At 40.7% G+C, this 226,336-nt stretch overlaps 3 protein-coding genes across 10 annotated transcripts; all 3 read left to right on the top strand.

Moving 5' to 3' along the window:
- The first annotated feature begins 2,215 nt into the window (after positions 1–2,215).
- LOC105931056 (glycerol-3-phosphate dehydrogenase 1-like protein) lies at positions 2,216–9,189 on the top strand. 2 transcript variants are annotated; one of them, XM_021320031.2, is made up of 9 exons: positions 2,237–2,312; positions 2,508–2,687; positions 3,012–3,189; positions 5,005–5,145; positions 5,256–5,394; positions 5,535–5,647; positions 5,731–5,964; positions 6,208–6,314; positions 8,721–9,189. In XM_021320031.2, the coding sequence occupies exons 1-9, from the start codon at positions 2,281–2,283 to the stop codon at positions 8,815–8,817; spliced, it is 1,221 nt and encodes a 406-aa protein (XP_021175706.2). In that variant the 5' UTR covers positions 2,237–2,280; the 3' UTR covers positions 8,818–9,189. The 2 variants fall into 2 exon arrangements, with proteins under 2 accessions (XP_012725001.2, XP_021175706.2); XM_012869547.3 differs by having other exon boundaries at positions 2,216–2,687.
- Positions 9,190–29,224: 20,035 nt separating this feature from the next.
- LOC105931048 (nck-associated protein 5) lies at positions 29,225–208,032 on the top strand. Of its 6 annotated transcripts, XM_036128107.1 has the most exons (20): positions 29,235–29,396; positions 44,185–44,287; positions 89,465–89,538; positions 127,283–127,346; positions 140,677–140,810; positions 160,244–160,337; positions 166,030–166,191; positions 168,740–168,808; positions 171,847–171,885; positions 172,443–172,562; positions 181,833–181,937; positions 183,682–183,870; positions 184,212–187,738; positions 188,062–188,167; positions 189,668–189,755; positions 193,314–193,610; positions 194,348–194,454; positions 195,290–195,404; positions 195,485–195,660; positions 205,575–208,032. In XM_036128107.1, exons 1-20 carry the CDS (start codon positions 29,278–29,280, stop codon positions 205,875–205,877), a joined length of 5,991 nt encoding a protein of 1,996 aa, XP_035984000.1. In that variant the 5' UTR covers positions 29,235–29,277; the 3' UTR covers positions 205,878–208,032. The 6 variants fall into 6 exon arrangements, with proteins under 6 accessions (XP_035984005.1, XP_035984000.1, XP_035984004.1 ...); XM_036128111.1 differs by lacking the exons at positions 29,235–29,396; positions 44,185–44,287 and adding an exon at positions 60,934–61,130; XM_036128108.1 differs by lacking the exons at positions 29,235–29,396; positions 44,185–44,287; positions 89,465–89,538 and adding an exon at positions 111,869–112,249.
- A 6,564-nt stretch (positions 208,033–214,596) lies between these two features.
- Positions 214,597–225,514, top strand: LOC118556092 (ly6/PLAUR domain-containing protein 1-like). Of its 2 annotated transcripts, XM_036128114.1 has the most exons (4): positions 214,597–214,832; positions 219,817–219,951; positions 222,280–222,524; positions 225,410–225,514. In XM_036128114.1, the coding sequence occupies exons 1-3, from the start codon at positions 214,784–214,786 to the stop codon at positions 222,501–222,503; spliced, it is 408 nt and encodes a 135-aa protein (XP_035984007.1). In that variant the 5' UTR covers positions 214,597–214,783; the 3' UTR covers positions 222,504–222,524; positions 225,410–225,514. The 2 variants fall into 2 exon arrangements, with proteins under 2 accessions (XP_035984007.1, XP_035984006.1); XM_036128113.1 differs by lacking the exon at positions 225,410–225,514 and having other exon boundaries at positions 222,280–223,930.
- Positions 225,515–226,336: the final 822 nt, after the last annotated feature.

The raw sequence follows: 226,336 nt of genomic DNA, 5'->3' as shown, positions 1-226,336 counted from the left end.
AATTCTTATCTTTGTTTTTAAATCTTTGCATAATCTTGCCCCAGCTTACCTCACTGAGCTTCTTCATCTCCACATACCCCATCAGTCTCTCAGGTCAGCAAATCAGCTGCTCTTGGAGGTACCGAGAACAAAAAGGAAGCTCAGAGGGGACAGGGCTTTCTCTGTTATGGGCCCCAAATTATGGAATGACTTACCTTTGCAGGTCAGAGAGGCCTCTTCTATGTCCACTTTTAAAGCTCGTCTTAAAACCCATCTATTTAACTTGGCTTTCAACACCAGTGAGATCTAGTTTAAAGTGTATGTCTTTGTTTTTAAACTACTTTTAATTATAATTATTTTTATTTTGTTGTGTTTTTGGATTGTACAGCACTTTGTATCAACTGTGGTTGTTTTAAAGTGCTTTATAAATAAAGCTGGTATGGTATGGTATGGTATGGTATGGCATGGTATGGTATGGTATAAAGAAATTGACTAACACATTATCAGTCTGGAAATGTTTATAAAGTAACGTTTAAAGCTTTTGGATCCCAGTGAATGTCCGCGAGAGCCATTAGTCAAGAAGAAGAAGTCAAGAGTCTTTTATTGTCAGCACATGTGACCACTGCGAAATTTCTGGTTACATTACATATAATGAATGTGACCAGACAAACAATGAACAAGGGTTACAGTGATCATTGTCTGTTTGCCTTCATTATGTATAAAAAACAAACAAAAAAAATAACACTGTAACCCTTGTTACAAAGGGACAAAACACGGAACAGCAGGGGACCTTCCCAAGAGGCAAGACTACAAAAATTAGTCCAGCAGTTCATCAGCAACTCGTCCAGAAGGTCAAACTTGAACTCAGAACGACATCTAAAGCACTCCAGACCTCATTTGCTTCAGTTAAGGTCGCTGTCTGCGGTGGGAAAAGTGGCATTTGTGTGAGAGTTTTAAGGTAAAAATGAAGGCCGGTTGTTTATAAAGAATCTTGGTTGCTTGGCGTGTTCATGATCTGGACAACTTACGCAACAGCAAGTCCACCTCTGGCTGGCTCAATAAACAAAAGGTTTTGAAGTGACTTAGTCAAAGTGTAATTTCAAACCTGATTAAGATTCTATGGCATTATATTCCTAAACAGGTAGTTTGCCTTTGAAAACACTTAAATGTGGCTGAATTAAAACAACTCTGCAAGAAAAAGTCGGGTAAAATATCCTGAACAAAGATTTAGAAGACCTACTTTTAGTTCTCATAGGTTAGCTTGGATAGCTTCTCCCCCTTTTAGTTCTGTGAAGGATAACCAACATTACTTCTAGAGAGAGAGAGAGAGAGAGAGATATTTTAATAATTTTATATATATTTTTTAAGGTTAAAAACCTTGTGATACTATACTCTGCTGGAGTTTTTGGCCCATTCATCCTGGCTAGACCAATTTGTTTGCCTTAAATCTCTTCTGAAGGTGTCTCACTATTTGAACCAATTATTTGTAAGTTTGTTCTGTAACTGGTGGGTTGTCGGTTCGATCCCCCACTCCGACCGTCTACATTGTGTCCCTGGGCAAGACACATCTTCCGCATTGCCTGCTGGCGGTGGTCAGAGGGCCCGATGGCGCTGATGTATGACAGCCTCTCTTCTGTCAGTCTGCTGTGGCTACTAACCTAGCTCACCACCGTCAGGGTGTGAATGACTGATTGTAGTGTAAAGCGATTTGGGGTTGGTGGACTTGATAAAGCGCTATACAATTACAAGCATTATAACATATTGCACAGTTTTTTTTTTAAATTGTTCTGTAAAGCAGCTGTTGTTTTTTTATCTGTTATAACTTGAACATTGCATTTTTACCTGAACATGCCTTATCATCTTTTAATATTGATTGTGCTGTGTTTGATCCCTTTCTCCTCTGCTTTACAACTTAGCTTTAAATTCAGCATACTATTTATATTACTTAATCTATTGTGTAAATCTGGTGTCTTTTGTCTTCTCGTTTTTGCCACTGTCACACCGAAATAAGTCGGATGTGAAATCTTCTCCAACAATAATGTTTTTTCTATTCTATTTTATCATAACTTAAATAATAATATTTAATATATATATATATATATATATATATATATATATATATATATATATATATATATATATATATATATATATATAGTTAGGATTTCTACGTTTAGCATTTCGGATTCTTTTTTTATTATTACACAATTATTTTGAAACTCACTCCAACCGGAAGTTTCCTAACCAGTCTGACCGCTGCTCGGTATCGGACGTTCTGATCAGCGGGAGCCCATTTATTTAATGCTTATTTATCAATCGGCCACCTCTAACACGTCAGTGGGCGTCACACGTTGGTGTATTTTGTTTTTAGACACGCACAGCATCTATTCGGCTTTATTAGCATCGCTCTTCGGTGCCGTTTAAGCATTATATGTGGGGCTGTAATGAGGAAGTGTGTGGAAATGCGTTGAGATTATCCGGTTTCTGCTCCACACACTATTACATTACAGGTCCGTTCATGTTCCCAGGGAGAAAACGGGAGGCGTAACCGTGGCGTGGATAGGGCGGAGTGGGTCTCTAGCAGTAACCGGGCGAATAAGGAAGTTGTACAGACGGGTGGAGAACAACAGACACTCCTGTTTAACAAAGCATTTGTGCAGTTATAACATGCCTGCTCAGAAAGTCTGCATCGTTGGATCTGGAAACTGGTAACTTTACTTTGTTGTGTCTTCATACACATTTTAGTGGTTTAATTAGTTGCATTATGTTGTGATCGGTGGTTAACTATGATTGGATTAGGAAAACTCAAACCTGCTGGGTTAATATAATCTCATTATCTCTACACTTAGTCCCTCCAGGGATTTAAATGTGCAGTTTTCCTCTTTCAAATGTGTAAATCAGCCTTTAATATCAAAGCTTTGACAAAAGTGCAATTCAATGTCCTGCCTGATTCATGGTCCTATCTGCGTAATGTTCTGTGATTGGGTGAAATCCTCCATCCAGCACCGTTTCACCTCTGATTATACCTCCAGGGGATCCTCCATTGCCAAAATCATCGGCCACAATGTGAAAGCGTCCAACCGCTTCAACCCCATGGTTAACATGTGGGTTTACGAGGAGCTCATCGACGGGAGAAAGCTCACGGAGATCATCAACACCGAGCATGAAAATGTTAAATATCTGCCGGGTCACACGCTGCCCAAGAATGTGGTAGGGTGTTGTTTCTGCTTTTCTGTCCTTTGAATACACTCCCGACTTGCTGCCACAGGTTATGTATTGTGCCATGGAAGTCTTGAAACCTGGAAAGAGTTTAGGTGCCGTAATATGCTGTGGGATTGCTTCACTGTCCATAGATGGAATAATTAGAAACGATTAATTTATCCAAATTACTCAACTTCCAAAAGGACAGTGATCCCAAGACAAAAATGTTGTTAGTGTGGATAAACCAGCGGAACATTAAACCTGTGGGATGGACTGAAACCTATTGACAATATATAAACTAGGCTTAGCCAGAAAACCACCTCATTGAAACACTCTTTACCAATTCCGCTTGGGAGAGGTGTCAACATTCCCCTCAGAAATATGTTGGAAGGTTGTTCTTGGCGATGACTTGGTGAAAGAACTGAAAGAAGTTGTTAAGGCACATTTAACCAAACGTTAGTGGGAGTCTATTTAGTGTGGCCCGGCTTGCTCGTATGCATGCTTGACCACGAGAGACGAGGGAGGTCAGATCCTGACCAGGGCATCACTGAGCTCCTGGACAGTCTGAGGTGCAGCCTGGTGGACCTGAACACGATGTCCCAGAGGTGTTCTGTTGGATTTAGGTCAGGGGAGCATGGAGGCCAGTCAATGGGATCCGTTCCTTCATCCTTCGGGAACTGACTGCATACTCTTGCCACAAAAGGTTCCGGATAAAAGACAGGACCCATTGCACCCGCGAAGGGTCTAACAGTGGGTCTAAGGGTTTCATCCTGATACATAATGGCAGTCAGGGCGCGGTTGTTTATTCTGTACAGATCTCTGGCTCTATCTGAAAAACCTTAATATTAGCTCCTGTTCATTCTCCTTCCATGGGGTCAACAGTAACAACTCTATCGTGGGGTGGAAAGGAGCTTCGGCCTGCTGTGCCGATTTCGGACAGTTTTTTACTGCGACGTCATTACGTGACGGAAACGTACATGGACGATGCGAGTCGTATCCAGGCTTACAGCCTTCCGAAATTGAACTACAAAGTGCGCGCTCCCTTCTCTTCATATGTTTATGTTCATTTCTGTGAGGCTGGCTGTGCTTGTCCGTCATATCATGCAAAGGATTGTAGGATTTCTTCTAGACTTCCTAGCACTGGTAAGGGACGTTGTGAGGTTCCTAAGCACGAGAGGAAGCATAGAGGATCCTTTTCCTACCTCCTTCGGTACTGACTGCATTATTCAGACAGCACTTATGATGGTGACCGCTGATACCCTTCTGCTTTGGCTTAAGAGTCCTTACCCAATAAGGGTATTCTGATGGACCCTCTAAGTCCCTCCAAGGATCTGCCTCCCCAGACCAACACTGATTCTCCACCAAACCAATCATTCTGAACAGTGTTGCTGCAGCATAGCGTTCACCTCAGCTTCTCCAGACCTTTACGTGTCTGTCTCATGAGCTCAGGGTGAACCTGCCATTCCTGTGTTCTGGCAAATGCCAGAGAAGCTCTAATGGTTTGTTCAGAGACATTCACATCAGGGCCCCACTAGAGGGCCCTTTGTAGGGCACTGTTAGTACTCATCCCGTTCCTCCTTGCACAAAGGAGCAAATACCGGTCCTGCTGATAGGTTCCCCGGCCTCAGATGGCCCTATCCAGGTCTTCTGGGGTAGCTACCTGTCTCCTGGACTCTCCTCCAAGCTATTGAGACCGTGTTGGGAGACACAGCAAACCTTCTGGCAATGCTTAACTCTATTTTAAGTCTATTTTACACTAACTATTCACAACAAACTGTTAAATGAAGCCTTTTATTAGTGAGCTAATCTGGGCCTTATCACCAGGTGGCTGTTCCCGACATCACCGAAGCCGTGAAGGGAGCCAAGATTCTCATCTTTGTGATCCCTCACCAGTTCATCAGCAAGCTTTGCGATGAGATTAAGCCTCACATGACGGAGGGAGCCATCGGAATATCCCTCATCAAAGTAAGATCTCGTGAAAAAAGGGAAGCTGGACGCACAGCGTGATGTGGTTGGGCAATGTGGAGGGAATCCGGGCGGGAGGTGCTGCTGTTGAATGGTTTACTGCTGTCCAGGGCATCGACGAGGGTCCGGACGGACTGAAGCTCATCTCGGACATCATCCGCGAGAAGCTAGAGATTGAGGTCAGCGTCCTGATGGGGGCTAACATCGCCAACGAGGTGGCCGATGAGAAATTCTGTGAAACCACCATCGGTTTGTTGCTCCTCTTGTTTGTCTTTTCTTAAAGCGACCCAATGCAACTGTGCTGATGTGTTGGTGTGGTTGGCTCAGCATAACTTCCCCAGTTTCAGAAGTCTGAGTCATGTTTCCGATTCCTCTTGAATTCAATAAAGGGGCAAAAAATGAGACACATGGACAAATATTCAAGGAGCTGCTGCAGACGCCCAACTTCCGCATCACGGTTGTGCCTGAGAGTGACACTGTGGAGCTGTGTGGAGCCTTAAAGGTACACCTACATCCACGTTTACCCAATTACCGGCATCAGTTTCTGCCTGAATTGACCGGTTTCTGTTTGTGTTTGTCACCCAGAACATCGTGGCAGTCGGCGCCGGCTTCTGCGACGGCCTCGGCTTCGGCGACAACACCAAGGCGGCGGTGATCAGGCTGGGGCTGATGGAGATGGTCGCGTTCGCCAAGCTGTTCTGCAAAGGCGAGGTGAGCTCCGGAACCTTTCTGGAGAGCTGCGGCGTGGCGGACCTGATCACAACCTGCTACGGAGGGCGGAACCGCCGGGTTGCAGAAGCCTTCGTCAAAACATCGAAAGTGAGTCGACAAAAGACAGCAAAGTCAGCGAGGAGTGTTTTTTACAACGTGTCATAGCTTGAAAGATAAAAGTGCCGTTTTTTCAACCAAATCCACACTTTCAAAGAAACTGAAGCTGTTCCACACAACAAGCTGCTGGACATGTCTTCTTCTGCACCAACTTTAATTGCAACGAGTTAGCTGTCAGTCAACTACGTCAGTAAAAAAATGGCACCCTCCAGATCTTTTTGTTCACTTCCACAGTCTATTGCTGAGCTGGAGGCAGAAATGCTCAACGGCCAGAAGCTCCAGGGCCCACAGACCTCGGCTGAGGTCTACAAGATTCTGCAAAAGCGAGACATGGTCAAGAAGTAAGTTGACTACAACAAATAGCATCTTTAGAGTTTCAACGTGTATGAATTTTATTTGAACAGCTTAAACATCTTTTAAAAATGCATAGCAACAGTTTTGTTGGTAGTCGATTGCTCAATGGTCATTCAAAATGGCACTTATGGCAAGTGGTTTGTGTATTTAATCTGCAATCAGTGCTCTCAGATATACAAATCTGAAATGATTTGTTTTTCCTTTTAATCCTAACGAGGGTTTCCTCTAGAGTTTGAACCGTTCAGTTGGTTTGAAAAATCCTGTAATCTGGGATCCTTCAGCAGGTCCTCTAGTTAAGGGTGTGTTTCCCAGTCTTAATGTTGTGAAACAACAATCTGGTGAGGCCGCTAGACGTGACGGCAGGCCTAAGATTGCTCCATCTCACGCGGAAGTGTAAACCCAGGCTGCTCTAACCCCCGACAAACAAAGACGTTGCGATGGTGGTGATATTGAAGCTCACAGCATTAAAAGAGCCATTTTGCCTTATCTACCAACATTAAGGCAAAAAGACGGGTAAAAATTCCAAACAAATGGTGAATAATGTCAGTGAAGGTATTTTGAGGTAATCACGGACAAATCACTGTTAAAGCCCAAGTTAAAATAGCAAAGTTATACCCAACCTAAAATATATACTATAACTTAAAATGCTGCCATCAAGCTGTCCATGGCAGGAATTGAAATTCTGGATTAGGAGTGCATATTTTACTTTACAAAATAAACACTTTGTACAAAACTGGAGTCCTTGTAACTGATCATAGCTGACAACCAAAAGCTCAGGTTAAAACACATAAAACTCTACAGAAATAGAGTGAAGCATTACCCCTTACTTTAACCATTAACCCTACAATGCTGATGAACAAACACTGAGTTACCTTCATACCGACCAACATGCGGTAGTTCCCTTTTGATCACTGTTGTGTTCAGCAGTCCGTGAGGTCGGCCGGCCGCACAGCCATCTTTGACATTTTATTAGACTCCCTTTAGGTTTAGGAAAAGGAATAAACACCCTATAAACGTTCGGGATCACAAGTGTCCGAATCGTACTTTCCCTACTAACAAATAGTAATCAGTTTTTAACTGTTTTTTTTTTTTTTTTTTTACGATATCACTCTGACCACAATGCGTTCATAATGTAACATCTTAGGATCTTGTTGGAGGGAAAGAGAGCACAGCTTCTGCAGCTAAGGGCTGTTTCACTTTGGGACAAATTGTGATTGCTGATTGGTCAACTACTGACGAGCCTCCAAGACTGCTTGACAGGCGGTGTCACCGCAATTTGTCGGTGACCTACAAGTCTTCTTTAAATCTGTTAAAGCGCTGTGGTGTGTCCCTCTAAATATGCTCCCAGACATGTAATAAATGCTGCTCGGTTCTTAGCAACCACCACCTGGTGGTCAAACAGTGCCTTTTTAGGTGATCGATTGTTTATTATGTTTTAGCTTTTTTTTCTTTTTCCTTTTTCTTCTGCTTGTGGAAAAGTTAAGGCCAAACAATCAAATTGTTTTCTTAATTTTCATAAGAAGAAACCGGTCCATTTTGGACTTAAAACTTCCTCATGGACGTATGGTCTCTGGAATGGAAAATAAGTTGAACGAAACATAATCTTTCTGTTTTTTTTTTTTTCTTGTTTCTCCTTGCTGTTGCACGGCATCCTGTGTCAAAACACAATTTAGGCTTACGCCAACAGCCCTAAAGTTAGCAATTGCTGTATAACCCCAGTCAACTATATTCCTTTAAATCTGTAGTAGAGTATTTTGAATTACTGGCTCCCAAAAAAAATATTTTTCTCTTTTGATCATGAACATAATTTGTTGCCAAAAGGAACGGTTCACCAATCCAAATAATTGCACGTTTTGTTGTGAAAGAACTTTACTGGCCAGCACAGAATCCTGAGCTCAACCCCATTGAACGCCTTTGGGCTTCTCATCCCGCATTAGCGTCTGACCTCACAAATGGACTTCTGGAAAAATGGTCAAAAGTTGGCATGAGCATGCTTTTAAACCTTGAAGGAAATCACACACCAATTAAAGTTGCTGTTGCTGTCAACATCCCATTAAACCCTATGGAACCCTGGGATATCACTCACACAAAAATGTTTGACTATATTGCGTATGTGTTGAATTTAGCAGAAGAAACGGCACTATTGATTTAGATGAGAAGTTCTGTTTTTCTAGTTTTCACAGCATTTCATATCCAGACATCTGACCCCACTGATTCCGCCCAAGCAGGTGGCAGTGTTCTCTTTAGGGTTGCGGTGTCTGTGGTAACGAAATATGCATTTTATATTGAATATTCCCAAGAATTGTTTTTCTACTGTGTGTTAGTGCAGCAAGTTCTCGGGTTTTCTTTCACCATTTTCTAATGAATACTGTAAAACCATTTCTGTTCTGTAGGTTTCCTTTGTTTGCTGCCGTCTACCAGATTTGCTATGAAGGGAAGGAGGTGAAAGAGTTCATCACCTGTCTGCAGAACCACCCTGAGCACATGTAGTGGGACACCAGTCCGCCTGTAACCTCCTCTTTCAACCACTAGAGGGTGACACTGATTCACAAGACAGAAACGCACAACATGGATGCCTGAAGAATATTTAAGGTTCATGATATCTTGGTGTGTCCCCCCCACCCCCCTTTATACTTTTAAAGGACAAATATTAAAATCTGTTTTCCTTCATCATGTTTTACTGGCTTCAAATTCACATTTTAAAAGCAAACGGCCTAATTTCAGTAACTGCTTAAGTTGTTTTCACTTTTATACTTTTATATCACTACATGATGTATATCCCTGATCCCAGAAAACCAACAATGGATATTATTTTTTACTTTCATGTGGAGTTGTTTTCTTATTAAAATCAATTCCTGAGAAGTTGCTGTCTTCCTTTTTTCTTTGCAGAGGAAAATACATCAGTCACCCATTACAACTTTGAAGCACCCCCGCAGCAATATCACACTTTTTAAATCTATGTCTGTATCTGTAATTAACATGTAAGAAATCTGTGTTATCACGTAACACTGACAAATCCAGTATAGTCCAATCACTTGCTTCTTGATGTGGATATTCAGTTTCGTGTGAGTTGTATTAGATCCCAAAGACAGTGTGTGACTGGCAGAAAGTGATTCCCACAAAAATGTTTGTTTTAAAAGTTTGTTAAAGAAATGCACACCAGCATTTTGACATTTGAACAAGTTCTGAATGACTTACAGCTATTATAAAGTCCTTATCAGATCAAAAGAAAAGCTAGGTGTTTAAAGATTGTGTCCTTTTTAATGCCAGTACTTAGGGAAAAGTATGGTAGGACACCCCTGTTGTAGCATTGGTGAGATTTTTGCAAATAACAAAATATTTTAATCTTATTTTATCATAATTTGAGCTTCTCACAAACATGAGATGTCCAAAGGGTTGGTCACTGCAAAAGAAAAAGGAAATCAAAGCAACATTTTAAGATTTAACTAGTTTTGACTGATGTATAGCCCTCATAAAGGCCTTTTCAGAGCTACACAATATACTTGGAAAAGAAAACAATATGACCATGAAAGGAAGCCTAACTTGTCTTTGTTATCATCCCAGCATGGGTAGCTTAATAACGCGGGCACCAGGACGCCGCCCCATCAAGATTCCAGGTAAAAGCAGACGCTGTATAAATTATTATAAAATAAAACATAATTATCCTAGCTTTTCAGTCATAAAATGGCTCTGATTAGATTTTTCAGCCTAGCCTTTCCATTTGAGGCTAGGCTACATTTGTTTAACAGCAAGGGATGCAGGACGAATGAGTGAGTATATGTTTTTAGATTTTTGTCTTCCATGTGACCATGATAGTCCCTAATTGGTTGCTTACTTAAAGGAGCAATAAGTAAGATATTTATTGTGAAGTCAACATAAATCATTCTCATTTGTCACCTGGGACGAAAGTAACATTCCCTATAAACAATCGGTCCTCTCCATCAATAATGTCTTAGTCAAGTTTTTCTCCGTTCAAACCTAAGAGGTACGATCCGGAACGACTTCGGTTCAGAGTGTAGCCCGTGTTTACTTCCTGGTTTTTGAGCCAATCATATGAAAGTTCCCCGGGTTAGTAAAACAGAGCGCAGCATTTGGTATTTTATATCTGCAAAAGAGCAGCAGCCTTCAAACATGGAAGCCAGTAATAGAACAGAATACAACAGCATGTACCTATCCTGTGTAGGTGAAACATTCAGTGGGGTTTCCCACCAGCGATGTACCGTTTTGAAACTGCATGTTGTGATGTTCCGATTTTAACCAGTATGTGTCATTATTACTTCTTGTTCTTTTAAAGATTCTCCTCAGAGAGTAGCTTTCTGCGCCCATTGGCCGTTAAGCATTTTTTTAAAATGTCATTCTTCATCCAGTCTGATTAATTCAAGATACCTGTCAATCGGAGTCATGTCCCCTGTGGCTTAGAAGCACCCCTGTCACTCATGCACGATGCAAATGGAAGAGCCAGCCTACAACAGCGAAAAGACAGGAAGCAATGGCAGAAGATAAAGAAGATGTGGCCGGTTATTTACAAAATAAATGAATGAAGCTTTTGCTGGAGGATAAAAGCAGATGAAGGAATTCGGACCAAACCATCCAGACTTAAAAATACAGGAGGCAAGTGAGATTGGAGGGAGCACTTCTCCTTCACGGATCCATCTTGTCTGTGTGACCTGGTCACAAGTGGACAGGTTTGAGGAATATCACAGGTCATTTCCGGAAGAAGCACTGCACAGCACCTTGAAGGCCTACACGATGCAGAATGGAAGCAAGACGAAGACAGAACCTGATCTCATCTACAGCAAAGAAGAGTTCAGAAAATTGAAAATTTGCTAACCTGATGGAGAGGAGAAATTTATGTAAGAAGAGTTTAGTTTTGTGTTGTAATCCCTGACCTTAAGAGTGCCCCCCCGCCCCAAAATTTTGTTTTATCCCCAGCTGTCACTGCATTCCAGTATTCAGACAAAAGTATTTAAGCTACATTGAGCATCTGGCTTCATCCTTCTTAGCGATCCAACCTAATGCTCAAACAATTGCATCGTCAGTTAAGGCTTTCCCGAATGTGAGAGTTGCAAGGGATTGGTCATACACATAAGAAATGCCTCTGACGTGATCCTACTAAGTGAATCCTACCATTTTAGATAATTAGGGCAGAATAGTTTGTACCGCATGGTTTTGTGGGTAAGATTCATTGTCCAAGAATACACCAACCTGCAATCAAGCAACACTGTATTGGCTTACATTGAACATTTCTATCAGGCAGATCCCTCTATCTCCTTCTCCATCCCTCAGTACTGGCTAACTTTCTACACTATCTCTGCCTGCAGCCTGACAGGCCTTCATGACATGCCCAGAACATCCGAGGACATCAAAGGCTTTGTTGGAAAGCTCAGGCAGGGTGATGTGGATGGCCTTACAATCGGCAGGAGGGGCTCGCACAGGTTCCCATGGGAGAGCCGGGTTCCCGTAGGTCCTGATGCCCTCTGCAACGCCACGGCGCCTCTCATCTCCGAACAGCAACTGTCATCAGGCGGTTTTTGAGGCGGCCCTGAGAGCCTTTCGGTGGTTTGACACGAGCCCAGATCTTCTGTTTCAAAGCCAGCGTCCACCTTCAGATGAGACCCAAGCTTGAAAGAGGAGCTTAATCACCAAGGTAACTTGTCTGCTGAACACACACATGCTGTCCTGAACCAGGATTCCTTTGGGAAAGGGTAGCAGTATAACGGTGTGGCTTGAGCTGTGTGTTGTTCAAGATTTAGACGTGCTTCCCTCCCTTGTTACCCCTTCACAGCAAAACGTGAGGTTTCTTCCAACTAGAGGAAAGTCATGGGCTAAACCACGGCACAAAAGAGTTTTTTTCAGCTTCTGTTGGTGTGCAGTGATACAACAAAGACCCATCCATCAAGAAATAGTGTAACATTCGGGGAAGTTTCCATATTTACTTTGAGTTAGTTGATCTCCATCTTCACCCAACATGTTGATGTACATCTCTCAACATGGCTAAATCTGGCTGATGAACCCACTGTATATCTTTTGTGTGGTGTTGTGAAATGCGAAAAACAGTAATTTGCGGTTTTGGTGCGACTTAAATTACAACGGGACCTACTTTCTGCAGAAGAAAGTGTCCACATAAAAGTTGATGGACTGGATTGGCAGCAGATTGCCAAGGTTGAAAGAAACTTTAAATCATTTCAAGGTCTTGATTGGTGTAGAAAAAGAAAACGGCATGAAAAAATATTTCCAATTCTAGCCTTTATTTTCTCATCCATCCATCCCTAACCTTTACCCTCATTCCATCCATCCCTAAGCCTCATGACATTTGTATTTTTGTCTATAAACCCTGTCCTCTACAAAACTGTTTGCCATAAATTTATGGGGAAGGGATTTTTTTTCGGTGCTTTTGTACAATAAAATGACCAAAGAATTGACAACTCTGGAAATTTCATCCTGGAAAACTTTGGAAAGTTCTTACACAAAACTGACAATTATCTCAGATACCATCCTTCACACATTTTCTCTTGCTTGCAGATGATTTGTAATGGAAAGATAAAAAAGAAGAAAATGAAGACAGTATTTAGGACACTCCACATTTAGTCCAGATGTGATTTACGTGCCAGGCTTTTACTCACAGTTGGCTTCTCACACCTGTGTCTCCACGGATAAACGTCTCGTTTGTGAATCCCCGGAGAAACGAAGCGCCTTGATAATTATTTAAAGATCTGGGTCATCACAGGTCAGAAAGGCACGGTTCGCACCTTCCGATTCATAGCGCCATGAGATGCTCGGAATCGGTGTGAATACTGACACGTGGGGTGGGGGATAAGTCAGAATTTTACCCAGAGGCAAACAATGCTTCACATGTTAATGCGGGGTGTCTCTATATGAGGTTCTATCCTACATCTTCACCTAATTACGGAGCTCTGATCTTGTCAGCTGTCTGACTCTATCAAAATGTTGGGTGACAGTCAGTTCTTTCACTTGAAATAAAGTAGAAACAGGACGCCTCTCCTTATCCCATCTGGCTTTACCCCCTCATCCTTCCCTTCTGGCCGGTCGTCTTCATCGTCGCCTCCTCGGCTCAGTCTCTGCCTCCTTTTGTGTTTGCCTTGGGATGCGAGGAAAGAGGAGAAATGGGAGGAGTGGGTGAAACAGACAGCCAGATTTTGCAGTCAGAGCGGGGCAAAGAAAAGGGGGGTTGGGGGGAACTTGGCAGAGAGCCCGGCTGTGGCACTGCATACAAACACGGGGTGAAACACAAGGCCTGTTTGTGTATGTTTGTTTGACTCTCCCATGCATTTACCTCAGAGAGAAGGGGGAAATCTGTAGGAGAAAGCCACAAGTATTGATTCCCTGGAACAGCTCAGAAACTGTGGAGCATTGGCTCTTTTGCTGATGTCAGAATTCCTGCAAGGTCTTTAAACCATTTCCCAGGCTTTTGATATTTATGGGAAGAAAACAAGATACTGTTCTATTGTGCACAGCTCTCTAATCAACAGTTGACTCTGACAAAAAAAAAAAACCCTCCTGTTCGATAACCCAGTGACTGCCTCATTTCCCATTTAGCTATTTCAGTGCTGTTCATTTTTACAGTTCATATTGTCCTATTGTATACTGCATACCAAAATCCACCTACCTCATGTACATTATGCCATATTTAATAATAATTTATTGCAGCTTTCCCATTCTCTGCACTCTCTCTCTGCATGCTGTGGACATGTATCTTTGTATGTGTACCTGTTCATCCCTCTCACCTCCGACATGTACATAATAATAACAATAGAGGTAAAATTTACTCAATTCAAGTTATATCTTGTTTATACATTGTTTTTTATTACTGCATTTCTGTGTTTTTATATAAGTAAACTCATCATGAGCACTGTTCAATCCAGAGTCAAATTCCACATATGTGTACACATACCTGGCAAATAAAGCTGATTATGATTCTCAAAAATACCTAAAATAGCAACAACAAAAAACAAAAACGGTTTCTTTAACCAGTAAGTTCATGATAGCTGCACATTCAAATGTCTTCCTTCCTTCTTTCCATCCATCCATTGCCTGGTTTCCTTGGAAATGTCTGCAGATTGTTTTCCATCCCTCAGTCCCTCCATCCATCCTTAAAGAGGACATATGCAAAACCCACTATTTTGGCCCTTAAATACATTTTGTATTTGTATTTTATTGTATTTTTAAAGTACATCGTTTTCTACTTGGGGTCTCGGAGCGCAGAGAAATTGAATGCACTCTCTTCAGGAGTGTGGGTCATGTTTTTCAAGCCTCTTGGTTTTCTCTGCTCTTTATTATGTTTTTTTTAACTATTACATCCCAGTATTTGCTGCAGAGCTTCGGAACAAAGTCATGGACATTCGGCAAATGCGCCACTTTTTATTTTGTGCAGCAATTTTGAAGACCAAACTTATGGAATTAACTAAATTATTCCGTTTTGGGGTGTTTTAACAACACAATTCATTACACTGTGCTCCAGCATGCTACAAAATTGGTTGAACGGGCTGCAGTGGAACACTCTGTGTGATCTGAAGTGCCAAAACGAGTTGCTCTCAGACGCACCTCCGTACAGGGGTAATAGAGGGGCAGCAATAACAAGAAATTCAGACCAAAGCATTGCAGTTCCACTTTATATAAACCTCAACTGAACGAATTAAATGTGAAAAGGACGAGCTGAAAACGATATGTTCCCTTTAATTTAATAATACAGTATATCCAACTATCTATGCAAGCATCCATGAATGACAAAGTTCATCCTGGATGGACAGTTGGATGAACTTAGAGTAGACCAAGATCTCTGGATGTTTGAGTTTAGAAAAGAATAAACTGGTGGCATTTTGACCAGGAAAATATGTAAAATTTTCAAATGAGAACCCTAAAAGCGAACAAAAAAGGAACATGGAGATGATTTATCACCTCAGTGTAAATTATTCTTGACAAGACAAAGAGCTGACTGAGTCCAAGCTGGATAATGTCTCTTCCGTTTTTTTTTTTTCTTTTTGTTTTTTTCTGTCTCCCATCTAAATCTGCTTAGCTCCGTCTCCTGTGGACTCAGAGTAGCTGACATCAGCGCAGATGTCGCAATTCACTCTGATTTGTGAAAGCTAAAAATCTTTACCTTATGGTACCGTACTACCTCTCTTGGGTCTCCGCTCCTATAAAGCTGCTTCTTTGGTCCATTGAGGCAAAAAAACAGTACATTACTTGGTTCCCAGAGCAGCTGCAAATAACATTGAAGCTTTATTCCTACATGATGGAGTAACGTGGGTTATGAACAAAGCCACTTCCTACAGCTCAGTGCAAATATTCACAAGGGAAATCTGAAGCAAACGCCTCTGCCTGCGTTTCTGTCTTGCGGTTAAAGAATTCAAAATGTTTATGTAAATTAGCATTGGGGTCTGTTTGATCGGGGTTGAGTTTACATCTGAAGATCATACTTGTTTTCTCCATAAATATCAATTCGTGTTCTGTCCTGGCAGAGCTGAGGCAGCTCTGGACCTCTGGGACTGTCTGGTGCTTCCATTATAAAGTTTCTAGTAGTTCCATTTTTGAACATTCCTGCTGATGAAGAAAAATCAAGAGGAGCTGTAAATAGTGTAGCAACTCTGGAGTTGACTGCTTTATGGTCATTCTGGTCTTAGGTGCAGCTGTAGCTGACTGGGGAAAAATATATGGTTTAATGGAAATGCAGTCCAATGTGCTGGTAACAATTGGATTATGTTTAGTTTGATTCAATTTGTTTATGTTTGGTTATTTAATATAAAGGTTTCAGTTAGTGGAAACAATTGTCACCAGTTGATATCTAGGTATATCAAATTCATGTAGGATGAGCCGATTCGATGCGATTCTCAATACATAGCTCACAATACAATACGATTCTCGTTATAGCTTGATTTGATTTGACTCCAATCTCAATGTTTATTATTTTCAAATTAATGCTCAAAGTCATTCAATCAACAAAACCAGCCAAATATTAAATTTATGTTTGATTTGTTGAACACTGATATATTAACAGGAAAATAAACTGCATTTGGTTCAATGCATTTAACGTATCACAAAAACCAAAAATGTGCCCAAACGTCTGATTTTAGGGACGTTTCTAAAATCCTGTCGGCCATTCCGGAAATTCGTCTCACTTGCACTTCCTCTCTGTGAACAGTAATGGCGAGCTGTAATAACGCCCACTAGGGGTTGGGAGGTATATCGATTTTGAAAGCCAGAATATGGATATTAAATCATTTTCAAAAACCGTCCGTCCGTCCGTCCGTCCGTTGTCTTCCGCTTATCCGGGGTCGGGTCGCGGGGGTAGCAGCTTCAGTAGGGAGGCCCAGACGTCCCTCTCCCCAGCCACTTGGGCCAGCTCCTCAGGAGGAATCCCAAGGCGTTCCCAGGCCAGCCGGGAGACATAGTCCCTCCAGCGTGTCCTGGGTCTTCCCCTGGGTCTCCTCCCGGTGGGACGTGCCCGGAACACCTCTCCAGGGAGGCGTCCAGGAGGCATCCTGACCAGATGCCCGAGCCACCTCAACTGGCTCCTCTCGACGTGGAGGAGCAGCGGCTCTACTCTGAGTCCTCCCCGGATGACTGAGCTCCTCACCCTATCTCTAAGGGAGTGCCCAGACACACTACGGAGAAAACTCATTTCAGCCGCTTGTATCCGGGATCTCGTTCTTTCGGTCACGACCCAAAGCTCGTGACCATAGATGAGGGTAGGAACGTAGATCGACCGGTAAATCGAGAGCTTCGCCTTTTGGCTCAGCTCTCTCTTCACCACAACGGATCGGTACAGCGCCCGCTTCACAGCAGACGCTGCACCAATCCGCCTGTCGATCTCCCGCTCCATCTTCCCCTCATTCGTGAACAAGACCCCAAGATACTTGAACTCCTCCACTAGGGGCAGGACATCCTCCCCAACCCGGAGAAGGCACTCTACCCTTTTCCGGTTCAAGACCATGGTCTCGGATTTGGAGGCACTGATCCTCATCCCGGCCGCTTCGCACTCGGCTGCGAACCGCTCCAGTGAGAGCTGTAGATCACGCCCTGATGAAGCCAATAGGACCACGTCATCCGCGAATAGCAGAGACGCAATCCTAAGGCCACCAAAGCGGATCCCCTCAACACCTTGGCTGCGCCTAGAAATTCTGTCCATAAAAGTTATGAACAGAATCGGTGACAAAGGGCAGCCTTGGCGGAGTCCAACTCTCACCGGAAACGAGTCCGACTTACTGCCGGCAATGCGGACCAGACTCTGACACCGGTCGTACAGAGACCTGACAGCCCTTATTAAAGGGTCCGGTACTCCATACTCCCGGAGTACCCCCCACAGGATCCCCCGGGGGACACGGTCGAATGCCTTCTCCAGATCCACAAAGCACATGTAGACTGGTTGGGCAAACTCCCATGCCCCCTCAAGAATCCTGCTGAGGGTGTAGAGCTGGTCCAGTGTTCCACGGCCAGGACGAAAACCACACTGCTCTTCCTGAATCCGAGATTCGACTATCCGACGGACCCTCCTTTCCAGAACCCCTGAATAGACCTTACCAGGGAGGCTTAAGAGTGTGATTCCTCTGTAGTTGGAACACACCCTCCGGTCCCCCTTTTTAAATAGGGGGACCACCACCCCAGTCTGCCAATCCAGGGGAACTGCCCCCGATGTCCACGCAATGTTGCAGAGCCGCGTTAACCAACACAGCCCCACAACATCCAGAGCCTTAAGGTACTCAGGGCGAATCTCATCCACCCCCGGAGCCTTGCCACCGAGGAGCTTTTTAACAACCTCGGCAACCTCAGCACCAGAGATGGGAGAACCCGACCCAGAGTCCTCAGGCTCTGCTTCCTCAATGGAAGACGTGTTGGTGGGATTAAGGAGGTCTTCGAAGTATTCCGCCCACCGACGCACGACGTCCCGAGTCGAGGTCAGCAGCACACCACCCCCACTGTAAACAGTGTTGGTACTGCACTGCTTCCCCCTCCTGAGACGCCGGATGGTGGACCAGAATCGCTTCGAAGCCGTACGGAAGTCTTTCTCCATGGCCTCTCCGAACTCTTCCCACGCCCGAGTTTTTGCCTCGGCGACCAGCCGAGCCGCCTGCCGCTTCGACTGCCGGTACACATCAGCTGCTTCCGGAGTCCCACAGGCCAAAAAAGCCCGGTAGGACTCCTTCTTCAGCTTGACGGCTTCCCTCACCGCTGGTGTCCACCAGCGGGTTCGAGGGTTGCCGCCACGACATGCACCGACAACCTTGCGGCCACAGCTCCGACTAGCCGCCTCAGCAATAGAGGCGTGGAACATGGTCCATTCAGACTCAATGTCCCCCGCCTCCCTCGGGACGTGTTTAAAGTTCTCCCGGAGGTGGGAGTTAAAGCTCCGCCTCACAGGGGACTCCGCCAGACGTTCCCAGCAAACCCTCACAGTACGTTTGGGCCTGCCCGGTCGGACCGGCTTCCTCCCCCGCCATCGGAGCCAACTCACCACCAGGTAGTGGTCGGTGGAGAGCTCCGCCCCTCTCTTCACCCGAGTGTCCAAGACATGCGGCCGCAGGTCAGATGAAACGACAACAAAGTCGATCATTGAACTGCGACCTAGGGTGTCCTGGTGCCAAGAGCACATATGGACACCCTTATGCTTGAACATGGTGTTTGTGATGGACAATCCATGACGAGCACAGAAGTCCAACAACAAAACACCACTCGGGTTCAGATCAGGTGGGCCATTCCTCCCAACCACGCCCCTCCAGGTCCCACTGTCATTGCCCACGTGAGCGTTGAAGTCCCCCAGCAAAACGAGGGAGTCCCCAGGAGGGGCACTCTCCAGTACCCCTTCCAAGGACTCCAAAAAGGGTGGGTAATCTGAACTGCTGTTTGGCGCATAAGCGCAAACAACAGTCAGAACCCGTCCCCCCACACGGATGCGGAGGGAGGCCACCCTCTCGTTCACCGGGGAAAACCCCAACGTGCAGGCACCGAGATGGGGGGCAACAAGTATGCCAACCCCAGCTCGGCGCCTCTCACCATGGGCAACTCCAGAGTGGAAGAATGTCCAGCCCCTCTCAAGGAGACTGGTTCCGGAGCCAGAGCGGTGCGTCGAGGTGAGTCCGACTATCTCTAGTCGGAACCTCTCAACCTCGCGCACAAGCTCAGGCTCCTTCCCCACCAGAGAGGTGACATTCCACGTCCCAAGAGCCAGCTTCTGCAGCCGAGGATCAGAACGCCAAGGTCCCCGCCCTCCACTGCTACCCGTTACACATTGCACCCGACCCCTTTGGCCCCTCCGACAGGTGGTGAGCCCATCGGAAGGGGGACCCATGTCGCCTCTTCGGGCTGAGCCCGGCCGGGCTCCATGGGCAAAAGCCCGGCCACCAGACGCTCGCCAACGTGCCCCACCTCCAGGCCTGGCTCCAGAGTGGGGCCCCGGTGACCCGCGTCCGGGCGAGGGAACACGAGGTCCAACAATTGTACTCATCATAAGGGGAGTTTTGGGCTGCGCTTTGTCTGGTCCCTCACCTAGGACCTGTCTGCCTTGGGTGACCCTGCTAGGGGCTTAAAGCCCCTGACAGCATAGCTCCTAGGATCACTGGGACACTCAAACCCCTCCACCACGGTAAGGTGGCAGCCCAGGGAGGGGATTTTCAAAAACATCAATAATAATCTTTGTATCGATTTTTATGCACAGCCCTACAAATTATGTGCAGTTCAATCCAAATTATAATAGGAAACATCAAAATTATTTTGCCAGCTAAATTAAAAATTGTAAAAAAACAAAAAAACAGAAGCTAAATAAAGATACACTTTAGAAAATAAAACCAAAGACCCAACACAAATTTAATGACCGGAACAGCTCCAGAATTACTATGTCCAGAAAAGAAACATGGCTAAACATAAAAGCACTGGGAAAGGACTATTTTCTATGGGAGAGAAAAACATTAAAAAGTACACAGCGTCTACGGCACCCTTAACTTTGTTGGCTGGCCCCTCTGGACAGGAAACAAAGCTAAACATGAAAGGACTGGGATCAGGGGATACTTTCTACACAAAAGAGAATCAGAGGAAATACAACAAAAGTTATTGGCAATAATGACTCCATCTTTGACTCTTTCCAGGATAGAGATTCACCTAACAACACAAGCACTAGGCTGGTGTTGCTTTCAAAGGAAAAGAAGAGAAACTACAATACCCAAAGCTGGCAGCAGCAGTAATACTGCCAGTGTGCCATCCGGGAAATAAACCTAGCTAAATACAGAAGCACTGAACCAGCAGTACTTTTTATGGGAAATCGAGCAGTGCAACTTAATAGTAAGACCAACAAACACTGTGTGTAAAGTTAATGGAAGCCATAGCTTCTGCAGTTACTATGTCCTGGAAAGAGAAACAGCTAAGCTCCAAAGTACTGGGCCAGGAGTACTTTCTGTGGGAAAGAAAAGTCCCCTGCAGCCTAAAGATCTGTTTGTTTCACTTTTTTGGGTATTTGGGCATCAGTAGATGCCCAAATACTAGGTGTGCCCATTGCTAGGTGTGATGCTGTCTTCTGAGAGCTGTGATTGGTTGATGGTACAAGGAAAAAAAGAGAAAAATTAACTGATTAGACCGGATTAAAACATGTGTGACTTGATGACGAAACTTATTAATTAAATGCATTGATTCTCACACAGCATCAAAATGTTTGAATGCACCTTATTTACATCCTCATCATTATTTTGATTTGCTTATTGTTATGTTTACTCACTAGTCATTTTACTGCTTTATTTATTTGATATTAATGTGCACTCACATGTCCAAGCGTTTTGCTGGGATTGCCTGCTTGTATCAAGTGACAGAATTTGGCTGAATGACCGACATAAAACGGAGAAAAAAGGTGGGAAAAAAAACTGAATAGCAGCACATCTGTCCGGTCATCTCATGGAGGAGAATAGAGGTGTGTGTTGAAAGGTAAATCGGTCCCTGGATCACGGCGCAAATACACTTACTTTGAAGCATATTGCTGAAGATCAAAGCGCCTTTTTCTCTTGGTGCTTTTACGCACAAGCCTGGAAAGTGAGAAGTGATCCGTGCAGCAATCTAATTGAGGAGATGACAAACTTAGATGACAAAAAAGAAAAAAAAAAGAAATAAAGATGACCATTTAGGCTACTGACATTATCTTGCAATACAGAAAATACTTTCTCACATCTTTTATATATATTATTTCTAAATTTATCCACATTTAACTCATAATTATTCAACATTTTAACTATTATTTATTCATCCTCAATAAAATTACGTTCCTAGAGTCGCGCCTTTAACCCGGTGGGCCGCTGAAGCCGATTAATTTCCCCCTTTGGGGATGGTAAAGTTCATATCATCCAGATATTAATAATTGTATGATTGTTAAATAAGTTTCTGTGCTCATTTGCGCCACTGTTTAGTTGATGGATCAGGCAATCAGCTCTCTCTGTTTCCACCATCTTCCTGCTTCAGACATTGTTAGGGTCGCTAACAGTCCTCCTCACTGTTCCTAACATTTTTGTTTCACTTTAGGAGCTCTCTGAAGGCTTAAGATGCTTATTCAATAACTTTGATCTTACAGAGGAAATATTCTAAGACAAACCTTAGAATTCAGGAAATTCTAAGATTTTTCTTTGTGAATAATCTTCTGTTTTCTGAACAACTTAAATCAGTGTTTTAAGTGGCTTTAATAACTTTCGACTTGTAAGGACATAGATGGCGCCGTTACACAAGAGAAGGGGTCTAGAATTGCGTATTACTGTAGGATTGGGTGCATCATATGACAAGGCGACAAAACTTTTGTCTTGCCAAAATCAGACTTTCTGTGTTTATTAAATGATCAATCTTCCTTCAGTGAAGCAAACTTATTTTAGGATATTGAACACAATTCGGGAGTGTTTAGCTTTCATATGAGCCATTTCTAAAACCAATGGATTAATTAAAAGTCAGGTTATAAATCGTTGTTTCTACAAAAAGGATAGGTGACAAGACTTTTGTCAGGGACTGTACTATTGCGACTTTTAGCTCTCCGCTCTCCCCTAAACACCAACCCTAACACCCCCCACCCCCCACCCCGCCATGTCAAGGACTCGCGCTTTACTCTGAAACATCAGTGTGTCATTTATTACCTGTGGCTCCAGCACCAAGCCACCAGAGGATGTCACTTTATACTTGACTCTATTGATGACGATTTTAAATTTTATTTAAAGCCTCCAAGTACACTACTATCGCCTCTTCATTTTCCCACAATATATCTTAAATTTTTGATTTTAAGACCATATACTGACCTGGTTATGATAACATTTCTATTACATCCCCCTTATTTGTTAACCCGCGACTGTAACCGCCTTTCTGCTTCTCTGTCCTGATCGTTTCCCCAGCACCCCAGCAGGGTTCTGACCTGTAACATGAAAGAGAGGGCACCTCTTTCATGGGATGGATCCGGATGTGCCCCGGGTCAAGACGCATGTTCTAGGATCATTAGCCATTACTTCTCTGCTGGACTGTTAAGGCCACAAACAGATGCAAACCGAAGAAATTCCATCCCAAAATGAGAAACTTGAGGCTACTTTTAGATTCTGACCTAAGGAGCATAAAAAATTATTTCCTTAGTGGAAGATAAGAGCAGATGAGAGTAAATGCTGGGGGAGATAATTGAAGACAGAATGTAATTTAGGTTGGAGATCTAAGTAATGTTTCTGATAAGGGGAGCGTATGCTCACAACATGTCCATGTGCAGATTATTGTCCTGGTGTTCAAAGGTAGCAAACTATGCCAAGACATTCAAAGTATCATCAAGGGAAATCTGAGAGAAAAGACTATCCCTGTGCTTAACATATGTAAGGTATCTACATCATTTATGGTGTAAAGTAAAGGTTATGTGTGCTTTGATTATATTCATGTCTTCTGTTGGATTAAATGAATAAATCACAAGTCTCCAGCCTCACAATCAAAGAACCACAGAGAGAAATTAGAGCCAGTGTAATTATACATTACCCCTCTCCTTCACAATGTTTGATCTCATTCGGCCTGATTAATTGCTATTTTTTATCCAATTAGCTGTTGACATTCATGTTGAATTGAACCGTTGTGATGTAAAGATGACCTGTGGCTTTTATCCTTTGGGCGTTCTCCTTTTTTTCAAAATCCAGCGGCATCACCCGCCTTGTCAGGTTCAGTTCAACAATCATCCAGGTGTGGATTTATTCAGTCAAAAAACTGAGTGAAAATATGTATAAGAAAATAATGTGCAAACATCAGGAATGCAGCAGAGTCTAATTAAAATGTATTCACCCCTTACAGTTTTTCTTCCCATTTGTTTTCTTTTTTTATCTTATGTGTTTTGGAATGAAATAATAATTTTTATAATAAAGGAAAGGAGCTATCCAAACCAACCTGGCCCAATGGGAAGAAGTGCTGTTACCCTTAGCAGCAAAAACTGCACGTCTTGCACTCTTCTTTACAGAATTGCTTTATTTCAGCCAGGACCGATGAGTTTTTGAGCACAAAGAGCCTGTTTAGGTTCATGCAACAACATCACAAGGGGATTTCTGTCCACATTTTGACTAGACCAATCCAAAACATCTTGGTTTTTTTTCAGACATTTGGGTGGTATTGTTGGTGTGCTTTAAATCATTGCCCTGTTACGTAACCCAGTGTGTTTAACCTGAAGATCTCAAGCTATTGGCCAGCTGATTCTTCAGCATTTACTGCTTCAAGAGCAAAGTCCATAATTCCCTCTGTTACGGTAAGTTGTCCAGGTCCAGAAGCAGCAAAGTATTCCAGACCAGCAGCATATTTTACTGCTAGTTTTACGGGAGGCACGCCTTCCAAACAGTTCCACTTTTATCTTGAAAGCCCTCTGAATAGTTTCCCAAAGTGTTGGGCTGTCCCAACCTTTTTTCCCAATTCGATTTAATTCACAACACGTGTCATCTCAAGGCAATTTACAAAGTCAGTTCAATCAAATCATACAAAGAGATTGGTTAAAAAGATTTCTAAGGAAACCTAACATTGCATGGACTCATTGACTTGCAGCATTTCCTCCTAGATGAGCATAAAGCCACAGAAGACAGTCGCTTGTGTTGTTAACTTTACAGCAATCCCTCATAACCAGAATACATGCAGTTTTAGTGGAAAAAAAACTTTCCTTTAACAGAATGAAACCTCCAGCAGAACAGATTCAGTGTTCTGCCATGAGCAACAGGGGGTTTGATGAGTCAGAGCATGCACACAAAAACAACACAGAAGCAGTGATCCAGGAGTACTTTCTAAAACTTGCTACATACTCCAGGGGTCCGTTCTTCGTACGTTGCTTAAAACATCCAAGATCAAATGAGACATCCAAGATGATTTCATCCGGCTAATCATGATCCGGCTAATTGGGTTCTTCGAACACACCTGTTGTTTACGATTAGTATCACTGGATTGAGTTATCTGAGACAACTGCGCGTTCATGCGTTTGTTTAAAAGGGGAAATGTATCGATAGTAGAAACATTGATCAGCAACGCTCCTATTGGCTGTTCAGCATGGCCAAAGAACGCCCACAGTTTTTTTCCCAGCAGAACAAAAGCTTTTAATGGAAGGTTATCCCGAATTTGAGTCATTAATTAAAACACCTAAAAATCTGTTAAAGCCAGGAGAGAGGGCTGGCAAAAAGCAGCAGACAAATTAATGTGTAAATACTGTCCATGGTAGATGTTTCTATCACTTTCTACAGTATTAATTTTTGCATTTTAATAATCTCATATTTACTTTGTTCTTTTATGTCAGAGCCTCCACGGGACCCACTAGAACATGGGGACAAGTAAAAGGGAAATACAAGAATATTCTACAAAATGGTAGCCTTTAATTATTATACTGTATTTTAAAAAGGCACTTGTTATGTCAAGAGATCCAAATTTCAGTGTCATTCCTTAGATACGGGAAGTAAAGGACACGTGCAAACTGGGAATTTTAACAAAAAAAACAAAAAAAAACCAATCTTTATCCATAAAAAATGAAAATCTTCCTTTTCCAAGTCATCCACAGTTTACACGGTAAAACTGTATTGCTCCGTGTCTAGATAATCCAACCATAGTTTTTTCTAATACAATATACGGCTCGACAGGAAGCAAGCCTTTCAAAGTAAAACTAAACTTCACAATAAAATGGCCTGAACAAATATTCTTACTGAATAGGATAAAAATAAAAAGCAAACCACCATACAAATAACTTAAAATTTTAGATTTATGGCTCCAACACCACTTTTTCCTCTTTAAAAGCCACTGTTAAATGATGTGTTTGTCTGTTTATAACAGCCACCAAGAAAAATCTCTACACTGTCGCGCTGCTCTAAAGGATCCTGTCTATTGCGCAATACGCGATTAATTCGAAAAAAAATGCAAATTATTCTTGCACCTTCCGCAACAGGTTGCAGTCGTAAAAATGGACATGGCTACGGCAGACTTCCCATCTCCTCCGCTTATACAGCCGTGATCTAATCTTGTTTACATGAAATAAGCCTGCTCTGGAGCAGGCTCAAGCTGGCGCACTTGTTGCTATGACAACAAGTGCAGGAAGTCTTTCGAAGAACCAAACGATCCAAGATCATGCCAAATCGTCAACAATGAAATCCTGCTAACTGAGTTAGCGACGTACGAAGAACGGACCCCAGGATCACTGAGATGTTCTTCTTGTTGGGGGGGCAAGAATACAAAAGAAGTTTGTTTTGGCTCTGCCTATTCATACTTCACTAAAAGCTCAGCTGCTGAAGTCTGCACCACTATAGCACACGTCACTCCCGCTTTAAGATAGTGGGAATTTAACAGACAACCCCAGAATGGCAGATGTGACAGAAAGAGAGGAGTTTTTTTTAAAAAAATCTTGTTATTTGCAGTTGCTGAAAATTTAGTGAGGGCACCCAGGGGGAGGGGGGGGACAGAGATGGAGATGAGCAGAGAGCAAGCAGAGAAGTGAAAGAGGAACAGACAGAAATAATAGCACACAGTTTGCTCTGGTGCTATCTGGAAAGACTGCGAACACCGGGGACATACGCTGGTATGGGAGTGGGACTGCCTCGCTTGAGTAATTTACTGGAGAAGCATTGTGAGTGGATTGTTCGACTGCTTAAACCCCCAGTGCCACTACAGATACGTTTGACAGATGCCCGAGGCATTCCCAACTTAAACACGGCCATTCAAATCCTGTCCAATCACCCTACAGTAGTCGGACACCCCACTACACCCGAAAAACTGCTTGGTCGGAGAGTGGTACCCTGGGAGGAAAACGCTCTGCCCAGACACATTGAGAACAACCAGTGAGACCCTCCAGAGCAGGGTTAGGAGAATAAAATGACGTCAGTCGCTGCTGGAGTGAGAACAAATGTCTTGGTTCTTGCAGAGAATGTAGCAGAGAAATGTAGTAGAGAGAGAAAAGGAAAAGGCACAGAACTTGTTCCATTTATTGGCTTGATCTTGGAAAGAAACACAGTAAAGCAGATAAGCTTTGAGCCAGTTTTTAAGTGAAGAGGATTTTTAATTTGAGGGTTTTTAAATCAGCAATAGTTAATAGGACTTGGAGCTTGCTCATCGCTGCCATTTCTGCCCAAACTCTTTCTTGTTGGATGATGAACGATGGCCTTACTGGGGCGAGTGTGGCCTGCAGTGCATTAGATCTTTGTTAAACTTTTGACCTATTTACGGTCCCCCCGGGTTCTTTTATCTGGTAATGTGGTGTTTCTATTGTAGTAATAAAAAATACTCCTCAAACGTAACTATATTTTACCATATTTAATCTAAAGGACAGAGGAATGCTCACAGATTCAGTCCTGGGTTCTCACAACAACACAACACAACCTGAGAACCCCGTTTTTCCTTTCAGACAGATATTTTATGGGAAGCATGTGTCCACCCATTCAGCGGCGTGCACAGTATGATATCAGCGTTCCGTTCATCACATTGGTGGAGAAGATCATGCAGTAATGCAGACGTCCTTGCTGACACATATCACCCATAACAGTCATTCTGTGCAGTCTGAGTATGTCAGACACTTTGCCTTCAGAGTCCATCTATCTGTAATTTCCATGGCAACCAACTTTGCAGTCCAGTCTCTGTAATCTCATAATCTCCAACATCTTGATGTTGGGTTTCTTGAAACTCCATACAAAGCTGGGTCTGGCTATATCCAACAAACTGCTTGGTTGGATAGCGGTTCCTTTCCAGACAGAGCAGCCATGAAACTAACATGTTTGAAATCTGTTTCCAGAGTGGCAACGTTTGAAGCCGCCCCCTGTGGCAGTTCCCCCAGGATATTTCTATCCTCATAACTGGCTTCAAACTGCCGTGTTTGTGTATGCGAGCCAACATAGACCTTGTCTCTCCCTTAACATGCATGCACTCCCTCACCATCACCAACAACAACAATGCGATCTCCAACACTTTCATGCCCATGCACAATGTGACATTTCCTACTTCTGTTGCAGTATTACTGCACCACCCGCAGGCATGCCATACATATTATAATTCCTATTATAATATGTATATGATGGTTTCTCTGGCTTTGTATGGTTTCATATTTACGGCCAAAGTTTTCTTTACAATTATACAGGTCATCAATGCCCTTTTGAAAACAAAATCTTCATGGCAGCCACTTCTGGAAAGGTTCCCCATTATCCCATGGTTTCTCTATTTGGGGATAATGGCTTCTACTGCGGTTCCCTGGAGTCCCAAAGGCCTAATATTAGTTTTAAAACCCTTTATTCTTTTTAGATTTGGGCATAATCTGTTACTTTTATAGATTTTTAGCCTTCTTCATGTTGTCAGACAGGTTCTAGCGAGATGGTTTCCAGATTCTGTGGGTCAGATAGTCATCAGGATTGGCGTGGGTACTTACATTTAACCAAAATAAATGTTTTTTTTCACATAACAACAGGTTGGTTTGAATAGTTATTTTAATACTTTATCATTTAAAATCGCTTTTTGTATTCCCCCAAGTTATCTTTGTCCTATATTACAATTTGTTTCATGACAAGAGTTCAAATACTCTCTTTTTCACTTTAAGGCTCTGCTAAATCTGAAAGCAAATGCAATAATCTATAAAGAATAAGGCTAATTTGACTGATTGGGTTTGTTCCCTTTTAGTCTTGGATGGATGGCAACATGGAATGCAGTTAAGGAGGTCCCTGCAGAGAGGCCAATGAAAAGCAGAGGTGTTGGTGGCTCCCAGCCGGCGTAGAGAAATCTACTTGGCAGTAAAGTTGCGAGTCATGTGCCTCCGTTTAAATGGAAAGGCAAGAAAGGAAACAGGGACAGAGCAGTGAGAGTAATGCAGGCTGAGCTAAGAGGCCTAAGGCTCTGCCAAGACCAAGACGCTTGAGGAATGTAAGCAGCAGGAGCAGCAGCTCTCTCTTTACAGTCACTGCTGTCTGAGTCAGGAAAGCAGCTCTTTAAGTCCAGTCAGCAGCTCTCACAGCCAGCGGACACAGATGACAGGTAGCTCTAAGCTAAACAGGGAGACTCTTTTGGCTGGAAGGTTCCAAACAGATCAGAACATTGCTTTTAAAATGAGCCTTAAATGTTTGAATATTTTGGAACTAACAGCATACCTGACAGCTGAATGTTGTTGTTGTTTTTTTTTAAATCTAAGTGAATATTGTCTTGGTTTTAGGGCTGTAAGAGCATTTGGCATGTGGAGCGCTCTCCTCAGGCCCTGGCAGTTAGTTCATAAACACAGGCCTGTCAACAGCTGCTGGTGATGTAATGTGGAACTTCTCCTCACTCTCCTTCTCCTCCCGCCCCACCACGCCTCCCTCCCTCCCGCACCACCTCCCTCTCTTTCTATTTACAAGTTTTACAGGGTGTTGCTGCAGACTTCCAGCTTTGGCAGCGCAGATAGTGGGTTAAAGTGTGTGTGTGTGTGTGTGTGTGTGTGTGTGTTTGTGTGTGGCTTCACCACCCCGCCACTGCAACACTTTCAGGGGAATTTACAACAGCATGTTTTCAGCTGCCATGAAAGAAGAGGCCACATCATCATGTTGCCTTTCCAACCAAAACACTTCAGATTGTCTGGGAACTCCAGACCTGTTGAGTGGAGAGGAACCGGCCGGTGCTGAGTAAGTTTAAATTCCTGCTTCTTTGTGTATTGGTATCATAGGAAGTGGGTCACTTACTGCTTCACATGGTAAGTGGCAATTGATCCAGGGGTGGGGAGAGGGTGCAGAGTATGATTGGATGTCTGAACCGTCAAGCAACAAGATCATTGCAGTTTTAAAAGATCCAAAAACGTTTTTTTAAGTCTAAAATGTTTCTCTTTGCCATGAGTTTATTTTTTTAGGAGCAACAAAAATTCCCTTCCCTGAGATGAATTTTTATACTAAAAGACATTAAGAAATAAAAAAATAAAAAAAGTTGTTTATAGGAAATATGATTCATATCACACATTTCATAAAAAAACTATCACAAACACAGGTTTTCAAATATGCACAATTTAAAAGAAATGTTATCATTTAATATGGTGCCCATACTGTCTCTAGAAAAGTACAATTCATATAAAGGGAACTCAAATTAGTTCAGTAACCAAATAATAAATAATTTGCTAATTTAGCAAGACTGGGCTGGACAGCATGTTGTAAATTGATGTAAATTGATGCTATATAAATGTGAACAGATAAATGGCATCTGTTCACATTGGACGTATATGCATGCGTTGCCGGGCCGGCTATATAAACAAGAGACTGGAGAACAACACAGAGAGATGGTGTGTGACGTCATACCATATTCCATCTAAAAATTTACTATTAGTTTTTACTAGTTCTTTGTGTCTAAAATAATGATTTTCGCATATCACTGAGCAATATGCTCAGTGATAAGAAGTAAAGATATCTTTTCCTGTCCGAAAATCTGCCATTACGTCACAACATGTATTCTCTCTGATTGTAATGTAACCCCAGACCCGGGATGCTCAAAAGGCATTTGGTCTGAATGCAGAATTACTTATATTCTGGGACACTGTTTGTTTGTTTTAAATAATAAAAAAAAAGCCCCAACAAAGAGTAATAATTTAGAACACAAAATGAGGAATTAAAAAAGATCCTTCAACTAAAACTACTTCTGGTATTAAACTGGTGCAAATATTTATAATGAGGGTCAGGAAGGGTCATTTATTGTTTTAATGCCTGGTGCATAAACTTCTGAGTAAATTGTGTATCTACTGTCTCTAGGTTACAGTAGAAATCTTCTCTGTAAAATCCCATAGCTGATTCAGATGTAAACTTTGTAGCTTCAATCCTTTTGTAGTCGCTGGTTTTTAATGCAGCACTTACTGTGTATTAAGTTTTGAAAAAAATATCCATCCGGCTGTTATTTAGTCTTGTAATGTTTTTATTTTTTTTTATGTTTTTAGCTTTGAATTATTGTTGTAATGTGTTGTTTTTGTCTGTCGCACTTTAACCAACAGCAGTTGTTTTTAAAAGTGCTGTGAATCAATTCAATTTGATTACAAAACGATTACATTTTACATCTGGGAAAGGCAACTGGCAAAAGGCACAGGATAGCCTACTTCTGGGTCGTTCACAATTTTCAGTAATGTAATTTACAAACCCTGTCTACTATGTAGAAAACACACCTAAAGAAAGAATACATGAAAAACCTATATCACTCACAATCCCATGTGGGGTTTTTTGACATCTGTGGATTAGTTGTATAACGTCCCATTGCATTAAACGCACCACTCATATAGCAACCGCTTTTTCGGAAGATGAAGCGCATGCACACTTGTTTTCTAAGGGAGCTTCAGCTGGTAGATAAGCAGTTTTTCAGAGCGGTTAGGTTATTAAAACTGATCAAAATAGCATGACACAGCTACTGTCCTATTGATTTTAACATGCAGGAAGCGCTGGAGGGCGGGGGTCCTGGCTCGCGCTGTGTCCAGAACCACAGCTGTAAAATAAGACCAAAGCAGATCCACAGAACTTGGGAATTAGGCTGCTCTCTGAAACGGGCTGAAAAGGCCATGTCATTTGCAAAAGAAAGAGGCACAGGTTAAAACTGTCTAAAAGCTGCAGAGCAAGAGGCTGAGCCAGAAGGGTCAGAGTCAGGGGGGATAATCAGAGCCCTTGTGGCAACAACCTTTTCAATAAAGAACTTTAAGAAAGTATTACACAAATCAAACGATGCTTCTAAGCAAGGGTTCTGAGGAGGGTTAAGAACAGAGTCAATGGTGTTCAACACGTGGGTTATGTCTGTTCAGTAACACAACATTTTCCAAATAAGTTATTTTCGCCTTGTTAACGCTGTTCTGATACTGACGCCAACAGTCCTTCATGATGTGATGCGAAACCTGAAGTTTGTCTTTTTGCCAAGTCTGCTCCACTCTGCAACTTTCTCTCCTGACAGCACGAGTCCTCTCATTCAACCACGGCTCAGGTCTAGACCTTAGCTGCCTGGTTTTTAGCGGAGCCACAGAGTCCAAGATTGTTTGGCAAGAAGAATCAAACCAGGAGATAAACTTCTCATCTACAGAGGAGGAAACATCAGGAGGGACAGAGAGCTGCTTAAAGGCCACGGAGAATTGAGCGGCAGATAATGGGTTAAAAGTCCGACAACGTTGAGCAGGGGCACAAGGTTTAAATAAAAGTTGTTGAAAAGCTACGTCAAATAAAACAAACATATGGTCCGAAACGCCAGAATCACAGATTTCCACATTAGACACAGGTTTGGAGAGTCAAAACTGTTTAAGGTGTCAGGGAGAGCTGGGTCATTGCAGAGCTGCTGGCCTGTTGTTCATGATGGTCCTGATGCCTCTCCGCATGTTGCGTGGGTTGTTGCTGCTGAAGTGGTCCTCAATGCACTGTTTAAACCTGTGCTTTGCCTTCTGGATTCCTTTTTTGAGTTCACTTCTAGCTCCGCTGTGTGCCAGTTTGCCTCTTGATCTGAATGATGCTGTCCACCCATGGTTTCTGGTTAGAAAACACTCTTTGTGGTAAGGACCGCATCAGTGCAGAAGTGAATATAAGACAGCACAGACGGTGTGTAACTTCGTAAGTCAGCGTCCTCTTTAAACACTTCCCAGTTTGTGTTTTCAGAGCAGTCCTGTAAAGCTGAGCAGGCCTCCTCAGTCCAAACCTGAATGGATTTGGTCACAGGTTTGGTTCTGCAGATCAGTGGTCTCTAGGCAGGGATCAGGTCCACAGAGATGTGATCTGATGATCCAGAATACGGAGCTGCAGATGTTTTATATACTAATGGGATATTGCAGTAAACTTGATCTAATACAGTGGTTCCTAAGGTGGTTAGTGTAATAGCGGGAGGGGGGGGGGCATGGTAGACATGGACTGGAGAAATAACTAATTTGGAGAGATTATTTAAAATATATATATTGATGGAAATGCTGAAATTATACAATAAATTAGACAGTTAAAGTTACAATAATTACACTTTAAAAGTGATTTATAGCAAACTTACAGACTAGATGACCATACTGAGCCCGGTTCTGCTGGAGGCTTTTCCTTCCTGTTTTAGGGGAGTTTTTCTTCCACTGTCGCTTCATGCTTGCTCAGTATGAGGGATTGCTGCAAAGCCATGGACAATGCAGACGACTGTCACTGTGGCTATACGCTTCTCCAGGAGGAGTGAATGCTGCTTGTCGAGACTTCCATTGGTTCCCTTAGACAGGCATTTTTTTTTTTACCAATCTGTATAATCTAATTGAATTTGACTTTGGAAAGTGCCTTGAGATGACATGTTTCTTGAATTGGCGCTATATAAATAAAATTGAATTGAACTGAATTGAATAGTTTTGTGATTTAAAGAAGATTGCAGTTTATTTTATTGTTATATGTTTTAATGCAGTTGGCTTTTCTTTGTTCAGAACAAGGAAAAAAGGGGAGTTTGCTTATGGGTAAAAGAAACGAGGGTCCACCAGGCTGTTTAACCGCCAGCAGAGTGCGCTGATTTATAACAACTGTCAAAAAGATTGGTTGGAGCGGATGCCAAAACTTTCTTTGAAATAATGGGGGGGCACCAAGAGAAGTTTGGGAACCACTGATCTAATATTTTATTGTCTCTGGTCAGAAATTTAATGGATTTATGGGGGAGGACAGCTTGTAGTTCAACATGACTAAAGTCTCCAGCAACGATCACAGCTGCTTCTGGATTACTGTTCATTTGACTGGTGATAAAGGGGGTGGGGGGTAAGTGTAGTTTTGGTGTAGATGAGGTGGTATAATGTTCGGTTTCAGTGGCCGGTGCGATCTGTAGACTCCAGGGTTGAATCTCTGTCTATCAAGCACTAACACCATCAGAAATTTATGCTAACTTCTGTACAAGTAGTTTGCAAACTAGCTTTGTTTTTGATTAATAATGCTAGCTGGTTAGCTGATGGTTATTGGCTGTCTAGCAAGATCTAGATAAGTTTAAACCTGTAAAATTATTGTTCACAAGGGTTCACACTGCATGCATTTACTTACTAAGACACAGTTTCACATTGCTAAGTAACATATTAATTAATAAAAACTTCGTAAATTAGTAAAAAAATAACTGAATAAAGGAAACAAAATGTTGCTAGGTAGCATACTAGCTAGATATATACAAAGTACTATAAAAGCACTAGAAAAAGTTAACACAATTCAATTTATTCACAAACATTGCTAGTTTGCTAGCTGATGTTCGGTGTTTGCTTCATGAAGCAAAAAACAAAATAAAGCAAAATTATTGCAGGTATCTTCAAAAGTAACCCCTTTTATAGTGTGAAAATTAATTTACATTACAAAAAAGTTACACTACCAAAAAGTTCTAATGGAGCTCATTAGTTAGAGTTTAAAATAAATGCTATAAAAATTAAACACAGTCTGGGTTATAGGTTAAGGCATAATGATTTAAATTGACAATTAGACACCGGTACATTAATATTAGCAGAAAATACAAAAATATTTCATAATTTTAATGCTGCATTTTGTCTTATCTTTTGTGTACATTTTAGTCTAAAATGCCAGATGGTCTAAAGAAATATTTATAATATTTTAGCCATGGTAAAGCTAGTGTAGTTGTATTTATGTGGCACATATTTATTTTATTTTGGGGCAAAAACAATTGTTAAGAATGGAAAATTAGAATTCAGACAAACTGTAATCTTTATTTATTCCTCTGTTCCCAAAAGATAAATTATTGCCTGCTAATGACATTATATTTTTTCAAAAGAAGACTTGCTTTGTGTACATTTCTTAATCAAACAAGAACTTCAGTGTTTCCCCATTAAACTGTCCCTTATTTGGCACTTACAATAAGTTGTTGTGAGTAAAAATTATGTGTTTGTGCTTGGTTTCACATCAAACCAATGTGTACAATAGTTCTCTTTGAGAGAAAAAGCTCAAGTGGAAAACATTCACAAGCATAAACACTCTGTTGTTTCTCAAGCTGTCAGCAGTCTGCTGATGAAATGCACGTGTTCAGTTTACTGATGAGCTGCCATCGCATGATGCTCACATACCTAGCTAAGGGGGGTGAGGGGGCACAGTTGTATATTTTGACAATGGCTGGAAAAATTCCTCTGCCCTCTCTTGGCTTTCTGCATCACCCTTGGGAGTCCTGCATGTTGTTCTTGAATTTCTTTCTAAATGCAATACTATCATGAGAGAGTTCAGCAGAGAGTCATGCTGCCAGCTGAAATACACCAGGTTGCAGTTGCAGGTCCCACAACAGGAAGTTCATTTTATCTTTTTTTCCCAGGATGTGTATTAAAGCATCCTAAGCATGTGATGAGATACGCATAGGGAGCTGCAGGGACTCCCCTTATGAGTGGGATGACAACATTGTAGTCATTGTTTTCCTTTATTTTCCACTGGACCTTCAACCCCTCCCTTCTGCTCAACCCCACATCAAAATTCCCTGCTAAGCACTGCTGACTAAACAAGATTTAAAGCTGCTCGGACAAGCTCAGACAGAATCTCTATCACTAAATGTGTCAAAGAAAGGCCTTTTCTTGTTAGCAGTTTGTTTCCCTTTGTCTTGTTTGACACAGTTTTAGGTCAAGAGGTAATTTAGGTGTTTGCTTAGTGTAACATAAGAGAACCGGTCTTTTCAGTCTTTTAAGCTTTGTCTTCAAGGGCTGAAACATCGGCGCCTTACTTGTGTTGGACCAGCTTTTCTGAACAGGTTAGCCTAGTCAAATGTAGGTTAGACACTCTTGGAAATGGGAGCGAAGGGTATGCAACCTTAATTTGAATTTGGTAAAGGAATATGCTCACTCTCTTGGAATTAAATTAAATGAAATAGCTGATTTGATTTTGTTTAATTTCTCTCAATACTTTAGTAAATTTCACCTAATATTCTAAAGGTGTTTAATAATTTATCATAATTTATCATAAGTTCTAATTATTTTCTTTTTTCAATAAAACCTGTATGTATTTATTGAGTTAGCACCTAGGGAGGGGGAGGGGGGGATTTTGGGATAAACATGTACTTAATACATATGTGTGATAATTTGTGATAAACTCTATTTCCTATCACATGACATGACACATTGAACCTTGAAGAAGATGGCCTACAGTAGCAGGAGACTGCACCAGGTGCCTCTTATGTAAGCTAAGAGCAGGAAACAAGTATACAATTCCCACAAGCTCAACAAAGTGGAGCTATAATGGTTTGGGGAAATGTTTCCTAGTCTGGTCAGTCCTGATTTGAGCTGCAACATTTATAACTTGACACAAACAACATAAACAAATATGGATCCATATCATCTTGTATCAATGGTTAACAATGTGATGGCTGGTGGTGGTTTAAGGGTGTGGGGAATATTTTCTTGGGAGACTTTGAGCCTCTTAGTAACACTTACCATTGATTGTACAGCACAGCCTAACTGAGCTGTTTTTTTTTTTTTTTTTTTTTTTGCTGATCATGTTTATCCTTTAATGAACATAATTTGTCCACCTTCTGGTAGCTACATCTAACAAAATGAAGGAACCGTGTCACATAGCCCAAGTAATCTCAAAACTGGTTTCTTGAACACAACAATGAGTTGACCGTACTTCAAAGGCCTACGCAGTAACAAAATCTCAGTCAAGCAGTTCTCCTTTGAGGTGTGGTGGAACAGGAGATTCATGTTATGGATGCTCAGCAGACAAATCTTCAGCAACTGAGTGATGCCTACATGTATTCATTATTCAGAATAACCCAGATCACTTTTAGAGGGTGACAGCACCAATGAGGACAGTCTTTGACATCTAGACATAATATTCTACATAATAAGTAATTTACCCGCAGTAAGAGAAAGCAATGCTGGGGACCAACTGGGGTTGTCAGCTGTATTGTTCCACATGTGAAAACAGTATCAGACAAGCCAGCCAGCAGAGGGACTCCAAACACCCAACCAGTGTAGTCCATCCGTCCTGCTAGAACACAAATGGACTACTCTGCTCTGTCCACACCGTAAACCTCACATCAGACACTTCATGCTTCAATTTTCTGCTCAATGAATGGAAAGTAATAGTGGCTACCTCCAACCTCCCCCTCCATCCTCCTTCCAAGTAAGCAGGCAAATTAAATGATCGAGTCAAATGTATCATTTTCCAAGTCAGTCATTCTCTTCTCAAGACATGACAATCTGGATAAATCATTTGGAAAATCAAATGAAGAGAGAGCCAGGTCCTGCACCCAGAGGGAGGGGGGCTGCCTCTTTGCTGACCTCTTTTCAGCTACCCTCTCATTCAAACCAGGCACGGGGCATGGAGACAAAATGAATTGGTTCCTGGGGCAATTGGGGGTGCACCAATCAATGTCCAATCTCCCCTTCCATCCATTTTCTGGTCCTGGCATATCCTGGCATGTGCTCTTTTTAGGGGGTATTGATTACAGAAACACTATTTAGCCATCAGGCTTTTGATTCACAGCTCTACATTTTCTGAAGGCTCATAAAAGACAATGGCGATAATTGAAAACTCATGCAGACTACAAGTTCCTATTAAGTCTTTGGCTCTGCCTTCTGTGTTCTTTTCTTCCAGATGGCCATTTAAATATTTGCTTAAATGTATTTGTTCCATTATTTCACACATAGCTTAATGTATAACCCATGGCCACATCGATTCACAATGAAGGCTATTCAAGACTGCAGATCAAAGGAGATTCTTTCATTGGTGTTTACACTATAGCTATTGCTCAATTAAATATTTTTTTTTTCAAATAGGAAAAGGAGATAAGCACTGTGGGCCTTCAGTGATAAGAATTTCTTATTTGTGCAGACTGTAACAGATGTGAGAATGAATGACTGCTTTAGGTACAAAGGACAGTATTACTGCTCATTTTGGTAGTCTGATCACTCTTAACATGTTTTTTTGACTACCAGATGTTTCAAGAAATTGTAAGGTTTCATTCATCTATTGCCTATTGCTGTTTATCCTTGACAGTCCCTGAGTGAGAGGGGACCCTAGACAGGCATCACAGGTTTTTACAAATTTCTTGATCAGATTAAAATGTATTCTGATTAAATAATCGGATTGCAGCATTTATATGGGCACACAATCAATTAATCCAACCATAATGTGCGTGTATATGAACCTGGCTTTATTCAGAATAGAACCACTTTGACATGCGCAGTAAAATTGCCCACAGATGTTTTGTCTTTGCTAAACTACAAAAATAGCAAACAAAGCAGTATTGTACTAGTTCATTTGTCTTCTGAGCATCCAGGCTGGACTTGCACAATGTGCTAATTATGGTTGTAATGTTATTGAGTAAGCAACAGTTTTGAGCCCTTTAATTTTTTTGAACAGAAAGGTTTTATCGGGAGCTCCGATAGTTTTGCTTCCCGATGTATTTCCTCCACTCACCAAGGTGGATATACATCACGTTTACGACGGGCGCACATGCACACTCGGGTCAGTTTTCTACATTCGCAATACATTGAGCCTGATAAGCATATATGCACTTTGATTGGATTATCAGTCGGCATAAACCACCCCTCTCATTCGGATTACAATTTCATTCACATTGAGCTTTATCTGATCATCATATTCTGATTGGCTTGTTTACATAATGGATGTTTATTTGGATCGGCCCTTTATTCCGATTACTTTTGTCCATGTAAACATAGCTACTGACTGTTATGTGCTATTAGGAGAGACCAATAAACCTAACATTCATATTTTTGAACTGTGGGAAGAAGCTAAAATACCTGTAGAAAGCGCCACAATGTCTGGCCACAACTTTTTTCTCAAGGGGTGTCCGACTACTGTACTGTGATTGGACAGCATTTAGATAGGCGTGTATAAGTTGGAAAAGCTGAAATGCCTCACATGTCTGTCGAACTGCAGTTGTGCTGTCCCACCAGTTTGACTCTGGTGGTTTAAGCAGTCAAACATGCTAATTCTGCTCACTTGCAGCTTTTACTCTGTACATTAACCTCGCGTGGCAGTCCCGCCCGCGTAGCATCGCACGTCCCCGGTGTTCGCAGTCTTTACAAATAGCACCAGAGCACACCGTGGGCATTTATGTGTCTGCCAGCTCTCCACGTGCCCCCCCCCCCCCGCCCTGATCTTCATTGACGTGAGCTGACTTCTGCAGCTGAGTGTCTCGTGCAGTATGAAAAGACAGAGCCAAAACAAACATTTTTGTGTGTTCTTCCCACCTCGCCTATGGTAAAATAAATACATATTTGTTCTCATGGAGTATATAGCAAGCTTAACAGCTGTGCGTTTGTCCTACCAAAATTCAAAAGTTTATAGCATTATAATGAAACCAGGGACTAAACTTGGATCTAAATTGCCCCGATAGGGAGTCAACCACTTTGAGAATAACTTAACATCTTAGGATAGGTCACAATGATCAACATGTTTATATGGTTGGGTATTCCATCCGTCCTATTGGTTTAATTCTTCCTCTGCAAGATTGTGAGTAATCTCCGCCATAATATTTTACTTTTTTTAATCAAAAACTTTGATGAATTTGGATAGAATCCGTTGATATAAAAACCAATTTGCAGAATGCTTCACTAGAAGGGTAATTGGAGGGAATATAAGATGTCTGTAGATTTTCACCAAGAGAACACTGGAAGTGTTAATATCTAGTTCACTGGGACAACACAGGTCGATGGAAATTAGCCATTGTTCCAAAGCTTTACAATGGAATGGCGCAAAGTTGGAATGCTTTCCACCAAGTTGTAGAGACTCATGATGGTCTGAAGCCACCACTGTAAGTTATTATCTCTAAAATTAACTGAGGAATATTTTTTCAGTGCATTATATGTACATAAAACCATTACAAAACCTTGATATCTACCATTGGTGGCTAAGCACATCAGCGCAAGAATGAGAAACAGAGTAACAGTGCTACCAGACAGTTGCAGAAGCATCCAACAGTCAGAGCAAAGGTGTCTCATGGATGTTACCTACACTTCATGGAGATATACGAGAGTTGAATTTTGGGTTTTTCATGTGCCCCGATAGTTGTTGGCTCGGTTGGGTGTTCCAGATTCTGAATGTAAGACAGTTGCATGCACTTATACCTCTGTTCTAGACATGCCAACTACTTACAAAGCAAATCATTTATGTACCCATAGTTGGTCTGCATGCATACCGAATTAGGTCCAAATCTCCCTCTGGGTGGTTCATTGTTTTTGCCAGTGAGTCTAATTATTTCAGTTCTACAGAGCCATTCAGGCAGTTTCAATCAACACAAATTGCTAAACAGTTGAGCAACATTTTCATTGTTTAACCAAATAATAAGGTGGAAATAAACCTCCAACGTCGTGCAGAGATGGATCAAAACTATTTATCCAAATTTGGGAAACCTACCCAGATTTTTAACCCAATCTGGTAGAGTTAAATCTGAAATTGAGCCACCAGAATAAATTCAAAACATTACAAATTAAGAACAACTATGATTGTTCTGCAGTCGGGTCTTTCTATTTGGAGCTTCAGAAACAGGGGAAAGCCAATCCCTTTTCATTCCCAGCTGCTTAAGTCATCCCATCTGACAAAGGAACAGTATCAAATCTAAACCACGAGGATCCATATTCATTGACAATCTGTGCTTATTATCACCATTTATTTGCAAGGCACACAGTCTGCTTTCAGAACCGTGATCTCTCAATAGCTTTAAGTGTTATCATTAAGCTGTTATCCCCCTCACATTATCCCTGGTATAGTTTGAAGCTGTCTGGGGCTTTGTGACCTCAGCTGGGTCCTCCCTTGTTCCTGGAGCAGATGTTAAAAAAAAAGTACCCCCCCCCCCCACACCCTCAGCCTTCCCACCTCAAACAACCACCCCGCTGCACACAGACACACCATCCTGCCTCGTCTCCTCCCTACACCCTGGCATCTAATTAGGCCGGCAACACAAAGACTCCCAGATGTCAGCGTCCTCCTGGCCTCCTTTGATTATATCCTTTCCACCCCACTGGCATGCTCAGTCATTGGCTGGGGGTCCGGATGGGAGGTGTGTGGGCCTATAGGGGTTGACGCGTGTCACTTTGGTCAACACCACACTGCTTGAACATATCTGTAATTGCTTTTGGTGTAAATCACTGGAATTTGTGGTGGAAGGAGGGCAATCATGAGTCAGTCTAGTAAGAGGACCACCACTGGGCTGTAATGAAAACTGCATCTCAAGCTGAATTTAGCAAAATGGCAAGACTTTTAATGGCTTAACTTTGCTCTTTGGATCAACTTCAGTTGGATACTGAATCAGGTTTTGTCAATGGATCCTGTCGTTATATGTTTAAAACACCATTTGTCCAGGCCAGGACTCTAAGTGTTTCATTTCCCCTTTAATACATCTGTGGACAGTCAACAAGTTGGTAGTCTGCGGAAAATTGGCCTTGGGGCTGTTTTTTACACCATGGGACCACAGCCATTACCATGACTTTCAGTCAGTCAGATTTCTGCCCAGGGAATAGTTCAAGGATGAGGTCCAGATTACCACTTTTGTAAAACTGTGCCCAGTCTAAAAATTTGATATGTGTATCAAAGAGAAATGCAGTTTCTTATAGACATCTAAAATCAAAAAGCTAACTTAAAACAAATCATAACTAAGTTGTATGTAATTCAATCATAACTGTGGAACATTCAGAATATCTCACCTGATGAATTTTCTGTGCATTAGATTCAGTACAAGTCATTATGTATTTTTAGTAATGGTACTTGCAGCATAGTTTAATTAAGAAACAAAATCATTATTTTCTCTGCACAAACATAACCTCCTCATTTATGTAATGGTCTGAAATGCTGCTGGCAACAGAAAGACACATGCTGACTCAGTTTGTTTAAATGTCAGCTGTAGGAGTGTTCTTGCACTTTATGACCTGCCTTTATCTGAATGTCCCTGACATCTGGCTTTTAAGGTGTTTGGTTTATTCTTTATTGCTTCTGATTTGTCTACGGTCACTATACGTTAAGGAAAAGCATCATGCTTTCTCTTAGCCGGGTTTGTGCAATTCTATAATCCATTTTAATCATTGACTTTCAATCTCACTGAACTCTCCTCACCTAATCTTTGAATCCAAGAGTGTCTGTTGGGTCTGTTTCCTCTCCTAATCTCAGTGGAAACTGAATTCACATCCAAATATAAACCAACATTTCGCCAGTCGTATACACTCACTCAATTTGTTGTCCCGGAGCCAGAGCAAACGAGACAGGCATGAATCTAATGTTTCTGCATCATTAAAGACACCACTGTGTCCCACATCCTGTTCACTGATTAGGCAACTTCCTCCTGTATGGGATTGTCCCCTGAGCGATTCAAAAATGGGGGAGTGCTCATTTAGAAGTACAAACATCAGCAGCGAGCCTCAGCAGCTTGATGTTTTGCCGCATCGTGTGTCGATAAGCTCGGACCTAGCAGATAGGCGGTGGATGGAACATGTCGTGTTGATGTGTGCTGATGTTTGACAAGTGCAGTCATGCCGATGAAGCCTCAGACGGGGTGTAACGGATCCAGCCTACAGCAGAGGTGCAGGGCACTGTTTGGGATGTGTGATTGGAGAAGGGAGTTGGAGGGGAAATGGCCCACTTGAACAATATGGTACAATTTTGGACAAATTTGGACAAAGCAAATACAGTTGATCTAAAAAGTGTACAGACCTCTGTTTAAAAAGGCATTTTCTATGACTTTTACATTTCTTTTCCACCTTTATTGTAGCATTTAACCTGTAGAAATCAACTAAAGGAAGAAAATTGTTCTGGGGAAAAAATAAACATGGTTTAATAATAATCAGGTGAACCTACAGATTATCTGCCTGATTTAGTTCCAGACTTTGACTAGACCATTCAAAAAAGTAAAAAATAAATAAATAAAAATTTGTTAATGCAGGACTGTGTAAGTTTTGATCCAAGTATTAGCTTAATATGAGGTTTATTAAGTAATTTTTCAGGTCAATATACAGCACTCAATGCATATTTATGGTCTGTGTGGGCAGCTCAAAAACTCGCCTATGTAACTTGAGAGGGTCGGATCTGTTGCTGAATGGGTCATGTGACATAAAGCGGGTCTCTGGGTCACATGACCCATTCAAACAACAACAACAACAAACCAAACAAAATAAACTAAATATGACACTTACCTGATCAGACCTATTTTTGGTTGTCTGGTGTAGGATTTGATCTAAAGGGGTGAATGTGGCTTTGTCTTTACAAGTAATTCAATGACTTCTCAATATGCTGGTCCAAAGTGGTCGGCCATCAGATTCCTAAACACTGAGGGAGAATGTTTAACTTTGTGTACGTGTAGTGTTGTCAGTGACCTTCAGGGGCACTAAACCTGGAAATGATAGGTCTAGTGCCCCTGGTGGCTAAACGTTAAATGGTGCCACTTTATTTTAGATTCATGCTTGGACCATCTGGAACTTTCTGGCAGACAACTGAACGTTTTGGGTCAAACCTGACTTTTGTTTGGAACAGTTAAGAATGTTGTTCAACTAGACAAAAACAAAACACACAACAACATCAAACTCTTCCATGTGAAGAAAAGTAACCCCACAGCATCATGCAACCACCACCGTGTTTCATTGTGGGTTTTGGGTTCTTCTGGAGATGTGGAGTGTTTTTGTTTTGGAGCCAAATAATGTATGAAATTCCTATCCAAAAGTTTAACCTTGATTTTATTGGATCACACAATATACTCCTACTATGTTTTGGGAGATTTTTAGTGAGGCCTGGGTTTTCGCTTCAGAGGAAATGGTCTTGCAGCCCTGCTCCTAATTGCAGACGTAATGTTGTCACATTTAGAAAACAACCAGTACATGCCAGACATGCATGCACCTCCCTCACTTTTGCTGTCATCTTCTTTTGAGCTTTCTGTCCACTTTTGTCTTATGATATCTACAAGTAATGATATGATGAGGTGGTATTATGGTGGCTCAACATTAGCCGTTGTGTTGAAATAAGGCTAAACATGTCCAAATTGTGTGCTCTTTAATGCAGTTGGAAATGTATGTTTCCAACCCCGAGGTGTACAACGGCTAACTGCTGGCCCCATCCTCACCAGTGAGGAAGTGTTGAGCTTACTCTGTCCCCAGTGAGTCTAGAACCCCATTTTCTTTGTAAAAGAGTAGTATGCATGAAGTGAAGTGTTTGTGTTTTGCTGTAGGCTCATTCAGGCCAGGTCCGACTGGTTCCCAGCTCTGTTTGGAAAGGGTTAGAAAAACAAAGGGGTGAAGCACGGGGGTTTGGGGTTGGGTGGAAGGGCGGGAAGCCTGGGAGAGAGTGAGCAGCACACGTCCTGTCAAAATTAAGAAGAGATCCACTTTTCCTTTTAGCTAATGAGCATTTCTGAAGAGGAGGTAGCAACTGAAAGGAGCCACAGGTAACACCTCTTCAGCTGGACTCTGATCTCGTGCAAAGGCGGAAATGTGACCTGCCGGACGTGAGGCGTTCTTTGTTGACTTTCAGCACACCTCCCCTTTTATCCTTCCTCCAGGGCTTCCCAGGTGTGCAGATCACTGCCGGGCATAGGAGCTATGAACAGACACCTGGAGAGGAGAGAGCAGTTAAAGAGATTGTCTCTAGAAAGTGGCTTACCGGTGAGTCAATCCCATATTCTATAACTGTCCTTGATTAAACAGCTTAATGTCTAAAATGAATGTTGGGATCTGCTGCTTTCTTCTACGCTCTTTGGCTTGTTTGGAATGCGCTTCTCACCAAGCAACAGATTAGGAAGTTCTCATAGTGTCATGTTTCATTTCCTGCATTCAAGCAACTCTTTCTTTGGAAGGATCCACTTCTGTTGCGTGTTATTCAAAAAGATGTTAACCTCCTAGCGCAAGCAGAAATTTCCCAGATAGCTTGAATTTCAAACATTACGGCTCTTAAATTAAAGGCCCGGCAATGTTAAGCACGGGGCAGAATGGGCAGCCTTCTAGGAGCTGTTCTGGTTAAATAAACCAGTGACTGACAAGCTTATCTTAATGCCGGGTCACTCCTGTGAATAACAGAGGTGAAACCTTGTTTTGGCTCATAGCTGGAATGTCAAGTGCAGCCGTTCACTGTCTCCTGTGTTGTGTCTGTAGGAGCTTAACCCCTTCCTGTTTAGAGCAAATATCCAGATACTGCTCAGGAAATCATAAATCAAAGGGCTGGAAATAGTTTGATTTCAAAATATAAATACAACATTTAAAACCTTAGACATTTGTTAAAATGCTCGACATCTGGGGGTTTATGATGTAGTTTTTTTGTTACTCTCGTCAGTCTTTAATGAAGCCATCATAGTTCAGCTTTCTTTCTTGACTTGACATAATATAATGGCTTTTGGCCTAACCCAGATTAATCTAACACTGACAAGCAGCAGTGCCTAGAAGTTAAACTGTGTGCTAAACCGGTGAACATAGACTTGATAAATTGATTAAACCTAATTAAACGTTGCTGTTCTTAGAAAGCTGTTGTATCTCTGCATCTTCTTTAAAGGTCAAACTTATTTTCTTCCATTGGCTCTTTTCCATTATCATTCAATTATATATATACTCATATACTTATGATACTTTGCTCAAGATTTTTACTGGGAGGATAATGAGATGTCTGGCACAGGTTTTCTGGTTCAGTAGGTTGAGAAGAAATCGTAACATCTTGGTAAATTATAGAAACCATGTAAATAAGCAAGCATACAAATATCAGAGAGAAGTGAAATATTTTCGGTTTTCAAAAACACTGCACTCCTGCTTGTTTATATCCTAGTTCCTGTCCTTAAACTATTCAACTCACCTACTCTAGGTGATGTACATAACCCTTGAGTAGGTTTTCCCAGGGAGGTTGAGAAGTGGAACTGAAACACACTTTCTGGTCCGATTTCTTAAAAATTGAGACCACCACCTCAGTCTACCAAGCAGTGTTGTCCTGGTCCTCTATGTGACATTGCATGTCAGCCTTGACACTCCTACCATCTGAACCAAATAAGTTGAAATCTTGATCCCATCAGACCACAGGATATGGTTCCAATAATCCATGTTCTTTGTCTGCTTGTCTTCAGCAAAGTGTGTGCGAGCTTTCTTGTGCATTGTCTTTAGAGAAGGGTTCCTTCTGGTACGACAGCCATGCAGACCTACTTTATACAGTTTGCAAAGCAGTGATGGCAGCACTCACACCTCTACTTTCAAAAGACAACCTTTGGATTTGACACTGAGCACACACACTCAACTTCACCACAGTGAGGCCTGTTCTGAGTGCAACCTGTCTTCACATCACACCAGGGAATATGGCCAGTTGAGCAGAATTTGGACATTTTCACTTCGGGGTGTACTCACTTTGTTGCCAGCGGTTTAGACGTTAATGATGGTGTGTTTGGTTATTTTGAGGGAACAGTATATATACATGGTTATCCAAGCTGTACCCTGACTACCTTACATTACTTCAAAGTGTCAAATCGTCAGTGTTGACCCATGGAAATATCCAATAAAATGTTTACAAAAATGTGAGTGGTAAACGTACTTTTCTGAGTTAGTAGTTACGTTGGACAAAAGTAATCGGAATAAAGGGCCGATCCGAAAAAAAATCCAACATGTAAACAAGGCAATCCGAATATGATGACCAGATCAAGCTCAATCGGAATGAAATCGCAGTCAGAATGAGAGGGCTGGTTTATGCTGATTGATCAACGTGCAAATAAATGCCTGTGAGGATCAAGTTATTCCGAACGTGGCAAACTGACCCGAGTGCACATGTGCGCCCAACGTAAACGTGACGTATTTCCGCGTTGTGGAGTGGCGGAAATACGTTGGGAAGCTAAACTGTCGGGGCTCCCGATACAACCTTTCTGTTTAAAAAAATAAAAGAGCTCAAAATTGTTGCTTAATCAGTAACTTTTTAACTGTAATTACAACATTACGCAAGGCCATTTTGGGCACTCGGAAGACAAACTCGTATAATACTCCTTTTTTACTATTTTTTGTTGTTTAGTAAAGCTGGAAGTTCTTCTTTTGTGGATGTTTAGGGCAATGTGATAACTGCGCATGTTAGAGTGGTTCTATTCTGAATAAAGCCAGGTGCATATATACACACATTGTGATCTAATCAACTGATTATGTGCCCATATAAATGGTATGATCCGATTATTTAATCCAAATACAGTTAAATACTATTGTGAAATTTTGTCCATGTTAACATAACTTCTGTACAATTTGTGTTAAATATTTACTTTCTCTTTCCTAAAGGTTCAGACCATTGCATTTTTATTTCCCTTATAACCCTAACCCTACACCATATTAACTTAAAACATGCATGCTAATTAAAAGATCACTCCTCTAATCATATGTTTATCAAATATTGATCAAGCTACCACACTGATTCATTTTTCAGTATTCCTTGGCATCAAGCTGTAGAATCTGTCCATCATTTTCCCCTTGAGCTGAGATAACAGACTGAGTCGGGAAGGAATGCCGCAACGACACACTTGACGAGACGAGACGCATCCTGATTTATTATTAATTCCCTGCAGCGGTTCAAGCTTTGTGAATGTTTGATTTTCTCCAACACATTGGGCGACGTCTGGATGGTGGCACCACATTGTCTGCTGTTTGATGGCTGTTTTTTTCTTTATCGGTTTTTGCTTGACGCTGTGGCTCTAATTGTTTAAACTGAGCACACAGAAGCATGAGTTGCTGTGAGACTGAAAGTGGGTCATGTTTGCGGTATGGCTTTATGATTCAGCACGCGCACATTTGTCCACTCGACTATCCATGCGTGCATATTTTTCTCCCTTTTTTCAGCACATCATATGCAAAAAAAAAATAAAAAAAATTACATCTGCCTGTTTTTATTCCCCTCCCTTCTATGATTTATTAGAGAAGCAGGAGCACAGGGAAGCTGAGTTGTTGTAATAGTGGGACACGGAGGAGCCTAGAGCCCTTTTGGTAAATGTCCAGCATTCAAAATTGCAAACTGCTTCCATTTCTGCAGCAAATCTAATGCAGAAAACTCAGACATGAAGGATTTGCTTTGAATATGCACATATTTGACGTGATTTACTACACAAAGAGACCCATTTGTCAGGCTCAAATCACTTTGATTGGACAGGATGTTACTTAGGCGGTGAAATATGGATAAACCACGGTTGCAGGATGCTCAGTTAGAGTTTAATCTGGTATATTAGTCCACGCTTAAATTGGGGCACATGCTGTCTCTGGCCTCTGGCACAGATAAACCCACCAAGTCCCATAAACACTACTTTTCCTGTGAGGATATGAGCCTCAGATGCATCCATTTTTTCAGGCATCTGAGGCAACAAGCACTTTGAAACATTTTACAGTGGAGACATGCTTCCATTGATCTGGTTTTCCTTGCACCTGGAAACCAGGTAGGACCAGCCAAACTTTAAACTTTAACCCCGTTGGATTCAGAGAGATTGTGTCTTTGGGGTTTCAAAATGAGAGATTTTACTCCAGGAGCACAGAGCTTGTGACCAAAGGCCATCTGTCAAAATGTGACCTCTTGTCATACAAAATATCCATCAATAGTCTGAGAAGTCTGAGTTTATTATTATTTTTTTGCCTTTCAATCCAACAATTGGTTAACGAATCATCTAATCTGGATCATATTGTCCAGCTCTTATGTGTTCCATGCACATATACAGCAAGTAACTGGGGCACTGCTTGGGTTGCGTAACAGCTGTGTTGCTGGGTTGATTCTGTTGCCCCTATTTATTTTTATCGTTTGATGCCTGCCTGCTGATGAAACTCCTTTCGTCATGCTAGGATGTGCACAGCGAAACCCAACGGCCCCGCATGGACATTTTGCGAGCTGATGGTATATGCTGCCAGCAAGCTTTAAGTAGGTCAACACAGTCAGGGGTTCATTCTACACAGAACTGTTGCATGGGTTTAGTTCAGCCTCATCATGAAAAAAGGATACAAAAGTAATAATGACAATAAAAAAATATAGAAATGGGTAGTAAGATTTAGCTTTTTATTTTTAAGCTACAGGGATTTGGCAACGAGTAAAGTGATACATTGGCTGCTGCTAAACTGAAAAATTAGACTTTTGAGAATTTATCCCAATAAAATGAAGGTTCAGAGATTCCAAGGTTTCTAAAGTGGATTTGGTTTCTAAAGATCTAAATTTAAATAGCTAAATCAGTTTGGCCATGGTTTACAAATTGGGTCAGATAGACAGCTTGAAGTACTAGAAAGACCACATTTGGCAACATGTCTTTGCTTTCAGCTCAAACGATGAGAATCCACACAACAGCTTGCCATAGTAATCAGTAATACATACAGATGATATCAGAGCTTAACCTATATTTACAACGAAATTTATATAAGGGTCACTGAAAATGTCTTTTTAAAGGAAAGTACCATTTTATTCAGTTAAAATGAGATGAAATTAATCAGAAATACAGTCTAGACATTGTCAATGTGGTAGTCTGTCTATAATGGAGTAGACAGCACAGATCGCAACTTTATTGAACTCTGGGAGCATCTTGACTGTATGGTGTGTTAGAAGTGCCCATCCAGCCAATTCAGTTTGTGTGTGTGTGTGTGTGTGGGGGGGGGCATTTCCTCAGATTGACAGCTGGAATGCCAAAGTATGATAGGCAAAATTTGTATTTCAAGTAGAAATCATTATTTTTAACCTTGTCATTGAAGAGACAAACTTAAAGAAAACACAACTGGGGGCTAGTCTTTAAGATGATTTTGATATTAGATGGGTACTTTAGGTTAATATATGAATTGTGGTACAGGTTTTACACTTTCATTGTACCTAAAAGTTCAATTTTAATCTTTGGGTTAAAGCAGCGCCATGTAACTTTTAGCTACTAGGGGCGCAAGACCTGTAACTTCCAGGTTTAGCATCCCTGAAGGTCAGTGGCAACACTGCACTGTCATATTATTAATTAGTCTCCCTCCGTGTTTTGGAATCTGATGGTAGACCACTTTGGACCAGCAGATCGAGAAGTCATGGAGCTACTTGTAAAGACAAGACCACATTTACCCCTCTAGAATCCTACATCAGAGAACCAAAAATATGTCTGATCAGGTGTGAGTGTGTGATCTGGTTTGTTTTGTTGTTACGTTAAGGGTTAAGGTTAAGGCAGTCTGAGCTCAGACTGCCTTAACCTACTATACATCATGTGACCTAGGTCACATGATGCATTCAGCGACAGATCTGACTCTCTCAAGTTACATCAAGTTACATTTGACAAGGGAGCCCACACGAAGCACCGTGCTGTACATTGCCCTGAAAAATTACTTAATATATTTCAAATTAGGCTAAAACGTACACCGCACTCCTTTAAAGACAACAGTAGTTTACCAGAGCATATAATGAACAACTGGTTCTAACCAGTGTCACATTGGGTAACTTCTCCAGTACCAGCATAACTTATGTCCAGGTCATTAGACAGAGTCAACAAAAACAAAAACTGACTGAAACTTGTAAATTAAGGGATGATGCAGGTGCAGTGCAGTGCAGTTGACACAAAATAGTTTTTTTGCCAAAACTATCCATTCTTCCCTTTTAAGTATTTAAGGTTTTAGGTTTTGCTTTCCAGGGATGGAGTGCTGAGTCGAGCAGCATACGCAAACAGTTCAGACAAGTTCCAGATAGCTAGGAGCTTTGCCAGTTTTCCCACCTTGCTTCATCTGGTTCGACAAACACAGACCTCGTGTGCCCAATCTGGTGTGTACAGGTCTTTAAAATGTAATGAACAAAACATGTGAGGAGATATGTAATCATTTAAGGAAGGTTTTTAATGACTACAGGTTAGAGTAGATGCAACAAGCATCCTGTTCATGTCGCCAGAATAACAGCTTTTCTAATTTATTGCCCCGATTGCTTTGGTTTGATCTCCATCTAGAAAATCAGTCTCACATGCTGCTTTCTAAGATGAGATGATGGATTTCCAGAAACTGTGAAGTCACTCATCAACCTAAAGAAACCCATATTGGCAAAGGCATGTCCCTGCTTTGTCCTCTCTGCTCCATGTTCCCTTGCAGCATGTATAATCTGTGCAGCAGTGCAATCATCCTTAGAGATAATTGATAAACGAAAGGCCAAATTGAAAACACTCTGCAGGGGGAGAGTTAATAATCAAGTGCTCCAAATTACTGATTAAACGCTTGCCGAATAGCTGTGAGTTGTATTGAATAAACAGCATGTGGTTGTGTTTTCCTGTTTATCTGCAAAGTGTAGGATTTCAGCCCAATCTCCCTGGCTTTTGTCAAGCCGACTCCTCATATAGAGCTCTTTTACAGGCTGATTTGGTGCCACAGTCTTGTTTGGAGCTTGTTTCATTGGCTCATTTGCCCCAAAACAATAAAACTGTCCCAAAACAGACAAATTAGTCGGGTCCACGCTAAATTTAAGCGCAAGTAACCACGATTTTGTGTTCCGGCATGAAGTCTTTTTGGCAAGGTTGAATTTCCTTCTCCTTCTCATTACAGCTGGTTGTTACAATGCAGAGTGAAGACATAAAACTAAGCAGGGGAGAAAGGCCCGCGGCCTGCACGTGTAGCAATGCTCCTATCTGATTGGCTCTTGCATTGTAAGGCAGTCAGACGAAGAGGTTTGATATTATTACTGAGCAACTCAAACTAATTGAGTCTAATTGTACGGTGGAAATGCAGCGACGCCGGCGTCCCCAACCCGGGCCTCCTTCTCACGCCATGTGCATTACAGGGTGCTCCCTCCTTGCTCACTGAGTGTGTCTTGAGAATGTGTTGTAAAGCGTGGGGCTCATTGGATGTTCTGGGTGGGCAGCCTCTCGTATATGTCAGAATCCCACATGTCATCCTGAGTTATTAAATAAAGTCTATCGGGGTGGGAGTTGGGGTGGGGGGGTGCAACCGGCTTTTGTCCGGGACTCTGACGGCTCCCACTGTGTGCAGGTGACATACCGCGCATACCTGGGTGCTATGTGTGGGTAGCCACGGGGCCTTGGGTGTGGGAACCCAGCAAACTCTGAGTCACTCACTGCTTTTGAGTTGCAGAACATGGGGAGTTTTCCCTCTCTCGTCTCATGGGAACACTTCCGCTCTCATGAGCCTCACAGTGAGCGATTACAGCCTTGGTTTTCTCTTAACTCCAGTCTGAAAATACTTTATAGTTAACCATATGCTTTAAGACTAAGCTGCCACCATCCGCTTGTAAATTGGTTTAATAATTTTCAGGGCCACTTGCTTGTTTTTCCATCCAGTTGAAGCTCAGCTTCTGTTTTTATTAGAACAATTATATAATAATTTATGGATCATTGCATCATATCCTGTTAAATCTTTCCCTTCATTCCAGCAGACTGTAGTAATTCTAGGTCATCTGTTTATTAGGTTAAAGTTAGTTTAGTAATTAACTTTCACAGGAAGTTAACATTGGCCTGAAAAGTGCAAAAGGGTTGTCTGAGAGAAAATACTGAGCACAAGTCTTTTATAGTTTGCTTGCATGCTTTGACAAGGCGTCTTGAGCAAGAGTTTTCCAGTCTCTCTTGAGGGTTATCTTTGGACTTTGACTGCTTTATTATTCATTTCCAGCCTAGTTTTGTTTGTAATTAATCATTCAGGCATGAAAGGCTCTTAAACTCAGTGGATGAATATTTCAAACTACTCAGCAAAGATCAAACTGTAAACTGGATCTTTAAGTGATTTGTTAGCAGCCTGTCACAATGCCAACATTTTTCCCTTTCTATTTAGCTGGAAACCCCTCCAAATCAGCTAAACTCAAAGAAAATCACTCAATAATACACGGCACAACCAAAAAAAAGGTCACAAGAAGGTTGGACCACCTTTACCTTTGATTACGACACACATTCGCTGTGGCATTGTTTTGATAAGCTTCTGCAATGTCACAAGATTTATTTCCACCCAGTGTTGGATTCATTTTCATTTCAACACTGACATCAACACTGCAGTCCAACAACAAGGTTCAGACAGTTTTGTGTTTGATGGATGATGGGAAAATACAAGGACAGGAGCAGGGCAATGAGTTTTTGGCATACATATCCTGTCACATAATCTTTTGGGCCGGCTTGCTATGACCACTCCACCCATTCAATTATAATAGAAAACAACTCGCTTACCTCTGCAACTTGCTAGAGACGAGTTAAAGTGAGCCGAGTACGTACGTACGTTTAGAACCATGTGTTGTTTATCTATTTCCCTAATAAAGTATACATTACGACGTAAACAGACCTCCTATGCAACATGTTGGAATGACACCTGGCATTGCTATCGTGACACTATTGTTTTTGCTATGACAATGGGCCTTGACCAATCAGGAGGGAGATATTTTAAACATGTACACCTACTGTAGTGTTGTGCAACTCATGATTGGTGGCAACAACAGTTGTTAGATACCATTGTTAGGAAAAGGGCAGAAAAAATGGCTGCAATGAAACTGCCTGGGGGTTACATGATGGTCCATGTTAATTGCCTGTTGTGGTTGGATGTAGGACAACTCGGGCACAAGTAGAAGGAATATATTTATTCTAGGTATGTTGCAATAGATTTTCGTAAGACCCGTTTGAGGCCCATCTAAGACTTAAAGAGGGTGTCCAACTGGTTTTGCCAATATGGGTTCTAAACTAGCGACTCCTTTAAAAGAGGCCCAAGTTACTATCCATCTAGCCTGAGCCAAATCCTTAAGGGGGCCATTAACATATATCCATTGACTGAGTAAAACCAAAACAATTTATCACCTTGGAAGTAATAAAAGCTTGTTCTGTTTGGTTTGGCCTCCTATACTTCTTGGACATAAACTGACTGTATGTAAATAATTTTTAATGTCACCATCTCACTGACAGCAGCAAGTCATTCAACGTTTTGATGCTCTACATTTTTGGTAAGCAATCAAATTCATGACAAAATTGACTAATTTCATATCTAGTCCAGATCACCTAGTTCATTTAAATTATGCAGAAATCGCATATTTAGGCTATAAAGTGACTCGTCTTTAACTGATTAAAGAAACTGCGTTTCTGCATACGTGTGCAAATTTGGGGCTATTGTTTGTCCTCTCAAATTACAGATTTAGTTAATTAGTTTTTAATAAATGAATTAATAACTAATTAATTTATTACTTCATAGAATAACATTAGTGCAAGGCCAACCCAAAAATGCAATCTTCGCAACCTTCAAAACCCTAGCTATTATTTTCCGTCACCAAGTTTTTTTTCTTATTTAAGTTATGCATTATGATATATTGGGGTACACAGAAACATCTGTCATTTGATACAGGCTGTGCGTAAGATTAGTTTGAGGTTACACTCATTGTTAATCCTCAGTGATTTAAGGTTTATTGCTCAATCAAAGCCAACAGCAACCATTGGGAACATAAAAGAGGAATCTTTTGGGTTCATTCCAGACTAACAGATTTTGCTTTGTAGCGTGTCCACTCTCTCTATGGGCCTTCTTCCAGCTTATATAATTGGACATCCATTTTCCTTCGTTCGATGATGCCGCTCTTTTGTCCTTTGAGATGAAGGGCCAATTATGGACGCTCCTCCCCTACCAATCATTAGCAAGATCAAAGTTGATACCAGGTTGGAGTCACATGGATAGTTTTGCACCAAACTTACCCTGCAGCTTCCGCTCCAAGTGTTCCTCCTGACAAGGAACACTACGGTTATTTATCAAACCTGAAGTCTGTTTAAAGGCCCTCTAGCAGCAGGCGTTATCTCCTCACAGGATCAAACACTTGAGACAAGAGAGTCACATAGCTGAGAAGGAAATTTGTTGTTGTCCTGGCAGATCGGAGAGGCCCTGATAAGAGAATAAAGCTTTGATTGTGGCACTTTTGTGCTTCATACCAAACTAAAAACCATAATTAGATCAGGTGTTCACCCTTGTCCTGAAGAAAGTGTGCACTTCCCATTCTTATGGCTGTAGTTTCTATTTGTAGCCATTTAATCTTTAAAGCAAATCCACATGATAGGAAGGCTATTTGTGGAAAATAACTCAATACATGACAGATTAATTAACTACTAACTATTTTTGTGGACCCAAGAATTTGACCATCAGTTGATTGTTCCCGAATTTGGTCCAATGTGCCTTTTCTAGATGCACCTTTACCACTATCTTTCTGTTGTCACCAACAAGCTACTGGCTTAATTCTGGCAGGATTATTGCCGCTTTTCTTGGCAGAATTGGTAGAGTTAATTTAAATTGGCAGAGTTGTAATCCTATTTCCAATATGGTTGAGGTTGTGGTTTTTATAGGGGCATTGTAGAAGTCCAAACCCAGTTTAGATGTCTGTCTTGCATGAATCTCTTCTTAGAATAAACAACTGTGCACGCACTTGTACTATCTAGCTCCTGAATGAGCAATAGCTGATGAATTTTAGGGTACTTCACCTTCCTTAATACTTCAACCATTTTGTACAATGCACTTGAACAACTGGCAGCAAACCCTCAATCCCAATATTCCGTATTTCTAATTGTACTGTCACCAAGTCATTTGCTGACAAGTTCCATGCAAGAAACAACCAATATTCTTTTTTGTTAACTGTTATGAGTGAACTGAATTGACTCATAAACTAGTGTTACTCGGAATCTGCCCAAGACTTCAGACATGATCTGTCTTCAATCATCTAATATACTCAACATATTGGAACCAGTTGTTTACTCAGACTTCAACAGAAACCACATGTGAGAAAAACAATTTAACAACCTGCAGGTATTTCTCAGCAGTTGTCTTGAACATCATTTTCCAGTCCTCAGTGATAGATCCTTTATTTCACTCTTTGCCTGGCTCAGAAAAGAAACAAGAGACAGTAACCAAGCACAAAAACCGGACTTATCCTGGGGAGTTAACCCCGTCCACCTGGCACTGAAGCTCCATCTCCAGGGGAGTTTGGTTAGTATATGCAGATGAGGCATTAATTTTGGGTCCAATGATGACACAGCAGGGTTAAGTTTGAAGAAGATGTAACTGGCAGTGGGCAGCTAACAGGATTGGATGTGCAGATTATCACCCCGAAGCTGAGGAGGGGTGGGGGCAGCATCTGTCAGCAAAGAGAAGCCCATCTCCTCACCTTGCAGCTGGGGCAGCTACGCTTTTGCACTCCTGCAGAAAATTGTCAGTGAGACAGTGGGTGGTTTGGGAGTGTGGGCAAGTAGGCATACCCCACTGAGTCTCCTGCACACAGGCTGTCCATTGATCATATCCTTCTCATCGGACACAGAGCCATACCCTCATGGGATCACAGAGTGTTCTTTGATGGTCTGTTTTTTAAAACAAAAGCTTTAAATCTCCAGTTTTCATATGAAAACAGCTTTTTAAAACAGCAGCTCATTAGGACATTTGTCTGGCTCCTTTTGGGTACCATGACTGATTTGTAGGAGTGTCTGAATTGTGCGGTTGAATTTTTATTTTAATTTAATTCCTTTCCATTTTATTTTCCATTATTTTTTTATTTGAGATCATTTCACATTTGCTTGATTTGCATCACTTTCATAATTTTTTAAATAGCTTTTATTGTTTTGTTTGAAATTTAGTGTCATTAATTTTATTGGCTCTCAATTTATCTTGGTATAATATAAAAGTAAACAAATTAAATAATTGTAAAAACTATTTTGAATTTTATGTTTGTGAAAAAAAATCTATCTATCTATCTATCTATCTATATATATATCTATCTATATATCTATATATCTATCTATCTATATATATATATATATATATATATATATCACAATTCACACTATTTTAATTTATGTTTCAACTATTTATTTCCTTTTGTTATAATTTATTGATCAATATTATATATCCTTACATGCTTCCCAAAACTAAAGACAGAAGTTAAATATACTGAAAATGAATAATTATGGCAATTACAGTACATTTTATTAACCCTGGAATCACTTCCTGTCCAGTCTACATGAAATATTAACATATTTCCATATAAGCTCCAACCACTGAGCAAATACATGCTGAACCACTTTACCGACTGATTTATGTTCCAAATAAGAGCTCAAGGCTGTTCTTGCTTGGTTCCTTTTGTACTGATGGACGAGTCTATGCTTGTGCTTTCACAAAAGTTGACAAGAAATATTTTGGGCTTGCATGCGAGTCTTAAATTGAGGTTGTCTCCGTCATGTGGATGCCTAAGGACAAGGTGACAAAACATTTCTGACGCCTTCCAAAGTAACTGCCTCACCTGTTCCTGACAGTCCTGTCAGTTGAGTTCCTAACAGGTGCTCAGAGCTATGATGCTTACTTGCACCTGGACATTCTTCTATTTTTCAACAGTTATTGCATAGAACCAAAAGAGTTTACATTAAAACTCAATCATTTCTATTTTTTACATGACAGCATTTCTATGGAATCTGTCTGCCTTGTAATTTACCAACCATTTCTGACCAGACACAGATGATGTAAATTATTCCACTCTCGACTCTTCCAAGCCACAGTTATTGCCCTTAATTTATATTATTACATCCATGTTATTTTTCCATTAATCTTGTTGAAGCCTTGACAAACGGCCAGTCTCATTTGCTACAAATGATTTACCCTAACAGTCAGTCATTCTGGACCAGATCAGATTTTCAGGCCATCCCCATGCAAAATCATTATAAGGATATTAGAAACATTATCCCTCTTTCCTGACAAATGAAGCATCCTTGAATTGTCAAAAGATGCATTAATAATATATAAACTCGCATTATATAGACATAGTTCCATAAATTGTACCTAAATTGCTTGACTGCCATTGTGTAATGATTTATACTGGCTGAATACTCATTAAATCAGAGGCTGCAGTCCAGTTGCTCATCGTTAAAGCATTAGTGGAAACATTTGCTTGCACAACATTTCAAGAATGTTTTTTATCACACAATGGAAGCTTGGACTCTAAACAATTAGTCATTGACAGGAATGCGCTCGGGAGGGGCAATGGTTTTTATGCCAGTTTCCCTTCGGTGTTCTTCAAACAGCTGATCCGTGGTGTGAAGAAGCACCAAATGAGCTCATAAATTCCTTGCCGAGGCAGGGCCAGGTGCTTGTTGAAGGATGAGTGTGTAATCTCGGTTTGAGCAAGAACAGCGCCTGTCCATCAGCTCCCATAAATTAGTTTGAGAATTGTCAACTGAAAAGTCGGTTTGGAAAAAAAGACCCAACTTTTGTAGGTCGGATAGATGTTGGATTTAAAGTTATTTTATGGTGTTCCAGAAGGTTGGGGCAATTGTGATTCACAAGTGGAAAACAGTCATTCGACATTTGGAAGGTTGTGTTTGTAAGATCCTTAACAACATGTTTAACAATCGGGAAAGCTGGGAATGTAGAATAAAAAAGCTGTGACTGGTTAAAACAAGGAATGTGTTAAACGTGTGCAGTTTATTCAGCATTTGGCTGGTGGACACCATGGCAGTCCTCTTCTGTCCCCAAAATCCTATCACGCAATTTATGAAAGTACAATTTCTTCAAATCCTCTGGTTTTGCATAGTTAAAGGTAGTAATCTATCTGCCCATTCTTGACCACATTCACCTTGGACACAAGAAAATACTGTCCATTGAAATAATTTTATCTAACTTATATGCAACATTTCTCTCAGTGCCTTTTCTATTTTGAAAAACTTAAGAATTAGATTCTGCTTTATATTGAAAAAAATATATATTTATTGAATATTTCTTTGCTGCAGCAAAGCTTCTCTGCAAAATATTTTTTAAATAATCTTTCTATATATTACATATATAGCACACTTATTGGGTTTCCATGTTTCACAGGAAACATGAAATAAACACAAAATATTGAAATAAGTGTATATCATATATATCATTTTAATACATCTAAAATATTCTCAGAACATTTAAATATTGAGGTGTTTTTTATTTTATTCATGTACTTTAATTGGTACCTTTAAAAAAAAAATCCATGAATTATGTTTTTATTGTGACAGCTTTGGCTCTACATACAAATCATATTCAATCAGATAAAATTAATCCAAATTCAGTTCCGATCAATCCAACTTATTCCAGCACATAGTCAGTAATCAGATGTAGATCAAATAATGAGCCAATTTTGTCCAAATTATATTAGGATATAGTGCAATTTAGTTGGTCATATAATGCCATGATAAAGCATGTCTAAGGAAAACCCTACAGGTTGCATCGAGATGTTGATCCTGACTAAGCAGGTAGTGGTTCACCAAAAGTACAGCAGACCCAAACCCAGAATTTCCCTGGTGCATTTGGGCCATTTCCATTGATATGAGGCTGTGTAGAGAGGCTGAATGCGTGGCATCCTTCAGAGGTCAAGTACTTGGCCAGTGAGGTGCCAAAACCCTGTCTGTCTCAACGTTGTCGGAGTAATTATAAGTCTGCAGGACTGAACTTTGGGAAACAGCTTCAGAGAAGTTTCTGTGCAGTGAGAACAGGAACTTCACCAATCTAGCAGACAAAAATAAGCCATGATTAGAGGATAGTTGTGGGAGAAACATGGCACAATTTCCATAACAGCTTCCACATTTTCCACTCTGAATGAGAAAACTGTCATTATCCATTGTGTTGCCCTGGACAGACCTCTGTGAGAGAAAGAAAACCAGCAATCTGACATTCAGATTTAATTCATGGGGTGTCAGTGAGGAAGCTGGAACCAAAGTTGAATTCAGGAACTGTTTTGACACTTTTGAAAACGTGGCAAGCAGAAGTTTAGGTTTACAGTTTGGGACATCATGTCAAATGTCAAACTATAATACAAAAATAATTAATATCAGACAAAAAATAATCAGTGTAAATACAAATATCTGTTTGCTAATGATAACTCATTGGGGGGGGGACACAATCTAAATCCCACTGTATCTTTTTTTTTTTTTTGCTAGATTCTGAATTAACTGTGATTAAATACAATTAACCACATTTTTGAAAAGATGAGTTCAGTTTCACTAGCTACATCCAGGGCTGATTACTACTAGACCAATAGAATCAAGACATTACCCAAATAGAACTCACCTGACAACATGAAATAGACAATATAATCTCAAACAGCAACCCATCGTGCTGTGATCTAGTGAATTACATCAAGAGTTACAAATCCATCTCTTGGGCACGCATTTGGCGCAGCGGGTAGTGCGACCCATATACAGAGGCCTTAGTCCTCGACGCGGTCGACCCGGGTTTGAATCCGACCCGCGGTCCTTTGCCGAATGTCTGTCCCCCTCTTCTACCCCCCTTCCTGTCAGCCTACTTTCAAAAAAAAAAAAAAAACAACGACTCACCCAGGAGGTCGCAAAAGAACCCAGAATAAAGTATAAAACCCTGACTTGCCTCAATTAAGTTCACTATGTATGATTCAGCAATCAGAAGTTAAAAAGGGACCAACAACTGCTGACCGAAAAGAACGCAAAGGACCGTCTCACATTTCCCCAAGACTTTTGGTAAAGCATTCTGTGGATTGTTGAGATAAAATATTTTTTGAAGGTGTGTGTCTTGTTACAGCTGACATGAAATCAACACAGGGTTTCAGAAGAAGAGCACAATACCAACAGTTAAACATGGTGGTGGTAGCATGATGGTCGCACGCTACACGGCTGCTTTAGCAAATCTAAATCTTAGATGATTTAAAGAGCTTTTTCTGAATAGCTGATTAGCTCTTGGTGTTGGCAGGCCGTAGAGCAGGTGTAGTAGGGGCATGCATGAATTCCTTCCTTGGAACTCCGTGTTGGACTCTTCTGGAGGAGCTGGAAATTGTTGCCCAGGAGAGGAATGATTGTGATGATCCAGATAAGGAAGGCAGAGGAAGGTAATAGATAAGATAGGCTTTATTGATCTCACATTGGAGAAATTCACAAGCAGCTGGATGTTTATGCATCAGGGCAGAAAATGCAGAGTGAAATTACTTTTTCCCTCTATTTTTCCCCATGCATTCATTAAAATAAAACAAGATGCGAACGTTTAGTTACACAGTCTCTCAGGCAAATCTTATCACAGCCTTTGATTTTCTTCTTGACAGATGGACGAAAGACGAAAGAGAAACCATCAACAAACTCTTCTTCTCATTTATGTTAACGTTTTATGGCCTAAAATATGTGCACAACCGCCCCACTGTACACAAACACCTAAAGTCTCCTGCACACAGACACGGCATCCCACTGTTTGGCCCAGGTGAATTAATCCGACTTGACTTGGCGGTTAAATATTAACAAGAGCTGATGTGGCCCTCGGTGAGGAGAGACGCAAATTCGTGTGAGGCACTTTTGCTGCCAAGGCTGCACTGCTGCATCATCTATCCAACACACTAGTGTAACGCTGATGAACGCAAACACACGCGCATGCACCCAGTGGCAGGCAGCAGCTGAGGCTCAGCGAGGCAGCCGGGACAGAAGTGGGGAACGGAGCGGAAGGAGAGGAGGGCGAGCAGATACGGTGGGGGGAATCTAACGGAGGACAGAGGATGAGCCAGTTGGCGGACCGTGGTGTCGGTAGGCTCCGAAACCTTCCCCTGCTGGAGATCCTGGCGGTGAGTGCTGGTTCATACCTTTTGAGATCCTTCCATCCATCCCCAGCACTCCTTATGTCAAGAACATGTCTGGGAGAGTGCATCTGAGGAGGTGAGAAGGGATCTCACTGGGGCGATGATGTACTACGGACATCAGAGGTGGCAAGTGTTGTAATCCATAAGTAAGCAACGGAAGTTTGTATGTTCTGTTTTCTGATATATCAGAACTCTAAAGGAACCTGAATGATTAATTGGCAACATTGTTTTAAACCTGCTGCAGGATTACTGGATTCTACTGCCTGCACAGAGGTCTGCTGTAATTGTGCTTAGGTCTCTTGCCTTTCTGTGACTGTGCACCTCCGGTGTTGAGATCCCACCACCTTCCATATGTAGGTCACCGTCCGACAAGCTGTGGCTACCTCTGATTAGACATGAGAACCGAGCTCGCTTCATGTGTCCGATGCAGTCCCAGTCCGGATCAGCGGTCCTGCCTACCATCTGTATAGCACCCCCACCCCCCCCACCCCCAGTGTGGACGAGACACTCCGCAACATGCAATGGTTTATTCCAAGGCTGCCATGCGTGGCAACAGGCAGATCCAAAAATAAAACCACTATGGCTGATTGCGCTTTTTCAGCTGCTATGTTCCAGATTCATGGTTTAACTTTTCCCTTTAAACAGGAAGTTTGAATGTTGCTAAGATTGTTTTGACTTAGGTCAGCAGTCTTCGGTGGTTTTTTTTGCTGTTGCCACCACGTGGATGCAATCACGGTGACAAATGTCTGTCCTGGGCTCTAAAACACCGTACATCCTTTATGTAATTACATTAACAGGAGCTGGATAGTGACTAATGGCTCGTGGAGGAGAAGGAGGGGTGAGAAACACAACATGCATGGTTGCATTTTTCCATCCTGTTTCACCCTCTCGCTCATCCCTAAGTGCAGATGTCTCCGTCCAAACCAGCACAACTTTTTTTTCCCACTCTCCACCCTGAAAGACTTCTGCGGTTTATGATCTTTGTCTGTCGTTGTCAGCTGTGATCCCCCGTGGCTTAAATGCCTGCTTTGCGCCATTGTCCACATTAAACCTGCATTCAAACCTTTGATTGGCTGTAATAAAGGCCTAAGCACACATTTATTGTTAAGTATTTGGTTTTAGGTGTTATCATCCTATTATGGATCTTAATGTGGACTTTCTCTCATTCACACAGACTCAAATGTAGAAAAATGATCCATCTTAATCTTCTATTTGTCATATATAAGGCTTGTTTGTTTGTATTTTTTCGACTTTTGACTAACCCTAGTCTGGACTGTTCCTTTATGGCCGTTTACTACCGTCACCTGGTCAGTCTATCTGAGCCATTACCTCTTGTCATCAACCATCTCCTGTTGCCATCCCCTGCCTATCATTTACTCCATTCATTTCAATCGACTTTTTACAACCTACTCTGTTATTTTGGCTCAAATATCAGGTTCCCTGATTTAATCATTACACCATTAAGTGGTGCTGAAGGTCCAAGAATATCTTAACTTTATGAGGCCAAACCCTATTGACTTCTGATTAGTGATCATGAATAAGTGCAGGCAAAAAAATATATGCAAACATTTATATAAAGAAAATTAATGTGAATTTCTATAAATAACCTTAAAATAATAATATTTTCTGTTATTCTTGGAGAAGCAATTCCTAATCTATCTGGTATTCTCTCAACCATTTTTAAAACTATGCATCAGGCTGGCTTTCGTTTCAGAAATATTTAGATTATCTGACTGTTTAGGGTATGTAACCTCATAAAAAATAATAATTTAAGAGTTACTTATAAGTCCTGGTATGTAAACGTTACTACTACGACAGTTAAACAAAAGCATTATTTAGAAGACAACGTTTAAAGCCTTAGTACTATTTCTGTACTATATTTTTTCTATCCATAATTACAATTATGGTTGAAAAAAAAACTTTCACAGAAATGTGTTGAAAGGGTTTAAAGGGTGTTTCAGGTCAAGCAATCCATCTTGTATGGATTTCTTGACCATATGTACTCCAGAAATATACAATGAAACAATTGGGACTTTGTTCAGCCCAAAGGCCTCTAGAATAAGCCAAAATCAACCAAAAATAAATATATTTAGTCCATATTAAATCCAAACGATCATGTTCAAGCACATCTTGGCAATAGTAGGCATCTCTATGTGGATGACTTTTCTACATTGTCAACAGGACAGCTTTGTATTTTTCAAACAAGGTTTTGCCGTCTATATGGGTCTTCATGTAGATGTATTTTCCACTTTGCAAACAAAAGTGCATTTCACTTTCTATACCGTATTTATGCATCAATAAATGTCTTCTACACTGTACAGTAATGAACATGTTTTTTTTCTGTTTTCAACTCTATTTAGACACCAGTAGATTTTTCTTTTAGTTGTCTTTTCTACACTTCTTGTGATTGTGACAAGTTTTTAAGTTTAACTTCAACCACGTCTAAACATTAACAGGTGTCTTCATCTAGATGTCCCTTCTGTGGTGTGAATGAGCCCTTCACTTTCTAACCCCATTTAGAGATCAAAAAAGCTTTCACATAGACATCTTTTCTGTTTTGAATAATAAAACCTTTCACTTCTATCTTTTCAACTACATGTAGATAGCTACAGAAGTCTCCACCAGGTTATAGAGCTGACTAGACTGATTTTTCCCTCTCCTCTTTTCAACTATGGTAATCTCAAAATTGGTCATATTCATGGCAAATTTAGGTTTACATTTTTTTTGAGTGCACAAGCACATCCAAATAGAAAATAGGACCGTTATCATGAATGAAAAAAAAAAACTCAGTTTTTATTTACATTTTAGGAGAATATTTAGAATGTTAACATACTGATTTTTAGGCTATAAATAGGGGTAGGGGGGGGTGTCTGGTACTGTGCTAACAGGTTCAGAATTCATTTAGAATACTTTGCCTCATTTGGCAATTATTAGGGGTGCACCAATTGCTTGTTTCTGTCCGATCACCAATTACCAATCTTAAAAAAAAAACATATTGATTCCGATTTTGACAGATTTTTTCTTTATAACTGACACTGTGAGTTGTTATAAGATCACAAGACACCTTCAATATTTCAAACTTATCTTCAAAAACATTAATCAGTACCTATGAAACAAGGAGAACCACTCAAATAACTGCTCTCAAAAATAAATTAAAATTTAGAGCATTGACAGTGGGTGATTTTCAGACCATTGTGGAGGTAGATAAGATCAGTGGATAAGATCAGTTTCACAAGTATCAGCCGATCACCGATCTCCAAGAATTAAGGAAACCATGGCTGATTGATCAGTGCACCTCTAGTAATTATAAATTGGGGCATACAAATATAACATTTGGGTTCCTCAATGGTCAGTTCTCAGGCCAGTTTCATTTAACATCTATTTAACTCTGCTATCTCAGCTTACAGCATCTCCTATCATAAACATGTTGATGACAGACAACTTTATATATCGGTGCCATTGCACGACCCTACTCCACTACACTTACTGAGTCAGTGTGTCCATAATATCAGTGAGAAGATGGATCAGAGTTTACTCCAGCTTAACGCAGATAAGACAGAAACCATAGTTTTTGGCCACAAAGTGCGAGGTTCAAGATTGTCATTCAATTTGATCTAATAGGGCTAAACACCAATTTTGTTGGCAAAATTATTCCCAATAAATTTATCTATTATTGGGAGGAAAATGTGAAACTTTTTTCTCACATTTTTTATTTGACCAAAACTGTAATTCATTTACCACATTTAATAATTTAATGTTGGAAAATTAAAGAAGACGGCCCGTTTGACAGGGAGCATACACGTTTCTAATGAGCTACAATTACAGCTATGGAAATGTAATGAAGCTAATTGAGTTTCTTTCTTTTAACTGTCACTTTTCATCATTTTCCAGTCACTGAATAGGGCAGGTGTCAGTTATTTCCTGTTTGTCCCAAAGAGGTTTGCAGCAGACATACAGGAGCTCAGCGGTCTACTGGCTCACATTACAATATGCTAATGCCCCTCCGAGCTGCAACCTGCACCACCCTCCTGCTCCTTCAAACACACACTGTGCACACAGATACACACTATCACTCGCACAAGCCCCCGGGACAGCCGCGGGAGGGCCATGAAAAGGAAGCCGAGATGATTAATTAACTCTGCCCTCGTTTTGATACGGCCTTATTGGCTTTCAACACCTCGCATTCGGCTCCGGAGCTTTGCATAGATTATCCTCCCACCACCACAACAGACACACTAACCAGCTTCCAAAAATATTCAGGTCATCATTGTTAATGGTACTGCTGTTTATGTGTAAAATTCAGATTTCTGTCTTTTGTGGGGTGTGTGGATGGGGGGGGGGGGGGGGGGGGGGGGGGGTGGGTACCGCCTTGTTTTTTTTTTTTTTTGTTTTTTTTTGTTCCATGTTTAAATGTTTCATTAAACAAATGTTCAAATCAGATGAAGATAATCCGAGTCATGATGAAAATGTTGTTTTAACAACATTTTGATTTTATGACAGAGAAAAACATGATTCTGCCGTAAGTGTAGAATCCTGTAATTGCTGAACTAGAACCCGTCTGACTACATGAAGTAGGGTAGAAATTCAAGAACAGATCATTAGCAAAATCTTTATCATCTATGGGTCTGGGAAGAGTTAGATAGTCATCTCTAAGGCTTTGGGTCTCCAACAAACCATTCAATGAATCATTGTCCTAAGATGTAGAAACTATGGAAATATAGTGAACCTTCACCGGAGTAGCCGGTGCACCAAAGTTACTTCAAGACTTACGGGAAAACATTGTTTGCAGTAAGGCAACAAAGGTAGTGGTAGTAAGTGTGACGGTAGCTTTGTTTCTTTAGTGCCTGAACAACTTCCTGTAATATATGAAACTATGAATTCTGCTTTCTGGGACAAAATTCTGAAGAAGAATGTCCGACCATAAGTTTGGGACCTTAAGCTCAAGAGCAGTTGAGTAGGAATCTAGTGCACACTGGCAAGTGCGCCTCTAAATGCCCCTCAAAATTCAGTTTTGGAGTAGTCTAGTTAAAATCATTAAATTAATCTGATTTAAATGCAGCGGGATGACTTAAACAGGTTTCCTGTAAGGCTGAATTAAAACAACTCTACAACGAAAAGTGGACCAAAATTCCTCCACAGAGATGTAAGGGACTCGGCGTCAGTTGTCGCAAATATCTTGACTGCAGTACTTGCCACCGGTGATCTCTTACGGTTAAGAGGAGTCAGCACGATTATTATTTGTTTTGTTGCTGCACCAATAGTCTGCGTTCATATGTTTGCACCTGAGGGTGGCAGCTGATGTATAAGCAAATACAAGCCTCCGTGTGTGCCTTTGTTGCGGTGGCGTCTGCGTGGTTTCTGGACTCCAGGTGCTCCAGCTGGTTCTGGTCGTCCTCTGCTCCCCGGTGCTTATTTCTATTCACAGGATGAAAGTGCCTGTCAGGCCTCGGCAGCGGAACCAGACAATACAGCTGACAGCACTCCTGCGTTCGTCCTAGACCTTTCATCTGCTCCCTTTCTCTATGAACCTAACAAGTGAGCGGCGGTGAGGTTGTGCGCTTATGTTTCATCGCCCTCTTCCTCCGCGAACAAAAGATCACCTGCCTGGCTGTGTGATGTGTCACATGGACGGGAGCCCTGAGGGGAAAGCCCACGGCCTCCTGTGCACGTCTGCAACTTCTGCGTCGCGACAACAACGCTCTATTGTCCCGCAGAAGGAGTTTTAGGTTTTATATTGGTTTGATCGAATGTGACACGTCTTACAGAAACCATTCAGAGGCTCTTTCCTCCGCAGTCTCCTGGCCCGGGAGTCTCGCGGATGCAACAAAAGCAAAGAGATCTGTCCAGCCTCAGACCGCCGTGTTACAATGAGCTGTTGTTTGTCCAGAGCGCTGATTGTCTCCCATGTGGCCTATATGTTCTGTCAGCAGTGGTTGCAGTTGATACTAGCCTCGTCGCTGCTTTGCTGGTATTAAGCAAGAGGGAATTTGTAGCCATTTACATAATTTTCAACACTCCCTTATTGTCTAACAGGCAGACAGAGATCTTTATCCAGGGACTCATTTTTTTGTCTTGTCAGCTATCATTGTGACACAGTTAGAAGTATAAATCTGAGTTATTATTAGGATTAGAGGGGAATATTCATGTATGATGGTGCAACATTATAAAAACAATCCTGGCTATTCAACAATAACCTCCAGCCATTGTCACTGCATCTCTTGAACAGGCACCGGCTTTGTCTCCCTCTTGGAGGATTACCTTTTGCTTTCAGCGTAAATACAGAGCCTTGTGGTTTAAGTATTCTGTTTGGAACAAATAGATTTAATTACGCCTGACCTGCCGCTAACGGTACAGTTAGTCATCCGGATCTAATTCCAACAGGATCATTTCCTTGCAACCGCATTCTTTGCATGCAGGTTTAAAGAGCAACCAGAGGAGGATTTTTTTTCACAGCAACTTTTACAGCAAACCTTCTGTCCCTCTATTGTTTGTAGAGTGACGTGGAACACTGACATCAGTACATGTGCTTCAAGCTTGGACTGATTGTTATGTCTTCCCTCAAGTCATAATTGGAGGTCATTTCTTTAAAGAGATAAATAAGATTGAACCAAAACATGCAACATATAATATATCCCAACCACTCCATTGTGTCAAACAAGCAGGTCTCCCACAGAAAATGGGTTCTTTGTCTATTTTATTTTCAATAATAGAAGGAATACAATAAAACTAGAGTGTAAATTTGGTGACACTCAAAATTTTGAGTTATTTCAATACAATTTTTCCGTATGGAAATTTGCAAGACACATGTTGTTTATATTAAACAAAGTTGCATTCAGATGCGTTTGTGTATACTAGAAAGTTGTGCTTTCTTGAATCAGTTAATGCTTTATTAAAAGAGCAATAAGCAACAATTTGTTGTTGCTTATGAACTGGTATGGCATCACACACCGTTTCTCCATGTTGTTCTCGAGTCTCTTGTTTACAAGCTGTGTGGACCGAGCATGCATCTGCATCCATGTGAACGGCTGCCACTCAGGGCTTAGCCCCTCCCTGCCCATAAAACGCCATGCGCAGAGCTGTGGCGTAGGAGCAAAATGGCAGAGGGCCTGTTCAGCGGATCGAAATATTCTCTTGCTAACAGCATTATAAAGTTATAAGTTACTTACTTCTTCACTAGGCAGGTTCCGCTGAAAGCTGATGCTGTTTTGTTCTGTATTTATTCTTGCAAATATGCTCATATAAGGCAACAGGTGAGAAGGGGACTGAAGGGGGTTGAAGTAGAGAGAGGCGTGGCTTGTCTCACGTCTTGTTTTGGTCTACAAACAGTGCTCAACAGCCCACCTAGTGGTGAAAGTTTACTTATTGCTTCTTACAGTCTTAACCGGCTTATTGTAAGTTTGCAATAAGATTCAGCATTCAGATTCAGCATTCAGAAATTCTATACAATTTTATCTGTTTGCACAGTTCATGAGTAGATCAGACAATATTGGAAACTTGTGAGCTGTAAAATATGGGAGTGAGGAAACAAATTGTCATTTGCTTTAAGTTTACCCAAAGAATGACGAGTCGACGTTAATAAAGCTACTAATGTTTGCTTAATGTTAGCTTAACAGCTAATGGAGCCTGGAAAGTCACAGGTTCTGAATCAAATGTAAACCTAAAAAAGATGACCAATCAGCTTTCTACAATCAGATATATGGCCGTATGATCTGCTGACCTTTCGTTGGGAGAGTTCAGCGGTACTGTATCTTTACCATTCTCTCCATCATTCTGACTCGGATTGTTGCGCATGTGCAGTCCTGGTACTTTGAGCCTGAATCAAAACAGAATCAGGGCATCCAAGCTGGTAAATATAATTAGCCATTATCATGTCTTCTAAAATCAACGTGACCAGAAAGTTCACTTATATATGGGTGTATAAATAATTTTAATCCACAACCCCTGTTTCGGTCAGATCAGGGTTTCGTCTTCAGTGAGGCGGTCTGTGAAGAAAGAACTGATAGGGTAAGGAATAGAGACCCTGCTTCTTTGCATCAAAGGGAGTCAGTTCAAGTGATTCGGGTATCTGATAAGGATGCCACGTGGGCGCCTCTCTTTTGAGGTATTTTAGGCACGTTTCCTCTTGGGGAGATCCAGAATTTGTTAGGCGACTATATCCCATCTGGCCTGGGATCGCCTTGAAGCGAGGGATCTCTTGGTTTCCATCTCGGCCTGATCTTGGATAATAAAATGGATGGACATTACTCATGAAATTTTGGAAAAACATGTTTGCACGGTTTAAGTTTCGTCACATGGAGATAAATTTCATGTACTTATTTACTGATCATCATGGATCTTATTCTTATGTTTATTCTTGTCAGTGTTTTGGAAGTTTTTGTTCTTCATGCTGATAGATCTGGCAAACAAAAACACCTTTTCAAAATAATTTAAAAAAATCATTACTATACTAATCATTACTACATGACTGAATGACATATTGTCAAGTGACTTGTTTAAGACTTGCAATGAAAGGTTTGGGTCTTCGCCTCGACTCAGGACTTGCATGGCTTTACTTTTGACTCAACTTGGGACTTTCAGGTCTTTACTTGTGGTTTTACTCGAGACTTGGGTGGAAAGACTTTCGACTTTCTTGGGACTTGCAAAACATTTAATTGGTCCAACCTCTGGTTTTTATTGATATAAACATAGTAAAAGTATAACAAAGGTTACAAAATACATTACCTCTTACATTCTCCCACTTGATTGGGAGTTAAATGTCTAGCTTGTATAAAATTACGCAAAACCAGAACAATTCGAGTTGCCTGCTTCTACGACAACCTCTTGGCACCAACATAGAGCTTGGTTTGACAAAGTATCAAAAATGGGAACACCTTGTTTTTATGGTTTACGCAACTTGGGCAAAGGATTATACAGATGTGTCAGTTATACAAAAAGCCAAATTTCAGGTGAGACTTTTAGACAGAGGCCAAGATGAGCAAGTTGCAGAAATAAAAGATATGAATCAGTTGTTTTGACACCTGCACCTTTATTATGACGTATTCTAAGCAGCCGTTATGTTCTCACAACCTTCCTTCGCTGCTGATTCAGTGTGACAAAAAACAAACCCTTTGGGTCCCATCATTTTGCGAGGTTATTTAAAAAAGATTTTGTTATACAAGAAATCCCTGAGAAAATCAGCACCGTTTGCATCTGTCATTCTCTGAGGTGGATATTATTGAGTCTGGGTCTTTTTTGAAGAGCTCATACGATCAGTGAGCCTTTCATAAGTCCATAACTCAACTTTACGACAGCATGCTTGTGGCACTCAGTGATTTTCCTGGATTCTCTCTGCTGCGGCCCGACATCTGATCAGCAATTTGGGGTTTTATGAGGCGGACCGAAGCCTCAGGTTAACTGGACTGAATGAGTCTGCCGTGTCAACGGTCAACGATGGACCTTTGTGTGTGGCCCCCGTGGTCTCCTGAGGGGGCTTTGTTGCTGCGGGGCCTGCGGCAGCCAGCCAGAGGGGCTATCGAACGGCAACCCAACATCCATCTGGCTACAGCAGCTGGAGGAGCCAATGGATTTTCAAGCAGGAAATTATGCAGGACAAACAAGGCTCCCATGATTATTTCATTACCTTCATTTCTTTTGGATTATCATCAATTTGAAGGAAATGGCAGGGATGCGATAACAGCCCAACAAAGCAGTCTATATTTACCATTTGTTTAATATTGCAGAGAGGGGCTTTTTTTATTTTGGAGGCATTTCCTGACTGGATTTTCCGTCTCCTCTGTCATATTCATAGCTGAACAGAAGCACTTAGGAGGGGGATTTGAGTCTCAATTCTAACCACATGAATTAGTGCATTATTGAGCTTTTTCCACCCCCTGACCCACTTCTCTCCCTGTTTGCGTGGCTTGAGTCCAGGATTGGGGTTTATGTACAACCTGGAAGCGGTCTCAGGATACATCTGACTGGAAAATGGACCTGTTTTGTGCAGAAGAAATTGCTGAAATGAGGCAAGAGTGAAAGCTCTGCAACACACCTATGGCTTGATCTGTTGCTGGAGGCGAGTTAGAAGGCCACAATTTCTTCCACATAAACCTCGATGAAAGATCTATGACTACTAGATATTACCAGAAATCTGTCTCTTGTGTTCAGTTATTCACAGTGTAATTTGAGAAATGAATGCCTGCTGATTGATGGGAAGTAACCACTTCTAAAAAGATTTGAATATTTATTTGCAGTTGCGTAATCTTAAAGGGACCTAGTCATGTACTATGACTATTTATAAAAAAAACATACAAAATCATATATTCATCTTCAAGTCAAATGTTATACACTCTATATATATATATATATATATATATATATATATATATATATATATATATATATATATATATATATATATATATATATATGTATGTATATATATGTATGTATATATATATATGTATGTATATATATGTATGTGTGTGTGTGTGTGTGATGCATAAGCTGTCAGAGTGTCATGGAAATTTTAATTTGAAGAGACCTGCTTTATTTTGATATTCTTCAAAATGGGAAAGACAAGAGAACATGCCATTCAAGCAAGTCAGGTGTCTTGAATTATCGTAGTTAATAAATAAATCCACAACAACATTGATTCTAATGTGGTATTGTCCATGCCTAAAGTCAATTATAAAGCAGCAATTACCACAGCAAGTACAAAAGTTGGAAACATCTAGAACTGTGACAAAATAGACGAGGAGGGAAGCAAAGACGTCCATAATCACAAATACACACTTTCTACATGTCAAGCATTGATGAGCATGTTGGGAAAAAGTCCTTCTATGTGGCCCACCTTCCTTCTTTCTGTATGTCTTTTTTTCGTTCCACCCTTCCTTTCTCCCTTGGGTCCTTTCTTGCGTCTATGATTTCCTTCACTCATTTCTTTCCTTTCTGGTGATCCTCCTTTGCATCATGCCTTGTGCCATTCCTTCCTCAATGTCTAGTTTTGTTCCATTCCTTTTATCTTTCCATTCTTTCACTCCCTGTGGTCCCCTTCCCTTTTACTGTTCATTCCTTCTGTTATTTCTATCAGTGTTCTTTGTCTAATTGTTCCCTTCGTCTTTATTCTCTATTTCCTCTTTTTCCTTCCTTTCTTCCTTCCTTCCTTCCTTCCTTCCTTCCTTCCTTCCTTCCTTCCTTCCTTCCTTCCTTCCTTCCTTCCTTCCTTCCTTCCTTCCTTCCTTCCTTCCTTCCTTCCTTCCTTCCTTCCATAAATCCATAGCGTCGGTACCGATCTAAGTGTTAGACTGTTCAACATTTCTCAACATTAGGATATGCCACCACAATGAAAGCTGGCTTCATTGTGAGGCTTGTGGTGCCAGTTATTGTGCAGAGTGCTTTACATCCAGCGTGGTCAACAACACAGTTTCTGACCTACAAGGGGAACAAAGCAGACAGATCCAGCACGGCCTCCATAATGCTATGGTAAACAGTTCATGCTGAAGGTAATGCTTTCATGGAGAGTGGGGGGTCATTGTAGGGCTTCCTCACTTTAGTCCGGCTTCAATGGAAGCATGGCTTCCTGAGGGTTCAGGGAATGCACGAGAAGTGGAGGGTTGCCCCAGATAAGGCGAGGTAGTTGAGCAAACAAATAATAATGATAGAACAGGGTTGCTATTGTAAGAGCAAATGGTCAGCTCGTGCGAAGGAAATACGATAAAAAAAAATTCCCACAGTAGCGGAACTGTCGCGTTCTGACCTCGACATGCCAAGATACAAAATCCAGAAAGAAACGTCGTAACACAAACAAACAACTCCTGAGTTGGGTTCCTGTTTGCAGAGATAGTTATGGAAGCAATAAAGCTTGAATTTATTTATCATTTGGACCTTTGACACCTATTTTCCAGGGGGCCCTCTGAACTTCCTTCAAACACAGAAATCTGATGTGTCTCCGTCACGCTACAGGCGAGCGTTCAGGCCTGCTGATGTCACCCCGTCTAATGAGAACCAGCACTGATGTCAGAGTCTTCTCCAGATCCCATCTGGATGGAATAAAACGAGCACGGCGGCTAAAAATAAGATGATAACAAGGATTTAGTGCGTCTAACTGTATAAATACAGCCTCGGATTCATGTCGAAATTCCTTCCAACTTGGATTAGCTCCCGTTTTAAAATCTTGCCAGAAGAAGGCTGCGATATTACCTTTCAAAACTCCACAATTTAAATTTTTAATGGTGCTGAGTTATTGGACTCCCAGTCCTCTTTCAGATCACTTGACAGAGTGCTGGGAGCCGCTGTGCTGAGAGGTCTTTGTTCGCATTAACCCATAAAATTGATGCAGCAGCACGGAGATGATCTCTTTAAAGCGAAATCACAGCACTGACATGGAGATACAGGAGGAAAGATGCACGGTAATGTTCCCCATTTGGCACTCTGTTTAGCAAAAATCGTTTTCATGCAAGCGACAGACTGGGTCAATGTCATGCTTCATTAATGATTGTTGCTTTCTAATGTCATTGTGTGCATTTGCTGGTGAACTGGGCAAGGCTGATGAAATGGAAACTATTACAGGTGGGTAGCAGTGATAGTGAATATGGAAACCAAGTGATCTCATGGTCTTGGAACAATTTGCAGGATGTGTTACCTGCTGAGGCAGAAAGCTACTTCACCCTCTTGTACTGGACCTTGGTTTTAGGGATTTCAGAGGAGCAGATAAATGGATATATTTATAGATGGATCGATTGATGGATAGATGGATGCATGGATGGATGAATCAATAATTGTTTGGAAGAGAGGTAGACTGGCAGACAGCCGGAAGGACAGACAGAGAGATGGATACATGCATTATGGATGGTTGTCAGGTGGATTCTTGAAGAAAAATGATGGATGGATGGATGGATGGATGGATGGATGGATGGATGGATGGATGGATTTAAGACCAAATTAATTGATAGACAGAAAGACGGATAGATTAATTGATGGATGGTAGCACTGATGACAGGGTTGATCCATCCATGTTGAAGATTTGTTATTATCCACAGCATTGGCTCTGCTACATGTTTTTCCACAAAAAATGCAATTTTATTTAAATGAATGAAACAAATTACAGAATAACCATTTTCCATTAAACTTTGATGTTAAACTAACAGTCCCATTCTCATGTCATGTAGAACATGCTTGGACTTAGTTACGGATCCATGAGTTTCTGGGTTAGTGATGCATGTTTTTGTATGATACATTTTCTTCTGTATAGTCAATCCTGATTGTCTTGGGGGAGCATGGTGCTCAAACATAAAATCTATATATCGCTGCAATGTTAGATCGTATCCATGGATTACCTGGCATTCATGCCCGAACACGGTCCACAACCACAATCTGGTTCTGGATTACGTTGTTCATACAGTTTCATATCTTTTTTGTTTTGAGCAAAAGAGTTAAGCTAAAGCTTAAATAGTGAAATTAACGATGCTCTGCTCTGAAACTGTGATGACACTTAAAACTATGATAGGTAGACGGCACGGATTCCACCAAATGACTGATTATAAAAACTCTGGTGAGCATGTATTTCCAATATGTATTATTTAGTGGTCTGCTCGCTGGCAATACTCTTATTTACATAAATGCCTCAAGTTTGGGGTTATCTTAGATTTTCACCACCCACGCCATGGCCGCAACCTTGTATTGTTCGTTGTTGGTCACCTCCAGTGGGTTACTTTGTAAAGAAAGACATGCATTACTCATTCAACCCCACCCCCCCCCACCCCCCTCTCCCCAACACAATCTCTTTTTGGTCCAGATTGAAACAGGCAACCTTTTGGGCAGAAGTCTGTTGTGTTAACTGGAGGCGAGTGCTGCTTCTTCCCCGCAACAATTCCCGACCAGAAGAATAATCAACATAGCGAGTCTTGAACAAGAGGTCAGAAGTCACTGCAGTCTATCTCTTTTCACATTTCCCATCAATCCTCTTCTGCAGAATTTCCATAAGAAGTCACCGCGCCGTATCTCGGCTCTCCGTCACCGTCGGCCGAGACATGAAATATGAATCCGATAAGTGTGAGTGACACAGGTAGACGTGTGGGTGACAGGAACCGCAGCAAACAGCCACCTTTCGTCACATTACCAATTCATTTTCCCCCCTTGCATGCCTCCAGGACCATCTGAGACAGGGGAAGAAAATCATAAACTGACATTAATGCTTCTTCTAGCAGGAATGCAAACGCTTGCTTCGACATCTGCCCGGCACCTGGCTTGGCTGACTCAAATCCACGAGCAGACAGGCCCCCGTCAATAAATCAGCGCCTGGATTAAACCGCGATAAAGCCGAGACCTGAAGGGAATGCATGTGAACTGTCAGGGGATCTGACAAAGCGTCCCTGGCAAGAGAGATCTCTGGAAATAAACACCTGCTTGGAGGTCACGAGAAGCTGCTGAAGAGACATTAAGTTTTCAGGTTTTGATTTAGATTTGTTGGTTGAACTTCAGGAGAGCCTTTGGTAGGTTACTACTTGGAAACGAGATACAATACAGAATAACAAGAAGAGGCCAGGCCGAGCGGCGATACAGCTGAAACTAGATACATGCACGGTATAAAAGACACATAACCTTAACTTTCCGTTTACAATTAATGATGCAACTAAACTCATTATGATTTGACAAACACCAAAATAGTAATGGAGAAGGTTTTTTTTTTTTTTTTGCATTTTCTCCAAAGCAAGCGGGCTAGGGCGACTGTGGCTTGATGGGTTGAGTAGTTGTCTTGCAATCGGAAGGTGTTTGGTTCGATTTCAGCTTCCCTTTGTTGAATGCCGATGTGCCCCTGGGCAAGGCACTTAACCCCAAGTTGCCTACTGAGCTGCGTATCGGTGTATGAATGTGTGTGTTAGTGAGAGTGATTAGGTGAATCTGGTTCCTTTGAGTGGTCAGTATGACTGGAAAGGCGCTCTATAAGTTCAGTTCATTTACCATTTGGTATAGCAACCTCTACTCCCGGCTTATTACAGCCAACATCAACTTGTGACGACTTTAGGCTTTGCGCCGCCTGGTTAATTCGCTACAAACCAGTACATGGGAACCCATCTGATTCCCCTTTTCTTTTTTGTGACATTTTAAAAGTGCGCTACAGATTCACATGAGAATCATATGGAAACATGGCTACTGAAGTCCAAGCTTTAACTTCCTGGACGACATCATGATTCTGCTGTGAGGTTTCCACGTAGTGTTCTTTTCTCATTATTGCCTCAATTTTGTGAGGAGCACCAGTTTCTTATTCTGCTAGACACCCTTACATCAGGATGCTGCCCCCCCCCCCCCCCACACACACACACACACACACACACACACACTTCACAGTTGGGATGATGTTCTAAGGCTTGCCACTTTCCCACTTGTCCTCCAAATGTTATGATGGTCATTATGGCCAGACACTTGACTTGTAATTGTTTCACAATTGACACAAGATGTCTCCTAAAAATAGAGTGATGTTCATGTTGAGGACACATAATCAGTCTTCTTGGTGAGCGTCCTGGTGGCTGGACATTCCCAGGGTGTAAGTTGTAGGGCCCTTCGCCTTTGAGATGTTGCCTTGCATTGACAAGAGTGCTTTCATTCTACTCGGATTCTGTGAATCATAAGCCATGACATCACCATGTGGGTTTTCCCCAAGTCGTTTAAAGGCACAGTAATTTTAGGGTATGTAAACATGTGAATTTGCAGACAGTAGTTTAAAAAAATGCTCACAAGATTTTCTCTTTTATCGTTCAGGCGTTTGGCAAATAGAAAGAATGTTGGTAGTCCTAAACGTCCTAACAGAAAAAAAGTTTACGTTGGATTTCATTTCAGTGGAAAACAATGTTTTGTGTCTTCTCATACTGCAGGTGTCAATAGTTGGTTTCAAATGTAATTCAGAACAGATTTTCCTGTGGGCTTCTGCTCCCACTATACTTAATACCTAATTTCCCCCAAATGGAAACAGTTGCACCAACAGAAGTCCGGAGCGTCCAACATCTGTTTAGAATCAACCCTTTGCACCTTCCCCTGACACCCTCCCAGAGCTTCCCGCGAAACATCATGTGTCTCTAACGCTAACCTTCTTTAATTCTCCAATTCAATGCTTTAATGGTGTGTTAAGCCTTCCTTCTTCGTATTTGTGACCAGCTGATTCACTTTCACCATTTTTATAGAGAATTTCAGTGTTTCCTCTGTGAGTTATTGGTTCTGTTTAAGATGAGTATTCCCTTAGTTTCATTGTGTAGTTCTAACATCCTTTTTTCTACATCAGTAACAGATGTCCCTTTTTCTGCTGCTGTAATGCATTTTTTTGCTGCAAATTCTGTGGAAAATCTAGTAATTCTTTGCCTTTACTAAAGATGGAGAAAAAATGCGTCTCTGTGCATACACTTTCATGATGTTTGAGATTTATGCATGGATCCTACTGTTAAAAGGTTAGGCAAAGTATGGATTTGAAGGATTTTCCAGCTCTGAATACATATGTGGAGAGAAAATGGAGAATGGAAACTCTAGTATTTCCAGACGTAATTCCCTGTTCTATTGTCAACATGATAAATGTCTAGGTTTCTAAAATAAGTCTCTCTAATTGATGTTATTTTTGTGTTGTCTGTCCATTTGGATTTTTGAAAGTTCCATATTTAAAGGGTAACCGTCGAACAAATGTCTATAATTCACAGTGACGTTTTTTATTCACACAGACAATTTTGGCTTAGAATGTGACTGAAAACTTTGGAAATGTGTGACAGGTTTCTGTCTGGAAACAAACCTCATCTATCCAGTCTGCTGAATATTTGAATAGTTGTTGTTTTTAATGACATTTTCTAGCCGAATGTCAGCCTCTGTGTAAACTGTTTTTTCGCCTTTGTTGCTTTTGTCTGTCTGACCCTCTCTGGTGCTACCCGACTTTCTCTGTCTCTCCCTGTTTTTTCTGGCTCCCTGTGGGCTGTCAGTTCTAGGCTTCCTGTTCATTTCTGTCATCGCCACCGTCCCTCCCGCCCCGACTACACCTGGCTGAATATTGGCCCCGAGATCATAATAAAATCCAGCAGCCCTTAAGCCTGTAAAATTTAGACACTGTCACAATGGGCCTGCACGCTCCCTCATGTTATTCCCTACTTTCCTAGAGTTTCAACTGGTTTGTCAGGACATTGGATCCTGCATTTGTCCTTATTCTTAAAGGGTGTCCATCTAGCTGGCCATCCCTGTTGAGTGGGTAAACTGGCTTGATTTGAATTCTGAAGCCAAGTCTGAACACATCTAAATGTTACTCTCTCTACTCTTTCTGTGTATTGTACAATGTGGAGGGGCCCTCTTTGACAAACAACCCCGTGTCATTCAAATTCACAGCAATAGGTTGATAAAGACCATGATTTGTCTTGATTAAAAGAAAACACAAGCCTCCACAGCTGTGGCGTGTGATGCCGTCTTGGGTTTGTCCACACTGCGGAAACGATCAAATAACGATGTCAGCTCTGACTTAATCCATTCCTCCGCTACGTTTCGAGCCCTTTCCTCTGTGAGACTTCCCCCACAAACAGTTTCACCACTGTTCCCAACAGGCATGAATAGCCCGCTCTGTCAAACTCCAACCTGCAAAGGAGGAGCTAAAACAGAGGGCCTATCTTAATGTTTGGAAAGATAATCCGAAAGGGATTTGGATTCCTGACGGTAGCGAGGTGTTGATGTTTGGGCTGGGCCAGGCTGTAGGTGCTTGCTGGACAAGGGACATCAGATAACCCAAACTGCTGAAACTCACCCTGAAGGATGAACAGGGTGCCTTCTGTATCTCTAGTAATCCATAGTACCCCGACAACCATCAGGTTTGGCCAGGTAGGCAGATGAAGAATATCCTGCTCACTTGAGGCATTTGTTACACGAAGGTCCTCGACTCAAAGAGGCCACTGTGTGCATTTACAGTCAGCCAGTGTAGTTCTCATCTCCTGCTCAACATCATCTAGAAAGATTAGTCTTGTGTTAAGAGAATTTCTCACAACTTTTCACTTCAGATAAGATTTTGTTATCTGAAAAACACCTCAACCTCAGCGTTTTGGATTGATGAATGTTTTCATACTTTTCAAAAGTCTAATTTTGCTCCAGCAGACCCAGATTTGTTTATCTTTTAAAATGGTCTTCATTTATGTTTTTTCTGGCTTTCAATATCAGGCGTTTTAAACTGATAGGACATACATTTTAGTAAAGATCCAAAATTGAACTGGATGGTTTTGTGACTTGTTCCAAAGACATCAATCATTCACGCCTAGTTTTCTTCGTTCTTGTTTAACTTTGCTCATTTGTGATCAGTTTATTTTAACTTGGCTATGTTTTTACGTTGTATTGACCTAGCTTAGTTAAGTTCACATCAGCTTGATTAAGCCTGCCATAAATGACCTTAGTATGGTTTATTTTCTTTACATAACCTTAGTTTTGTGTCTCTAGGTTTAGTTCAACTTAGCCTAATTTAGCTTTTTTTAGTTTAATGTCTCAGTTTATCTTAGTATAACTTTTCTAACCTTGGCTTAGTTTAATTTGACATAGTCTTTTAACTTAGGCCTGCACTTGTATGGCACTTCATCAACTCCTGAGGACCCCAACGCGCTTTATGCTACATTCAGTCGTTCACTGCAGCATTTTTCATCATTGTAACAATGCCCAGACTAAAACACGTCTCTGGTATTGTGGAGTATGTGTAGGTCCTAACTTCTGCTGCCTTGGTTTACTTTATGACAAGGTTTAGCCCACCATAAAGGGCTTGAGATTATGCTCCAGTAAAGTGAATCCTACAGACATACTATCTGAAAACGTCATACAATAAATTATCACCTAGACAACGATGCATCAGTTACGTCTCGAGACATGCCTTTGCTTTTTTTTCCTGTTTCTTGAAAGATGGCTTTCAGATTCTTCACTGTAAAAAAAATTCCACACAAGATGTGTGCTTCTGACTGTTATGCTTCATTTCGCACCATTAAAATAAAAATGTCTTGAATTTCAGCAGACAGTGACGTGTACAGTCTAAAATAGGCTTTTATGAGTCTTTAGAAACTTAGAATATTGTTATTTTTTGTCTAGTATGTCCAATTATGGCTACTAATCATGGTCTATTGTGTTTTTCTAATTTCTAATTGTTGCTCAGTGAATATCTTTACTTACAACAACAGTTTCATAGTGCCAAATAAACAAGCGCTATATCTCGTGCCTTTATTCTCTACTGAGGATTAGGCAAGAAAAACAGGATTTATGAACACCATGGAAGACAAAAGCTGCTCTGCTTCCTCAACTGTCTTGATAGATTTGTATTGGGTGCAAATGAGGAGCTTTTATTAATGCAAATATAAATCCTGGGGATTTGGAAATTACAAAGGCGACAAAGATAAACAGACATTTTACAAATCGGTTAAGTTCTTAATGTGGAGGAGCTTGTGCAGGCGCTTGATTCTACTGTCTAGTATTTGTAATTGACATTAACACTATAGAAATCTTAGTTTCTTTTCTTACTCCAAATGAAAAATTACACCCATTATTCCAAAGTGGGAGCCTTATGCACTGATAAAGGCCACAGCTAAGAAAAAGGTTAGGGGGTAGGGGGACTATCATGGTCTGAGGATATGAGATTCAGATTGCTGGGCTGATTTAGTGATATCAGGTCACTGGGGATGTGAGCAAAGATCTGCGAGTGAAGAATGACCATCACAGAGGCTCAGAACATGCTGATAAGACTAATGAATTTAACCAAGGCTGAGCGATATGTCTTGATACGAAGAAAGGCAGGAGACGATTAGTCAGACTGATTAGTCCATGGCCTCCGTAAAATAGGATCACTGTCATGAATTACAACAACGCATGTTTTTTTATTAGCTGATTCAATTTTCAATGTTTGCTTCTCATTGGAGCCTTGGCTGGCAGCAGCTGTGCCCTTGGCAGTAGACCAAGACTAACAGTGACACATCTGCCACACCTCGGAAAAGTCACTATCCTAATACATTCTCAAGTAGGCTATAAAGCTACACCCTGAAAGAAATCTTACAGACTGTTGGCATAACCTATGACTTGCAGAAGCCCTTGTGGGATCTTTGCCTTCTGTCAAACCTGCAGCTCTTGGTTTTCAATTATACAGTCCAAGAGGTCACAGCACCATGTCATCAGTCTGCAAAAAAGCTCATGGGAAGAAGAGATACGCTGATGAGGGGGGTAAGCGAGGATCAGGGTCCTGACCTTGTCTTTGGATGGGTCCTTATTCCCAAGAGCTGCGGAGCTGTGCAAGGTGTCTTATCACTTAAAGCCTGGCCGAGCCTCTGTTCTGCAGACACATCAAGGTGGTAGAGGCAGCTCTTCGTGATTTTAAGAGACAAAGTCTGACCTCTGCAGCAAGGAGGTCACAGTTTTATCGTGTAGCTTTAAAGTTTTTCTTTTTTTTCTTTTCAGCTCCAAAGCAGTTTTTTCTTTTTTTTTTCGGACCAGACTTTCAGCTAGTATGTGATTTCACCCCAATACTTAGGAAATGTGTTCAATTCATTAATGAAAACTTCAGCTGATGTTTTGTTACTTAGAAATCTGGACCCTTAACCATAATGGAGAGAGCTCAGTCATTCTGTATGTTTATGTCTATGTTTTTGTTTATTTTCTTAAACTTTCTTCCTGTGATTTAGTGGCAGAGGTGCATTTGGTCTGCTCATATTTTATAATTCATGAAAGCATTTGGAGGGGCTTGGAAATGCAACCCCAACTGTGACAGAAGGCTGGGAGAGGGTAGTCACAGAGCTCCCCCTTATCAAACACGCGCACAAGTAAATATTCTCTGGTAAACATTACGGAGACTCCTTTTCAAACACACTAACTGCCAGGTTAGAGCAAGTTCAGCCACTGGTGTGAACGCCGCACATTTAAATCTTTATGGAGATGTGCTAGAACCATAACGATGAATCCGGTTTCATAGTGGTACCCTTACACCTAGATGTTGAGCGTCCTCTTATGTGCGTTAAAACAATTCAAACATGGATAGACATCAACAATGAGCTTAGAGAAGCTTTAGCTTTAAAGATGCCTATAAATCTCCTAAGGGTGTTATGCCCATTTAAAACAACTAAACAAAAGTCTGTAGTTGAAAAGATTACTCAGTAAGTGTAAAACCTTTAGAGCAATTGCCAGTATTCACCAGAGTATAGGTCCTAGCAAATTCATGCCAAGGTTACCGCCCAGTGCTCAGAGATGTTGCAAAAAGAAAAAATTAGAAAACTAAAGCACTCCATCATAGAGTCTAGAGGACCTCTGTTAGCATCTTTAAAGTCCTTTGATCTAATTATTCCAAGGTTCTCAACAGACTACGGACATAACGCTCAAGTGCAGTGGTGAAAGAATAAGAATTTAGACTTGGTTTGCATCTATACAACATAGACAACATGCGGTCAATGCAATTCACAGTGGACATCTCTGCATAACCAAAGGTGCTAGAGTTAACCATGAGGCTAGCTGTTTAACATTTAAAGTCGGGCTCAAACTAGTTCCTGCAAACAATGATACAATGCTGTAAAGAAAAGTGGACCTGTATGAGTGTATCTTGTGACTCACAACTTTCTCAACCTAATGGAATTTACAAAATCTCCTATCAGTAATGTAAACATATTATTATTATAAACCTCAGATGGTTTTAACATGTTTTCTAACCTCTTCATAAGATGCGGTTGCAGTCAGTGTGGTACTGTTAGGGCAAAACTGCTGCAGCAGTTGTTTGAGCCCCCCGTCTTAAGAAATATGCCTTCCATAAAGTCTCAGGTCAGTGGATTTAGCTCATTCTGGTGTTAGAGCGAGTGCCTGGGCCTCATGGGAGCGGTGTGCCTTTCAATCGAGTCATAAAGCCGTCAGAAATAATGCCTGACTAAAGATATAACATGTGGCATTACACACATCTAGTCCTGCTTTAAATCTCCACCTTTAAATGCCTCCTCGCTTTGCACATGACGACGTTCGTGCAACATTCCCTGCATTCCTCCATGTGTGCTGGGGATTATTTCAGTGCCCTGTCATTAGCAGAGGTCTGCCTGATGACAGCACAGACTTAGACAGCTTCGCTTTACTTTGATGTGGCCTGTAAATATTTCCCTTCCATTGGGGCTTTCACCCTGAAGGTTGCCTTTGTGTGTTGGAGCTGGAGTCACCCTAGATTTGTGCTTCTAATGTCTTTTTTTAAAAACATTTAGAACATTTCTGTCCTGAATTCTGTATTATCTATGGAAGGAAATAGATTTTTCACAGATTCAGCTAAATAACGCGAACAAATTAAGCCAGGTTGCTGTTTACAAAGTGTCTGAAGATCCATATAGGTATCTGTAATACAGGCTTGTACTTTACTTACAGATTAAGTTCTTACAATTTACACGGTACTTTCCAGCATTTTCCCAGAATTTATCGAATGCTTTCCTGTAACTTGCGTGATACATCAAGGATACGTTTTGATGCTTTGCTAGATGTTACATAGTATTTTGCAGGTGCTAACTCACTCAATACGTACCCTGAACATGCAAAGCATTTTCCCACAACTTACATGGTACCCTCCGTGAACTTAAAGAGTGATTTTCTTTACCCTACAGGGGACGTCGCAGTACTCTTTGAAAACTTAGCACACTATGGCCTTGTGACCTACACGGTATTTTGCTGGAACTTATGCAGCATTTTCCCAGAATTTACAGGTTGCTTTTCTGTAACATACACAGCATTTCCGAGACTTCCTGGGTACTTTTGAGGAACCTTTATTCAAATTTCCATATCTGACATGGTATATTTCCAGAAAGCACAGTCTCTAGTAGCACTTTCCTTTAATGTATTATCTGGGTAGTTTTATGGGGGTACCTGAGTACTGTTCTGGAACATACATGGTACCTTCTGGAGCTCTCAATGAACTTACAAACATTTTCTCAAGAACTTACGGGGTACTTTCTTGTAATTTCCATAAGATTTTATCAGCTACAGTATTTGGAATATGCCTCTTGAAACTACAGGATATTTTCCTGGGCTGCTTTTAGTTCTTTAGTTTGCATTTTCTGATTACTTGAATATTAGTCAGATTTTTACCTAATTAGGACAAGTTTGATGAAATTTCTAATTTTTTTTCCTTCAATCATATTTAACTATTTACTTGTCCTTGGAAATTTGGTTGATTGTCGTCTGGCATTCATGCAATTTGCATTTTGGCAACAAGAGACCAACAGATGGTTTCAGAGTCTTGTTCTTAACTAACATGAATGATTTCTCGTGTTAATTAATTATATTATCTTGAAAAGACATGATGGATTGCAGTTAATGGCGTTTTGTTATCATTTTTTAAAAGTTATTGGACATTTATTGGAAAATTGTGCACCACACTGAGGCATTGATCTGTTGTTGTGTTTGGTTAAAAGCCTGACTCGCCCTGTTCTCAGCAGGAGGTCTGGGTTTTTGGCATGTTCTTCTGGCACTGGGTGAAGTTATTGTTGATGACCGTGTTGGAGTGGCAGTGTCAGATGGTTCGCAAGTGCTGTGGAGAACAAGACAAAACAACCATGCTTACTGTATTTAGAACAGCAGCTTAAACATCTGGCCTGTTGAGAGTTTGTTTTCAAGGCCACAGGTTAAAAAAAGCCCATGGAGTGATAACAGCAGTACTTTAAGTATAGTCAGGCCTAAGAGGGGGTCATCGGTAGGTCAGGATCAGTCCAAACATGTCTGCGGACAAATTATTAAGCTTTTGCACATCAGTTTCACCTCCTACTTTTTTTCTTGAAGCTTGGCAAAATACTAACACTCCAAATATTTTAGCTATGGTTATGACATTGTGCATGGGTGGGCATCATTTATATCCAGAGGCTCAGTAAATGGAACTGGAGGGTCACAGATTGAATTGCATAAAATATATGCCAAGGCAGCTATACTGGAAGAAAATGCCTTGGCCTTTTCTCTTTTATCCAGTAGGACAATCTTTTTATAGTTGATAGGCTTGGTCAGAAAGCTCGACAAATTACAAAAATGTCTGTGAATTGATGTATGTGATTAAGCATATGTCTTTTAATGGCTGAAAGGGTCTATTTTTTAACCAATTTTTACTTTTTTGATGCATACGTTTTAATTTCAACAAATCTTGACATTTATTTACTTAGAAAAAGTTTTACCTGGTTTACGTTTTCTCACAGAACATGTATGTACATATCTATGTACCTGTGGGATATTGGATCCTCTTAGACAGCAATAAAAGCAGTGATTTAGTGTTGAACAAAGTCAAGGGACATTTTTGCTAATATATAATGGACTAAGCTGTGGATAACTGACCACCTGAGAGCAAAACTAGGCAGGACCTAATTGTTACAGATTATCTGCTACTATACATCCATACTGGTACGGTATATCATAATACATAATTGACTTGATGTAATTTATGACATAAATCAGCTTTTTGGCTTGAATATCTATTTTCATTTATCGGTCTCCATAATATGGAGCCTTAACACTTTTTGTTGGATTGTGCCCACTTAAACAGGGATTATCTGTAACTGATACCCTGTCTTGACATGCTAATTGTGTTAGCAATAAAAGGCTATTAAATTCACACACAATAACATATTTTAAGAGCCATGTGTACAAATGTTTCAGAAGCAAGCATGTAGTTAAAATACTAGGGTCCTGTCCCGAAGAGATAAAGCCTCCTGCACAACAAGATGCAGCAACTGTTTCTGAATGGTAAGTAGCCTATTCCTACAGGGCTACTTTAAAGAGAGTTCCAGAGCTATGCTGAAAGCCACATTTCTGTAGTGTTAAACTACCCTGATATACGTATCTCCTCAATTGCCTAGAAACATCTGTCTGACAGTATTGTGTTTTTTTAAAGGGTTGGTTTGTGTAAGATACTTCTAGTGGGCGTTTTGGTTGTTTCAGATTGGAAGAATCTGAGAAGAAAATAAGATGCTAACAACACAAGAATCCCTGTTGGATTTTCAATGCAAATTAGCACCCTGCTAACTGTTTGTTGTCTGTCTTTTCAGCTGTAGTTAAGTGTAAAATGATAAATGGTTTATGTGTAAGGGAATTATACGCGCATTTTTTTTGTCATGTATAATGCTAATGTTAAGTTGTGTCTGTCATTTATTCCCATTGTAATTATGAATTCAATGTAAGATGTAATATATATGTTAAATATTTGTATGTTACAGTTTTACTTTGTTTGGTTGCGAAGAGAAGGGCCAGGCTTGAATCAGCTGGAGTTGCTACGTGAAGACTGGGCTCAGCAGAGGTTGTTAGGTGATGGTTAGTGCCTGGCGACTGTGACATAATAATCGGGAGGCTTTTGAAATGGCTTGTTTTCCAGACACCAATAAAACATCTACTTATTGCCAAAAAAGAGCTGGATGTTGTTTTTTTTTCTGCACTTGGATTGTTTCTCGAATCAGTAGAGAGCCAAATGGAAGCAAATGCCGTGCAAAAAGTGCATTTTTCATAGTAGTTCACCTTTGACTATTCAGATGTTCCAAAAATCTGAACCACATGATGACATCATCATTATGCATTCCATTGGGCATCGCCACACATGCCTAAAACTAAATGTGCATTGAAATTCTGTTCCACTGACAGCTTGAAATGTAACAGATTGTTGGAGGGAATAGTCCACATTTAAATTAGCTAAATACGGCTAATTTTTCATATCCACATTAAATAAGCCTATGGTTTTCATTGATATTTTCTTCTCATTCTAATAAATCGTCTGGCTCAGGCACAGGGGAGCTGCTTAAGCTAAAAACATTTTGTGCTGTGCCATTTTCAATAAGTGTGAAATTTGTAATTATTAATTGTTAGCATTAGCATAATCTGTTCCTTTAGGCCATTGGTTCTCAAATATTTTCTGTTGCACCCCCTTTGAAGACGGAAAAGTTTCCATGTTCTCTGTCTTGCTGGTTTCAGTATTCTGGATCAGCTGTAGCTGTATGACAGATTTTTTAGGTAGACCTGTGAAGACACTGTTGCAGTAATCAATGCGATAAAAGATGAATGCATGGATGAGTTTCTTTAGATCTCGTTGGGACATCAGTCCTTTTATCCTGGAAATGTTCTTCAGGTGATAGAAGGCTGACTTTGTAACTGTCTTCATATGTCCTTGAAGGATCAGGTCTGAGTCCATCATTATACCCAGATTTCAGGCCTGATCACAAACTTGTAGCTGTAATAACTGAAGCTGCGTGATGACTTTAGTTTGTTCCTCTTTAGGTCCAAAGATAATAACTTCAGTTTTGTTTCTGTGCAGCTGGAGAAAGTTTTGGCACATCCATGCGTTGATTTGTTCTAAGCATCCGTTCAGTGCATGGATTGGATCACAGTCATCTGGTGACATTGTAATGTAGAGCTGTGTATCATCAGGGTAGTTATGGTAAATAATCGTGTTTCCTGTTGTAACCTGAGCTAGTGGGAGCATAAAGATGTTGAATAGAAGGGGTCCTTGGATTGAACCTTGGTGTACCCCACATGTGACTTTTGTCCACTCTGATGAGAAGTTACCCATTGACACAAAGAAATTCCTGTTCTTTAGGTAGGATTTGAACCAATTGAGTGCTGTACCAGAGAATCTGACCCAGCTCTCATGTCGCTTTAATAATATATCATGGTCAATAGTGTCATATGCTGCACCGAGGCCCAACAGAACCAGCACGGTGGTTCTTCCACAGACTGTATTTATGTGGATGTCAATGAACACTTTCACAAGGGTGGTCTCAGTACTGTGGTGAGCACGGAAACGCCATTGGAAAACAAAAGCGGTTGGTCATTGTAAGGAAGCTATTTAACAGATCAAACACAGCTTTTACTGATAAACGGCAGGTTGGATATTGGCCTGTAATTCTGCCGATGTGATTTGTCCAGATTGCTCTTTTTTAATCAGTGGTTTAATAACTGCTGTTTTTTAAAGTCTGGGGAAAAATACCGGAAGAGAGTGATGCATTTAATATTTGTATCAGGTTAGATGCAATGACAGGCTAAACCTTTTTAAGCTTAACTGCTTTATAATTTCTTCTTGCGCCCGCCATACAATACAAGACAAGAAAAATGTAACTTAGAAATAAAAAAAAAATTAACTACTATTGGCTAAAGTCAAATTCGTCTTCTCTTTTTTATTGATGTATTTGGAATCCATTTCTTCTCCTTGCTTGTAATTTTTCCAAGAAAACATTATACTTTATAGAGCGGCTGGAGATTTTATGGGCAGTAACCCTTAAATACATGAAGATCAACACAATAATTTTCTATGTTAATATTAAAATGTAATGTGACGCTAGTCAAAACCATAATGGGGTGGGTGGGTGGGGGGTGTTTTAAAATAAACAAGGGGGTAAAATGCATGTAAAATATATTCATACCACAACAAAGTGGGAGTAAAAAAAATCAGATGTTTGCTTTATTGTTGCTTTAAATCCAGTCTTCGTATTTCCCAAGAAAAGACTGTTGTGACATAAAGTGTCATAACAATCATCTCATTTCCATAAAAACCAAAAGCTTATGTACCCTGGTGCATATGGTGTATGACAGCAGGAAAACTCAATGTGTGCAGGCACTGTGTGATTCTTCTTTTTTCTGTTGTTTCTGTTCACAAAGGATGACTTTTCAGGTAGTTATTTTTGTCAGACACTAATTAGGGACCTGACTTTCAGAGCAAAACAAAATATCTCAGGTGCAGAAGTTGTAATAAATGAAAAATGAAGGCTTTATGAGTTTTTTTTTCTACCATGCTGCAATTTTTTTTAAACATAGGAATCCCCTCTTTCTCGTGACCAGAAATCAATGGAGAGAATCTGTCCCACTGAGATAACCACTTACCCATGGGATACGTCAAGCAAATATCTAATTAATTAGTCCTAAACCTGGACTGTGCTGCTGAGACAGCGTCAAGTCACAACTGACTGAATGTGTGAAAACCCAGATGTTTGAAGTATGGTGGCCTTTTTCCTTATATTAACAGCCCAACCGTCTGTTTTATAGAGCTCTACCACAAAAAGGCAAATCATTAGGCCAAAGCCAAGAAATCCTAACATCTGTTTTTCCTATTTTCCGCTCAGTCGTAGATCATTCCTGTAACTCAGTAGCGCACATTTTGTGAGTGTAGTCTATTCCCAAATGACATTACACAGCTGGACTCGCTTCTGGGGCTGCTGTTGGAAGTTACAAAAAGGTGCTTCTGGATTTACTCCCTAAGTAAGGAACACTAAACTGATTGTCACCCTTTTTCCAGAAAATGTTTATGTCTCCCATTAGAAGCATGATTTAATAAGATGCAAGCCACATTTTTAAGGAAAAGTTACTATTGCACATAAACCTTTGTCATGTCTTCTTGACAGGAGTACATGGACGCCAACAAATGCATTGACGAGCTTCTGAAACAGCTTGAGGAGGAGCGGCGAAATGTCCGAAGGTAAGTTTGTTTTAGGACAGATGTTTTATGGCTTGAGGATGTCCACAGCTGCTTGCAATCCATTCCTAACCAAAGGCAGTGGAACAATGTCACTTGGTTGTGAGGGCCAGACAAGCTTTGTAGCTCTGCTTGAGAAATGTGCTTTGTGTTGGAAGCCCAGTGAAAGTGGTAGACAAAGGGGGAAATTCTAGGGCCCACTCCGCGGTTGACCGGGGACATTTCTCATGGAGGTCGTTTTGGAGCAGATTTGCCCAGACAATGGGGATGAAGAGCTTATGGAGATGCCAATCTAATGACCTTGTCCCCCTCCATGCTCCTATCATCCCAGCTCTTCCAATGAAGCATGGAAGAAAGAGACAAATTTTTAAACTTCACCCTCTTTTGTACAAACCTCTCTCCATTTCAATGGAGCTGTATTCCCTCAGCTCAAAGTAATTTTCCCCCTGAGTGAGCAGAGAGGGACTGGGGGCTGGACAGAAGGGGATATAGGTCTCAGGGTAGGTGGCTTGGGGGGATGAGTGACCACTGACCATGCCATTTACCAGGCCAGGACAGCCCCTTGAAAAAGGAAGCAATGTGTAAAGGAATGACCCTCAAGTCATTGCTGCCCTGCTTTTCTGGACCCGCCTTTGTGACAGTCAGAGTGACCTAATAGCTACTTAGAATGACCCAAATGACTCTGCATGAACTGACCTATAGCGGCACTGTTAGACCAAATGGTCTTAAAACCATGACCTTGTACCAAGCAATTAAACTGCCTGTCCAACCCTAACCGGGAAAACAAAAACATTGCAGGAAGACCCAAAGATTCACATTAATATGAACTTTGAAAAGTGTAAAATGTTACCTTTATTAGGTAACGTGAGCCTTTTTAATAACATGTAGGATCAATCAATTGATCACTCAGCAGAAGGCAGCAAATGAACTCCATCTAAGTTGCAAATGCCCTAGCACGTCTGAAATTAATAATTACCACCTCTAGGGCAAATTTATGTCAATGTTTACTGTGCTAGAAACCCAATGATTCACCACAGACAACAGACATGTACCAATGCATGATGGAAAAAGTCAGATCTTGGAGTTTTGTGCCATAAAACTTACAAACCTTGTTCGGAACAATTAATTGATGTATTTTCTCTTTCTTATTCAAGTCTGTTTAGGCATAGACGACACAATCTTGCATGCTGTTGCTTTGAACAACAAGAAGCTGTCTTTTATCGATCAAGGATATTGCAATCAAAAACAATTACAACAGTGTTAGTTAACATTTTTCCCCATAAAACATACCCAAATCAGTCAGGGTAGATGGTAAAAAGAAGTGAACAAAAATAAATAAATAAAGGCAATAGGTTAAACCATTAAGTTGTCTTTGAAATTTCTTTAGAGAAAAATATGTTTGGTTAAAAGAGAAATCCTCTTTTTGCATTTTCTTTTTCCATTTCATTTCTGTTTTGGCAGATCTGTGTTTTTTTTATCACCTTACTCTTAGAATTTGATGAATAGCCAGCGTGGCCATTTCAGGCCAAAGTGGAGAAATTCTGCTAAAAGTGGAGGCGAATTTGGTTAATTAACACGCAGTGTGGTTCATAATAGTTGCAAATATTTGCGCCCATTTTTTGTCATTATTTTGTGTCCCAAAGGTTGAACTTGGATTAGCATTGCCCACAGATGGCAGGTTTAATCATTATTAAAAGGATACAGGCCAATCATTTGTGACGGTGGCTGAATTTCATCAAGCATCTCGATGGTCCGACATCTTCCCTTCAGCTGAAGCACTTGATCTTTACATATGATCCAGCCGCTGATCCCCCCCCCCCCTCCTCTTTTCAACTCCATGCACTTCTAGACTGTTACAGTTTCTTAATAGTAACCTTTTCATCACTTCACAGCGACAGGTTTGTCACCTCGGTCTCCACCCTGATCAGATATTGTATCTCATCTATTGCGCAGGGTGCGCTAGTGCGTAATTACGCATGCCAAAGGTTGAGTTTGTAGTTGTTCTCCGACCACATTTTATTATGGTTGGAGCGAATGGAATGATTACTTTCTGCTTCGCTTTTAGCCCACTTAAACGCAGAAGCCTATAGGTAATAGCGCTTTTTTAATGTAATGTAATCCCAAATTCTATTAATATAGGTGCAGCTTTTCAAGCTCTGCGCCTCACTGGATCCTAGTGACAGTAGAAAGAAACGCTATTTGGGAGCGGATTGTCAACTTCCTTTGAACGTGTGGTCTTTGTCAATGGTACCAGCCAGAAAGTCTTCCGCGGCTTTGTACCAGCCAGAACCTTTCCCCAGGTTCTGGCTCATGTTGAACATGTATCTCATGATGCCACACCGTTGATCTGAGCAGCACCTCAGGAGGTGATGACATCTGGACCTGTAGCCTTTTCACACCTAGATCTTTCCCAGCTTGTTCCTCAGTTAAAGTGTTGAAAGGGACAGGCTGGTTGTGGGGGAGCAGGGTTGTAGGATGGAGTCCTCTGAAGCAGAGTGCGTGGGTGATCAGAGTTTAGAGGTGTGAAGTTTGGGGTAGAAAAGCAGGTAGTAGTTAAAGGTCAAAGAGTAGTAAGTTTGTGACATTAAATTTCCTTTCCAAACCTTGCAAATGTTGTTATGCCGTAGCAGGTCATCTACCTTCTTTCTATAGTTTTTTTTTTTTTTTTTTTTTTTTTGCCATCACTCATATTACTTATAAGCTCATTCTACACAAATGTCAGCTGCCCCGTTTGTTGATGTAAAGACCCTTCTTTTCCTGACAGAGAGCCTTTATTTCAGGGCTCATCCAGAGCTTGGTGTTGAAGAACAACAAGCCCTGGATCTTCATGAAGAGCACATTGTTGTCCACACATAAGTTAATGCAGTTTGTAATGCAGCCTGTAATGCTGTCAGTGTTCTCCCCATAGGGAACACAGAGCTCTTCCCATATAATGCAAGGCAAGGGCAAGGCAAGTTCATTTATAAAGCACGTTTTAGTAACAAGATGATTCAAAGTGATAGATGGACAGAAAAAGAAAACATTACAGAGACAAAGCGAAAGTCTATTCTCTGAGACACAGGGAGCCAGTGTAAGGACTTTAGAACTGGGGTGATGTACTTTACTTTCTTAGTCATATACCCCATTTACCCCACCCCTTTTTAACCGTGCCAAGACCAGTCCGAGCTCGGTAACCGAGATCACTATCAAGTGTAAATGAAACGCAAATTGAACTGAACCAAGCCAGACTCAACCAGACTGCGCTAAATGGAGACCAGTTCCATGTGTGGGCTCGGCCCAGTTTTTCCCTGGCCCGGTTTTCTAATAACAAAGAGCGGATGAGCAGACCGCGTAATCTCCTTACAGTCAGCTGACATTTCAGACATTCATAAAAATTCTAGCTTCCCTACCGTGACACACGATTTCCAGTGATGATTCTGCTTAGCAGTGTGATGAACCTCAGCGTCTGTCATTGTTACCTGCGTCTGTAAATCCTTATTAGAGGTTTGTTTGTCTTATCCACTTCCCAAAAGCCGACTCGGTCAAGTAAATTCACCAAGAGTTGCCGTCTTCGCCTGACTCTCAGCAAACAATGAAATATGTCCAAACATAACTTCCTGAATGTTACGGGCGCCGCCATTTTTATTTGCTTGATTTCCTCCTTCAATCCTAGAGAGCAGTAGTACCGCAGATCGTCACTAGGAGGTGAGGAAACCAAATGATCGAGATTGCGTGATGTGTAAACGGTCGTCAGAACCAAGCTCGGCTTGGTTAACTCATCCAAGCTCGGACCGAGCTCGGCATGGATCGGTTTAACAAGGGTAGTGTAAATGGGACTTAAGTGAGGACACGGAAATCAGCATTCTGGATCAGCTGTAGCTGTCTAATCAACTTTTTTGGTAGACCAGTGAAGACAACTTTGCAGTAATTGAGTCGACAAAAGTAAACGCATGGAGTAATCTTTCCAGATCCTGCTGAGATATTAATCTTTTAATCCTGAAAATGCTCTTCAGGTGATAGAAGGCCAACTTCTAAAATTTCTTTAGATGCTTTTGGAGGTTCAAGTCTTAGTCCATCACTACACCCAGATTTTGGGCCTGATCAGTGGTTCCTAGCTGAAGCAACTGAAACTTTGTGCTAACTTTTGAACGCTGCACTATTGATCCAAAAGTTATTACTACAGTTTTTTTTCAGCTGAAGAAAAATTTAAACAGTCCCTCAGAGCTTCTTCATTTTCATCTGATCATCTATTCACTGCGTGTGTCACAGCTGGTTATCTGTGTACAAGGGTTTACACACAGGCTGGAGATGAACTAGGTTGTGATCTGATTCCCACAGGCTCTCCTTGGTGTTGGCATGCAATAAGTCCAGTGTTTTTTTGTCTCTGGTGTGGCAGGCGGCCTACTGGAGTGAAGGTGGGGAGAGTGGAGGACAGGAAGACAATATTATAATCCAGAGATCAGAAAAGGGCCCCGGGGAGGCTATGTTTGACCACTATTGGTTAAAGTATGGATAATTTCAGGCTGCAGAACCATTAGAGGGAGGAACATACACTGTTGTGATAACGTGTAAACTCCCGCATTAGATAATATGCTCTCATGCTAACAGCTAGCAGCTTGATGTCCTCATTCCAGAGTTGCACCATGAATAATTCACAAACACAGCCAGGCCCAAAATTTCTTACTGCTCTCCTTTGTTGTGTCGGCTCAGAGCAGATCTAAACCATCCATATTTATGTCCAGAGTTAGCGCAGCTAGCTATGTCTCAGTCAAGAAAACCAAGCCTCTCTCTCAATAAGCCCATTGATGCCAGGTAAGCACTGTCAGGTCATACAGTTTTTTGGGAAGGGTTCTAATATTTCCTATAATGATGAACATGATGATATGTCTGTACTCTCCCTCCCAGTTATGACGCCTGTTGCCGGCTGTTTCTTCCTCCTCAACACGCGGGAAATATTGGGTAACATGGTAGGATGCAGCAACGCAGAGCTACCAAAAGCTGACCTTTTGTTTTATTGGGTAGTGGCCACACATGCAGTATTCATACATAGGTCCTTAAAAACACACAAAAAACAATGTTCTCCATTAAAGTCATCTTAACAATGTGAAAAGGAAGACAGAAAAAACAGAAACTCACAAAACATAAAAAAAAATCTATTTAAAAACAGAAAAAAACTCAGGACTGAGTAGGAGCTGTTGAGACACACTATTCTTGCGGCAGGGGAAGACAAGGTAGCAGGAAAATAATCCTTAATAAGTTTGTGTCATTAGAGTGACTTAGAAACAATTTCAATTGGACCAAATTCAACAGACTGGTCTTCAGAAGTGAATTGGACTAAATAAGTAAATCAGTTTTGAAAATCTGAATAAGAAAATTTATGGCCAAGTTTTCTTGGGTAATTGGAACAATCGATTGACAGGATTTCTGGTTAAAATGTCAATAATTCATTACTGGTATGTACAGCATCCTATAGAAATAATGAGATTTAATTTAGAAAGTTTGATCTAGTTACTGTCAGTCTTGTGGGACCCTAATGTAATGTTTATTCAAATTAAAAACAAAAGCCAGATTTACAATTGTAGAATCATGGATGCTTCGATTGAGGATCCTTACCTTCATGGAACTCTGTCACAACTGTTCTTGTTGGGCTTTCTTATGTCCAGTGTCACTGGTAGCCCACATAAGGTTGTGGGGAAGATAGTGCAGTTAGGAGATTTGGAGTTCCATGTCTGAGCATTCCTTTCAAGTTTTTCTTCTCTCTAATAAACCGTATTTATCCCACTATAAGTCGCACAACCGGACTATAACTCATACCGGACTACACACATTTATTTTGACATTTATTTCACACAAACCAAGACTAAAAACTGCCATTTCATCTGCTAAGCCAACTTATTAAATTACACAGCTGCATCCACAATCGGCTAAATAATATGGAACATACCTGGGAGGATGGATGGGGTAAATTAGCAACTCCAACCAGCAAGGTTCTTGTCAGCGCATTTCAGCAACAGCCCATTACACTGAAAGTGATCAAACTCACGCTGAAATTAGACCGTGAGCATAATGGTGCTACGTGCTAAGCTAACAGTACAACACGGATGTTTGAGAGCAACATAAAACTCACGTGCATCAGCGAAGTTAACTGCCCGGACAACGGACCTGTAAGCTAGCGCTAGCTGTTGTTAGCTTCACTTACAGCCCATTAATGGTGTTCTGTCGCGGTCTGAGCTCTCCCTTCGAGCTGCACTACGTGACGTTCCGCTACGTGAATCTATACTAAAAGAGTGAAACAACATACAAACGTGTTCTGTCTTTGTTAAATAATTTCCCTCTGGGATTATTAAAGTATTTCTGATTCTGTATTTCTGATTTGTTGTCTGAAAGGTAATGTTTCAATTAATTCTTAAGTGGTGCAGCAGCAGGATATGGTTTTCACAAGCCTAGAGTGTTGGTTTGTGGCTATAGATGGTAATGTTTACTCCTTGGTTCATGTTGATCAGTATGAATTACCATTTAAAATTTATATACAAGTCGCCCCTCACTATAAGTCGCAGGATCAGCCAAACTATGAAAAAGGTGTGACTTATTATCTGAAAAATACGGTAACAGGGTTTTGATCAGGTATATTCTTTTACACAGCCCAAGGACTTGACTTCTGACAATGTCCTTCGTTAGACTAAAGTAAAGTCTTTCACAACTTTCAGCATACTTAGTTTCAGACACCAGGGGCCAACATAGTGGAGGAAAGTGACACTTCAGGATCATGACTAAGCTGGTTTGTCTAAAGGGAAGTGATATTTACAGAACTTCCTTTGTATTTCAAAGTGAAGTGACAGATACCCTTGCAAAGAGATTTTTCACAGCTGAGATGTAATCACACTGAGGTTTGTAAACAAACCCGTTCCTATTGCTTTGAAAAATATAAGTCTTTGATGCTTAGTAAAAAAAAACAAAACAAAAAAAACATACCACCACAAAAGGTTTGTTCCCATTTCTTCTCTGGAGTTGTTTGATTCAGACAGGGTGACACTGATGAATGACTTCACACAGGCCTTTGTTCAGCAAAAACAAAACACTGCGTGATAAAGAATACCTCTTCCCCTTATTAGGCAGCATTTTCCGACACTGTAGATGTCTCTCTCCGCCCCCCCAGAATATGGGCCCAATGAATCCGTCAGGACGTGAAAGAGAAGCCCTCCCATTCCTCCAGTTCCCTGCATCCTTTTGCCATGACCCTTTGACCTAGGGCATTCATGTCACTCATTGTGCCTTATTATTGGGCACTTTCACACTAGTAGACAACACCAATTGGTTGATTATGACTTTATGCAACTATAGATCCATGAAAAATAGATTGGTTTGTTTTTATGGTACTGTTTTGGAACTTCAGATTCAAACAAAATCTAGATTTTCTTTATCTGCAGTTTTGCCTTCACAACTTTAGAGCTCAAATTTTTCTCAAAGACTTCAAATAGGAAATGTTTCTTTTTTCCTTTCCCTGTATGTTTGATCCAAGTAGCTTCAGATCTTGAATATTTCTAAATTAATTGAAGAAATTGAAGATGTTCCTTTTTGTGATACGTAAGTTTAAGCAACCATAGATCTAAAGGCAATGTATATTTACAAAAGACATTACAGATGGCTTGGTTTTTCTGCCATTTTGTCCATGCAACCTCAGATTTTCAGTAAAAATTCAGTTCTAGCAATTGATTCTTTTTTCTGGACTATCTAAATAAAATCCAGATTTCCAGGAGATAGTCTAATTTTGGTTCCTTCTTCTGGAATTTCAAACACAACTTTAGAACTTGTGTAAATAAATATTTCTAGTAGACATTGTGGAGTTGGTTCCTGTTTGTGGTATTTCAAGTACCTCTATATCTACAGGAAATATAGACCTTCTGAGGAAATTGGAGTGTTGTTTCTCTATTTAGGGTACATTGGTTTTCTTAACATTAGAACTAGAATAATTCTATACTACTGGGAGAGATTTAGTAGTTTGTTCCTTTTCTGGCTGTTATCTTCATGCGCCTATGGGGCTTCAAAAATTACGTATTCCATCAAGAAATTATGGAGACGGCTTTATTTCAGATGCTGGTTTAAGCAAAGAAAATCTAGATTTCTTGGAAAATTTGCTGTTTTCGCTGCGTTTCTTAAACTGGGGTCCATGAACAACAGGTCGGGGGTCCATGAAATGCATGTTGTCGGGCCTGAGGAGGCACTTCTGAGGATGCGTCAGGGTTGAGCTAAGTAGCACAATGGACAAATATTTAACTCCGTCCCCTTCATTAAGTAAGGTAAAAGCCAAATCAGCTAAAATTTCAAAGTATGACAACAGTTACATCAAGTTTGGCTTTATCGAAAATGAGGACCTAATCTCAACCAAATCTCTAATATTAGGTGTATTTTTATGTATATTTAAAAACACACATAATTCACAATGTATTCACCAATACAAAAAGCTGTTTTTTAAAATACTATCAGCATTAGGAATTTAAGGATCACTGGCCAAGAAATGTTTGAGAACCCTGACATTAGAGTACAATAAAAGGACAGACTTTGTCAACACCAATAATTTTGTGTTTTCCCTTGTATATTTTCTCCTCCGAACACCCCTTATTCTAGCACTGATTTTACTTATGCGTCAAGAACATCTGCGGCTTATTTACTGTCCTAAAGACCCCCGTTCAGAGGGTATCTTTGCATCCCTGCTCGATGGAGCACAAAACCCCAGTGGGACACAACCAGGGCTCTCCCGCCTGCTCCATTCAACGTGACCACGTCCTTGTCAGACGGAAACAAAAGCGCCGCAGCAAAGTGTCAACATCAGATGGCGCACATCCAAATTTGGCAACATCAGATGAACCATACAGAAACGCTGAGCCAGGCTTTCTGGGTATTCATCATTTGTTTGCTCCACAGTCTTGTTAATTACTATATGATGAACTATCCTTTCACGGGATTTCATCAGGTTTGGCCTTGAATTCCTGGTCAGACACTGTCATGCAAGGGTTTGATGCATTGCATTTATTAGAGACTGAGTGACAGACATGCTCGAGATGAACATATGGATGCGCCAACATTGCTAAAAACCATGACGGGCAGGGATGAGCCTGCATGACCTCTTTCTGGCAATCTGCTGTGTCAAGGCACCGTGACTGTGTAATCTTCCTTGCGGATTAAAACAATGCAGATTGGATATTTTTTCTCTTCTTTCCCACTGTTGATTTGTCACTGTTCTGAGCTGTTTTTTGTTTTTTTGTTTTTTGAACGAATCATCATTTTCAACTTGTTTTAAATGGGTCGGAGACATAAGTCTTGCTGGTTTGGGGCTTTGCAGTTCAAAACAGGTCTCACCTGCCCTTTTTTTGGCCTGCTTGAGCAGATGGCGTTTTTCTCTGACCTTTTCTACACCTTGCAGAACAGAAAGGAGGAAAAAGGAGGTGGCAGACTGAAGGGTTTGGGGGCTCAGCTGGAAATACAGCAGGGAATTGAAGAAGGTGCATGGAGCAACCAGCTGCAGCCCAAACAGAAGGGGCAGAAGAGACGGCATCTGCTGATCAATAATCTATTTGTCATATTTATAGCTCTTTCAAAGACTGCATAGATGGAAAAATGAGCTTAGATCCGTCAAGCGAGTTTGCCTGTGGGTAGAAATGAAAATAGACTTGTTTAGTGCAATAACAGCTCAGTATTTTCGCCCATTTGTCCTGTTATAGGGGAAATAGGAGATTGTGGAACAAGAGCTAGTGCCACTTTGTGACCCAAATTCTAAAAGAATGTTTAATCCGTTAATCCGGAGGTTTTCAGGCCATAATTGTTCTAATCAACACTTATTACCATTATCCAGATTATATTGATGTTACTGTGAGGCAAGGAGTTTATTGCAAAAGTACAACTATAAAGTGTTGTCTATTTAATGGGGATTTTTCATGAAAAACACAAAATAGTACCAAATCGAAATTGATGGAAATATCTTTTTCTTTTAATTGTCCCACAAAATTGTGCACAGATCGATTGGAATGTTTGCTTAGTCTGTTCTGATTAACCTTCTTGCCTGAATTGTTCTCTATTTAGCTCCATCCATTCATAAACTCAGACCAGTTTCCTTTTCCTTGCTAAGGAATCCCACCCCCATTTATGAAAGTTGATATTTTGATATCATCGTGATATTTTTCTTCCACACTTTTGCAGTACTTTATTTAAGTCTACTATATAAAATCTAAATAATACATTTGTGTTTGAGCAGACAATGTGACTAAACACCAAACAGTGTAAGCAGCACTCTAGCTGGGCTCAAAGAAGACTTTCTGAGTAAAAAAAAAGGTCCGTAATCCTCGGCTGAAATAGGCAACAAGGCTGGTTCCGCTGATGAAGGGGTGGACAGGGTTCAGCCACTTTCAACATCCCCCTCAAGGATCATCTGTCTCGCTTCGGTGAGAGCCATGCGTTTTACAACTTTAATTGGATAAGTTGACTAGTTTAATGCAATAATTTGATCGCACTAAGCTCAGAGATCTAATACACTCTCAAAGTGTGCTTGTGTGCCCTCTGAAGTGAATGACTGAGTTTAATCCATCTATTAGAGGTCACTTTACGGTCCCGGAGTCCAGACTCCAAAATATCTTAAAGGAGCAGTTAAATGAAGTCATTGGAGCTTTCAAGCACTGGAGGAATTTCAGTGGGTATTTTGGTTTTCCTAATGAAAAGCTTGATTAAAGCCTGTGGGAGCTAAATTTGGAAATAATTATCTCCAAAAAGCTTCCCTTCAAAGTGTGCTTCCTCTAATTAACAGCATCTACTGTGTGTGTTGAATCAGTAGCATAAAGTCACTGGTTTTAAAGCAGCAGTAGTTAGCTGGGTTCTTGCTGAGGATTCATTTCCTATCTCTTTACTCATCCACTCCACTTCAGCGGTTCTGTAAATGCCAAAGCCTTTAGCTCCTGATTCATGCGCGGCGTCTGGGTGCGGTCAGAGTGCCTGCTTTGGTTTTTATGGCGCTCGTGAGAGGTAGAGGTTAATCGAACGGTTTAATGAAGCCTTTTACTGATGCTCCCTCAAGGTCATTTTCATAGGCAATGGTAACATTCCAGTGCATGCTGGTGCCTCTTCCCAACACACACTGATTACCATAAACCCCATGTAGGCTTATTTTCTAAAGATTTTGTATTTTGTAAAATATTCACTTACAAACTTGAAACAACACACAACTTTAAATCTGTTAATTAGTAATAACTATGCTGAGTTGTCTAAATGCTTGGAATAGCTCTCCATCAAATAAAGCTGCTGGTGAAATCGCTGTTTTTTTTAATACAGATGTATCAAATGAACTCAAAAAGCAGGACAAGTAACACCAAAAAAACAGCAATAAACAAGAAAGCTGACCTGTCCTGTTGTTTTTTGTTACTATCTTTCTGATTATGTTTCAAAATAAATTTGTCTCTTTTCTCAGCCAAATAAGAGACATGTATCATTCAAAACAAATATTGTTTGCCAAACCAGTTTTAGATATTGTGACATGACATGACGTCACTAGGCTCTTATTTAAGAATTATTTGACCATGTTTGTTTTTCTTGAACCTAATAAATTAAATGCCAGTTAATGATTTGCCAGCTGAAGCAACATTTCAACATATTTTCTATGCATGGATACCTATGCTGATATTGGGCTACAATTTGGATTGATAAATACGATCAAATTTATTCTATTGCAGGGTTTCGCCCAGAAAACTGGATAATCCTGGTAGTAATTGTCTTGGTGGGTTGCCGGAGGTGCACATGGAACCGAGGAAAATGTGGTGTGTGTGGGAGTGTTGCGTGATGCAGCTCGAAGAAGGGGCACATTACGGAAGGGTACTGTAGTGCGCATCAAGCTAATAAAAGCTAGTGCGTTAGCGTATGTTGAACGGGAGGATTTTTCCCAGACCACACGGGAACTTTGCTGACCATTTTATGCTCTCAAACATTGAGGCATTTTAAATAAATAAACGACGCGAAGCATGGTGGGGGGCAAGTAAAGCAAAGGCTTATGATACAGTGGGGGAAACCCTGTGTTGTGTAGACCTTCAATATTTAACGTAGAGATGAATTTGTGTTCCTAAAAGAAAAGGTCTATACTTTACTACCAGTTATATGTGAAAACCACCATTGACACATGTGACTACACCATATTGCCAAATGTATTCACCCTTCACGCTAAATCATTGAATCCAGGTGTCGACATTCAACTGTTAGTGGTATTATAACAAAGTGAAATTGATAGGTAACCACGACAAATCAATCCAGTGGTAAACCACGTTAAATCCCAAAGCAGGGTCAGCCGATCCTAACCTTGTAATTCCACATCCTCCGCTGATGGTGACGTTCGGGGTAGTCACAGAGAATGTGAAACCGTTCTCATTAATTAACATAACAACGTAGTTTCTCCATCGGTCGGACGTGCACTTACATAAATGGAATGGAGTAAACATGGAGGATGTAGAATCCGGGGGACAATCATAATACAAAGGTCACCAACTTTATGCATAGTCAACATCTCCAGATCTCCAGATTTGTCATGGCCTTCAGAGAAGCTCTGGAGCAATGCGTAGGGTTTCACAGAATGGGTTTTTATGGCCAAGTAGCTACACCCAAGCCGTAAGTGATAAAGTGCAATGTAACACATTGTATAAAGGGGTGTAAAAACGTTGCTGTTGGACTCTTGAGCAGTGGAGACATGTTCTCTTGAGTCAGGAATCATGCCTCTCTGCCTGAGCCGATGGGAGTAGTAGCTTCATAAATGGGTTTGTCCGGGTAAGGGACATAGCCAAACACAGAAGCAATGAACCAGTAGTACTTTCTATGGTAAATAGTAAATGACTTGTACTTGTACATCACTTTAACTAGTCCAATGACCCCAAAGCGCTTTACACTGCTGTCAGTCATTCACCCATTCACACACATTCAGACCCTGACGGTGGTGAGCTATGTTAGTAGCCACAGCTGCCCTGGAGCAGACTGACAGAGGCGAGCCTGCCATACATCGGCACCACCAGGCCCTCTGACCACCACCGGCAGGCCATTCAGGTTAAGTGTCTTGCCCAAGGACGTGACTGAGACAGTCGGAGCGGGATCATACCAGCAACCTGCCAATCGCAGGACAAACTTCCTAACTCCTGACGAACTCCGTAACTCCTGAACAAACTCCCTAACTCCTATGAAAAAGAAAAAAGTTTTTTCACATAGTCAATGGGGGTAAAAGCGCTTAATGTCACAGTCCTGGACAGCGACATGGGACAAGCACTGATAGGGATGTACTTTCTAAACAAAAAAATTCATAAAGGAAGTACATAAAGTTAATACTTGCAGTAGCTTTACCAGTGGCTTCATCCAGGTAGGAGATATAGCTGAGCATAGAAGCACTGAACCAGTGCAGGAAGTACTTTTGCTCCCATTGAAAGTACTTCCTGGACTGTGCCATTGAAAGTACTTTCGTTCCTATTTACTTTTGTATATTATCCTAGTGTATAAAGGTCAATGGGAGCCAAAGTACTTTTAATGGCATAGTCCAGGAAAGAGATATGGAACAAACACTGACCTGGGAGTACGTGAAACAAAAAGAAACCAAGGGAAGTATGCAGATTTAATGACTACAGGAGCTTCATCAGTGGCTTCTTTTCCTGTTAGAAGACATAGCCAATTACAGGAGCATTAAGCTAGAGTTAGTTTCTTTGGGAAAGATGACAAATCAGTGCTATAGAATCTGATTTATAACTAATTTAATGAATGTTTTGATCTCTTTCTAGTGTTTTTACTTTTTAATATACTATTCTATGCATCATGGGTAATTTATAGAAAATTACACTTGATTTGTATTTGATATGATGAGATAGGTAACCTAAAAGGCAAATATGTTGAACCAAGACGTATGTGAAACATGAAGTTGTGAACCAGTTTGTGTGAGACATTTGCAGCGTGGCAGTGAAAAACGCTTTACAATTTATATTTGTTGTGTTTTAAACAACTTGTGACATGTTTTTGTCGGATTTAGGACTCAATAGTGCATTGTCTGCATTCCTGGAAGAAATTAGCTGTATTTAAGAGCTCTTTCTTTTTTCCAGTGGGCTCTTGTTTAATCCCTGCTGTAATTACAGTTGTTAGGTTTCCTTAAAATGAGTTATCAGCTGTGTGTTTGATGTGTTGTGGGAAAAAAAAATTGTGCTTTAATTACACACTGATGGAGAAAAGCAGAGTGTTTATCTGATTTCAGACAGCTTGTCTGGTTCAATGCAGGTTTGCCTTAACACTTTATTAACTTAAGTTCCTTTGAAAAGATTTCATGAAAGCCTCCTTTGCTTGGTGGTTTTTGGAGGCCTATTGTACTCATGAAAGCAGAAGCAGCTATTTTGGCTAAAAGGGGACCAGCAAAAACATCCTCACTTTGTGATAAGCAGGGTAATCCACTGCGTGTGGTTTTGTTGTTGATAGATGTTGCGTAGTTTTGGCTTCTGGAAGTCACAGTGGCTGCATCCTCGCTATTCAGCCTCCCCTCTCAACTCAGGGCTTATCGGAAAGTATACCAGCCCCCCCAAGCTCTGAGTGGAAACAGGAAAAGGGTGAACATGCATAAAATGGACAAAGAATTGCTGTGAAAAGGTACAGAGGGGCGGTTTGATCAACAGAGGTACAGTGTAGTAAATAAAAAACATAGAAGCACTTGACTTTGTATTTATAGCAACCTAAAAACATTTGGCTCTATGTGAAAATGTATTTTCATATAGGCATCAGCGACAGGCATCAAACTTTCATAGTAACTGACATTTCATCTTTTGCATTGTTTTAAAGGAGCTTGGCCCACTTCTCTTTGCAGAACTCCTCCATTGAAATTTAGCCACTTTGAAGGGTTTTAGAGCATGAACAGCCTGTTTAAAAATTAAGCATCTAAATCAAATTTGAGTCTTGCTTTGACTAGGCCACTCCAAAACGGTAATTTATTTTCTTTGAGCCATTCAGATTGACTTGTTAGTGTGCTTTGGATCATCGGCCTATTAATTGTGGTGGCTCTGAAGATGTCAGAATCCCCAGGGGTTTGATTACTTTGTGTAGCTCCCTGGTTTGTTTGTTTCTCCTTAGATCCTTGTTTCTGTTATAACTTTAGTTTCTGTCCAGTACTTATATTAATAATGCATTCTTGTTTCTATTAGATTTGGTACTTGTTTAAATCATCTTTTGTTCTTTTATGATTTCAGTAGTTCTGTTAGATCTTTATTTCCTGCCTGCTCTTTTTTAGTTTAGCTAGGTTTTTTCCTCGTGTCTGGCCATTCTCATGTTCCCAGTTATATTCTGTTATCCTCCAGCCCCGGCTAGCTCATTGTCCTCCCTCTCCTTGAGCCTCATTGACTGTACTCAGTTCACCAGTGTGCATTTGCTCTACCTGCTCTTCCTTCCGTTTCCTCCCCTATAAGTTCAGCCAGTTCTGTCGCACTCATTGTTAGGCCCTCCGTCTATCTACCCTGTTCTGGTCATCCTTGCCGTGTTCCTAGTTCCTGTTTCTCCACCTTTATTGTAAACTTTGTTTTATTTGTTAAAACCATTTTTTCTACATTCAACATGTAATTCCCGAGCTCTTGTTTGCGCTTCGGTCCGATGCTAAAAAAACACGACAGAAGAAGTCTCTGATGGAAAGCACTGTCACTGACAGGGAAGTGAAGCACATACTCACTATCCATGTTTCCATCCAATTGTCATGCAACTTTTAAGCTATCGTTTAAAATGTCACAAAAAAAGAAAATATTAATTAGGAATATTTCCGACTAGTGGTTTGAAGTGAATAAACCAGCATACGCAAAGCATAATTTTATCAGGAGATGTTATACATGGTTGTAATAAACAGGAAGTAGAGGTTGCAAACTAGCATGGAACGCATTGACCACCAGATATATATCTACAGCAGGAATTAAGAATCCAAAGACTTCTTTGAGTTTAATTAAAGATTAAATGTATTAGTGTTAATCCATCTGCTTCAATCCGTTAATAATTCGAGGCACTTCCTGAGATCCACGCGGAGGAAGACGAAGTCTCACTGGGCCGCCGTCATCCTCTGCATCATTCCGCTCCTAACACCCTGCTTAATGAAACATGACCGGGGAGCATTATAATTTTCCTTTTACTGCACATTTTATCTTGCCACAAAAGAAGTTTACTGACACAGAAACTCCGAATCCATGTGGCGGTCCCTGGAGGGGCTCCTGCAGATATCTTATAATTTGCATCTGTCTGGATGTTTGCAGTTTGTCCGGGCAGACTCTTGTTGAGTAAACAAACATGCCGCCTCTCCAAAGTTAGGCATTTCCTTTGCTTGTCTTGATATAGACAGAACTCCCACCCATTATCCTCTACCCCAAAAATGTCTCCGTGCTTGACAGCTCAATATCTCCTGGATGGATTGAAACCACAGGTTAACTTCTGAGAGTATGTCACAATCCTCGTTGGGGTGCCAAACAAAGACAAAGTTTTTCCTTTTTCTCCTTCTCTCCTCCTGATTGATGAATTTCTGGGAACACACACCTCGTCGCAGACATCAACTGGGGAGTGGGGGTTGGGTAATGAGCTCGACTGATACGTTTTACCCTTGGATGCCTCTGGTTACCCATCAGCGATCAAGCTGCAGGAGAAGAATGCCATCAAGCAAAAGACGTCTGGTGGCTGAAGCTCAAAGCCAGCAGGATGTTGTGCGAAAGTTTTAAACCTCTTCTTACATCTTCATCTTTGGTTTCCAAGCAAACTAGATATAGAAGATTATAAGAATGTCTAACTGCTTGGAAACTAAGCATAAACACTCGATTGATGCTTAGTTTTGGAGGGCCATAATGTCAACATAGGACATAACTGACTAGCTCCTGACTAATATGTAACTCAGTTAACTGGTTTTGGACAATTCACGATAAGCATTTCCCAAGTCTCATTTTTGCAAAAATAATAAAATATTGAATTGCATAAAACGTTGGCACATTGATTTGTATACCACAGTAATAAGTCAGCATGCTGAAAGGAGCCCTGAATTATTAACATGATAAGATCTATTAGGCACAAGGTGAGGGGCATGTAGATGCTCTTGCTTTTTGTGCTTCTTTCTTTCTTTCTTTCTTTCTTTCTTTCTTTCTTTCTTTCTTTCTTTCTTTCTTTCTTTCTTTCTTTCTTTCTTTCTTTCTTTCTTTCTTTATTTGTAGGCAACCTTTGCATCTACACTTTAACAAACCAATAAAACAACTGAGAACTCTGGAAGATTGCGTCTTGAAAAGGCTGTTAGCATCCCTGTGCCTGTCTGCTTGCCACCATTGCTTCAACAGTGCTGACACTCACATGATTCCTGCCATCGTACGATCACACACACTCCTCGTGGCCAACGTCCCGCTACCTCAGACCACCCTCTACCACATTATGAGTTCATATTGACCCATCGGCCCTCCGGCCGCTGTCCCAGCACCGTCCTGTCTCCTTCCTCGCACCTCCTCCATGTGGAATGCTAGCCTTGGTTCGTGTGTGTGTGACAGTGGTGGAGCCAGGCTGGCTGTGTGGGCGGCCGTGTGTTTCCAAACAGTGGAATCTGTCACCAACACCCCTGGCAAAGGAATAAGCGGTGCCTTAATGAGCTCAGCATATCATTCAGCACGCACATCATAGACGTTTCAGAATCGGCATGGACTCGTATTGTTGCGGCAATTCGTTGTTGACTAAACATACCCACAACCCGCACACCAACGCACAGTCACTTAATGCAAAGGATTTAGTTGCTCTTACATGCACAAAACCATCCATTACTTTTTTCATTTAGTCGTAAACCCACATTCAATCTCCAAATCCCAACCCTGGATGGAACCACGGAAGTCCCTTTGTTGCTCTGCAGACCAGAGCCATTTCTCAACAACTCTCCGCTCGTTTTTGATCGAATTAGAGCGGAAGACCACCTTCAATATTTCTTCATTATGGTGCATTTGTATATGTTAGTGCTGACTCAGTTTTCTATTTGTCTTTTTTATGCCGATGGGACAATGGTGTCTAAATGGTGACCACCTGCTCTGGAAATCAAATCATGCTCGCTCCATATTCAGATTTCCCTTCACAAAACCAGCTGTGCGTGTGATTAACACAATTACATGACATCTTTGGTCCCATGCACAATAATCGGGGATCATGAATCTTTGAGTTTTATTATGACAAATGGCTTCATCTGATAGCAAACATGACAAGACGTGCCAATGTTTTTTGACGGGTGTAAAAGCTGGTACACCTTTCCTTCCCCAAGAATTTTCCTCCTTGCTCTTTGCTTCTCTCATGGTTAATGTTATTGTTCATTTAGGACATTAGTGACAGTGAATGTGGGGCTCTAAGTCAGCCCCATCCTTTCATTCTCGCTTTTTAACCGAGCACTCCTGTCACCGAGACCCTTTTAATTCCCCTTTCACCCGTCCGGTGGCTGGCCCCCTCTTCCACTGGTCCTATTGGGGAGCAGACAATAGATGCCACCCCCCCCTCTCCCCTTCCTTTCCTCACTTGCCTCTTCATCCCCCTCTCCTCATGTCCCTGGGCTCATGTAGGCGTCCTGCCTGGTTGAAACCGCGGGCTCCAGGCTGCAGTTTGTCACAGCCATTCAGCTGAGACTGATTGTGATTGCGGCAGATGGGCTGGAGCTACTCGGCCCAGGCAGACCCAAGCACTTCTGTCTTTCCTTTCTGGCCTTCGCTCCCTTGATCTCGACCTCTTCCTCGGTTGTCTCTATCTGTTCCCTTGTCAGTGCATTCTTTTTGTAGTGTGATGCTTAGGCCAAAGCTCTGTTTTTGCAGCATCCCGTTTAAAAAAAATGCTTCAGACAAGGTGCCTGTCAGATCATTTAACAGCATCTGAAACCCCCCTCACCTATCTGACACTGTATTTAGTAAAGCTGGAGCTTTACATTGTTCAGAACTGTCCATCAACAAAAGCTTTTTATTCGCCCCTTCTCAGGCAGCCTCACAGTTGGTCATAAAACTGATGACTAATTTTAAAGGGCCAAGAGCCAAATAACTGTCCTGGAGATTATTATCACCTATTTCTTATTATGATTCTGTGCTTTTTTTTTCCACCAAAAAGTGTTTCTAAAAAAACAAAACAAACAACCCTCAAAGAATATTTCCTTATACCTATGTTATTAATGAAGAACAGTTAGATAATTGTCCAACTTTGCCTAAAAACAGTAGTATAAATGGTCTTACAATACAATCATTTTCTTTTTTAACATTTTCATTACATTTTTACACATGCTAAACTCTAAAACCATCACATCGTAAGATAGTGCCCAACTGTAACCAAGAAGTGTCTATTTTTTAAATTACCCCATCACGCACAGGTCTGGAATTGCACCCTACACTTCAGATACTATGTCTCAGACCAGGGACCACCAAGCTTTTACAAGTTGAGAGCTACGTCATTGGTACTGTCATATGAAGGGCTACCTGTACCGACTTGAAGAGTCAGAGCTCTTCTTATGTCTTATGTTACATATAAATCCATGGGGCTACCTGGTGCCCGCTACCTGGTGCCCGCAGCCCCATGTTGGTGAGCCCTGCCTCGAACATTCATGATGTAGGTTTTCCTTTGACACACATGTCTGTGGATGTTTCAACCTAAAGCTCATTTAGTCAACACAGATCACTGCAATATGTTTTTTTCAAATATTAATCAGGAACAGCAAAACTTGAAAAAAATGGAGCAGATAAGATCTGAGCCAGTTTTCAGAATAAGAGCACTTACAGTTAGTCACAGTGAAAGTTTAGCTATTTCTAGGAGAGAGACAGGATAAAACACTGAAAGACGAGGCCAAGTCAAGTGTATTATCTATCGTTGATACACTTAGCTCTGTCAAGTGTATCAGGAGAACATTAAGTTGTTTGCAGCACTAGCCCAGCCAATGCCCCCCTCCAGGAAGGTGTCACAACTAAAGAGAACTGTAGCTTCTATTAAGATAATAAACACAGAGAACATAAAGTTAAAGGCTGAAATAACTGCAAATAATGCAAAATTGGAGAGTAGTAGGAGAATGTAGCAGAGAAGTGCTCATTATGTCAGCAGTCTAGTAGCGGCATGATGAAAGAGATTCATCTATAAGCTTTATCAAAAAGGAAAGTTTTAAGCCGAGTCTTTGAATGTGTCTGCCTCACAGAGCTAAATTATTTATGGCTCTGTTTTGTTTAAAAAATTTAAACTCTATTCTGAATTTAACAGGAACTAATAAAGGGAAGCTAAAACAGGAGAAATATAATCTCTGTTTAATTTTCATCCAAAAAATTCCTTTGGAGCTCATGTCTGTTCCAAACTCTAAAAGCACAGCAAATGCCACCAGTTTATTATCAAATCAAATATCCTTGCTGTTTTTCTATCCCTGCTCTTTTATGACTGACTACAACAAGCGTCCATCTGTCAATTCAAAACTAAAGGCTCCATTAGTATTGATGAAATGATAAATGGCCTGTACTTGTGTAACGCTTTATCAAGTCCAGAGGACACCAAAGCACTTTAAATTCAGCCATTCAGCCATTTTCCCATTCACACGTTGATAGTGGTGAGCTACATTGTAGCCACAGCTGTCCTGGGGTGGACTGACAGAAGCAAGACTGCTTTGCAATCATCTGTCTTGCCCTAGGACACAACTGACATGGTCAGAGCAGGGGTTTGAACCGGCAACCTGCTGGTTTGAACTCCTCAGCTCCTGTGCTACGGTCGACCCACTACAGATAGGAATTACTAAACCAGTGGGCTGGACTCATTTAACAGTGGATTAGTTGTGCTACACTTACTGACACAATGATGAACAGACACCAAATTAAAAGTATTTTTATTGATGATTGGAGAAAACTGTTGCAATACTTTATAATCTTCTTAGAAATCACATAACCAGATTTTTTTTCACCTTTTACTTCTTTTTCTGTCATTATGATGTTTTCATTGCAGCGAGGTTTAGCTTTTTCACTACAATAATCAGAGTTAGCAGTATCGTCAGGTGGGACTCTCCATAGTGCAGGTTGCTACAGCCATAAGAGTAATCAGAATGCAGATGTGTTCAAAACGTGTACTTTGATAGTTGATTGGTTCTCTAATGGCATTGATTGCACCTGTCTTGTTGAGACAGTACATTTGGAAAACCTCAGATTTGCTCATTTCTTGTTTGGTCTCAGAAAAAATAGTAGCAGATGACAGCAGATTGCTGAGACTTCTTAGTTTTTGCAGGAGATGCTGGACTTCCTCCTAATGTCCCGTTATTCTCTTCCAGCTTTAAGTCAAGATATTTTAACCTCCCACATCTGTTCAGCCTGAACACACGTGAGATAACGATGGCCTGTGAACCTTATATTGTTAGCACTTATGTTCTAGTCAACGCTCATTCCAAGGCAACAAGGCTGGGCGGCGTAGACGGTACTGTAAAATAAGTCCAAAGCCTTATCAGCAGTTCTGATATTGACAGATTGGTAAAAAACTGTAAAAATTGAGTGGTTTTTACGTGATGGCGACATTGAACAGGAGTTTGCATAGCACATCGCCTTCGCACATGTCTGTCTTTATAGCAAATTCTCACAAAGGTCGTGTTGGATCCCAACCTTCCTAGACTGATTGCAAAAGTGACTTTTTAGCTTTAGTTATAATCTTCTTCACAAGGTGGTTCAGTCAATACAGTCAGAAGGCACAACTAAAGTGCAAGGACTGACGCAAAGTGAAGAGTTGGTTGGGGCGTCCTCATTCAGGTTGGATACGACCTGGTTTCAGCAGAACTCGCCAAGCGGAAAGGGAACCTGGGTGAACAAAACGAAATGAGAAGTGAAACCATCCGAGCGGAAGATAAACAAACAAGCAAAAGGAAACACATTTGCTGAAGTAAAATGGGAATAGAGCCGACTAGAAAGCGGAACAAGGAGACAATGCGAACAGCAACCTGACACTGAACAGGAACTTAACAGATTCACGCAGAGAGAAAACTTTCGCCCTTTTCTTTATGTGTTTGTAGAAGACTTTGTTAACTTCTCATAGCTTAGACAGTATGAAACATTGGAAAATGTGGCCAATGTTTGCTTTGTGCATATTCCAACAGTTTGCAGCTTTATTTGCCTGCCTCAGCCCACATAGTTCAACATCACAAGCTGGCTGCTGGTTATCGCTTCATGTCCCCTTGGTGGAGTTAAAACCCCCACCCCCCTTTAACACTGCCGTCACCCCTAAAAAAGAGGAAAAAACTCCTCCCTCTGTGTTCAAACCCCCATCTGACCTCGCTTCTTCTCCTCCCCTGAGGAGAGAGCCACCTTCAGCCCCTCTCCCTGAGCGCATGTTAGACGTCCTGTGAGCCCGGGGAGGAGGGACGCGGCCGTCGCTGCTCCGAGACAGAAGCGGAATGAGAGAGACAGAGATCGAAGCAGCGGTGGACTGAGGAGAGGCAGATCCAGAGGGAAGAGAGAGGCAGCGGGCTGGATGGGCGGGCGCGGGGACGGCGCACGGCGTCGCGAAGGAGGCGTAGACGCATAAGCAGCAGAGTCGAAGAGAGTTGGTCTACGTTGGCAGATTGAGGGAGACAGGGAGAGGAGCAGGAGGGATCACCGTGCAGAAGCGAGAGACGCCGCGTTCTGGATGTAAACTTTCTCCTCCGCGGGGATCAGCTGCAGAGCAGGAGGAGAGCGTGCTGGTGGATTACCATGCGTGTCCTCTGAGCGCACCAGGATGCTGCATCTCCATCAGGGTAAGGAGCGCACTGTCAGCGGCACGCACGGTCCGGCCAAACTGCCCGGTTTGAAACTGTCGTGTTAGGAGAGCACACGCTTCTCATTCTGCAGGAGGGGACATATTTCATATGGGATCATCTCTATTAGCCATTTTTTTCTTTTCTTTTTTTTGGGGGGGTGGGGGGGGGTCCTTGTGTGTCCTGTTGCAACAGCATGGGGTCGGGTTAAACTACTTTGCTTCTGATTGATAGCAGAAGGAAACAGATCTCTTTAAGAAAGATAATCAGTCATTGCAATGGGCTTGTAATCTGCAGGAATGCACGTTTCCTGTCCTTTTGCTTCTTTTGTTTTGGTTGGACTCTCTGAGGCAGATTAAGTTTTTCAATCCGTCCCACTAATCCCATAGTGAAACGACCGCAGCTGAGCCGGGTGTGGATACTGGTAAATGGTCGCAAAGGTGGATTATAGCCTTTATGTCACTCTTCAGCTGGTTCTTCCCTCAGAGTCGGCTGGATGGGATGCTCTCAGGGAGCACACCAAGGATAGGAGAGGGATTCTGGACACCGTCTTGATATTTTTGGCTGACTGTGTTATCTCTAAAAACAGAACTGTGAGGGAGTGTAGGAATAAGGGCATGGGAGAATATGGGAGGCATCCTGACTCCCAGGCTGGTGTTGACAACACGCCAGACAGAAATGCCATTCTGTGTCATTTCGTTGAGATGGAGTTGGGTTGTTTCAGGGTTTTTTTTTTTTCCGGTCCTTGCAAACTTGTGCTTCCCATTACAAGAGCACAAATTAGTAACTACCATTTATGGGATGCCCATACTTGTCATTTATAAACGTTATCCTTACTTCCAGGAAGATGTTTTTTTATTTATTGTTTTTTTTTTTTTTACTAGTGTTGGTTTTGTTGTAACTGGCAAACCACAGATATCAAATGAAAAGAAAAACAAATGAGGCATTAAGTTGCTAATAGTAGTGAACTGTGAACATCAATTGTTAGTGGAAACTAACATCCACTTCTAATATTAGGTTAGGTTAGGTTACAGCTAGTGTTAATAGTACCTTGTAGGCATTTCAAAGCAGTCAACTGCCATTGCTAGGATAACGCATCAAATATTGCTATAGTAACAAAATGTCATCTGCTGGTAATTGCTGTTAATAGCTATTGCCATTTGCTGCTAACAACCATTGCCAATAGCAACTAAAAACCTTTGCTAATAATAGCTAACAGCCATTACTAATAACCGCCATTGCTAATAATAACCAAAAGTCAATGTCATTCAGAAATATGAGGTTGCTGGGGGGAAAAAGCACTCCTACATCTCCTCGCTATCTGTTTTACACTGTGGCATTCTCAATATAACCACCACCCTACCACCAATATTTTGAGCGTCTTGACAAATGATGCTACTTGACTGCCATGGTAGTTACGCTTCATGTGAATAACAGATATGTACAACTATTACTGAAACAGCACACCTGATCCTCAATCACCACAACACCTACCTGATAATAATACTATGTAATCTTGCACTACAATTTGGAGATTTATGTGGGAAACTAAGAGTAAAAGTTATGGTGTCACTTACTAATAATTGTTTTGCTATTGTGGCAAGGGGGTGGGGGTGGGGGGTAACTGATCCTTTAGTATTTAGGGTTTCCTTAGATAGGAAACTTTTGTCTTGATGATTTGATTGAATTAGACTTTGTGAAGTGCCTTTAGATGGCGTGTTGTAAATTGGCGGGATATAAATAATCCGATTTGAATTAAATTTAGTTAAACACCTAACGTCACAGAAAATTAACATATCCAGTCATGATGGAGCACGACACTTTAAATTCCTTCCCACTTATGTCATTATAAACACACATTAATCAGACTCAGAGCACATCAAAACAAATACAAACTTCCACCAAATCACCATCATCTCCTCAAGTTTAGACTCACATAAAGTGTTTTTTAAAATGCCAGCGTATATGGCATCGTGATGGCAACAGTCATTGCCAGCAGCAGCTGGCAAATAGTGAAAATAATTGCTATCAAGTATTGCTAATTGTAGCTATCTGCTTTGACCAAAAGCAGCTAATATTTATTGCTACTGGCAGCTAACGATAGCTAATGCCTATTGTTGATTTAACAAGGCATTAAAGAATGTTCATAACTCTAACAGTCAATTAAAATGATAATTTTTTTACTTCTTTTTATACGAGATCACAGTGAGTGAAATTGTGTCTTTCCCAATCTATGGTTTATTTAGAAAAACAAAAAACAAAAAAACTTCTGACATAGCTATCTGATAATAAACTTGATTCCAAACTGTTCCAAATCATCCTCTTCTGTGATATCAAAAAGTTATTCACTTAAAAAACAGTGTTTGTATTAGACTATTTTATTCTGTATTGTCTGGTATATCACAAATTTGTAATGTGTCTCGTGTTCAAACTTACTGCAGATTCTGACGTTAGGTTTCAAAATCGAGAATCTATTGAAGCATCTTTAATGGAAATTGTTGTTCAAACTCAGTGTATGGAATTGTATTGTTACTTTCCATACACCGTAAACGGCCACTGCATGCACGTTTTGCCGTAGCAGTTTATAGCCTTTATTTGGATCAGAGCAGCAGAACGTAAATATCACCCTGCCACCAGGGCAGATGTGTTGGAAGGTTGGGCAGTTTGAGCCTGCAGCTCTCTGAAACCTACCTGGGGATTACTGAATAAGAGGATTGCCAAGTGAAGGGATTTGATTTTATAGAATTAAAACTGTAATTCTCTCTATCCCAACCATGCAGACCTGTAGCCGTTTGTACACGGAAATTTTTGTCATATAAAAAAACGACTGCGTGCAACAGCATTGGCTCCCAAAATTTGGGTCAAGACCAAACCACTTTTCATGTAAATATAAAGACGTGAGAACTTCTGCCTCTTTAGTCCACTATTTCAGACTGTTCCTGCAGTCTTTATTGGCAGTACTCAGGCAGTGATTGTCATCAGCATTGAAGGGAACCCAGATTAAGGCAACCCTAACCCATCATGCATGCTATTGTATTCTTTTCCACCCCTCTAACTCCTGTCCATCACTTTGCCTCTCACTCCTTCATATCCGATTTTCCCAACTTTTCCTCCTCCCCTTTTGGCCTTCTCCCAGTATGTGGCGTTCCATATTTGGTGACCCTCACCCTGCATGTTGGGTCCAGGTCAAACAGAATTATTAAGGAATGTTCCCTTGTTCAATAGCTGGCCCAGTAGGCCCCAGCATGGGAGCACTTCCCGTTCATTGACAGCTAGAGGACTTCAGTTCTGCACTGAGAAGGGAGGGGGGGGGGGACTCCTTCCAGACAACTTTCCCATATATAATTCCTACTGTCTCTGCTGTGTTCATTTGCACTGTGGAGCCATAAGCTAGTTTAATGATGTGTACGTGTGAAGCAAATCTCAGGATCTCACCACGCCAAGCCTTGTTGAGACACTTTGCTGCTGTGACTGCAGGCCATCCAGCTCAATTAAGGTTCTTGAATGCATTCCTCCCTCTCCCCTGCATTTATCTCGGCCCGACTAACTGCTTGTGGGATCTCCAAAGGCAGCCCCAGGTTTCGCTAAGCTCTCTGTTTTTTTTTTGCAAATGCAGCATCTGAAGACAAAAGCCCGATAAAAAAATTGCCAGACTGTTTTTTTTTTTTTTAAATCAGATAAAGAGACAGAAACAATTATCATCCAGATACAGTATGTCATGCTTTGTGTTTCCCTGGATGTTCACAAATTGAAAAAGCATTCAAAAAAGAAGAGAAGAAACCACCTTGTGAGTGTTTTCTTTGTCTCCTGTTAGTTGAATTTAGAGTAATGTCACTCAGCAAAGATGTAAAGTTTAATGGTGCAACACAGTTTATAACCCATAAAAGGCTTTTATTTGCTAGCTATCAATGGCTTATTTTAAGCACTGACTGTTTTGCCTGGAGACAAAGCATTGCCCAGACACCCTCGCTGAATGTTGAGTCATGGCATCATTAGAGTGTTTTTGTGGTTTCTAAACTTCCCCAGTGTTTTCATAAGATGCTCTTGGACTTATTTTTGCATTTAAAGAACCTGTTTTCCTGTCAAAATCGGAGTGACATATGGTTTTGTTTCAAATCGGAGAGCACTTTGAGTGTCAGACTTTTCCTTTCTTGTTCTGAACGCTTTTGTCGATGTGTCCCATGGCGTTCCAGCTCTTGGAAAAAAAAATAATCCCCAAACTGGATTTGTTTTTTAGGTCATATACTCACATGCCAGCAGTTTACAAGATAATATGCTGCTGCCCTTGTTTTAGTACACACAAACTTCCTGTTGACACACTTTCACTCTTGCATGCAAGTTTTTTAGCGATCCCTCTTGTTTCGGATTACCTCTCCTGCTGCGGTGAGGCTGTCAGCAGAGTGAGCCGTTTACGAGGTTGGAAAGAGGGTCAATGTTGTGTTCAAGCTTTGCGCGAGGCCGGGAATGTCAACAAACCTCAGCTCCTCACTATATTAGCTGTAAATCTTTAGATAATAGTTGGAGAAACCCGTAGGCCGGAATTCAGTGGCTTGAGGTGTTGGCGCAGCTGGAAAGGAAATGGATAGAGGGGCTGATGGAGAAGCTCACCTTTTGAGCTGTAAAACTCTTTTCCAAACACCTCTTATGTTGTGTTTAAGGTCCTCTGGTGACAGGGTGAATTACAGCGAGAGTAGGGACTTTTAACTGCTGGATTACCAGCATGCCAGAGTAGCCAGAACTCTACGGCAACTGAAATAACATGGCAGAGAGAATTCCTTAGACTTTATCTCTCCATCAACGCTCAACTGCCTGCAAGAATGTTGACATTTTGTTATCAGAGGGAAAGGAAGAACCTTTTACGGTACATCTAAATCAAGTGATGCTACTGAAACTGACCTCTTTGAACCCACCACACAAACGTACTGGTATGGCTAACAATAAACGTTAAAGAGCTTTGGGCCAACTGCTTCTGTTTACTGTACCTTTGTCTGTATTGTGTGTGAAGCAGCCATTTGTCTCTCTCTGCAAACGGTCACACTTTTGGCTTTTGAAAATATTGCAGCTCCTGCACAGCCTGCATGAGTCAGCAGAGCCTTGGAGTACTGTGGTATGGTAGTAAATGTGTGTTTCTGTTCCCCAGTTACCTCAGTGTAACTACCGTAATGGAGTCTAATCTAGAACAATAGCTGGGATATGTTGGGATAATAATGCTGGGTATTATTTCAATTTATATCTGGGACCAATCTTGACATATTCAGACATACCTGCGGTGAAGATGTGCCACAGTTGACAACAACAAACCACAATGTACTAAAACTCACCCAAGTACACTGACATAAAACTCAGTTCAGGTTTATTTAACTCTCGGAGCATCAAACTCAATGTTTTGTTAATGTGTCTGAGCTTTGTTCTGGTTTAAATCCATACAAAGAAATTGAATCACATTTAGCATCATACAACAATGTAACACACCTCAAAAATGATGGAAAAAAAACTCAGTCAGGTGTAAACTGTAAATATTCCTCTGTTTTTGTCACACATGGATGTAAATGAGCATCAGTCTGTGTGCTTGGAAGCATTTAATGCATGTAAATCATTCTCACTAAGATTAAAATGGTGTCAGATCAGATAATGAATTCCTAACAAGTCAGGTGTGCTGATTCATAAGGTGGACACAATCATACGTGTTCATAAATAGCTGTGTAACATTGCTAGTTATTGCGGAACCGTGGCAGCGATGATCCTGCTGGAGGACTTTGCCGATGGAAGAATGTGGAGGGAGCTTGTGTTCAGAGATCCTACCGACCAGATGGCACATGATGATGAGTGACTTCTTTAGCTGGTGTAGATTGTCCAGGGCAGTTACTTTTAATCCTCCCTGCAGCGTTACTGACGGAAAGTAGGAAGAACCGTGCGTCTCTGGTGCCGCATCGAGTTCTACCTAGGCTTTGTTCTTTGCAACCGGAGCTTTGAACGACAGTCCCATACAGCTGAGCTGTGCCCTGCCAGCTGTATGCGACAGCCTCATCCATATGTTGTTTGGATACATGAAAGTCCCCTAAACTCTCACTCTCATTTGCAGCAAGGAGACAATTTCAGGATGTAATCAGAGCTCTTAACTGCACTCATATTGCTATTAGGACACCATCTATAAATTAATTTGCTTTTGTGATTAAAAATAATTCTCATATAATATTTATGCAACCTGTGTGTGATGTATAAATATGTCTCACAAATGTAGTGGTACCCTGGCCTGCTTAACTCAGGATTGCGCTATACTATCATAATAATTCTAATTATTCCCATTATTATAGTTGTGCTGGGAACACAAAAAGGGAAGGCTCCATGCGCGGTGGCTAACTTAAATTGTGTAGACAGCCTCTTTCTGACAGCGCTGTTGCCATCAGTATTTTTGACACGTGATGGAACCCTACTGGGTTTTTATATTGATTTGCATAATGCATTTAGGGGCGGGACAGGGTGGCCCAAGATACACCTGCAGGTGCAATACTTTTCCACAGAATAGGATATGTAAAGAAAAGGTGTGTGATGACACGTCTGCACACGGTTTTATGCATCTGACGTTTTTTGTGCGCTACACATTTCAAAATTTCTCACCACCGCCAACTTCTAGTATGAAAGCTGCACACGCTTTCATACATGAGGCCCCAGAGAACCATACAGTTATAGACAGTAAAAATGAGGCACTGTTGCAAATTTGCTTACTGCTTTCAAGATTGATTTGAAAGCTGTTTGAAAAGCACCACCTCGGTTTTTCTTAAACAGGCTCCAAATTTAGTACTTTATGTTCATAGGGGGCAGTCTGAAAACTTGTTCATGTAATAAATGGTGCTAGTGTTAGTTGCTTAGGGGCGGCTCGTTACCATTGTGACTGCCAACGGCATGTAATCCAAAACATACCCAGAGAAAAGAGCAATCAACAAATAACCTTACTGCAAGCAACGTGTTTAAAACTGTTAGCCAACAAGAGGTAAGATGACTTTACCCTCCATTTAAGGCGACACAGTCACCTTAACCATGCTGAATAGCCCTATAAATGTTTTTTCGACAGTGGTGTACACCAGTACTTGATGTGTTGAACTGGAACATTGGTACAAATAGAGACAATGGTGCTATTTAGGCAAATTTTGAAGCGTATTCTTGTGCATGAATCTCAACTTCACTAAAGGCCTGCTGGTAGGGGCAATTGGCAACAATGCTTTGATAGGTATTATCAGAGGTCGTGATCAGATTTGCCTTTGTTCAATTCATATATCAGATTGAAGCATGTGACAAATGCATGAATTGATTTCGTATTGGATAAACTAATAGCAATGGTTGGAACAAATCTGTTTCATCCTGAAATAATAAATAAAAATGGAAATAAGAGCCAATTTTATTTATGTATTTATTGCAACAGATGCTGGTAAATACCACTGTGATATCTATTGCAGGAATGAAAAGAGACATAGCGTCAAGTCGGTAATCTGTCTGAAGAAAGCAAAGCGATTCTTTGGTGTGTTTTAAAGAACCGGCTCTGGTCTAGCTCTCAAACCTCTTTGAAGTGGCCTTACACTGATTAGGCATTGCCTCCAAGACCACACTGGCTCCAATTGTCCACATGAAACTCACAATAATAAGTGTTTCCCACAGATTATTTAGCTGGCATTAACCTAATGCACTTCTTATGACCTGTGTGCTGGCCCTCATTTGGGAAGCCGCTCGATAATTAAATAAACGTTGGATCCAAATCTGAGATTTTCCTGATCTATTAGGTGTTAAGCATTGCCGTTCAGTAGCGATTGCTTTGAGAAGCCAAATTGTGTAAGAACATCTAAAACCCTTTCATTCAAACTGATAGAAGTGTGCTTCTTGTATAAATGTTGTCTCTTCTTGAATGTGACACGTTGAAAGGTACTGAAGTAAGACGTTCCCACTGGCTCACCTTAAGCGTGGCGTTTTGGCTCCTCTTCAAACATCTTCGCCTCCAGACATGACTCGGCGTCACATCTCGGGAGCAGCTTCTCCTCCAGGCATGCAGCTGCCTTTTTGTACAAATGCAGCGATGGAAGCGTTTGTGTTCCATTTGATCGCTCCCCTCTCGAAAACGCGGGTGAACGAAGGGTAATTGTGGTCCAGAGAGCTCTCGCACTTCACTTTAAAGTCAATTATGTGTTATTGTCTGGGACAACACACAACCCAAACAAGACCTGTTGGAATGTGAGTACATGGCTTTGGGGGTTGAGGGTGGTGGCTTCCTCCCTCTGTTTTCATATCTGTGCAGCTTTAGAGCTCAGAGTCATCTCTCTTTAATGACCTGGACATGAAAGATTTATAGTTGTGTGCCTGCAAGTATTCGCAGGTCTTTTGCCACTGTGTTTGCACGTGTGCGATCATCCGTGCGGCCCTCGTGTGATCGCCTTGCCTTCAGCTTTGCTATTAGGTAAGCCGCCTCAGACACACCGGCCGGAGGTGGGAGTGGCGGCGCATGGTGCAGAGGCCATTTTTAAAGCCCGTCCGCTCGTTCTGGAAAGGAATGTGTCTGGGGCGTGGAGACAATCGAGGTCAGACCCTGTTAGGAGAGAGAGACGAGACACGTAGGGAGACAGACAGACAGTAAGGCAAGGGGTAATCCTCGCTCAGCGCAGGCATTCCTGCAAGTCTCAGAGGATTCCTCATGAGGGATTTCTGCTGCTTCAGACGTTTGCCCTGATGTAGTATTTGACCTACTAAACAGTGCTTTTTTTTTCTTGCAACCATCATTCTCTTGGAGTCTTCTTGCAAAACCTTGTGAACAAACCACAACAAATGTGCCCTGGCTAATGAAACCATGTAGCCACGAGATGCTTGTAAGGACTCTGATGTTCTCAAACTCAAAGCGCTCAGCATCTTGTTGACTTTGGGGGAAACTATTTATCTGATCGTGATTATGTCGGCTTGTACAACTGCATTTGGCAGCAAACAAGTCCAAGCATAACTCCCGCTATCAAGTTGTGTTAAGTTAGACCCTGTAGCTGTTGTTTGCAAGACATGCAAGCATCCAAATGAAAAGGACTTGGCTAAGAAATTGCTTGTTTCCCCATCATTCATGAAAAACATGCTGGTAATTATAAGTGTTTGTTTTAACAAAGAAAAGCATTATTTTGGCACATGGCAGCCTGAGAAGGCTGAGTTTCTTTGTTTGCTCACAGCAGAACCTCATCAGATTTCACCTCGTCAATAATTGATGCTCTGCCGCGGTGAGGCAAGGCTCGCTCAGCCTGGACCCGGCTGACTGGCTGAGTCTGTGTGTGGGTGTGGGTTTAAGGTGCTGACATGTGGCTTCTGTCTTGCCGCTGGCCCTGCGATGCAGACGGGGCCCGCTGCAGGAGGCGGGAGGTCAGGAACCAGCTGTGCGCTCAGGTCAGGGCGCTGCTCGGCACCTTCCATGGTGCTCTTCTGTGATTAATTGGACCTGCCTAATGCATTGAGCCTGACTGAATGGTCACAGATGTGTAAAGGCCCAAGCCTGTATATTTGCAACGCAGATGAAAGTCTTCACACTGATGGCTGAAGCTGGTTCTTGCATCCTGAGTGTTTTAACTCTGCTTTTCTGTTAGGCTGAGTGGATGTTATAACATATCAAAGGCCTGACTAGACCCTTTGTCCCACGCTGGGCACTGGGTTGAAGGTTTGGATTTGTGCAGAGGGGTTACGTAACATGGCTACAGGAGGATTAGGGACGGGAATGACTAGTCCAGACCTAAACTGTAACCTCCGATCTGGCTGGCCTCTCTGAGCCGTAGGGATCGCGTGCACATCAGACCTCTCGGCCCCGCAGGAGTGCAGACACTAATACATAAATGCATGGTAGCTCTGCTCGCAGCCAAACACGCAAGCATTCCTTTTGGCCACTCTGTGTACAGCTTCCCCTTTGAACGACTGAAAAGCGGTTTGTTCATGCCAGCACAAATAACTCCTGCAGGGAAAACGCAGAAGCAAAATGTGGAGTTTCATGTGTTAATAGCATTCCAAGCAGAAAGCAGATTATGATAAGATGGTATGTGTATATATATATATATATATATATATATATATATATATATATATATATATATATATATATATATATATCAGATATAGCACATTTTTCGTCTTTAGTTGTGTGCTTAGCAGCAAATAATATATGAATTAAAAACGTGGTAACACGATCAAATGTCTGTCTCCAACAATGCAGTCGAAGAAGATCACAGGTCCAACATGTCAGCTCAAGTTTGCGAACACTTCCCATGTTCCCATCATTGATCCTCCCTGTAACCCTGATGGATCGTGTCGTTGCATGCTGAAAAAGCAAACAGCGTCAATGTGAGCATCGGGGGAGAAAAAAACAGAAGTAGGGTTTGCACACTGAGCAGAAAGAATGTGCAGAGGAAACAGGGTTCATGCGCTGTGAATGCTCTGAGGCGGGTGTCCTGTTTGCTTGGCTCTGTGTTTGGTGTCTTATCTCAAAGAGGGGGGCATGTTTTGCGTCGTTTGATTCATGCAAGAAAGGAGTGGACATTGTTTTCCCAAGGTGTTCAGGAGATTCTTCCAGCTGATAAAGGCTCTTCCCTGGGATGCTCTTCTTGTACCGGTATTGTGTCGGTTTGAGCTCCTGAGGTTTGGCTGTTGGAATGTCTGCTATCTCTGAAACAACTGGAAGTTCTCATCAACTGGCCCCTTTACATCTGTTTGTCCGTCCATCCATCTCTCCTCTTCTCTTTCTGTCCGCCTTATATCGCTCAGTGGGCAAGAGTTTCAGTCAAAGGTAGAGTGGGCGATTTTTCTGGAAATTTCAGTAAGAAAGGCCCTTTTTGAATCTTACCTGCTCTTCCACTCCTTTGGGGGATCATGTGAAAAGAATCTCCCAGATCCACTCTGGTCTTATTTCTTTCTACTGAGGCCTTTCCTCCTCATCTCATAAACTTGTAATACAGTTTGCTTCTTGCGATGCTCAGCCATTTTCAAAGTATACGGTGAAAGCAGTGGAGCTACAATAAACGGCTAACACCGAAGCTAACTAGATACATAAACAAAAGAAGTGTGCATGCGCAGCCAGCAAGGGGAGACTAACAAGGGACATACACGCATATGGGTGTTACGTGAGCACGTCAGAATGATTGCAATGTGGGACAGCCAATAGATAAGGTGATACCCCTGGAACTCGAGAGACAGAGGGGGGCGTAGGCAGGATGAGACATGAAAGTATCTGATTGGTTCTTTCCATTTGGACCGAATGGCAAGATTGGTCAGAGTTTGGACAGGCCTGCAGCTTTCACAGAGCTCTAATTTCTAACCTCCTTTTTCTGAATACATAATGTATTGACTACTGTCAGGATGGAAGGACCATTTCACCCTGTATAACAAAAATAGTGTTTCTGAACAAGACCAACTACCAACTACAGCTTTAAATTTATAAAAGTCCAACTTTTTATCCAAAACCTTCACATGGGATAAACGTTAAAAAAGCAAGCATTATTCATACATTTAACCAAAACGTTAGGTTGTGAATTCTGATGACCAAAATTGTTGTCCTGGATGTTCACTTGTCTCCCACCCTCAGACTAATTGTAGCCCATTTTTGCTAAGGAACAAGGGTGACCGGACCTGGTTTTCTTGTCAGAACAGATGCCTTTTTTTTTTTTTTTTACATCAGGTGAGGCCTCCCTGATGTCAGATGAGTCCAGATTCTTGGGAATTGTTCAAGATCTGCATTTCTGCTGCTGCTGATTTGCCATTTACAAGAATCGTTGGAAACACCAAATAAATGACTGCAGTTTCAAGTAATGCACATATTTTCCCAGGCGTTTGGGACTAAAACTTTCTGAAAAAACTATTTAATGTACAACGTTTTTAGTTTAACCCTTTAAATCAAAGACTATACACAAACAAATGAGACCAAAGTTATACTAAACCAAAATTATCCCCCGTTATGACTCATTAAGTTACTTTGTCCATACGATCCAGCCATTTTAGGTGACATTCATGATAGTATGTAGAGTTTATAATGTCTGATATCAACCCCTAACATAACATACCAAAGTTCAGCCTTCGACGATAGAGATGACTCAAGATAAACCTCTCGATGTAACAGCCTTCGTGTTGCTCCGTCTAGCTATTTTGGGGCTGGTTTACACAGCTGGTATAAATTCACAAAGTGAGTAATTAGCCCAAATGAGGGATTGAAATATACATGACATATTCAAAGTAAATTTGTAGACAACAGAGGATTATTTGCCTCCACATGCTCGAATATCATTCCCCTCTGGCAAGTTGGATGTCACCAGTTAAGCATTTTCCACCGGGGTTCTGTTTTGACTACTGCTGGTGCCAATTACTATAATTATGTTTAATGCAGAATGTCAAACTGCTCTATATTTGTCGATGATTTTCTCGGCGGCGCAGTTGGCTCTTGCTCGGCTGCTCCTGAAACATGCCTGCTCATAAGTGGGCTGAAATTTAACCCCTTACAGGGCCGACGCTCAGCCATAACACAGACTGGAGGAATGCCAGGCGTGCTCCTGTTTTAACAAAACAGTATCTGCTGTGAGAAGTCCCAGACACGCTGTGTTTTGATTCTTCTTCTTAAGGCCCTGTGATGATGCCTACGGTATGGGGTAATAGGAAGGGACACATTGTGGAGTGGGAGCACGAGCGGATGAGTCAATCAGGTGTGTTCACAGGTATAAACGGTTCTAGGTAAGCAACACTGTCACACACCCATTTAGCCCAGCTTCCTCCTCACCGCCACTACATGCTTTTGCACAACTGTCATGCCCGGCTCGACTTCGCCTGACAATGTTCCCATTAGAGGGAACGAGGCTGTCAGCTTTACCTCTGCTGCCTCTAAATCCGGGAGTACTGGGAATCTGTAGCTCATTTTTTCAGCCCAGACGTTGGACTCATCCGTCAACTAAACATCTGGGGGGGGGGTTCCCGATTGGTAAGCCACCCCTAAACAATGATGTCTTGTTATTAAAGGAGGCCACGACGTTAGTCATGAGCTATCATGTGGGTTGGGGGAGGTTGGTGAGGTTTTCTGGGTGTCTGGTCTGGTGGGGGAAAAAAATGAAAAATGTGCAGGTGACTGTGATTACTTGTGTCTGTCTGCTGGATGAACTGCTATATTTGGTCCGGTATTAGACCAAGAATTATATTTGTGTCTGCATTAACAAAAGCTGTTTTAATTCTACATTTTTGATATTTTTTGTGGTTCATGCCGGGGGTATTCATTTATTCTTGTCCTTTTATTATTATTCACAGCTGACTCTAGCCTCAGAAATATTTAAAGTTTGACTTAGCTTAGCACATAAATCTTTTTCAAATACTGCTCATAAATGAAAATATCCTTAAGATTTCATTGACTGGTTGGATGTCAGTTTTAGAGCAGCATCGTGTAAATTAGTTTCATTTGAGATATATTAAATTATTTTTCAGGTCAATATATAGCACGTGGATGCTTCATGCGGTCTGCGCTGAATGGGTCATGTGACCTAGAGTGCCACATTAGATCACATGACCCATTCTAGGTTTTTGCAGATATGACACGTACCTAATCACTTAGCTAATTTGGTTCTCTGGTGTAGGATTTAATCTAGAGGGTGAGTGCTGCCTTGTCTTTCCGTATAACTCCATGACTACTCAATCTGCTGATCCAAAGTGGTCTGCTATCAGATTCCAAAACACAGAGAGAAACTGTTTAATTGTGTGAGAGTGCAGTGTTGCCAGTTGCCTTCCGGGGCACTTAACCTGGAAATCACAAGCCTAGCGCCCCTAGTGGCTAAAAGTTTTGCATGGCTTCTATAACGACCTTTAGACACATTTTGACTTCTCTCGATGTCTTCAGAAAGTTGTCTTGTTAACAGGCAAAAGAAGAAACATGTCTGTTCTACATTGCTCTGTACTGTGAATGAGCTGTTGCTTAATAGTGTAGAATGAAAACGTGGACTTGTTGACAGTGTTCCGAAGTGCCTGATTCACAGTGTAGAATGAAAACCTATGTTAGGAGCAACCTCATTCGCAATATAGAATGAAAATGTATAGATGTATTTTAAAGGTTAATAATTGGTAATATTCACTTTGTAGAATGAAAGCATATGGTTATCTTTCTAGGTTAGTCATCTCATTCACAAAGTAAAATAAAATGTAAAGCAGATCACGTCAACACATTAGGAAATATTTCTCTTTGCCCATATGCTTTTCAGTAAGTGATCAGAACACTGGTTCTCTTCAGCTTCAGATAATAAACTCAGTGGACTTCTTTATGTATCAAAATTCTGCAATATTTAGCAACGCACTTTGGTCATGATAGCTCGCTGCTAGAGAAGATGTTATTGATCCCCCGTCTCTTCTGTTCTTTCCCCACAAATAAGGATAAAAGCACTTCCCGAATGACAAGCTTGTCTTGGAGCAGTACTTCACTTGTGATCCCTCAGGAAGATTTGTGTGTAAATGTGTGTGTATGTGGGGGGATGGGGGGTGGGGGCTCTATAACAAGGTGCTTTATTATCCCCACTAGTTTGCCAAGATTTATCCCATTAATGTCTGGAATGCCCTCACGTGGGAAAAGGATTGGATGCAAACACAGTCGACGGCTTTGTCCCGCCTGGTTTAGGAGTGCGTATTTGTGGGGTGGTTTGGGGAGGGGTGGGGGTGGGGGGTGGATGGGCGCTGGGGGTTGTGAGTTAGTGTGTAAAGTCTGGTTGAGGATGCCCTGCTTTTTGTTTCCTCTAGGCTATTTCTATCTGGGCAGAACTGGAAGCTCTGTTTTGTGTAGCGAGTGGGACAAATGTGTCTCTCTTGTGTGTATGTGGGTTGATTTATCCCCAGGATTGTGTAGTTTTGGCTGTTTGGTGGGTGGACCATGAAAAGTGATCTTAAGTATCAGGTATCCAGACAAACTGAGTGACATAATTTGAAAAGATGCCTTTTTTCCTGATTTGTATGCAAGCAGCTGCCCCGGTGCTCAGAAATGATCACATGCTGACGCGGCCTTATTTTCTGTCATTTGTTTAGGGAAAAGCTGGCTGTGGCTCGCCTGCAGAGGGAAGTCGCACGGAGCAAGAGTGAAGGAACAATGGTAAAGTAGATCCTCTTTCCTATAATCCTTTTTCAATGACGGTTGGCATTTTTTCTGGGATTTATCTAAACCATGGAATGATTGTACAACATATTTCAGTGTTTTCAAAAACAAGAAATCACTGTGTATTTTCTCTAAATGACACAAAGTTAAAATCAGACATATGCCTGAATATATAAACACACCCAAGCTGATATTTGGTTCGGTGTTCCTTTGCAAGTTGCATCTCAACAACACTATTTGGAGCCATCAAGAAGGCTCTGGCAGGATATTAGGCCACTCTTTGTGACTGGTTAGTTTCCTGGCACTGACCTGGCTTTCAATGAATTTTTATGTGAGCCTGCCTAAACCAGTTAAAACCTAGTTTTGGTGTGTGTTTAGGATGATGCGTCTAAGTTTCACCTATCCACCTCAAATCAGTTCAACTCCCAGACTAATTTCAAATCCAACACCTTTAAACTGAACTGAATTTTGCAGCTCCCCACATGTACAAGCCAAAGACTCAGCTGTTTGGTCACATTGATGAGATTGTACCATCAAGCTTGGTGGTGGCAACATCATGTCATGGGACTCTTTCATTACCGATGGTAACTAAGCATTGAACAAAATGGGTGGAATAACAAAGAAATAGTACTGTATTGTTGAACTTAAAGGGGAAAGCTACAACTTTAAGTCCACATGGCCAGTAGGTGGTGGACTTGTTCCAACCTTCAGTTGTACTCCATGCCAGTCGGCTGGCAGGTCCTTTGGTTAGCATCAGCAAACATTTAACTTACCTGTCCAAAAGGAAAGTGCCAACTTTTGTGTTCCTTATGGTTGGAACAAACGCTCAAAAGCTTCACCGATGGTCACCCTCGTTTTGTTTCTTTCTTGGCCTGCTTGAACCTGAGGAATGTAACACAGAAAATAAGCCATTTCTCAGCGCTATCATGGAACTACTATGATCTGGCAACGCCTGATCTCCATCTCACGTGACTTCAACCTACTATTCATATTGGTCCTATTTTGTTGATGTTGGCATCATAACTAGAAATAAATATTTATATATTTTAGACCCATCAAAATTCATAAAACAATGATTTATATATCATATATTTATTTTTGAGTAAAATTTATACTTTTAGTCTGTGCCACTCTAAATGTTCTCAACCCTATAGTTTGAGGAATAGCCTTAAAAGATACCCTAAACCTAACTCAGAAAATCAAACTATTTAAATAAACGCTGCCAATTATGCCGAGAAAACCTAAAAATAGCCAGACGGGACCACACCAGAAGCTCTTTTATCGATACAAAACCCAAAGTTAATGGCCGTGTTTGGTGTATGCAAACTTATGACCAGAAATGTATCTATGCAAGAAGTTCTGCAAAACACATATACTGCACAAATTAGATCAAAACTTAAATTACATTCGGTTTTATTTGTGTTATAGATTATATTGTTCAAATATCTGAAAAAAAAATGCTCAAGCTGCTGGCTGTTAGCAAAAACTCATAAAGGTTTAGGTACTGATTATGTTGTTGCTTTCTCCTCTCTTTAAGAAAGTACATTAAAGCAGAAAGTGGAGATCAGAAGATAGAGATAGGTGCTTATCTTCCCCCTGCTTTCTTTTTTTTGTCTGTCTGAGCAGCATGTGTTTTCTTTAAGGCAGGTCAGAAAGTGGAAAGTTGAAGCATGTGATGAACCAGAGCTCAGCTGATCCCCAGAGCTGATGCTCCCACCGCAGGCTCAGCTGTTTGGCTTCACCCCGGTGACGCCTCTGATTCTCCTTATGGCAATAGGCCTTCAGCAACAGCATACACACATGCTTTTCAGATTCTCCCTTATCCCTGGAGCTGAAGATACTTGTTTTCTCTTCACTCCTCGCCCTGTTGTTGAGGAGGTCAAAGCATGAGGTCGGATACTCATGAGGTTTTTGCCCGAGGAGCCTTCAGATTCTGCCGTTCATGCTTGAGTTAAGAGCTGTACCAGACAATGCATCTCGTGTTCAGACATAATTACATACACTCACTTTAAAGTCGATTAGAAGCAAAAAATATACATGTTCATGACTGATTCATACAGATATTGTTTGCATGGCAAAATGTCTTGAGATGGTATGAGTTTGACTTTTAATGGTCGTACTGGCATTGTGTCAGTTTAAATTAACTCTTTGGTATGCCATTTTTTGTGGAATATTTTGCTCTTGCTCCACTGGAAATAAAAGAAAGAGGTAGAGGTGAAATTAACTGGTTGATAGATTGCTGTTATGGTTATAATCCACCTTATTTCTCAGTCCCTCTTTTCATTCCAAAATCCTGTTGTTCCAAAGTTTTTTTTTCTATTCTCTGTGTTTTATGTGTTTGTCTATTCAGCCATCCATCTGTGCTTCTATCATCCATCTATCCTTACATTTACTCAGCAAACAAACAAAAGCATCCATGTGATGGCAGCAGATGTACTTATGTATGCATATATATATATATATATATATATATATATATATATATATATATATATATATATAAACTCCTTTTAAAGACTTTGCTCTTTGTCTTTAGCTTTCTTTCTTTCTGATGGTTTCAGGTGATTTCAGGTAAGGGTTTCCATTTTAAAGAAGGCACTGTAAGATTTTGACACCCGCTTTTATAGTTCTTAAGTGTCTCCTATAGGCGTTTGAGGTTCATTCAGGCACATGGGAATATAGTCTCAAGACCACTTTTCTTGCCTTGTTCCTAATTCTTTTCTTGAACCTAAAGGTGACACCTGTGTGTGTCGGCACCTTCCTCTTGAATGGAATCCTCTGATCCTGAGAAAAATAAACTGTATGCCATGCTGCGAGACTCCACTGAAGCCATGCACGAGTGGGTGACATGCTAATTATGAGTTTAAAAGGGCATGTGAATGGGTGTCCGCTGAAGCACAGGGATGATGGAAGGATGAGTTATCTGTGCCAGACAGGAGGAGGGTGAGGGGGTGAGGATGGAGGAAGAAATAGGAGGGGGATATCACTAAGCTCCATTTGAAATTGGGATTATCCCCGTTGGATTCCCCTTCGCCTTCTCCCTTTCTGGCGTTCCTGCGAGGCTTCAGAGCTTTGGTGGATAGGAAAAAGAGAACGCTGCATCGAGGAGATAATTGCCAAAGTGCTGCTGGTGTGAAGTGGAAGCTGCTAACCAGGCGAAGACCCCCACTCTGTGCCCACTTTCTCCCCCAACCCCCATCTGAGAAAGCAGATGTGACTTTTTCTGTTTGTCTACATCTATTAAAGTCGTGTGTGTGCAGACACCAAACCACCCATTTCTACCCTGATCCGTGATTATGTGAGTAGTTTCCCAAACTTTTTGCAAAAAATATAAACTGAGAGGTACTAGAACTCAATGCGGAAATTATGAAGCTTCATGTTTTAAATAAAAAAGAACTGATGGAAATTGGATGTCCAGGTGTTTTATTCAACAACCCTTGCAAATTGTGAAGCTACTGTTATAGCTCAGTTAATCTGCTTTAAGTTATCATTATAACAATAGATCCAGTTAGACATAATGCACTGTATTAGTTGTGACAGAATGAGAAATTAGAAATGTTGTAACACAAGAGTTTAAGATGTTTTTTAACTCAGAGGACAAAAATGTCTAAACTCTATGTGGAATGACCAAACAGAAAGACCCTCAGAAAGTCAGAATAGCTAAACAAACGTCAACCTGACAAATCCAGTATGGCGGCTCATATTTGAAACGCAGCACAAAGAGCAGAAACAAACAGTTAGTTGGTATCAACCAGTTATTTTTGAAACATTTATCAATTATCAGTTAAAAAATGTGTCGCTAGCTTGTATTGCTAATAGTTATTGCCCCTCACCTAGCATGGGAATCCAGCTCAGTTGTGACAAGTCAAAGTATTTTGATACTGTTCAGACTCAAAATATGAATTAGTCCTTTAGCTTCCTAGCTTAAAAGGAAGCTAGAAAACAGATGCTAACATTAGTGTTGTGAGTGGCTAACGGTTAGCCAAATGTAGTATTGTCTGTGCTATCTCCTCTGTCACTGTATCCTCTCTCTAAAAAAAATCCCCAAAATGTGGTCAGATGACTCTTTGGGTTAATCTAAATATAGCTAGACCAACAGGAAGTCCTCATTAATCAACTCTGTCAACACAACAGCCCAACTTGAGAACTACTTTCTTTAAAGGGAGAGTTTCTAGCATACTGTAGATAAAGCAGTGTGTCAAGCTTGAAGCATACACCTTCATACCAAGGAAAACTGATATAGAAAAGAGATTGCAGTAGCAAGAGAGATTTTGTAGAAATTCTACATTGCCCTTAAATATTTTAAATAGTTTGTTCAGGCACACCACAAATCAAGCCACACAAGACATATTGTTCCTGATCTGGGAAAACAGTGGATTTCGTCCAAAAACAGGCCCCCACTGTCAGTTTCCAGTCAAACCATGTATTCACAGCCTCGCCACCGCTGCAGGTTTCCTCTGGAATTCTTGAGGCGTGGCGCAGGGTAGGGCACCTCCCTGTCTCCTGCGTTCCTTTTGATGCCACTCGAAAGTGCAATCTAAGTCCATCAGTAGCAGGATGTAGGGGTTTCCTGAGTCTCGTAAAGGCATGCAGTGAGTCTGGGGGGTGGGCCAGGCACTCCGTTTAAAGGGCATTTAAGATTACGCCTTGCTGGAAACGCCTGTTTAAACAACACGTGAAAATAAACGCGCCGGCTTTGGGGGGAAAACCTGGCTTTATTTTTGTGTGGTTGTGCTCTGACAGCTTGAGCTTGATGAGCCTCGCGCACACAGTTATTTCCGTGAATGATTGGGGGCTGATTGCAGCGTTTGATCCCTTCATGAGAGAATGAATCATACATGTTGCAAGATTAGAGGCACTGTTTTTACCCCAAATCTGATTTCTCTGGAGTATTTCACGCATAAAATGAAGCTGAGATAAGAGAGTGACTGGATTTGGGAATGGATTTAGACTGGTATCAGCTATAGCACTGTGCAAAGATCTTGAAACGTCCCTAGTTTTTTAAATACAATGCCTTTCAAGCAAAGTATTAACAACCATTGAACGTCCATAGTATGTCATGTTAAAACCTCATTTTATTTTATGGGGATTTTTTGTGATAGACCAACACAAAGTAGTGCATAATTGTAAAGTTGAAGGAAAATAACACCTGGTTTTCAATGTTGTTAAAAATAAAAAAATGAAAAGTGTGGCAAACATTGCATCCACCTCCTTATACTTTGATGCATCTAAGTAAGATAGATAGATATAATGTAAATAAGGATATGGTCTATGCACTGTAAAGCCATGTTTTCATCTAAACAATACCATTTCTTCACTTGTTATATGTTCAGAGCTGCCCCCCTACCAAACACCCACCCAAATCTCAAGTCATTTACAGCATTGAACGTGTTTTCTTTCAGGACTGTCCCATTTTTAGTTCCACCCATTCCACCATCCCCAGACATGCCTGTCTCTGATGAAGAAAAAGCATCTTCACATTATGTTACTGCCACCACCTTACCTCACCGCAGGGATGGCACAATCAGGAGGATTTCCAGTGTTAGTTTTTCAGCACCCATTACATTTCACATGTAAGCTAAACAGTAAATGTATGTTGAGATCAAATTACAGGGAGGTGGGATACAGCTGATCAGCTGGCTTCTTATTCTTTTTTTCAGGGATGTTAGAGTAACGGGGATGGAGCACAAGAACCCGCTACACTTACTGTTTTCATTCAACTTCACTGTCATGCACTACTTTGTGTTGATCTATTACTTAAATCCAAACATGTATTTGAATTTGTGGGTGCATGTTCCTCAGCTTTCAAGCTGCCAGGCGAACAACTTTAAAAGAACTTCAGAAATCCTGGAGAACAATCAGTCAAGACCACTTAAACTCATTACTGGACATCAGAATTGTGGCCTTTAATATAAATGCAGGTACTATTTTTCTTTCATGGGTCAAATTCAATGAGAATGGATAAGTGATCTCCTTTTCCCAACTGAGCTGTACAATCTCAAAGACCACACAGGAAGAGCTACTGATTAATGTTGCTTTAATGAGCTGGCAGACCAAGGTATAATATCTTATCTGACAGTGATGCATTAGTGTTTTTTAGTTGCAGCTTCAAAGCAGAAATCTTTTGTGCTTCGAGCAGATAAAGAAGCATTTTAAGGGCTTTAAAAGACATTGAGGAAGGCTTGTCCTCACCGAGCCGAGGCGCTCTGGGATTGTTTCTGACAGCTGTATGTGAGGACATGTGACAGCGTGGAGGTTTGGGGTCTCAGGTGTTGTCTCTGCAGATTGGCCTTATCAGACATGGGCAGGGGCCAGAGCCGAGATGGGGTCCCCCAGCTCGGCACTCGGTATATTCACCGGGGTGACAAACGCTGACAGCCGGGCCCAAATCGCATCTCAACACCGGCCCTTTCCCCCTCTATCTATTGGTTTTTTTTGTATGAAAGACTCGGAGTGAGTGGTTGTAGGGTGGGGGTTCTGCCTTGGGAATGATAAATGAGCCACTCATATGGTTTAGCATATTCCTGGGGTGCATGTGTTATTTGTATTATTTTCTATAGCGCTGGAGGCTGTCTAAAGGAGAAGTGGGACAGTCTAATGTAGACGCTCTCCATGATAATTGAATTGATGGAGCCCTGTGGGACACAATGCTCTGACTTTTTAGTGAATAAAACACTGTTTGGACTCAAATCCATTTCAATTGAAAGTCAGTTTTATGCTTTTTATTGTATTTAATATTAAAAGCGATTTGAGTGCGTAAAATTGAGCTTCAAATGTCTCTGTAAAGATCTGTACTGAAGTCCTGAGCTGAAAAACAGTAAGTGAAAAAAACAGCACTAAAACACTGTAAGGAGACAACAACTGTTTAAATTAATTGTATTCCGTAAAGAGATTATGCCTATTTTTCTTGCTTAAAATGAAAAGGGTAAACCACTATCTAAAACAGAAATGCTGTACAAATGATAATATACCAGAATAGAAGAGATAAACAGCAAAAAAGGACCAAAAAAGGCATAAAAAGGTATCGTAACACTATAAGGACAAAAGGTTCTACTTTTGGTCCTTTTTGTTGACTGGTCCCATATACTGGTGTATTGTTTTGACTTTTATGTATGGTGAATGGAATACTGTTCAGCCCCAAATTTACTCCAATAGCAAATCAGTTATACACTTTTTATCCTGTCCTATATTAAATCTGTATAGAACGGATACAAAAAGCAGTTCCCAAAAGTATGGAAAGCCTGAGCTGCAAAACAAACAAAGGACTTTAAAATACACTCTAATTATTGATAATTGCAAAATCAAAAAGGCAGAGGAGTGTTGTTTTTTTATTTTTAAAAACCAACAGCAAAACACAATACAGCTGCTGGTCATATAATTAGAATATCATGAAAAAGTCGATTTTTTTCCCCCAGCAATTCCATTCACATAGACTGGTATATTTCAATTGTTTATTTCTTTTCATTTTGATCATTATAACTGACAACTAATGAAAGCCCCAAATTCAGAATATAGAATATTGTGAAAAGGTCCAATATTGAAGACACCTGGTACCAGACTGCAATCAGCTAATTAACTCAAAACACCTGCAAAGTCCTTTAAATGGTCTCTCAGTCCAGTTCAGTAGGCGACACAATCATGGGGAGACTGCTGACTGGACAGTTGTCCAAAAGACAACCATTGACACCTTGCATAAGTAGTGCCTGATTTAAGGACCATGGTATCCCTGTTCTTAGTTGGCCTGCAAACTCTCCTGACCGTAACCCTATAGAACATCTATGGGGTATTGTGAAGAGGAAGATGTGTTACGCCAGACCTACCAATGCAGAAGAGCTGGAGGCCACTATCAGAGCAACCTGGGCTCTAATGACGTCTGAGCAGTGCCACAGACTGATGGACTCCATGCCACGCCGCATTGCTGCAGTAATCCAGGGAAAAGGAGCTCCAACTAAGTACTGAGTGCTGTACATGCTCATACTTTTCATGTTCATACTTTTCAGTTGGCCAAAATTTCTGGAAATCCTGGTTTTGTATTGGTCTTAATTAATATTGTAATTTTCTGAATTTGGGGTTTTCATTACCCGTCAGTTATTATCATCAAAATTAAAAGAAATAAACACTTGAAATATATCAGTCTGTGTGTAACGAATATAAATAATATACAAGTTTCACTTTTTGAATGGAACTACTGAAATAAATAAACTTTTTTGTGATATTCTAATCATATGAAACTGTTCTGTATAGAATGTTTTTGTTGTGTGCTATAGATTTTTATAGACATTTAATTTTATTCGAACTGTTCACACTCTTATGCTTTTTTTTTTTTAAATTACAGTTCAAGTAAAATTATATTTTACACCTTAGTACGGAAGCCCAAAGCTTCAAAACACAAAAAGGTTAAAAAGGAGTGCAAGAACTGAAAATACACCAGAAATAAAGCTGAATTAAAGACCTTTTCCAGTCTGCTATTGTTGTAGGGTCCACATTATACCCTGACATCTCCCTGGGAATATTTCAGATTTATAGAGCTCCTAAACTCTCAGATATAAACCTAAACAGTGGCTCAAACATTCACCTTAGGAGTCGGGGCATTTTGACATGAATGTTTAGCATCTCACACCAGCTACATTACAGGGTTTCATGTGAAAGGACAAACTCGCCTTATGTTACAGTTTCATCTCAATTCAGTCCTCTCTCACACACACACACACACACACACACACACACACACACACACGCTCGCGCACGGAGTGAGCCTTGTATGTATGTTTTATTTATGAGCGAGGGACCTGCACGCTGCGTTGTGTCCCTGATGTTTGCTGTAGCTGCGAGCCCCTGATCCGCTCCCGGCCCTTTGATTAGGCAAAGAGCTCCGACAGAAGGAGAAGGGCGGAGGTTTCAGTGTAATGAAGAGATTATTGAGCCCCCCCACAAACCGCATCCCAACCCATGTACAGTTACAGATGGACGTCCTCTCCTTTGCAAGCAGAGACCGAGTCATGGCTGTGTACGCTGCACATATATAGGCACTTAACTCGATAAAGCTGGCCTTTTACAGGAGACGGCACTGCAGGGACAAGCAGACGAGGCAGAGGGCTCTAATTAATTTAACGTCCTTGGTGGATCGTGCAGAGTATCATGGGGCTTTGAGTCTTTTAGTGATTCATCTCGGATGAATACCATTACCATCTAATGTTGACCAGTTTAAGGCAAGCTTCCCTCCAGGAGGATTCTAGAGGAGACTTCTTTCTAGCTTTCTGATCTCACATCAGTTACATGATTGGTGGTGATTAATTCTGGGAGAATCCCAGAAGACCTTTCTTATCAGAATAGGTAGAGTTTGTTTAGGTTGATTGACTCCCTGGATTAGAGCACCCAAGTGCTTCCAAGACAAGTTGGGGCCAAGAAACAAGCAACTCAACGGTGCTTTCCTCTTCATTATATCCATTAATTTTGTTTCTAGCGTCTTCCAGTGCTTAAGAGTAATTAGCCTTATTGAATCGTGGGTAGTTCCCAAATGTCTTGGTCATTTTTTTTTTTTTTGGAGGTGACAGTTTGAGTCATGTTTTGTGTAGTGCTACTGTATAATGAAAACTAGTTTTAGGATCCATAAACGAGACAGACTGTCAGCCTGTTGAAAGCCCTGACCTCAACCCCTCTGAAAATGTATAGACTTCACATAAAAGCCACGCTGGGGCAAAAAAACACCCTATATAAATGAAATATACCCCCTTTATCAGGATCCCACTCGCTTTCTGAGACAGGACCACAGCATGATTCTGCCACTACCATGTTTGATAGCTGTGGTTTGAAAGCAACACCTTGACTCCAACAGAACTTGTTCTTGTTATTCTCGGGCTTCCCTGGGGGAAGGGGACACCGGACATTGCCATGCCAGCAGCATCCGAGGCTCGAAATTTGGCGGATTCCGGAGGAGTTTTTGGTCAGTTGAGTGAGAGGAATACACAGTTGGGTGTTGCAGTGCTTCAAGGGATTTAAATGGATTAAATTATAACTGTGAATGCCGTGTTTATGAGGAACCTTGCAGAAAGAACAAAGCAAACGATCTCTTTGTGAAGTCAATGTGTACTTAGTTATCAATCTGTTCGACTTTGCATCCTTACAAGAATTTCTGTGGGTACTACACTAAAACCGACTCCAACCCAGAAGTCTTAGATCATACTTAACGTGGTCCTGCCTTCCTGGATGCATTTCTGTATGTGGCAGAAAATGAAGCCGGTCTCCACCGTGACAGAGGTCAGGTTTAATCCTGAAATCCCAGCTTGTTTCAGATATATGGCTCAGCATTCCAGTCCACTTTAAAGATTACTCTCTCTCTCTCTCTATTTAATTTGTCTTTCCTCACCAGTGTACCGTATTGTTTGAAGTAAAAAAAAAAAACAAAAAAAACAAGTGAGGTTTTATTACAGGATTGCATTGCCCTCTACAGGGCAAACATGGCACTACACCTTACCGTCATGTCAGCCAGTTATAAAGAGAGGATTATCTTTGCTCAGTTGTTGGATTAACTAAAATAAATGTTCCCACAGGGAGTTGCCAGGCATGTTTTTAACTGATCCCCTCACCATGTTGACTCTGAGATTGCCTCTAACGCTGGTTCTTGCTCTGCTTTTGCACAATCTGCTTTCAATTAGCCCCATCAGCAACAACAAACAACTTCGGCCAGAAAAGCTGGCTACATAGAAATATAGTAATGTTTGATTTAATGAGTTTTGGTCTCGTAAAATTGCTGAAATCGTCTACGACAAAAGGCAGTTTTACTGCAGACGTCGACTGTTGATCGTTTGTTATTGAGGTTGCTGGCGAGGGGCCGGTGGTTTCTGCCTCTGGCGTTCATGTGGGCCACAAAATTCAAGCATCAAGCTTCTGTGCAGAACAATACCTCGTCAAATAAAAGCCTATTGAGCATTTTCACCTTCTATTTAACCCATTTTCCATCCTTTTTGTATACAAGAACATGTTTGCACTTTATTACTTTCACAAATTGAGCATATTTCGGGGGTTTAAACAAAAAGAGGAGCCAGAGAGTCGTTGGTTCTTGCTGTTGGCAGGGGGAAGGGTCCACTTTATGCTTCAGTTTGACTGGATTTATGGCACTCATTACCCTCCAACCCCCCCTTATCCCCCTCTCTCCCTGACCGGAGGAAACTCACTGTTGTGTAAAAAATCAGCCGCTCGTTGTAGCCATGGATTTATGACCAGAGCGATGGAGCAGGACTGGTTTTAAAGGTGGCATGGGTTTAATAATCCCACTCACTGAATGCTATAAGAGCTGCTCTCTGACATAAGTAAACATGTAATTAAATACAGCTTCTAACTGGTGGGTTTAGGACCATCTGTGACTCCCAGGAAACCTGGGTATTATAATATTTAATAGGCATTTTAATAACTGTTGAATGGTTGAAAAACCTTTAGCTGCTTCTTGTTGTTAAGCCACTGCTGTTACTCTCATTCCGGCCACTAGGTGTCCTCATAATTCTTTTCTTATCAAAGCACTTCTCCTGTACGGGCACTGAAGACTTGTGTGTTGCATGAGATAAAAGTACAAGGTGGGGAAACGTGCCTCTAAATGCAGCACACCCCTTGATTTAACAGCTTTTAGAACCATCCGGAGGAGCAAAATGTCACAGTACCCAGAAGTTCTGTTCTTAATGCAACATCTCTTGACTGCATGCGTGACCCGCTTTTCACAAAGCAGGGCCAGACAGGTGGCTTTAGAGTTGCCTCTTGAATACTTGTGCATCCAGAGGAGCTCATGGTTGACAGAATGACGTCCAGGTGCTCAGGTCATGTGGCAGCAGAACAAGCCCATATCATTACTCCTCCACCACCGTGCCAGACAGTTGACCTCATATGGCCAAAGGTCCATGTTGGCAGTAACCTGGAGTGAACGTCACCCTTCAACATGCTCGCTGAGGCATGTAGCATCTCAGATGGTGCTCTCCTGTGTTTCTCTGAAGATTGCACAGTCTGACATTTGGATAAATTTGCTGGGATGCCCACTCCTGCAAAGACTGCCAGCTGTCTTAAATGTTTTGCACTTACGAATAAGCTTTCTTGTTTAGGTTAATGAGCTTCCTTTATTTTAGAAAATGGTCTAGCAACCATTTTCAGATTAATGGGCATCAACAATCGCTCCCTTGACGTTACTGTTCTTGTCATCTTGAAATCCAGCTTTAGCTTTGCTCAATTAAAAAGGACACCTGAGCATAGATCTTAATCATCTTTTAACCCGATAAAGACCAAATTATTTTTATCATGTCCTGATATGCAACCACATATAATATATGAATATAGAGATGGTGTACTTTCCATTTACCAGGACTGTAGGTCACTGTCTGGTCAAGCCAAAGAATATGGCTGCTGTTCCAGCTAAACTTACTGGGCTTTAAGCAATTTTCTGTGATTTTATGAGGTTTCATTTAACATGATATTCCTGGCAGGACCTTTGCAGATAGTAAATAAATGTTCAGCTATTAAAAAAAGGCAGCCAAGTGCAGAAGTGGGTGCCAGAAAGTTAGGCAGGAAGCTGCAAGACTAAAAAATATTTCTTACTCATTTGCTCCGTCAGCTAAAATTGCCTCCCATGCAACAAAACCTCCCGCACGTTTCTCAGAAAACAAATGTCAAACATTGCTTGCAGTGGATAAACATTGGGCAGAAAAACAATTAAATGAAAGAATGAACAAACCTGCCATTGCAAGAGGTTGTAAGGTGCAAAAAGCCAGATGACTGGACTTTATTGAGCTTTAATTTAGCAGCTTAATGCTGGGGAAGCTCTCCAGCCTGATCTCTTATTTACCAGCCCATCGATAGCTGGGGCCACATGAGCTCATATTTCTTGATAAACAGGGTTCCTTCTTTTTGAAGTTTCCCAACAACAAGTCCGTGAAAGTAAACGAAACATTCGGCGGACGTGTTAATGAAAGGCAGGAGAAATGGCAAGGCTCCGGAGTGATTCTGTTTGGCATTTTCTGTGAACTTTTCCATCACGGAGGCAAAATGAAAAAAAAAAAAAAGGGGAGCTTCATTCTCGGCATTCTGGGGTAACAACAAACTGTCATAGCCAAAGCTTAAATGTCACCGCTCTCATTATCTTTCACACCTGAAAGAGGCGTGAAACAAGGCCGAAACGGCTGCTTTAAGAGATGCTTGGTGTCGCTTTTAAGCGTAGACGTTAGAACTTCCCTTTACTCAGAAGTCAGAAATCAGCCCTGATCCCCTGTGAAAAATAAGAATTTCTGTATCATGAACACCACTGATGGGCCCTGTCTGTTTTCCCGTGTGTTTCTCTGTATTTCCACAGCGAGAAAAGCTGATCCACGAGCTAGAGGAAGAGCGACGCCTGCGACTGGAGAGCGAGAAGCGTCTCCGGGAAGTGACGGAGGAGTCGGAGCTGGAACGGGCGCAGATGGTTTCCCTGCAGCAGCAATTCTCCAGGTAAAACCAAACCACGTGAGCTGGAGGGTCAGATGTCTTCCTTAAAACAACAGATATAGGAAATACACCACAATAAGGGAACTAAAAGGAAGTAGAATTTTCTTAAAATAAGTATATTTGTCCTTGATTTGAGCAGGTAAATAAGATGATCTGTCAATGGAATGAGTATTTTTACCCCTAAAACAAGATAATTAGATATATTGACTTGAAATAAGATGATGGAGATGAGTTGGTCCTGTTTTAAGTGGAACAATCTTATTCCACTGGAAGATCGTCTTATTTACCAGCTCAAATCAAATACAAATACACTCATTTCAAGATAAGTTTACTTACTTTCAGTTCCTTTTTTGCAGTGTACAAAAGCAGTCAGACAAGAAGCAGTTTAGAAAACTTCACAAAGCTTGTTAATCAGTGATCTCGGATACCTCCTTTACCAATTTTTTGTCTCTAAATTGAAAATCATCAAAGTTCTCCACAAGCCATCTGCAATACATTTTAATCAGGTGAGAAATGCTCTTAATCACTCAGCAATGGTTTGCGTCATTTAGACTTACTCACTTCCTTGCTTTTAAAAGGCCAAATTGTGGCCGCAATGTCATCAAGTAGCAGCTCTGGGTCATCAAAGGGAGACGATTGAAGAGGTTTCTCCTCACATTTGTCTAAGAGCTCTGAATGAAGCTCTAAAAGCTCTAATTAAAAATATTTCTGTATCTCTGGATCAAAAGTGTTTAAATATTTCCCTTTGGCTCTAAGTTATATTGGTCAGACATTCCTAATTCTCAACTGATGCTCAAAAGCTTAAAAAGGTCTTATATTGGTTAAAACAAACTTTCTTTCCCCTTTGAATTACTTCCTTTATATATTTTTGTCCAGGAGCCAGAGTTTCTTCATGTTTCCGCATAAATATGATCTCAATTTAAAGGAATATCGATTGAGACCCAAACCCAAATGTTTCTGAGGGTGTGTTGTGTTAGAGCTGAGGGAGCGGGTTGAAAGCAGCATGGCAACTGGACCCAACTAAAAATCACTTCTGCCTGCTGACTGTTAAGTAATGTTCGCTGAATCACCACAGTATGTTTGCCATGAATAAAGCCAAAGTTTATTCTCTGCCCTAAATATTGAAATTTTTTGCTAGTAAAACCGGATTTCAAGCCGAAACACAGTGGCGGTAGTATCATGCTGTGGTTACATAAAGAACTATCCTCTGGACTTCTTTAAATTACAAATCTTTTTAACAGTTGGCAATTATATGTTGCTTTGGAATGAGGAGAGGCATGACGGTGGTAGGGTTACGGTGGGATGCTTTGTGTGTTTCAAATAGATGCCACCATTTAAGAACTGATATTGAATGGTCAACACAATTTGATTGTATTGTATTATAATTTAGATTAAACTGTGGTATATTGAATTGGGTCTGAGTATGTGATTAGTTTGTATTGGAAAGGACTGAAGCATGGTGGTGGTAGGGTCATGATCTGGGCTTTTAGATGAGCTGAATTAGATGGATCTGAATCTGATCTACGGTTGGATTGTTCTGGCATTAACTAAAGCATGGGTGTATTTTGCTGCATTTCCCTCTGTTAGGTTTTCCTCCAAGCAACATTTGCTTGCTGTAGAAGTTTTCAGGTCAAAGTTGATCAACAGCCCTTATCTTTTTTTTCTTCTTTGTTTTACATTATTGGCCTGTTTTATCTCCCCTTACTGGTTTGAAACGTTGCTTTTCCTCAAAATTATTGAAAGTTATTAGTTTGATATCATCCTAGTCTTTAACACCTTAGATCCGAATGCTCCATTAATCCCACTTTTTGGCCCTGTGATTTAGCCCGAACTGCTTTGATAATATTCTTTTTTAGAAGCTAAAAAAACGGACTGTCTCACTGGTTTGTTTCACCGTAGAGACCTTATAAGCCAGGAAGTGCTGAGAGAATCCTCTTGTCGCAAACTTTCCTGACCTCCACTTCATGGGCCTGTCCTCGACTGCAAAGCCGCTGAAATGTGACAGGGAATCAAGAGTCCGGATGCCATAATTAGGCGATAGGCATGCAGCGCTTTACTTATGCAGGATTTCACATTGACTGCTTATCTTCTCATTAAGTTGGCTGGGAAAATCCTGTAAATTTTAATGGTCCAGGCGTTACGGTGGTGATGAGTGTGGAGTCTCTGCCCAGAGAGGGATGAAATATTTAGGAGCCATTACAAAGATGCATCACATATTTGAATGGCGTTCCCCACTTGTGCTCAGCTTCTTGCAGCCGTTCGGTTTGTGGTGGATTCAGCTAAGCTTTTAATGCCGTGCTTGAGGGTCTTGAAGAAGGAGTTTTTTTTAGGGGAGTAATCATAATTTCAGTTAATTCTCGACAGAGTAGGCCGTACAGAATGTGATCCCTTTTCCCCGTTAAAGCAATTCATTCTCAGGTGTATAAATCATCAAAGAGCTGCAGTCTGAACTTGTTATTGTGTTTCTATCATAGCTCGCTGCACCTGTCCAGAGCCACCAGTTTGGTTTAGTTGATTTTATATCAGAGGAAACTCCCCGTCTGACACTGCAGACTCACCGTGGTTTCCTGCCAAGTAAATGCAATGATATTTCTACAGATACGGACTCTCTCAACTTTACAAATGATAAGAAAAAGTGCTGCAGTTCTGCTAGGACGAACAGTCTCCCTGATTGGGTCGTGCTCAGGTCCGCAAGTAGACAAGTGAATTTGGCAAGGGTCACCAAGATGGATAGTTGTTACTGATCATTGGACAGCTACTGCACTTGGAAAGGGACTCGGCCATTTTGTACACCACAAATGCCATTAAATGTCCTTAAAAACCTTTTATTAGAGTGAAGGAAGGGAGCATACTAAGATTGATGTAATTTATGTCTGCCGAATCATCTTGAGTGAATACAGCCTTGAACTTTCAGGACAGTCTGTCAGCATCTTTTTCTTTGTTTTGGTCAATGCTAACTATTTACCTGATTTAGTACTGAGGACAGATGGAGTGAGTTTAGCGCTATCTGGACACATGGAATGTTTTATCAGGTATTGACATCATTTAGGTCTCTTTAGTCAGCTTTAAAGTAGTAAAAATAGCTCACTCACCATGTGGCTGACTGACAATTATTTTCATGAACCTTTACCTCTATCTGATGATTTGGCAAATTTTTTATATATTTATGGCCACAAGAATGTTATCATTTGTATGTCATGAGTGATACATTAGAACCATTCTTTTTCAAGGGTGGACAACTCCTTGATTCAGTTACTTAATGTCAGACCATCTGTTGTCTTCACCTTGTTTTTGCTAAACCATTCAGTTAATTTAAAAATATCCACGATGGGTCCTCAACAGCACCAAAACATAACACATAATACGTTTTACAAATTAAAAACCCCAGAAATAATATTCTCCTTTTACCTCCTTAGCACTAAATGAAGCATGTAATACATTAATGAAACAAAATAGAAAATGAAAAGTTATTGTAGATCCGAAAGATGGTCTTAGATGTTAGAAGAACCTTTTGGGTTGAACATGTTCTACTTTTTTGGTCTAGAAAATTATTTTACTCCATTACCAGGAACCAAAATTAGAATTTTCTCTAGGAAATGCTGGCTGTATTTAGCCAAGTTTAGTGACCATATCTGTTGTGGAGTAGAAAGTTAGTAGGTGTTTTAAGTACTACTTACTATGTCATAGCAATAGCAAATAGCAAAAGAACATGGCTACTAAAAACAAAATACTGTGTATTGCACCCAATGTTTGTCATTAAAGGAGATATAAATTGGTGATCCTAAAAGATCACATTGTGCATCTGCTCCACTTCCTGAAGGATCCCCAGGTGGCACTTTGGACACCCCTGTTTTAAATGATGCCTGCAGCGGTGTTCAGTATGTGGGTTGCACCCATAAAAACTTCATTTGACAAACTGGGGCCTCAGTATGGCCTGGGAGAAAAGTGCATGTACACAGCGGTCAGGCAGCTCCTCCTTATGCTGGTCACCAGCTTGGTCACACGCTGTTGAGAGATTTCCAAAAAGCTGAACAACTGTGTTAGTGCCCCAGGACTCTTAACGCAACGCAAATTGACAGAAAAGTTCCGATTGTTGAACTTGAGCAAAATTTCCTTTTGTTCTATTCAGTGTTTTGCTTCCCTCTATTTGCACGTCTATCGCGCTGTTCACAATTTCGCTACAATCTATCCGCCCAATCCACACCGTTCGCATGGCTCAATATGCGTTGTTCACATTGTGGACCGTTAATTCACTCATGAATGTACCTTTACTTAGGGATGTAAATCACTTTCCATTTGCCTCGCCTGCATACGCCGTGAACATACCTTAAGAGTGGGAACATGGATGTGCCACTGGTTGCATCTTAATTATGTCTGCATTAAGATTGAATCCAATGATAACACCCTTGCTGCCCCACACCATCACTCTAGCTCCACCAAAAGATGTTTGGCATTGGCAGAGACGATTTGGCAAGTGTCCATGTGTACATGACTCATTACTGCGGCTCAACTCACAAACGCATTTTCCTTGCAAATGTGGCACCATTTAAAGCAAGGGGACTCAGATGGGCTTCCTCTCCTATAACTTTTAGATTTGTCCATTGTCTAGCGCAACTGAATCAGGTCTTTGAATTACCTCCCTAGCAAGCAGTCAAGTTCCGCAACGTCCTGCTAATGACCTAATTGGCACCAGCCAATGACTGAGATTTTAAAGGGCAATAAGCAGGTCAAGAAACATTGTTATGTACTCAAATTAAATTTATAACAACACATGTTTTTTTTTGTCTTAGAAAGCCAATCCAATTGCAAAGCGTTATTGACTTTGCAGCAATCCCAGAATCCCAGAGGGATTGCTGCAAAGCCATGGACAATGCAGACGACTCTCCCTGTGGCTCTACGCTTCTCCAGGAGTGAATGCTGCATGTCGGGACTTTGATGCAATCAACTGGGTTCCCTTATATAGGAGATTTTTGACCAATCTGTATAATCTGACCCAATCTTTAGAATATGGTTGAATTTGACTTTGTAAAGTGCCTTGAGATGACATGTTTCATGAATTGGCGACATATAAATAAAATTGAATTGAATTGGATTGAATCCCTTCTCCTGATCGAGCATTTGATGAGGGAGTAAAGGAACAATTCCAAGCCACTGTAATGACTTTTAAAAGCAAGAATTTGGAGCTGTGGCAAAATTGTGGTATAATCTAGGGCTTTGCTACTTCTATTATTACTTTAAAAGACTACAAGAAAATCTGTGTGGTTGGAACAAAAACATAGAGAAATGAGGGATGACTCAAGACTTCTGCACAGTACTCTCCATACCAATGCATGTCAAACGCAGTTCTTTGCATCTCTCCAACGGCATATATCTTCTGATTGATTGGGGCGTGTTATTTGTTGTGCATTAGAGGGAATAGAAACCTCATTCTGTTAAGGTGTCTTTAAAATAACCCCGCAAATCTTGTCAGATGGACATCCAATCTCTGAAGCAGAGCAGGATCTGTTTGACCTCGGGCACCAATTGATTTGCGTTTTGCTAATTAATTGGTGGTAGTGCTTTGAATGATGATGAATCCGGGCAGATGGTTGATGGTGAAAGCCCTTCAAAGTGTTGCACAGTTCTTATACTGTCTTGAAAAGTTCTGATTACAATGGAATTTCAGCTTTTTTAAGGTATTGATAAGTTTGGAAAAGGATTGGTAATTTTTTTATTTCCATACCTTGTTTTTATCTCTAATTATCTCAATTCCTAAAATAAGTTGCTCGAACTAATTTTAATTTTTCCCCCATTTTTATATAAAAAAATGCAGACAGACTTTTTTATCCTTCTATCATCCATCCAACCACTGTTCATCTGTTCATCCATCTAAACATATATCAATCATATATCATCCATCCAAAAATCCTTTAATCTATTTGTCTAACTGTCCAGCTATCCATTTTTCATTCAAACATCCATTTCTCAATCTATCCATCAAACCATGCAGTTCTTCATCCAACTATATTTAACATATAATTCCACCAAACCCACCAAGTTAAATTTACGAGAATATCTTGGGAATTCCAGATGAAAATCTTTCTCTTTGTTCACAGCTTAGTCCAAAACTTTTCATTCTAGTCAATTTGCTTTAGACATAGGTGTACATACACCACAGATCCTTAGCCACACACACACACACACACACACACACACACACACACACACACACACACACACACACACACACACACACACACACCCTCCCCCAACCAGTTATCCTGTTGTGGGTCACTTGCCCAGCCCCTCCTGACTTTGGTCAATCCCCCTAAGGCTCTCCCCACTGCTTGCAAGTCTATGCTGTTGTTAAACTCAGATGGATTAGTGGCAGACTCTACAGCCTGCTTGGGCCCACCCTGAATGTCCCACAACTCAACAGACGTTCAAGAGCCAGTGCGGGACAAGAGAGACTAAAAATATGGGGACAAAACTGCAACCTTCAGATAAAGACATTAGAGAAATTGAAGAGTTTAAGAAATAAATCAGTCGGCACATTTGGATGTCCTTTCTCGCTATGACGGTTAATTGCCTTAAATCCATCTTCTTGGAGTATCACAAAGGATGACCAATGAGTATTCAAGAACTAGCAGGGCTCCAGGGGTCCTGTTTCTGGCCTGAGGATGAGAGAGGCAGTTTTGAGGTAATGGAAACTTCAAAAATCAAAATAACTTATGATGTTGGTTTTTATTGAACTTTTATCTGGTTCCCTTAATGGCATTTTATTGCACTTTCAATTCTTACCCAGGTAGAATCTTTATTTCTGAGTCTGTATTTCTGCTCTTACAAACAATTTCTTTAGGATATTGAATGTTTCTAAACAATTAGGAAACTGCTGAAAGTATGGGGACGGAATCACAACTTTTACCAGATAAAGATATTACTTGGATTAAAGAGACTAAAATATTTGTCAGGCTTGTAAATATGGATGTTCTTTCTTACAAAGAAGGCTTGTGGCTTTATATTCATCTTCTGTGACACAGAGAAACAATGCCTTGAGCGTACCCAATAACTACTGGGCCACTGGGTATCCTGGCTTTGACCTGAGGATGACATAGCAGCTTTAAGGTAATGACAACTTCAATAATCCAGAGGAGCAAACCTTTAAGCCTAAATTGGCGATATCTTGGCTAGCCTTTAGTGGGGGTAAAAAGAAGACACCTCCTGGGATGCCCTGAAGTATTTTTTTTTAAGATTTTAAAGAGAAAACAAATTTCCCTAAAAGTGAGCTGTGAATATATCCCTCTTACTTTTTGTTTTACCTCAGGTTCAAGCCATTGACAGCCAGAACAGATGCTTGCACATTGTCAAAACTGAGGCGTTTACAGCCGAACTGCTCAGCTTGACGTTGAATGATTACCATCTTGAAGGGCCCTCTTCTCGGCAGGATATGGGAGACTTACAGCCAGACTAACAACACCAGCAGACGATGACGGTTGCCTGCAAATTCATACCCCGGTTTTCCTTCTGCACAATTCTCAGTGCACGTAGAACTCAAGCACGGATGGTGTAAACAGACAGGAATGGCTTTTCAAGTCTGGACGTGTTGTTTGGATGGTCATGCTCAGGTTGAGCCTTCCACGGTCTGTGGAGTATAGTTTGGGAGTTGTGCACTGTACGCATTCATGTGCTTCTCTCATTATCTTCTGGTCGGACTGCGGTGCTTTCAAACGGTGAGCTTTTTGCTGATGAATGCTCCTCGAATTCAATCACCCAATCATCCAATCAGACCTTGTCAAAGTGGTTTAATTTGCTGTGTTGAAAATTGCCTTGGCAGCTGCGAGGATTTAGCCGGTATGAATCAGGCCCCTGTTCTAGACGGCACATCTGGAGTCATTAACAGGATACGGGGGGGTCGATCTTTTGAAGTCACTTCCTTATAGAAGTGTGGGCTGGTAAATAGATTGTAGGTGTCTTGACTATTTTGTGAAAACCTCAGTTTGAGTCCTTTCAATCTGGTTTTCAGCTTGATTTTGAACATGTAATTACTACTTATTAAACTTCCACCTAAAGAGCTCTTTGACATCAAGCCCTCCATATTACTTTGAGCGTAGCTCTACAGTCATTCACCAGGTTTGTGTCTTGAACTCTTTTCTGACATCTAAATTTACCACATATTCTTTGAAACATCCGTTCCACCCTTTCAACTTCCACCTTCGATTAAATATACTTGTTGTGATGTTTGCAAGGCTGTTTTAAAAGGTCAGATAACAAGCTGCTGCAGAAGTAGGGCATGGAGCCACACATCGGGGCAACTTCCCTGTTTCATTAAGCTTATATAACTAACTGGTGGTCACAGGTTGTGGCCTAAAGTGGAAAAAAACATGTTACTGACCTAATGGTTGAAGCATAGATTTGCTTCCCTCACAGCTGCTCAGGTTGAAACGTATAGAGCAGCTGTTAATGTGCTCTACAGTATCACAAACCGATATCCCACTGGTGTTCTCTGCAAAGCTACAGAAAATACAATTTCTATTAGAGATGTAGTTTTGTCACTGTGATAATCCCTTTGCTTTTACACAAATGCTACACATTTTACTCAGAGTATGTTTTCTAATTCAAGGGCCACTGTAATTGTAATACTTGTATGAATGTAGTCCAGCAAAGGTTCACTACATGGACTCTCAACAACTCGAAAGGTTTTCTATCGTCTGTATTTTGGCCTCATGATGCCATTTAAGAAATAATCACTAAAATAACTGCCTTTAACAATGAAGCAAAACCGGTGGGCTCAGTTTAAAGGAGCTATAAGTAAGATATTTACTGTAAAATCAACCTAAATCATTCTCATTTGTCAACCTGGGATGGAAGTAAAATTCCCTATAAACAACCGGTCCTCTTTATCAACAATGTCTTAGTCACGTTTTTCTCCTTTCAAACCTAGATGCACGGTCCGGAACTACTTCAGTGCAGTGTGTAGCCCGTGTTTACTTCCTGGTTCCTGAGTCAATCATATGAGATTTGCCAGGGTTCCCAACACAGAGCACAGCATTTAGTATTTTATCTTGGCAAAAGAGCAGCAGCTTGTTAGCATAGAAGCCTATGGGAGAAGCGGACCAGAAATAGAACAGAATACAACATCATATACCTGTCACGTGGAAGTAAAAAGTTACAACAGCAACACACCATTAAAAAGCAGCATATTAGATTGTTGTGATTGGCAAGCTGTTGTACCGATTTGAGCCACAAGGTGTCAGTATTACTTGTAGCGCCTTTAAGTGCTATCCAACCAATAAAATATTTCCTTGTTCATATTTGCAAAATTGCAAATATTTGCAAAATTGTTTATTTCCCCCCTTTTGAAAAGGGGGGAAATAAAAATGAACATCTGACATTTTTGGTCAGTATTTATATCTTAGTATTTTGTTAGATGTCCAAATATATTAAATGGCACTTTTCATTTTAATGTTAATAATAATAATAATAATAATAATAATAATAATAATAATAATAATAATTTCATTACTAGCCAGGATTTAAACATAGTTCAAATTATTTTAAAGACTAAATGTCTAGTAATCTTGGAAAGTCAACTGGTTTTCACCACAGTCTCCAGCAGAGGTGCCACCATGGGGGAACAGGGGTAGCTTTGGACCTCCTTATGAACTTGCTGGCCTCTTGCAACCAGCCTTTCTTGCCCTGTCAAATTTGCACAATATTTTTGATTGGATAACTTTAGGTAAAGAAGCAGAACACAGGGCTAAAACAACCGTTAGCTTGACAGTCAGGTTAAGATGGGGAAACCAGGGACCTAAGCCCTTCTAACAAATTTGCTAGCATATTCCAACTCACCCCTCCTGAAAAAAATATTTTAAGAAAGTAAGTAAACAGCAGGCTCATAAACTACTATCTTGACAGTGAAACTGCAAAAGTGTGTACAAGGTTGGGTAAATAAGTGGCACTGGTTCACCCTGTTAATTTCCTAAATGGGCCCATCAGGCCAGTCATCTAGCTACAGCGGTTCCACCATGGAGGGGCAAGAACGGGATATTTTCTTCCCTTTAAATGTGCTAGTTTTCAGGCTGCAGTTGTGGCGCAGGGCTAGTGCACACCTTAGCCCTCGATGCGGCCATCGCAGGTTAGGGTACCAGCCTGCGGACCTTTGTCTTCCCTCTGTCTCTCAAACCCATTCCTTGTCAACTTACTGTCAAATAGCCACTAGTGCTGCAAAATAATAATATAAAAAGAAACGTTTTCCACTGGCCCATCCTGAGTAAACAGTCCTATATATACAATGTGTTTATTAATATGAATTGAAATGCATATGTTACATATTAATTATATCAATATGTATTTAAGAATGGAAGACGTAAACTATCTAACATACAGTACTGCTAGCTTGACAGTCAAGCTGCAGTGGAACATCCTTTAAGGTGTGTGTGTGTGTGTGTGTGGGGGGGGGGGGATCATCGAGCCATTGGTCCACCTTTTAAATTTGCTTGGCACCCAACAATCCCCTCCTGACCAGAGAGATGTATAGGCATATTATTTTTATAAACATGAATTTAAGAAAGCAGAATATAAACTGTGTTAAGTTGCTGTGGTTACATGTTTATTGACTTCATTGATTCTTTTTGTTATTCAGAGCAAAGCACTTTGAAAGTTCATCACTTACTCACTGCCTCTGCATGTTACAAAAGTGCAGCAAAACTCTTTCATTTCCATTACAGTTTCTATTTTTTATTTTTGGCTTGCCATCTCAAAGCTAAACACAACCTTGGCATAGGGAGACTGTCAAAGCTTTTCATTCTTAGTATTCAAGTCATAAAAATACATATTTTATGTCACAATTTTTAATTACCATCAAAGTTTAAAAAAAAAAAAATGTTTGAGCTCTAAGCCACCATTGAATGTCTTCAGCTGGTACATTGGCATTTGAGCTTTTTGCACCAGTCTGGTGATTTGATCAGACTCAGTCATACTCAGTTTAGGTAATGTTCCTTCTGCTTTTCACAAGCAGTTACTTGGTCGAGGTATTGCATAGTGTCCATTAATGTTAATGCCAAGACCCAACTATACCAAACAATATATCACAACAAAATTATCAGCCTGTCTCTCTGGTTATTATATATATTGCCTTGTTATTTCAAGATTTTGTCCAACTATAATCACCTCCTCTGCTCCCAATCTTGACCCTGCTTTGAAGACACCGAGGCTCAGGCTCCTGTTGTCACTGTGTCTGAGGTTTCTCACAGGGATGGCTCTATATTTCTTGCCACTGGTAGAAAGCTTTACGGGATGCTTCTGAGGACGGAACGCTTCCTCGCTTCTAAAGACTTCCTTTGGACAGAGGTTGAACCCTGGGTGCTTTTAAATTCTGAAGTCTGTCCATAGTGATTCTGAGAGGAATCTGACATAAAAAGGTGATTTAAATATATATTTGAAGCTGTTCTGTCCCCAGTATTGTGAAGAAATATGGCTGTCAGATCATGTTAAATGCTGCTTCCTCCTGATGTGCATGTGCGACTTGTTGTTAAGGTTAAAGGTCTCTGGCGAGTGTCAGCGGTCACAAGGCCATGGACCTTTGGTAATGCTACTCTTCGGTAACACCCATGACTGATGTGCATGACTTTTACAGCTCTGAAATGAAGCAAACCTTTCTCCGAACGCCTCCGGTCCAGCCCCCGCTGAGTTTGTTCCTCTTATTGATTTAGGTCACGTCTGACCAAGGGTCTCCCACATGTTTTGCTGCAAAACAGCTCTAAGAGGATAAGAGTGGCTTAGCGTTAGGTTAAGCTAGGCAATCAGCCGGTGGGCGTACATAAGTGATTTGCTGGAAGGGAGTAAAAGGAGAATGGAATATTTATGCGCTCAAATGGACAGTTTGTTGAGTTTGGGTAAGAAGATTGCTGCGGTCGATGAAGCAGTCACGCGAGGTCGCACCGATTGGCCTTGTTTCGGCCGCACAACTGGGGTGATTGTTCTTACTATCGCTTCCCAGCTTTAGCAGATTGCAATTGTTAACCTGTCAAATCTCATTAGAGGGTTTTGTTTAACCTGGGCCTCTGACAGAGCTGGGCAAGGGAAGCAAATTCAGGCTTCCTTCAGGAATTCATGGGCAAAAGCTCAGGCAAGAAGCGAGTTGTTGGTCATAAATGAAAATTCATGGCCCAATCCAGAACAAAGATGCGGTGTAGTGGTTGCCAGGCAATCATGGGAGCATCATGCAAAAAAGAACTAAACACATAAGTGTTTTGTTTTTCCATGTTTTGTCAAAAGTACCTGTGCTGCTAGTTCATAAAACTAGTTTGATGTAAATACAAATACAACATGTCTGACAACATAAAGTAGGTTAAATAGTGTGACCTTAAATGGTCTGTTCATTCTGGAAAACCCTTCAGTGCAGCTTGAATTAAAACAATACTGCACAGAAGAATCAGCGAAAATTCTTCCACAATGCGGTAAACAACTCATTGCCAGTTGTTGCCAATGCTTGGTGGCAATTGTTGCTGCAAAGAGTAGCACAGTAGGTCAAGGTAACAATTATTTTATCTAATGAGGCCAGGTTGCTTTAGATAGCTTTTTTATCGTGATTAATGAAGTGATAACTGATTTTTTTTCCTCAGATTTACATTTAGTTCATGATCTGAAACGTTTAAAAACAAAAACAGAACTAAGGTGACAAATGCTTTTGCAGACCATTGTAAATACAACCCCCATAGAAAGAGAACAGACATATAAAAGCTGAACATGTGCAAAGACAAGCATTGGCCTACAGAGATTTGCAATCTGTCCAGGCTTTCCACGCACAGAAAGTGTTAGTTTCCTCAAAGCTAAAGTCTCTTTAATCACCAGTGAAGAGGATTCACACACATGCCTGTCCACAGACACACTCCGGCTGACAGAGCAAGGGGGGGTATCCCCATCCTGAGCTATCCCTCATATATGTAAGGCTATCCTCAAGACTCTAGGGTTGCTTGCCTCCTAGCGGGAGGGCCCTCTTTCCTTAGAGGGCTTAACGTAGGACATATGGGAAAGTCCTTGTCTGCCAGATCACTGTCCCTGTACTACACAGACTTGGTGTCAGATAATGACATGCCGGAAACGAAGCAAGTCGAAAAGGAGAGCAGGGGATCGGACTCGCCAACTTGGCCGTGCTGTCGATTGAGCGGAAAGCACTCAGGCTTATATGATGACTACATTGGCCTATTTGTTTGCCAGGAGACCCACATTTCAACAGCAGGGATTAGGTCAGCGTGAGAGCAGAGTGCCTGGCCGTGCTTATGGAGCTCAGGGATGTTTGTGCACTTCTCCTGGCTTTCTTCAAGAGGAATGGAGGAGCTAAAGGTGGAGGAAAAGTCAAAATGGGGTAGGTTTTGTCAAATTTTGGGGGACCTTTGGGACACTTTGTGAGGAGAAATTAACTTGAGAGCTGTTGGAATTTCCATTGATGATTTAGCAGAGCAAGCTCCATTTACCCAGTTGTATATCACATTTGTGTTCACCTACATTCAAGAAGACGAGTTTGTTTTTTTTTTCTTTGAAGATCACCATAGACCTCGCAACTTAAAATTGATTGGACCCTTAATTGTATTTCCTGAACTGCTGACGAGTGTTTGAAATTCAACTAGAGTGGCATAGAGGTCAAACGAGTGAGGATTGGTTTTCACCTCAACACGCGCTGTCCTTTGTCCTTTATTTGCTCTCTTCTTCCCTTCTGTGATGTACTCAATAACGTTTGGCTCGCAAAGTTTCTGATAAATCATCCTTCCAAACAGAGGAAGACTCTGTTTTAACGTTAAGTAATGCTCACATCATCTTAGAATGATTTCCCATCCATCATAAGCATTTAGCACACTGCTGTCCATGTAAATAAGGTTGAAAGAAGCTGGATTTACACCAGTGACAAATTACAGTTTATATTAAGGGGTGTTTTGCTGGGAGCTTGTCCAGTTTTGCACTTGACGAGATTTACTGTTTTTTGGAAGACAGACTCTAATTTATGTTTCCTTTCATGTTTTATAATGAATTTACATTCCATTTAAACTTCCATATATGTAGATTCACCTGAGTTTGTTTTGCGTCATGTACTTTTGAGTATCAGGTCCAAAAGTAGTTTTTCTGGGATTCTTATCAGGTGACGAAATCACTTGCTAATGTGCTATTAGTTGTACATCTAACCTTCTATATGACGTGCATTGCTGAGTTGTACTTGCATGTGGCAGAACCACAAAACTGTCAGAAGTCCAGCCTTTTCAGAGGAGGTCTAACTGTTGATGATTATGATCGAATATAACAGTTTATAAACTGTTGGATGCTGTTGTCTACTGGAGGTTAAAGTAGTCTTAAAACCTTGTGAAGACCAGATCCTTTCAGATTGTTTCTTTCCTAATTATCCCCGTCCCTTCATTGCAAAACCTCAACTCAATGTTTTTTATTGACACTATAAAAGGTTTCCTTTTTCTATAAAGATACTGAAGAGAGTCTCTCCATGCCATCACTTTCACATCTGAGCTTCAAAGATCCCCTTAGTGCTCTCTCCTGGCCATCGAATGGACATAAACTGGTCCGCTGAGATGTCACACATCTGCGCCTTCAGTCGGAGGGAACTTTGCAGGCAGCATGAGAAATGAAGCAGGTCTTTTAGAAAACAGGGACTCTCTCAGGTGTGCAAGAATGCCACACACCTTTAAAAGCTGAACAAAGGATCCAGACCGTTTCCTCCCCCTGCCCTCGCCGTTCAGCATTTGGAAGCTGGCAGCCCGAGGCATCAAAGAGTTTCCTCCTGCCCTGCCAGCTAGTAACTTGGAGGTCACTGAGGAAGTTTGTCTGCAGGTAGCCGGGCATGTGGGGGCCACACACATTTCAGTCACTTAATTTAACATTCATTGCCACTCTGGTGTGTGAGGAGTTTCTATTCATGCAGCATTAGACTCGCTCTGACTCCATCTGTTGGCTGGCTTAATGATATTTCCACTCATCTCAGTTTCATTTTAGCTGCGCTCTTTTGCACATTAATCATGCACCTGTCTCGCATTACTCCTGTCGGCAATTTCTGCCTTAATTTCAGCAAATCAGATTATCAGAAATATTAAGCGTTGCAGAAAATGGGCTCTAAGAAAGTTCTAACTGCAACAGGTTAGACTATGTTCACTATAAAGACATAAATAAAGGAAATTAAAAAGTTATATCCATAAAAGAACCTTGGTGACCTTTGCATAGCACCAAAAAGAACAAACTATTGCTTTATCTGTGGGTGGTCCCCTTCCTATATGCCCTCAGTCCAAGCATTATTCCTACTTGCGATGCTGATCAGGCCTGTCCACAAATCCTTGACCTGGGGTCAGTGTCTCTGGCTGTAAGCTATGTGCTGGATGTTTAGGTCTTCCTGCACTATAGGTTGTACTGATTAAGGCCAGTATTTAAAGTTGGAGCAATCTGCCACCAGCTCTGCCTGCCTGGCTCTTTGACGGTGCAGTCAGCAAGTAGAGGCCTGATTACAGTCGGCTTTATGGCTCAGCTTGGACAGATGGTGGGCATAGCTAGGTCCTGACTGCCTTCGGTTGTTTTATCCACTAACACACATCCAGTGTCCACTGCTATTAAACAAAACATTTACTCTAATTTAGTATGAGCATAGTGGGGGAAAATTCTTCAGTGCTGAATAAAAGTCATAAAATACCCACATCTGAGCAGCAGTCATTGTTTTAAAAATGAATCGACACATTAGAAAGCAGAGGTTCACTAAAACCTTTAAACTGAACATGAACCATTTCATGTGTTAAAAACAAAGTATTTATGTATTTGTAACTGGTAGTTTTATGTTGTAGGCCTAATCTTTAGTCTGGTCTAAGCAGTCAGAGATTTTAAATTGCCTATTGTTCATGTATCATATGTTGTTCATATATCATTGTTCAATTTACTTAGTACACAATTTCCACCTAATTGAGTAAGTCTTTAACCTCAGAGTCATTAATTTTGCGGGTGGTAAGCTTTCATCCCAAGCCAGTTTAACCATGCTGCCTCACCTAACTTCAACTTCAATAAATAAAAAAAAAAAAAAAAAAAAAAAAATATATATATATATATATATATATATATATATATATATATATATATATATATATATATATATATATATATATATATATATATATGTAGGCTTTTTTCACAATGTCACAAGTCTACGCCAGCAAGCTGTTGATGATTAATAAGTCACCTAGAGTCCACATTTCATCAAGAATAAATATGACATCACTTTTCATCGTACACCCATTACATTTCACTTTTTAATCTTTATATTTTTGGGGTGCTGCACATTAGCAGTTGGACTAATTACTTTTCATCAAAGTAGACTTTCCTAAAACTTTTCTAAAGTATATATTTTAACTTTTTCTTTTCAAACTGATTCAGATTTTGTAGATGTCCATTTATTTTCATGTTGGATTTTTAGCTTTTATGTCAAGCTAAGTTAGCTAACTACAAATGGTTTTCTTGCATTGCTAACATTTAATGTTAAATGTTTCTTCATTTGACTTTCTACAGTATGGTGTCTACGTACTGATGTTTACTCAAGGGAGTACGATCACAAAGTTTCCACAAAGTCAACTAACACTGAATTGTTATTTATTAATTTTGACTAATTTGTAGAAGTTAGCCTTCCGGCTATTTATGTCCCTCTGCCATTTTTGGCTAAGCTAATGACACTTATAATAAGTGGCTTGTTTTGCAGTTCACATCAAAGCTGCAATCCTAACATTTTAAATTTGATTTATCTTTATTAACTATGGTTTTCTTCTTAAATTCATAGCTAAATTTCCTAAAATCTTTAGTCAGACCCATGCTTGCTTTCGTTTGGTGTCTAAGTGAAGCTAACTGCATCTTAATGGTCAACCAAGTAAACCAATTAAACTGAAGTACACAGTTCTCAACATTGTATTTATTTTAATCTTTTCACTGCTAGATTTTCAGTAGTATTTGTTCCTGGCTCTTTCTCTCTATTGGTTATGTTCATTTATTTATTTATTCATTTATTTACCTAAACTAAGCTAAGTAGTTGCCGCTGGTTAGCCAAGTTACCTGTACAACACAATTCACATAAAAACTGCTGTGTTAACTCATTTTATTTTTTTATTTTTTATCATATAATTTTTTTTACTCATAGGGTTCATGCAATCTTTACCTGATCGCAGGTCATTATCACACTTGTAGTTCCTTATTCTCTGCTAAACTGATATATATGTATATATAAAACCAAGACTACTTTCTTTTGGTCCAAAGGCTCCTTAGACAATAGATATACAAGATTTATACTGTCATTCCTATCTAAATGGACCAACTTTATCATACAGAGATTATCTGATGCTCAGGTGGTCGGCAGCCAAATAGCAGCTGAACCCTACGCCTGTTTTGCATGCAGCCCACAGTGTTAACAGCAGATTGTTTTTGAGCTGATCAGGCCTTGAAGCTCAAGGTTACTCGCTTCGCGTTTGCCTCTATGATTGCACTTAATTTGAAGCCATCAGCAGCCACATATGCGGTGGACTTGCACCAACAAAACAAACAAACAAACAAAAAAATTTTACGAGTCGTGAAGTTGAGCATGTGCCTGTGAGCGCTCCCTGCACTGGAAACAGTAGTTGGGGTTCTGTCCTATTCTCTTTTTTCATTCTTGCCATGTGTGAGTCTGTGTGGACATGCTTATGAAAATACAAAAGAGAAAATCCCAACTGAGGGAAGCATTGATCTATTTCTAACAACAAACGTCTTACAGGCGTGCAGTTCTCCTATTTCAGATGGTTTCAGCTGGACCTAAACCCTTTTCATCACTTTGAATCTGCTGACACTTTCATCACCACATCAAACAGTGAATATCAATCACGAAGAAAACAATGCAATGAGTTTAAAGTAATTCAGAAGCCCCAAAAGATTCAAAGCTTCAGCACTAGATACTCAAAGGCAATTAAATAAACTACAAAGAAACTCAAAATATTAACCATAAAAGTCAGAAAAGATACAAAAAAAACAGAGAGGTCTCGAAAAACCAATCACCCCAAATGAGAGTCAAAATTCACAAATTTGTTGACCTTCCGTGGACTCTGTTCTTCGAACTTTGAGAAGTTACACAACAGGCGGGAAGAGCAGAAATCCTAAATTATGGGCAATAAAAATATTTGAAATACACCATGATTCTTCCTGATTTATCAAAATGTTTGTCATGCTAGAGGTAAGTAAACCCTATTAAACATTAGCAGAATGCTGGCCTTAATACCCTTTACAGATTGAGGGAGAGCTGTAATGGTCACTTAAAACTCATTGCTAAAGTCTTTCTACCTTGACAAGGTACATTCTCTTTTAAATTGAGCATCTACTGTATGTTTACATAGGGCTGGGCGATATAGAAAAAAAACATATCGCTAAAATAGAAATCATATTGATCGATATCGATAATTATCAACTCATTCAAAACATATATTTTAAGTGCAGCCCTGGCCATTTTATGCTGTTGCTTACTGACCTATTTTTAGATACAGAACACACAAACACTGAATTCAAAGTCACCAACTTTACTAAAACTGACAGTTTTTAAAAAAGAACGCGTGCTCTTTGAACTCCTTGAAGGGGTGGAGCTTGGTGAAGGAGCGTTCCTGGGTCTGTGTTTGTGATTGGTTGGTAAGATGTAACGACTATAATATTAACCTACATGGCTACAATGCTAAAGGAAGGACAGCTGTTATTCTATTGAACTTTATACTGACCCTTTTTTTCTATTGTCCATATACGCATATTGATCGATATATATATTGTTATTGAATTATCGTCCAGCACTATGTTTACATGTATCTTTCTAACATTGCTCTCTTGTTGTCTAACATAATGAGGCAGCCTTGTTGGTCATTGCTGATGTCTTTCCATCCTGGTATTGCGTTGACAGGGAAATGCTACTTTCTCTATAAAAGAGGATAAACATTTATCTCTCAGACTTTGCTGCCTCTAACAGTTTAAACTGTTTGCAAATGGCTCCCCGTTTTGGGGTCATGCTAACTTAATTGATAAAATTAGTAATTATGGGAAGGTTTGCCACCCTATTTTATTACATAATCAGACGCTCATAAAGGTAATTGCTGATTTATTTCCCATCCTGGCATTGTGTTAATGCACACCTCCTACCTTCATTCTTAAATGTGGTAAACATGCATCAATCTGACTTTACTCCCCTGTTTTGTGAAGTAATAAGGTGTCCAAGGTCATTGCTGATGTCCTGCCGTTTGCCATCGCTTTAAGTGACCTGAATGCTCCAGGGCAGCAGACAGCAAATAAAAATTTCCCTCTTAAATCTTAAACAGCAATCATGAACTCTGAATGACTTTAGTGACAGGCAAAAAAAAAGTGCCACAGTCAAAAGTGTTGCACCTGCTCTCCGTCTGGACTTAACCTGACTGTACGTGTTCTGTTTGCAGGATGGAAGAGACGGTGCGCTCGTTGCTGCAGAATCAGGGCGGAGTCCTGGAGCAGACTGCTGTGGACACAGTGGACATCATGAAGGCCTATAAGGTTTGTGGTTTCATTTACAGAGATGCCAGGAATCACTCTGATCCCAGTCTTTGTTTCTCACTCATCACATGTTCAGCAGAACAAGTGACCGAGCCAGGGTCAAAAGCTTTGATTGCTTACGTGTTATGTAAAGAGAAATAGCTTCAGAGATTCAGCACTCAAGCAATAATGATGCATAATGTAATGCCAACCTCTTTGGGTTTTACAAAAACATTTTCGTTGATATGGGCTAAAACAAGGTTTTGTCAATGATGCGTTCTTTTTATGTATGGCGTACTGAAAACACAAAACATTTTAGAAGATTCAAAGGATTTTTTTTTCATGAAACTATAACATTTGGTAAATGTATAACATCTTTTGGAATCGGTAGATTCGGGTGCTCATTAACTTCCTAACAAGCTCTGCACTGGTGGCAACAAGATTGTGTTATATAATCCTGAGTATGAGCCAATAACACCCAGTAGACCATCATGTGTTTTGAAGTGTTTTGCCACCAGTGCAGAGCTTGGTTAATTTTAGCACATGATGAGTATGAGTTCATGTTGGACAGTGTTAGGTTTTCTTTGACTAAACATCTCACCTCAAACTTCTTGATGATCCATGGCAGTTTCCTTTATTTTTGGACCATGTTGACCAAAGCCTTGCGGTGGTGGCATCAGGATTCTGAAGATCATGTCAACGAAAAGTAGTTTCCTAACTGCGTGTGGTGTTGTCCCCAGTGTAGAGCTTGGTCACTCTCGGCAGCAAGAAAGCCTCTGCACCTATTTTACTTTCATGTTCTTGATGATCCAGAAAACTATTTTTTCAGTAGCCTATTTTGATGCAAGCACTGAACCGGAGACAGGCTTTTCTGGTTTCCTGATTGCAAAATTGCCACCAGTACAGAGGATTAAAAACACAGATCTACAATTAGCAAAAGCAATATATATCTTTTTTTGCTGTAGAAACCTTCACATATTGATGTTACTATTGAAAAAAAAGCTATACACAAACAAAAGGATTTTGTATTGCTGAGCTATTGAACCTTTAGAGGTAATAAAATCTTCATTTTACATCCCGTTGTGCAGTTTGTAAACAAACTTTACTCATGTGATCAAACTGTCGGAGAGAATAAACATGGATGGCAGTTATTCTATTCCCAGCTGCTGTTTAACCGAGCCCCAACTTCGCCTGGATGTATTCCTGCCGCACTCTGTGTATTTGGCAGACAAACTTAATAACTGGAAAGGGCAGCATGAGGAACGGCGTTCCCTCCCTTTTCCCATCCACACTCTCTGAATCGGTGGACATTATTACCGAGGCCTCTTACGCCGTCAAGACGAGCCGACCGGACTTTGCTGAACAAAAGACAAAACAAAGCTGCGGCTATAAAGTATCGCTTCGACTCCGAGCCGCTGATGGAATCGAACAAGATTGAAAACCTAATATGTGTTTGGATGAGATTGAATCAAGCTGAAAACAAAGTGCTGCGGGGGGATTCCCATTAAGAGGAGGCAGCATTTGGATACAAAGAACCTGTGGCACAGCCATCCATCAGTGCTGTGAAGCTTGATTTCTCTTTTCTGCAGCGCATTAACCAAAGGCATCGGAATACCATTCGTTGAAGCTCAGATACGGATGACAAGTGTAACTCATGTGCCACCTCTCAGCTCTAAACTTAACTAACTACAGGGATCAAAATGTGTAAAAAAGCTGCAAAATGATTTCATATTCATTGTAAAGGTTGCAGTATTGGTATTTATTTCAATTAAATGTTTTAGAGTTGAGCTGCAGCTTTGTTTCACCAACTTCTAATGCTCAAAGGCACACATATTGCATTTTGCATTCAAATGTTATTATAGTGAAAGAAAAAAATCCTTTATTTACTATATTTGATATCCAGGAGTTTATGACCTGCTTATATTGGTGACTTAAAACACAAACCCTTGAACTAAAAGGGATTGAATGGATGGTTGAGAATTAAACATAAAAGACAAATAACTGCTCTAAAGCATTAAAATGCAAATTAAGCGTTGAATAAAAGTGGAAATATATTCCTTCCATTAAGCTCCAGGCTATTTTTTTTTTTACTCAAACCTAAACAACACTCTTAGATTAGCTTCAAAACAACAGAAAAAAACCTCAACCTTCCCACCCTTTTAGACAATACATACCTTTGAAAATGAACAGCAAACGGCAATCCAAAAAAATTCTCAAGGTACCCCCTCATTTACATGGGAATTATTTGAACCATAAATGTTATTCTCATAATAATAAATGAGTAATAAAGAACAAGCCTTTTCAGGATGCCCCTCCCAGCATTCCATGTCCTCCAGGGCAACAACAGTACCAAAGCATTGTTGGGGGCCCAAGGAAGGAGATAAAGTTTGAATCCCATTCTGTTGTGTTAGCCCTACCCCGGGGCAGCGAGCGTTAACTTGGTTCATACTTTGACACAGTGAAGGAGCCCTTAAATAGTTCAATATACCATCCAGCTGTCACGGATTCCTTTTATGTAAACACACACATCAATGTTTTAAAATAGTCTGCATTACAAAGAAAAAAAAACATGGAGGATACCAAATTCAATGCAATAAAATCCACCAAACCAGAGGTTAGAAAGGTGTCACTACCAGCAACCGAGCCAGAAGGCAGCTGCGTTTGATACCGGACTCCACGCACGGCTGCAGGTCGACCCAAGACGTTTTAGGTTTATCAGCAGCTTAAAGCGAGTTCAGGTACAGAGATTTCTAATGGGCCTTTCACCTGCGCCGCCCGCTCTGAAACCCACTGTCATTGCAAGGAGAGCAAAAGCGCCGCATCTAGCGAAGCAAAGCGCTTTGCCACAGTCAAAGTTCAACTATAACTGTGCCATCCGACAGTCAGCCGGAAAGACCAGGGAAAAAACGAGGGGGGGGGGGGGTGTTCCCTGAACTGGGTGACAAAAGTTTGTTCAACAGGTCTTGAACGTTTTGTGCCCCCACACCCTCTTTTCCCTCGCTGCTCTTTTTCTCCTAACTAGCAGGGCTAGCTGTAGCTCCTTAGCGCAGGACAGATGCATATTTCCTGCGGATAATAAAACAGGTAACCCGCGCACCCAGGCAGATCGAAGCTAGTGCCTCTCTGTGCCGAACCCCGTGGCGAGCGAAGCACAAACCTCGTCCTGTCTGAAAGTCCCATTAGAGAGACGGAATGTCAGAATTTAAGCAAAACAGGAATCAGGAGTCGTACTTTATAACCAGGCAAAGTTTTTCCAATCATGTCCTCGTCTAACTTTGGTGAGCCTTTGGTGAGCCTGTGTGAGTCGCAGTCACAGTCTCCAGTCATGACCCTTCATTTCGGTTGCTATAGCCCATCTACTACAAGGTCCACGAATGGTATCCTGCATAAATTTATGCCCGAACACCGAGAAAGTTCTAAGAGCTAAAGAGGGTCCAAACTGGTACATACAAAGTCTGCTGAGGACTGAATTTTCTTTTAGTTCCTGCAGTTTGTTCATTTTTTAGGAGATTCTGTAAGCTTGGAGCTGAGGAAAAATTAACAACTTTTTTTTCCCCAAGTACGTTTCTATAGGTCTACTTACATGTTGCGTGGAGGCCGTTTAGTTCCTTCAATCTTGGTCTGATTCACCTAGTCCGAGTGGCTGTTCTGGTCAAACTTTCTCCCCTGATGTGTTGTCCAACACGCAAAGAGAATCACTGCGTGATATTCTGCACAAATCTATCCATTAATCCACCTGAATTGCGCTGGATAACCTAGGAGCCTATGGAAACGGGATGAATCATTTGGAGAACAGTATTTTATTGACCTGCCCACCAACCTGCAACACAGAAATTGTAACATTTGTTAATCCAAACCAACTTGTTTCAGCACTATCTGTTTTCATTTATTTAAAGGGCACCTGTGCTGCAGCTATTTGTTTCAGCTGCTCTGTTTTTATGAGGAATCCATCAGACGATCAGGCTGCAGAGATGAAAAACAACAAGGAAACGTCTTCCTTGGAAGACGTTTGGTGTTCAACACTCATTCAGAGCCAAATTAGGAGCCAGAAGTCGTTAATGATCAGAGACCGTAGGAAGCTAGAAGATAAAGAAACAATAGTAAGAGGAGGTGAAAGACAGCAGGAGATGAGACAGAGAGATGACAAGGAGGCGGAGGACTGGGTCCCCAGAACGAAGACCAAAGAGACCTGAAGGTCGGCAAAAGCTGGAGAAACATGATTAGGGATTATGGGATGTTTTGGGGCTCTGTTGTGGAAGCTGCTGTCCCATCTGCCCATCTGATCCTCTCCCGCCGTGTCCCCCTAACTCCTGCCTTCTACGTCCCCTTCCCTTTTTTATCTTCCTTTTTGTTCATCCCATCTGCTTGCGTTCTGCGGCCAAGTTCTTTTTTGTCATCTTGCAGAGTTCCTGTACAGTCTTGAAAAGTATGGAGTTTGTGTTTAGTATTTTCCAGCTCTGGAGAAGAAACTGAGAGTATGGAAGGGATGTTGCATAGTGGGCTGGTCAATAGGGGTTCTTGTCCTAAGGACTAAGGACATTTGCTACATGTCTCCCCCCTCTCTTTGGCCATGGGATTATTGTCAATAAAGGCAACTAAGCCATGAAAAACTATGAAAAAATAATTAGATTTCTGGACTTTATTCCATATCCTGGGATTAAAAGTTATTATTTCTTTTTTCTTTGCTTCCCCTTTTTCTTCCTTTCTCATTTCCTTCCTTCCATCCTCTCCTCCTTGTGCCTTTATGCTTATTTTGCTCTGTATATTTTCTTATATCTGTTTCTGTACTCCCATCCCTTTGTTTTACTTCCTTTTTCTGTCCTTCTTTCCTTTATCTCTTTTTTCTTCCATCCCTTTCCCCCTACTTCCCTTTCCTCCTCATGTCTTGTTTTCCTTCCTTCCTGTTGTGCTTCTGTACTTCCGTTCCTGTTTTTTACCTCTCTTCTGCCTGTCCCTCCCTTCCTTTTTGCCACCTCCCATCTTTCCTTCTTTGATTCTATGTGTGTTTCTATTCATCCTTCCCTCTTTCTTTGCATCCTTCTTTCCTTTCCGTCCTTTTGCTATAGCTTCCATCCTTCTTTGCTTCTTTCTTTCATTCTACCTTGGGTCAAACTTTGCTTCCTCTCTTCCTCCCTCAGTCTTGTCCATCCTTTCTTCCTTGTGCCCGGCTGTCTTTACCTACTTTTATCTTTCCTTCCCACTGCTGATCCATCCTTGTGTTCCATTCTTTCTGCACTTCTTCCTTCTTTGTGTGTGTTCCTTCTTTAATTTCTTCAAACCTTACTTCCTTCTTAACTGGTGTCCTAATTTTGTTCTCTTTTGTGCCTTTTATTTCTTTTTCTTGTACAATACTTCCCTTCATTTCAATGTCATTCTTCCTTTTGTTCCTTATCGCTTTACTTTCTTACTCACATTATTTCCTTCCCTCCTTCTTTCCCTTCCTTTTTTTCTGTCCTTCCTCTTTTTCTTATCTTCTTCCGTTATTTTCTGATCTCCTTCCTTTTTAAGTCTTCCTTCCTTCCTTCCTTCCTTCCTTCCTTCCTTCCTTCCTTCCTTCCTTCCTCCAGGTGCCACACATTTGTAAGGAATTTCAGTGTTTTAGATTTTTAAGTGAACATAAAGAATAGAGAACTGCTGAAAGCAGTCTGGCTGAGCCTGGAATATTTACACGGACCGTGTGAAGGAACCCTGCTCTTGTTTTCTCTTTTTTCAGGACAAACTCTCAGAGGAAGTGCAGAAACTGCACCAGGGACTTGCAGAGAACGATATCCGCCTGGCAGCTCGGGCAGAGCTGGACGCGGAACATGGTGGCGGCGAAGAACAGGAGGACAACGACAAAACCAAGCCCCTTCTGGAGCGCCTCAAGGCCCTGGAGGTAGGTTTCCACTCCTCATCAAAGAGTCCCTCCTCTCCCGTCTGCCCTTTCCTGGCCAGATGGTGTGCCAGTTGAGTCTGAAAGCACGACAGCTCATCATATCCTGCAGTCCTGTGCATTTGGACTGAGCAGAGTCATCCTGTGAGAGGTGCTGCAAGGCCCTGCGGGCCTGCACTCCAGCTTTGGTTGTTTATCCCTTCGCTCAGGGATTTGAGCGCCTTGAGACTCTGCACGATCGCGAGTGCGGCCAGAGTGATCCAAGCCGATTGTTTCCTAAGGGAGCCAATGGACACACATTCCTGAGATCTTCTCAGCAATTAAAGGTCTCAGACTTAATCAAATTAGGCCTCCAGTCGTGTGGATTTATCCCTAAATGGCTTAGTCTTAGTTTGGAATGATTAAATGAGATCATCCAAAGAGGAGCGTCTTTTCTTGCCAATATAACATTCAGAAATGTTACCATAATCGCAGAAAAGAGGCAGATAATTGGATGTTGCTTCTCCTCAGTAGGTTATCTTCTGAGCTTGCCTGGATTTTAGTCCACCGATCCTGTAATCCATCTGCGCAGGACGTTCCTTAAGCATTATGTTTTGAACGGCTTTATCAAATCTTATCTGCCATTTTTATTCCGCTCGGCCGTGCGGGGTGATGGATGCGCCGGCGGCTGTAGCAGGAGGGACAAAACAGAGGCAATACATCACCGACACATATTGTGCATAAGCTGGCCTGACACTAAGTAAGCACTGCTCGGCTCTTATTCCCTGCAGCTCCACTGATGCTCCTCACTGGCTAGGCAGACACGCACTGTGGATGAGAAGCAAGAGAAGAAACCCAGATCTGGGGTAGAAATGGATCACTTTTATGGTCACTTTCTGTGATCCAGAGAACCCAAAACACCTGCAACAAGACTGGATTTTATTATCACATAAATTACTTAAGAGACATTTTGTAAAATCTCTACACATTAAGATGCACATACACTGTTGACGTTTTCCTTTCATAAAGGTTTAGCATTTTAATCCCAACATAAAATATATTTGTAATGTACTGTGAAATTACATTTTTAAGCTAAGTGACAAGAAATACATGCTTTTCAACCAATACAAAATAGAGAAAACAAAATGGTTTTCTTATTGAAACTTAATTTCTTTGGTATTTCCAAATATATTAAGAAAGAATTGCAAAGTAATTATTATGAAAATTGTTACTGTAAAGATTTGAAATAATGAAAAATGCAAAACTATAGAAATGTAGTCAAAATATCATTCTATAGAAAGAGAAATGCAAATGTACAAATAAACAATTAAGCTATTTGACACTTTAGCAAAATATCAAATAATTTTTTTCCAGTATAGCTTGATATACCGTGTGAAAATCAGTCTTATATTCTTAATGAGAAAAAGAAAGAAAAGAGACATACATACGATTTGAGAATGTAATAATTGTAAAAACTGTCATACCCATGTTTGGCCTTTAGAGGGCGATGATATCCAGCTTAAAGGCAGGAAAACCCAAAGAAGGAGCAACTCCCTAAGCAGCAAGGGATTTTTCCAGCATAGCAGCAGTTTGCCATGTACATAAAGCCTAAATTATGACATTATTACGTCCCTAGATTTGCCTTTTATTGAAGCACACACGGATCCACCAAAATATTTTAAACTTGCTGTTTTTTAAAAAACCTTTACAGCTGAGAATGGTTATGTGTTTAAACGTGAATAATGGCTACAATTTTTTATTTTATTGTTTATAAATAGCCCAATCCCAACAGGCTAATAAAATTGCCCTTTTTCAACTTGCTCAAAATGTTCAACAACTTTATAAGTTCACATTTTGCCCATGTGGGTCTGATAGCATGTTATAGAGGGGCTTTAATTAGAAAGTCAGTCATGTGTGGGTTCCGTGCTGACAAAAACCACACACATTACAAACATCTTTCTTTTAAGGCGAATTGTTATTCTAAACAATGACACCAACAATGAGTAAGATGTGAGGGGGGTTCCTAATAATAGAGCCACTACACCCAACAAGGCTTTGTTTAATTACTCATCAGTTTGCAGCCATAACCAATTCCCACGCTCGGACGCTTTAATTAGTCAGCATTTCGTCCACATTGACGTCTCTGGAATGTTTTGGGCCCCAATTATGTTTTCCATGTTTTCATCAAAGGCCTGGTGGGTTCTGCTAAAAGGGCAGGGGGCGAAAGAAGCGAAGGAGGCTGACAGGTCCTAATACGCAGCCTGCCTCACAAATTGGAAACTCTCAAAGATCAATAGAGTGCCGCCTCGGCACTCGGCAAGCAAAGGAGATATTCTTATTAGATCCAAACTCTTTCAGCCCAAAAGTTCAACATCATAACTTCCGTCCCCTTGACCTTTTTCTCAGTTGCACTTGGTAATTTTTTTTATTGGCCGTCCTGGTTCAAAGTTGACATCTGACCTTTGTTAGGGAATGCTTCTCTTCCTTGTTCCTCTGCTTGATTGCTACCTCTGTCTCCATCTGTGTTGTTTAGTCCCAGCCAATGTAACTAAAAAGAGCATTTTGTCGGCAGGTGGAGAATTCTGCCTTGGCCTTAGAGAACGAAAGCCAGAGGGAGCAGTACGAGCGCTGTCTAGACGAGGTAAGTGAGCCTTTTGTTCATCATGTTTTACTTACCTTGAAAAGTCCACATGTGTGCTGGATTTGCTTGTACTGAATGGAATAAGCTGTATTGTGAATGTGGAGATTAGGGTTTTAATGAGGTTCTGCAGAGCACAACGGTTATCTTCCAGGTTGGCAATTTACTCCAGCCACAGGCAGGAAATGCCGGGATGAATGCTAACAATGATTTAGTTGTTAAAAGAGACAGAGCCTCATATTTTTCAAGCCTTACAACAGAATATCTAGAAGTAAATTTGTATCAAGCATAATAAACTATCCGTTTTGAAAAGTTTAAAAAACAGGACAAACACAATTTTTCAGATGCTGAGAGGGGAAAACTAACTTTACTTGTCTTCAGGAACCCTGTTAGGGTAGTGCTTGTCAATTAAGCCAGTTGAGTATGGAGTTCCGATCTAGCTATATATTAAAAGTTTAGGAATTTCCTAGAGCCCATCGTGTGGCTTAAAAATTATGTAATTAAGATTAAGCAAAATATGCACTTACTGACTTCACTTAAGTCCATTTTAAAGGTGCAGTGAATTAAAATATATTGCCATCTAGTGTCAACATCTACAAACATGCAATCAATGTTGAAACATGTCTCTCTTTAAAATGAGAATTTATTTCTCAGCCAGATTTAGCCTGTATGAATAAAGGTCAAATAAAAAAAATAAATTACACTGCATTCAACCAAACACTCCCAGTTTAGCTCAGTCCATCTTAAAGGTGCAACATGTTGACTACAGTGACATCTTGTTCCGAAACACTGCAACTATTTCATCTTAGCCCATCTTAAAACTTCAGCATGTGGGAAATGTTAGCATCTAGTGGCACAAATCTGAAACTGCAACCAAATGGAGACCCATTTATAACAGATATACATAATCAACAAAGTATAATCGAACAAACACCTAGGCACAACTTTTAGACTTCTCCTTTGTCTATAGATGTTCTATCAGGGATATACAGGCATCTATAAGCCAAATCTCCAAACTGCAACCAAATATCCCCATTAATCCCCAAACACTGGTAAAGCCGTTTGACTTCATAGTAGTTCATCCCAAAGGTGCGCAATGTGGGAAATAGCAACATATAGTGGCAAAATCTATGGACTCCAACTAACACAACTAACACAATTATACTGTAAAAGATAGATAATACATTATAACTACATCACAGACCATCTTATAGGCACAGCTTGTGCCTATATCTAACCATCTAACCAAGGATCCCCCCCTCCTCCCCCATTTATCACCAATGTCTGGTGACTGCATAAAAAAAGGTTTACCTTCAAATGACCATGCCCACAACATTTATTGTAAGTAACATGATTTCATTTCCCTTCAGTTCATCTTATAGGTACAGCATTTCTTCTAAGGTTGTATATAGTGGCATAGTCTAAAAACTGCAATCAGTGATTACATTTCTTCAGTCAAGCGCAATAAGCAAATCTGTGGTTATTTACCATATTAACCATTCTGGAACAATTGCACCATAATTTCTTCTGTATCTATGATAAATGTCAGAATATAGGTTTTGAAATTAAAAAAGATCAGGCTTTTATTGGAGCACTTTTTAGTTTTGATAATTTTTAAAGCGGCTGCCACTCGTTGGGCTTTGCATACCAATGACATCCTGGATGAGATCCCTTGTCCCTCCTGTGCCGACCAGTTAAAGTCCACCAAATTATCTGAGATTGTGTGGTGGGATAAAACACAGGGAAATCTTGCAAAACCAAGTGCAAAAGCCGATCTCCTGATTGTCTTCAACAATGCCTACTCAACAAGACATTGACTGCACATACAGAAAAGCAACAGAAAACATGAACAGGAGACAGCCGATGCTATATTTTTGTTACCCCCACCCATCAGCTTTTGTAATTTCTGCACTTTGCAACTGCCCAAAAGGCCCGTAAAAAATACAGCCGGTGCAGGTATTGTCAAATAAATTTGTTCTAAAATAAATACATATCTTCCCTTAAGTATTACCAACAGTTGCTTTTGTTTTGTTGTTTCACTTCAGCACTAACTTTTTACATCTCATGGAATATGGGAGCTGTTTAATAGCCATACCTCGGTATCAGCGGTGCAGCTGAAGCCACAGATTACGTAACAATAGCACTTCAGTGCCCTCTGGTTATTTGAGAGGGCTTGATAAGGGCTGCTCGGGGAGCCACATGAGGCGGATGAAGCAGCCAGGCCTTTGGCAGGCTAAGTCGCTGCGGGAGAGTAGAGGGACAGGCAGGAGAGAGCCGCCTTAGGAAAGTAAGTCCAGCAGGAACAAGTCGAGCGATTTGTCCTGGAACCAAGAGCCTCAGCAGACTGAGCAGATTTCCCTCAAGGTAAGAAGGGCTGAGGATGAAAGGGAAAGGACTGGGAAGAGGATGGAGACAGGAAGTGAGTTTAAATGATGCACAGTTACATCTGCAAAAGGAGTGTATTAGCGTTAAACACAGTCATTGACTTCTCTCTACCTTCTCGCCCTCGCTCCATTCAACTGCAACAACAAGGAAAAGCCTAACGCCTGGCCCCTAATAAGGACTAATCTCTAGGGCCGGTCTGTAACTAGAAGCAAGGCTCATTTCACCATATTTATCCTTGTCTCTGCTCATTCAATAAACTAGAGTGGGCGCGCTCAACAGAGTCGCCGCAGCTTCACACGCTATTAATGAGCAATCGATGAGTGGTAATCGGAGCTGCATCTTCATCGGCCTTGTGGTCTGAATTGCGCGAGGGCTTCGGCTGCTCTGAGACGGAGTGCCAGGCACAACAGCACTTTAGCCAGTCGCACCTCTCCCTGTACATCAACTAGGTGTTGTCAATACAACCATTAGCAAGTGAGAGTTGAGGAAGATGTATACTGTAAGAGTGCAAAGGAGATCCATGACAAAACCATAAAGAAAAATAAATAATGTATTGTGCTTACATCTTTCTTTCAAGCTGAAAAATCCTTTCACGCTTCAATGGAAGCTCAAACTGTGGCCTGTAATGCATCTTTGTTCTCTTTTGTCTCTCTAAGGTCGCCAATCAAGTTGTGCAAGCACTTCTCACACAGAAGGTTTGTATTGCACTTTTATTCGTCATTTCAGTTCGCTCATTTTTTCATATCACACTTCCACACTTTTGCAGACTCAGGTTTTCAGGGTTCTCAGTTTATTTTTGATTTGTTAAAAACTAATAAAAATACAAAAGTTCTCTTTGATTGTTTTACTGTGGAGATTTCTAGGTTGGTGAGCCTCTGAATAAAGAACCTGGAAAAATACAGAGAACGGACAGATGGATGGATGGATGGATGGATGGATGGATGGATGGATGGATGGATGGATGGATGGATGGATTTACAGACAGCTTGATGGACCAATGCAATAATGAATGGAAGCCCATATTCACAGATACAACATTCAGACAATAGAACAGGGACTTAAATCTGGACATGCTTGTTTTCCTATGCTCCTCTTTTTAAAAACATGTAGACTCACATAACTTTTTATTTGTTGCAGGATAGATGATCAGAGTTCTTGCTGATTGCACTTTTTAACAATCTTTAGACTGACTTAAAAAATAAACAAGTTTGAACGCTAAACAAAGCTCCGTTTTCTTTGCTCTTCATGTCAGGATCTGAGGGAGGAATGTCTGAAGCTGAGAACGAGAGTGTTCGACCTGGAGCAGCAGAACCGAGCCCTGAGTGTTTTATTCCAGCAGAGGATTAAGCCTGCGTCTGACCTGCTTCTCCAGGTAAAATAACAAGCAGTACCATCTTATTTATTGAATCTTTATTTACACACAATGTTCTGACTCAGATCCAAGATCTCATATTCAAGAGAGATCTGTTTTGATAAAGGAAAAAAAAAAAACAGCAACCAACACAGGAGCAATATAAATAATAAACATAGTACCACAATTACCATAATGTTATGATTTACAGCTGAGTAAGACTTAAAGCTAAGGAGTGTATAAAGGAACCAACATTAGAATTAACCAGAATGTATACATGTTACCCAAAAAATATTGTAGGTTAGTACTTTAACCTTGTTTCTAAAAATGTTCTCTTTTGTAAGTAATCCAATCCAAAAATAAACAAAAATAAAATGATATGATATTTGTATCCCTCTTCAGAATTGGGTCAGAGTCATTTCCTACAGAAAAGAAAAACATCTGGTATTTTTGGGACTTTATAGGTTGTTTTTGTTCTGCTTAGCTTTTGTTAAAAAAAAAACTCTGGAAGTCGAGCTAAAGCCACACTTTTGATGTGTTCTTCATGTTCATCAGTGCGTTATATTACGGAATCCCAGCATGCATCTGTACCATACAGATTTTGCTGGCTGGATGAGTACCAACTGGACTTGGGTTCACAGTGAGGTTGGGCACTGGATTGACTAAATACAGGTGTCTGTGCACTCTATGTAGGTAGTCTTTGGCAGAATATGGGTAGCAGTTTGCATCGCTCTTCTATATGTAACCCAAGAAAATACACACTTGAGGCCAATGTTAAACCTATTTACTGCAGATAAGGGCCCCATCTGTACCTTTAAACGAGAGCTGCTTTTTAGAAAATTAGTGGCATTAGAAACATGGAACACATTCCAAATGGCTTTGAAGAAAAACTGTGCAACACTTCTATGACCCATATGGGTCAGTTCTTGTTTTAACCTTTTTTTAATCAAGAATGAGCCTTTCAATTATCCATCCATCCATCCATTTTCTATGACGTCTATCCCTTGTAGGGTCGCGATGGGTGCTGGTGTCCAGCTGTCTATGGGCGAGAGGCGGGGTACGCCCTGGACAGGTCACCAGTCTATCGCAGACCTTTCAATTAGAAGTGTTTCATTTGAGAGGAGCAATCAGGATATTTAACTTAACTATAGGTTTAACTTACTCTTGATACTAAGTGGACTCATAAAGGGATCCACTTGGGTTCACTAAATACAATGCATATCAGCAGCTGGGAACTCACTACTGGTCATAGCTAGCCAATACTGTACAATCAATTCCAATACAACACAATTCTCAGTGGACCCTCAAATTTGGGACCCATATGGGTCAATTTCTACTCAGAGTTGTTCTATGTTAATATTATTGAACCCATTTATACCCTTATCAGCAATGCTCCATTCTAATAAGTGCTGTGTTCTGTTATGTATGATCAGGGGTCCCATGTGGAAAATTTGTGTTTGTAGGTTCATAGGAAAACTGTTTTCTGAAAAGGGACTGAGGCTTAGAAAATCTTTTTCTCTCTAATACTTTTGGATAGTTTTGTGAAAGGTAAAATGAGGGTTTTTGTTGGATTTGGCCCATGTTGTTTTAGTTTATTTTAGATCTCCATGTTCAATTTACTTATTTACCTTAAAGGAACATTGCACAAGCTTAAAGGTTATTTTTTTCTATTTCCCATACCTTAAAATTAGTTTTCTTCTAATAAAAAACCCTCCTCTCACTGTTTGCTGCGACTGTAAATAGTATGAATTATCCATAAAATTCTTATAACAGAAAATGTGTTAGGCGTAAGTAGGCTACACCTCTGCATAACATTGTATCCTTATCATTAAAGAAAAAAGAAAATAAAAAAGATTAACTTTAACATTGTTTTTTAGTATTTAAGAACAAAATCTAAAGAATATCGAAGTGCATGCAATTTGCAAATTTTTTATTTATTTTTATCCTGCGACTTCATACTTGTGAATGTGTTCATACTGACGAAAAAGTCGACCCTCACACAGGGAGTTTGTCATATCACAATGTACATGAGTAATAAAGTTTTTGTTGCTTCCTCGAATTGTAAGGCAAAACATTTGCCTTTGAGTTTCTCAACCAGCTGTTCTTGAAGATTGTTAGCAATGTCATTTACAAGTTGGGCGACAGTATCATTGGACAGAGGGATAGTTTTTATTTTTGCACCACTTGCATCATCCAGCAAGACAGAAAGCATGTCTAATGCTGCAGTCAGTATCAGCTCCTCCGCTGGTGTGCGTTTTCTTTGCACAGAGCAATTCGGTACACCACCTTAAATGAAGCCAACAGTGCTCACTGGTTTACTGAAGTAGTATTCACAAAGCGGGATGAATCTTGGCTATATTCGGGACTTTTTTGCTGAAAAACTCTAGCGGCTTATCAGCGTTATTGTCTTTAAGTGACGCCTTAATTTATTTGGCTTCAAGCTGTCCGCCACCAACATTTTTAGACACAGTAAACAGTTTACTCATTTTCCACCCTAGTCACAATGAAGCCAAGTGCTTCACTGTCGTTTGTCTCATAATCTCTGTCTATCTCCATCTTTCTTTTCGTCCCTGTTAAATATTTTTTCTATGGTGTCTCTTGAGCGTTTGTTCACCACACTTCTTATCCACTAATCTGTGCTGTGTATGCAAAAAAAAAAAAACAGCCCTACACCAACACGATAGAGCAAATCTTCCCTGTGCGCACTCTGACAATGAGAGCATCACACCGCCACCTACTGTAGTGGATGTGCAATTACACTTTATTCTAGTACGCCAAAAAAAAAAAAAAAGCATGACCCCTCATGATTGGGGTCATAATATCTGGGCGAGTGTGTGAGTGTGACTCACTGCGCGCTCTTGTTCACCTGACTACTGTGTTTACTCTCCAACGCCACTGACGCATTAACGAGAAAACACAGGCTAGCTTCAACATTTAGAACTTTCTTACCTCAGAAGATATAACACCTCTACATAAAAGACCTGTGCAATCACAGCAGCAGAATTTTTGCCTCTTCTCTCATGGACATGCGCAACACTGGCGTCATTTCAACTTGTCGCCAGAGGGGGCAAGCTGTTGTGAAAACTCTGGAACTTGCGCTATGCTACTTTAAATTACCTTAGCTACTTAGGGGAGCCTCTAAAAAACTGTGTAGGATGCCCTATGTGAGAAACAATATTAACTTTAAAATAAATGTAACTTGCTGGCAGCTTGTGTAACTATTACACTGTTCTTAAATTGTCCTCTAACTCTGGACCGTGTAGCAGAAAATTGGCTCCGTTCATCTTTCTGGTCTTCCATAGGAAAGTGTTTTTTTTGTACATACGATTTCTACTTTCAAATGCGAGGTTAGGAAAGAGGACCTGCCACTCTTTGAAAAAAGCACATTTTCAAATAATTGCTGAAATTGCCACAGGGCTATTTGCTGATCGTATGAAAAAAATAAAATAAAAAATGCGATAGAAAAAAAGAGGAGAAAAGAGCTGTCATTCCACCAAGACAAGAGAAGGAGATGGAAAGAGGTGAGGATGAAAATAGGAAGGGAAGATAAGAGAGTCAGGACACGGGAGTGAAAATGGAGAGAAATGAGATAGCAGGGACACTGACAAGAAGGTCAAATTATGATGAGGCAGAAACCGAGTAAATGGAGTAAAGACAAGGGAGTCGACAGAAATATCTGTGAGTGTGTTTTAAAGGGATTTGTCTGTTCCCGGGTACCTCCTGTGACTTTATTGAACAGGGAGGAACAATGTTAAGTGAAGCTGTTACATAAAAGGGTTGGAGAGGAATATTGATGATACCACTGAGCAGACCAAGGAGTCCAATCTCACTGAAAATGGGAATTCAGACCCTCACAAACATGATAGAGTACGGTTACGGCTGCAATTTGTTTTTACTTTTCTTTGTGAGAAGGCAGGGATAGCATCTATAAATTAATTGTGTGCCTTCATACGACAGGTAAAAAGGAAATTAAGAACCGTGTTTGTTTGCATAAGTGGACGAGCAAAGTTCTCAAGTTTGTGACTGTGTGGATCTTTAAAATTAGTTACAACTTTCCCACAACCAGCCGGGGGATTTGATGTAAGAATTAATCATATTATGGTGACGCTACAGCGGATGTTCAGTGCATTCATTAGAAGTTCTTGTGTGTGGGAGAACTGTTAAAAACAGCTATATTTGTCCATGTCAGAGCGGATGAGGACATCCTACAGAAGATCTATTTGTACTCCCTTCATTAATTTGATTGGTGTCCAATTTAGAGCTATAAGGGGAGGATAAAGGCATGTTTATGACATATCTCTTTATTATGAAGACACAAACAGCCAAAGTAATAGCTCAGATTCAAGACTAGAGAAGTCTTCTTATAAAAGACAAAAACATGGCTTAGCCAAAAAGGATGAATATCCACTGGATTCAGTTGTGTTTAGTTTAATTTTACGTTAGAGTAGGGTTCACTTGAGAGTAGTTTATTTTTAAGTAGCATGGAACCAATGGCCCAAAGTTTATTAAAACTAGCTTTTTCTTAGATGATGTTGGCATTCTTCTATTTAGGAAAAGTTAAATAAAAAAGTTATTTATCAGCATTTTGTTAAGAAGTATGAATTTAATGTAACGATTACCAATAACTTGAATCGTGAAAATATCTAGCTGGGGAGTTAGCTTATTTTAGCTTAGCTAAAAGTGTAGTTTAATAAACAAATATTTAGTAATTAAAAAATCAATAAAGTATTGATAATAATACCTTCTTTTATTTGTAAATAAATCCTTGACATCTTGCGTTTAGACAAACTTGCAGAAGATGTATTATTTTTGATTGTAAACAGCTTAATTAGAAAATCAGCGTTACTCCTATGAGAAAATTTGCTTTGTGGTAACATTATAATATTTCTCCTTTATATTTAGCTGTGAAATAAAAACTAGAGGCTGATTAAATTGATTATTACATAAACCAGTGAATACATTATTTGAAAATGAATATATGATATTTTGTGCTTAGGGTTAGGGTAGTTATTTTTTTTTTAGAAAACAATGAAAATGAGATGTAGGCTACATTTAAAATATTGACAATTTTTATTTGTAACCCAAAACTGTTCATTACGCCATTCCCCAGCTCACTCCAAAAATGGCCAAATGGGGTGAAGTAGAACGCTCTGCGCTCTTCTTTTTTTTTTTTTTTTTTGAAACAAAAACTAACTGCAGATTAGCTTAGCTTTTGCCCAAAATTTATAGTATTTCCAAAAAAGTATGCTGGTTTTGAGGGGATGAGTCGAGAAAAAAAAAAGTTAAACTTTAGCCATTAGCCCAGTGAGAAAAGTGGATTTCCTCAATTGTGAAGAAATGATTGAACGACTGACATAATTCTTCTATTTCTGAAATAAAGGCTAAAAGCTCATTAGCTTAGAAATAACATGGACAGCAGAATAGTTTAGCAACATTGTGAAACACACATCTGTGTTTTGTGGTGGAAATCAGAGTTGAAATGTTCATGACATCATCAGAAAAATTGTTGTATAGTGGTCAATTTCTTAAAATTTCATAAAATATTGAAAGAATTTTATTTATAACACTAATTTGTAAGAGCTGGTTAGCTTAGAATTACATGGATATCGACATCCTTACCAACATTAAGAAAATTAAAGAGGGTTTATAATTTACCCTATTTTGTTGGAAAGTTACCATACATTTGCTCTCTGTTTTTATATAAATAAGTACAGCTCTGACATATGTTATATTGTTTTAGATTAGCCTAAAGTTAGCCTTTTGGCATAGTCAAAAGACAACTACTTAGGTGGAACAGGTCAACTTTAATGTTATCTGTCAAGATTTACTGTCTTGTACCACAATTTTTCATCTTTAGAGCTGGGGTTATTTTTGGATTTATTGGCAGATGCAACTTTGCCCTATTTTAAAATGGGCAATAGGCGACGCTAACAAGCTTAACGCTTAACTCTGTTCAAACTCAGGCCTCCATTTTAACAAAGATATGTGATGTTTAACCGTCTGCTCTCACTCATCAGACTTGGACAAAGCAAATAATTTAATCCGTTGCATAATATTCTTGTAGTTTTTCATACTTAATTTATCTTATACTTGACAAAACAAATTGACCTTAAATTCAGACATTTAGCAAGCTCCCTGATAAAAGCATTTTTCTTACAACAAGAACCATCTGTTTATTTTACCTGATTTAAATTAGTATTTTTCTCCCTGTGTTTTACATACGGTTATGTGCAGTGCCATAAAAAAAGTACTTGCTCCGTGATGATTTTTTTTTTCTTTTCTGTTTTTGCTTTTGTCACACTCGTAATAATAATCTGAGTAACCACAAAAACAGTTTTCAACTGATGCTTTTATTTATTTAGGGGAAGAAGAAAAAAGCAATCCACAGCAGTTTGATGATCTGAAACATTTAGTTGTGATGCAAAGCAAATAAATAAATAAAAGAAGGGATCTTTAAGGGAAAAAAACTCTGTTTTATCATTACTTTTATTTCCTGTGAAACAAAATGTAAAGTCTCTGGACCAAAAAGGGCTACATACAAAAAAAAAGATAAAGTAGAATAATAAAACATACTTTTTGAAATATTCTTTCTCTACATTTTTCAAGTTCTAGGTTCAGCAGAACATTACGATTATCAGGAGAAAAATTTAGCTCACACTTGTTCCTGTAAAATTGAGATGCAGAATGTTTAGTGGGAACAGAGAAATATTCCGCATGAGTTGTCCTGTTCATTTTCTTCCCCCTATGAGCCAGAGGGAGACTTAATCAACTGTATAAGCGTTGAGTTTCTCCGCCAGATCTGGACCTTTTTGCTTATCAGTAATTAAACGGGCCCCAGCTCCCCACGGCTTTCTCGAGTTCCTCTGATAAAGAACCGCTAATGCTTTGGACGGGAACCACACCAGATGAGCGTCTTCCCTTCTTTCTGCTGAAATGCTTTCCCATGTATATCGCCTATTATTTCACAAAAGTACGGATGTTACATGAATGAGCCAGAACTTTTTTCTGATTGGAGCATTATCTGCACGGTACACCTCCACCGTTCGGGCGATGCTGCTCATCACGTTTGACAGGTGTCAGATGAGTCACCCATAAATGGGGGAAAAAAACACTTTTTTTTCAACGATCACTCATAGTTCACACCAAGGTTGTACTGTAAGCTCATTAGTAAGAATGAAAACTAAAAATGAAGACAGAATGTTAGCAGGTTGCTTTAACTCTACAGGCTGTGATGCAGCATGAGATCTTGGGGTCTTTTACATTCACTGAGTATTCTTATGTGGGAGGCGGATGTTCTAAACAACCAAACCTTAAAGAGCAACCTCTGCGGTGACTAAAACTGTTGCTCAGACAATGCATCATGTGCAAGTGTGGGGGTGTGTGTTGTTCTGTTGCGAGGGCCCCCCCCCCCCCCGTTTTTGACAGTGGTTGCCGATACTGACGAATTTCTTTGGAAGCTGCCTATTGCTGCTATTCCCGGCTGCTATTCATTATCTTGAAATATAACGGCTGTCAGAACAACAAAATAAAGAGCTAACAACAAGCAGAAAGCCTTTTTGTCTTTGTTAGAGGCTGAAGACCGTAACAAGGGGGCAAGTATTCACGCGATGTATTACAGTCTCGTTTGCATTAACAGGGACTTTGAAATCTTTGACTTTGAACTCGGCCTTGAACCTAAAAAAAACAAAAAAACAGCCTTGTCATCTTCCATTTCCTTCGACCATCCTCCCTATCGTGACCTGGTGACACTATTGACTGCATGCTTGATGAGGATGCTGAGGAGGTGAAATCGAGCACCGTACGATAAGATCATAGGCCCCTGCTACATCTCGGCCACTCCCATCATGCGCAGACTGCAGGGAGGAGGCTCATTGATGCTAATATACAGGGCCTTGCAAAAGTATTAACCCCTTTTGCTTTTTACCTATTTTGTTAAATTCCAATATGTAATTTATGTTTTTAGTCTTATTTTATGTGACACATCTACTAAAGTAGTTTAGGTTGTTGAAAGGAAACGGGTAAAGAGAAACATATTGAAAAACTATATTAAAAAAACTTGGCATACGCATATCTATCCACCCCCATTGCTTTGCAGCTCCTAAAGATTTCAGCTGTAACCTTCAGAAAGTCCCATAATTGGTGAAATGAAGTCCACCGGTGTTCAATCGAAGTGCCCCAGTGGTGAATGACACACATCTACTGTACAATTATGCAATGTTGTATTTTTAACAATTAAAAACGCTTATGCAGTGCAATGAAGGTTCTGACTGTCAGGGACTAAATGTGAAAAGGTCTGGTGGGTATTAATACAAGAAACGGTAAGCTTTGGGTTTGATGGGGCAGGAGGGATGGTCTGGTGGTTAGAGCAGGGGGCTTGCATCCCGTCCTCGCAGCATTCTTATGTTTCCAAAAAATGATTGCAAAAAGATTGACTTTTCTTGTTCATAGTACAAAAGAAGCTTTTCTCTTCACTGTTTTGCCAAATAATTTGGACAAGAAAAAAACATCAAAGCACTGATGCTTTTATGTTTCAAGTAAAATAATAAGTCCGGTATTCAGAGGGTTTCTAATTTGCAAGGAACAAAAAATAGTCAGTATTAACTGAAGCGTTTATTGCAATGGAAATGGCATGTCACTCAAGATACCTTCCACTTCTCTGCCATGTCTTTAGTCCTATGTATGTATTTTTCAGCCACAACATGACACAACAGATAAGTACAGCGGTGTCTCTACGTATACTCCCTACGTGAGCATTCGTTTGGCTCTTGGCAGTGGAAGTGTAGCATAAGATCAAGTGTTCTGCTCCTCAGCTTAAGTTAATTTGAGCATGGGGAATCGAGCGTAATTAAGTTCTGAGATGAATGTGTGGGAATGTATTTGGTTTTGAGTCCTTCCCTCTTATGTGCAAGAGTTAACTAACAGAAGAGACTTGGACATAAATTCAAGGGAAGCAAATCAAATTAATCCCTAACCCCCCAATGCAATTATTTCCTATTCACACTGGTTTCTTTTGGCCGGCTGATGACTATAATGACTTTGTGAGAGGGGAATCGGCTTCAGTGAAGGAAATCTGATTTGTAAAAACGCAGCTCAACCTTGACCTAAAGTTCTTACTTTTTAATATTTTGACCGCACTGATTATTCAGTTCAGTTTTAATCTAAACAGAGCAAAGAATCAATAAAAAAAGCTTCACATCTTACAGCAAGGCTTTCTTCAATCTCCTGAGCTCCCTGTAGCTAAAATTCACCGTACCGTGTCTTTCCCCCCTCTTCTTTTGCTTTGACTTTCAGAAGCTCCACTCCCGCATCATGGATCTGTCCGCGGCTGATCTGCTGCTGGAGCCGGAGAGAAGCAAGGCTTTCTTGCTTTCCAGGAACACAGACTCTCCCTCTACTGTAAGCATGCGAGACAGAAACATGCTCTACCATACCTGCATCTCTCAGGCAATCATTGCAACCTCTTACAATACAGATGCAACAATCTGGAGCTGTGACCTCTCTGATGCTCCTGCAAGTAAAACCTCTGGTATCACTTGGCACTTAGAGGCATAAATCCTTGTCATATTACCAGAAAACCATTGATTCAGACTCGACGTTAGTAAAAATGACTCCACAAGACACAGTGGAACATTAGTCATCTTATATATTATGCATTAAGGCTTGGAGATGAGTTTTCCCCGCCCTTCACCCCCCACCCCCCACACACACCCCTGAGACTGCCACCTGATAAAGTGAAACCAAGAAAGTGAATTATGAATCCTCTTAATGTCCACATATCCTTCAAAACCCAAGAGGCACTTCTTTGAGATTAGCAGAGTGGTATTTTTTTTTTATCGCTCTATCTCTGCAGTGAGATTCTAATTTGATAAACATGTGCGGGGAAGTGGCGACAGAGCATAAAAATTAGATATCTCCGCAATGACTCCGCCAGATATTTCTCTTGAATGATTCGGTTGGTGAGTGAGGTTTTATCATTGCTAAAATAACATCAAGATTGTGCTTAGATATGCAACAGCAACCAAAGCTCAAAGGCAACAAAACTCTTGATTATTTGTCAGAATCCCTGTCGGAAAGCAAAACAAAAACAGGTTGTAAAGGCTTGAATTTAACGTGGATTTTCCTTCACTTATGCAGTCAGTGCTATACATACAGTGGACGGCAGCAACACACCCACCAAAACAGACCTCTATCTCTTTTTTTCTTTTGTCACCACTTTTCCAGTTCATGGTAATTGACAGTTGTTTGTACACAGTTAGCTTGAGCCATAGTGGGTTCTGTTTTTACCTTAACATCTTGGCCCAAACTAACTTTCTATGAAAAATGTATGCATATGTCCTTACGCTTAAATGTCCCCTAGCAAATTTTACCTAATAATTTTGCCTGCATATTTGACCACTCTTTTTTTGTACATGTGGTAAAGCTCATTGAAAGTGTGTGTTTCCTTGCACTCAATAACACCATTTTCAATATAGTTGAAGTCAGACCATAACGTAAGCTTGATATTAATTAGCCTGCCTTATTAAATATTCAAAACCAGAGTTGTTGTGTGCTTGGAAATATTGTCCTATTGAGGTCCTGTTGTGCTTATACCAAACATTCACCCTCTGATGACAGAAAGATCAGGAAAAGTCCTGAAACCAACAAGGTTCAAGTCTGCCACGAACTGAAAACTGCTGGAACACCAGTTTTAGTGTTCTCAGAATAATAAAGAATAAATACTACCTCCAACTTCTTTAACTTTGGTAATATGGCTCAACCAGGACAATGATTCACATTCAAAATGGGTTTGATATAAATAAGGTAGGTTATACTGACAAATTGTGGGCAAGGATTAAAGGCCATTTCATCACGCAAAATCATCCAATTTAAATTACCTGGTCAAATATCTGGCCAAAATTATACCAGAAGCTTGTTGATAGCAACATAAAGCCTGTATTCAAGGCACAGCATTTTGTGGATTGGGAAAAATCCACTATAAAGTCAAACCTCTGCAGAGGACATTTGAATAATGTATGCTCTCAGTGCAACCTTAAAAAAAGAACAATTAAATTTTACCAGTAAAGGCTTGAAATTTAAATGCAATTATTGGTCATGATAATTAAAAATGCTTGTCCCCTAACATCTTTTATGTATCTTATAGGAGGTTCAGTTAACTGGAAAGCCAGGTCTCCCTGTGGCCAAGTGCTTGAGCCAGCTGAGTCTGACTGTGCCCCCGCCCATCTACCCACGCAGCAGCTGCAGCAGCAGTGAGATATCCCTGTCGAGCGCATGCAGTGAATTCTCCAGCGGCTCGTACACCTGGAATGATGGACGCTCCTGTGGGAAAATGGTAAACCCAAACATTGGTTCCACAAAACAATCACGAGTGGCAGCTCGTCAAAGTTCCCTGCTCATTTGAGGCCCTAATTAATCCCATATCCTCGTAGAGGAGTTTGATGACCATGACTAAAAAATACTCCTGAAACTTACTTTAGAAAGTTGTTGAAATAGATAATTCATTTAAAGTCCTAAATTAACTGCTATATTTTAAAAAATGGTTTTGTGCTTGGAATAATCTAAACCCTACTCTTAAAAATTCTATTATATAAAGGAAACTGCTAAAGTACCTGAAAAGAATTGCCAAAACATTATTAATGACAAGTTTTAACTTTGTGTTTTTCTGCCTGAAAGTCTTCTCTTACATGGGAGAAGAGGCTGAGTCTGGGTTCATCAGCTCCTAGTAACATCTGCGCTCCCTCAGAGGAGCAACGGCCCACAAGATGCAAGGAGAGCCACATACTGGAAGGACTCAGGAAGCTTCAGAGAAGAAAACACAGGAGCTCCTCTTGTTCTTCAAAGGTCTCCAGATCAGGCTACAAAGACTGCATGAACTCCAATGAGGGCATCTACTCTCTAGGTATCAAGAGTAGCAGTAAAGGGGTTTCCAAGCCCAGCCATTGTGGCAGGACTTCGACTGCTCGTGGCAAACAGTTCTTTTATGATTCGGATGATGCCGATGATGAATTGGCACAGTCTAGCTGCAGAGATAACATCCCCACCAAGGACTGTTGGTTTCATTGTAAGAGACTCTCTCATAGCATCTCAGACAGTTTGTGTAGCTGGGAGGGGACGCAGGAAAGTGGACCTGGAAGTGGCTCTACTTCAGGACTGATGGTTATGAACCCTTGCTCCAGTGGTGACTCCAAAGAGCCTCCAGAGAAGCTTGTAAGTTTCATCAATAACTTTCTCTCAGATGGAGAGCACAAATCTGCTTTTAGTAAACCATCTAAGCTCCACTTCAGCCCCCCTGAACCAGAGGGTCCCAAGCGTCTCTGTGACATGGACAACCACGAACAAATCAACTCTGAGTGCAGTGATGTCAGAATGTCCTGTGACCAGCCGACAGAGCAAGTGGAGAGGGATTTCAAAAGACTATCTAGGGATGCTGCAAAGCTCCTCAAACAAAAGTACTTGGGGAGAGACCAGGGACGCACCCAGTCTGCTGATGGGAGGCCCAGACCTTTTAGCCTGAAGAAAGAACCAGAAGCATCTATGTGTACCCAGTCTGAAGAAAGCATATTGGCTATATTTGATGCAGAAGGGGAACCTATTGATCTTTGTCCCCAAAGGCTTGCAGCAGAAGCAGATATAATTCAAGGTAGCAAAAACATTAATTATGCAGAATTAGTACCACAAGAGAGACCAACAAGACAAATATCTGTAAATGCAAGAAACTATAATGTTCTTGAATCTCCAGAAAATCCCGTAGAGTGTGAGACGAGGGCTAGTAAATCAGGCAACTGCAGAGAAGGAAGTACAGAGAGACTGTCTTTACAGCTGACTCCTCAAAGAAAACTAATAAAACCACCAAGTGTCCGTGCAAGTAAAGGTCAGTCCATCCCTCCATTGAACAATGCTGCTTCTCACAACTCTAATGGTTCAAAGATTCCCGGTCGTAACAAACCATCAGCATCACCCCTGAGGGTATCTAAAGGTTCAGCTGAGCCAAGCAATGGTGGAAACTCAGGATCCTCCACTCAGGAGAAATCCCCTTCTTCTCCTACAATTAAAATGTCCAGATTCCTCAAAACACAAACTAGCTCTCAGAGCCCCAAGTCTGTGAACTCCAAGCTTTCCAACAGGGCCGATTGGAGTAAGGGTCCCTCATCCACTTCCCCCCACCTCCCAAGGAGACTATTTGAATATGGAGACACTAGTGAACAACCAACCAGAGACAAACACTGTGAACCTAGTAAAAATAAACTCAGGTCTCCCTCTCCTCCCCCTCCCCCGGGCCGCACCACCTCCTTACTCGTCAGACCAAATTATGAAGGTTCACCTCAGGCACATAAAACAGGGGTGACTCAGCCATCCACACTAACCACTGGTAGGGGCCCTCCCCCAAGTTACTACACCTCATTAGCACCAAATATGCAAACCACTTTACCCATAAAGGATAAAGACTGTTTGGATTTGGACGCAGGCTATGGGACTGCACTTGCACCTCAGAAACTGGTAGAGAAAACCAGTCAGCACCTTCAGAAGTCCCCCGTTGTGAGTCAGACTCCTACTAAAGGCACTTCCAAACGAACAAAAGACTACCTCCCTTCTGCAACCTCAGGGTGTGCTCGAGAACCTGAAAATGCACCTAGAAGCTCAAAGAATGTTCCTCCTCCCTACAGTGCCCTAAGAGGGTCCTCGCTACAAAATTCCTTTGCAATTAAGAAGGGGCCCATTCCTGAAAATGTTCACCAGACAGTGCAGAAGACCTCTATAAGTTTACCCATATCCCCCCATGACTCTCCTCAGTGTCAGACAGAGCAGCAGAATGGTAAAGCTATCATTAGCCCTCCTTCCTCTGCGATAATGTCACCCAACCAAGCAGAAAAAGCCTCAAAGACTCGTATCCCAATGGGGTTTAAAGCCTTTTTAAAATCACCTCCTAAAAGTAGCCCCACTATTCCAGGTAAACAAGAGAAAGATCATATCAACTCAGTCTCCAAGGAGACCGTGACTTCAAATGCTTCGACCCAGTGTGATGGCTTGCAAGCAGTGTACAGTATTGATTTACCACCCAATATGTCTTCCACAGAGGGGAAAGGTGATGTCCAGTGTTGCATGGAGGGGGAGGAGGTACATGCCACTGTGTTGCCAGAAGAAGGCGATGTTTATGATAAGGGGAAAAGGAGTAGTCAACTCTTTGGTCGATCCATATCTGTTACAACTAAAACCCATTTGAAACCCGCTTTAGGAATGAACGGAGCCAAAGCTCGTAGTCAGAGTTTCAGCACCAACTACATGGAGAAACCCAACATCAATTTGCTCGAAGGACCAGGGAAAATACGCACTCAGATCATTACCAACTCAGGTGAGAGAGGAAACTCTTTGTCAAGGCAAAGTTCTTTAGAAGTACCCGCTGGTGGGTTAGCCGAGAGCCCAGTCCATTCACCCAGGACGAGGGTGAGTTACTATGGAGGCATGACGGGTTCAACCAGTACCAATGGTCTTCCTGACAAAATGTCTAAATCAGGCTCTAAGGGTGAAGGCGTCACCTCGCCTACTCATAAAGAGGTCCGTAGCCTGCCAACAAGTGAAAGGACTAGTTTCAACAACATCCTGAAACCAAAAGTGGCCTCTCATCCACAGTTTCAGCCTCAGCCATCCTTCTTTAGTTCAGAAAACCCTGCAAGAGAGAAGGATGGCCTGGTAAGCAGCCCTAATGAACCAGTCAAAACCCAATTGGACTCCCCAATCAAGTCAACAGATGCAGAGGAGAAGAAAGCCAGCCCAACAGTTTGCACAATTGAAGAGAAAGTCATGATGGGAATTGAGGAAAACTTGCAAAAATCCCAAGAACAAGAGAAGGTAGCAGCCAGTGAGGCCAAGCAAAAGACTGGCCCATCTCTTGCAAACTGGTTCGGCCTCCGAAAGAGCAAGCTTCCGGCTCTGAGTGGCAAAAAACTGGATTCCCCCAAAGGGAAAGAAGAGAAGAAGGACCTAAAGATCGGATCCGTCCTTGGGGGAAAGCAGAACAAGCCTGAGAAGAAAAAGGAGAAGAAGAAAGAGAGCCAGGACGTGCAGAATCTATCAGAGATGAACAACAAACTGAGCTCCATCATGGACCACTGCAATAATCAGATGGGTCAGATTGCCAGTCAGATCCAATGTACAACGGCGTTCATCGGCAAAGACCAGTTCGTCAAAGATCTCCTTGGCAGGTGGGTAGAGAAGTGTTTCACTTGCACAGACAAATAGTAAAAACAGAAGGTTCCAGCCGACTCAGAGAAAAGCATATCTAAGCTCAGAAAAGCTCCACATGTCATACTAATCACTGCATGGATTTTCCACTTTGAGTCCCTGCTGACAGAGCGGGAACTCTTCATGCGGGCTGTTAAACATTAAATGAGATTTCTCTGTGTGTTTGTGTGCATGGGCAGGGATATGTTTGCCTTCATGAAGGAGCAGGTTATTGCAATTTATCAGCTCTGCGGCTTGATGAAGGAGCTGACAGACGTAAAACCAAAATCTCATTCCCCCGCAGGACTGCTGTGAAGGTCAGCGGCGTGACCGCCTCGCCGCATGCTATATCTACAGCCAAGAAGCACGGCGAAACGAAGGCGGACATGCAGATCTGTCCCGATACAGCGGTGAGTGGGAAAACTTCTGCTAACTTCTGTTGCAGCAGTATGTTGTGGACATGCACTCACATGCAAATTCCCACAGGTTTTTTTTTTGTCTTGTTTGGCACTCGGAACAGAACGTGTATCCGCCTCTGCAGCTTCACATCCCCGGAAGGCTCGCTATTGATTCACATTGTGTTCTGACTCAGCCTACTGTACAAAACATCTCATGTTTATTTTCTTATCTGGTTTTCATCATCAACTTAGGCTGATGTGTGGTATGGTAACGAGAATGAACAATTTTAAGGTTTAAATGAAGCTTCTCTAAGCATAGGGCTAAAATGAAGCTAAAGCATTTATACTCCTTCACTTTTTTCACATTGTGTTGCATTAAAATTACAAGATTTGATGACATTTATTGGGATTTTATCTGACATATAACAGACAGTAGTGCATGATTGTTGGAAAATTATACTTAGCACCTTTGTTTTTAATCACAGCTGCCAGTTGGGGGTTTGTCTCTACCAGGATTGCACAGCTAGACCCTGAAATTGGCCATTTATGTTTCAAGCTCAGTCAGTTTGGATAGAAGGCATCTATAAGCAGCTATTTTCAAGTCTCATTCAAGATTATCACTTGAAAATATAGGTCTGAACTTTGACTAGGCCATTCCAATACATTAATACTTTTGACTAAATGTATAGGTTCGTAGTCCTGCTAGAAGGTGAAACTTCATCCCTCGTTTTCTTCCAGTGTTGCCCTGTATTTAACTCGATCCATCCTCTGATCTATGGTTACCAGCTTTTCCGTCCCAGCTGTAGGAAATATCCATAGCATGATGCTGCCACCACCGTGTTTCAGCATGGGCATAAAATGGTCAGGATGACATGCAGTGTTAGTTTTCTTTGCTTATCAGGTAACTTTGCAAGACCATTTGTTTCAATGGATTTTAGTTAGCAGTATCCGAGTAAAAGGGGCTAGCTGGAACTGCACGAAGATTGAAAACAATGGATCCTTTTACATATGGTCCACAATTATTGCACTACTAATGCAGGGAAACAAGACTGAAAAGGATCAAAAAGAGCGAGAAAGCGGTAATACAAGGAAGTAAAGGGAGCAGTCTGAACTGATGAGAGGGGGATGACAGTCTTGCAGCATATTGTGGGAAATTTAACCCGGATGATGTGGAATCTCGATAACACAGAGGAGCCGTTTATCGCAGGCACTCCACTCGACAAAAGGCCTATTTAATAGCATCCTCTGAGTATCCTATCTGCTCCCCACAGAAGTGCAACAAAAGTGCCGCGTTTCATGACCCCGCAGGCGCCTCAATTGCCCAATTAGAGAGGGAAAAAAGAGGAATTACCTCTGATCTCTTGCATCAAAACAATGTGAAAAATCATAAAGGACATATATCAGTACCTTTATGTTAGTTAGGATAAAGTTTTTTAATTACTATATTGTCTAGATTCTAGTGGTCTTTTGAAGGTGTGTTTGACCAACATGGGGCATATGTTCATATTGCAGAGCCTCATAATGACTCAGAAGATAGGTCTCAAGGCTGAAAAAGAGGATGGACACGTCCCAGACTCCACCTGTCAAGAACACATGATAGGTAAGATCATGTAGGACATTTTCTTCTATTGTCGTCAACCATGTGGGTCTGTTTTTAACTTTCAATTATTTTTCATTCTCACTCTTTCTTTATTGCTTTATCACTGTGTAGCATCACTTCAGAACTTCCCTACAGTATAATGAATAAATTGCTTTTTTTTTTGTTTTACTTTATGTCACTATTTATGTTCCTCGCATCCTTTTTATTACTACTTTTTTCTTATTACACATTTGGCCCTTTTCCATTGAAAGCACAAAGCCTTATCCATGACCTAGAGAAGTCAGGATGGTGTTTTTGTGACGTAACATTGAGGTTTAAAGTATTTCTTCACACTTAATTGACCACAAAGCATTTTTAAAATATGTCCAAATAGATGTTTTATGTGTCCAGTTTTGTCCAACAAAATTGCACCAGGAGATGACCGGCCCAGGAGCTGACACAAGCAAAGCAGCTTTCATTCTTGCACTGATTGAATTTACTATGCTAAATTTGAAACAATTGTTCTGCATGCAGGATGTTCGAAAGACAAAGCAAGAGAAAACATTTGCTGTTGCAGGGAGGATTAATGGCAAAAACAGATCTGTCTGTCTGTCTTTCTGTCTGTCTGTCTGTCTGTCTGTCTGTCTGTCTGTATATGAATATGTATCTATTATATGTAACTAAAGTTAATTTACTTTTTACATTTTAATACTTTATTAAAATGTATATACTTATTGATAACTATGTAATTATCAATAAGTAAACGAATAAACATAAACAGAGAAAATAGGCAATAGTTAACCAAAGATTTATTAAAAAACATGACTAGATACATGCTTAAACTGATAAATGAATAATAAATAAATACATCATAATGAGTTAATAATGAATAAATAAATGAATAATTGCCAAAAAGATTATTGAATAAATTAATCAAATGATTTAATAAAACAAAACATAACAAAAGACACACTTTAACTGATAAATCATAAATGACTCATAAATTAATAATTACCATATTCAATTAATACATTAATTTAGAAATGCATATTTATTTGTAAATAAATACATAAAAATACAATAAAAAGTAATTTTACTTACTGGAGGAAAGAATAAAATAATAAAACAAATAACTGAATTGTTTAAAATATTGTTACAAAGATGAAAATGGCTAACAAAAACAGGCTAAAAAAATCCATTTTCAGCCCAGAATGAGTAAATATAGCTAATGTAATGACAGTATGACAATAGCGTTTCTCTACAGAACATAACCCTCTCAGAGGTGTCTGGTAATGTTGCTGCCGTGTCTGATGGCCTTGGGTTTTACTTCTTGTGGGTCATTTATGATGTAATAGGGTGTATTCAACCTTGCAAACCGCTGCAATGTAGTTTATTATAAAAAGAAAACATACGTTGCTGAAGCAGTTTTCTGTGATTGTTCTTCTCAGCGTCCTTCTTCTCCTGCTCATATCTATTGTTTACACCTATGACACTAACCTGCCTTTTCTCTTACGATTAGCCAGGATATAATAGTTGATCATTGATTTTTTTTTTGGACTGATGACTCCTAAAGAACCGTTTTTTGTCTCCTGCTTAACAAAGAGCGCTCCACGCTGCCACACTAACATACTCTAACAGCTTAATTGTCCTGCCGTCTCCACTTTCTGCTGGCTAATCCTTTCCAGCGAGCTTGAATTAAATGTGGCTCCTCGACTCTGCTGTAATGCCACGTCTCTGCGGAATAAAACACTAACGGCCAAGCGGCAGGTAAACACATCAATCACATAAATAGTTTAACGCTCAGTCGGTTCATGATGCAAGCAGAATTCAGGCCCGGGTCCGAAATGTTGGCTTGGAGCTTCTCTCCATGCTGGTCAGTAATTGTGTAGAAGAACTTACCTGCAGGTGGTTTTTCTCTCATAAAGGGACAATAAAATGACCCTGACTCATCGGCGCTGCTGTAAAATTCACTTTCTAGTGCTGTAAGGTTTGCGGTTTTGAGACCCAAAGAGCAGAAGACTTTGGCTTAATATGCGACGTTGGAATTTGATGCTTCAGGGGATCACATGTAGTCCCTCCTCAGTGCATAAAGCCGTCTCCACAAAGTGAAGATATCAGCTACACACCCTGCAGCTTGTGTACAGAAGTGATAGGGAGCTCATGAAAAACTAGATTTCGTCCAGTTGTTTTTTGCCGCCAGGCGGAATTACTGTGGACCTTGTTATAGTAGGATATAGAGGGCATTTTGAACTGCCAGGCTTGGCATTCAATTACCCTGCTGTGTAATCTATGGCTCTTTCTTGCACACTAAAGTTCATGGCTATATTATTTGGGTGTATGCAGTGCAATTAAACAAGGATTTCTCTTATATTCCTGCTCAGGTAAGCACACATATTTATTAAAATAAACAGGCCATATGTTGGAGGAACGTTCCTTTACATCCAGATTACTAAATCATTTTAAATGTCAGAATTAGGACAATAAATTTGCAAAGGACTCATAAAGCAACACCTGAAAGATACTTTTCAAGCTCAGTGAGCAATATTTTAGGAGGCAGGGGGTTGGTACTGGATCAGAGCCTCATTGCAATTTAGTGCTCAAATTTGTGGCTGCATTTGAAATTTTTCTCATAAATTGCTCATATAAATCATAAAAGGGGGAAAGAGGAGCCTGTAATAACCTAACCAAAAATAAATTGCAGGTGGATTTTTTTATATATATATTTATAGGACATATGGGCTGTAGCCCAGGGTGGTACAAGATGAGGGGGAAGCACAAAAAAACACCAGATAAAAAAAAACATGCCTTGTCCGTCAGTTGTTATTGGTGTCCTGGACAAGTTTTCTATGTACCATTGATACAATGAGCCGCCTGCTTCAATACCAGCCGGTTTTTACCCCCTGCTGTTTAAAAGGAGAACTGCAGTCAGAGGTGTGTGTCTAAAACGGCAATTTTAATGACAACTCTGCTCAGGATGAGGTCTAAAACTGGTTTTCTTGAGATTATGGTTAGGTTTCCCCTCATTCTAAGCCCAGTCCTTCTGTCTCATCGGATTAAGATGTTGAGCCGCTACACACCAACACAACCAACAGATGCTCATAAAGGTTCACCAAAGTGAAGGCAGGAAGACCAGTTGCACCTTTAGAAAACTCTGACTCAATTGTGTTTTTTTGAGGACTTATTGGTTTTTAGTCTAGTCAGCTTGCCTATAGCGGCTGTAAAACAAGGAGTTATGATAATTTTGGACTTACCAGGTTTGTGAAGCACCTTTAATGAGTTGATGTATTGGTGATTGGCATTCCCAAGCGGATCGGACATCCATCTCCTTCATGTGCTCCTAAGCAGGAAATATTTAGTTAACAATCAGTCCAACTCGCTCCCATTTCTGCTGGGGGTTCATTGCATTGCTGCACTGATGCTTTTATCTTCTTTTTTTTTTGCTTCTCTTTTCCGACCCATGTGGTACAGATTCCCTGTTCACTCACCCCCCTTTCCGCTGCATGTAAAGCCGAGCCGTCCTTTCTTTTCTGCTCCCCCCGTGTTGTTGTTGTGGTCACGCTCCTCTCCCTGTCCCTCTAGGCTCCAGCTGCCAGATGCGAACCCTGGACAGCGGAATCGGCACCTTCCCCCTCCCTGACTCTGTCACCCGGGCCAGCGGCCGCCACATCCCCAAATCTGAACCCGGCCTGGATGGGGTGACCGCCGGCCCCTCTGACCCTGACCCCTCACAACCCGACGTGAAAGTGCCTTCCCTCCCCAAAACGCACACGCATGCCCCCGGCCGCAGCATGGCCCACTCCGCGTCCGAGCCCACCGTGACCGGCAGCAGGAACGCCCAGGACACCCAGAGCCGCCTGCCCAAACTCTCATCTTCAGGTCAGTCATCTTTCAGGAAAAGAATTGCTTGGTCCGTGCACGTCAGATGGCCTCAGACAGTTTACCTATCAAGAGGGAAGTGAAATATGGCATGTCTCTGAACTTTAATGTGTTTCCTGCTCAAGGCGCGCCTTAATAAACCCTGATTAAACCAAGAACCTTGTTTGTTCTGCTAATTGAGAGGATCATGCATCAGCTCTGACATCAGATGCTCACCTGAGATCTGTGAGACTGGCGTAGCTCGAGAAAAAAACCAAACAACTAATGCAATTAGAAAGGCACCTCAGCTGGGCTGCAGATCATCAAGCCTCAGCGCCGGACATGATACACGACAGGATGGTTAATTAAAGCAACAATAACTCCCAGAGATTTACGCTTACAGGACATTCAGCTGCATTTAGATCACCTTGCAGGCTCTGCAGAGGCAGCAGATCGGCCCATTTTAACCCTCCACCCTCTCTTCACGTGAAGCCGCTGACTGAGTCTAAAGCAGGCAGGGATTTTAATGCAACAGAATGCATTTCATGGCATGAACGTGAGACAATTAAACCGCCACCTCTCTGAGACAGCAGCAGGTAGTGCCTCGGATAAGAACAATCAGACAGGACACCATTACCGCTGCATACATCCAGTCGTTTGGGTACAGAAACGGTTCAAGGTTTCATCTCTCTGGTGCCGTCGCGGGGAGTTTTCCTTTAATGAGCTGTTTCTCACGCATCTGTGTCTTCTGCTGGCAGACGCCATCAGGACCAAGAGGTCGAGTTTCTGCGCCCAGCACAGCAACATCTCCGCTTCCACTGAAGACGAGCAGAGGAAGATGAAAACAAAGGACCAGGATTCAGCGGTGAGTCTTATTTCTGTGAGCATAGGCAGAGGTCTGCGTCACAGTATTCACTATTTACAGAGACACTGGTTACTTATGCTAATGATGGCGAGTAGCGTCCTCACTGTGAAACATGTTTGTCCATCCATCCATCCATCCATTCATCCATCCATCCATCCATTCATCCATCCATCCATCTTTCCATCCATCCATTATCCATCCATCCCTCCATTATCCATCCATCCATCCATCCATCCATCCATCCATCCATCCATCCATCCATCCATCCATCCATCCATCCATCTATAAACCATCCATCCATCTTTCCATCCATCCATTATCCATCCTTCCATCTTTCCATCCATCCATCTGTTATCCATCCATCCATCCATTTATCAGTCCATCCATCCATCCATCATCCATCCATCCATTATCCATCCATCCATCCATTATCCAACCATCCATCCATCCATCCATCCATCCATCCATCCATTATCCATCCATTAGCCATTAATCCATCCATCCATCCATCTTTCCATCCATCCATTATCCATCCTTCCTGCTTTCCATCCATCCATCTGTTATCCATCCATCCATCCATCCATCGATTATCCATCCATCAATCTGTCCTTTATCCATCCAACCGTCTTTCCATCCATCCATCCATCTGTCCTTTATCCATCCATCCGTCTTTCCATCCATCCATCCATCCATCCATCCATCCATATTTTTCCATCCATCCATCATCCATCCATCCATCCCTCCAATCCTCTGTTTATCCATTGGTCCATCCGCCTATCCTTCTGTCCATCCACCCATCATTTTTCACTAACTCTGTCCTACTGTCCATTTTCAGGAAAGATCCATGAAGGTGTGCATGTACTCAGGCAGCAGCAGCGAGACCGAGACCGAACCAGAGAGAACTGACGCCACGTTAGCATCACCACAGCGAATCAAGAGGCCCGACTCTGGTCTGCTTGAGACTCTTTTCCCCTCACTCCCCCAATTTTGTGTTGCAGTCCTGAGGCTAAAACAATTCTTTCAATCACAGTCGAGCAGACCGAGGAAACCCTGAAGAGCCGGAGTGTTGAGAAATCCCTGTCCATTATGGACTACTACCAACATGAGATGTTCTCCCACCTGGAGAAGGACGGCAGGAGGATTTCCCAGTACAACCTGTTGCACAAAGAGTCATCCATGGATGGGAAAGCAGGAGACCACATCAGTGTGAGTATGGATAGCTCTGAAAGTTTGCCACCACTGCTTTTTATATGGGAACTCCTTGAAATATGGTAATTCTAAGCTTTGATAATCAGTTCACTTAGTCTGTCAAATGGAGAAAAACATGGAGTTTTAATATAAGAAATGAATAAGTTTAAAAGTCAACTTCACCTCGAAAATACTTCCTGAAGCATGAGCAACCACCCCACAAAGGGTTTCTGACACTGTTTACACTCCAAGGTTTTCTGCTCTAGGAATCGTTTGCTGATTTTCCTTAAAAAAAAAAAAAAAAAAAAAAGGCCATCCTAATTGCTTTCGATCGCCTTAGCCTCTCGTGTCAGCAGGTATTTGCCTACGAGTATTTAACGTAGCTGAATGACAAATGAGGACCAGGGAGCATGAAATGGCCTCCAACGCTTTGCTCACCTACACCGCCGCTGCCCCCAACACCAAACCCTGACACGAAAATCCATACCCTGCCAGAAAAAGCTCTGACTCAACACAACTTCAATAAAAAAACAGTTGTGTATGAGGAGCAGATGGATTAAAACAGCAGAATGTATGCCATTGACCTCCAACGTCCTTGTGAAATTTAACCCAAGAGAAGATTGAAGGGGGGGGGGGGGGGGGGGGGGGATAAATATGCTAGATTGACCTGTTACAAAACAAAACAACACTACAGCAGCAATGCTATTATTAATCAACAGCTCTAGTGTTCAAAATGTAAATATTACTTCCAGTCAGAAGAGACATTTTGATTAAACTAATAGATTTTGTCCATTGAGGATGTGAATATTTTTAAGACAATACTTACAATTTTGCTTTGCCTTGCCATCTTTATCTCACAAAGGGATGATTGCGGCATATAGAAGATACAATAGGTTTCTTTGTTTGTATATCCAGTCTTTTCTTATATTTATATTCCTGAAATGATAAATGCAGTTTGACAAATTGAACTGATTGTGACAACACAGCGTTCTAGCAATACAATAATACTGTTTTTAAATTGGTAATATGCTTATCCTGGCCTGGGAACGCCTTGGGATTCCCCTGGAGGAGCTGGCCCAAGTGGCCGGGGAGAGGGACGTCTGGGCCTCCCTACTGAAGCTGCTACCCCCGCGACCCGACCCCGGATAAGCGGAAGAAGACGGACGGACAGAAATAAAATAATTGCTGTGTACTAATGAGGTTATAACAATGGTCCAGGAGCACTTTCAATGTTGAAGAAAAAGTGAGGAGTTAATGGCAGCAGAAGCTCCTTTGTAACTACACAGCTAAACAGAACAGCTCCAAGTGAGTCGTAAAAGTCTACCAGAGGACCAGTTGATCCACTTCCTGTCTAGATGCCATGCTGATGGTTCTTGAGCAGGAGACCACAACCCCCAGGCCTCACAGGCTGCTACTGGTCAGTCAGAAAAATGGTTTAAATAAAATGTTATAATAGTTGGATAACAGCAGGAAAAAAAAAACATTGTTATTATGTGGTAATAATGCAGTACTAGCCTAAAAAGGAATATAACAAAAAAATAAGAGTACAGCAGCAGCAATTACTGTGCAATAATAGTTTAATAACTGCGAGATAAGTAATACTGTGGTAGTTGCAGTAGCAACAAGGATGATGGTGAATTGCCCGTGAAACAATAGGACGAACACTGTGGATTAGTGAAGCAATTAAAGAGAAATTGCAGGGAATTAACTGGAATAGAGAGGTTATGATGAGAACGATGGCAGTGTATGAATTATGCAATAAGGCTAAAAGGAAGTAAGATAACAGGTGGAATTATGCAATAATAGACTGGTAAAGGAGCAGTTAGAGAGTAATGTGTAACAACAATGGTGAAGATTCTCAGTGACCCAGGTGATGATCAGTCAAAAAAAAGGTTAAAAAATTAAAACAACTGACCTCTATTGTGAAGCTGAAGACGCTTGGCTCCAGGAAGCTCTATAAAGCGTGGAAGTCCTCACTACTCTTTCTGGACGGGAAGCGAAACATCTTCAGCTTCAGAACAGAAGTCCAGATGTTTTCATATGTTAACCATTGAATGTCATGTTGCCGGAATTAGTGTGTAAAAACAGCAGAAATATTGAAGAACGGTACAGCAATAAAGACGCGCTGATATGTAATACTTTGGTTTCAAATCAGAGTTTTACAGCTTAATAGTGGAGTTACAGTGAGGCCATAAAAGCGTCAGTGGATGGTTGATGATGTTAAAACTGATAAAAAGCCTAAATAAAGTGTTGCATAGTGCATTAAGTCTATTAAAACATAATAGTAATAGTAATATACCTTAGATTATTAGAAAATACTTACTGTGTAACAAATAGGTATAACCACTTCAATACCAGCCCACCATGAGGACAAGAATAATAATGCCAGCATAGCTGTTGATTAACAGGTAAATAATAGAAAAATAAAGGAGCAATAAAACTGCAATAACACTGTAATAACAGTACTCTAGAAGGGCGTAATAAAGTGGAGTAATAAAATAGAATATTGCAATAGATATTCAGTGATAAAACAATAAAAATGCAGTTAAACCGTAATAACAGAGTATTTCACCTTATTCTGTGTCCTACACCAGAGTTTTTTATTTACCAAAGCAAAGTACGGAGATAACGTCTGACTTTGTAGGAGCCTGACAGAAGCGAATGTTTTTATCCCAGCTGAGAGCACCTAACAGGATGCTGGATGCTACGCTGGGTAACCAAGCTGCAAGGACAATTCTATTAGCAGAAACCAAAACAAGGAGGAAAGCTGTTGTGTCCGTCTTATCCTCAATCCCGTCTGCAGCTAAATTGGATGTGGTGAGCCTCAGAGGTGGACTTAGTGCTTAAAGGGCTTCTTCTAAGTTTTCTGTGGACTTGTTTTCTGAGAACGAGTAAAGACATCTCTTGTTGAAATATTGGCGGGCTCTTATTTTCCTGTTGAAAAACACTGAGCCATTGGATTATAGAGCCGGTAATATATCTGACATTAACCTAATTCCCAAGCTGTGAATGAACCGTAATGATGGATGACTGCTGCTGAACTCATTTACCCCACATTATTCTTTTGAAAAAGACAATCCAGCCGACTGTCATCCCCTCCTCACCCCCTGGCCGGGCGCATCCGTACCTGCGCAGCTGCCTACCCCCATTGTTGCCGCACGCGAGCTTTTGACTCCGGAGACAGCGTCGCCGGCTTGGGTCTGGGCGAAGTTCGGCGGCCGTGTCGGAGCAACTGTGATTTAAGCGCCTTTAATAACCTTTCACAAACACTCAGGAGAGTGATGTAAAGCTCAGCGGCTCCCATCAGGGCCCTCACAGCTCACGCTGGCCTCCCATTCATCATCCTGACAACACCTGACAGCCCTGCTAACGGCGGCCCCCGCCTCCTTCTCCTCCTATCCAGTCTCTCTTTCTCCTACACGTCTTTCCTTGTCTCACTTTCACTTTTGCCTTTCTCTATTTTGCTTTCTTTGTTTTCCTTCTCACTTGACTTTTGCTCTAAACAGATTTTGCTTTTCCTGTCATTTTTCTTCCTAAAGTCGCCAACTTTTCTCATTTTCCACTCCTCCCTAGCCTTGTTCCCCTATATCCATACATTATCAGCCTGACAGGGAAAGATACTGATGCAGGAGAAAAGCTCAGCCTTACCCAATGTTGAGGAGATTCCTGAGCTTTATTTAGCTCCTCTTGGAAACTTGCTTACGTCGACTTAGCATGCACAGCATCTCCTTCCGAGCAGGATAGCTTGTTAGCTGTAGAAATGATTATGTGGCAAAGGGAAAGCAACATTGCCGCTGACAAGCAACTTGATTACAATTGGAACAGGGACACGGGATGAACAAGTCATATTTGTGCACAAATATATTCCAGCAGCAGGAATATTCAGAACCCGTCTGCTGCTGTCAGGAATGCCATAACAGAAAGTAAGAAAAACAGCAGTACGGCTCCATCACGCTGGCCTATAATCAGCGCAGTGATGCCAGAGGGGCGACACACACTTGGAGCCGGTAATCCTCTCCTGCATGGCCTTTCACTTTCATTCTTGTTTGATCTTATTCAGAAGCTTAAACAGGAGGTGACAGGAGATCATACCCCATCTCAAGTACATCTGGCTTCTAATGCTTAAATATGTTTGTTCAATTTGTCCACATTTTATAATATAAAGCATGATGTTTAATAAAAAAAAAATGTATTGTCGTCTATTTGACTAAGGACAAAATAAATTGATTGCTCCATGTCCGATTTCAGGACTTGCTTCTAGGTTTTCCACTGACGCTTTTATGGCCTCCCACTCTTCTTCTTGATTTACGCTGATGGTAGCTTCTAGCTGAAAGCCATTTATTTTGCCCTACGATCTACTGGAGGCCTCTGGATCCGCGAGAGTTTGCCTGTGGGCTGCTACATATTGACAGAGATACACTTTCCTACAGAGACCGGCCATGAGAAAGTAATGAAGTATTTTCTTTTAGAGCTCAAATCTTAGAGTAAATTGAGCTAAGGCCCCATCTTCTTCTGAATCAAGGCTCAAGAAGCATAAAAAAGAACCAAAATCAAAGCCTAAAAGTCTCTAAAATGGCTTTTGTGGCACACAGTTGGTGGAAATGTTCAATTAAAGACCTCTTCAGAACCTCGTTTGGCTGGGAAAAAAATATTTATAAACACAAAACCATATCAGCTCGAGTTAAATTTTTTTTTTTTGCTGTTGAACAGAGCTGTTGTTTCACACAATAAAAAAAAAAACAAATAAAAAAAACCCACATAGCTGTGATATTGTCATGACGGCAGTGATTGTGATTACCTCACATTTTTGGACCTTTTACGAGTTTATGCATCTGGGCCGCTAATAATATACGTCGAAGGGACATAAAGTTTATCTAGCAGGCTAAATATATGATTGGTACGCAGAATTTACTAGCCCTGTGATTGACAAATAATATCCAACCAAATGTTGTATCCAAGCCTTCTTTTGAGATAACGAATATGTCATTACTGCGACTGAGTTGTAAATACCGAACCATTCCAGATTCTGATTTTTCTTTCAGTTTGTGTTGAAATTTACTCTGAAATACAAATAAAAATAAAAATAAGCAATGCATCAGCCTCCTCTGACTCAACCCCCCAGAACCAAAAATACTAACGTGATCAAAGACTAATGATCCGCATAATGAGATTCCAACCACACACAAAAAAAGCTTTAAAGCTTTAAAAAGTCTGTAAATTGTGGTCTGCATGATTCCTACACTTTGTAACATGACTGAATTGTTTCTAGAAAAAAACATTTGGTTTAAAAGGTTCCTTTTTATAGGTTAAAATAAGAATTGTTGCTGCCCCTCAGAAGTTCTGCTCCATTTTAATCTATATTTCAAGATCTATTGACATGAAAAACCCAAATATGACGGACAGCCAAGATCCTATAGTAGTATGACAGACCCTATAATATGCCCTATATCACCTTTTTAAAAGATGATGCTGAAGATCTATTTTAATAAAAGTAAAAAAAAAAGTTAATAAAATAAGAAACAATGTCTATGTTGATATAAAATTTTGGATATTTGCTGTTTATCACATTTAGAGATGGATGGATGGATATATATATATATATATATATATATATATATATATATATATATATATATATATATATATATATATATATATATATATATATATATATATATATATATATATGTGTGTGTGTATATACATTTATGTACCTTGAAAAAAAGCTCATAATCTGCTGGAATTTGGCTTTGGAGATTGTGTATGAATGTTGCAAATGGTTTTAATGCTCAAAATTCAGAAAATTCTGAAATAATCACCTGAGTGCATATCTTCAGAAAGGTAGGAGCATATTGAAGAGCTCCACTCCAACATTTCTTTTGTTTAGTGAAAGGAAATCACACACATAACCTCCTGCATTTAGGTTAGCGATTGAACCTACGCCTCCTGCACCATTCAGATCTACCAGAATAGAAAAGGGATGACTGAAAGATTGGAGGAATGTGCCTTTAAAGCACCTCATCTCTGCGGAAAATAACAGCTCTGTGGAAGGAGGAAATGTGTTGCTCAGGTTACAATAAAAAGCCTCTCACTGAGCTTTTGTCGTGAAACGGTTGCGCTGAATTCAGGTTAAGAGATGCCATTACTGACATCTGATGCAGAACCAATTGCACATTCGGCTCTTGGTGTCTTTGACAGGGAAGCCTCAGCTCACCTGCTTCCAGCCATGGTTTTACCTGCACCTGCAGGTGGTTTGGAGACCTGTGTTTAAAAGCTTCAATCAGCTGCTTAATTGCCTTCCTGTGAAATCAAATCCAATTAGAGATCACACAGACGTGCCCCTTTCTTTCCTCTCGCTGTTCGCTAAGAAAGCTCGACCCACCCCCTTGTGTATCAAATATTTCAGAAACAAAAAATCCTATGGAGTTGTGATGTGAGGGAGATGAATTGCTTGTGATTTGAACTCCACACCTGCAGAACTTGCAAAGAGAGTTTTAACACGGCACTTCTATTCTAAATGTTCGACACAACTAAATAGTATTTAAATTTCCTCCTTTTTTTAACTATTTAAAAACCGCTAAATAAAACACGAGTCCTTCCAGTTCTGATTTACTTTGGATTGCCGCCTCGGACTAAATTAGAGGCAGAACATGTGAAGTCCTCGAGCTGAGAACCGAACGCTCTCAGGGCTCCTCTGGGTTTTATCTCAGCCCTTTTATCACACCTGCGTTGGCAGATAAATCCACTTACAGAGCTGGTAATGGAGAAACCAGCAGGTCTTCTGGACTTTTACAGCTTCTCATCTCTGGTTTTGTTCTCTAGACATAAAATTGCATCATGAAACACAAAGACTGTGGCAAAGAAAAAGGAAAAAAAAAGATGTTTTTCTCAACTTTGAAAAGTTTTTTTTTTTAGCTATTTTCATGACTGAACTGCAAAACACTGTCAAAGCTTGAGCGCTATTTGCTTTTTAGTATAAGTTGGAATAAAACACAATTGAAATATTACATTTCAACCTTCCTACTAGACTCAAAACTGGCACAGTTGATCATAATATGAAATTTTATGAAACGTTCCCAATGCCTGGCAGCAAACCGCTCCTTGATTCTAACAATAAAACAATGAATCTAAGTAGCATAAAGTTTTCAAACCTTCATTATTATTGTCAATATTAATAATACATTTACCTTTTTAACATATATTTTAAGAAATCTTACACACACGCACACACACTCATGACAAAGATGGACTTGCCAGAGCAAGTAAATAACTCCCTTAAACATGTTAGTGTGTTTAGCCTTTAGCCACAAACGCGGGTCACTGTGTTGTTCTGGTTCTGTTGGATCTAACAGCTGCCTTTGATACAGGCACCATTAGACCTGTTCTGTTCTATTCAGGAGGTTGCTCTAGATTGTTGAAGCCTCTGAGTTTCATCCAGCACCTCTCTCATGTGGCGTACCTCAAGGCTTTATGGGGAATTTCTCAAATGACGTCACGTTCGCCAGTAGACAGCCTGGTTTCCCGGCTGGTCAGACAAGAAGAGCGCAAACTAGAATTGCAACGACCGTAATACTAATCATTTTGGAAGATCACGACGTCCCAGGAGCTTCATTTCAACCTGCTTCAACCGAGAAACCCAGCAGAGAACAGCTGAAACGTTGGTTGATATTTAAAGGCCTCAAAAAGAGCGGAACGAAGGCGGTATTAGTAGAATGGTTGGAGAGGCTGTCCTCTCCTCTTTCACAACAGATCAAACGCAAAGAAGAAACCCACAGAATCCACATAGAATTACAGCTAATGCTAAGAAAACATATATATATATATATATATATTATTACAGGTCTATGTTTTAAAGTATATGGGGCTTATTGCAAAAAATAGAGTTAAAAATAGCTTACTTTCTAAAGTTTAAATGTCAACCTTGCCGCACACACGACGTACACGCACCCCTCCGCAGACTCATACAAGTGAACTATTCAGGTGTTACCGCTCACGTTTGTACGACCACAAGATGGCCGCGACCCATGCGTCTAAATTTAGTAATTTGACGTCATTTGAGGAATGCCTTATTCTTGGCGGTCTTCTCTTCTCCTTTTACCTCCCCCCAATAATGTCAGTTCTCAGAAAACATAGCCTTCTATTGATATGAGGACAACAGTCAGATTTTGATGCCTAGAAAAGGAAACTAATTGAATGCCTTGCAGAAATCAAGTCATGGATGTCAATAAGTTTCTTCCACTTGAACGATAAAAAGACTGAGGTCGTGTTGGTTGGGCCTAGGGATGTATTCAACATCGGTGTTAATAGTCTACCAGTTTATTTTCAGATGGATTTTTTTCTCTCCTGTGAGTTGTTGACTTTTGTGGTTTTATTGTCAGATTCTGTGTCTATTCTCTGTTTTACTTGTTTTATTGTGTTTGTGCTTTTCTTGTTTCTATTTTATTAGATTTTTGTGAGATGTGAATGACTTTGACCTACCCCGTTGTGTAATGAAGTTGAGTTTAGTTAAGCCTGAGTTTATTTAGTCCGACACCGCCCTGCTGTGGCTCCACTTTGGGTCTAGTGACCTCAACGGCCCTAATAGTGGGTCTGCTACAGATACTAAAACCCATCTTCAGAACCGAAGACTTTTGGATGATAAATGTAACATCTTCAAACAGGAGAATAAGTCCAGCTGCCTTCCATTTAAGCACATGGGACCTACAAGGACAGCTGAACTTCAGATTAATCAGATTCCCTCTAACTGATGGCAGGTATAAATTCAAGAGGACATGAATGCCAGAATTAAATCAAAGGGTGCTGTAACAAAGTTCTGGTTTGCATTTGGTCTCATTGTTCCATCGTTTTTGTTTTTTTCCAGGGTCACAGTGAACAGATTCATTTTTCAGTTGAACTTTGCTGCATAAATGCTACATTAAAGATGGGAAAAGGTTTGAAATCATTCACTAGGGCCCCCCTTTTTTAAAAAGTGAATGGTGCTTAAATTACAAGGCAGGAAGAACCTTTAAATTATTTTGTTTTGAGTTCAGATCGAAGAAACACTTTGAGTGTCCATTAAAACATGAGAAACTTTTAATTACTCCCAGCTCTGTGAACCTTATTATTGATGCAGCCATCTTTATGCCTTGATGTTTTACACCCCGCAGCTAAATGCTAAGTGGTCTAAGGTAGAAACCTTCCCGGGCGGCTTGTCTGTCCCCTGCAGCTCGCCCTCCCTGCAAAAATACCTGCTTCCATGGCTGCTGTGTTATCTCCCAGGCTGGAGAAAATGAGCAGTTCCTCTGTGGATCTTGTTTATATCCTCTCAGGAGAGGTGATGCTGAGGGGTAGCTTTTTAAAGAGCCATTTGAGACGCATTAGGACACTCCTGCAACTCTTTTCTGGGCTTACATGTTGTTTTTTCCACCTCTGTCGACATGTTGGACTCACACTGCAGGCTTTTCCTCTTTAGCTGCTGAGCCTAATCACTACCAAGGTGCCTATAAGCGGACACCCTTGAGAAAGTAACAGTCCACATTACGACGGGACAAACCACCCTGACGATAAAACTGCCACGGCTCTAAGCACACACGCGTCTAATCTATAACAGCCTCAAGATAAAACCGTTGCTGCTAATTGAAGTGGAGCCTCAGTTTATTTCTAATCTGTTGGACAGAGAGCATTAAAAAAACAACATGGTTATGGTAACTGGGAGAGTTGGAGAGGCCATTGATGCAAGTTGGCATAAGCCCAAGACGAACATTTGCTCCTTGAGCGCAGTAAAACTTTCAATACAGATATCTGTTATGTTTTTGTGTTGCATGCCTCTTATTGCAGCCACAAAGAAGTCCTGAAGTCGGAGCTTGCTTGTCTGACTCAGTTACCTTAAGTTAGGCTGTATGTAACATGCGTTGGACTTGTTTTGTTTATCCCAGTTGCTTCTTTCTCTACAGAAGGAGCTTTCAGTGGAGAAGTTGCCCGTCAGTCCGAGCCATCCAGCCTCTCTCAACATCTCCTTGGAGTCCCTAAACAAGCTGAACCACAGCGCCGAAGGCAGCCGGTGTCCGGAGACCAGCCTAAGTGGCCTCAGAGGTGATGGCCACACTGATGCGGGGAAAAGTGGCTGCAACGTGAGCGGGCCTTCGCCTGCCTCCAGCTTCCCGAGCAGGCCAGGGGCGGATCCCTCGGGCTCACTCAGTGACTCTCTGTATGACAGCTTTTCTTCCTGCACCAGCCAGGGCTCCAATGGCGTATGAGAAACAGTGATGCCCGTCGATGTGAGGCCAGGCCATAGTTTTTTGGCCTATTGTGACCTTACTTTCTCATCTTTGTAGTTTCTAATATCAATGGATCTTAAAGGGTACAGCTGGCCCATAAGGCAGATTTTCTTTGGTTGATTTTCCATACCTAATTCACAAGAAACTGAAAACTATCATCTCTTGTCTTTGCTCAGTCACCAGAGTGGTTTCTAGAACCCATGGATTAGGAATGATCTCAACATTCCTCAACAATCTCTTGACCTTCGTTTGATTAACGACCATTATGTATGTTCAACCTGACTTGGTGAGGATCTCACCTGGTTTGAGAAGACCGTTTCCATCTCTGAAGATCAGACCGGGTTGTTTTGGTGCTTCAACCTAACCAGTTATGGGATAAAATAGAAAAGCAGTGCAAAACGTTTTTTTTTGTTTGTTTTTTTTCAACCAGGGCAATAGTCAGGGCCCGCTGGAGGTCTTATACCTTGTAGTTGGTAGTTTAGGAATCTTCAGGAATCAAATTAAATTTAAAAAAATTGCCGACAACATGTTATGTACCCTAGTCAAATAGCAAAGAAATGTAGTCTAAAATAATGAGCTGTATACCTCTAACCTGTAATACCTCTAACTGAAACGTTATACTGCTTGTTTAGGCTGTTTTTCTGTGTAATGATACACCCATAATTGAATTTTTAACATAATTTATGAATCCCAACTGATAGTGGTTTATCGGTAAGAGGCTGAAACTTTTGGGACTACTGCTCTCGACCCAAAATGGTTTCAAAGGTGAGAGAGTATCTGAAAGTTGAACCCTAGCCAGACGGGTAACAGCACAATTATTCGCTGGTGATTGGTCCGATCCAAACCTTATTTTGGTTTGAACCTATTTTGAGTTCTCTCTTGACTAAATCTCTGTTATTGTTGGAAAATACTTTAGCAGACTTTTTTTTTTATATCTTAGTTGATCAAGATTTACGTTAAAAGGTTCTCAAAACTGCCTCTGTTGAGTTGCATCAGTTGGTGATAAAGAATTGGTTTCATGTTTGTCCAGTCTTGTCTACAGTTTTATGGAGGAGCAGTGTCAGTATAATATTACTGCTTTTGTCTCCTCTCTAACTTCCAGTCCTTTTTTACTTGGTTAAATTAGGACAATTCACCTTAAGAAAACAAAACATGTATCCCATATTCTGAGGGCCTAATTGTTTCCCTTAATGGTGAAGGCAAGAGATGTCTAGGCTATTAATGGGTTCTTGAACACTTCCTGATATGTCTGAGGGGGCTTTTGGTTTTCGGTACATCACTCCACCGACTGTTTTATTTGATCTCCTCTCGTGTCATTGTCGGTAACTCAGGGAACATCTTGGACTCGCAAAGATTGTAAAATTAAGGTGTTTTCGACCCATATGAGAAACATTTGAAAATCTTTTTGAGTTCAGGTTAATAATTTCCAGAATCGCTTTCACTCCCATGTAGCATCACTGCAGTGCTGACCTTTCTTCTGTCCTGTTTTTTTTTCCTAATGTTTGTATATTATGTTGTATATAAAATCACTATAAGTTAATATCAGAAGGGGCATTGCTGACTAATATGTGACAGAAGCAATTTTTTAAACAAAGGCTGTACATTTTTGTCAATCGTTCCACTAACTTTTCCAAATCTGCTGTTTGAAAAAAGCATGGATCTTTTCTTATCTTTGGGGGTTTCTGTTTTAAAGAATAAAAGTCTTTATTTTGAATCAATAAATGCAAAAATACTTTATTTTAGAGTCATATTTGAACTTTAGGTGTAATTATGCCAAATTTTTGTCTGGAATTTGAAATGCTGGTGCTAATCAACAGAGCCGACTTTTCTTTTTTTTCTATGAAACTGTAATTATTGTATGAAAAGAATCTGAAAATGAGGACTTGTGTATTTTTTTAGATGTCCAGTATTTATACCCACATTTTGTACTGTCGGACTGTAGTGTGACTCTCATGCTTCACCTCTTTCCTTAAATGTTTCTTTGTAAAGAGAATTGGTTACCAGCAGTGTTACTTTGGTAATTATTATTATTATTGCTGTGTGCAATTTTGTCTGTTACTCTAGACTTTAAGGCTATATTTTATGTAACTATTTCCTAAATAAATATGAGAAATTATTTCCTATTTCAAACTGAGCTGCTGGCTGTGTTTATTGATGTGAAAATCAGAGTTTTTAGTTTAATTTTTGTTTTTCATCCCGTCCCCCCGTCCCCCCCGCTACCTCCACCCAAGTGGGGGGCGCGGCGTTTGTAATCACCGCTTCCCGCTCGCAATCTGTCGGTGACAGTTCAAGCGTCTCGCCACATTCTGTCCCTTGATGGGTAATTATACGCGTAAGGCTGGACGCAGTTAGTTTACCCACGCTCGGCTGCTTCTGCCTCAGCACACCATGGGTGTTATTGATCACAGAGCATGAGCGCGGGGGGCTCATTATGCTGAAAATGGAGGTTAATTTGTGCTGAGCTGATGATGTTTCTATTATTTTAGAGGATGAGGGAACAAAATGTCTGAAATAACGAAGTAAAAATGCAGTTTAGACCAGAGCCTTGCCGGCCTGTTATTTTGAAAGAAGTTAATTAAATAGGTTAGGAATGATAATAACTTTATGGCAAAGTTTGGTCTGATGGGTAATTATTGGTTCTCATGATTATTTTTTTTGATAGAGCTAAAAACTTGTATTTGCATTTGATGGTTGTTCACATAAACATACAGACAGTAACATTGTAGCTCATGCCAGGTTATGTCCCCTGAAATAATGTTCCCATTTAAAACATTTATTGCAAAACGAGTTAAGTCTATACATTATAAATTGCTCAAATGAGCTATATTGATTTATGCTTCTTTATGATTAACACATTAGCTTTGTTGTTATACATTTCAACCTACCACACAGTTCAGTAGTTGGTGTTTCAGAGTTCCAAGTCCGAAAAAGTCACTGGAACGCCCCCTGAAGTTGAAAGCTTCATCTAGGAAAGCTGAAGGAGTCTTGCCATCTCCAAAATCCAATTTGGCTGCTGCTCGAATAGAACAAAACCAAAGTTGTGTAATAAACAATTAACATCCGTAGTGGCTTGTTTTCAATTGAATTAGTGACACACGGTGTCATGTTACATATGTTTTATTTTAGTGTTCTGTAAAATGCATTGGAATCCGTTTGTATTCCCATTAGCCACTTCTGCTAAGAAGTCAGTTCTCGGAATGAAGTTATCTCCAACTTAAACACGTTCATCTGTAAAAGTTTTGGACCTGAAAATTTGACTGACACAGAGGAAGCGTTTTATTAGAAGGAACAGGTGTAGCCCATGAGGGAAACTTCTGGGACTGCTGCTGGAACTGCTGTAAAAGAGAGGGGCAGGTTAGTGGCTGCTGTTTCCACAGTGAGATGTGTAAAATGAATTAACAAAGCCACTAACCTTGTTTAGATCCGGGGCGCAGCACTGAATCCAATGAGTGGTTCCCGGAGAGGTTTGCAGATAATTCTGCCAGCAGAAGCAGGTTCCCTTGTTTGGCTAGCTGCGGGGGAGGCGATCCAGAGACAGTTCAGGGTCATACAGATGCAGAAGTACCAGTAGGGGAGTCCAACAGAACGTGTCCACAATCCCATCCAGAGACTAGAAATCCAGAGTCGACCCAACAGGCAGAAGTACAGGAGGACTTAGCAGAGAGACAGAATCAAGCAACAGGCACAAGTCGATGTTAAGAATGTCAGAACCAGCAGGAGAGCCAGACAAGGGTGGCAGAAATCTAAATATCACAGGAATGCAGTCTAGGAACGCCGGAAAGGTCTAGTCACAGTAGGCTTTGTGAGAATCTGGCGCCTGAACTCAGAGACCAGTTTAAATAGAGCGACTCACAGGCGTGGCAGCGCCGGTAATTAGAGCAGACACAGGTGCAGGCAATCGGTGGAAAATCGCTATAGCAGCACAGGGAGAAGAGAGAGGCGTCAACAGACAGCAGCAGAGACACAAAGTTGCAGCAGAAGCTGTGACCATTACATTCAGCTTGCACATCTGAAAACTATTGGGATTTTCCAATGGTTGTGCTAAGCGACCAGACTAGCTACAGTGAGCAATAAAAGCTGATAATGCATTAATCAGTGCATTGTACATTCAAGTGTGAACATATGTTGCACAGTAGAAAAGAGCATGGGCTAAACTATTCTCTGTGTTTGGTTCACTGTCTTGTGCTGTATCAACAGCCCCCCCTTCACAAATTAGTTATCTTACAATTCCTAATTTCTAAGCAGATAAGAAACACTCCGTTAGCACAAGTAGCAAACTAGTTTTCTCACTTGCAACCAGTTGTACATCTTGGCTACGTCCTTCTTATATACCTGCCAATATTGAGCCTTCCTGCGCTGACCACTGCTAATAGCATGCACCTAGAACTCAATGTTTAAAAACCATACCTCTTACTTACAGCTGCGCAATATTGGAAAAAAAAACAAAACATGCCACACTATTGACGAATGTTACAACAGCAATATGAGTTGCAAATAATAAACCCATATTTTTCTCCCTCTTTTTTTCCTATGTCCACAGAATATTAACAATATTTATCAGTGCTATACAGGAAGCACTACAATGCCTGTCACTGTTTTAAAGAGATGCATGTCATCACAAATGTGCCAAAGTTGTTTATTCCCTTGCTTTTAAATATGTGGCACTTGGAATTTCCAACTTTCTGGTTTATGTAGACTCCTTTGGTCGCACAAGAATTTGCAAGTTTGATAAAGCAGCTAGCAAGTAGATGAAGAGGAGCTGGGAGTAACAAGAAAGTGACTGGTAATCCAGATTGGCTGATTTTCATTGTATTCAGCCATAACCAGTGCCTGGCCAGTCAGAAACTAAAAAATCTTACATGATTCACATGTGGGCCATGCCATGGTAAAACCAACACTGTTCTGTTTTTTTTTTTTTTTTTTTTTTTTTTTACATTTACGTCACAGTACTTGCTGTAGAGCTGCTAGGCAAGGTAACTGACTTCTGGCAAACAAATTAGGCAAATCCACAATTTTTATTTTCACTGCGATTTTGTACTCTAAACTGAATGTGATAAGTAAAATGGATAAGTGAAAATGTCCAGTGGCTTGGGTGTAATAACCCACACAATTGGTCACACCGTCCCCCAGCATACTACAAAAACGGCTCAATGGAGTGGATACGAATGCTACGTGACCCGGAGGGTGGCACGGTGTGAAGTGCCTGCTTTAGATTTAAAAAGACAGCACCAAAACAAGTTGCTCTCGGACGAACCTCAAAACAGGGGCAAAAGAGATGCTGTGGGGCACAAATAATGAGGAATTTAGACCAAAGCATTGCAGTTCCACTATATATAGACCCAAACTGAATGATTTCAATGTGAAAAGGAAGAACTTAAAAGCAGGATATCTCTCCTTTAAAGAGGGAGGAGACTTCAAAGGTAGCCATTTAGTATCAGAGAGGGGTTTTAAAATTAAAGCATGAGAGCCACTGAGATGTAAGAAATCTGCAATTTTTTCAGGACATTTCTGCAGTTGATTCAGGATGCAAAAGAACTGGAGAGTGCAAGGTTTTGAACAGAGAACAGGAAGACTGGACATAATAGAGCAAAGTTACTTGTTTATATTTTTGAAGTGTTCCATCCCTGTGTGTTCAGAACATGTTTTGGCAGGAAAAGTTATCTAAGTCGCTACTTGCTTTATGTACAGCACACTTTATAAACTGCTTCGAATACAGTTGAGATTATACACCGTAAATGTCATGACCAAAGACTTTGTGAAATGCAGCGTTTTTATTTGACCAGATTGCCTTTTATGAGGTGAAAAACACCTTTGGCACAGTTCTGTCACATTTGATTAAATTGTGCCAAAATGAACGCTCCGCCTGGCACGACGGCCCAATAAAACCGTTCTGGATCAAATATGCTTCAACTGACTCAGTCCAAATAATAGGCAAAATGTTGATAAATACAATCCGAGGTGTCTCCTAGGTTTTCAGCAGGATTCCATCATTTTTGTCACTGTTTATTAATTTTTTTTAAATGTGTTTGTTTGTTTAATCACAAAAAAATTAGACACAGTAACAAATATCATAGTGGTTCCACTTAGAAATATTATGAAATTAATTAATCTAAAATTTTGCATTTAGACCTAATAATTTTGGGGATATTCTTGATTTATTTTTAGTTTAGTGTATTTTTAGTCGGAAATTGCTTCTAAAACTGGGGAGAACAGGAATTCTAAGAAAGCAAACAGAACATTTTATTTTATACTAAACAGCCCGCCCGAACACTAAATGTTTAAAAACTGTACCTTGTTTGCAGCTACATGATGTTAAGAAAACATGTGACACAATTGATGAATGTTACAATAGTAGCATAGGTTGACGCCAGGTTAATATTTGTCAGTAATCATTTATTTTTTTAACATAATAAAACACAGATGTTGTTCTCCCCTCTGCTCCAAATATAAACTATTAAGAATCTCTCATGATAGGAAAAGTAGAAAAAATTATATCTGTTATAGCTCTTCACGAGAAATACGAGCAAACACATATTCTGCAAACAAAAATGTTAGCTTCGCAAGCATTAGACTTAAATACGGAAGTTTGAGGAAGCTAACGCTAGCAGGATGAACAGTGGCAGGTGAGACAATGGGTTATGGTAGGCAGGCAGGGATGAGCAGGAGACCAGACGATACAGGTAGGGAGAGACCAGATCAAGCCATGTAGACTGCAAAACCACCAGAATGGGCAGAACAAGCGGCTGGGACTCACGGGAAAACAGGTAGAACTGCAGCACGCCGACACAGGCAACTTTAACTGAAAAATGTCCAGCTGGCTGAGCACGCAGGAACCGGTAGAGACAGGGCACATCAAAAGTTGGTTGAGGCAGGTATAAGTAGGCTGGTCCACAGATGACCAGAGTTGAATCTAATTACTGGCTGCAGGTAGAGCTGATCCTAGAGTAGGGTGTTAGCTGGAGGGAGACTGAGCTGATTGGGTAGTGGCTGAGAGGTGACAAGCTAGCAGGAAAATCCAAAAATATACAAAGTAAAACAAACACCTAAAACATGACACTTATGAGATAAACCAAGGGTTCTAAGTGTGTGTCGAGTAATGGAGAGGGCGTTTCCACAAAGCGCTCATCGAGACCTGCTTCATTCAGGTGAGGAGCCGACAATGACGACGGATAAAGTAAAAGATTTGATAGTTTGGAGATATTTTGGAGATTTTATGTGAAAAATGGGAAGCTAGCTTGGAGATTGAGGAGAGTGAGGTGAGGATAGATAGCCTGCAGCAAGGTAGAAAGAGGAGGCATAAATCCACAGAAGGAAAACTGGTCACAACAGTCAGGCAAACAAGGAATGCTGTATAGTCCACTCCCATGAAGGCTTTCAAGGATCTGGCAGCTACACACTGGGAGAGGCCGGTATATGTATATAGTGATCTCCCTAGGTGCAGCAGCCCTGCTTAAATCTCATTGTCAGAGCAGAGCTGACAAGGAGACAAGGAGTGGTGCAACAGTTACTGCTGAAAGAATCAGACAAACAGGATCATTACATCTATTTTATACATGCTGGTTAAATGTCCTTTGACAATTGCCATAGGGCAGCTGCCCAGTGTTTTGGAAATTTAGGAAATGTTTGAAAAAACACAAAGGGTCCTGCTGAGATAAAATAGAATGAAATCAAGCAGAATAAAATGTTATATATATTTGTCCCAAATATACAGGACCATAATAAGCCAAATGCAAGGAGATGCTGGAAACGTCACATTTAGCATGTGAAGGTGATATTATTGTCAGGATCTGTTCCAAATGGAACATATCTCTTAGGGGGCACAGAGAAACAGTAGAGCATCGTGCTTGAATTCAGATGCACATACTCAATTTAGTCACATGGAAACGTCGGTGCGTACATTCAAGGGGCATTTTTAGGGTGTTGTAACATCTTTTGCTTCAGACCAGACCCATCATTCCTCTTCCTACCTCTTTAAAAAAAATAATTTACAGTCTGTAACTGTAATATTGTGCTTAATAAAAGAAAAGAAAATAGCAGATGTATTCCGTTCATTAAAAAAAAAAGGTTTTCTGTGTTCTGGGCGTCTGGATTGATGATGCAACAGTGGCCGTTTCTGAGTGGCATTGCATTCAGAAACTGAAATAATGACCTTGACTGGCTGCCGCAGTTTAAATGATCCAGAAGGTACTTCACCATGTTTGTGGCTCTGAATCATGTTAGAAGGATTTTCACTTGAACAGAGAAGGTATTTTCTCTTTCCCCTCAGCCTGTATCTTCTCCATAGTAAATGTGCAACTTACAAATAAACTTATTTTCAACTATAATTATTTAGCCCACGCATTTTTTATTTAGCCACCGTACTGTAGGTAAGATGTTGATTGCTCATAAACTCCTGACTGAATCTCATGTCTCTCAGAAAAATCCTAAGTATCAATTCCTTAAAAATGCCGATTGGTCAGATATGTGGTGCTAGATATAGGTAAGTAAACTAAAAATTTGTTAAATTGAAGGCTTTGGTTTATAACAATCAGACAATTGAGACAGAATCGAGTCTCGGACATTAAACTCGTATTTAATTCTTGCATATAGAAAAATAGGCCTATTATATATATAAAAAACAGATAGTTTGATATTTCTGTCTTTGTGTGAAGGGCGTGAGTAATATCAGCCGCCATCACGTGGTGCGCTTCATGATTCCTGCGCTCCAGCATCCTTCGTCTCCAGTCGCGTCTGAGCGCAACACCTCCTTGGAGCTCTCCCTCCATCCCAGCCGGCAGAGAGGATGAGCTGCTCCGCGTCCGGGTCTCCTCCGAGGCGGATCTTTTCCTCCTCCCTCTGATTCCTCTCGGTCGGATGTTTCTCCTCCGGGTAACAATCAGAGGAGGATGCGTCTGCTCGTTTTCGCCACTTTATTTGGACTCTTTTTAGACGCAGGTGGGTGCAACTTGAAGACTGTTAAACAGGGGGAATGCTGTAAGGGGATGATTGTTACAAATATCTACAAATATCTTTTTGATCTAAAATGAATAAAACATGCGTGTTGGAAACCATTTGTTTCTGCTTGCATTAAATACACTTTGGAGGGCTTCAAAAAAGCTGCGTTTTTGGCGCAAGGTTTTGCGCACTCGGATCCTTTCTCCTGTATGCTAATTGTTAAGAAAGCATTTCATTTTCTGTTCTGGTCCAAACGCTCAACCTGCCTTTGGAAAAGTTGCAAAAGTGTCGTTTTTTTCTCTCTCAATTTTCAAAATTTGTTCACGTTTCCAAAGATTGTTGTTCAGGGATGAAGTTCTTCATGGGGATTTTACAGGATTTTCTCCAACAAGGATCCACATTATTTGATGAAGCTAAGAAAAATTGACTAGATGAGAATGAGTTCTGGTTTTGCAGATGATGAATGAAGTATGGCTGAGCTCAATTACGCTGGATTTGTGATCATGCTGTCTCAGTTTACTCTAATGATTCCTGTCATTTCAATTATCAGTGGGAATGCGCCGGTTTGATGCTGTTATGACTTCAAACTACAACTGACCCTGTCAGCTGCTGTTTGTATGGTAATTTTACATGTTTAATGTGATTTCACCATCAGAGTTAAGCTTTCGTGACATATCAATCACTTAAACCAGTCTGAAATGTCAGTTCTTTTTGCCCTGAGCCCTCCAGTCTTTCACCATTTTAGATCTCCCTTACTGCTTTCTGCATCCGTCTTGCCCTTTCTGCAGGGCCAGTGTACACAACGGACACCAAAGCGAGGTTTCTAGGCAATAAGAAAAGCTCATCCGGGCAGAGTTAAAAGCGTCAAAAAGAAGTGTGGAAAAGCCACTGATGATGTGGTTTTATCTGCTACCCACTGGGACATTCATGCACTCAGTGTGCAGCCTTTTTATTCTGTAAATGTACCTTTGTCACCTATAAAATCCATGGGTTGAAAGACATTTAGAGGAGAAATGTACTCTGTAAACGTGCATTTTATGGCTTGAGGTGGAAATTTATAACCAGTCGGCTGACACCAGCTAAGACATATATCGGCTCTGTAAAGTCACAAAGCCTGGGCTTTTTTTCCTCGATCTTTTAGGAACAACAACAACAACAACAATAATAATAATAATAATAATAATAATAATAATACTTGTGTTAATCTAAAAGAGATGAACAGCACATAAAGCTGTGAAAATTCTGCAAGTAAATTCTGAATTCTGTACATAAAAGTAAATATCCATCAGGCTCATCAACAATTGCAATTATATTGTAATTATAATTATAATTTTATATATATATATATATATATATATATATATATATATATATATATATATATATATATATATATATATATATATATATATACTGTTTGACTAGACATTTTTAGAGAGTACAGCTTTCTATAGGTAAAATCGAAATTTAGAGTGTAATGATTATCTATTTTATTTCACTGGAATATTATCAGATTTTTTTATTTTATTTTGAGCACATTGTGTTTTTTTAATAGGGTGCTGAGAATACAATTCTCACAGATTTCTTTCTCATTTATTTCACTCGGTTCAAATCCCCAGGCAAATTTTCAGCTCTTCCAACAAGTCCCACTTGTGTTTGATCAGAATATGATGAACGTGAGACGAGCCTTTCTGTTCCTGCTGGTTAGCAGTGCTTCTGGTCTTGGAACTTTTCCATTGATGCCAGCCCATCTTACTTATTGTTGATTAATGGACTCTTAACTTTTTGAGGAAATTGGGGCCTGTAGAGCTGTCGATGTTACTTTGGGTTCTTCTGTGACCTCCTGGATGAGTTAATAATACCTTCTTGGAGTAATCATGGTCAGCCAGCTTCTCCTAGGAATGTTCACCACTGTTCCATGTTCTATCCATTAATGACTCTCACTGTGGTCTGATAGCTTTAAAAATGAGTTGGTAACATTTGCCAGGTTAATAAATGTTGATAACTGTTTCTCACCTTTATCTTCTATAGATCAGGGTGTGACGTGTTGCTTTTTAAGATAATTTAGCCTACCCTACTTCATGTTGTTAGACAGGTTATTTTTTAATTATTTCTTGATTCTACAATTCAGGCGGTAACCAGGTCTGTGTGTGGTTAAGAGATACGGAGCTCACATTTCCAAAAAACAAGAAAATAATAAAAAAATGTAGTTAGTCACAATTTAGATAGCTTTTACTCCCCTAACCATATACAATAAATCATCATTTGAAAACTGCTTACTCCAGTTGTATTTGTCTGTTATTAAGTTTTGTTTGATAATCTGAAATGTATGAGTCAGATAAAGATGCAAAAATAAAAGAAATATGAAAGTGTTACCATTAATTAAGTTAGCAAATCAATATCAATTATGTTTTGAGATCAGCTTTAGATTTACTAAGGCATTTCATAATTTCAATGCCAAATGTCCTTAACATTCCCTCATTCCCTCAAATGAAAAACAGCAACCTGCGGCTGTTTATAGTAGTTATTTTTAAACATGAGGGTCATTTCAATCTGATTTCCCTAGGGTGCACCTTTCCAACCCACTACCAGTAACCGATGTTGTTTTTCAATTTTGCTGAATCAAATTTAGCATGGAACCAGCACAATTTTTTTAATTTTTACATTTATTTAAACGTCAACACATTTCAAACATGCATTTTCTCTGAAAGTGCACCAAGGCTCTGTCCATTCAAGGCTTTTTTCCTTTGCTTCTTTATCACACTCATTAGCTATCTTTTTAATAATTATCCCTTTAATGTTTTTCTCATCTTACGCAGCAGTTTGTCCGGGGGAAATATTACACCAGCTGCGCAATCTGGAGGTGTGCTGCATTTCAGCTGGAAGCCCTATTCACAAAAACATCAGAGCAAATGTAGAAAAGTTCACAAAATACTATGCAACAAAAAACTTTGTTTTTTAATCTATTACATTTTTTTTTTACTTTTTTTCTCACATTTTCAAGTCAACATTTTTTTGAGGCTCTTTAAAATAAGCTGCGTAAGTGTTTGAAAGAACGTTCAAGGAAAAACTACAAATAGATCAGTTTATGTTTTTTAATCATTGCTTTTATTAAAATTTTACAAATCTGCAGCTGGATAATTAATGCCGACCGGCTTCACAGACCGTGTTTCAGTGACTGCTGGAAATATAAAACAAACCCTCAGCAAATATGTTACTGAGCGTGAAGCAAATAGAAAAATCTCACTTCTTTTAGTAGCTTCTTCCCCTGGGTGCACTCCTGCTGAGATTTTATTTTTATCCAAAGACTTTATAGACATAATGAAAAAAGCTTGGCTTTTATGTTCTTCATTCTAGAAAAAACACAGTAATGACAAACACAGGCGCAAATTAGCCGATATGGTGCTTTCACTGACCAGAAAAAAGAGTAGCAGGTGAATAGTTTAAAAACACCCAGAGCAACTTCTCTAATAATGGTGATTATATTTTTGTTATTGCACCTCTAACGAATACTAGTATTTCAATATATAGTAACTGCCATAGTCCAGCACATTCACAGATGTTCGACTGGGGTAAGATCTTGGGGCAGTCTGAACGCCATTTAATCAACTCAAGCTAATTGTGCCCCTTAAACCCTTCATGCACCATTTTTGTTGTGGGCAGGGCAATTCTGCTGAAGGAGGCGACAGCCACCAAGAAATACCGTTTCTAATCTGTCAAGTTGGCAGATATGCAGCCTTCTACACAAAAAGTGCAGTACCATGCGTATTGCGACATCTTTCCCTCAGCAATCCGAGCTACTGCAGCTTCTCTGTTGGATCGGACCGCATGGGCCCCGCATTTGTCGTGCAACGTTGAGTCTACACAGCCTGGTGACTACTGTCCCTTCCTTGGACCATTGGTAACTGGTCATGGTATTATGTCTGTTTGATAGAATTTTTCAAGATTGTTCTGCATCTTTCTGTGCAAAATCAAATAACAAAAAAAAAATACTTGCAAAAATAAATAAAAACTGTTAAAACAAACAATATGAAAACAACATGTAAACACAGGGGCACTAAGTCGGGTAAATTATATGAAAAGTACCCCGGCTTAAAACCTTTGCCATAGAAATAATATGCTATCAACACGTTTTTCCATGTTTATAATTAATGCCATTCTTAACTTTAGTCCCTAATATAAAGAACAATTATAAAACAATTATTTCTAGCAGTTTTGGCAATTAGTCTGTTTGTGTGAAACATTATCAGAATATTTAGAAAAGGTGTGTTTTCCCCATCCAATAAATGCTTATTTACAAATTTTCATGGCATATGAAAAATATATTTTCCTGAAGAACATTAAATTAAGCATTACATTTTTGAGCAGATTTCAACCCCACAGCAATCAATAAAATCCCCCAATTAATAAAATTTTAACTGCAGTGGGCATCAATGGCACATATAAATTGTTAAGGGACACAGTTGCTCTATGCCAAGGATAGGAAACATTTTAAATTAAGCTTCACATGTAGACATAAACCATGGAGCTGAATACTTTCTACTTTAGGCATTTGACATTAGAACCGGATTGAAAAGTTACATAAATAGATTATATGAAATTAAGGTTGAGTAAAGCTGGTTGCTTTATTTATTAGCAAGAAGCTTTATGGAAAAACACATTTGAATGCAAACCTTAACAATTAAAATCAGCTGTGTCCATTTTTAGCATCATATCACAAGCGCTTTACAAAATTTGTCAGATTAAACCTATGGTCGCAATATGCAGCGCTGTTAATGCTTGAAAGCCAAATTAAAGCATAAAGGAGGACCAGACTCAAAAACTTGAGTGTCCTTCCTATTCTAGCATTCATTGTCCTTTTTGGAATATGTCCAAAATCCTTGGTGCTGACGATAATCCAGAAGGTTCATGGAAACTTGATCTATTTTTTGTCAGCTGGCTGTAGTGGTGACTTTATGTCTCCTTACTGTTTTCTGTGGGATAGGAGATGCCCTTCAGATCCAGTGTTACCAGTGTGAGGAGATGAAGCAGAACGACTGCTCCACACCAGAGTACATCGTCAACTGCACAGTCAACGTACAGGACATGTGCCAGAAGGAAGTGCTGGTCAAACCTGACGGTAAGCCAATGGAATTTATTTCTTGCATGTTTTCCCAGTAAAATCTCAGTGGCTAATAGAAAGCTGTGGATGCACTTTATTTGTTAAGATTTTTTTATTCCAAATGGAAAAGTGTCAAATTAGACCTCCAACAAGACCTTATTCTTGCTGACCATACAGTAACATGAGTCAGCTCCCAGAAAGTAAATGACCTCCAAAGTTTAATTTAAAACAAAATGGAGCATTTCTACTGTATAGCATACATTTTTGATCAATCCAAAACTAAGGTAAGATAAACATCTCATTACTGCTGCATTACAGTCTCACTTTTGGCACTTTTTTGAAGGTAAAATGAAAAGACAGAAAACAGTTCACTAAAGAAACCAGCTTTCCCCTCTTTCCTTTTTCCCCCTGTCTCAAATTCCTTCCTCATGTCTGACTTGCCTGCCCCTCTGAAGAGGTCAACACAATCTCCTGCGATCTTCAGTGAAACAGACATTGTTATCTGTTTTTTTTTCTCCTCTATGCAGCTTCAAAGAAAGACAACCATCATTTGATGTGTATCTTCGTAGTGTGACAGCAATCGAAGCCTTTGCAGGCAATAAAAACCAGTATCTGAAAAGTAAAATCTTTCAGCTGTATAATTAGTTGTTACATCTTTTATGATGCTTCTAAATACTCTCAAAAAACAGTTCCAAATCACCTCCCTCAGCCGTTTTGCCAAAAATAATTAGTAAGTCTTAGCTTAAAGTAATTCAGATCTACTTCAATTTTGTTTTTTCATGATCACTGGTGTTTGAGTTTTCTTTTTTTCTCTGTTCAGTTCCTGTTTATTAAACTCCTTCCTGAGCTCATCTGTCTTTGTTAGTCTCAGCTCTCTTACCTTTCTCCACACATACCTCTGTAACCAGCTCCCTGGTTTTCATTGCTCATTGTTGATTTCTTCTGTTGCGCCACCAGTCGTACCACCCGTGACTAATTTTTGTGTTTTATTCTTTTATTAAAGAAACTTAAAACACAGGCTCTGCACTTGGGGATGCCTTCAACCACAGCATAACAGTGTTGAACTGAAACACAAAAAAAGTGACTAGCAATTTAATTCTATAATTCAAGTGCCGAGTCACTTTCTAGTCAGAAAAGCAAAAAAAACAAAAAAACAAAAAAAAAACAAGGAGAGCCTTTTCTTTGTCTTTTTTAGCAAAATTGCCTAAATAGCTTAGCCCTTAAGCTAGCTTGGTTAAACATTAATTTAGCAATAATTCCAATTCTGAAGATGGGTCTGTGTTTCCCGATGACTCTATTGACCAGGTTATGAAATTTTAGAGTAGGGCTTAGAATGACATTTGATCTGCAAATGGGATGGGGAGTCATGCAGTGGAGGAATTGGGCAGAGGGGGCTGATATAATATTTAAATATATAGGTTACGTATTTTTACTTTGGTGCCGAGAACATATTTTCCTTATGGATGTAAAAAAAATTGCACAACAAGATTTTCTCCAGGACTTTATGCAGTGTACTAAATGTACAGTACTTTGAGTTGACATGTCAAATTTAGTCGACACAAACTAGACTAAACCAGAAATTATTAAAGGTGACCAAATCAGGATGTGTTTAGTGACTGAAGGTCAATTAAATTATCACTGCTTTGGGCAGATTGAGTAGAATATTGTCAGATTCAGGTCCAAAGCCAATTTATTGGTGCATCTCTGCAGGTACGTTGATGTCATTTGTCATAAAAAGAAACAAAGCCAGTTGAATGTACCTCTTTGTACACCCCCCAGCTATTTTTCTTGATGTCAAGATGGCCGTGATGTGTTGTGAAGAACATCATACAGCATGTGCCTTCATGGTTGTGTACTTCCCTGTAATTCGATGCTTACTTAGATAGTACATTTACTCGTTGTGAATCAAGCTTAATATCATTGCTTCGCACAAAGAACATTGTTCATGTCTACATATGTTTTCTGCCATTAATATTCCTAGATAACTGAACCTACCAGCTGAAACGTAACAGATGTTGCTAATTCGGAGAAACAGTACCTGATGACAAACAGCCAGCTGCAGTTTTTCTTTAAGCAGAAATATAGGACCACACAGACAAATATCAGTTAATAAGATCACGCCGAGAATCGCTATCGCCATAACTCAAACATGAGCAATAAACTGCTGAACCGAGCAAAAACAGAACAAAAGGACTCTTAAAAGTTACGTGTTCAATCTCAGCAATCAAATTACGGCGGACAAAATGTTTCCCTTGTTCTTTGAGACAGAATGCCGTATACCCATCCACTAATCACATTTTCTCAGTTAGGACAAATGAAAATATAGCAATCCGTCTTCTCTTACAGGAATACACTATCGGAAGTCCTGCGCGTCCTCCGGGGCCTGCCTCATCGCCTCCTCCGGTTATCAGCAGTTCTGCACCGGCAGGCTGAACTCGGTGTGCATCACCTGCTGCAACACGCCACTCTGCAACGGCCCCAAGAGGAAGCGCCCCGTCCCCTCGGCTGCAACCTCCAACCGGCGTGCCCTTCTCTTCTTGATGGCGCCGATGCTGCTTCATCTGACGTAGACGCTCCTACCACGTACCGCTGTACAGTTTCAGCTAAATCACCGGACTTTCAGTTCAAATAATGTTTTTAAACTAATGCAGGGACCATGAACAGTCTGTTTTCTGAGTTTGGTCTGAGTAAATCTGACTGGTTAGTAGTAAAACAAGGCCGCAGGTGATTTGGGAAAAGCAGTGGTAGACCTCTGAAATGCCCTTGCAGCTGAAGAGTGCAAAAAGTAGAGCCTATAGAGTTATGGTAGAAATAAACAGGTGGATTATTGGACCACATTGGAAATCAGCAAAGCAGAGCGTCTCATACCAACTGTAAAGCACGGTAATGAAGGGTTGATGACATAAGCCAGCGAAAAGTGCTTCATGTCATTGCGATGAGGTTTTGAATCAGATATCTAAAAAAAAAAGAATAAGAAAAGCTTAAATTTAGAAAATCCTTAACTCTCTTTCAGCACATAATCAGACTGTCCTGATCTTTAACTTCCAGTGGACAACAATAAACAACAGATTCAACACTGCCTTTGTTACAAAGACACAGGCAAGAAGCGTAGAGAAGCAAATGTTGCATCACTCTGGATAACCACACATGGGATATTGCTGCTAAAAATTCATCCAAACAAGCATGGCAGTAGTAGAGGGATGATATAGGCTTCTTCTACGGACTTAAATCAGTTATGCGGTTGTCTGCCCTACAAACACCACTTCAATTTATTCCTGTGGAAAGCAGCTCTACTAGGTACCGAGTCATAAAATATACCTAGATATCTAAGAACCTAAACTGTTTTTTTTTGGCATTGAGCACAGAGAAGCAATTGCTTCAACACACTGGAAAACCAAACTTAGAATATCAGGATAAACACTTCATACTAACTGTCAAGCATGGTGGTGCAAGGGTGATGATGTGGGCTTGCTTTATGTTCAAGATTCAACTTTCTGTCCTTCCATCCAGAAACAGGTTTGTTCAGTTTATTGCTGCTAGATGTGGTTGTAAGCAACTGAATCACGGGGTGTTCTTATATATCTAAAAGCAGGCGTGGAAAGGGGTGTACTGTAGTTTTGGGATGTGAAATAGTCATATGGGTTTGGGGTGGGATGGGGTCAAACACATCAGCAATGACCACAGAGAATCAGTTCACTGAGAATACTCGAAAACCAAACCCAAGGTGTCAGCTCATCGCAACAACTGTTGATCAGGGCAGCAGAGGGGTGAAGATACGGCATGAAGCCACCTGTCCCACATATGATGATTCAAGTTGCAGAGAAAGGCTAAACGTTGTTCTCTAAGATATTTAATATTGGGGTGCCCTTGTTTAGATAACCACAACTAGGGCTCGGAATCATCTAGGATGAACCGATTCGATACGACTCTCGATACATAGCTCACGATACAATATGATTCTCGATATAGCTCAGCTTGATCTGATATGACTCCAATATCGATATTTATTACTTTCAAATTAATGCCCAAAATCATTCAATCAACCAGCCAAATATTATATTTATGTTCAATTTATTGAACACTGATACATTAACAGGAAAATAAAGTGCATTTGGTTCAATGCATTTAGCAGAGCAAAAGACCCTCTTGCAAATGAGTTACCCATTTTCATTGTTTCACTCATTTTCCCCACCCTTTTGCAAAACAGTTAACGCAGATGTCATTCATGCAGTCCAAACTCCATTGCTTTAGCTGTGGTAGCAAAACAAAACTATATGTTTCAAGCTCTTAGAAACTTCTTGATCAGAATGAAATCTGGAGCACCTGATTGACACCTCTTTACACAATTTTTCAATTTGCAATCAGTTTGCAGGCTTTACGTAAATGGTGTCATGTTGTGTGTTTGTTCTTTGCAAGCTTAGATGGTCTAAGGCAGATGAGAGGCAGAGTAAGAGGGATGGGTCAGGGGAAGAAGATTATGAGTAAGAGGAATCCATGTGTGAGGTGGAGGTGTAGCTGGAAGGGCTGAAGTTACAGATGAAATTTGGGCACTATGATTGATCATGTGGTAAATCATGGCCTTTCACTTAGAGGGACGGGACAAAGAGTCCAAACTTTCTCAATAGAAACACGGTTGCATCCATGGTAAGAGTTTTTCGACGGGACAGCAGGTATTGCTGCTATACAGTATATACATCTCTATCTATTCTTATAGAGGAATTCTTCAGTGCATGGCGATGGAAAGTAATGATCACTGCCCCTATGAGCAGATGTCCTTGCTCATTGCAATGTCTGCTGCTGCCAAGATATAGATGCAGAGGCATGTCAAGGATGGATCAGGAATGCAGGAAGATTTTTCCCAAGGTGCATTGCAAGGGAAAATATTGAATATGACGTAGATGAGGCCATGTGGCCTATTCATCAGGACAGGATGGACTAGAAGGAACAAGCAGCCCTAGTATTTTCTGTTGGAATCTTTCATTTTTTGGAATTTTCATTTGTTTATCTGGAAAAAAGAATGAAGAATCAATCAAATTGCATCACAACATATTTGCTTCTGGATCCATTTTTTTGCAAAAAGGCAAATTTGACTACAAATGACACTGACATATAAGCTGCATACAGTCTAGAAACCAAAAATGTGCCCAAACCTCTGATTTAGGGGACGAAGGCGCTTCTAAAAATCCTGTCGGCCATTCCGCAATTTGTCTCACTTGCACTTCCTCGCTGTGAAACAGTAATGGTACGCTGTAATAACGCCCCCTAGTGGTTGGGACGTATATCGATATTGAAAGCCAGAAAATTGATATAAATCATTTTTAAAAACATCGATATTAATCTATGTATCGATTTTTATGCACAGCCCTATCCACAAACCCTAAACATAAAAGAGGTTGTGCTGTAAAACTAGACTGAATAAACATAATTATAAACTTCCTGGTTGTTTTTAAACCCAAATGTTGACGTTCTGTTACAGGTGCTTCCTGGGGTTTTGAACAGTAACCTGTGAACGGATTTGGACTCTCGTTTTGCATCGTCTCCACGTCAAAAACAGTTGATCTGATGGATATCGGACAGCGACCGGGACCTCTCTGCATCCATTTTTCGCTCATTTTGCAGCATCGTTGCCTCCGCAGGTCGAGTCACTCAGTACTTTCTTTGCTTTTAGTGAATTGGAGCGTTCTGTAATCAGTGCCGGTGAAACCTCTGGTAATTTGGGGCTGTTTTTTTGTGCTCTTATGGTTTGAAATAGCTGTGTTCAGTTTATTTGTGTTGATGTAGTAGTTCTTATTTCAACAGATTAACAATTTTTAAAGCTCATTTCCCATCAGCCATACTGCATTTTTTGGGTTATTTCATAGGCAGGAAGCATAAAGTAACCAAATGCACACATTTAGGTTACAGTTCATTTATCCTCATACAATGGAAATAATCCTTTATTCCTTTAACAAAATGGGCGTTTATATTGTTTGCAGCCTCAAACAAGACAGTGCAGTATTATAAAAACAAGTAAGAAACAACAAATAAGTCTTATAGTTTAGAGATCCACAAAAGGCTTTAAACTGCAGGTCCTCTGAGTTTTTTAAATTTAAAAACGTCACATTCGAGAGGAACGAAATTTTGAAAATATGCACTTAAATTCTGAAAATAATTCTCTTTGTCCTTATTTACACAAATGCCTTACATTTCTGTCTCACTCTTACACAGGACTGGGTCTGTGTGTGCTGATATGGCGTGAAAATCAACAATAGATTCTGGGATTGTATTTATTTGGAGCGGGGTACCACAGTTGGTTGTTTTACAGTGCTTTATTTGTAGTAGAGGAGGGACTGAGCGCCTGATGGATGTTCTTGGCTTTTTTTTAAACAGTCCTTCTGTGAAGAGTAACGCTGTAATCTACTGA

This window comes from Fundulus heteroclitus, chromosome 24 (assembly GCF_011125445.2).
Source record: "Fundulus heteroclitus isolate FHET01 chromosome 24, MU-UCD_Fhet_4.1, whole genome shotgun sequence".
NCBI classification, from domain to species: Eukaryota; Metazoa; Chordata; class Actinopteri; order Cyprinodontiformes; family Fundulidae; genus Fundulus; species Fundulus heteroclitus.
The sequence above is the reverse complement of the archived record's forward strand: the minus strand, read 5'-3'. Positions and strand labels throughout refer to the sequence as shown.

Excerpts from the sequence above, each read along its gene's own strand:
- LOC105931056 (XM_021320031.2), top strand. The coding sequence starts at position 2,281 with ATGCTTATTTATCAATCGGCCACCTCTAACAC. Across the intron at positions 3,190-5,004 it reads ACACGCTGCCCAAGAATGTG|GTGGCTGTTCCCGACATCAC; the intron begins GTAGGGTGTTGT and ends CCTTATCACCAG. Across the intron at positions 5,648-5,730 it reads AGCTGTGTGGAGCCTTAAAG|AACATCGTGGCAGTCGGCGC; the intron begins GTACACCTACAT and ends TTTGTCACCCAG.
- LOC105931048 (XM_036128107.1), top strand. The coding sequence starts at position 29,278 with ATGTTTTCAGCTGCCATGAAAGAAGAGGCCACATCATCATGTTGCCTT. Across the intron at positions 181,938-183,681 it reads ACACAGACTCTCCCTCTACT|GAGGTTCAGTTAACTGGAAA; the intron begins GTAAGCATGCGA and ends TGTATCTTATAG. Across the intron at positions 189,756-193,313 it reads CTGTCAAGAACACATGATAG|GCTCCAGCTGCCAGATGCGA; the intron begins GTAAGATCATGT and ends CTGTCCCTCTAG.
- LOC118556092 (XM_036128114.1), top strand. The coding sequence starts at position 214,784 with ATGCGTCTGCTCGTTTTCGCCACTTTATTTGGACTCTTTTTAGACGCA. Across the intron at positions 214,833-219,816 it reads TGGACTCTTTTTAGACGCAG|GAGATGCCCTTCAGATCCAG; the intron begins GTGGGTGCAACT and ends TCTGTGGGATAG. Across the intron at positions 219,952-222,279 it reads AGTGCTGGTCAAACCTGACG|GAATACACTATCGGAAGTCC; the intron begins GTAAGCCAATGG and ends CTTCTCTTACAG.